The sequence below is a fragment of the Castor canadensis genome, chromosome 6 (assembly GCF_047511655.1).
Source record: "Castor canadensis chromosome 6, mCasCan1.hap1v2, whole genome shotgun sequence".
NCBI classification, from domain to species: Eukaryota; Metazoa; Chordata; class Mammalia; order Rodentia; family Castoridae; genus Castor; species Castor canadensis.
In genome coordinates, this window is record NC_133391.1 from 127,346,966 (window position 1) to 127,611,169 (window position 264,204).

Here is a 264,204-nt window from a genome sequence, read left to right on the forward strand (position 1 = left end):
GGGCAGCAACCAATATATCCTCTGCAAGGGCATACAGATCTTCAGAGGCCTCAGTGGGATTTATTATAACACTGCCCATTAATATTGGCACCCGGATGCTGGTGTAGGACAGAATGTCATCAGGAGCCCAGCTCTGGATATGTTATAACCTGCAGTAAACTGGTGGGGTGGGTCCTTCTGCAGCCTCACCCAGGTTTTAATCCACATGCATTTGCCCCCAGAAAGGGCACTAAGGGCTATGAGAATAATGCTGGTCTTACAACCCATGACCTGTTGATGTACCAGCCCTGATGTGAGATATTCAAACAGGGAAATGGGACGCCAAGGCTTTTCAGGAAGTATCGTTTATTAGCATGCCAGCAATGGCTAAGAGGATGCACATCCAAAGGCTGAGCCTTGAGAACAAAGGGGCCTTGCCTTATATACCCTTTCCAGCAGGTTGCAGAAGCGAGAAGCAAAGTTTAACCCATATATGGCTACTTGTAACTTCATTGGCTACTTCATCCTCAGTGCTATGTGACCATTTTCAGGTTCTGTTCTTAAAGTTTCAGCTTCCTGCCATACTGTCCCCTCCTCCCTGCTACATAATTCCCCGCTTTGATGCTTGGACCCACCTAGGGTCAAAGGCATCATCCTGATTTAGGGGTTTGTATTTCCACAGCATCATTACATGAGCAGCTGTTTCCTTTCTATAGTGGCCTCTATAATGGTCCTGATAGACTGCAATGCCAAGGGAACCAGGCAGGGTAGTATCAAACATGTTCCCAACACAAGAGCCATCACCCCTATCAGGGTCTTGAATCCACCCAAGGCAGAGAACCAACCTCCAAACAGGTCTTTGGGATCCCATCCTCTCCAAGTATGGATGGGGACATGGGCAATCATCCTCATTCTGTCTGTGATTTCTTCTATGACCTTTCCTTCATCATCAATTTGTAAACGGTAGTGCTTAGATTGAATTTTCCACCTACACCTCCCTTGGAGGCAAGTAACTAGTCTAAGGCTAAGCAGTTTTGGTATACTGCATTGTGTACCTTTGTATGCTGTTTGGCCAGTATATCAAGGGCTCTCGCAGTTTCATTAGTTATAATTTCAACTATTGCCTGGAGCCAAATAATGCAGTTGAGCATATAAATCAGGGTGCAAAAGCCCCAAGATCCATCTTCTGCCCAAGTGGCAGGACCATAATACTGAATGATTCACTCGTGAGGCCACTCGTCGTATTTCTAATTGCCAATTTGTAAGGTGCCCCATCTCTTTCTGCTTGCTCTTTCCTCACATATGGAAACTCCCAATTTTTCATGTGAGGGGGAGCAAGAAAAAGGGTGGCCAGGTTGTATCCCATACACAGGACCTGAACTAACTGCTGGGTAGCACTGTATAAACTTGCTCCCTACAGATCCAATATAGTCCCCTGAGTGTCCACCAAGCTATGTCTCCAGTGAGATTATTCCAAGCTTCTCAGAGAGCAGAGAAGTTGGCAAACAGGTGGGGCTATAGTTTTGTGTGGTTTGGAGTTCTCCACTATTGGGTGTTATTGTAAAATCTTTACCCTAAACAAGTTAAATCCCCTACCAGGGTGGAAAACTGGCCTTTTGGGCAAGAGGTACAGTAATTCCTGATGATAGAAGTTTTTAGGAGCCAAATGCTTTTTCTGTGACTAGGGAAGGCAGCCTCATTAAAAGGCTCCCATGGGTCCAACTCCTTAGCTCCCCATGGCCAATGGTCTCCCTAGTTGTTTCCCCCACAAACAACATGAGGTCAAATTTAGTGTCTGGGCTATGGACTCAGTTAGTGAGAAGAACAGGTTTTTGGTCTTGATAGAGATGTGAAACTCACTTCGCATCTCCTCATAGAAAGAATGAAAAACTTGGCATGAGGAACTCTCATGGGTGATTGTGATGAGCCTGAAGTGTAGCAGGGTACCGGGGTCTACACCCTTTCCGTTTATCATTATACCGAGTGTATATTCCTGTCCCCATTATGAGGGCTTAAGTATAGTAAAATTTATGGGGGTTATAGGTGCCAATGGTACAGTTAAGGGTTGTCATCCCCTTGTGAAGGAAGGCTGAGTGTTCTGCCATCTGCCGGGTAGCCCATGAAACACAACTCCAGTAAGGACAATAATGCCAGCCTGTGTCATCAGAGGGCCAGCCACCCTGGCACATATACTTATCATTTGATATATAGGCTTTTTCTCAGGCTAGGCCTCCACATCCCCCTCTATCTTGGCCTAAGGTCACACATACATCAAAAATCACTGACACTGGCTTATCAGGGTTGAAAACCTGGGTACGGTTAATGAGGTCCCTAATTCCCACTCCCCCCAAACAGTGCCATCAAATCTTCAGACCTCCCAACCATTGCTCCTGAGGGCGGTAGTTGGGGTTGAAGAAGACATGCTGATTACCATGGGAGAACACCTAATAGATGGTATGGTTGTGGGTGCACGACCCGATCACAGTGCCTGCGCAAAAGTAGTAAGTATGAGAAAGCAAAGTCCTGGTGACAACACTTCCTGTCTGGGGAGTGTGTATGCATAAATCACAGTTTGAGGTTTGGGGGTCCCTGAGCAGAAAACTAATAAGTTTAAAAAGAGGAAAACATGGAAAGGACCCATCCTTCAGGAAAGGCAGGTGATTCCTCAATCTTCCACCATGCCGTGCTTAGATTAGTCAGCTTCCGGAGTGACTAAAGCAAGGTTGTCGGAGGGAATCTCCAGAGGTAGCTGGAGATTCTGAAGGGTTCTGCCAAGGAAGGGCATGAGTGTTCCGGAGGGTGATCTTGCATGGTGGGATTGGGACAGGGATGCACTCCCACTCTAGAGAGGCTGGCTTCACTTGGCTGTGGTGGATCCAGGGAGCGATTTCTGCTACCTTAACTGCAGTGGGGAGTAGACAAGATAACAACAAAAGGGCCCCTCCAATGGGGTTTTAATGGCTGGACAGTCCATTCCTTCACCCAGATGGCATCCCCTGGTTTGTAAGGGTGTATGGGGGTTGGCAGGCTAATGGGAAGTCTCTCCTGGACCCAGTCATTGATTTTTGAAAGAGTTGACCCAAGAGCCTGCATCTGTTGTCTCAAGGTGAAGTCACCTATTTCTTTGAGGTCCCCTCATATTCTCTTTTTTTTTTTTCTTCTTGATACCACATTTTGTATTTATCAAAGGTGAGATTAATGTAAATATGGAAAAACAGGAAAGGATTAAATCAAATTAACACTGGACCAAAAAAATCCAAATCTGCTTAAAGTACTTGCTTACATGTACGTTCATGTTAGAATTCCATGCTATCAGAAATCAATGACCTTGGCCAGAAATCTACAGATGAGAGCCTCATATTCTCTTGATTAAGAGGGGTTGGCATCCATAAAGGACTTCAAAGGATGAGAACCCTGTCCACTTAGTGGGACTGGACCTGATCCTTAAAAATGCTATAGGCGATAACTAATCCCACTGCAGATGGGTCTCTTGACACAGTTTTCCCAGCTGTAATTTTAGGGTCTTATTCATACAATTCACTTTTCCTGAACTTTGGGGATGGTAGGCCATAAGCAATTTTCAGGTGATTCCTAAGCCCTTAGCTACCAGCTGCACCACCTTGGCCATAAAGTCTGGCCCATTATTAAACCCAATAGACACAGGTATCCCAAATCGAAGAATGATCTCCTTCAGCAGGCCTCTGGCCACCTCCTGGGCCTTCTCAGTCCACGTGGAGAAGGCTGCCACCCACTGAGAAGGTACAGATAAACACCAATAGATACTTGTATCCTCAAGTTTGTGGCATTTCAGTGAAGTCCACTATCAAGTTTCCAAGAGGAGTTCCACCAATGCTCTGCACCTTGGGTGGTGCCCTTGGCCATTGCTGGGGATTGTTTTTGGCACACAGACTACACCTTTCTCACACTGCCTTACTTATGTTGGAGACCTTGGGGACATAGAAGTGCTGGGCCAGGGTGGTCTTGAGGGTCATTCGCCCTGAATGGGTTCCTTCATAGAGCTGCTTAACAAACGTGGGAGCCAGTGACTCAGGGATGGTGATGCGACCATTGGCAAACGTCCACCATCCTTCTGGTAGAAAGCTTCCCTTCTCAGTCTTGAACCAGGCCTGTTCTTATGGTGTGTACCATGGATCCCATTCAGTTAAGGGACACAGAAACAAGGAAGCTGTCAGGGCAGTTGAGGCCTATCCCTTCTGGAGGACTGCCTGTTTGGCCTCTCTGTCAGCTGACCAGTTTCCTAGAGCAATTATTGCATATCCTTTTTGGTGCCCTTGGCAGTGTATAATTGCCGTGCGTTTAGGGGCCCATGCAGCCCCTAGCAGTTTGAAGACCTCTTGCACATACTTAATACTTTTTCCTCCCTAGTTAATGAGTCCCCTCTCTTTATTTAAGGCCCCATGGGCATGAATGGTTGTGAAGGCATATTTAGATTCAGTGTAGATGTTTACCCATACTCCTGCAACAAACTGGAGCATCCATGTCAGGATGACAAATTCAGCTTTTTGTGCAAAAGTCCCAACCAGCAGTGGGTGGGCTTCAATGACTGAGTCCAGAGTTACCACCACATGCTCAGCAAAGCATGTGCTGTCCCGGACAAAGCTGCTACCATCTGTGAAATATTCAACATCCTGGTGGCCTATAATAGGCTGATTGGTTAGATCCAGCTGGCTTGAGAAAACTTCATCCATAACCTCTAAGCGATCATGTTCTGGGAGGCTTGAGTCAACCAACATTAGGGTGTCTGGGTTTAGAGTCTTAACAACCTCCAGCCAAACATGTGGGTTTTTATATCGCATACTCTGGTATTTGACTATCCAAGAGTTGGTCAGCAAGCAATTCCACTTATATTCCATGAGAGTCAAGACAAAGTGGGGAACCTGGACAGTGAGTTCTTGCCCTAAGATAACCTTGTCTGCTTCTGCCGCTAGGACAGCAGTGGCTGCCAGGGCACACAAGCAAGGCAGCCAGCCTCGGGAAATGGTATCGAGTTGTTTTGACAAGTAAGCTACTGGGTGATGCCAGGAGCCTAAAAGCTGGGTCAGAACCCCAACAGCTGTCCCCTTTCATTCATGGACATACAAGAAAAAGGGCTTTATCACATCTGGCCTATTCCTCTCAGAGCCTTCCGGGGATGTGAGTCTGACAATACGCCCCTCTCAGGGGCTGACTTCCCCATGGGTGGGAAGATCCTTTCCCTTGGCAACTCGTCTTCTGCCTCTGGTCTGAAGGGCCTTCTGGGAGTCTCTGGCCTATTGATCTTACTCTAGTTCCTCCCCGGGGCAGGGGCGTCCTGGGGAAACTGGTTGCCTTGTTCACAGTGATTGCCCCTACCTCTGCTCAGACCAGCCTGTTGGGGCCCACCTGGCTGTTCAACAAGGGCTGCAGCAAGGAGATCCACTTTCTTTTTCATCTTCCTGTTGGCCTCCTGCTTTGCCTCCTGATCTCAATTGATAAAAACGTTTGTGGCCACCTCCAATTGCTGACTGGCATTCATTCTAGTGAATCCCTCCAGTTTCTGCAATTTTTGCCTTATGTCCCCTTGGGCCTGGCCAACAAAATCAGCATTAATTATCTGCTGGTTTTCAGCAGCTTCCGGGTCAACAGGGCTGTACAAGCTGAAGGCCTCAAACAAACACTCATAAAACTGGCTGGGGCTCTTATCTGGTTCTTGGAGGACCTCTGAGGTTTTGCTCATGTTCATGGCCTTTTTCCCTCCTTCCTTCATGCCTCCCAATAGTGCTTCCTGATATCATTCAAACCTCTGGTAGCCTCAGTCATCATTAGGGTCCCAACGGGGGTCCTCTTCAGGGAACTGAGCCTGAGCGTAGGCTTGAGCTTTTAAAGTGTCATCAGGGGCATGATCTTCCAGCCACTTTAGAGCCGCCAACATTATATGGTGTCACTCTTCAGTATTGAATAGAGTCAGAAGAAGCTGTCGGCAGTTTGCCCAGGTGGGTTTATGAGTTTGAATGATGGACTGCATTAAATCAATCAGAGCTTGAGGTTCATTCATGAAGGAGGGAATATGATGTTTCCAGGTTAAGAGGCCTGTGGTGGTAAAGGGCTGGTAGATTAATGTCTGCCCTCCTCCATGTATTTGACAGTGCTGGTCATAATACACTGGGCCTTGGAACTCCCTCAGGGGCATCTGCAGGGTGGTGGGAGTCTGAGGACTGGAGGGGTCCTCACAGAGACTGGTTAGATGCCCCCAATTGAATGGGGGATGTGGGGTGAGAACTGGCAGACATAGAGTGGACATGGGGTTCATAGGACTGGGGGAGGTCAGGGGAGTTGAGGCCCCAGAGTCTTTCAGGCCAGATTTTACAGGTGTGACTGTCCCTTGAGCTTCCCCATCCAATATCAAAGGTGAGGATGTGGAACTGGGTGCCAGTGGCAGGGGTTGATAAAATGGCACATAAGGCAGTGGCATTTCCTTGGGCTCCTTAGCCAGTATGGGCTTCTTTGATTTCTCCCTATACTTGGAAGTTGTGGCCACCTTAGCTAGAATCCTACAGGTTTCTTCCAGGCAAGGTCTTAGACATGTGGGCCAACTGAGAACTGCATCCTGCTATAAATCAATGTAGGAAAACTGATCTGGGTGCCTAGGCTTCCCTATAGTTACCCTATAAACTTCATTGATTATAATTTTGTCTATCATCCCTTCCAGGGGCCACCCTACACCAAAAGCAGGCCAATCTAATTCACAAAGGGTCCTAAGCTTGTTAGGAGTTAACGTGACTCCATAGTCTCCCTTAAGTCCCTTTTTAAAGTTTTTAAGCATACACTCCAAGGGGGTGCCTTTACTCTGATTTCCACTGATTTCCTCCCTTTACCAGACATCAAGACAGACATGGTTGGAGGAGAGGTAAGGGGTCCTCTTCTCCAACACACAGGGAAGAACGATATGCACCCCTTGTTGGTGATCTGGACAAGGTCGCCTGACCAGGAACTGCACCTACACAAAGTCCTCACTCACTTCATAGCCAGGCTAAGTTTCAGAGTCATGCTGACACACACACTTCTGCCCTGCTCCCTTAACCCGAGAAACACAGTTTCACCCTGGATAGAACTACTTGGGTGTCTCTGAGAGGTGATCAGGCTCCCCTTTTGCCTCCCAAGTCAGGCCGATTATTTGAACCTGGATTCTTATCAGTCTGATGGGCAGGGCTTCCAACTGGTTCCCAAGCCTTCTCCAAGTTCCTTTGTGCAACCAAGAAGCATGCCTGGTGGGGATGGCTCTCCCGACAAGCTGGGGATGCCAAGTCCCAGCAACAAGGAGGTGAAAGACACCATCTCTGAGTCCCAGACTGAGCCCCCAGAAATGTTTCAGGATATCAAAATAAGGAAATGAGGCACCAAGTCTTTTTGGGAAGCAATGTTTATTAGCATGCCAGCAGTGCCTCAACAAATTCACATACAAAGGCTGAACCCTGAGAACAAAGGGGCCTTGCCTTATATACCCTTTCCAGCAGGTTACAGAAGCAAGAAGCAAAGTTTAACACATATATGGCTACTTGTAATTTCATTGGCTACTTCATCCTCAGTGCTATGTGACCATTTTCAAGTTCCATTTTTTAAGTTTCATCTTCCTGCCATACTGTCCCCTCTTTCCTAATACAGCACTAAAACCAGAATTTCTGAAATCCAGTGGTGTCAGCCCAGGTGTGTGACCTCAGTAAAGCCTGAGCCCCAATTTCCTCATAGAGTCCAGAAAATGCTATTTCTGTCCCTCACTGCTGGTTGGGAGGATGAGATAACTGTGTGCCTAGCACATAGTAGGCACTCACTAAAGGCAAAGATGATCTTAGTTGAAAAAGGAAAACCCTCAGGTGTGCTCAGGACTAGGCAAGGGTCCTGTGCACTGGAGGTGCCCACTGCAGCCAGAAGTAAGAGGCCAGAGTCTCAGGTGCCAGCACTCTCCATCAGCAGACCGCAGTCCATGGCAGCTTTTCTCCTGCCCAGATTTAATGTACAAAATTTGCATTCCAACCCCTGGGGGCCTGGCTCAGTGACCGAAGCCTCAGGTTTGAGATACTTCTGCTCCAGGGAACTGCAGGTTCAAATCTCCAAGGGATTTGTACCAGGCCTGCATCCTTCTGAAACACATCATTTGAATAAATGCAATTTAGTGAAGACGGACCTTTCAGAAGAGGCCTCTGGAAAAGAGAGATAGTGAGTTGATGGGAGGACATGGAAGGTCAGAGTTTTCTTGGGTTTTTTTTTTTTTCTGCATCTTGGCCAGATGTCACGGGAGTTTGTAAAACTTTGGGGAACCCAAAGAAAGCTCATGGTATATCTGTGTGCCAGGCCTTGCCTTTCTATCTTCTTTGTTAATCCTCTGTTATTGGCTTTCTTCCTCCTTTTCTTCCCTTCAGTACAGTGCTTTCTTAAGAACAGGAATGCTTCTCCCTAAACGCTTTTCCAATCTGGAGATTGGCCTCTCTATCTCCAAGCCACAGCCTATAGGGGATAGTTTAGTTCAGTGACCATAGATATGGACTTCAAAGTCAACTGACTTGTGTATAACTCCTGGGTTTTCCCAGGTCCCGCCTATGTGGCCTGGAGTATCATCTATGGCTCACACCAAAACATATACCTGTTTCTGCATTTCTGGAAATATCCAAGTGCTATCAACTCTAAGTCACTGCCACATTACAGTATTGCCCTGAGCTTGGGGCTTTGTCAGATGAAGACATCTCCAAGAAAGCTCCCAACAGCTTCTAATTCCTCACGCAGGGTCTGTGAGGAAACTTCAGAGTGACCAAAGGCTTTTTAAATTGAAGCACATGTTCAAAAACCTTCTTGTTTGCTTCCTAAGTAGTTCCCTAAAGGATATTATATTAAGAATTTATATGGCTTTTGAGGGGCCATTGCTATCAGGACACTGATCTGCATGGGAGCAGTGCAAAGGGCTATGGAGACAGATCAAGAGACAGACAAGAGAAGGGCCCTTCCCACGCTGGATCCACCTGAAAGGACTAAGAGTAGTGTGCAGCACATTCATTAGGAAGTTGTTGTGTGATAACCACTTGGAGCCAGCAATCTTTAGTACTTAGTACAATTAAAGAGGAGGTTTTGCTACTTGCAGGTGAAGATCAGGAGGATCCCAGTTTGAGGTCAGCTCCGTAGAGGATTATGGGGACCAACAAGCTAGGTATGGTGGTATGCATCTATAATCCCAGCTACACAGAAGTCATAGGTAGGAGGATTGAGGTCTGAGGTCTGCCCTAGACAAAAATTCAAGACCCTATTCAAAACATGGACAAAGCTTAAAAAATGGGGTGGGGGAGGGCCTGTGATATGGCTTAAATGGTAGAACGCCTGCCCAGCACGAGTAAAGCATAAGAACCTGAGTTCAAATCCCAGTACCACCAAAAATAAAAGAACTTTATTTTGGCTGCAGTACTTCTAAGCCTAACCCTACTACTGAATCTAGGACCATGTACCTGTCATCCAGTTCATGGCAAATGGTGGGAAGATTTCAAACTGTAGAGTCCATAAGTCAGAAAGGAATTAAGAAGCTACTTACTGAATCTCACCCTAGACAATGACCCCCACGGCACCCTAGCTGATGGTCTCTGCCTGAATATCCTAATGCTTTGGCTGGGCCCCTCCTACCACAAGGCCTGCCACCATATCCATTAAACAGTCCTTCCTGTTGGTAAGTTACTGTCATCTTTCCAGGAAAAAGTACTCTCAACTCACAAAATAAATTCCCTAATATAGGTCATCTCCCTCCTTTGAAGATAAATACTCTTGTTTCTTTCCATGGGCACCAACCAAGCTCTTTCTGAACATTTATTCATTTGTTGGATAAACATAGCTTTCTGTGCCTTTGTGCCAAGCCCTATCATGTACATGGACTATTCAGTTTTCATAAGAATCCTCACAAGGATAACATGTCACTCACTATTACTATCCTTGGTTCCTGTCCTTGGGAAAGTTTCACAGGAAAGGGGAACATTGGATTGAGTGTGGAAGAATGCATAGGAATGCCTAAGCCAGAAGGGGTAGAATTCTATGCCAGAGGATAGGATTTATGAAGACCTGGGGCATCCAAGACCTGGAGCTGGCATATTTGAATATGGTAGGGCAGTGGTTCTCAACTGGGGACAGCAGGACCCCAAGAAACACTTGGCAATGTCCAGAGACATTTTTGTCACAAACGCAGGTGGTTATCTAGTAGGTGGAGGCCGGAAATGCTGCCACGCATCCTACAGATCACAGGGCAGTCCCACAACAAAGCATTACTGGTCAACATTTTCAGTACTGCTGAGGTTGATAAGCCATTAACTAGAGCTTGGAAGGGCAGGGATGGTGAATAAATAAATTGGGACTACATTCTGAAGAGTCAGGCTAAAATATAAAACATATCTCCGTTACCTGCAGGATTTCAGAGTCGAGATTTGTTGTGAAAATTGAAGAATGATTTAGAGGGATCTGAATCCATGGTCAGCAAGACTGTTTAGAAGACTATCAGATTGTCCACTTATTCATTCTTTTGCTTAACATTTATTAAGCACTTACTGAACATCTATTATGTAACAGTAATGTGGGAGTCACTGAGATGTAATGATGAATGAAACTGGTTCAGTCCCTGATCTTGGGAATGTTATGGTCTGAGTGGAAAAGAGAGATACTATTTGAATAATCCCATAAAAATGTAACCACATTCTGTCAGGTACAGTGAGACAACAGTAAGGGAGCTACTAATGATAGTCATGATGACAACAGAACTGATCAAGGAAGATTCCAGAGAGAAGAGAGGCTGAAGATGCAGAGCACAGGGCAAGCAATCAGGTGAGTTCTTACTGGGCAAAGCACAAGAGAGAATGAGTCAATTCAAGATAAATTTTGGAGGCAGAATCTATTTCACTTTGTAATATTACTGTCATGGATGAGAGGGAAGAAATCAGTGCCTGGCCTGGATTCTGGTTCCAGGCACCGCATCAGTGATAGTGGTCATACGAAGATGTGGAGGGACAGATGAAGAAAAAACTGGGGACTCAAGAGTGGTACCATGGGACCTGTGAACAATTACTTCCTAGCATACAGTGGCTCCCATAGCTATTGGCCCATGAATTACTGAAGCAATCTAGTAACAGCCACTTACTGGAGGTGCTTCTTTTCACTCCAGCTATTTACTTTCAACCTATTGTTTCTGGAAAACCCTTAGGATGAAGCCTGACTCCATTTTACAGGTGAAACCTCTAAGGCCACAGCGGTGAGTGAACTTCCCAAGGTTGCTCAGCTGGTTAGTGGTTCAAACAAAGATATTCCCAACCCCCCCAGCCCTGAACACAACAGAACAAAGACAGGACCCTACCTTCCAGTAGTCCACTTTGCTCCCTGAATTGAGGTGCCTCTGACTAGTTCTTCAGCCAGGTTGGCCTCAGCTAAAAGGGTTTGGAAGCTTTCAAACTTCACTTTGCCTGGTCCTCAGCTATGAAGGCATATCTGGAGAGTGTGGGGCTCTCAGGGAAGATGGAGTCATCTAGGAAGCAAACACGAGCCTGGGATGAGGTCCTGGAGTTCTATGGGTGAGAGGGCACAGACAGCCTACCAGCCCCTCCAAACAGTTGGGATTCCAAGGCAGCCATTGTGGGTCAGTGCACTGCCTGGAGGGATAAGGAGGCTCTCTAGGCATTCCCTTGTCTAGCTGTTAAAGAGGACTCTTCCTGTCTCTGAGTGATGCCTGGTCCCAAACTGAGAACAATGGATGCTAAACATTCCACTTCCCAGAGTGAGGTGTTGGGTCATCTAGCAAACAGCCTGCCCTTGTCATTATCCTGGAAGCATGCTAGGGGGTGCTGGAGAGGACTGGGAAGAACAGGAGAGGACTGGGGAGGGTTGGGGATGACTGAAGAGAACTGGGGAGGTCTGAGGAAGCTGGGGAGGTCTAGAGAGGGCTGGGAAAAAACTGGAGGACATCAGAGTTACAGTTGGGCTGGTTGAAGGTGTTGGTAGGAAGGATTTTTTCAGAGAGGGTCAGGCTCTGTCAAAGGCTATTTATTGGGGCATGGGAGACAAAATGAGGGGGTCCTCAAGGAAAGCACTCTGAGGGAGCTTGATCTGTGTCCCCTGGAACTGGAGTATACAGAGACTGATTCCTTACTTGAGAGTGCAAGATGGCTGAGCCAGGAGGCAATGCTTTGTCTGGGGGAGATGGCACCTTCTTCCAGATGGAGCTAGCCTTAGAAGGTAGTGAGGGCAGTGGGGGCACCCCTGGAACCCTGAGATAAAGGAAGAGCACCAGCACTGCTCATAGGGAGTCACTGAAAGTGGGAGTCCCAGGAAGGGATGAGTCTCCAAAGAAGCCAAAAAAGCATCCCACAATTGGGTGTCTCTGAGGGCCCTCATTCCCTGATCACAACAGGGAATTGGACAGGGTCTGTGCACTTTTTCTTGCACACTCCCTTCCCTTTAAGGTGGAAGCTAAAAGGGCCAAAAGAACAGTAATAGGGTGAGTAAGAGAGGAGACAGGACAAGGAGGAAGGACCTCCCCACTCCAGGATTCCAAGGTCAGGCCTCAGTTCTGTGCTTGGATATGTGTGCCTACATGTGTGCGTGTGCAGACGTGCATGTGAATGTGTGTGTGAGCAAGTAGCACTTTGATTTAGTTCCCCAGATTTTTAATGTCAGTGGAGAGCTAAACAGTTTTGGATGATGAACCTGAGCTTGAGTGACAAAGTCATGTGATATGCAGACATGTGGAAGGAAGAACCACATTGCAGTGTAGATTTGAAAGGATGCATGCACCTTAATGAGTCCAGCTTAGTCAATAAACTCATCACCTATATTCAAAGAGGCTGTCAGGCCAGGGCCTGCTTCCAGATTGTTGGACACTGCCTGGTGCCGTGGCAGTGGCAAGGAAGGGCCCACCAAAGTCAGAAGGTACAGGGTTGCATCCTGGGTCACACTGTGACCTCTCTGTATCAGGGAACCTACTCAGGAACCATGTCATTGGGCCTTTAAAAATGATGATGAAAAGCCAGGGATGGACTCTCCCAGAAGAAAATTCTCAGCCTCAGAGCGAAGTTAAAGGCCCACCAGAAGACCCTTGTCCCAGCCTTCCCCACCTCCTCCAGGACATTTGCCTTCTCTCTTCCCCCACAGGCAGCTGTGGAGAGGGCCTTACTCCCTCCCCTCCCTGGGCCAGTGAAAACTGGTTGGCTGTGAGCCTTCTCAGGAGCATTTTCTCCCCAGGAAACTGCTGACTTCACAAATGAATTCCTTGCCTTGAGGCAGAGAGCTGCTGCCTGTCTTTCCTCTCTGAGGCTTGTCCTTTCTGGATATGTGAGACCAATCCTAGGGCCACTTTGTCTCCACAGCAGGAACTGACCAGCTGGTTGCTTGGGGGTCTAAGCATGGGCGCAGAGTCCCCCTGTTCTCAGGCCCTGGCTGCCTCCTACAGAAAATGACAGATTGAAGTGAAGGTTGAAGAGAAGAGAGGCCAGGGCTACCAACCTGACATGTCCAGAGTAAAGTTGGTATCCTCTACCAAAAGTCAAAAGCAAGTCTCTTATTCTGACCAGTAGTGTGGTCATGGAGAGGTGGACTCACATTTCTGGATTTCATTCCTTTTCTTTGTTAAGTGAAGCTGATAGTGTGAAATTTGCTTTATTGGGGTACTGGTTGGGATGATTAAGAAACAGTATGAAAATGGCCCAGAGCAGTGCAAACACATAAAAAGTATCCAGTGAATGCTGCTAGCTTATTTCCTGGCCACTCTACTTCATGCCAGCTTGTCCATCAGCTCATTATCCTACCTGCTGTCCTCCGAGGGCCATGTGTGGGAGTCAGAGCCTGTGGCCAGGTGTAAGGTTTGTCAGGGCAGGCTGCTAGCAGCTCAGTTCCCAACAGATCCACAGGGCAAGTGCTGGATCTTGTACCCCAGATTGGCAACCAATCTTCTCTTATATCCTCAGTAACCCTTCCCCATGATGGTGAGAAGTACTGTGACCTATGGCCCTGGGATAAGTCCAGGTGCCATTAGATTAGTATCAAGGAGCAAGGGTAGGACAGGAGATGGCTCCTTTCCATTATTACTGGAGTTCTGACAAGACCCTGTCCAGGAATCTGATGTCCCCAGTTCCTGGGCACTCTGTCCTCTGCTCAGACTGGTGTGTCTTCCTTAGGGTGCCCATCTTTCTCAGTATCATTAAAGTTTAGACCCCCCTGTGCCTTTATCAAATATGTTGATATCACTGCTCGTACCACTATGAAGCAGATGTTTCTAGGGTCTGGGAAGACCTCAGTATCTTCTCATTATGTGTTGACTAATTAGGTTACCCTTCACATCCACCAAGTAACTAGCAATGCTGTACATCTCCTAGTCTCCTGAGGCTTAAGATGGTCCCAGCTTTCACCTCTTGAAAATCCTATATGAAAAGGTCCAGTGCTGCCCACTAGCTAAGGGCAACTGTGGCAATAGCACCACAGAATGGCTAAAGAAATATCCCCTGGCTTTTTTCTGCATCGTTATTCCACATGGGCCAGAGCCACAGAAGGATCAAGGGACCAATTAAGAACAAGAATTTGGGAGACTAGGACTGGGTGGCATGTACCAGTAATACTACTCAGAAGGCAGAGATAGGAGGATCATAGTTCTAGGCCAGCCCAAGAAAAAATTTATCCATACTGAATCTCAAAAACAAGTCAGGCATGGTGGCACACAACCATAATCCTCTTAGGGAGGCAATGGTAAGAGGATGGGTGTCTGTGGCTGGCCCAGGCAAAACTGCAAGACCCTGTCTGAAAATTAAACTAAAAAAGGAAGAGTACTGGGACTTGGCTCAAGTGATAGAGCACTTAAGCATGAGGCCATGATTTCAATACCCAGTATCATGGCAAAAAAAAAAAATTAAAGTATTTGGAGGATAAGGGAGCTGCTGAGAAGAATTTAAAGAGTATAAAGATGAAACCTAAAGCTTGGCACATGTGGCCTATAACACTAGCTACTCAGGAGGCTAAGAGTGGGAGAAATGAGCTTTGATGCAGTGCACACCTATCATCCCAAGCTATGTGGGAGGCTGACACTGGGAGATCACAGTTCCAGCCCTGGCCAAAAAAAAAGTTTGTATTACCCCATCTTAACAGAAAAAAAAAAAACAATTGGCATGGTGGTGTGTGCCTGTTGTCCCAGAGACAGTAAGAAGCTTATAATAAGAGGTCCAGGCTAGCATGGGGAAAAAGTGAGACCCTGTCTCCAAAATAACCAGAGCAAAAGGTGCTGAAAGCATGGCTCAAGCTTTAGAGCACCTGCTTCACAAGGACAAAGCCCTGAATTCAAACCCCAGTACCACCAAACAACAACAACCACATCAAACGAGTATGAAGATGAAAGTTTAGGTCAGAGGTTGCTCAGAGTGAAAAGGTTCAGACTTGCTAGGTTATCTGGCTGGACTCAACTGCTGGAAATGGAATGTGTGTTTGCCAAAATGCAACAATAGGCAAATTCAGTGCCATGAAGCATTTTCATGCCTTCCATGTAAAGTTTTGGATCCTTGGGAAGAAATTCCAGCTACCAACATTCTCTCTTGCTGGGATTCCCATGGTGGATGAGTAGGTTTTAGAGGTTTGGATGTAGCCCAGCTCCAGGGTGCTGCCTAGCAACACAAATTGGATGGATAATCCTGTTTGAAGTCATCCAAAATTCAGGAGTTCCCAATGTGGTAATATTAATAGGTGGAGTCTTTAAAAGGTGATGAGGCCATGAGGGTTCCTCTCTGGTGAGTCACATTAGATGTCCTTATAAAAGAGTTGGACCAAGGGAGCCCTTTTGCTTTCCTCCTTCTGCCATGTAAGGATATATTTATCCCCTCAGGAAGGTGCCATCTTGGTAACAGAGAGCATCAGCCCTTACCAGAGAACAAACCTGCTGGTGCCTTGATCTTAGACTTCTCAGCCTCCAGAACTGTTAGAAATAAATTTCCCTTTTTACAAATTGCCCAGTTCTGGGTATTCCGGAATAGCAGCACAAGACAGACTAAAACAGGTGTGGTTCACCAAGACCAACAGCAGCAGAAGAGAGTATGGTGATGAACGGCATTCCCATATGGTTCAAGAGCTCTGTATTTACCTCTAAGCTTTTCCTGATGATAAAACTGACACAAAGCACATTCCACCCAAGAACCCATTCAGGCCATGCAAACTAGACCCACACAAAGAGTCCCAATGAAGGAGGAAGACTAGAGACACCCACATGCCATTTTAGAGAGACACTAGGCTATGAGCTACCTCAAGCCCTGGAAATGTTCTGGTCCCACTCTGAGTAGCTTCCTAAATAAACACTTTTCTGAAGTGACTGAGGTGTATGTCTGTTCCTGATGTCCCTCATCAAACCATTTTGAGCTAAAGAAACTGAAGAATAAGAACTTCTTGAGCACTCGCTAGCTTCTCTGTTGCTTTATGAGCTGTACCCTTTATTTTCGAATCAAGCACTGCCATTTCTTGTGGCACTTGTGGTTGAGAATATGTCAATTATACTTCCCATTTTCTAGCAGAATGGGATAAAATAACAAGATAAGCTCCAGCCCTGAAAAGTGATAAGAGTATGAGTCATGACACCACAATAAGAATTTGAGAATAGTGACAGAGCTGAATCCCATCATAACTCCTGGGGCCCAATGTGAGGATTCAGGTTCAGTAACAACTCCAAGATTCAATACTTGGGTTCAACCAACAACCAAGAGGTGATACTGAGCCTCAGCCTGGTAGAAATGAGCTATCACACACTTTTTTGTCCTGATCATGCCTGTTTCTGCAATTCATGGCAGGCCTGAGGGAGTTGTGAAGGTCCAGTGGTAGAAGAGTGGGGACATCAGAAACAGGACTTAAAACTGAGACATTTTCAAAGCAAACCACAAAGAGACCTGAATAATCTTAGTCCTTTGAAGATGTTTCCACATCAAAAATGAGGATTTAAATCTATAGAGAACTAAGTTATTGTTGTGAAATGGATTTTTTTTAAAGCCATAAGAATGGGAGAAAGAAAGTGGCCCTGCTTAGGTTATCTATAGCTTCAAGCTTTTCATTTATCTTATCTAGTCCCAAAGATTCCCATTCCCAAATAGCAATTCTAGACCACTGGATCCCAGACCTTACAGAGTAAAGATGGACTGTACAGCTACATTCAGTCTGCAAGCAGCATAATCCTTCTTCTACCATGCCTTGAGCACTTGCCTTTTTTTTTTTTTGAAAGAGAGACAGGAAAGAAGAGAGAGAAGAAAAAAAAACAGGTATATGGTTAAAACCTCAGCTCTTGATTTTCAATTCAGTCAACCCACTTAAGATTCAACAATTGTCCTGTGCTTAGTGCTTCCTGGAGAAGCACCTTGCAGGATTACAGTGGAGCTAGAATAAGATGGTGACCCAGTTGAACAAATTGTAGATTCAGAGTCAGGGAGAAACGGGCCTATGTCTGAAATGTCTTTGAACCTCAAACTCCAACCTCAAAAACTGTTATGAAACTAATTCTTAAAATTTCTAGTGCAGCATTTGTAGGCTTCAATGAATGGTAGGAAAAGCGGAGCACTTTACACAGTGATGGGCACAGTCGTGGGTTCCAGGGATGGGGAGTCAGACAGCAAGGCTGTCATTAAGAAGCAAACCAGAAGATCCCATGTGGAAGAAGCCAGAGGAGAGCTGTTGCACACCTGGGTGGCTCAGCCTGACAATCTCATGCCAAGGGCATTTTGGATTCAGACCCCAGAACTGACTGGAAGCAGAAAACACCGACCCCAGAAATACCTTGGAGAGGAAGGCAGGGGGAACTCTATCAGGGGGCACTGGTCAGCTTGGCAAGAGGAGAGAGTCTGAGGTCAAAGAGAAGGGCACACGTTGACATGTGAGTTTACAAATACAAGAGAGGATGAAACATCCAACAGTGATCAGCAATATTTCAACCCTCAGGGCGGCAGCTTCTTCATCCAGCTGGTTCAGAAAGCCCCTGAATTCTGCAACATACATAGAAATGTAGTGGTCTGGAACAATTCACCACTAACTCTTTCCCTGCCTCAGTTGGAAACATCCATTGAGTTCTTGGATTCAGTAGTAAAGAAAAGACCACTGCCTATATCTCAAGTCTTTTGTGCATACTGGCCCTGCCTCAATGGGTTGCAGGTTTTCTGAAGAGAAAAAAAGAGATAGCCACTTTTAAACCCTCTTTGGAATCCTAAGCTTTCCCCCAGCCTTTGTGGCAACAAGTGTCTTTCCCTTATTCATGCACATTCAGCTCAGAAGCCAGAGAGGACAGACTTTCAGGTCAAGACAGAGAATCCCTCTCTGGTAGAGGTTCTTGGTGACGTGTGTATGGGACTGGGAGGGAATGTGGACCAGGGAGGATACCTTTCTAGCAAAAGAGGATTCTTACCTTATAGTGTCTAAAAGAGGATTCTCACCTTATAATGTCTGTGATGACACTGTGGATCCCCTGAAATCTAGGGAAGCAAGCTCAGAGTCAAGCAGCTTAGTCAAGCTAAATATGCTGGGGAAGCAGAAAATACAGTGACCCAGAAAAAGGGTTAAAGGAAAAAAAATGGCATTGACTTGAGGCTCATAAAGACATATCAAAGCCTGAGTTAAAAATAATTTATTGATTGGTCCATGGAAGCACATGGTATAAAATTCTAAAGATAAAAGTGAAAACTTAAATCTTTCTCCTACCTCTGTATCCTAACCAAGCAGGTCCCCTCCCTAGAGAGAAGCTTTATTTGCAATTTCTTATACATTCTTTGAGAGATAATCTATGGATCCATAAGCATATTGTACATGCAACTCTTCCCCCAGCTTAAATGCTAGCATACTGTATGTATTGTTCTGACTTGCTTTTTTCCCACTTAATATATCTTGGAAAGAATTCAATAACTGTCTAGTTACTTGCAACTAAATATATTTATTCTATTGTCATTTACCTGCTTTAAAAAGTATTGTTTGACCTCCAGTTCTAAAATATTTGGAAATCAATGTTTGTTTGCCTCTCTTTTCCTTTCCAGAACCTCACATCTTGGTGAAATCCATTATTTTTATACCAACATGGCATCCAGCACTTACATTCACATTACAACCACAATTTCTGCAGGCGCTTTTAATTCTTTGTCCACGGTTGAATGGCATCAGTGCTCAGCACCATTTATTTTGCCAAAGTCTCTCTAATGACCTCTTGGTTGACCTTCTTGTAGTGTCTTCAAAAAGTGGTCAACAAGACTGTTGGTCTTACATATTTGAAAATGCTTCTTTTCTGCTTTTAAACTTAGTATGTGAGCTGGCAGACCAGAGCGCCTGCCTAGCAAGTGTGACGCCCTGAGTTCAAACCCCAGTACTACTAAAAAATAAAGAGTTTGAGGCCAGCCTAGGCTATATACAGGGTGAGACCCTGTTTCAAAGACCTGCTATTGGAAAAACAAACAAGAACAAAAAACTTACCATATTTGCTGGGTATAAAACTCCCCAGCTTTTTTCATGATTCATAAAAAAAGTATTGATTCTTACTGTGGAGATGCTCTCAAGAGTCTCCATATTTGCAGTCTAGTTCTTCTTCTTGTTTTGGCAGTACTGGGTTTAAACTAAGGGCTTTCCTTGTACTTTCTAGACAAACACTCTACCACTTGAGCCATATCCCATGTCTTTTTTGCTTTATTTTTCAAATAGGGTTTCACACTTTTGTCCAGGTCCAGCTTCAGACCATGATCCTCTTACCTCTGCCTCCTGAGAAGCTGGGATTACAGGCATGTACACCACGCTTGGCCTTACTTTACTATGATTCAATGCTGAGTGTGTCAGCCTTCCTAGGACATAGTATGTCCTTTCATTGTATAAATTCACATCTTGTATTTCTATAATTATTCTTGAGTAATCTGAGTATTTATTCTCTTTGATGTTCAGGTTCTTTTCAATAGGAAACGCTAGCTATGGACACCCCTAACTTGTATTTTCACATTGTTTTTGTCAAACTCTTTTTTTATTCCTAATTCATTTCACTAACTTTTTAATCTTTTCCTTTAGCTCTTTCATGTATTTCCATCAGTGTTTATTCCCTTGTGTACTTATTCAAGTTAGGCTTCATTTCTCTGTCTTCTCCTTGGGCTCTCCCAGATCCTAGGCTTTCTTTTTCTTCTTTCCTTCCTTCCCTTCCTTCCTTTCTCCTTTCCCCTCCTTTCTCCTCTCCCTTCCCTTTCTTTCCCTCCTTTCTCTCTCTCTTCCTTCATTCCTACTCTCCCTTCCCTTCCCTTCCTTTGTTCTTCTTTCTTATTTTATGGTGCTAGAAATTGAACCCAGGGCATGAGCACGTTAGGCAAGTGCTCTACCATTTAGCTACATCCCCAGTACCAAGTCTCTATTTCTTAGTTTCCTTCTTTCTTTTTGGTGAGTTGTGGCTTTCATGGCTTGTGAGAGGAGAAGCAGAACCCTGCAATGTTTTTGTCTTCAACAGCGCTAATGAGAACTCAACCCCATCTGGCAGCCCTATCAAGAAGGAAGACCTCACAGGACTTAACGAGTGATTGAAAGACCTTCACCATTGTTAAAGTGCCCTTCCCTGTACAGCAAAGCCTGCCACGCCATGGTTTTACAGAATCATTCTGAGATTCCCATCCCATTCAAGGTAAAATAAAGCATTTTACCATCTCCTTATTATGCATATATATACTTTATATACTTCACATGTGTAAAAACGGTCATAGCTTTAATTGGAGAACCAAGATGAGCCAGGCACTTTGCTTGGGGGACTAATTAGCACACATGGAACCTTGTTATGTACATGGAGTTACCAGAAACACAAGCACCAATGAACTCACCCTCCAATGAGAATATGTTTAAATGTCTCCTTAATTAAAACAAACAAAAAAACTCAAAAAACAAAAAGTCACGTTTGCCCATCTGGTGCCTGCTTCCTTAGTACACCTGAGGGGGCCAAGCAGAGACAGAGTCATCAGGTCAGTAAAAAGAAAGTCATTTGTTATCTGCTGTGAGGATATCAATTGGAAATATCTTGCAAATACAAGAAGCCACTTTTTCTTTAAGAGGTTCTGTATACAGCAAAACTAAGACCCATGTCCCAGAAAGGCCTCAAAGGGAGCAAACCATGACCTCAAGGTCAATGCCTTTGTAAAGTGTGTGGAGGAACTTCAGGACTGTCAGACAAACTGTGCAGAGAAAGAGGCACTGGAGAAGGTCATTGAGACAGAAACGCAGCTTCCCCACTTCAATTTCACCTGGGCCACTGGCAGGATACTCAGGAAAACCCAGGGGGACCTGAAGGGCAAGGAGATCTTGCGTGTAAACTCTCTGCCCAGCAATATAAGGAAATGTTTTTCACACATCCTCATCTGTTCTGAGTCCCTCAGATCTCCTGGAGTGACAGCAATCAAAATTGATTCGGGGAATATCATCCACAAATTAAATTTACTGGTTCCCAATATGGAAGTGCAGTGACTTTATTTCACCGCCAGTGAGGGAACCTGAGGGTTTGAGGTATGACATGTAACAGATAAAACAAAAAGGCATTTGATCACCAGACCCAATTGATTGGTTTCAAGCAGCAAGTGTTGATGCCATTTGGCTCTGTGAGCACACTGGGCAGTGCCACCTACACCCTCTTCACCATTCATTCAATGTGATTTTTAGGGAAACATTCATCTTGGAAGTTAACTGGCACATTTTTTGCAGGCTCACATGCTTTTTTTAAGGTGCTATGTGTATAGGTTAATGTATTAATTACCCCAGAAGACATTCCTGCCTAAAATTTTGTTCCTTTTGCTAAATGCTTTTGGCCTCCAAAAGCAGTGTCCAGCCTGTGCTCTCTCTTGGTTGAATGTGGCACCTCTTTGCAACAGTGAACCCCTTGCCCTTGATGGTAAACACTATTTCTCTGGTATGTGTTGGTGGGAGTCACAGGACAAAGTGCTTCTGTGAAGAGTTGCCAGCAGAGAAGGCAGGGCTTTGTGTGTAGAGCTGGGATCTGGCTTTGCCCAGGGCCCCATCCTTCATGCCTACTTTTCCAGTCCATCTTCTTGTCTAATTCATCCTTTATGAAATACTTGAGAATGCTGGATGTGAAGAGCAAAATAAAATGATCCTTAGAACCAAGCATCCTTTTACAAATCCGTGTCCCCTAGTAAGGGAGTCAAAAATCGCTGAGTCTGAGTTAGGGGCAAGGAATTAGAATGTGTGACAACCCCTTAGGTTTCTCATGTAGATGGTCAATGATCTATGCTTTGATACACACTGCTCTACCAGATGTATTTTGTTAACGTGAGACAATGAATGGGTTGTATGCCCATCCCAGTCTGTTACTAACCACTGAGTGGGAAACAGATGTGATGACTGAATCTAGATTAGTCAATTTGGATCCAGAGATGGAAAACATGGTTGGGAACTTGCCTATCTCTGATTAGGTGAGCAAATACCTTTATATTCGATTTCAAACATATACATATGTGCAAATATATATAAAATTGGGTTTCCTTGACTTGGGAAAAAATAAAATTGATCATGTCATGTTTGAGCAAAAAATGTGAAAATTCAGTTTGGTTGTTCAAAAGTTCCACCATCTTGCTTCACTCAATTTTCAAAAGTGTATTTTAGCAATTTCTTTTGAGCGTCAGAACTGTCTTAGATTTGTGCAGGTTCCCCACACTGCTAAGACACAGTGCATGCTCAATAAACACAGTCTAAGAGAAGCAACAGAGCATGTCACTTATGAGTGTCTTTGGAACCTGTTGCCTGGGCTTGAATCTGTCATTTACCAGCTGTGTGACTTTGGACAACTTTTCTTTATTGATAAAATGGGGATGATAATAACACCTTCCTCACAGAATTGTGAGGAATGAGAGTTAATCCATGTAAAATACATAGAAACAGTGCCTCATCCATAGTAAGTGTGACATGTGTTTACCGTCACCATTATTGTGATTGTCATTATGGTGAAGATAGCCAAAACCATAGCACTGGTCCCTAACATCCTTTCAGAGTCTGTGGACAGTGCTATTTGAAAATGGAAGCCATGCCCAAACCATCCTAAAGGACACATTGTCCATTCTACTGTTTTGTATTACTTAAAGGAACACATTTACAGGGCAGCAACCCACTTAAAAACCTTCCACAAAGGAAAAATGCAACTCCTCTGAAAATGCATGTTTGAAGGTCTACCTCCTTCAAGTTTTGATTTACCCATGGAAATGAAGGGCTTTTTTCCCCCTAAATGCTAATACACATGAAATAAGACGATGCCTTTCAACGAGTAGGTTTTTTATTGTTTTTTCTCCTTGTTCATAGTTATTCCTACCTCCACTAGGAAGTTGTCAACAGTTTGTTTCTAATGGCAAAGAGGAAAGACGTCATTTTCTTCCTTTCCCATATTAGAACCAGGTCCCCCACTTGGGAGCCATTCACCTCAGCAGAGTCCAGCCTTTCTCACAGGCCCTGGTGTTCAGGACTGAGTCACCAGACCCATGAACGTGGGTCACCAAAAGTCACTTCAAGTTTCACAGCTCTTGTGGACATTTAGGAAATCAGATTTCACTTTGTTACTCTATCTTCCTGTATGTGTGAAACTTTCAGAGTAAATAGTTGGGAAAAGGAGGAGAAAAAAAAGGAAAATTATAAAAATAGGGAGAAATAGGGACTATTGCTCCCTCATCTCAACCAAAATTGTCAAAATGTAGAAAGTATAAAGTTTTTGTCAAATACAGCACTGAGAAGTTCCAAATACTTATAAGGCAGTTATATTTGTGAGTTTGCCCACCTGGAAATTATGATTGCATAGTTGAAGATAAACTTTCCTTCTTTGGAATCCCAATAGACTAGATCTCAATAGAAGACAGTCCTTTCCCAGAGGAAGAACTGTGAGGACCAGAAAGCTGTTTTCCATCTGTGAGAAAGTATTTTAAGAGAACAAAGTCAATCTGTAGACAACAAAGATAAGCAGCTTAGAGGGCTTTAGTGCTGCAACATTAGGAGGTCAAGATGGGAAGGGTCTGGTGGGGGTGGGGTCATAATTCAATCAGGGTTTCAGGACTCTTTTGAATCAAATTATTTTCATTCACTACTTGTAAAACATGTTGCAACTAAAGACTCCCAACTGTTTGTAGCTCTGAGCTCATTTGACAGATCCATTTGGGTATCTCAAGGTATCTCTGACCTAAAGTGGTCAATAATGAATTCCATTCTTGCAAGAACCTTGCTACCCATGTCTTCTCCACTGCACTTCATGGAACTTCTTCTTTCAACCTGCTTGAGTTTAGAATTTTGGGAGTTCTTTTTGATGCTTCTCTTCCACACATGCCACATCTAATACCTGCAAATGGCTCAACTTTGCAAGACAGCAGATTTTCACCACTCTGTCTTCACTGGCAACTCAGATAGCCACACACAGAACTGTCTCCAGACTTTTTTTTTTCCTCCCTACCATTGATGAGACAACAACCAAACTACACCTGCATGCTGAAAAACTTACTGAACTGTATTGCATTTGAACTTGGGACAAATGTGAAAAAAAATGCAAGAACTCACTGACTCCATCAAAAGAGCAAACCTGAGAATCATGGGCATTGAAGAAGGGGAAGATGAGCAAGCAAAGGGAATGTGTAATATATTCAACAAAATAGTAACAGAAAATTTACCAAATCTAGAGAAATCTATTCCCATACAGATGCAAGAGGCCTCCAGAACACCAAACAGACCAGACCAAAATAGATCTACCCCACGGCATATTATCATTAAAACAACAAATACAGAGACCCGAGAAAGAATATTGAAGGCTGTAAGAGAGAAAAAACAAATAACATACAAAGGTAAACCCATCAAAATCACAGCAGACTTCTCAACAGAAACATTAAAAACAAGAAGAGCTTGGGGAGAGATCTTCTGGGCACTGAATGAAAATAACTTCAACCCTAGGATACTCTACCCAGCAAAACTATCATTCAAAATAGATGGAGCAATAAAAGTCTTCCATGATAAGCAGAAACTAAAACAATATGTGACCACAAAGCCACCACTACAAAAAATTCTTCAAGGGATTCTGCACATAGAAAGTGAAACCAAACATAACCATGAAAGGGCAGGCAGCACCAAACTACAGGAAAAGAAAAAGCAAGAAAGTAGAGCATAACTTCAACTTAAGCACAAGGTGAAGTTTGAAGGTCAAACCTTCAAACAACTAAGACAACTAAAGGACAGGAATCACCACATACCTATCAGTACTAACAGTTAATGTTAATGGACTTAATTAACCCATCAAAAGGCACCGTTTGATGAACTGGATTAAAAAGGAAGATCCAACAATTTGTTGCTTACAGGAGACCCATCTCACCGATAGAAATAAGCATAGGCTTAGGATGAAAGGCTGGAAGATTTACCAAGCCAATGGCCCCCGAAAACAGCAGAAGTAGCAATACTTATCTCTGACAAAGTAGACTTCAAACCTACATTGATCAAACGAGATTCAAATGAGATAAAGAAGGACATTCCATACTAATAAAAGGGGAAATAGACCAAAAGGAAAAAACAATTATCAACCTATATGCACCCAATGTCAACGTACCCAATTTCATCAAACATACCCAAAGGGCCTAAAAGCATATATTAAACTCCAACACAGTGGTCATGGGAGACTTTAACACCCCATTATCATCATTAGATAGGTCATCCAAACAAAAAATCAATAAAGAAATCTTAGATCTAAAATATAAAATAGATCAAATGGACCTAGTTGATGTCCACAGAACATTTCATCCAACTTCTACACAATATACATTCTTCTCAGCAGCCCATGGAACCTTCTCCAAAATAGATCATATCCTAGGCACAAAGCAAACCTCAGCAAATATAAGAAAACAGAAATTATACCATGCATTCTATCTGATCACAATGCAATAAAACTAGAACTCAACAAAAGTAAAGACAAAAAACATGCAAACAGCTGGAAACAGATAACTCATTGCTTAATGAACAATGGGTCACTGATGAAATAAAACAGGAAATTAAAAAGTTCCTGGAAGTCAATGAAAATGAAAACACAACCTATTGGAACCTATGGGACACAACAAAGGCAGTCCTGAGAGGAAAGTTTATAGCCATGAGTGCATATATTAAAAAGACTGAAAGATCCCAAAACAATGACCTAATGATACATCTCAAACTCCTAGAAAAACAAGAACAAGCAAATCCCAAAACAAATAGAAGGAGAGAAATAATAAAAATAAGAGCTGAAATCAATGAAATAGAAACAACAACAAAAAAACCACACAAAGAATTAATGAAATAAAAAGTCAGTTCTTTCAAAAAAGAAGATTGACAGACCCCTGGCAAACCTGACTAAAATGAGGAGAGAAAAAAACCAAATTAGTAGAATAAGGAATGCAAAAGGGGAGATAACAACAAACAACATGAAAGTCCAGGAAATCATCAGAGACTACTTCGAGAACCTATATTCAAATAAATTTGAAAATTTTAAAGAAATGGACAGATTTCTAGATACATATGATCATCCAAAACTGAACCAAGAGGAAATTAATCACCTGAATAGATCTATAATACAAAATGAAATTGAAGCAGCAATCAAGAGTCTCCCCAAAAAGAAAAGTCCAGGACCTGATGGATTCTCTGCTGAATTCTATCAGACCTTTAAAGAACTAATGCCAACCCTCCTTAAGCTGTTCCATGAAATAGAAAGGGAAGGAAAACTGCCAAACACATTTTATGAAGCCAGTATTACACTTATCCCAAACCAGGCAAAGACACCTCCAAAAAGGAGAACTATAGGCCAATCTCCTTAATGAACATTGATGCAAAAATACTCAATAAAATAATGGCAAACTGAATTCAACAACACATAAAAAGATTATTCACCACGACCAAGTAGGCTTCATCCCAGGGATGCAGGGGTGGTTCAACATATGAAAATCAATAAATGAAATAAACCACATTAACAGAAGCAAAGACAAAAACTACTTGATCATCTCAATAGATGCAGAAAAAGCCTTTGATAAGATCCAACACCATTTCATGATAAAAGCTCTAAGAAAACTAGGAATAGAAGGAAAGTACCTCAACATTATAAAAGCTATATAGGACAAACCTACAGCCAGCATTATACTTAAGGTGAAAAACTGAAACCATTCCCTCTAAAATCAGGAACTAGACAAGGATGCCCACTATTTCCACTCCTATTCAACATAGGACTGGAATTCCAAGCCAGAGCAATTAGGCAAGAAGGAATAAAAGGAATATAAATAGGTAGAGAAACTGTCAAAATATCCCTATTTGCAGATGATATGATCCTATACCGTAAAGACCCAAAAAACTCTACTCAAAAGCTTCTAGACACCATCAACAGCTATAGCAAGGTAGCAGGATATAAAACCAACATAGAAAAATCATTAGCATTTCTATACACTAACAATGAACAAACTGAGAAAGAATATATGAAAACAATTCCATTTACAATAGCCTCAAAAAAAAGTCAAATACCTAGGTGTAAACCTAACAAAAGATGTGAAAGACCTCTACAAGGAAAACTATAAACTTCTGAAGAAAGAGATTCAGGAAGACTATAGAAAGTGGAGATATCTCCTATGCTCATGGATTGGTAGAATCAACATAGTAAAAATGTCGATACTCCCAAAAGCAATCTACATGTTTAATGCAATTCCCATCAAAATTCCAATGACATTCATTAAAGAGATTGAAAAATCTACCATTAAAATTATTTGGAAACTTGGCCATGAATAGCCAAGGCTATAATACTCAGTTAAAAGAACAATGCTGGAGGTATCATGATACCCAACTTCAAACTATATTACAAAGCTAACAATAAAAACAGCACGGTACTGGCACAAAAACAGACATGAAGACCAGTGGAACAGAACAGAGGACCCAGATATGAAGCCACACAACTATAACCAACTTGTCTTTGACAAAGGCGCTAAAAATATATGATGGAGAAAAGACAGCCTCTTCAGCAAAAACTGCTGGGAAAACTGGTTAAAAGTCTGCAAAAAACTGAAACTAGATTAATGTATATCACCCTATACTAATATTAACTCAAAATGGATCAAGGATCTTAATATCAGACCACAAACTCTAAAGCTGGTATAGGAAAGAGTAGGAAATACTCTGGAATTAATAGGTGTAGGTAAGAACTTTCTCAATGGAACCCCAGCAGCACAGCAACTAAGAGATAGCAAAGATAAATGGGACTTCATAAAACTAAAAAGCTTCTGCTCAACAAAAGAAATGGTCTCTAAACTGAAGAGACCACCCAGAGTGGGAGAAAATATTTGCCAGCTACACATCAGACAAAAGACTGATAACCAGAATATATAGGGAACTTAAAAAACTAAATTCTCCCAAAACTAATGAACCAATAAAGAAATTCAAATGAATTTCTTCAAAAGAAGAAATTCAAATGGCCAAAAAACACATGAAAAAATGCTCACCACCTCTAGCAATAAAGGAAATGTAAATTAAAACCACGCTAAGATTCCACCTCACCCGTTAGAATAGCCATCATTAGCAAAACCACTAACAAACAACAGGTGTTGATGAGGATGTGGGGAAAAAGGAACCCTCTTACACTGTTGGTGGGAATGTAAACTAGTACAACCACTCTGGTAAAAAATTTGGAGGCTACTTAAAAAGCTAAACATTGATCTACCATTTGATCCAGCAATACCACTCTTGGGGATATACCCAAAGACTGTGAAACAGGTTACTCCAGAGGCACCTGCACACCCATGTTTATTGCGGCAGTATTCACAATAGCCAAGTTATGGAAACAGCCAAGATGCCCCACTACTGATAAATAGATTAAGAAAATGTATTTATACACAATGGAATTTTATGCAGCCATGAAGAACGAAATGTTATCATTTGCTGGTAAATGGATGGAATTGGAGAACATCATTCTGAGTGAGGTTAGCCTGGCCCAAAACACCAAAAATCGTATGTTCTCCCTCATATGTGGACATTAGATCAAGGGCAAACACAACAAGGGGATTGGACTTTGAGCACATGATAAAAGCGAGAGCACACAAGGGAGGGGTGAGGATAGGTAAGACACCTAAAAAATTAGCTAGCATTTGTTGCCCTTAACGCAGAGAAGCTAATCAGTTACCTTAAAAGCAACTGAGGCCAACAGAAAAAGGGGACCAGGAACTAGAGAAAAGGTTAGATCAAAAAGAATTAACCTAGAAGGTAACACCCATGCACAGGAAATCAATGTGAGTCAATGCCCTGTATAGCTATCCTTATCTCAACCAGCAAAAACCCTTGTTCCTTCCTATTATTGCTTATACTCTCTCTACAACAAAATTAGAAATAAGGGCAAAATAGTTTCTACTGGGTATTGAGGGGTGGGGTGGAGAGGGAGGGGGCGGAGTGGGTGGTAAGGGAGGGGGTGGGGGCAGGGGGGAGAAATGACCCAAGCCTTGTGTGCACATATGAACAATAAAACAATAAAAAAATATTTTGAGGGAGGAAGTATTCTGAAAATTGTGGCTTAAAAATTGCCATTTGTCAGTCCCACATTGGGGTAAATGTCAGTAAGAATTGAAAACAGTCTTTGAGAGGTATACCCACACCCATGGTTCACAGCAGCTTACTCACAATAATCCTGAAGTAGAAGCAGCTCAAATATTCACTGATGGATGGGTGAATACATACATACATACATACAATGGCACAGAATGCAGCCTTAAAAAGAAAATTATGTCACACGATTCAACACGGATGAGCCTGGAGAATATTATTAAGCAAAACAAACCAGTCACAAGAAGACAAATACTGTATGATTTCACTTGTAGGAGGTATCTAAAATAGTTAATTCATAAAAATAGAAGTAGACTGGTATTTATAGTCACTGGGGGAAGAAGAGGATGTGACAGTTATTTGTTTGGTTCTGCAAGATGAGAAAAGTTCTGGAGATCTGTTTTATAACAACATAATGTTCTGAACTGTACACTTAAAAGGGTAACTCTTTTTAAAAGGTAAATTTTGTACCGTTTTATATACAGACCTTTAATGGAGATGGGGTAATACAGATACGTATATTGTGTATGTAGAATTTACCCCCTATATTGTAATTTCCCTTTAAACCATAGACACAAGAATACCTCTTCCAAGCTTAGCATTTATTAAACACACAAAGTACTTAGGATCCTAAATTATAGCTATTAGTAAGGGAGGAATGACCACTGTACAAACTAAAAGCAAATACATTACTCTGTCTCCTGTTTTATCTTTGTGATTATCTGATTAATGTCTGTCTTCTCTCATAAAGCAGACAGTTAAGCTCCAGGACCTAGTTTTGTTCACCATTATATCTCCAGGGCCTAGGACAATGCCTGGAAAACAGTACTGAAATATTTACTGAGTGGATGGTATGCATTAAACACTTAAGAAGTTAAATGTGACACTTACGTACCACAGGTCTATAATCACCAAACTCAAGTGTAATGGGATATATCATAAAGGAGGCAGAATCAACTTTCAAAAAACTAATTTTAATCAAACAAAAATTGTTGATCATTAACAAGTTTATAAAACAGTGATTTAGTTACATAAATAAATTGATATCAGTGTATCAAATCTTAATTACTTTCAACTTCATGAGCATGTTTACATGAGTGATGAAGTACAACTTTTTTTTCTTTTTAGCTATTATAATAAATAAAATGGAGCGCATGAAATAGTTCTTCTAAACAAAAATACCTACAAACATACCTCTAGCATGTTCTCTAATGAAGGGAACAAGAGACACTGGACAACTTTGCACCAAAACATAAAAATTGCTTTAAAAAGCACAAGGTTACAGAACCATCAGCTAAAGTAAAGACACTATACTGTAACCAAAGTTGGTATTTTAATAATATAATGAACAGTTTGGTAGTTAGATCTCCAGTTTGGTTATTTTAAAGCATTAAGACAAGGCAAGATAGAAGGCTGCTTTTGTTTGAGTAATTCTAGAGAAAATAAAATATATTTAAAAAAAAAAAAGAAAGAAAACTGAAAAGTAGAACAGTCATACCTACACAACTTTCTGTCCTGCACAAAGTCAAAATACCTATGCAGAATAGATATATAATATATATAATGTTATTTGTGCACAAAGGTTAGCTTATTATTAGCTCACTGCAAAGGCGTAATGTATCATATGTCAATTGTTTTTGGAAAATGTTTTGCTTTCAGTGTCAAAAGGATATTTCTTTTAAGTTTCCTAGGCTAAGAGGCACGAACCCCAATTTCGGCATACTGTATATTCTTAATGCTAAGGCTTGCTGCTCTGGCTGTGTATTTTGTTGTCCCTCTTTATTCTAGTGCCTGTTACAAGCATGTGTGGTGTAGTGGTTGTTGTTGATGTGTGTGTCTGTGTGTATACATATATATATGTATACAGAAGTTGTATAAATATATATACATATATAATTTCCTCCCAATAGATCTCAGTCCAACCATGCAATCCAGAAGGTGGCTCTGCATAGATGCCCAGCATGAAGTTCACCGCCTGAGCCAACCCTGAAGCAAGGCGCACTTTTAGTCCTTCTGATAGGTTTTCTCTCAGTTTTTTGTTTTTGTTTAAAACCAAGCTACTGCAGCTTCAAGTATTTTGCATTACATAGAATATTTTTTATAAATTAGTTAATGTTATATTTTTCAATATTCAGACATATACTATAATATATATACAGTACAATAAATGCTCTCATTCTTTTTTTTTTTTAATTTTTTTGGATAAATCCCTGAGAATGTATGTTGACAGTCGCTAAGTTTCCACATGCACAAGCATCGTGTGCCATGCTTCTGGACGAACAGCACTGCAAAGCCACGTGGGTCAGCCTTTTCACTACTAGTATTTCATTTTGTTGGTTTGTTTAAATATGCTGAAAATGTAAAGATGAGTTACAAAGGAGTAAAGCTGAATCCATTCGAGGTACTTATCACAGGATGGAGGTGTTTTGTTTGGTTTTTAAAGCCATTTCAATTATTTTTTTGAGGCTGTGAACGTATACAGAAAACAGGAGAGCTATGTGGACTTTCGCCACTTGACAACATATACTCAGTGTAAACCAAACCTTTTTAACCTCTCTCATACAAAACCAATTAAAAAAAAAAAGGAATTTAAAAAAAAAAAACAGAAAGAAAGAAAAAGGGAGAAACTTAAAAACACACAAACTTTCACAACATGACGATTTAGTTTGCAAACGCAATATAACTATACACATATAATACCGGTGTGGCTCTGTTCTTTAAGTTAAAAAGGGTACAAAGGCAGGCTCAAGTAAAAACAAACCATCCCTCCCATCCCTACCCCCCACCCCATTCATACAAGTTCTATCAACCAAACCTCTCCCGAACCAACATCATCAGTTTCTTTTTGCCTTTGTAGATTTGTTTCAGGTTGTCAATAAACTGTGTAAACTGAATGTGTCCATCATGCGCCATTAGGAAGGTCTCTCGGGCCTTGCTGAGGAACTCTATAAACTCACTATAGTGCCGAGGACTGATGTGTGTGAGTCGTGAGTGTGTTGTGTTGATGTAGGCCCCAATCGTGGCATCCAAGAGCTGTCTCAAGGGGGCTTTGTCCAGTGACATGAGCTTACCAGAGTTCCTCCTTCCATGAAGTCCCACCATGCCAGGAGTGGTCAGAGTGCATCTGCGCAAAATGTCTGACAGTACCGTTGCACACTTGACACTCTTAACCACCAGAGGTATTATAGCTGCAAGCTCATTCTTACCCAGGGAGTGGCTAAGCGCACAGGCCCACAAAACGTCATTAATGGCAGGGTGTGTGTCCTGATTGTAGCTCAGGTTGAGATGGGTCATGGCCAGGGTGGCCAGCTTGTAGGCTCTCATGGGGTACCCGCGGTGCTCCATGTACCGTGCTATTGTAAAGAGCTGTGTGTAGCTCATGCCGGTGGTAGCAGCATCGAGGACAATTTGGTATGCCGTCTCAAAAGCTATGTGATCCTTCTCACAGAGGGTAAGTGCAGAGAGGGCACAGTTCTGTGGGTCCTTCATGGCGCACTGCAACGCGAGCGTCCGGGCACTGCTGGCCAGCTTTTCCTGCTGGTGGCAGTCAAGATGGAGGCGGACAATGGTGCTGTTGGACATCACAGTAGTTGCAACAATACTTGTGGCCTCGGTGGGAGTAAAGAGTGTAAACCAGCTCTGCATGATGCTGTCCAGGGCATAAACACCTGCAAGGAACACAATCCAGTCCTGTTACCAACAAAGAGGCTAGCCCCAGGTCTTAGTTCCACATTTATAATCAGTATTTACACTGTTAACCATCCTAGGATGTGAGCTAGGCCAGAAACCCTGAAGATAATGTGCCTAGGAACAACCTTGTAGAATAAGGTTATTATGGATTGTTACTCACTGAAATGCCTGAAAGGAACATGAACTTCCTATAATAAAGAAGCAATCCTCTTGGTAGCTGGTATTTGTTCTATGCTGCTTGCCATTTCAGACAATGGCTTCTTGCTAATGAGTGTTAGCTCACTGGGGCTTCCTGTCAGTTACCCACTACAGAATTTGAGACAGAAAAAGTACAACCCTCACTCAAACAAGGACTTTATATATATATGGTGTGTTTGTGTCTAAGTTCAAAAAAATTTAAGACACATAAAGAAGTAAGAAAATATTACCTGTAATCAAGAGAAAAAGAGTCAATACAAGTGGACTAATAGATGACTCAGATGTTGGAAATGGCTAGTAAAATTCTTAACCGTTTTAAGTACACAGATTCCATATGCCTCACCTGTAGGAAAAGTCTGAAAGTGAAGGTACTAAGTCTCAGAGAGAAATTAGATGTATATCCTGGTGCACATACAGCAGCTATGTGGCATCTTAAACCTACACTACTTTGTATTGCTTCAGTAATGTATGACTTCAATAACCAAACATTTTTATATTGAGGCCAAGATCCCTCACCCCCAAATAACTGTTACACATGAATAAAAGAAAAGTGATTTTACAGTATCTGTTGTGTCAGTATCTAGACACTGAGATGGCAGTGTCTTCTCAGCAAGAGGTGTATATCCTTTTTTGATGCAAAACAGGAAGACAGTTTAACCAACACTTCGTTTAAATAGCCACCACTGTGTCTGCATCCTTACTAAGAATATGTAGTTTCTTAGTCCTGATCTACTGCTGAAGAGGGGAAACAGGACGCAGCTGATGGGCAGGCAGGGGATTCACATATGGCCAGCTACAATTTCTCACGCAGCTGAAAGCCCACTGAAACCAGTACCTAGTGATCAGCTTTCCTCTGCTGGATACTCAGAAGGAGAAAAAAACACAACAGTATAGAGGTAACTTTATAGGAACTGAGTAAAAGGTGGTTAGTACTGATCTATTCCATTTTAAATAAGAGGTTGGAGCCTCACAATGTGATACTTTAGAAACTGAAGAATGAAAAGTGTGCAAAACTGAAGGTTGCGGCTAGGGGTAGGGGAAGAGAGTCTCTACAGTCACTAGAAGGAGCAGGAGTCTTGGAGAAGTCAAGGTAACAGAGTAGACATGTTCTTAAATCTGTAAATAGTACCATGAGGCACCTTGAAAAGCTTCTCCTCCAGAGTTTACCTACCAACTTCAGTAGCACACGTCACCAGCCACCTCACCATCTCTCGCCTTCGCCAATTTAAGGTTGACAGTGTCATTCGCATAACCTATACAAAGGCAGGATAGCATGTGTTGGAAGATTATTCTAAGTCTACAGAAAAAGAAAACAGTTCATTCCAAGGTATAAACTACCAGGCAGAGTCTCTATTACCCAAGGGATGAAAAGCACACTATTTAGATCAAAGATTTACTTATGTATTTGGGTATGTCCATAGTCCCATCTGGCCTTGCCATCACCTGGGATGCAGGAGGCCCACATTCTAGTCCTGGTGGACCTACTAACCAGATGTGGCATCCTGGACAAGTCATCCAATGTCTTTTCTCATCAGAAAAATCAGATGACTATAGTGGAGCATTAAACACAGTTCAAGCCCTCTTCTCCCCAGCTTTAACATTCCAAGGTTCAGTTTCTGGGGTTCCTTGTGAATTAATTCCAAGAACTCTCAGCAGGTAAAGAAGTATTTTACAATAATAATTGTAATTATTCCTACAATCTCTGCTCCTTTCTGGTGACTATGAAGATTACCCAGGTCTATGGAAAGAAATCATTTTTGATCATCTATCTAGTGATCTGATGTTTTTACTTTATGATAAGAAGTTCCAAGATAAACTTATCTACCTTTTTCCACTTCATTTTTTAAGATTCAAAACATCTAGGGACATGACACTCTGAAAGCTTTAGAAAGGCTCTGTAAGATTCCTTCTTAGGTTCTAGAAGTAACTAGACAGAAAGGAAGCTTTCACTAAACTGTCATTTACACAGAATTCCAAATAACCAGAAACCTCACATTGATGTTTCTTTCTGATTAAGCAATCTTTCAGATGAGACATATGATAATAAAAATAAGCCAAATAACAAGAATTTATATTTAAGAAGAAATTTGTAAGTTGTTACTGTGTAATTTAAAAGTAATCTTCTGTAACCTCTGCTTGTACAGTACTTCATGTTACAGGACATTTGTCTCTGGTCCAATTCTTTAATTTTATGAATATAATCACTGTAATAACTAAAAAACTAGATTAATCATCTAACCATGGCATTCTATTTCCCATATTTTAAGTAATTAGGGTATAACAAATCTCTTTCACTGCTCTTTAATGACAGAAAAGAAACCAAAAAACAAATGTTAAGAGATTTCATGGAAAAAGTAGAAACAAACTTTTCAGTTCCTGGTTTACACAGTAATCTGTCTAGAAACTATAAGGAAGCAAATGTCTACCTGCATGACTAACCCAAAATGTCCTTTTATTGCGTCCTGCTAAAATCTGAAGCTGGACCCTAGTCCAATCACCTGTCCTTTACTCTCAGGGTTATAAAAGAAGATAGAATTCCCTAATGCAAACATCAATAAAAACTCATACTTCCTCTAAAAATTTAACCCTCACAACTGTATCTTTATTATACATATTTTTACTCAAATCTCTTGCTAGCAATAATCCTCCATTCATTGAAAGGAGAAACAGTGATGCTAAGGTTGTAATTCAGAAAATCATTTTTAAAATTGAGAAACATGAATAAGGCTTCTGAATGTACAGTCCCTGTACCTCAGGAAGCAGTATGGATGAGCTGAAAGTGAACACACGCCTGAAGTGTAACAGATTTGGGCTCTGAAGAATCATTTACCTATACTAAAAAATTAAAACAAACACAACCCTAAGAGGTACCATTAATTAGCAGGGTTTGATGCCCTAGAAAACACCACCAAACATGTACCTGCAGGCCCAGCTCCAGAGATACTTTCAAAAGAGTGATATCTGGCAAACTGTCCATGAGAGTTGCTATTTTAAATGCATCTTGGGCAAGTTTGAAGATGTGTGATGAGGAGTGAATATTTTTCTGGATGGATTCTAATACTGTTTCCAGCCTCCGAACATCGCCTGCATTGAACAAAGGAAAAATCAAACCACATCAAATCAAATGTAAGCAAAGCAAAATAAACAATAAAACCCCTAAACACACACACACACACACACACACATATAAGATAAAGACGGAGAAAGGATAAAAGGACACAAACCATAAAACACAAGTTAATTTACCTGACCAAGGGCAGAGATGTTACAACTAAGTGTCTCAGTTACTGCAATGTCTATGAATCTCAGCTTCACAAAAAGATCCGTCGAGATACACCCTCAATGACTAAGAGCACATATGAACTTGAACCAACATGAGATAACAAATAGCTCTCCCAGTTTCTACTTATGTATTCTGGTGACTATTTCAAGGATAACAATAAACAACAAAAGTAACCGAACCTTTTGATCTATTTCTAAATTTGAATCATTTACCTTTCTTTGACATAGTAACTAACCTCAATTCTCCCAGCAGCAAATATTGTGATACAGGTAAATAAAGAAAATGCCAGGCTCAAATGAGTAGCACTTCTTTTGCCTCAAGCGCAAAACATGAAACTAACATCTAAAGAAAAGGATGCCTTACAACTTATCTGACATAACACCACTATTGAGATTAAGATTTTTAAAAAAAATGACTCTTGGGGGCGAGGGAGGCAAACAACAAACCAACAACAAGGCTTTGGGACATTATAATACCTTTGGCACATTATAATACCTTTGGCTGCAGTTAGCATGGTAGATGCCAGCTCACACTGCTGGGATTCAATGTGGCTTAGTGTGAACCAGCGAGGGTATCGGTTAGGAACAACTGACGCGATGTGGTGTGGGCGGGTGAGGTCCCCTGTTGGAGCAGTAGATTCCAATACTAGCAACCTGTAATGAGAAGATAAGGAAGGTGACCTCTAGTTATTACTTGTTCATTACTTTGGGCAAAATGGCCAGCAGAAACCAAAAGAGTGGCTAAATGCTGAAGCAAACTGTGCAGGACCCTGGTTAAGGAACCAGAGTGAGCTGGTACAGCTAACTTTTGCTGTCTGGATGTCATTCATCTTAACTGCTCATTGCTCAAACCTAAGAAAGAGATTTCCTTTATTTAGCATTATTCAGAAAATTGCAAAATTCAAGGAACTTAAGACATGCAACACTGAAAACAAGACTTAATGTTTACCTACCATCATTAAATATTATTGCGCATTAAAAATAAAAAAAACAGAAACTGACAGTAAAATGAAGATTTAAGACTGAGATTACAATAGTCAGGGACCATTACATGAAAAAGCTTACCCTATTAAAATATAAAATAAGAGGGAGAGTAAAACAAAAATGGCCTCCTTTTCACACATTCATAATTTCTACAGGATTTTAGTTTCTGTGACTTCAGGAATCTGAAGTTAGAATATATTCTATCTGTTCTAACAATCATCTAAGATGAACACAATTGAACTAAGTTATTTGTCTCTGACAAATTTGCATAAATTTAGTGTGATTTCTGATTTTAGTCTTTAAGAATATGTTGACAAATAAATAATTCTTGAAAACAAAGCACATGCTTAGTGACATCTTCTAAATATTAAGTATCAAAGAGATCAGTAGAGAAGCTACAACCGAAATAATTCCTTTACAATAATCAAAACAATGGTCTTTCATTCAAGTCCGCTAGTTTTAGGAACTATGGAATAAGAGCTGGGGACTGAAAGTTAGCAGGCTCAGGGAGTGATGCTGGCCTTTCAGGTCTAGCCAAGAGCAGTTATTTCTCAGGTAAGCCAAACGGCTCACCTTTTCATCTAGGGACAAAGAAATGTTGGCATTAGAAAGGGTGGCAAGGTAGACAATAAATAATAAGAACTTTGGCAAGGTTGCTACTGACCTTTTTAAAAACTCTGTATTCACAGACAGATCTTGCCAGATCTGTCTTGCCAGAGTTGATATAGAGAAAAATAGTTTACAGTCCAGGGAAAATGAGAAAATGAATGCTGAAGATACCTTTCCTTAGTCTCTTTCCAGAAGAACTAAGAAGCAAGCAAGCAAAATCTCTCTTTTCCCTCTTGTTCCCCTGGCTGCCTTGAAATGCTCCAGTAGGTTACATTATGTAACCTTGGCCACAGCAGGGCTTTGGCTAGGGTAGCAGTAAAAGGACAAAAGAAAGATGGAAAACAATTCCCCTGTACCCTGCTTCTATTCCCCACAAAGAAACTGCCTGGGCAGCAATCACAGGAAAATATAAACATGCTGCCAAGTATTCAGTAGAACAACAAACTTTTCTGCCTGGCAGATACTGCTACATAAGCCAGAACCATACAGAAACCTGATGCTATTTTACCCTTAAACTTTATAGTGGTAGTAGCAACAACATTTGGTAGCATCATAACATTAATGTACTTCCCTTTAAAACAAGAGTAGAACTTTCAGGATTAAAGTAAGTTTAGAGATGAGCATCTATCTTTGTAATACAACTTCTATTTAGCTTCCGAAAATGGGAATAGGGATCTACTTATAAAAATGTGCTCTAAAATACAAACCATGTGGTATAAAGCCATTTGAATGGGAACTGTTGATTCTATCAATTCTTGATTTTTTTTGATACTGTAAAAACAAGACAAGAGAGTACTTAAAGGTTTCTCTAGTAAGTTACAGTAGACCCTTGGTATCTGTGGGTATACAGTTCCAAAGAGACTGCAGCTGAAGAAAACCCGCAAATGCTCAGGATGCATAGTGTTGAGTTCTGTGCTGTATTGTGGATGCTCTATTCATTTTTCCCAAAATGTTGCCCAATTTCCGCTAAAGACGTGTCACCTTTAAAAATCTAAGAATTTCAATTTATCACTTAAATTAAGCACATTAACACCTTGCTTTTTGGAAGACACATTTCCAAAAAATTAAGGGCAGAGAAATGTTAGCAAGGTCACCCAATAATCTGAACACAACTGATAATATCATGGGACTGACTGACCGCTTTTCCACACCAACTGAGCTGCATAATGAGTGCAGGAGAACTTAAAATTTTCAGTTTTGAAATTTTTTTATTTAAAAAATTTGTTTATTTTTACTGAACTTCCTCAAAACTGTGTGTAATAAATCTACAAATAAGGTAGATATAATGAGATTCATGTGGCCAAGGAGAGCACATGAAATTAAAGGCTATCTTAGCCTGAAAACACACTGACACAAGGGTGTATGTACACACAAACACAGCCACCCCATCACTATATAAATAGAAGACAAATATGGGCTACACTCGATATTTTAAAAACATTAACTCTGGGAACACTGATGGTTTTTAGGCAAGGATTTGTTTTTGAGTCTTACATTGATTACAAATGAAAACCTTCTGATGGAATCAAACTATTCCTCATGATACTTAAACTTTTAGATCTACCCAGGGCTTGTCTTTAGTTAACTATAATAGTGTCTAATCTTTACTTTCCACTAGAAACTTAAGAGTGTTTTTACCAATTTTTAAAAAAGGAAAAGAAGAAAAGGTCAATTTATTTTTTAAAAGGCACATATGCCTTTTAGGTTCTTACAGTTTGGATACATACAAGATTTAAAAATATAATCTTAAGTTAATTGAAAAGTATTCACCTTGAACAAATTCACAAAAAAACTTGGTGAATTAACTTTAAAAGGGAATGTGAGAATGAGAGAGTAAATGGCAGAGAACAAACGTATTCTAGTTGTTATAAGTAGAAAGGAGGAATTGAGGAGATGGAAGTAGTCAGACAAGGTAAGTAGACCCTGGAGGATCCCCAACAAGGTTTCCTTCAACATCAGACACACATTCATTTTTTCTTGGCTTCCTATTGATTACAAATGTCCTGGTGATACAGGAGCCTATTTTCACTGGTGGTGGAACATGGAATTACAATGGGTATGAAGGTCTTCCTCAATTATTACATTCAGGCAAACTTATTTATCATTTATCAAGATTTTGAAAACCTAATTCTTTCAAAACAATCTATTCAGGAAGGCTGTCTTCTGATTAAATTGTACTCAATTCTCAAATTCTACCTTTAATAAAAAGTAGGGAAAAGCCAGGATGGGCTTGATATAATGGTAGTTAAGGAAAACAGTTCTTTCCCTACTTTAAAACAAGATCAAAACAACTCAACAAACCAATCACCTCCATGATCCAGGAAGCATAAATAAAATAGTATCTTTTGCTTTTCTGCTTCCTGCAAAACATGTATGAATGCGAAGTCAGTTAACAGCCATTTCTCCCAGTGGGGAATTTGGATTGCCTCTGCCCAGCTGGGCTGTGAATACGTACCGCATTGCTCTCAGTGCAATTTTGTATGCCAATTCAGCATCATGAGGTAGGAGAGAGGTGAAGAGATACTTGGCAAATGTGTGCATTGGAACGCTCTCCCGATGGATTATTTCGCCTAAACCACTATATGGTCCGGCTGTGGGAAGAGAATATATACGTTTGACATTCTTAAAAAATGAACTAATACTTAATTCTTATAAGGTATATTTAAATTTTTAATGTAAAGTTATGGTATACATAAGCCAATCTAGTTAAGAATTTAACTACGTAATAGTAGAAAGGAATAAAATTTTTGTCAAAAAGATTCTACAGGTTTTATATAGTATCCTGTACAGACTTCATTTCATGAACAATTCTCCCAACTGTTCCACAGCTACAATGAGAACCACTGAGCTAAGTAAGGGGCACAACCCACTTACAATACAGGTGTTCAGAGAAACAAGTCCTCCAAAACATGAAACCCTGGTTGAAGATGAGGAACATCCTTTCTCAATGTGTGACAATTGAGCATCCACGTATGTAAATGTACAGATGACTACTTAACTACAGAACCTATCCCTTATGGAAACTTAAGTCCACAGATATGCCAGCTTTCCAGAAAACAAGAGATGTGGGAGGACTCTGAACCATCACTCTCGACATAAAGACTTTATACACATTGCTTCTAATAAGCAGAAGGAGATATTAATCCCACAAAGTGAATAATGACAAATTACCCAGACAAAAGACAAAAGAAAAACATTAAAATAACTGAAATCTACTACCCTTTGGTCTCTGGAAGGCCAATTTTAAAGGCAAAATTACATTTGAGCTGTCAAAATTAATTTCTTAGCAAATTCTGACAGGTATAGTGGCAGGGCTGACTTCTCCTGTGTGAATGCTGCTCTGAGAAGGAAACAAAGACTTTTAAAATAAAATTTGAAAGGAAACCACAGTGGTTACTTAATTCAACCACTTTGTACCTAGGTTCTGTAAGGTTTAGTTACTGTAAAATGTTTAATAAATTAAGTTTCCATGTCATCTTTGGGTAACATCCGTTTCAAGATTTCTAGAACTATGAACCATGACACTACTGCTCTAGAGGACATAATACATTTACTTTCCATAAGAAAAAGCAGTCTGGCGAAGAGTTAAGAATGCAAGAAATACAGTTTAGAAGAAATGCTGAGAGGAATTACTGAACTGAGTATTAGGTAAGAATATGATATATTCTAGACCACTTGGAAGTTATTCTGTAACTCAATTTTTTGGTTAGTATTTTTTAATTACTATTTAAGTACTTTGAAAAATAATATAAAACAACTTTTTTTTTCACCTAAACAAACTAAAATCCACCCTAAATTTCTAATTTTATCAAATCCATTAATCTTTTTCTTTTCTTTTAAAAAATTAAAAAAAGTTTTAATTGTTCTTCAAAAGTTGATATAGCATTTGTATTTACATTTTTCATTCACGTAGCAAGCTATATGCTTAAGTTACTAAGTGTGATGGACTAATGTATATGCATTTCCCCAACTCATATGTTGAAGTCCCAAACCCCATTGTGTCCGTATTTAGAGACTTTATGAAAGTAATTACATTTAAATGAGGTCAAAAGAGCAGGGCACTAATCCAACTGAATGAGTGCCTTTGTAAGAAGAGATACCAGAAAGCTTGCTCTATTTTCTCTCTGTCATGTGAAGATAGAGGGAGAAGGTGACTGCCTTCAGGCCAGTAGCATAGCCCTTGACCTTGGATTTTAGTTTCTAAAAGGTGAGAAATACCTTTCTGTTGTTTAAGCCACCCAGGCTACTGTATTTTGTTACAGCAGCAAGAGTTGGCTAAGATCCTAACTCTATTTACTTAAGGACTAATTGTATCAAATTTGCAGATTATCCATATTCTTTATTTCTCTTCCATTTTCTTTCAGGTTGCTCTTTAAACTACCAGGTTTTCTTTTTGTACTATTCAGGGAAAGCCAGAATGCATAATCAACATTTCATTAACATCTCCCAACAAGAAAAACATTCAGTCAGATATCACAGAATTATTTGTGGATAAATAATTAGTATAATCCATGAACTCAGGGGTACTGAATAGTAAAAATCCGACATTTGGTACTAAGTTTCCCCAAAAGTACTTTCCTAGTACATCAACTGATTCATCCAATTCTGTGGCTAGAGGAGATTAACACTCAGCAATAATTCAGGGTTACTGCTCCCTCTTTTCAGATATCCATGCCTGCTAACTAATTTACTTCTGAAATTTGCAAAGAGCATAAACGTGTAGGGAACTTCATGTCTCAGTGCAGTCAGTTCACTTACGAAGTTCTTATCTTTTGGAGTTTAGAAATGGTCCCTTGATTCCCCCCTTGGACTGCCTTTTGTTCTGACCAACCCATTCTTGGTGGGCTGTGCAGGGCCAGGGAAAGGGCAGAGGCAAGGATGAGTTAACAGGACTCCTTTTCAGGCACAATTCTCATAAACATGTCTGATGTGGGTAGACTAATCAAAGGCTAAGACAAAGTTAAGAAAAATTAATTGACTAGTGAGCATGGAGACATATTTTAAAAAGAAAATTATAAGAAGATAGTACATATTATCAACTTTGAAAATCACATTCCACACCCTCTTCCTGAGCTTCAGGACAATGGAAAGCAACTCAGTGTAGTCAATGACAGAGCATTAAAAGGATGTTAGTGGCTAATGATATTGCTTAGGTATCAAAAGGAATTATACAGAAGGAAACTGAAAGAGTAATTAAATGATCAGGAGCATTCTTAAAATTTAACAACATGGGTTTTTATCTTTAGAAAAAAAATAAAACTATAGTAGGGTACTTCAAAAAATTAGGAACTTTTAACCAAAATGAAGCATGCTATTAAGAACGTTTACCTTAAGAACATTTTCCCTTTTAAGATGTATTTCTAAGACATATAAATGTATAATATAGCTGAAGAAAATATTTTCTTTCAAATAGATCTTTAGCTTTAGGCAAATCAAAGGTTTTAAAATGCTATTTTCTTTAAAGACCTTCCTTACATATAACTGTTTGGGATATAAAATGAAGACATCATATTTTGAAAAATGGTGCCAGTCAAAATTTGTTAGGTCCTTTAAGTCTCAACCCTATAAAAAGAAGAAAATTAAGACTTTGCCTTAGAGATTTGATGAATCTTTTTTCTTGGTAAATCTATGCCTAATAAATCCTGTGAAACAATTAGGAGAAAGTAGAAATTCACTCCTGTAGCCTTTAGTTCTTTATAGAATGTGTATATGATAGTAAATAATCTGCAGGAATGCCAACCAATTACTACTTTATTATTTAACTGATCAAGCAAATAGAAAGATGACTACTAAACATAACACACTAAATATCAAAACTGTGTTTATCTCAGGAATGTACAGCCTAAATAAAAACAGTCCTTTACAAAGGCAGTTGCATTAAATGGGGTGGATTTTCTAACAGGCTATCCTACATGACAACCTACGTCAAATGATACAAATCTGAACATCTGTATTTTTAATTTGGTGATCATGTCAATCAGGACAACTACCATATTAAACGCACTTGCACAGTATTCTAACATAAAGATTAACACCTATCACAAACTAGCTAAATAAGTGGAAAACCTTATCAAGCTACCTTCTAATAGGAAGACTGCTTGCTTGCGAAAAATTTTCACCAGTGTGTCATCCAATTCAATTTCCTGAAGCTTAGAAATGAGCTGTTCCTCGTTCCGGCAAACTTTCTCTTGTGTGTACAGCCCATCAGGCATGATGCGCTGCTGCCCCAGACCTATCAGAGCTACTTCCACAGCCAGTGTCACATAGGATTCTCCTTCTTCTAAGAACTTGTGTGCAGGGAGATGCTGGTATTCCAGAGACTTGCACTGTCCCATATTTTCTGTAAAATGTCATAAAAGAAATCAGAATTAAACAACTTTCGCAGGAATTTTAACAGGTATAAACATTTGCTCCAACTACTACTAAAAAATGAATTCCTGACTTAATTCCAAAAAAGCCAGAAAACAATTCATAGGTTAAAGTGATAGTCTTCCAATATCTTTTTAAAAGTGACTATGAGTGATTAAATGTACATGTTTTCTGGGATGGAATGTTAGAAATACTCTTTATCATTGAAAATGAGTCACCAAAGAAAACTATAAATCCAAGAAAGTATGATACTAAGAATCCCTAAGAGTGAAAAAAGATTTTAAACAAAAGTAAAATTACATGCTATGAAAGTCATAATTAATTTTTTTGTATAATTAATATATGCTAATAAAAAAGGTTAGCTTTAAAATTACATGATTATAATAGTTACTAATTTTTTAAGAAAAGCATTAAAAAGTTTATATACTGTAATTATCATGTTGAAATTTATAATGAAAACATTAGAGAACATAACATAGACAACTCAATTTCAAAGTTCTTTTTGTTCAAGAATCATCAGTTATCACCAGAGGAACAATTCTTTGAGCATTCTCTTGTCTCTGTTAAGGTGCCTCTATTAGAAATTGTAACAAGTTTCAATCATCCAACTCTCAGGAAAAGTGAATTCAGACTCACACCTTTTATCCTCCTGGCAGAGTCTGAGCCACACTGAATCCATGGAGATAACCACCCCAAGGGAAATTATGATGGACAAAATAATTAGCCTCCTGATTTCACCCAGCCATGGAAGTAAAAAGGAGACAATTCTTAGTCCCTTGCTTGTCACACCCACTACCCTTAGGCAGTTTTTGGAGGGATGATTCTGAATTTTCAAGGGGCCAAAGAGAAATCTCTAAACACCACTTGAAAGGAATTGTGATGTAAACAGATTTAAATGGCATTTAATATTCCTTTAAAAAAATCATGTCACTTTTAATGTAAAGACACACTAAAAAAAGCAATGAAACTAAAATTTCTAAATGCTATGATGTACATCCTTCATTTTTTATCTTTATGTTGAGAAATAGTCAAAAATGCAGATAAACTCTTAGATGCAGAATCACTGGTCCTGAAAAGCAGGAAAGTATCCATTTCTTAGCTCTCTTGCTAATCATATAAACTGTTAACTATGTGGCTTCATAAAACATACTGTACAGAAAATCAAAGACAAATGGCACCAGACAAATCTGAAAAGCTTTACCTGTAAAATCTGAGAACCCAGAGAAGTTTTCATCATCATTGTGGCAGGCTTCCATGAGGCTACTGAACAGAGTACCCACAGGGTCTAGTGGATGTCCAACCCAGCCTTCCAGATTGGTTATTGAGGTTATACTTTTATGGGGCAGCTCTGTGTGAAGAAAGGAATTGGGAGATGTGGAGCAGAAGGGAGAAAAGTAGGGGTAGGGCAGGCTCTACCACTTAATAGCAGCGTCCCGACAAGTTAGTAATGAATTCAGATAGAAATGTCCCTTTAATTAAAATAAACTGATCCAAAGGTACATAATCCCCAACTCACTGAACTATTTTGAGTTCCAGAGGTTCATCTGTAAATCAGAATAAATGTTATTAAATTCCCTGGATAGTTCCCAAACATCTACTTAATTCACATGTTTAACATAATGACCTCACATTACTATTCACACTATTAAGTCATACTGTATGAGGAAAAAATGAATTCCGCTGGATAACTGTGCAACCATATAATGAAGCCACCTCTATGAGTCAGCACTCACTGAGTCACCTAAAGTAAGGACTTGAGAGCAACTATAGCATGGGCTAGTCTTGGACTAAATTGGCTTCCTATCACTTTTTAGCAATCTTCTTTACTATAGATCTTTAAGTCATTTAAGAGAGGACTTTGGCTATAAGAGATGAACAACAGCAGAAGATAACATATATTTGGAAGAAACATATTTTAGTTTTCTTCACAGAATGTTAGAACTTTCAAGTTATATTATGGAGTACTCAGAAAAAAAGCTGTAAGTATTTAAGACATATTCTATTGTTGTAGAATTCTTGTATCTAAGCATTCCCTAAAATAATAATAGTAGCTCCTTCTTAAAGAAAATATAACAAAATCTATATGTGTAAGAAAAAATATAGAAAAATTAACATATATAGCCAAAGAGTCACACCATGAATTCAACACTTCTTTAGAAGTTCTCTTGTTTTGAATTACTATCAGTATATAAAGATGAAAAATGGCTTGGCATGATAGGCAAAATTTACTAAGTTTGGTGCTAGGTTCCTTGGAAAAATCCTTTCCTTTGGTTTCTGCCATTGGCTTTCATAGACACAACTAGCATGAACAAAAACCATGAGTACTCTTGGGAATAGCCAAATATGTATGTTTGGTTAAAAAAGGGGGGGAGGAGTGTGTGAGAGTGTGTGTGTGTGTGTATAAGTATGTCTAAAGGAAGTATTATGGATATACTAACGAATCTATTATCAAGTGATAGAAACTGAGGCAATGGAAGAAATAAATCACAAGTGGGAGGATAGTTTTTCCCTGCAGAATCAAGCTAACAAATCACGCTAACTAGTAATGAAAATGTTGAGACATTACATTTACTAATCTTGATCCGTGAATAAGTAACTGCTGTGGCACTTTGGACTTAACACAGCTATGAAAAATGTGGTCTTAAATATGGACAAACAATAACAAAGAATCAGAGAAAGTTATAAGTATAGAGATACAACCCTAGTAATACTTAACAAGAGTCAAAAATAAGTTTTCTTTTGTTGTAGGGTAAAAGAGAAATGGATCTGAAGAATGGCCTGGACTTGGGCCATAGGAAGTAAAAGATAATCATAGTAGTCTAGTCTTAACATGCATTCTAACTTACCTAAATGAAGTAACATTTTTATACTTTGTATTTCTTAGGTACCACATTTTAATCAAACAAATTTTAAAAACCAACATTTCTTAACAAAATTTGTGATATATTTTTAAAAAATCAGATGATCATCATGAGATAGTTCTTTTTACATTATAAAATGTGCCTGAATGCTACCCTTTATACTATTCTTTGGTCAAAATCTGTGTGTGTGTTTAGGGGAAGAAGGATTTCAGAAAAGTTTTCTACAGGGTCTAGCAATGCATCTCACAAATACCAGTGATGATGTGAAGAACATGAAGAACTGAACAATGTAATCACATACCAAGGCTATTTACATTCCAATCCCATTTGAACTTCCCTTTCTTTGGTTTAAAATATAACTCTGAAAGTTTTTCACCTCATAAATGACAGTGCTATAGTTAACATTCATAATACTTCCAGTAAAGAGGACATTAAAAGTGACAAACACTTGCTCCAACTTCCTGCCTATTTCAACAACTTTTAATAATTTGGTTGTATTGAAGGTGTGTGTATAATCACCAAAGGACTAAAAATAAAAACATAATCAAGAAAAAAAGTGCAACAGTAAGTGCAATTATTCTTAGTAAAAAATTAAATTCCAGAGTAAAAACAAAACAAACTAACCAAAGAGACACAAAAATAAAATTTATATCTATGTAAGGAACAAGATGTAGACAAGGCATATACACTTCATTATTGGATCAGGGCCTTCGTGATATAGTATCAGCCTTTGTGATTACTATTATGGTGCTTATTCAAAATTTAAAAGACTAATAAACTGAGATAAAAAGAAGTCAAATGTATCCTGTCATTTAAAGACTTGTCAAATGTCATTTACAGTTCTTGAAAAATCCAGAAATTCTGTTCTGGTTATTTTAAATAAATAACATGTCCTGATGTATAAATTATTGCAACTACAAGTTTATGAGTGCTTACACATTATGACAGGCCTTGTGTTAAGTATTTCATGGAAATTAACTACTTTGATCTCAGTATCTCTAAGAGATAGGTCCTCTACTGAGCCCTATTCTAACAAAGAGTGGTCTACTTTTTTTTGGCAGTTCTGGGGTTTGAACTGGGGGTCTTGTGCTCCCACCCTCAGAAGAGGGATCTAAATCATAAAGAACTCAAGTCATTGCCTAAAGTTGCCTGGCCTACATCTATTGCTGGGATTCAGGCATAGGCAGTCTATCCCTAGAATCCTTACTGTTAGAATTAAAGTACACTTATACAAATAAGTTATTTGACTTTCATCTTAGATGATCCAGACATACTAATTACTCAAACAATAAAAGAATATCCTTCTTAAAGTTATCTAAAAGGGATGAGCCAAACCAGGGTATATTATATGCATATATGGAAATGTTACAATGAAACTCCCTGTACAACTATTAAAAACTAATAAAAATGTTTCAAAATTATATGAGATTTTTATAAAAATCTTTTCTTACAATATTCAACCAGGAAAAAAAAAAAGACTTAAAATTTCTTACTGACCAGTTATCAAGTATTTTTAAAAGTGGAGAGAAAGCTATTTCTTGGCTCTAGTTTTAAAACCATCTCTCCCAGCAGAACATAAAAACCTAGTTATGTTATGGAAAATCCCACTCCAATGGAAACAAACTCCTTCACATTCACCTTTTTTCTGAGTCCGGAACATTTCCAACTGTTTCTGTTGCTGTCGTCGTAACGTGTTAACAATGGCTATTGCTAGTCTCAGTGCTTCTCTGGGGTACCCATGAGAACGTAATGCATCCACTCTTGCGCAGGCTGTAGGAACATGTTCTAAACAGAAAACCAAGGAGGCAAAGTTGCCACTGTCAGATAAATCTATAAAAATGATTTAATATTAAGATGCTTCTCCCAAAATACTTTAAAAAAGACACAAGGAACCATTTCTGTACATGCATTTGAATGAAAAACTCAGCTCCCATTGCCAAGCATTCATCCATCTCCCATTGAATCCCTCAATTCTCTACCTCCCACTTCCATAATGCTATAGAAACTAAACAAAGAAGTAAGTCATGGAAATGTCTTTCCGGTTTGGCCACTTACCATGCCAGAGGGGCCACCCGCGGGAGTCAAAGAGGGAGTTTTCAGTGTCGTCATGGTAACAGTAGTTGGTGTACAGGTCACTGCTGATAATGTGCTGCAAGTGGCTATCTTGCCAGTGGAGATCACATGCCTCGATGGCTCGTGTGAACACTGTCCGATGTGGCCTGTTCGATGAATCTGTTTTTTCCACAATTCAGAAAGCCATGTCAGGTATTATTCACATGTGAATAAATCAGCCATACCATTCTGTAGCCAGATGTTCATGAACACAACCACACACACTGTCCTACAACCCCAAGAAGGGTGACGGGTGAATGAATAGTCTTACATCCTAAATGCTAGGAGGCAGTCAGCCCAAAGAGCCAACACTCACTCGCTTGTTTTACCAAACACAAACATTCTGCAGCCATTAAAGCTCAGGTTAAAGGCATCCTGCAAAAAGAACTGTCAAGTCTAGTTTCCATGCCAAATACACTCAAAAGAGGCACTCGGCAAAAATTCACATGAAAACTCACTGCTCCCCACTGCTGAGGTGCTGTGGTGGGCTGCGCCCGATGGGAATCAACAGCTCTCACAAACACTATGCAAGAGATGCGACACCAGCCATGGAACCTTTCAGGAAGATGCAGTCAGCCTTAAAAATATGCATAAGGGTTGTGCTTTTGGTTGTATTTTTTAACTATATTGTGCGGTTTTGCACAATTAAAACTATTATGCTTCTTGGGATATAATGATTAAATGCCACTTTATATCCCAAAGGGCATAAATGCATATGTTTAACATTTCACAAAGCCACACAACATAGCTACAAAACAAACCAGCACTTACCTTGCCCCTACAGGCTGCCTCCTGACTCCTGGGCAGGTTCCATGACTGGTGTGATGTCCCCAGCATAATGTGTGCCGGGGCATCACAAAAGGAGAAGCATATACTCCGAAGAGGACTCAAGTTCAGGACCTGACAAAGAAAAGAAATGTTTGGGGAATAAAGGATATTCTCACCTCATCTCCTGGGATTGTTCAATTCCTAGAATCTATCTGCACTCCCACCCCTTGGGTCTCTACTCCAGACTTACCTCCAACCATGGAACAAAACTTAACAGGCCTCCTTTGAAAATCAGAGTAATGAACTGTTTTCATTTATGTGTACTTAACATAGCCTCACTGTTCTGAGATTAGATTTTAAGAAGCAAAATCTGGAGCTTCCTTAATGATAAGGTTTCTCCTTCCTATCTCTAACCCTTTAGCTGAGTACAGAAGACAACACAAACATTAAATAACAACTGGAAGAGGAGATTAGAGAATTCATCTAGTTCAGACTATTTTGCTGGAACTGAACAGCATGGGAAGTAAAGTGACTTGCTAGGTCACACTGCCAGGTAATGGTAGGCAGGATCAAAACAGACACCCTTCCTACAAATTCCACTGTATCAGGTGTTTTGAAAACCTTTTAACAAGTCTTTAACAGAGATATTACTCTGGTCTGGTCTCAGGTCAACTTAGCTATCCATACATGAATGGCAGACATATCAAAACACATGGATGACAAGTAAAAGGCACAAATAATGATGGACCTGTTATGGACCCTGACTAGAATCCTTATTAGCAGTAAACAGATGTATACACTGCAAAATGGAAAGGGTGGGACCTACCTTTAATTGCCTTTTGAATTTATGAGGGCCTTTTATTGAGCAGAATAAATATGCCCATACTCAGGAAAAAAACTCACTCCATAACCTCTCACAATAAATCAAATGTCCTAAAGTCCAGGTCTCACATAAGTATTTTAAGTGGCTTTTGTTATTTCACTCATTTTGTTTAGCTCAAATAATAGAAATACAATTTATAACTAAAAAATGCCCTTTAAAACAGTAACTCAGAATTCTGCATGTACTAAAAGAATGAGTAAGTTCTATGTGTTGAAAATTAAGGCTATAAAGTCCTACCGTAACATAAGAAACATAAAAATTATGTAAAAATATAAGGATTAAAAAGTTGTATAATTGAGAGGGTAGGCATAGTGGCTCAAATCTATAATCTCAGCTACTCAGAAGGGCAAGATTGGGAGGATCATGGTTCAATGCCAGTCCAGGCAAAAAAGTTAGCAAGACACCATCTCAACAAAAGAACTAAACACAGTGACACATTACTTGTAATGCCAGCTATGTGGGAGGTCTAGGTAGAATTATCAGGGTCCAGGCCAGCCACAGGCAAAAAGCATGAGACTGTATCTGAAAAATAACAAAGAGCTGGGGGCGTTGGCTCAAGAAGCAGAGCAGCTGTCTAGCAAGTGGAAGGCCCTGAGTTCAAACTCTAGTATTGCCTCTCCCCTGCAAAAAAAGTACAACTGAAAACCTGGCTTAATTAAGTATTGAAATCATGGTCGATTTTTATCTTGGATGCTTAGTTATTCAATTTTTGTAGTAAGAATGAAAAAAAGAGAAATACACTATATTGATCAAATTTTTTGAATGATAAATACACAATTTGTAAGAATTTTTTAAATAAAGTATATGCAGCATTGAACTTGGAAATTTTAGAAAAGTAAAAAGGAGGAAATTCATAGCTTTTTACAAAATATTAAAGATAAAAAACTAGCTGCCATTTGTTATGTTAAAAAAAATCTATGCAAAGTGCATAGATTTTTAATATTGTTAAATTCCAACAAATTACCCCAGCAGAGGCATGGTCTCATAAGTCCTTCACCACTCACTCTAATGTGCAAATGCATGAAATGCTGCAAATGGTCTGGCTGAATAGAGTCCAGTTGCAATGGGCTGGCTACTGGATTTTGGGGTCCCAGTAGGTTCTCCCCTAGAGGGGAGAGCAATGCAGGGGTATAGCCAGTATGAATACCAGCAAACTCTGAAGGGATAATCTTTTCTGACAGCCTCAGGAGGCTGTGGGTGTTCTTCTAAAAACCTGGTGCCGTTAGGCACGGTAGCCATGAATTACTGACTTTGGAAATTAGAACCTAACTTTATACTACCCAGCCCAAACCATAAGAGAAATGAACTGTGGTATCTGGAGGCTGAATCACTTCTTACCAGCTTTCTAAGGCCTGTAGAATATTTGTATTTAAACAAGGATAACATAATAAATAGAAAATAAAAAGTGTAAGATACCAGAGTGGTAGTCCCGAAAAAGCAGCAGGAAATGAAATACAGAAAGCCTCAAAGGATAAAAATAGGAGATTAAAAATATTGCCTATGTAGATATTAGCAAACCCTTCCCTAGCAATGAAGAGAATAAACGTTGGAACAGTTAAACTTGAAAATCCTGAGTATCTAGGAAAAAAAAAAGGCTTATGAGGGATACATTTATTTTCTTTGATGTTATTAAATAAAATCATCATGAGCGATAAAGATAGGATGGATTTCAAATACTGAATTCCCAAGGCAAGTATCTGAAGACAAAGCAGAGCCAGACAGTCCTCTTTCCCAAGTCCTAAAACTTCTGTTTGATTGAACAAGTCCCTTTGTAGGAATACACAGACAAATATATATCATCTTCATACTTTGTAGAGGCTGAAAACATTCTGCTAACCTCATATTCAAACTGAGCACACTGTACAGCTCTTTTTACTAAGACCAACTCCTTACATGGCCAATACACAGAGAATGAATGATATCAACTTGATTTTGGATCCTTTTAGTGTCATTTAATTTCTACTTTGTTTCTAAAATGACTTTAAATTAATTTTGCTCTAGTTTTCCTCCACTCCCCAAAAGGAGGCACAAAATCATGCATAAGTAGTGTTATGAATTAGTGAATGAAACTTATTTGCAAGAGTTAACTAGTTCAGAATTTGGTTCTGAAAGAGAAAATTCTGCAGCAGAAAGAGAAGGAAATGAGGCCAAGAAAGACTTAAGATCGGGGAGATTGAGTGGAATGGATGAATCCAACAGAAAAGTAGAGGCTGATAAAAAAAGAGGACAGAAATGATAAGACAGAGGTTCTTCTGGAAACATGTGGGAGCATTTTTTTGGTTGTCTCAGAGACTGAAGGGTACAATTAGCCTATAGTAGGTGAGGACAAGTAAGCTAGGCAATCCTTATTAATGAAAAAATTTCCCAGTCCAAATGCCAATAGCCTCCCATGCCCCTCAGTTTAGTCATAAATGTTTCCTTGCTATATCCTAAAAGAAGTTTTACTAATTACACAGCAGCTCAGTATGAATTGACTAACAGGGATAAAAACACATAGCTCCTCAAGTCTCAATATTTGTTTTACAAAGTAATATGTTACCACCCTACTCCATAATTTTTAATTTAAAAAAGAAAATCCAAATGAAATTATTAATGGACCATTTTAACACATGCTAGTATATGTAAAGTATTATATCTATCTTTAAAAAAGCATACAAAACTCTCAGTTACAATTAAAACACATGCACATATCACAACCAAAAATCCTTGAGTTACAGCAAGTTTTGAAGTGGGAAAAAACCATTTCCCCACCTAAATTGTAAGCTATCATTATAAACACATATGCTATAAAGACATAGATACAAATTGAGCAGAACATTACTAGGGACTCACCTTGGCTGGCATTTGCACCCTGAGGCAGAGCATTGGTTAAGTTGGGCAATTCGCTGCCATGATTTCCATCTTCCCATGGACAGACATCAACACTGTTCCATTTTTTCAGCTGTTTTAGCCAACTGGCCTTCTGCTCCAACTTGCAGTGGGGATTTAAAACTATACACATCCACAAAGCACCTAAAAGGGGAGAAAAAAGTTAACACTAATGCTAACACCTAAAGATAAATTCTAAATCACTTCAAGATTGATTCAAATCTGCCATTTTTACAACTCAATTCTTCCAATGTAAGCCACAAATCTAATATGGAATTTAACCAAAGATCCAAATATTGCTATATATAAAGATGAAATAATTTTCACAAATAATAATTATAATCACCTTCCTAAAAATTTAATAAATTGAACTATAAGATTCAACTTAAAAACAGATTCTATACATGGATACTGCAATTACACCATCTGAAATGGTTCTGCAGAAAAGTTAATTTACTTTGTAAGATTATCTTTTTGTAATAAATAAAGGCATACAATGAATACTAATCATTTCCTAGTCTCCTTATAAGAATGTGAAACTATATTATGTTCATTCATTAGTATCGCTATATATTGTATACCATAAATACACATATATATCAATGGAGTACAAATAGTTCTGAGTAAAAAAAGTCAGTAAAATAGATCTTTTAAAAATAAAATTTAAAGGCAGGCATGGTGGTGCACACCTGCAACCCCAGCAGAAGCAGGAGGATTGGAAGTTTGAGGCCAAACTGGGCTACACAATGAGACCATGTCTCAAAAAATAATAATAACTGTGAATTTTTTATTTGATGCCATATCAATAAATTACAGTAGAATCTCAAATCTTATTAAGAAACTGTTAAAATATATTGGTCTATGACAGGTAATGACAAAATTATGTTATATGCATTTATGAAAATGTCATACATAATTAAATCCACTTTTGTACAATATATGCTAATAAAATTAAAATCAATAAATTAATTAAATAAAATTCACTTAAACATACTTTCCTAAACAATTTAACCAGGAAATAATCCTTACATTATGAAATCACTAAATGTAGGTCTATCTATGAGTAAATATTAATCAAAATTTCACTAATTTTTCAAAGGAAAATCAATAATGAATTTAGAATGAATAACTCATAGTTTGAATACTTAAAATAGTAATTTTATTACTCCTTTCTACATTGTTGAAAGGAATTAACTCAACCAAATATTTCACAAGTTTTAAAAATTCAACTTTTATTTTGCTAATTTTAAAACAAGATGATAGTAGTACTCTAAAACTGTTCAAAAAAACTTTTCTTTGGAAAGGTACTTGTGTATGTGTGTTTTAATCAATTTGTGTTACCAAAGTTAATAAGAAAGGTAGGAATGAACATTGTTATATTTTATTTGTTCAAAAGAAATGCTTTACAGTCTTTCATATTTACAGCATCTGCTGTTTTACTTTATGTTGATAAAAATTGAAGTAAAAATGGCCACAACCTATCTGAGCTACAGATAATTACAATTGACATTCCTATATTTTATTGCCAATGAACACGAAACATGGTCAGTCAAGACAGAATAAGCCCACCACAGCCTCTCTCTCTTCCAATGATTATAACTAAAAACTCTGATGAAAAACAAAAATCAATAATCCAAAGATTCTGAGAAATAAACAAGAGCAAGCAGACGAGGGAGGGGAAATGAAATTTGAAGAAATAACCCATGTGGTGTGATTTTCTGTTACTTTCTCCCTTCTTTTTTTTCCTCTTGGCTTTGACATAAGATTAACCCCATTAAGGGAACTTTGTTGAGAGCAGATGCAGCCAAAACTTAAGAATAACCTCATTTACCTATTGTAAAGACTTGGAAAAGGGAACCCCAATCCAGCAACGGAGATAGGGAATTTCTCAAGTCCTGTCACAGTTCATGTGCAGGAGACAAAAACTAAGGCAGCATAGCCAAGACTTTGAAAGATGACATTGAAACCATCACCCAAACACAGCAAAACAAGTTATGGTTTGAATCTACCACTCTGGTTGATTGCTTGTTTTTAGCCATCATATTTTTTTTCAATCTCAGAGGATTTTAACAGAACTCTGACTTTCATAATACAATATTCAAAAATGTCCAGGGTCTAAAATTACTTGGCTTACAAAGAAACAGGAAAATGTGACTTATTCTCAAGAGAAAAATCAACAGATGCCAAGAAGATGAACAAGATGTTAAAATTACCAGAGATTTTATAGTGACTATTAAAAGCATTTCATGAGGTGAAGGTAAACACTAGTGAAAAGAATAAAAAGGCAGTTTTCAGAAGTAAAACACAAACTATTAAAAAGAATTCTTTAGAATTAAAAGTAAAACAAAAACAAAAACAAAAACAGTATGTGAAAGAAAAAAAATGTACTGCATGGGATCAATACCAGAATGAACATGACAAAGGGAAAAGTCAGTGAACTTGAATATGGAAATGATCTCATCTGTTATTACAGAAAAATATCTAGATGACATTAAACAGAGCCTTAAAAACAGGTGGGGAAATATCAAAAGGTTTATTAACATTTTGTATTACTGGATTCCTAGAAGAAGATGAGAAATAAAAAACATTATGAATAATGACTGGTTCTCAAATTTAGAGAATGCTATCAACTTACAGATCCCAGAATCTTAATCTTAAAAAGGGTAATCTCAAAGAAAACCATGCACAAATATGCCATAATTAAGCCACTAAAAAGCAAAGATAAAAAAAAACATCTTGAGAAATGGAAAATAAAATACCTCAAATAGAACAGTAACTCAAACAATTACAGATTTCTCACTGGAAACCATAGAGGACAGAATACAAAGGAATGTTATCTTAAAAGTGTTAAAAGAAACTGAGGTGTAAACCCAAAATTCTATTATCAGTGAAAATGTCACTGAATGATGGTGATATAAGGACATTCTTAGATTAGGGAAAATATACAGTATTTATTGTCCAAAGATCTATTCCAGAATAAATGCTAAATGAAGTTCTTCAGACTAAAGAAGAAGCAAAGATGGAACTTCAGGAATAAGGGAAGAGAAACAGAAATGATAAATATGAGTAAATCAGACTATTTTTGCCTTGTTAAGATCTCTGAATATAAGTATGAATCTTAAAAACAAAAATTTAAACACTGTCTTATGAAGTTTTAAATGCATATACATGTAATGCCCCTAACAACTACAACACAAAAGAGGGAAAGTAAAGGGATCTGTAAGATTGTTAGTTTCAACATCCCACTTAACACAGTAAAATGTTAACTCAAAGTAGACTATCAAAACTGAGGTACGCTTATGGTAAATATCACTTCCAAAATGCTACAAGATACAAAGTTCAACAGAAGTTAAATTAAATAAAAATGAAATACTTGAAAATGTGTAAATAATCCAAGAGAGTAGGAGACAGGGAACCAGAAACAGAGGGAAGGGATAAACAGAAAATAAATAATTAAATGGGAAACCTAAATTCAACCACATTGATCATCTTATAAAGTCTAAGTGGTCTAAACATACCAATTAAAAGAGGTAATCAAATAAAATTAAAAACCAAGAACCAACTTTATACTGTGTATAAGAAATCCACTATAAATATGATAGTAGATTAAAAATAAAAGGATGAAAACAAACATACCACAAGAACAGTACAAAATAAAGCTGAAGTGTATATACTAGTATTACACAATATAGACTTGAGAACAAGGGGACATTGCATAATAATAAATTTCCTCCCAAAAGATATAAATACTCCTAAATGAGTATGCTGTGCTTAAAAAAGGCTATTTTTAAATACATGAAACAAAGTGAGTAGAACTGAAAAGAAAAACCAGACAAAACTACAGTTATATCTGGAGACTTCAATATGCTTTTCTCAGTAACAAGTGGACAATTAGCAAATACCTGAACAATACTAACAGCCAACTTAACCAAGCTGGTATTTTTGGAACATATTACCTCACATTAGCAGAAGAAAACAGATAAACATAAACTTACAATTTAAAAATTCTCAAAAATAATCACTAAGAGAGTCTATATATTCTGGTCTATAAAACAAACTTGACACATTTAATAGACTGGAAATCAAAGTACACTCTGACATAATAGAATTAACTTACAAATCAAGTAATAAAAAGATCAGGAGCACCCCCAAATATCTCGAACATAAATACACTTCTAATACTTACAAATAAGTCAGTCACAAGGGAAATCAGAAACTATTATGTACTGAATGAAAATGAAAATGTATTAAAATTTGTGGTATACAGGCAAAAAGGTGTTTAGAAGGATATTTATAGCGTTAAACACTTATTAAGAAAAGGTTCAAATCAAAAATGCAAATATCCACCTTAAAATAAAGGAGAACGAGAAACCAAATCTGAAGAAAACAACTAAAGTATCAGATACCAATGAGAAAGAAAACAGACAGGGGAAAAAAGTGAATAAAATTGAAAGTTGTTCTTTAAAAATGATCAATAAAATCAATAAAGCTAACCAAATTGACTGAGGAAAAGAGAAGACACAAGCTACCAGGATCAGGAATAAAAGAAGGTACACTATTACAGATCTTAGAGGTATTATAAGGTCTACAATGAAATTATGTATATTATTATAATATAATAGCTGCAGGTGTTATAAGACTCACGATGGACTACTATGAACAATTTTAGGACCATAAATTCTACAACTGAAATAAAATGGAAAAATTTCTTGAAAGAATGAATTTCCAAAGCTCACTTAGGAAAAAATAACCGGAAGTCATATATTAAAGAAATTAATTTTCAGTTGAAAATTTCTATAAGAACACAGGTCTAGATGTTTTCCAGGAAAAGTCTACCAAATATTTAAGAAAGAAATAATACCAATTCTACGCAGTATCTTCTAGAAAATAGGAGTCAATGTGCCCAACCTTATTTTATGAGGCCAGTATTACAAATAACTATAACATTGTGGTGAAAAAAAAATTCTTCAAAAACTATTAGCACATCTAATTAAGCAGTATCAAAAAAGGTAAATACACCACAATCACATAGGGCATATCTCAGGAATGCAAGGCTAGTTCAATATTCAAAAATTAGTCTAATCATATTAACAGACTAAGGAAGAAAATCCATATAATCATCTCGATAAATGCAGGTAAAAGCATTTGACAAAGTTCAACATCCTGTCATTAAACAAACAAACAAAAAAGCTCTTAGCAAACTAGCAATAGAAAAGAACTTACTGTGAATGCTTCTCCCCTAAGATTGAAACAAGATCTTTTAAAAGTTTGTTCTTACCATATGTATTCAGCATCAGAGTGAAAGTTCTAGCTAGGCCAATAAAGCAAGAAAAGAAGGTTAAAGGCTTAGATTGAGAAAGAGAAAATGAAAAAGCTCCCACCCACAGACAACTAACCACATAAAAGCTCTAAAACTAAGTTTAGTTCTGAGCCAAACCCAAACCAAACCAAGAACAAACAAAACAAAATCCTGCAGATATATCATACAGGAACAAATGGAAATCAGGAAAGTAAAAAGTACTATTATATAAGCACCCCCAAAACATGAAATATTTGGTTTACAACTGAAACATGTATAGGGTCTCTAAGTTAAAAACTATGAAACAATGAAAGAAATAATCTTTTTTTTAAAAATGAAACTACATACATATATTTTCTACATTCATGGATTGGAAAATTCAGTATTTTTAAGGTTTCAATTATTCCCAAATTGATTTATTCAATTCAACCTCACTCAAAACCCTAAGAGGTGTTTGTGTACATACTGACAAGAATAGAAATAGAATAAACAAAACAACTCTAAAGAAAAAGGACAAAACTAAATTCAGAGCACCTGAATTCAAGACTTCCTATGAAGTTACATTCATGAAAACAGTGCCCTATTGGCTGGACAGTCATATAGGTGAATGGAACAGAATAGTGAACTCAGAAAAAGAGCTACATAAATATGGTCAATTCAAAGTTTAAAGTCAATTCAGTGGAGAAAAGATAGGTCTTTTTAACATCTATGCTGGACAATTAGATATTCATGTGAAGAAAAAAAGGAATCTAAATCCCTATTACAGACTTTATTTAAAAACTAACTTAAAATGGATCATAGACCTAAATATAACACTAAACACCATAAAACTGGTAGAAAAAAATGAGAAAGAATCTTTGTAACCTTGGGTTAGGCAGAAATAAAGCAAAACAAAAATTTATAAAGTGGGCTTCATCAAAAAGAAAAACTTTTGTTCTACAAAAGACAAAGAATGAATAGAAGTTACAGAAGAGAACACAGTATTTGCAAATTCTGTATGTGACAAATTACTTTAATCCAGGATGTATAAAGCCCTCTCAAAACTTAAGAAAATAAACAAACCAATACAAATGGAACCCCCCCTTAAAAAAAAAAAGAGCTGTGAAGACATGAAAAGACATGGAAGAAATTTAAATGCATAGTACTAAGTGAAAGAAACCAACATGAAATGATTCCAATGATGTAAAATTCTGGAAAAGGCAAAACTATGGAGACAGTAAAAAAGTCAGTGGTTGTAATACACATGTGCATGGAAGCAATACTAGGAATGTCTCTGTATAGCTATCATTACCTCAAACTAGCAAAAATGCTGTGTCTTTCTTATTGTCTCTTATGTTTTCTCATCAACAAAATTGGAGAACAAAAGGGGATAACAGGTTGTACCTGGGGGGGAGTATAGGAGAAGGGGGGAGAGATGGCCCAAACAATGTATACACATATGAATAAATGTAAAAACATTAAAAAATTATTTTACAAAAAAAAAGTCAGAGATTGCCAGAGATTTGGGAACAGAAAGATGAATAGGTAGAGAACAAGATTTTTAGGAAGGGAAACTATTCAAGAGTATGATACTGTAATGGTGCACATATGCCATTATATATTCATCCAAACCCACGGAATGTACCATACCAACTGCAAACTCTAATGTAAACCTTGGACTTTGGGTAAAATGCATCAATGTAAGATCAATGATTACAACAAATATACCACCCTGATGGAGGACATTGATAACAGGGGAGGCTATGCATGTAGGCAATTGGTATATTGGAAATCTTCACTCAATTTTTCTGTGAACTTAAAACCACTCTTTAAAAATGGCAAAAATTTTAGAAAGACATGTCACCAAAGAAGATATAAAGATAGCAAACAGAAGAGAAAAACATGTTTGATATTATTAATCATTATGAAATGCAAATTAAAATTACAATGAGATACTACTATACACATTTTATAATGACTACAATCAGAAAAAAAAAATAGCCCTAACAATAACTGCAGGCAAGGATGTAGAGCAACTGAAGTGCTAATAAAGTGCTGCTGGCCGTGTAAAATAGTATAGCCACTCGGCAAAACAAAATAGTTACCACACAACCCAGCAAGTTCACTACTAGAGATTTGCCCAAGAGAATTGAAAACTTCTCCTGGGAGGGTGGCTGAAGTGGCACAGTGCCTATCTTCCAAGCATGAAGCTCTTAATTCAAACCCCAGTACTGCCACACACACACACACACACACACACACACACACACACACACACACACCCCACACACACACACACACACACACACACACCACACACTTAAAAAATGTACCTGTTGGAGAATTAAAAACTTGTATCCAAATAAAATCCTGTGCAAACATGCTTACACAAGCTTCATTTGTAAATATAAGAGTGAAAACAATCTGAACGTTGTTTAACTGGTGAATGAATAAACTATGGTAAATGCAAGAGTATCATTCTGCAGTAACGAAAAAACTAACCACACATATCATCTCAAATGAATTATGCTCAGCGAAGGATATTTTAATGCATGTGTTTTTATAGTATTTACAGTATATTATTTTACAGTAAGTAAAACCTATTCAACCTTAAAAATTAAATAATCATTATTATAAATATTAGTCACCACTTACTGGGTGCCCACTGTATTGTTAAAGGCACTATACTTAGGGCTTTGCAATCATTTCTCATTTGCTCATTATTATAACTCTCCATAGTCATAACTGTTATTTCCATTTCAGTGTTGGGTGTCCTAGTCCATTCAGACTGCTATAACAAAATACTATAAACTGGGTGGTATATATACAGCAGTTAACATGCCTCCCAGTTCTGGGGGCTAGAAAGTCCAAGATCAAGGTGCCAGCAAATTCAGTATCCATTCCCCTTCCAAGTAGATAGTGCCTTCTTAACTGTGTCCTCAGATGACAAAAGGGGCAAACAACCTCCATTGGGCCTCTTTCATCAGGGTATAATTCCATTCACAAAACCTCAGGATCTAATCACATCTCAAAGGCTCAACCTCCTAATATTTCAACATGCGAATTTGGAGGTGTTACAAACATTCAGACCATAGCAACAAGAGAAATAAAACTCAGAGAAGTTGAGTGGTTGCTTAAAGGCAAGATCCTAAATACTTTTGGCAAATTTAAACAATGATTTCTAAGAGAAAAAAAGGAAATCTTAGATTTTCCTGCTTACATTTCTCTAATTAGAAAATTTCAATTATGCAATGAGAAATTTTTTTAAAAAGCGAAGCCTCTATTAATGCCTATAACATTCTTTTATTGCTTACCTCCCTAAAGAGAGGTTTCATTCTGAAAGGGTGTTCTTAATGTTAGATTCAAGTTCAGTGCCATAATAGATATGGTCTTTTATCTTAGCAATCATCACTACAAAAGCTGAAATTAGTCTTAATAACCAAGTTAACCAAATTGAGTAAGTCATTCTCCAAATTTTATTAATTCAGGGTCCCACTTTGTGTATTTATCTGCTTTGCCTACAACATGCCTAAAATACTTGTAGCTTTAAAAATAAAGCTCTTTGGTGATTAAACACTTCATTCTGCTATTCCTCTGAAATATTAACCCTTTTAAATATTCAGTGAAAAACAGGACAGAGCACTTGATAAGTCAGCATTTTCAGCGCCTAGCAGAGGACATGGCACCTAGTAAGGTACTACCAGTTCTTCAAAAAGGTGGTTAATTATTTGCTATGAATTACAATGAAAACAAATCAATCCTTTTAAATTGCTTTCCTAGCTTCAATACCTCAAAGTATATAATGGCAATTATCAAATCATTGGTGTGTACATCATCTAGGCACATTTCAGCTCAAGCTCTTCTGTACCACACAGCATGCTTTTACTCCTCCTTCCCACTACTCCACATAATCTGTACTCAGTGAGTTATTTTAGCTGAAAGAGGCACTGTTGGTTGAGGCAGAGTGCACCAAAACTAGGAAGGCAAACCCATCCATAAATTAAAAACAAACATTTTTCACCAAAGTAAAATAGTTCTAATCCACTTAGTTGTGTCTTAAACCTGTTCCACATTTTATATCTGTCTAAACAGTCACAGAACATGGGCAGAATTATGCAGAAGCAGAACATGAACTACCTGAAAGTTTTTTGGTTACTTCTGCACTCCACCAATGGCACAATAGAGTGCCAGTGGACTACAACCCACACTTTTTAGCAAATGTGGGCAAAACAAGAATTAACTGCACTCCTGCCATTCTTTTCTATCAAATGTTTAGATATACAAATTATCAACACCATTTCCACTCCACCCTCCCCCACCCTGCATATTACATTTCCAAGAAGAAGAAACTTTTGATCCACAAACTGATCTGGAAAGGGCAAGGTATGGATTACCAGCTGTAAGACCTTGAGCAAACTCACTTAGTCTCTCTGTGGTGTTATTTCTCTCATTGAAACAATAGTAACAATAATCTCCACCTACCTCAGAGGGCTATTTTAGACAAATTGTATAGTTCACCCTGCTCCAACAGGTGTACCCCTTGGAACCACTGTGGTAGAAGACTTCAATGTTGACAAAGTTGAGATTCAAGGTTAAAATGGAATTGGAGGGCTCAAAGTGCAAATGATACTCTGAATACCCTTTATAAACATTTTTACATTTAACCAAATAAAACAGCATATTAAATAAGCAAAAAAATCAGTGATGGTAAATACTTCTTAAACTAGTAATAATGGATTTTTGTACAATTAATTTCCATTTGCCATCCAGAAATATTTCAGTTATTCCTTTTCCTCAGTTTCAGTAACAGATTATTGAATGTGCTCCTTTTCCTGTAGATACTACTCTCTCTAGCCTTCCATGCCAGGGCCCAGAGGTATGGAGTCACTTAGAAGTCCGAGATGCTTTAAGTAATTTTATCCCTAACTTCTCCTATTGAGAAATTTATCCCCAACCCAAAGGGTTACTTAACATTTTCTCTGCCCATGGTAACTTCATGCCAAAGGATGCAGTACTGAAATCCTGTGCCAACTCTCCTTCAACCTCATCCTTCTTGGGCCTCCCAGCCTCCCTTTGTATCTTTGCCAAAACATTTCTAATCTAATATCCACTATCTCCTTTTTTTAAGTTTGAACACCCAAGATCCACAGTCTTCTATAGGAGCTCAAACTTAAATGTTATCACAACTTATTATCAGAGGGAAAAAACCCAGAAGTCAAATAAGGGGAAGTTTGGCATAAGGAGAATACAGAAAATGGAGATGTATGATACTCTTGGACTTTATGATGCTATTTCCTATAATTTGGATTCAATTCTGAGGAGCATCCAACTTAGTCCAATTCAAGGGTCAACTAAAATGTAAGAATTTCAGCTTTACATATAATTATATTTTACATTTCTGGGGACATTTGGCATTTAGAGAATAACCATTAAAGGAAGTGGAAAGGAAGTCCAATTCATAACCACTCTCCTGGTTGTTTATTCAAAACTACCCTAAAACTTGGCAGAATACATCAGCATGTATCATTATACCTCACAATTCTGTAAGTTCACAAATTCACTCTTTTCCACTTTTGCCCCACCCTATAACATCCTCTCCACATAGATACAATGAGTTTTTCCATAGCGTTGAAGTCCCAGGACAGCCAGACTTCTTATACAGAAATTCAGAGCTCTAATACGTCAATAGACAGAGAGTAGACGCTGCCAGTTACTTAAGGCTTGGACCCAGAAACTGGCCCAATTATACCTCTGCCTTATTCTTTTGATCAAACTTTTATAAAAATTGCCCAGATTTCAGGAAGGAAACATCTCAATGAGAGTAACAAAGAATGTGTGGCCAATCTTCAAATCTATCAAAATTACCATGAAAGATAAAGAATTCTTTTAGATGGTGAAATGGAAAACTAAGCTACTTGTCATTTATTTGTCACATGTGAATATTCTTTTCTATTGTGGTAATTTTTTAAATTATTTTCTCTTTTCAATAAAATAAATACTTGCTATAGTCTTGCTTGAAGTTATAAATTAACTATTCAGGGTTAAGAAATCAATTATTTAATTAAATTTATAAGACATTTAGATTTGTAAGAACAAATGATTTTTCTACATTATCCATTACCATATAACTTTTAAGGATAATAGTGATGTCTTTAAGATTTCAAATTTAAGAAATTTATGTCAAGTTCTAAGTGTGTATTATTGTAGTACAAGTTTAAGTATCATATACACATATTCCACAACCTGAATCTATTCACCACAAACATTAGCCTTTCTCACTGTTATTTTTCCCCCCTCTAAAATATGGCTTCACTTTGTAGAATGGTAGTTTTCAATTAGGGTGACCCTGCTACCATATTTGGCAATATATGGTATAATTTTGGTTGTCATGAAAGAAGGGATGTTGTTAATGGCATGTAGTGTGTAAGACTCAGAGATGTTGCTAAACATCCCATCCACAACAAAGAATTATCCAGCCTAAATACACCATTTATGAATATGTGGGGTGTGTGTATGTATAAAAGTGTGCATATATGTGTATATACACATACACATATATATATGAATGTTAGTTAAAATAATCAAACAAATCATTCAACACTTAAAAAACAGCTGTAAGTCAAGAAAAAAAAGGCATTATAAAACCTTAACAATATAAAAGGTATCCCAACACACATTGTAGTATTATTAACTGCTGGTTTATATGCTAATTTTTATCCCTTGAAGGACAATACTAACAATATCAAGCTTCACATGCTGGGTTTCTAATTAGATTCTACATTTAAAGTTTTTAAATGTCTATATTTAGGGTACAAAGATTGCTCTGTTTCATTTGGCTAACATTTCTAAAAGTGAATGGCATCTACATTTATTTACCTAACAATAACTGCTGCCATTTACTGGCTCTTTACCTCACACTAACCCTGTACTAAACATTTTACAGACATTATCACCCTCACAGAAGAAAAGCACTACCTTATAGACAAGAAAACTGAAGCACAGAGAGGTTGTGTTGTTATTAAAGATAGGAGCCAGGATCTGGTCCATGGCCTATCTTCCCCTCCAAATCAATATTCTTAGCACTGCGGTGTTTAGCCTTCTATTCAGCTTACATAGAAAATTCTTTATAAGTTAAGATTCATTTATGCAAATTTCAAAATTAATGATTTTAGTCTTTTGACAAAATAATTTCATTCCTCTTATTTCACCAGTATAATACAAATAGTATATTCTTCAACTAAAATTATGAAGTATCCTTAAATGTACTTTATTTAACCACATGTTCTCTTATACTTAGAACATCTCTCCCACTTGGAAGAAAGTACATCCAACAAAAAAAACACAGGTCCATCTAAAAAGAGCCTAATTAAATAAAAGAAAACTGACAGGCAGAGCAAATAATTTCACTGTAGATTAAAACAGGAGATAAACAACCAAAAGCCCAACTTATGATTCAAGATTGATTATTCAAGTCAGAAGATACCTGTTTTCTCTGAAAACATTATGATCAGCTCTATTAGAGTTAGGTCCACATGAGCCTTGGAAGTGTTTGTAAATCTTGCTCTACTCCCTATTTTCCAGTAAGGTCACTAAGTGTATAAAGGTACTGGAGAAAACTCAGGGAGAGTGATAGTGGGAAGCAGGGGTAGGTCAATGGGGGACAGATGAGCAGAACGACCAACACCACCTTACTAAGGGAGAGTAAGAAAGGTCAATGGTTGCATTTCCCTTTGTCACAAATGTAGAAAAATGAAGGCTGTTGTATGGAAAGTTTAATTTCTACATTTTAGTGATGCATATTCTTGTGAGGTAGCAACAGGCAAAGTGAAATAATCATGTTTGGTATTTCCAAAGAAAGGTTATAAAACAATTTATAATATATATCATATTTGTTTTTGTTCTCAGAGGTTATTATAATAGTCTAGAATTTCATGTGTAATCCAATTAGTTTTCCAATTAAATAGTTTTACTTATGTAGAGGCCATGAAATGCCTAACTGCAGTCATAAGTAGATCAATGGCATAATTAGTTATGCTAGCAAAACTATAGTCACAAAATTTCTTAGGTCAGACCACACTAAAACTGTGACCTATATTATTACAGTATTATTATTGGTATAATACAATTATAACATGTCTGTCCTCACGTTTTGAAAATAAGCCTGACAAAAACATTCTTATTTAACAGGCTAGTTTTTAATTCATTAAAACATTTCTGGAAAATTTTCAAAATAAAACCTCAAGGATACCATTAAAAGAGTTTTGAGATTGTGTAGGTCAAGCAGGGCTAAATCCTCAGCTAAATGACACACAATTGCTTTCCACTTAACCAGGTGCTGAGAAAATTCTAAAATAAAACATCTATCTGTTTTTGTTTTCAAGAAAGAAAATATAGCATGAATATTCCAAAGCAGTAACTGGTATTCTGGTTAGTGTTCCTTTCACGTAAAGCTGTGGCCCTTATCTAATAAATAGTCTTCCCATCCCATCTGACTTGTCAATGCCAGCAGTCAACATGCAAGATTCATCAAAAGCAGCCTAACCTCATTAGGAGTCTGTTTCCATAGAAGATCACAGAGCCAGTTTTTCTACTCCTCAAACATCCTTCTCCATTTTAAGGGAGGGCAGAAGGAAAGGAAAGAGGGGGAAAGAGGAGGCGGAGCAAGAACAGAGAGAGGCATAGTGGCAGATGATTTCCTATTTTGAGATATGGAAAGAGAAGTCAATAGGTGGTAAGGTGAAGGAATGTGAACTGTAAGAACATTTTTCATGTGTTCTGAATTAGCTACATAACTAAGGCATCTTCATAAATAGTTCCCTGGATTGTCAATGGTCCTGACTCCAAGTTGCTATAAATCTTTTTTCGAAGAGATTCAATTGACACGTAACAGTGTCTTTCACTAGTGACTTATTTCTAATATGAAATATATCAGATCTACTCTCAAAATTTTCTGAAACATGTCCTACATTATATGGCCTTATTTCTACAGTGGTCTTAAGCTGTCTTAGGCTGCCTTTTATTTCTCATTTATTTACAAGGTTTCCTGACTAGGCTTTAAGACTTTAAGCTCCCCAAAAGTAGTACCTAACACATGGCGCTGCAAACAGAAGGTTCTTATTAATTTGCTTGCTATTCTGGCATAGCACTTAATGGTTCACCGTCCAAATTTATGTATAAATGCTTCCCCGAGCCAGTGTACAAAAATATTCCTTTCATTTTGCATGGAGAACAAATTTTAGGACAAAAGACAATCAAGAACCTTTCTGAAAAATAATCAAATTTACCAGTGGTTATCATTGTAGAATACTGATTGTCAAGGTAACGCTTTAGCACTATATAGGTAGCACTATATTATATAAATAGAGAGGGATATATATATATATATATATATATCTTTCAGAAGATAGAATATAGAATTCTTTCAGAATTCTGTCTGATTAGAACTGTAATTTTGTTCATAAAAACAAAATTTCTGAGTTCAGAAAGAACCTATGATGGGTGTTGTGTTTCTTAGACAACAGAATGCTTCATTTCGCTCTAATTCATTCTATTACTGAATTAAACTTTGATGTATTGGTCTTGACAAGTGCTTCATGCTGACTGTATTGTGTATGATAGTATAATCACTCCCCATGCATTTCCCACTGGCTGGCTGATTAATGCAATAGATTACCTGCAGCAATGATAGCAAGGGGGAGGCAGTACCCTTCTGTACTTTAAACTGTTTGCATTTCAGTATGTGTGCTCATGCATACATGCGCACCTATGAATATACTGCATGTGCACAGAAAAGGCTAGATAAAGCAGAAGAGAAGGAAAAGAGAAAATTGTGAAGATTAATGCCTTTCCACTGTTGTTTTACTATAAAAAATACTTGTGTTTCTTAATGCTTCCAAGGAGATGTATAGCATACTTTCAATTACTTATTCATTTTTTTATTCACAATTATTTACTGAGCATCAACTATATGTCAGGCACATTTCTTCACCCTTATAGGAAAAACAGTATTTCTAAAAAATGTTACTTTCAGTGTTCTAATCAGTGGAAGGGAGTGAAATGATCAAATGGACAATAATACAGAGATTTTTAAAAGGATGGTTATGAAATTAATTTCAATGTCCCCAAAAAGACAGCAACTAACAAGACTATTAGTATTAAATACATTGAGTAGTTTAATGGTTTCAAAACAAATCTCTCTGATTCCTTGGTCTACATGTGTTGAAAAGAACATCTTCTTTGTATGATCAACCTGTTTGTGTGAACAGGTTGCTATGTTCATCTCATTGTAGCTGGGTAGCAACAATGTGAAAGCATTCTTCCTAACAGAATTTTCTGTCAGTTCCAAGCTTATATTTTACCCACATGCCTTGTTTGGGACCTTTCCATTTAACACTTTATCCTTGCTCATACACAAAGGATGACTGTGACTTCCAATTTAAGTCAATTCAAGATCTGTCTGACTCCTCCTTTATGAATCCTTCTCACTCTATTCTCTAGGCTAGCTGAAGCAAAAATTTAAATCTACTAATGTCTCCCAGAATGAAAGGGGCTGGGGAGTACAACCTATGTCAACAAGGTCTAGCTGGTCATGGAGAATGATGGAGGGGGTGAATTCAACTATGATATATTTGATATATTGTAAGAACATTTATAAATGCTACAATGTACCCTTAGCACAACAATAATTAACAAATAAATAAATAAACAAACCAACCAATCAGAGATTTGGCTTTCTATTTCAAAGTTAATCTTTGCAACAGAAAGCATACAGTTGAGTCAGTTAGTCAGTTAGTTGTTTTAAATAACTACTATCATTGCTCCTGGCTGCTCTGTCACCAAGTCAAGGTCTGAAAAAATAGCCCTAAGACCAGTTATTAATTCACTTGAGCCAATTAAAAGGCGTCAGTATTTACTATAGAGGCCATATTCTTATTTCAGTTTTGGAATTTTTAAATAATTCACTAAAACAATGTTATGCAATTATCAGACAAGTCTTTAGCAGCCTCACAAAAATTCATTTGCTTCAAATCATTTAGCATCCTGCCTTCCTCTAAAGTATGCACGAGAAAGTTATTTACATAGAGGAGTGACTAAAAGTTTACTGAAGTTGGTGATTATCAAGAATGTACTTGTCATTTAAGAACCCTTTCATTTCAGAACAATGTCCATGGAAAGCCTAGTATGTAACATAGAAAAAGTCACATTGCTATGCTTAAGTAGGACCAACCTCCTCTCTTCGGTATTCTCCTCATCCCCCAAGGGCTCTGCTAGACAGTAATTGAACACCATACCCCCTGCCTGAGAATACCATTTCTCATTTCATTGGTTTAAGTTGGCTTAAGTTAACAGTGATAACATCTGTAAAGCACCTTACTTGGTGTCAGCACACATTAAGAGCAGCCTAAATAGCTACTTTTGCCTACCCTCAGCTTCCCCTTTCACTCCAGCTCCTTGCATCCTTGATTCCCTACAAAGCCCTTGAGAATCCCACAGATCTTAAGATGAGACTTCTCAGACCTTGTTAATTTTTCTATGATGCCCAAAATGCTAAAAAAGAAAATTTCCCAGCTTGTATTTCTTCATTTTCACCCTCCCTCTTCCTCTCTACCCTACCATGACAATATTCTCTAGGACTGACAATCTAACAAGTAGAGTTCCCTGGCCAGATTTCCCTTTGGTGACTATTTCTTGAGGGAAAAAAACAGTATTAAATCTTAGGAGATGGGAAAAGTAAGGACAGAACTTTTCTAGAACTTTGGGGGTGAGGGAGACACATACCAACTTTGAAATTCCTGTTATCCACTAATGTAAGAAGAATGTCTACCACCAATGGGCTCATGTTACAGACAGAGAAGTAACATAAAACAAAGTAACTAAAACCAATTCTTGGTATAAATAATGCTACCAGCATACTATACATTTATGGTAATACTAAAATATTATAATGAACTAAAGGCATCTTAATTCCTAGCCAAATCACTACATTTACAACAGAATTTTACAAAAACACACACTGGGGTGATCAAGGCAATTATCTAAATTATATAAAATTGTTACAAATTATCTAATTGTACATCTAAATAATTTAAATAATGAATATCATTAAGAATCTCCAACAGGTTGGGTATCAGAATCAACTGACATAATGATCTCTTTTAATCCTAAGAGTGTATCATTTTCTATTAATATGCATTTAAAAATTTTCCCTTATTTACATTCTTCCCCATATTGAATAATCAAACCCCAGAAACTGAGGTCAAGAGTAGGACAGTCCACAGTCTTAAAAAGAAGTATGTGTCATAAGTTTTTACACTGCACAGAAATCTACATTCTCTCTTTTGGCTAACTTCTGACACAAACTAGAAATGACTTTGTCTATGTAAAGAAGCAGAGAATATAAACTCCTTTTCCCACCCCCACAGTACAGCAGAACTCAGAGGCCTCTGACCTTTCAGTTTTAGGAGAAAAAGTCACAGGACTGCACAATCAGAGAAAGTACTGAGGCCCAGGTAACAGACACAGCAGCAGATAGGTGTTCTAAGAACAATGCTTGAAGGAAGCAGAGCAATACAATTGACAAAATCCCTGTATGTAGAGGGCAGAAAAGGAGACCAAGATAGGAGAATACTTCCCATTCTAGAGCAGGACATCCCAGATGCAGGAGGACTCCTCAGAGACTACAGACCATGCTGATCAATCCATGCTGGCAACTCTGTTATAATAATTAGGGCCAGATATAGGCTAGGGTAAAGACAGTGAGTAAAAGATCTTCACTGGCTCCTTACCAAAGGGGACTAGAAAACGCGATCAGAACTACACTGAATCCCATCTGCAGCATGTAGTGTCTGTATTTATGATACGCTTATTAAGTTGATATATAATACCACTCTCAACCACATGTATTTGGCTATTCTCCATTGATGTGTTATCTGAAGTTAGAGTTCCATGGGTACAGACGGGCAACTAGACTGCACTACGCAAGCTCAGCCAACTACTGCCACCTGGATGGTGGCATCATGGGTAGACAGATAAACAGGCTGACAATGTTTAGTTTGGTGGTTAAGTTTTTGAAGTCACCGACACACGGAATCAAATCCCTGTTCTGTTACTAGGACCTCAGGCCAAGTTCTGTAGCCTCCTTAAGCTTCAGTTTCCTTGCCCGTAAAATTAGGGCTAGTAATTATCCCTATTTCATAAGGTTGTTTTAAAGATTAAATAAAACAACACATGCAATTAATCACTAAGCATAGTACCTGACAAGTAAGTATTGGCAACTATGTAATTATTAGTAGTTGACCAAAATGGGACCTAAAACAAAGCAAAAATCTAGGTCGTATGGTATCTGTGTACTTTCTCCCTCTCCTCTTTTAAGTAACAATGAAGACCCAAGACAATCCACAAAATGGGAAAAAAATCTTCACCAGCTATTCAACAGGTAAGGAATTAGTATCCAGAATATAAAAAAGCTCAAAAAACTAAAAAAGTGAATGAACAAATAATCCAATTAATAAATGAGCAAACGAACAGATAGTTCTCAGAAGACATACAAATGTCTAATAAATACATGAAGCAATGTTCAACATCCCTAGCCATAAAGAAAATGCAAATCAAAACTACACTAAGATTCCATCTCACCCCAGTCAGATTGACCATCATCAAGATAACAAATACAAATGCTGGTGAAGACATGGAGATGGGGTGTAACTATTATAGAAATCAGTATGGCAGTTCCTCAAAAAACTAAAAATAGAATAAAACTAAAAATAGCATAAAACTAAAAATAGCCATTCCACTCTTGGGCATGCATCTGAAGGAGCACAATTCAATATACAAGAGAGATATCTGCATACCCATGTTTACTGCAGTTCTTTTCACAACAGCCATGCTGTGGAAACAGCTGAGGTGCCCAACCACCAATGAGTAGATAAAGAAAATATAATACACACAAACACACACACCACAGATTATTACTCAGCCATAAAAAATGAAATTATGTCATTTATAGGAAAAGGAATGGAATTGGAGATTACCATGCTGAGATAAGTCAAGCTCAAAAACGCCAAATGTCCAAGTTCTCACTCATTTGTGCAACCCAGATCTAAAGTGATGATGACTATGATGATGGAACATGAATGTATATGGGGGACTGTCTGGAGCTGATCAGAGGGAGTGGGGAGAGGGGAAAGGAAAGGATACTGAGGGGTGAACAGGAAGCAAATACACTACATATGCACATATGAAGACAAAATGAAACCCACCAAACACTGTTTGAAAAAGGAGGAAGGAGGAAGTATTAACACTACTTCTCTACAATTCAATACCATGAACATTTTCTAAGACCATAGTAAGTTCAATCTGAACAAATCTTTGTACTAATTTGTAATAAAATTACTCTATTAAGGTCTCCTGACCTTAATTAAATTAAGTCATATGACTTATATTAAGTCATATGACAGTCATATGACTGTTTAATTTATCATGACTTGTAATGTGTGCATCTCTCTGCTCCCTCCTTACTGCTAGTACCATCACCAACACTAAAATCAAATATCAAATAAATAATTCTCTAGACATAGTAAGTACTTAATACCTACTAGTAGAAAGACTACTGAAAAATAGTAAGACTTCTAAAAAGAAGGGTAAGAAGGCATCAATAGTGGTTTATTATGGTATTCACCTTGTGCCTGGGGAAGACAAACTGGTAGATGACAAGCAATCCCTGATACGTAGTTCAGAAGGACTGCATTCTATATTGACAGCTATTTGGAAGTTTCCAAGTCTGTGTCATCTTTTTGCTGCAAGGGAGTTCTAGGAAATGTTCGTTTCTCTAAGGCACTAATAAGAGGTAACTCCTTATGTGGCAAACCACTTGGGAATGCTTTCTAGTTCTTCAGGAGAAGCAATGACTCCTGAACCATTTACTAACCACCAACAACTTTAAAATGTGGCAAGCCTAAGTTTGTTTGAATTTACCACAGAAACTAAAGGCACAATGGGGACCATTACTAAGCCTACCGTTTTCAGAGATTGAATGGCATTCCCCTGAAATTTCTCCAAAATTACCTCCACAGCAGCATATTTAAAATCTTATTTGTAGCTGTACACAAAGACCCTCCTAAATTACTTAAAGTATTCATTTTAAATGTGTGACTTAAGCATGTATTTTCCACCTTACTCATGAATAATGTGGGTAGGTGCAGAAGAATCATTACTTATGTAGGGGATGGGAGGTAGATAGCATTCTGGGTCACTGAAGCAGGTAAATTTTAGTATTTTGCAATAAATGTGGTCCCAATAGATGGGCTGAGTTCTCTACCACTTTAGATTTCCAGACTCCAAGTGCCCTGAATCTATACTTTATGCAGTCTAGCATCTGCCCCTGGAACATGAGATCTACTTCCTAGTTTTTACAATGAAATTCAAACTAAGACGAAACATCTAACTGTGGCTCTTTTTGCTCACACAGAGTTAGATCCCCACAAGAGAGTATGTGAAAAGAACTGAAAGAGCCACCATCTTTTTCTTATCAAGTAAGTGAGCAAGCTCAGCACAGCTAGGCTCTTGGGGTGGTAGCACATCCTCTCCCTATTATACAGGATTCACGTGCTAGGGAGGAAAGCTAAGTGCTTAAAACTTGAGGAAAACTATATTATGTAATACCTGAAAGTCAAAATTTAAGAATTTTTCCCTGTGATGAAACTGTAATTAAATTTTATTTAACTGTTTCCTCTAATGACATTCATTTTAATTAGGTTTTAATAGACTGGCAGCCACAACCTATAGTTTTATGAAGCAAAGTGAAATTACAGTCTAGGAAGACATTTAAGGGGAAAGAGACCCATCAACACAGATGAGAGGTCACAATATATCCCTGCATCCCTGAAGACTCCCACAGTAATTAAGTGTACTGAACAGACAGTCATTAGGACTAACAGTGGGTGTGCTTGCCACCAATCAGCACTGGGTTGTTCTTTGAATCCATGAGTTATTTTGGGGATCTGCTCTCCATAAAAAAACGTATGTCACAGAATAAAGACTGCAACCACTGATGTGTGTGTTCTACAGCTTCTACCAAATGTGCAGCCTCTGCACCATTACAACGGGGCTTTCTGTCTTAGATTATAATACGCACTTTTTCTTATGGTTATGATACAACGTTACTCATCTTGAGAACATTGCCTTATGTTTGGGAAAATGAGTATCATGTACAGAAAGCAAAATTAGTATTTGAAAAGCTGATTTATATACAAGATAAATGTATCTACAAATGAGATGCAAAAAATAAGAATCTTAATAGTATACATCTGTATCTATTTCATACTGCATTACGAAAATCAGGAAGCAAATCACAAAAATTAATTCAGACCAAATGAGTATCACTTATATTAGAAAAGAAGAACTGATAATAATCAGTCCCTTTGTTAGTTGGAGGATGGGGGAAGAAATGGGCCACCATTATGGCTACCATAAACAAGTCTGCATGTTTATTGAAAGGAAAAAGGTTTAAAATATGTGTTATTTTTAAAACTAATTTTGAAACAGCATATTTTTATAATGCTGTTAATATAATCAGAAAGTTATAAATCTTGAGGAGGGGCTACTGGTCCTAGGAAAAGATTTTATAATCTTTTGGCTGACAATCTGATGGCTCCAAATCACTGCCAAGTAGCAGCGTGACTTGGCTAAGATGCTCTTACGTACACTTTCATCAGATAATGGCTTTCATGCCAGGAATCTTTTTTTTTTTTTCCTGGTGTACTGGTCAGTACCAGAAATGGACCCATTGAATCCACCAGTGCTAAAGAGTTAAGCATCTGAGATTTAATTTAACAGTTTCAGCTTTATTAAGCTGTCACAGAGCAGCCCCACTTTGATAACAGTAGCTGCTCCAATTATGGCTTGGTTTAGGGTTGACAAGTATAATGATTCATTCGTGGCACATGAGAAGCAATAAAAGGTTGTTTTGCATTACAGCTTTAAAAATGTGGGCACTTTTTTCATTTAATTTGTCACTTAGCTTTTGCTAAGAGGACATTTAAATTGCAGTAAAAGGCAAATGGGGCTTTTAGTTTAAATGTAATCCCCATATTTAAATGATCTGTAATGGTGCAGTGTTGGAGTGGGAACACTATTGTCTCACAGTGGGTCCTGATGGTGACATGTGACATTTGTATTCAGGACCTGTATTATCCATGTGGCTAAAGGGCTTCCAATTTCATTTCACAGCCAGAAGCCTGCAGAAAACACCAATTAACTTGCAGATCCCATTTGCTGACAAAACTCAGCCTCTTCTCAATGTCTGGCATCTGGCAGTGCTCAGCATTTAATTCCAAAGCAGAGCCTTGAAGCAATGTGAGCCCTGTGTAGGGGCACAAAGTCAAATTCCCCTATTTTATTAAGAAGCAAAAGCCTTTCCTTTGTAGTTCCTTTTGTAGTCTAGAAGGAACTTTTAGTTAACTTTTTGGTGAATGAATATTAAGATGTTAGAGCTATTGTTACTTTAATATGGGATTCTTCCTGGGACTCAGATACTATTAAAATAGCAAGCAACCTCTGCTTACCATCAGAGTACACAGGAACATTTCTAGCAGTCTACCAATGATTTAGGGTGGGGTAGAGGAAACACAGTACAAAAAGTTATGTTCTTCATTCTGCTCTGAAATCAAAGAACTTGTATAAAAACTTGGTTCTTAATTAGAAAGTAGTCCACTGGTTTTACCAGTATAATACACTGGTAAAAACTTTTTTTTTTTTTTTGAGAATTTATACTTTTGACTGAAGGGGTGACATACACAATTTTCAAAACCAACTCAGAAAAAAGTGAGATTTGCCTATTTGCATGTGAACAGTGCAAATCTTATTTTGACTATATGATATGTACTTTTTTATGCTAACTGAAATACCCAGGTGGCATTTTCTTCCAAATCAATTATCAATTATTTGTAATTCTATGTTTTCTAGGCACCAAAACTCTTTAAATTTTATTTTCTTGGTAGTAATCCAGTGATATTTCCTTAATGGATCCCCTTCATTATAGTTTTTTGTTTTTTTTTTTCCGGTGGTACTGGGATTTGTATATGGGGCTTTGCCTTGCAAAGCAGGCACTCCAGTCCATTTTGCTATGATTATTTTGGAGATGGGGGTCTCATGAACTTTTTTTCCCAGGCTGGCCTTGAATCTTGATTCTACTATCTCAGACTCCCAGGCATGAGCCACCAGCACCCGATCTCATTATAGTTTTTTAATGCTAGTCCTTTTACCTTTATAAACCAGCTAGTCAATTCAACATGCACTACAGAGATATAAGTTAAAAAGGGTTTACGGTCCAAGCCAGCCTGGGCATAAAACAAGACCCTATCTCAAAAATAGCCAATGCCAAAAGGGCTGAAGAAATGGCTCAAGTGATAGAGTACCTGCCTAGCAGGTCCTTAGTTCAACCCCCAGTACCCACCCCTCCTTAAAAAAAAGGACCAAGAGTTTCTATCTGTAGCCAAGTTCCTGAACACACATCCTACTAATAGGAAAAAGGAAACACTAATGTCAAACTCTTTACCAACTTGTTGTATAATTCGATATCATACTACGTCATCTTCTGGAAGTCTTCTAACCTCCCTGGACTTCAGTTTCCTCATCTATAAAATAGTTTGTATCAAAAGCCCCTTCTAGTTATGAACATGCAGAAACTTCACAGACAACAGCTCTTCTTGATGTAGTCTAGATCTTAGATCAGTAAGTCTAGCATTAGCTGAGAGGAACTTCAATGAGACTATAAATACAGCTAGCTTTCATAAAATTAATTCAGACATTGATATGTTTGTCAAAAACTTCACTTGTCATTTACAGATTTCTTACTATGAGGCCAAGATAACAAATGCAGCATTTGTTACTTCCTCAGCAATGAACACTGGGTCACAAGACTCATACCAACAAGATTGTTGGTATCCTTTTAATGAATAAGACTAGAACATTTCTCGTCTTTTTTTTTTTTTAATCACATGCTATATTTGTATCATTAACCACCAGGGATTTGGGGAACAATGAATTTTAGAGTTTGCTATACCTTTTGTTCACCAAAATTTGTAACATCCAAAAAAAAAAAAAAAAAAGAATATCCAAACCAGTTTTGGTAATTCCAGTATTGGAAGAAAGGAAAGACAGACTGCAAATTCTACATAAAACAAGTAACTAACTAGCTAGGTTATGTAAAACTGCTATGTAAAAATAATATAGACTTTCCCCCTAAATATTTAAAGGTAGTTTATTGCTCTTAACTTTTCTCAAAATTTGGCAATTCCATCAAAACTCTGCCAAGACTATTTTCAGCAAATGCTAGCTCAAGTCCTTATACTTTTTGGTTTTTTTGGTGGTACTTAGGTTTGAACTAAGGGCCTCATGCTAGCTAGGCAGATGCTCTGCCAGCCCGAAGTCCTTATTCTTTCTATTCTTCTAACCAGTGAATATTGGCAACAAGTTCACCTATGAGCAAGTCTTTCTCCACCAATACTATGACCATGTTCTTTAACACATTCAACTGTGGTCTTTATCCACACAGAGCTCAATGGTAAGTTGTCAGGAAATGTATTTACCCAGTTCATCCCAGAGCTGCCTGTATTTGTCAGTCATTGCAGTGCCTTGTTGCCTCCAAAGTGACAGGCGAGGGTCAGCCATGAATTGCTCTGTGATCAAGGTCAACATGCGGGCCCCATTGGAGTCTCTCATCTTCAACATCTCCCGCACCTAGTATGGAAAACAGACAAAAATGTTTAAAAACTCCCAAACTAAACATGTAAGACTCTCTATATCGTGAGTGTATGTGCCCATGTGTGTGAAGTCTTTGTACCAGCCCTCTTAAGAAAAACAAAGTAGTTAAAAACCACTCTCTATCCTAAGTTGCAATTTAGTAAGAGAAATAACTGTTAATTATTTTAAATTATGCTTTACAAGTCATATGAAAAAAGGAAGTTTCCTCAACTTTCCAATTCCAAAAGACTTTCAGTTGGGTTTTAAACATCTTTTATTAAGGTAAATGATTAAACAGTATTTCATATGTCTGGCAAAAACATATTTTTAGAGTTCTCAATCAAAGTTATCTCTTATCTAAACCAAGTATACTTTGTAGTCAAGATTATACTTCAACAAAACAGGCTAATTCACACTTGTACAAATCATAGAAACGAAATCTGGCACTGGAAACATGTATCTGAACCTAACTAATTTACCAAAACAGGTTTAACCAGGTACTACTGCTTCATGGGAATGTGAAGCCATTACTTTGCTAGCCTATAGAAAAACAACACCGAAACAAAAATGACAAAAAGCTTGCCACCTTCCTGACCCTCCAAATGATTGTAACTTACCTCCAGACTAGCACAGCCTAAACCAGAGTACACTGAAACCTCTTTAGGAATTTTCCTAATTGACCTCATAATGTCATGGCTTTATTGAGACAAGATTCATATACTTCACAAATCATCATTTAGGCAGCACAATTCAATGGTTTTTATTATATTTGGAGTTTTGTAAGTCTCTTAGCTTTGAGATAAATTAGTAATCTCAATAAATCCTCCTTCACTGAATTTTCTTTATGTAAAGAGCAGCAGCATACAGTCATCTCTCAGTATCCATGGGGAACTGGTTCCAGAACTTCCATGAAATACAAAATTCTGCAGATGCCCTATTTTCTTATATAAAATGATATAGTATTTACATATAATCTGTGCACATCTTCCCGTACTTTTTAAATCATCTATAGAATAGTTATAATACCTAATGTAAATGCTAAATTTTATTTTTTAAATTTTTTTGATGTGACTTTTTTAGTATTAGCATTTTAAATTGGCATATATTAATTTTATGAAGAGGTCTCATATATGATTTTTTATACACGAATATCATGTATTTTGATCATATTCACTCCCTCTAGTTGTTGCACATATTGCTTAGAGAGTAATGACAAGGGGAAAAAATCCACATGTTCAATACAGATGCAACCATCATCACAGGCCTAGCTACATTTTCAATCCATGGTTGATTGAATCTGTCAACACAGAACCTTCAGATACAAAGAGCCATGTACATTTACTCAGATGGTAATGCTTTGGCACTGGTAAAGAGGAAACCAACAGGGTTGTAGGTTTAAGAACTCTTTCACTCTATGTGAGAGATCCAGAGAGCAGAGTTATAACCACTGACTTAATAAATGATCTTGGCCTCTCAAGCTAGAACTTCAAGCTCTGCATTTCTCTTGTGTTATACTGTCCAAATAAAATATAAAGGAGAAAAGAAATACAAAAATTAAGTCTCTGTAGGAAACTTTAATGGATCCATTCATTACCAAAGTTTGTACTGCTATGTTCTCAACAGTAAAGAGTCACAACTGAATACCAGCTGTGTCTGTGGAAAGTTACTAGGATAAGGTCATAAGCAATAGGGAGGACAGGGATGCTTTTTCAGAGTTCTATGTGAAAGGCAAGAAAAGGAGAAAGAGGGCTGATCTGGAAAAAAAAAAAGCAGATGGAATCTAGGAGATCATAGGTCCTGCCTCAGCCTGGACCCAAGCACACACTGGAACTCCCACAGCTACTTGAGAGTTGGAGCCTTGTAAAGAACTCACAAGCACTTTTTCTCTGAATCACAGAAGCTGTGCATATAGGAGGGTTACTTCAGTAATCCTAAAAAGTTGTTCCCAATAGGAAAGACTAAAAAGTCACAAATGTGAAGCTTAGGAGGAAGAAGGGGAGTCGCATTTACTAGATATTGTACTAAAGGGTTTTATTTACATTTATGCTTACTATTTCATCTTCAAACAGCCATGTAAAGTAGTCCAGATTATAACCCGTTTCATGAACTATAAACCAAGCCTCAGAGAAGTTCAACAACTTGCTGAAAGAGCAAGAGTAACAGCCAGAATCAGAAACCAGATCTGCCTTTAACTCTTTTAACTCCAAGTTATGCCATTTCCAAAATTAAGTGTTGGTATTACTTCACATGGCATGTACAATGTATACATGATACACAGGGACAAAAATAACAACAGCAAACTATGTCTAACCATACACTATTTTACATTGATTTCAGTTGAGTAGTGTGCTCTGCTGACATGAAAACAAAATATTTCCTCTGTCTCAATATACTTTACATTTTATATCATCAGTATATCAACAGATTTGATTTAATGTTAATTTTCCTGATACATTCTAACCTATTATCCAGTTACCAACAACAATGAAATAAATGCTTTACTAGGTAAGCATATAAACCCGAACACTCTTATTAATTAAACTCAAGTACATCTATAGCCTGTAGGTAATAAACTATATAATAGACTATTGACTCTGAGGCATTACATGAGTTTGAGAGCCTGTGCATTACCAAAGAATGATTAAATCATGTGTGAAGCAGTTGTAGAGTTAAATGTATTTCACTGTGAACAAATTTTAGGGAAACTGGCAATCTACATATTATCTACAGGATAAATCTTTATTATCCAAAAGCAGAGTTTACCCTAATTCTTCTGAATTAAAAGTAAAAAAACCCACAAAAACTTTTAATTATCGTCAATATTAAAGATATGTAACAGTGTATCAATAAACAGTTATGTTCCTTTAAAACCAATTTTAGTACATTATACATAATAATGACTAAACCCTCAATGAAAATACATTGATTTAGTATTATTTTAAAAAGCACTTATCTAGTATTTAGAAATGTTTTTATAGTACTAAAAGTTCTGCATAGCAACAGACACAGATCCTGCTTACAAGGAACTTGTAACCAAGATAACTGTACTTCTTAGGTCAGTGATTCTTGGTAGTAAAATGAATGCTAGACACAAACATTTGACATCACTATCATAACAATTTTAGGAGATAATGTTATGATTAGTTAATTTTACAGATGAAGAAACTGACAAATAATCTGCCAAGGTTCATACATTTAATAAGACTAGAACTATGAAATCTGCATCTAAAATCCATGCTTTTGAAAGTAATATAAAGATGCTGACATTATTAAACTAAATATATAAGGCACATTTTAAAGGATTAACTTAAAGTTATATTTCACCAGGAAAAATAACTAGAAAAAGAAAAACTTGAAAGATAGCATGTTAAATGACTTTGTATTATTTTGTTTCCATTGCTAAAGGAAATTTTCAAAATTGTATAAATTACAAACTGAAAGAGATAAAAATGTCCACATCTTGCCTAAGGTCAGTTAAATTAAAACCTGCATTACAGCACAAAAGTTTCTAACTGGTTCATTAACTTAAGACTTTGTTCTTTTTTTAAAAAGTATTTATCTTATTGTAAATATCTTATGTAGTTTTTATATATGTATATATTGAGAATATTTCTTTAAAAACAGTCAATCATACCTTTGCAAAGAGCAAATTAAGCTGCTTCCCTGATCCATGGTACCCGCCCTGGGAAAGGAACAATTTAACCTGTTCTTGAACCTGCTCTTCATCTAAGTGCCAGCAGTTTTCATCGTCTATACTAGCACCTGCTGTTGGATCAGGAGCACCTAGAAGAAAAAGAACACAAGTGCTAGATTAAAAGCTCTATACTCAAAAGATTCTGGTAACAAACTTGGAAATAATTAAGATTCCCTGTTTCTGCCTTAGATACTTTTCTTTTTTTCTTTGTTTTTGGTGGTACTAGGATTTGAACTCAGAGCTTTGTACTTGCTCTAACACTTGAGCCGTGTCTCCACCCCTATTTGTTCTGGTTATTTTAGGGAGAGGGTCTAGCTTTTTTGTCCAGTACAGCCTGAATCATGATCCTACTATTTTAGGCTTCCTACCTAGGTAAGATGACAGTTGTGTACCATCATGCCTAGCTTTTTTTCCCCTTTGAGATTGGGTCTCACGAACTTTTGCTTGGGCTGGTCTGGAACCCTCCTCAGCCTCCAGCGTAGCTTGGGATGAGAGGTACCACACCACTGTGCTCAGATATTGATTGAGATAGGGTCTCACAAAATTTTTGCCTGGCTGGCCTTTCACCATGCTCCTTCCGATCTCAGCCTCCAAGTAGCCAGGATTTATAGTCATAAAGCCACTGGTGTACATCTTACCTAGACATTTTTAAAGCCAATCTCAATTTCAGTTATTTTACATACAAACTTGTGACTGAAAAGAAAAAAAAATCATTCTTTTATTTCTAAGAGTTTCCTGATTTTTGCTAAGTCAAATGCAGATTATTTTAGAACTGAAATATTTCCATTTTTGAAGATCAGACTCTTGTCTTTAAAGAGAGGAGTTTATGGGTTTTCTAAAGAATTAAAAAGACATAAAAAAAAAGTTGTTGTAAATACATGATGCTTATAAAGCTTTCCTATGCAGGACATGCTAGAAAAATGTTTTCTAAGACATTAGAAAAATATGAAACAAGTAAACTCAGAAGAATATTTCGCTCTTTACTATGTTAATTCAAGAAGCCTTTACCATTATTTGCTACTGTATAAATGCTGACATAGTCTTCAGTTGCAAAAAACTGAAGATTAAAAAGGGAAATCAAGCCACATGGGAACAGGCAGTACAGCTGTTGTATTAAACCAGGTTGCAGTATCACCTTGCCAAACAGCATAAATATTTTATTGCTGAAGTACACACAAAAGATAACAGCTTTTGTAATAAGCTATGTAAATGCATGCAGACTACATTAGAAAAAAAAACTACCCAGATATACAGGCAAAATTAAGTTTCATTATTTGTTAGGAAAATAAAAATAAAATGATATTTTAAGGCCTAAGATCCACAAGAGAAAAAATGCTAAATCTAAAAACTTTCACCCTTAGGGTTTCATCTCCTTATCAACCTTTTAATATTACATTTTATAGATATGGGTTTATAATACTTTTCTAGTCTTTTAATGATCTAATGCAAACTCAACTGGCCAAGGAAACAATCACTAACACCTATTAGACCCTAGTAGAGGAAAGCAATGGGGCAAGAACTTTCCTAAAAATACTGTTCATTCATTCAGCCAGTCAGCATAGTCACCAAGTGTCTCACTTGGTGCCAGCCTGTCTCTCTCTAGACTTGGGGATAGAAGAGCACTCAAAATAGATCGAATTCTTGATCTTACCAAACTTATAGTCTAGAGACTGGCAAGCTTTTTTTGACTAAGACCCACACACAATAACAAATACATTTTATATCATGCCTAATATGCTTATGTGATTATAGTTATCTCTTAATCGGAAGGAATGGGGGAAAAGAAATATCCTTACTATAAATAAAGCAGTCCAATATTTTCTATTTTATTTCATTTTTTAAAAGGATTTGTGGTGGCACATACTGTAATCGCACTCACTTTGGAGGCTGAGGCATGAGGATTGTGAATTCAAGGCCAGCCTGAGTTACACAGTGAGACCTTGTCTCAAAAAAATATTAAATAAAAAGAACCTGTCACAATCTTTTAAACTGATTTCAAAATGTATAACTTGAGTTGTAACTCTCTATTTGAAAAAAACTGTTTAAATGTGTGAGATAAATAGCAATCTAATAATCATATGTGTACATGTGTAATGACAAATGGTAATAATTGCTTAAAGGAAGAAGTAAGGGTTCTGGGAGACTCAGAGAACTCTGAATTGGCCTTGGGTTGCTAGGGTAAGACACCACAAAGAAATGGCAATGAGCTAAGCTCTGCCTTAAGTAGATTAGAAGCTGATTAGAAGTCAACTAAAGGCAGAGAAATGAGGGGACGGATATGCACTTGAGACTAAGAAAAGAACTTGGGCAAGAGGCCTTAGGCAGGAAGGAACATGGTACATAGGGGAAATAAAAGATAGTCTAAACCCAAGAAAAAGAAGATGAGGGGAAAAAGAGTACAAGAAAATCCTGGAGAAATAAAACAGGGCCAGATTCTGAGGGCCTTCCCAGCTAAGGAGTTTAGTTTCTTTTTCCTTGAGAGTAATGAATGGGAATTCATGTCAAGGTTATCTGAAATGGAAGAATGGAGTAACTCTAGATAATAAAAGATATTCCATCCTGGTATGTATCAATTTCAATATTCCTACTGTGAAATATTAATTATGCTACCATAAAAATGAATGGTAAGATCTTCTATGTACTATAATAGAACGATGTCTAAGATGTACTGTTGAATGAAAAATATCAAGAAGAAATATATACATAGTATATTAGCTTTCATGTTGATAAAAGAACTTATATATTAGTTTTTCCTTGTATATGCATAAAATACTTGGGAAGGATATTTAAAATAGGTAACCTAGTTACATAGGGGAAAGAGACTCTTTGCTGAGTATCTTTTCATACTTTGAAAATTTTGGAACCCTGTGCATGTATTTACATATCTAAAAAATATCACAATCTGAAATGTGAAGGATGGGTTAGGAAGCCAAAAGATAGAGAACAATGAGGATGCTATTTTGAAAGTCTGCACACAGGAAGGATAGTGATGGTAACTTGAAAAACAGCAGTGAGAACACGAAAGGAAAATCTGACAGGAACAGAAGACATAAACTCAAGAAGGAAGTAGATGGGTACAGTATGGGAGGAAATGAAGGGGAGGAATTTCTGGATTAAACAACTAGACAGAATACTGGACAACTCACGGACACAGAAAAGGACCAGTTCTGGGAGCAGAAGGGGCAATAAGTTCAGTTTTAGGCCATGAGTTCAGTTTTAAATGTGGTGAAACTTGAGACAGCACAGAAGAGGGCAAAGGATTTCAAGCAGAGAACTGGAAATGTTATTGGAGAGAGTATAGGTTTAAAAAACATCTAGAGTGGAGCCCTAAGAAAAGCCAACATTTAAAGGATGGGTGAAACTATGAGCAAGGACAGACTAGCTTTCCCAGAAGTAAGGAGGAAAAAGCTGTTCCAAGTAGGGACTGGGCAATTAGGCAGATGTGCAAGCCCCGTAAGAGCAAGTATTTTATCTGCTTTGTTCACCATTGCTTCCCACCACTTAATTGCTATCAGATAATCAAATACTTAGAGGAAGAGAGAAAAAGAAGGAAGAAGAAAGGTATGTAAATATTTTTCTCCTAAGAAAGATTCTTATTTGAAATGCTAAGAACCACTATAAGAGGTGACTACAGATCATAATTCACATTTCAATAGAGTAGTGATGAGTCATCCACAGCCATGCTAGCAGGTTCTCTCCCCTGCCAATGAACACATCACAGAATTTTGGAGCTAAGGTCATGAACCCTAAGGTCATCCAAGCATCCTTAAATCAAATATAAATTTAAGAAATAGTACTGTTAAGTTTGTTAGCATCATTTTCTCTTACAGGAAACTTTAAGGACACACACTGTCATCAAGAGTTAATTAGTACGTCTACAAATATATTTCACAGGGATTTAGAATACCTTTGATTCTAAGAACATTTTCACATATATTCCCTCTCTTCGGGAAGACAGTTATAGATTCTTTATGTAATCTATATCTTTTCTGCTATAGAAAAAGATATAGAAAAGATAACTAAACTATAGGATCTCAACTTTTATTCTTAAATTCTTCCCAATATCTTGCTAAAAACCAGTCTGTAAATCAGACACATCCCTTCGATTCCCTTCTGAGGGAAAAATTCCGATTAGCTACAAATGATTTACTTCTATTGTTCCTTCTGATGAGCTGAGCTAAATAAATCCAATTTCTACCCTCACAATGGTTACTTCCTCCGATTTTCGTGATTTTAAAAAGCTGTTCTCTATTGGGATTCCCATATCAAGACAGTTCTAGAAGTCATGCTCCAGAACTGCTTGGCTAGAGGCTGAAGGCGGTGGCATGGCTGAAGGCATAGAGCTTCTAGGGCTAGAGCCGTGCAAGAGAGAATTGCAGGTTTAATTTAGCACAAAGATATTCAAATATTTTAAGTCGATCTAAATTTGAACTCAAAAAATCCAAATCTTCTTCTATGACCTGAATTGGCAAAGAGGTCTACATTCAGATATTCTCCAAACACTTCAAAATATACTCAATTCTTAACATTTTTATCAAGCTAAGAGCAAGAAGTAACAGAAGAATGCAGGTATGACATTTTTTGGGGGTGGAGGGGCCTATTTTGGGCCGGACCTTATTCTTGCCAAGCAAGTGCTCTACCTCTTGAGCCACACTCTTTTTGCTTTGATTATTTTTCTAATAGGGTCTCACTTTAATGTCCAAGTATGCCTGGACCACAATCCTCCTATTTTTAGATTCACACTGTAGCTAAAATGACAGACATGCACAACCACATCCAGCCATTGGTTAAGATGGGGGAGGGGGGGCTCCCAAACTTTTTTTGTTTTTTGCCTGGGTTGGCCTCAAATAGCCATCCTCCCAATCTCAGTCTCCTAAGTGGCTAGCATTACAGGAATGAGCCACTGTGTGGGCTAGGAATGACTCTTGTCTTGAACTAAACAGTGTACTTTTTCCTTAAATCCAGACAAAGTTTAAAAACATTATATTTTAAAATATGTTACATTTTGAAACTGCTATAATGAACCATTTAATTTACATATATATAGATTCTGGTTCTTGCCCAAGTGGAGAAGTATCTAACATCAAATCTTTAAATATATGAATTATGTTTTATCTGATCTTTAAGAAAATTGGTTTTGGTTTTCAGTTTTTGGTTAAGTTAGTAACAGAATTAACTTACTTGTTGAGAGGATTGGGGGGGAAGAAAAAGCACTGAAAAAAAATGGCTCATGGATAAAATTTCACTGAAAATAATCCATGAATTGTACAAACAAGCTGAAAGGATGTTCAGGGTTCTGAGCCTGCATTAGAATTCAGACAACTTCAGTTCTGGGAGGCTAGCAGGCACAATTTAGAAAACTACGCATCCTCTGGCAAATTAGTTAAGTGCTCCAGGCCTCCATCTTCCTAACTCTAAAATTCTATAAAGCAGGTATAAAAAATTGGGCAATAAAAATTAGAAGTTTGCTGATGCAGTGTAGAAAACTTCCTAACTTGGTTATAAGAATGAAAACTAAGATAACTATTGGATGATAAAATAAAAATTCATGTACTTCTGAACATTTTAGGAGTAAGATATGTACACTATGTATTATAGACCAGGAAATTAAATATTCACAACACCAATAACGTTCCCTATAGCCTAAATTCACGTGCTAAACTTTAATACTGAAGCTTAATTATTTAAATTCTAGTACGTCTTCATTACATGCATTAGAATGTTGTATAAGCCTTATATAAAATATAAGATTTACAAAATTTATTTCTACTTGTTAATAGCCATTTATAACCAAAGACAAACCTCTCATCATTTGACTTTGAGAAGGGAATAAACAGAAACATAACTCATGTTTTTATACATTTGCTATTACATATCTCCAGGGTTGGGCAGGAACCAGAATCTCTATGTATGTAAATTAAATGGTCCATTAAAATGTTTTAAGACCTATCATATTTTTTTACCCTTACTTGTATTTACAATTACAAATGCTATAATATTTATAACTATATAATTAATCTTTGTGGGCATTTTATTATGAAGCTTAATTCTTCAGTTTCAAGCCTTCAGGGAAAGTGAAATTATCTCTTTTAAAAAAAAAAAAAGTGAAATACTTTAATTGTCTCTCATTCCCAGACAGGGATGTGTGAGTTTGATTTATCACCTACCTTGGTAATGTGACACCACAGGAAGTGGGCAAAAGAGAATTCATGGACAGGAGGAACCACTATCTTAAGTCTTTGGCTTGCCCTGTTTAATGCTTTAACTTGGTTCTCAGTTTTGATTTATCCCAACATCAAAACTTCTTTCTCTCACTGGTTTCTCCAATTAAAAGCTTATCAAAATTCTTGAGGCATACTGAAAAACAGCTGCCTATGCACACTACTTCAGACCTACTGAATCAGAATCTTTGCTGGGAAAAAAATGAGGGGGCAGAGATCTGTATTTGGAGAGAATGTTAAGTGTGGTGGCACATTCTGAATCTTAATGAAAAGTATTCAGGGTCCTGAGGAATCACATGACACTTCTCCAGTGTAGTGAATAAAGCGTATTTTAAGACATGAGACAACTGTCTCATGCCATGGATACAGTCACTTCTAAGCATTAGACAACACCATATCATTCTGCACATTTTAAACTGAACTATGCAGACATGTTCATGGGTTTATGCTATGTTTGGGATATGGAGGAACCCACAGCTTTTGTTCTAATGTGGAGTAAGAGGGTAATTTTTTCTCTTCTCTTACTCTGCAGAAAAATTCAAAAGGTGAAAAAGTAAAAGATTTATTTACATGGTTAACATCTTCATCCTAACTGTGATCAAATTGCTTCTACAACACTATCATTCAAAAAATACTTCTAACCATTTATACCTAGTAGCAATGTTCCTTTTGGTTAAAGTTGTCAAATTCAGTCTATTTAGGCAGAATGCAGGCAGCAGATGTCTACACTGCATAGGTAATTAATTCAGTCTCTTTGGGGGGGGTGGGGGGGACAGATCTATAGAAGAATGCTTTCTCCTACAGTTTAGTGCCCGCCGTTAAAGCTAGAAAACATTAAGTCTACAGCTTAGAAAAGCTTTGGTATACCTGTCTTACAAGCTGAAGGCAAAAATCCTGACATCATCCATTGGCACAGAGAGGAAAAAGACAGCAAACTTTAGTGATTCAGACTCAAAGTCTTTCTTTAGAGAGGAAGAAAACTAGACGACTGTTAAAAAAAACTATACTAAATAAACACACTACTTAGAAAAAAATGTAAATTTTATTAATTAAATTCTCATTTCAAGGCAGTGGCTAATTAATGCTTTCATTTCAGTTTATAATTTTGTTGTGGTTGAAACAGCCAGACCCTTCATCACCCCCTATCCTCTACAGTCACCCCATGAAATCCTACTACCACAGTATTAGGATTTCCTCTCTAGAAGTAGTTAGAGGACAATCTGCTTTCTAAATTGTAGGGACTAGTGACTGAGGAAGCCCTGGCATGACAGGTTGTCTACTCCCTCCAGCAAAACACCTTCCTTTCAGTTAAATGCTAAGGAAGTAAACAAGCAGCACTGCCCAGCACATATATACCTCAGGGACATCAGAAAGATTTGTCAGAGTTTATGGTCTTCCTCTATTATTTTCCTCTCTCTGACTTTACTACTCATCTCTTATTATCATTTAATTTACTTCAGGCATTCAACAGTGTACTTATAAACATGCACTTTATATGAACAAAAAACAATAAAGTATTTGTACATTTTCTAATGCTCATTAAAAATGCAGGAAACACAGAATAAGTAATGGGTAAGTCATTTTTCATTACTTTGTTAATAAATGCATTAAGTTACTTGTTACATAAACAAATATTTATGCAAAGTTCTCAGAAAGTCTTATTTTTATAAATCAAAATCTTCAAGAGTTATTAAAAGAATCTACCATGCTTGCAAGCTTTAAGAACAGTTTGCTGAGATTATTTTAAATACTTTTAAAAAACCTGTTTCATGCCAGGTATGGAGGTGCACATCTGTAATCCCAGCACTCAGGAAGCTGAAGCAGGATAATCAAGAGTTCAAGGTCAGCCTGGGCCACACAGCAAGATTCTTGTCTCAAAAAACATAAACTGGTGTGCAAATAGTATGCTAAATTATTTACTGCTACCTTTGAAGACTCATGTTAACTTGCCACATTACAGTGATGGTGACAATAGGAACTAGTATTTACTCCTTTAACTCTATTGACTATATGAAATAAGCACTCCTTATTGTCCACAGTATATAAATAAGAAAACTGAGGCCTGAAGAAATTGAGTTATTTACACCAACTATTAAAGCTTGAAAGCAAGAGTCACTATTCTAACTTAAACTTCTAACTTCAAAGCTGGAATTCTTCTTTTCTTGTTGTTTTATTTTATCTTATTTTTTATTTTATTTTAGCTTATCGTTATTGCATTTCTTACATGTGTATACATTATTTGCGCCACCCCCCCAAAAGCTGGAATTCCTAAACACTGATGGTCTCCTAGTGGGAGATGTAAAAAACTCATTTGTGGGGAGACAGGAATAAGAAGCTCATCTAGCCAACATGGAGAGACTTAGGGGTCATGTTCAAGGAGAGAGGACACTCACCCCAGCTGGTAGGAATCCTTTGTAAATTATTAGGGTTGCGGTGGTGTCAGAAATGACTACAGAGTGTGATGGAAGGCAAAATTTGGAGGTGAAAAGAGAGAAGATGAAGGACAAAACTTTTTAGGTTAAAAGTAACTTGGCAGTCTCTGCATCACCCTAGCAAATTCTTCATGGGCTAGATTTGTAATTCCTACAAATTAAGAGACATGTTTTAAGACTACTTCTTTTGCTAAAGTGAGATGCAGAAACTTCATGTGAACTTAAATGATCATATATAGACACCATCTTTTTTTTTTTTAAATACTGTTTTTGAACTCAGACTCGTACTTGATAGGCAGGTGCTCTACCCTTGAACCATACCTCCAGTCCTTTCTGCTTTGGTTATTTTTCGGATAGGATCACTCATGTTAGCCACAGCCAGACTCGATCACTATGTCTCCTGTGTAGATGGGATTTGGGTCTTGCTTACTTTTTTGCCCAGGCTGGCCTCAAACCACAGTTCTCCTGATCTCTATTTCCTGAGTAGCTGGGATTACAGGTGTGAGCCATGACAGACACCTTTTCATCAACTTTTTAAAGAAAATATTTAAATAATATTTTAGTTATAACTTAAGGGTGAAAATGGTTAATTCTTAGAAGGAAATTTCACATTCTGGGAAAAGCAAGGTAACCTCTAATTGGAATTTTAACCACCCATTCCTCAACTGGTTTCTGCTCTCTCATTTTTGTTTTTCTGGGGAGGGGTGGTATAGGTTTAAACTTGGGGCCTTGCACTTGCCAGGCAGGTACTCTATCACTCCAGCCATACCCCCAGCCTTTTTCTGCTTTAATTATTTTTCAGATAGGGGCTCATGTTTTTGCCTGGGGCTGGCCCTGGACTGTGATACTTCAATACTTCCCACATAGCTGGGATGACAGGCACACACCACCACACCCAGCTTGTTGGCTGAGATGGTGGTTTCGGTAACTTTTTGCCTAGGCTGACTCTGAATCAGAATCGTCTCAATCTCCATCTCCCAAGTAGCTGGGATTATAGGCATATACCACCATGCCACACTCTCTTCAACTATGAGTACCTTAAAGTGGCAAGCTTGGTTATTTTATTACTATCATTATTTATAAATGTCTACATCATTAAATTTTCTCTAATACTGTTAAAGAAGATAATAAGCATTTTAAGAATAAGAAAAAATGAGTCCCAATCAAGGTCACAAAGGTAGTACACACTGAAGAACAAGGGACTCTAAGCCTCCAGATTTCAGATTCAATATTCTGTCCTATAGTGTGATTTACCAATCTACAATACATCTTTAATTGGAAGCATAAAGGACCAGGAAAGTGCAAGAGTGGGGTTAGAACTTAGAAATCAGTAAATCTCTAGATAAAGACTTAGTAAAGGCATCAACTTCTTTTTAAAAAAACATAGAAGGTGGAAAGTTTATTAGGGTATAAAGCCAAGAATAAACACTTTTGCCTAAAAAATATAGAACTACAACTGGCAATCTCCTTGTTGAGTCATTAACATTAACTATCTTGCAGCCACTTTCAGCATGCACTGGTTAATTTTATAATATAATTAAAATTATGTGAGAAATTTTATGAAAATGTGATGAAATGTAAAAAGGTCTATTGACAAGGACTGAATTATTATGATGACTAAGTCTATGTCTAACTACCTTTACTGAATCTGTGATATGGATAAATCACTATGTACAAACTATTAAAATTATAAATTTGCAGTACCTAGTTTGCAAAGAAATTGTGAGGAACAATATATATGAGAGAAACTTTAAAAGTTTTCAGTTCCTCAAGATAGAATTTTTTTAAGTATCTCAAAATAATAGGGAAAAACAACAAAGAAAATTTTAAGAAGCATCAGATAAGTTTGAAAGGAAAAGGGAAAAATGTTATTAATAAATCTGGTATTTACTTATAAATTATATTATGTCCTTTTAAGAAAGGATTTGAGTAAGTTAAACCTTATCTTTATGAAACTAACTAAAATAAACAAGTCTGAAGCCTATCTTAAACTCCATTTATCTATAAAAGCAAAACTGAAGCTTTTCCTTAGCGAATAATTAAGCACTCCCCATAGTCGTCTTAAGACATTTTTCTCCAGGGGAAAATATACCCACAAAACCATACCAAAAATATTGCTTTAAAGTCAAATTTAACAAAAAGAATGTTTTATGCACACATGTTTGGAGGCAGATGGGGCCATGTAGCCAAATAACTGCAAAATATTTTTAATTCCACCCCTACTACATCATTAATCTAACAGTTAAAGTTAGACCCTCCAGGGAGCAAATTTCCCATTTCATCACATAAGGTCATGGCTTGCTTCCTACCTGTCTTCTTTTTTTACCACTTGTCACACTAGAATGGAAGGCAGGAAGGCAGCTTGTGTAATTGGCCCATTTCCAGGCTGGGAGCAAATCTGATGATACATTAAGTTGGAGAGAAAGCTGGTAGTATAAACTGCTCAAGTTCACTACTCTTATGAAGCTGTTCTCATACAAAAGTTATTTGAAAATCATATTGAGTCTAAAGCTAACCTGCATTCTGTCCTTGATATTCCCTTTGACATTTTTTCCTTCCAAATTTAGAAACTCTGAAAGAAATAACAATGCATGTGAACACATTCTGGCATGCAACCTTAGTTTACTTTATTTCATTAGTGACAATGATTTCATCAAGATGGAAATGGATTTTAAAATCTTTTTTTTCTTTTTTTCCCTTGGAGGTACTGGGGTTTGAATTCAGGGGCTTCATGCTTGCTAGGCAGGCACTCTAATACTTAAGCCATGCCTCTGGTCCTTTTTTCTCTAGTTATTTTGAAGATAGGGTCTCACTTTTTGTCCAGACCAGCCTTAACCACAATCCTCCTATTTATGTTTCCCACAGTAGCTAGACAACAGTTGCGCTCCACAGCACCCAACTGTTAGATTTTAAAATCTTTCAGATAAGAAAGTTTGAGGACTGCTATCCTTTAAAATAAGCAAAACAAATGTGGCAAATGTCTAATTATTGATTGGACCTTTGATTAAACTAAAACTCAGAGAAAAAGTGACCCTAATGGATTGCATGAAGACAGAAGAGAATGTATAAAAGTTGGAATATATCCTATTCAGCCTCCACTGAACAATTTAATAAGATGCCAAAAAAGGTTCCTGAGAAATCTGTGGAACGATTGCTAGCTAGTCTGAATTTTCACAAGACAGAAAGATTTGAGACAGATGATAAGACAGAGCAGAAGCCTACTTGAAAAGTCCTTGAATACATGTGCTTTCAGTGGGTCGAAGGTACTTCTGTGGCAGAGTTGTTGTTTATACTCCTATTACTTAACGCTGGCAGACTCTTCCAAGTAAAATGCACTTTATGATAGCTACTTTAATAAAGCTGAGCCTGATATGAGGAACACTAGAGGAAATATGACTACGTGGATTTTCCTCTGACATAAAAACCACATATCTGAGTACCAGGAGACTTGTAAAAGAATGTTCACAGGTTCAGAGCAGCTCTATACAAAACAAGGCCCGTCAACAGTGGAATGGTCAAATAAACAGTGATATTCTCATACCTAGAATACTCTGGAGCTATGCTATCCATTTCAGTAACCATCAGTCACATAAGCTATTGGGTGGTTTGAGATGTGCTTGTAAGCATGAGATAAGGCACCAGATTTTAGACTTTATCTGAAAAAAATATAAACTTACCAATATTTTGTTGAAGCAGCACTTATGAATATTATGTTTACTGGTATGATCAATATTTTGGATATACTGAGCTAAAGAAAACATGCCAAATAAATTTTACTTGTTTCTTTTTCGTTTTTAATTGAATCTACTAGAATACATCAATTTATAGCTATTTCTATTGGACAGGGCTGCTCCAGATCAATGACAATGAGTGAACTACAGATTCATGAAAAAACATGGGAAAGTTCTACCATCGTGATTTTGATCAGGGATATGGAAATCATCCTGCAGAAAAGGTAAATTAAAATGATACTGAATGATACACTACTACCACCAAGAAGTTATTACCATACAAATCCAGGGTGGTTAATTATTAAAGAAAAGTGGTTGTGACTACAAGAGGGCACAGGAGACTTGGAGTCATTTATTTCTTGGCCTGAGAGTATTGTGCTTTATTTTTTAATTTGCACATTTATAATTTTGCATTTCCTGAGTTTTATATTTCATCACTTTAAATTGATTTTTAAAAAAGACCTCAAACTGCTTTCTTTATTTCTATTTGCTCTATCAAGTACTGACTTTGGAAAAAAACTGAAATAATAGGATTGAGTGATTTATCCTATATGTCAAATAAATATAACTAAAGAAATTTAATAGTGTTATGCCCCTGAGCTGCTTAATCAACATTGAGTTACTTTCTTCAACATATTTTTAAATGTTAAAAATTATGTCCATCTGGGAGGTGGCTCAAGCGGAGTATTTTCCTAGCATGCCTGAGGCCCTAGGTCCAATCCCCAGTTGAATACATAAACAAACAAATAAACACATAACACACACACAAACAGGCCAAGTGTCATGGCTCACTTGTGTATTCTCAGCTGCTTGGGAGGCACAGATCAGGAGGATCATGAGTCAAGGCCAGCCCAAGCAAAAGTTACTGAGACCCCACCATTTCAACCAATAAGCCAGATGTGGTGGTACACACCTGTGGTCCCAGCTATGTGGGAAGCCCCAGGCAGAAGTGTTACAATGTAAAGCTGGTCCATGGTAAAAATATGAGATCCTACCTGAAAAATAAATAAAAGCAAAAAAGGGCTGGGGTGTGGCTCCAGAAGTAGAGCACCTGCCTAGCAAGTACAAGGCCCTGAGTCTAAACCCTAGTACTGCCAAATAAACAAACAAACAAAATTAACTTGCTTTTAAAATATTACATTACTTTTAAAATTATGTCCAAATGTTTTAGAAGCACAAGCAACATATATTTTGACAAAATTATTTACATTAGTATCATATATAAAAAGTATATATATATAGATATATATATGAAAAGGTGCACCTATTCTTGTGAGTTGATATATGTGCAATGTACAAAATAAATGATGTGTTTATCAATGAATAACATTCTCAATGTTTAGAAGATTTAAAAGAAACCCTCTTGTGATTCTTGTATAAAATACCAATCATAGCCTAAACTCTCTCTAAGCAGGAATGTAATATTCTTCTAAAGATAATTTATTTTCTTAATATGAGGCACCTGCCAGAAACTTTCTTACATTGAAAAATAAATGAAAAAATTCTGAATATGCACATGTTAGTTTACTGAAAAGGGCAAATTAAATGGTGTAATGAGTGCTCTGCATAACTGCTAACCTAGTATTTAATGAAATGTTACCAAATGTAAAGAAAGTATAAGAATCAAGTTTTTAACAAAGGAGATATTTTTCTAAGCACAAAAGGCTTGCCACAGTCAGATGTGTGGTACATGTCTGTAATCCCCTCAAAGTTATTTCACATTTAATTCATTTTATGCAGAACTGAATTTATAAATTATAGAACTGATGTTCACACTTACCATGAACTTGGTTGATTTCTGAATTCTGGGAAAGAATTTCATCTGCTAATTTTTGAGCAGTTGGCAAAACTTCTGTGTGGTGCACTGTGATCAAATACTGTACAAACTTCTGTAGTTGGTCTCTATTCATTTGAAAGAGAGTCTCTGAAATGGGAAGATGCAGTTTGACCTGATCTGGCTTGCGGATGCGATACAAAGACAATGCCACAACATGGGCACAATAAAATATGTCCTTGTTTCCACAGCTGCAGGTCACTGAGGTAATCTTGCAACGATCAAAGCTGATGGCCACATTGCATACAGTTTCTGGCTCCGATTGTATTGCAGGTTCTGTCACCGTGCCACTCAAGTGGAAACCTATGTGAAAGAAAGAGAAAAGTTTAGATTCTCTATTCAGATGCTATGAAAAGTTCTAACTCTAGGAAACATGTGGTACTAGAGAGTAGCAAGAAAGAAATACGACAGTTTTTATTTTCAGGTAATAAATTCAGGCTACTAATTACTACCTATTCCCTCAAACGGGTAAAAAAAATAAATGGTCAACATTTTGAGGTATTATATAGCCAGAATAAAACATTTACTGTAGTATACTGTGATCACACTGATAACAAGTTGTTAGATCATAGTACTAACAAGTCATCAATAATCTGAATCTGTGGTATACAAGACAAAATCTCCTTCATCAGTGGGACTAGTGGTTTTCACCCTGTTCATTCTTTGAAGTTTTATAGGAGAATCAACCAGCTCATTCAGCTTTCTTCTCAAAACAAAAACTCCCCCTTGCCCTCCACATCTTTATTCTAGGTAGCGACCAGTCTGCCAAACAACACTGCAACCTAAGGGGGTCCCTTCTACCAACTCTGACCACAGAACTTCTTAAATTTGGTAATTTTTTTCTGTACCATGCTTCAGAGCATATGCTCCAATACTGCGGTATCTACGAGCAACAACTGCTGGGAGAGCTGAAGAGCCCATTAAGTCTCACCCACATCATAGTTGAAGTAACTCCTATGATTATGATTATTTTCTTCCACATCATAGAAAGGCAAGTTGCTACAGAAAGGAGGTTACACACACACACACACACACACAAAATCACCAAGGGGGAAAGGGGATGAGAGGCCTTATACCTTAAACTCAGAACAATTCTCTACAAGCTCCATGACCAGTGGCCATTTGGACACTGCCTATAATGATTCAGAGGTGTGATGCTCACCCCACCCAGGCAGCCATTACTCCTTGGTCAGTTTTAGATAAGTTCATAGCCAAGTGAAAACAGCCACCCGCCTACTGTGCACCAATCAGTTCTGCCCTAGCTGTCCAGAGAACAAACCTTCTATACACTCTTTTCCTAAATGCGTAGGAAAATTATCCTAAATTTTTTTGGGGGTGGGAAGGGTGAACATCCTCAGTATACCATCCCCCACTGAAAGCTGCACTTAGAGGCAAGGAATAAACCTGAAGGCAATAAGAGGATCCCTTTGGTAACAACATTCAGGACACAAATTTACCTCAGGATTTCAAGTGCCTGACAGAAACCTGAATGCTATGCAAATGAAGATGGTGGTGCTCTCTCAGTCTTCTGTTTTTATGCTACTTAAGACAAAACAAAACAAAACAAAAACCATTAAGCTAGCCACTGTTTCTTCAAATCCACTTTATTCACAAAAAGGAGGATCTCTAACATGTGGGGACTCTGAGAGAGGTGATACATACAGAGCTGCAGAGATGTGGCTTGAGTATGACAGCCAGACAATACCAAGCATTTACACATGAGACATCTGTACCCCTTTCTTGTTTCTCCCAACAGAAGCCACCCAACCCAGAGTTGGAAGAAACACTACTCAAAAGAAATCTTTCAGGAATAAGTTCAGGATAATTTTATTTCATCTTGGTAATACATATTCAGCAACATTTTGGAGAAAAATGTAGTAATTTTTACCAAATGAATCAATTTAAAAACAGCATTCAATAAAACCAAGTTGTTACTATCGTTTTATAATAAAAAAATCAGTGAACAGTCATACGATAAACCATTTGGTATTCTCCCATGAATATTACCTGTTTCAAAATAGATATTCTACTCTCCTTTATCTCTTCAGATCAAAAAGATTTTCTGAGAAAAACACGAGTAAAGGACATATAGAAAAATATAGCATTTAAATTTTTACAACTATGTTCTCATAAGGAAAAAAATTACATGTAAAAGTAAACACCTGAGAAAATGTCAAAAATCAAGAAAAACAACAGCAGTCTTGCCTTATTCAGTAAATAACAGATGTACTATAAACAGTGTAATTTAAAATCCACAAAGAGGCAAAGATTAAGACAAAAAATACCAGTGGACCATTAAGAGAGAGTGCAGAAAGTTCCCAAGTACCTTCTGTATATTTAGTTCAAGGAAAACTGTTTTTCTACCAGTCATATATATATGCTTGCAGGGAAATTGGCTATCATAATAGAATAAACTGATCATTTCTAAAATCAACCTCTTCCCACTTTACACTATCGCATCTCTCCTTGCCCACCAAGCCTATGAATTTGTCTCTCCACAAAACCAACACTGGAAAATTCTTCTAATCATAAACAAAGCAAGATAATGGAGGTTCCAAAAGGGTAGGACCATTTAGTAAACAGTACAGATTCGCCCATGTGTGGATATAGATTTAAAAATAAAAGACACAGAGGTAGAAAGGGAACTATTTGGGAAGAGGAAGGACACGAGCAGGAGGGTGGAGGAGGATACTGCAAAGTACATTACATATATGTATAAAAATGATGAAATATATGTATAAAGATACATATATTTATATACGTATAAAATTAATGATCCTGGTATCACGCAATTAATGCTGGGGTGGGAAATCCCACCTATTGCCCAATTTTGTTACATTGAACATGTACTATTATTGTATTTTAAAAATCAAACTACAAGGTATTGTGACCTGCCAAGCAGTTTAATCCAAAGGACATGTGAGGGCGCAAATAAACACACGTCTTGCAGAGTAATACTCCATCAACACTCAGATATCATCAAGGATTAAGATGCTTCATGAATGTTCATTTTTCTAAGTGATTCTAATTATCTTTCAAGTACCCAAACTCCTGTAAAAATTTCAACCATTTTTAGTAGAATGTTTCTAAATGTTGTTAAGTTCTACCCTGCCATTCTAATCAGTTGATCATTTAGGGTGTTACCACCAAGTGGGTGGGGAAGCTTTCAACTGCAGGTGGCAGTATTTTTAAAGTGAACTCTTGTTATGTTCCTCATTATCAGCTATCCTGACCATTCCTCCCCTGCACTGCTGGCCTTTTGTTTTGGTGGTGCTAGGGTTTGAACTCAGGGCCTTGGGCTTGCTAGGCTGGCACTCTTGAGCCACACCACCAGCCCATGCAAGCCTTTTTTATAGAAAAGTTTTTTTTTTTTTTTCTGTATACCTGCACCTCTAATTTAACTTTGTGCCAACTATTTAATTCTCAGATACCTATTTGGAAGAGGTTTCCCCTGTCTTTTAGATAGGGGTGCTCGAGGTGAGTCTTTGCTTTAAATACAGGAAAATCACATACACACATATAAAAGGCAGCTGATACACTACTTTTTTAAAGACCCTAAAGTAATGAGTCAATATGAAGGAATTCCACCAAACCTGTCTTCAAGATTATATAATGGTATGTTTTGGTCTCTCCAAATTGAGAAACCTCTGAAATTCCACTAATTCTGTGTGTGTCCTAAATCATACCAGAGCACCCAAAGGAGAAACAAGAATACTACTCTTTCAACAATACCAAGAGACCTGACTATAAGACATCTTCCCTCTACCCCACTCACCCCATCCACCTGCTGGGGTTATCTCATATGTACAGAGTAACCTGAAACAAACCCATATTCCTGACAATGGATTTTCTTTCTGAAGTTCTGACAAACCAGTTGTTTTAGTTAAGAACTGAGTTCACAAAAAGGGGCAATCTGTGCACTATGGTAAAATATGGATAATTAACTTTTATTTTTTGAAGAACTAAAATTGAAGACATTATAAACCTTGTCTTAAAATATCCTTTTGACTTAACAAAATATAATCTGTGAAAAATGAATCTCACAAGAACAAATTTCATAGAGCAGTCAGGTTGTTTTATCTTCATACCATCACAGAGTTCAATAAAATGTTACATATCTATATTATCAATTTGCAACCACAGAAGAAAAACAAAGCACAAATGAGGACCACAGCACAGGTACAGGTACAGGTCTTGAGAAGAGAGAGACATGAGTTTGGATCAGGTCTGTCACTTAAAGGTGGTATGCCTTGAACCCATTGTTTAACCTGAGTCTCATTTTATTCATGCAAGAATGTGGCTAGAAATTCATTGTAATGTTGTTTGGGGGATTAAAATGAAGTAACATATGTAAAGCACCTGGCACATAGTAAAAGTGCTAATTAAATTTTATTTCTCTTTCCTTCCTTACCAGCTGGAGAAACAAGGGAAGGGTGTGGACACATTCCCTTCATCTATAACACTTTGGTTTTTTTCCTAAGCTACTAGAATCTTGGGGGAGGAGGTCTCACTCGTGGACTGAGTTGGAAAATAAAGACGGATCACTGAGAATGTCTGAGGTAAGTGGGGAGAGAAACACTAGAGCAATTATTGTTATTTAACAGTAAAAATGAAAAACTTCAGTCATTTATACCTCTGTTCAACGAAGCTCTTTCCCCATTTTCCCATTAAGTTCTTTGTGCTAATTTCCTACACAGAAAAACTAGAAAATATTATGGGAGAGAGTTATATTTTAGTAACTATACATAATTCTAAAATGTTCTAATACAACAATTCTTAAAGTGTGCTCCCAGGACCCCCACAAATCCCCAAGTTCCTTTGAGGGGGACCATTAGGTTGAAATTTTTCATAATTATACCTAGACATTATTGATCTTTTAAACTAGCTCTTATGAGCATATATTTAGTTTTCTAGAAGATACATGATGTGTGCTATTGAAACAGAGATAGATAGGAAAATGCAGCTCTCTTCTATTTAAATAGAAGATATTAAGAGATTTGCATGAATGTAAAACAATGTCAACTCTTTTCACCAAATTATTTTTTGTTTGGGGAACTACGCTTGTTTTGTTTTGTTTTTTAAATAAAGGTATGCTATTTCTGTTAAGATAAGTTTATTACTATTACTTAATAAATATATTTAAAATTTTTTTCTTGTTTTTAATTTCAAACACCGTTAAGTACCAATAGAATTAATTACCAATAGCAAAAACACTAACAGAGGCTCTGTAAGAGTGAGCAGAAAGCTGTAGAACTGCTGTAAAGCATTGCCATGACATGGAAGAAACAATGACCCTTCTCCAAACTGGCTTTGGTGTGGCATTATTTGCACTTGGAACATACAGTGGTACGACAACAGTTAAGATTCAGTAGAGAAACAATGAAGGGACAAATTTCTCACACCTGAACATACCTTCAAATCATCTACATTAATTTTACATTAATAATGATTTAAGGTTTCTTTAGCACAAACATTTACTTCTTTGCTCATAATCAAAAATAAGTTTTTCTTCCTATTGAAATTGTTCTAAGAAGGGGGGAAGAGGAAAGAGGGAGAATGAATCTAAGAAAGATACAGTGTAAATACATGCGTAAAAATCACAATGTATCCCCCTGTACACCTATTATATGCTTATAAAATTTTAAAAAATAAGTTTTCCTTGAAGATGGATTTTTCATAGCTAAATAAATCTTTACTTGTAAATCTTTACTTGACTTTAAAGGGGACAAGGAGATCCATAACAAACTGGAAAGGCAACTATTTCAATACACAAACAAGTTCTAAAGGTTGGCCATTTTGTACACACATGTATATATGCTCAGCTAACTGAAGAATTATTATAAACTGAAAGTATTAGAAACTTTCTAAACTAAAATAAACTAGCAGACATGAAATAAACACACACACTAAAAACTATTCCTTTCATGGTACATTCTTCTCAGAAAAATATGCGCCCTGTGTATGAGGCGCTCAAATAACATATTCTTTGCTGAAGAAGAATTTAACAGAAGCAGTGGTGTAGTGCTTATACAAATACATCTTTTACCCCTTTTCTAAATAAAAAGAACCCCCAGGGAAATTAAAGGCAGAAACCAAGGCAATGTAATGTTATGGCTGAAAGGGCGGCAAGGGTTGTAAAAGGGTTTTTTTTTTTTTTGTATTTTCTTAAAGCTAAGTTTAAAAATGATGCAAAAGTGTTAACATTTAACACTTCAAAACAATGCATTCACTGGTTAACTAAATGCACTACACTGGCTAAATGTCTAGTAACTAATACTTACTTTTGTGTCCTTAGTAAAGTAGACCAGTTAATCATTGCCTTCAAAAAACCTAACAGTAAGCCTTTCCTAACTCAGAACTACTGCACACAATCTAATAATCCACACTGCATTGGTCAATGTGAAAACATTTTAATTCAAATCATGCACAACTTCCAGAGTAACACAGACACTATAGAGTCCAAGATGGAGACAATAAACTCAATTTAAAAAACAATTTATCTAAAATATCATATTCCTTCTTCAACCACCTAATTTTCTCAAAGATAAATCCTAAAATAAAAAGACTGCATCCTGTGATCTGGCTAATTAAATCCTCTAGCCCTAATTTCTAATACTAAATTTAAACAGCTTATAGAAAGACAGGAGATTTTGCTGGTAATCACTAATGAAGCAGTTTCCATTTATCTGAAAATTATTTTTCAAGGAAAAGCTTTATTTTAGGTCCACCTTATTTGGAATAGACTCTCTCTGGCACTTTGTTAGTATTTGAGAAAGACAATGGCAAATTAATGCAAAGGCCAGATGCAAACTACAGCACACAATATAAACAACATAAAAATTTACGGAGCATGTACAGTATGGGCCCAACCAAGAGTTCCCAGCAGCATTCAGCTAATTATCAGTTTTGTTTTTTGGTTAATGTAGATTCTTCCATCATTTCATACAAAGATCCAATTAATCAGAATACCTGTGTTAGATATTAGTAGCATTAGAGAGTTATTTAAAATCATTTCTACAAGTAAGATACTTACACAATACCATGGCTACCAGGAGATGGATACCAAGAAGTAGCACTAGTTTAAGAGAGAAGTGTTTGATTTAAAAAAAAAAAAAAAAAAAAAACTCACATCACGGTGTTATCCCAAATCCTGAAGCACTTAAGGGGTACCCCCTACCCCATTACCATTAAGTAATTTTTCAGGGATGTATTTCTGTGTTGTAACATTCATGTTTGAGGGAAATAATCATTGCTCAGCCTCAGACTGTGGATGAACAGCCAGAAGTGGTTCTGATAAACAAATTAGGTAGAATTTGAGTATTTCCATAATTGTAACTCTTGAGCATTTCCCCTATTTGGCTTTCTCTGGGTGGCTCAGACGGTACAGGGATCCCCTTCTCTGCAGGGCTTGGATTTTACAGGGTCCGGGGTCCTAAAAAACCTAGGCCTAGGTAATCCAAGCCGCCGGCCTCTGGCCTGCAAACCACCTGAACTCAGTGGCGACTGATTCTCGTGCGCTTTGCGTTTTCTCGGATATTTGTGCTGCACGGGGACGCTCCACAGTACATAATATCCTCTAACAAAATGCTTAGGAATGCAAGTTATTTACCCCAATCTTTTAAATTTAAGCTTTCTTTGATGCCAACCTCTTCTAATACAAGCAAAGCAGCTCCAGTCTTCTGCCTTTCTTAAAAGTGGGGGGGGGGAGTGAGGGGAAAGGTGGGGGAGATGGGGAGGATGGAGATGGGGGGGGTGGAGGGTAGGGACAGTCAGGCAGCCTTTCCTCTCCAGGAACCCTCACCACATGCAGAGCCCTCACTGTCCCTATGCATTTCCCCCTCACTCTGGCTCTGGGTCCTCAGATTCTGAAGTGCAGATGAAGTTTATGAGGGCTCTTTGTTACCCAAACACCAAGTCTTAGCATATCTGTACAGCTTTGTCTTGCCTCCCAGGACCCAAAGTCTAACTGATGAGGTGACAGAAGATCCTTTTTACCTATTTATTTCCTGTTGTTGCTCACAACCTTCAAAAATGCTTGGCTATTTGCTTTAGGAGCAGTAAGGGGGAAACTGGAGATAATTCTGTTTACCAGGCCAAGAAGTAAGGGAAAGATTCTGCTCAGACCTGGAGGGGAGAATGCAGGCCAAATTCCTCCACCCACACTCTACAGCTCTGGCTTGATCTTCAACTTCAGCAAGAACCCCGACATTTGGGCCCTAACTCATTCCCAATGCCTTATCCCCTATTCAGACTCTAACCTACTTCATTCTTAAACAGCCAGTATTAAAAGAAGGTATAATAGTTCTCTTTACACAGGTGGAGAAACTGAAGTTCTCTCAGAAAGGCAGAGGTGGAACATAACCTGGATTATGTAGGCCTCTTTAGGAATGGAAGGAATGTGGAGTTTATATAATACAAATGATAAACCTACATAAATAGAACCATTCCACACCAACATATAAATGATTTCATAAGATGAGAAGAACTAAACTAACAGACCTAGACACTTGTGTGTAAACGCTACTCAGGTTTTGGAATCTTAGAAGATCACCCATCTTTCTTTTCTGCAGCCCAAAAATCTAGCAAAGCCATTAGTATATACAAGGCCTTTGAAACTATATCAAATGAAGGAAACTTGAAGGGCTCTTCCAAGTAATGCCTGTTCTGCATTGTTGAAGCCACAATGTTTTGGCCTCCATCCCAGGATACTTTAAACTACCTAAAGACTGTTTCTAAGAGTCCACTCCTCTCTTGTGCTCAGAGTTAAGCTGAAAGCTCAGACACAACAAATGCTTGTGACATTTCTATCACAGAGGACTGTCTTGGGGGAGGTATTCAAGAATAATTTATTTGACAAAAAGAACATAAATACTCTTGGAATGTGGAACATACAGACTGGTGATTCTCAAACTAGAATGTGCATCAGAATCACCTGGAGGGCTAATGATAACACAGGTTGTTGGGCCCCACTCATCAAGAGTTTCTGATTCATCCCAGGTGATATTGACACTGATGCTGCTGGTCTGGGGGGGATCAGAGTTTGAGAATCACTGATCTGGATGATTGTGACTGTATTCAAAACAAAGCTTTTCAAGTAAAAAAACACTTGAGTAAATGTAGTAAATGGAATGGTGGAAATATATCATTTGTGATATAAGAAATATATGGGGCTAGGGATGTAACAGTGGTAGAACACATGCTTAGCATGCACAAAGTCCTAGGTTCAATCTCAGGACCAAAAAAAAAATTTACAAAATGTATATAATTTCTATTTCTGCTTTTAAGAAGCCAAGAATAGGAAGGGAGGGAGGAAGGGAAGGAAGGAAGGAGGGAGGGAGGGAAGGAAGGAAGGGACATTTTATAGTAAAATTGACAATATAATTAACACAGCTATACTATCTATTTTAAGTAAAGCATAAAATCTAAGTCAAAATATCAAAATAAAAAATATTCATCAAAAAGTATTTACTTTTACAAAGAGATTATTTTACAATATCCCACAGGATTCCCCATAATCAAGGGTTCTTTGTGTATTATAAACAATTCAATTAATGAAAAAAATATTGGCAACTCTTTTAGTAACATTTTTTTCCTAAGGCAAAGTCTACCCTACATGACAAAATTGGAGAAAGAGAATGCAGGATACCACAAGATAGGTAGCATTTTAGAAAGTATCAGAATTTTCTAAAACAAGATCAGCCTTCCTTTAAGCTCCATCACACCTCAACTAAATGACCTTAGGAAAGTAACTTAGTCTTGAGTTTTTCATTTACAAAAAGGGATAAATAACAGCTCTCTTCCATGGCTGCTGTAAGGATGAGAGCTAGCAATGTCTGTAAGTAAACCACAGTTCCTTTTATGGAATGCCTGCTGCTGTCATTATTGTAACACAAACACTGCATGGCTCTAGAAAGCTTGGCATTTTCAACATGTGCACTAAACTCCAGCCTGTGGGAGTGAGTGCACATGCTGCTGCAAATGCCAAGCTCCTGCGAGCATGCTGGCATTCTGTTACGATAATGGAAAAAGAGTTGGCTCTTGGAATAATTCATATTTTATTACAGTCATACTTCCAAATTAATAGAACTACTATCACTTTTTTCTTTCCCCATTTTACATAGCATATAAAATGTGATTTGACTCCAAACAAAGAAAAGAGAAGGGAACTCAAAGACTTACTTTTGCCTCAAGCCAACTTTTAGTTTAAATAAGTAAATGTTTTACTCCTTGCTTTGAGGATATTGCTAATAAAACATAAAACACCCCTTTTATTCCTAATCTTTGTCTTCCATGTGCTATGCAAAATTATATTTACAGCAGCTCAGGCCTATACTGTCACTGAGTAGAAGACTAATTGAAAGTTGGGTGCAACAGAGAGAAGACTTACAGTTCTTATTGTGGAATAAAAGTGACCACAGCTTTTTATTTTTGATAATTTATGGCCTGATAAGCAAAGTGAAGTCAGAGTTCCTGTTCTCCTCAAAGACTGAAGAAACTCTGGCCCCTGCTAGGACTGCAAGTTAGTGTTATTTTCCTGACTGGAGATCCAGCTGAGAAGAAAATCCTCTCTGCCCTGTGTGTTTAACTTTAAGAACAATGAGGTGGTATGTTTATACCTTGGGTAATGGTACATTTTTATCTTAAATACACAGTGACAAGAGAAGCAGAGACAAGTCACCTGTTCAAAATGTAGATAAATTACTAAGGCATCCACACCCTTATCTTGGAGCAGTGTAATTATAGGCAACTTTCTATTTTACGTGTTTTAATTAGTGTAAGGGGAAGTCTTTCTTTTAAAACTTCTATAATGAACACCTATTACTTATAAAGAAAAAAAAAGGTTTTGCTGAAATTGAAAAAGTGCTCAGAGTATTTATTCCTCAGCGACGAATGTGACATATAGATGATTTCCAGCACATGTTCTGGGAGCCTGGTAATGACTACATACCCAGGGCAAACACTGATGGTCACCAGGGAACTTTGTCATACAGTCTACTTTGGCAACAGGATACTCCAAAGGCTCTCCTTAACCAATGAATGTTCAAACCACATTCCAGAGGAGAAGATGAACTACACAATCCAAAGTTAGACAAGGCAGAGAGAGTCTGGACTCCTGATTCTAATTTCAGCCATTATCTAATTTTAGCCCCGCAAGCAAGCTACTCATTATCTATTTCCTGTTCCCTCTTTTTCACATTTATTAAATAAGGGAAACTGACATTAAATGATTTCTTAAAGTTTATGGAGGTAAGCAGCAGAAATTGCATGACACCTTTAACAAGAAGTTGTCACACACACTCATGTGGTGTAAAACCTTTAACTTGCTCTGGAGGCTGTTATCTCAAATGACTTGACAATTTGGGCTCAAGGAAGGGGATAAAGAAAAGATAAACATGTAACACATTAATGGTATTTTTTGAAAGCTTTGAAATTCAATATAAAGGTGAATAAATATTCAGTTTTTACCTCAATAATTTTAACCCATCTGCCAATAATTGAGATTCTTAAGACACGGTATTTTTTTTGTGTCCTACATAGCTGGCAAAATTTCTAGTTTTATGGATTAATCTCAGATTGTATGAATATAGGCAAGGCTTACCTGTGCAATATTATTTAAAATATATAATAAACATAGAAACATTTTTAAAAAGCTCTTTAGAAATGGGAGTGAAACCAATGGACCATCAAGTTGCCTTTACTACTTAAAAGGCTGTATTCTTTCTCTTATATCCATGATAGTATTATGAACATGAGTGGCTGGACCACTCAACAGCTACTTCCATAATCCCCTACTTGGTAACAGACAATGTACCAGTCCACAGGAAAACATTCATGAATGACACAAAGGTTCTAGTTTTAACAAGTCACTGAATTATTGAACAATTTGATAGTTGAGAAGTCAGGCTGGAGCTGGAATTTAGAAGTAAGACCTTTCTAATAACAGTCCTCTATCTCCCAAACTGGGTTATGTGTATGTTAACAGAAAGGGGAAGGCATTCCCAAGGTCATGTAAATTTGGATTAAGTTGCTAGACAGCACCACCCTTTTAAGAGATCCAGAAAGCACATCAAAATGGTAATGTTTCCAAGAACTTATATATACAGTAAAAGGACTCCTACAGAATTGTTAACTACATCTTTAGAGATGGAACAGTAGTAAAGATCTAGAACAGCAGCTGTAGAAAATGCAAATGAAAACATAGCTCAGGCTGGGCAAGAGGACTGCTAAACAGACCTATGGACTCAATTGAAAATTCAGAAATTATAAATCAGCATAAGCCAATTTAAAGGTTTTGTGGCTTTTCTTCCTGGAAGTTCAAGTCCTCCTTGGTATGTGTGCCTTTAAAAGCTAGAGATGCCTTATCATCCTTGTCTCCGCCTTCACTACGGAAGAACCAAGTATTTATTGGGAAAGGTAAGCCTGTTGTTGAAAACTCATCTTCTTTGTAATAACAAAAAAAAAAAAGGCCAATTTTATTGTTATTTGTACCATAATTATATAGTCAAAGTTTCACCTGGCACAAATATCTATTAAAATTTGGTTAACACAAAGAACACATACTCTTTACCCACAATGGTCAAGAAAAATGTTTACAATATTTTATATCCTAATCGTCTAAAGCTGAATGACAAAAGCCCATATTATATCTCTTTACAGCTCAAATATGCCTTTGTGGAAAGACCTGAAAAAGTCGTAAGATACATATGTTGCACTAGAGTTTATTCCATAACATAGCGAGAAAGACCCATAGTCTTATAAAAGAGTCTGTTAATGTGAACATCCTGGTGGCACTTATAAGTACCTAGAACAGTATCTGGCATATGGATACATGCTGAATGTTCACTGTATGAACAAATGGATGAGTAAAAATTTTAACAGGTTAAATGAAAACTAATCCTATACCAGACTGCTCTATTGTATGAAGCTACAAGATAGCAAAGTCTGAAAACAAATGATCTATGTGACTTACCCAGGAAGCATATGTGAAGGAGTAGTTACTGAGAATTAAACTATTATAGATAATATTCCTTATTAAAATGTGTTTTCAAAATCTCACAAAAATGCCACTAATACTATACACTACTGAAACAACTTTTTATTTATTTATTTTGAAAGTAAAGTATTTATAATGTAAATGAACAGACATATTCCGTTTTAGCATTTCACTGAATGTTGGTGATAATGTACAAAAATTACAAAATTCAGCTATTGGAGTAAGGATCTAACAACAATTTTCCTTTCAATATCAAGTAAGTAAAGGTATCTATGGTATATATAATATAATATAGTAAGGTATATATAATGATGACATCATGTTGCTAAACTTAAAAAAAAAAAAAAAAAAAAAAAAACCATGGTAACAGAATTCCCATGCCAAATTTTTGACTTTTCTGTTCATTTGTAGCAAGAAATGTAAACTAAAATGGCTTCAATTGTGAAACAGTGCTAATTAACAGCAACAATATACATAGAGGCTTAGATTTCGGAATCACAATCTCTGAAGAATGGCAGTATATTGGGAGTGGGAATTGACCTAGGAAACTTGAGTTTAATCCCAGCTCTGCTTTTTATTAGCTGTTTACTTCAAGTCTTTGGCCTAATTTTCATACCTGCAAAAGGCTTGTGACAAGACTGATGGTCCCTTACCTTCTTTTGGTTGGGGTGGGGCAGAGAGCAATGGGTCTCACTCTAAAGTAAGTACAAGATTATGCAGAGCATTTCAGAGACTCATTTACTTAGGGTAAGAACATATCCTTATTGCTGTCCCCATAGATCTTCCTCAAACTCTTGCATCCAAAATACATACACTCATACTCAAAATACATGGTGAAAACCTAAGCTTTTGCCTCAAAATATTTTTTCTTTGGTTTATGATGGACTTTCAAGGACACTTTTTGAGATAATTTTTTTCTTTTGGAAAAAGTGTATTTCAGTATTCTGCTAAGTAAGGACTGAGTTATTGTTACCTTTTTTTTTTTTAATTGTTGTGCCAGGGATACATTGTGGCCTTTACAAAAGTTCTTACAATATATCGAATACAGAGAATTTTATTGTACTTAAAAATATTTCCAAGTCACTTAGAGCCAACATGAATACTTAGTCAAGTATCCACACACTTAGAGGCAAAAATACTTACCCCAGTTATTATAGTTTGGATTTTAAATGTTCCCTAAAAGATCATGTTTTAAAGACTTGATCCCCAGTGCAGCAGCGTTTAGAGGTGGGGCCTTCATGGGTGATTGGATCATGAGGGCTCAGACTTCATGAACAGATTAATCTAGTTATGGATTGCTATTGAGAGGTGGTGGAAACTGTAGAAGATGGGGCCTAGTTGGAGGAAGTAGGTCATTGGCGCATGTGCTTAGAGGGTATATTTTGTTCTTTCTCCCCACTCCTGAGCCATGAGGTAAGTAGCTTTGCTCCACCAAAGAAACAACAGAACCAAGTAACCATTAGCTGAAACCTCTGCAACCATGAGCCAAAATAAATTGCTTCTCCTTTGGGCTGATGTTCACAAGTTATCTGTTTCTGTTAACAACAGAAAAAGTTCACTACCAGCTCAAAGAGACTATATTATCCACTCGTGAGAGAATAGGGACTTATTTAAATACAGCCCACATAATATGAGGCATCAAATGATTAAACAGGAGTGATTCAGCTTTGTTTTGTTTTGTTTTTTGGTAGTAGTGGGGTTTGAACTCAGGGTTTTGTGCTTGCAAAGCAGGTACTTTTCCTCTTCAGCCATGCCTCCAGCCCTTTTTTGCTCTGGTTATTTTTCAGATAATATCTTGCTTTTTTGCCCAGGCCAACCTGTACTATGATCCTCCCATTATGATCCTTCCTGCTATAGCTGGGCTGACAGGTGCATGTGCCACATCCAGCTTTATTCTCCCAGCTAAGATGGGGTCTCTAGAATCCTTTTTCCCCAGGGCTGGCCCAGAACTATAATCCTCTCAACCTCAGCCTTCTGTGTAGCTTGGGTTACAGGTCACGTCACCGCACCCAGCTATTGACTGAGAAGGGTTCTACTGAACTTTTTGGCAGGGCTGGCCTCAAATCTCAGTCCTCCTGATCTCAATCTCCTAAATAGCTAGGATTACAGGTGTGAGCCCCTGGTGCACAGCTTACAATAGTTTTTTTTTAAATTTTTATTATTCATATGTGCATACAATGCTTGGGTCATTTCTCCCCCCTGCCCCCACCCCCTCCCTTACCACCCACTCCGCCCCCTCCTGCTCCCCCCCCCCCAATACCCAGCAGAAACTATTTTGCCCTTATCTCTATTACAATAGGTTTTTAGTGGAGGTTAAAAAGGAAAGAAAAAGTGGTATCAGGTACATGACCCAAGGACTGATTACTATCCTATTTCATCATAAAACTAAAACTACTTAAATATAGACAAAAATAAAGTACACTTCAACAACAAGATCGCAGTCAAAAAATATGTAGGCTATTCCTTTAATCAATTCAAGTTGCTATATGTGTAGGCCATTTTAATTGCCTTAAACTTAAAATACACTGGATATGTGCTCAAGGAAAATTCTAGTTGAAAACAAAAACCTACCTGAAAACTGAACTTTATGGCTAGTTTTCAGACTCTGGAATTTTGAGGAAAAGACAAAGGCCCATATATCCATAAATCGAACATATTAGCTCACCAAATGTTTCATCATGGTTCAAATATTTATCTGGCAGAGTATGAACCCTACTTCTTGAGGTGGAAATAAATTTACCTCTTCTTCTCTAAGGTGAAAAAAGGTAGTCAGAAATTGGAAATGGTCTACTCTTCAATAGAAATTTAATTCCCTGTTTCAGAAACCGATAAACGTTAACATGGTAAACTACGGTAGAAGAATAAAGATAAGCGACAGCTTGTTCTTCTTCATTTCTTTCCCTCTCCTAACATTTGTTCTTTCAATCTCTCCCCACACTTTCAATCTCTACTAAACACGTTTGTACCTTGCCTTTTCCCCCTTTTTCTCTACTCCAATAAAGCTGCCTTTTGAAACACATGCTCAGCAGGAGGGACTTCATTTGAAAATGCTAAGACTATGTAACTTATTCCCCAGTAACTCCAAACCCTACCTAAAGCATTTATAACTAGATGGGGGCATCTGCAGTTGCTCTAAGAATAAAGACATTTTTCCTTTCTGTAGGTGTAGTAGGAGGACAAGTCTAAATTTATAAAAAATTTACGTATTAAAAGTCAGCATTTTCTAAAAGTAAAATAAAAATCTATCCAACCTAGAGAGGTATTAGCCTTAAAATATTTTCTAAAAAAAAAAATTCTCTTTGATGATTCTCCTACAACAAATTTTATGTTTTTTTCTAAGTAAGCATGAAAATTATATTCATATTCATTATGAGAATGCTTCTGATACATAAAGTCTGTGAGATTGATTTCTTCTGGTGTGTAACAATGACAGCTATACTAGTGATACCAATTTTAAGGGAGAAAAATCAGAAATGAAAGGTTGATGCCTAAAGGAAAAACAAAAGCTAGCATAATCAAATTAAATAAGGATCTGATTTTCATGATCATGACCTTATTAAACAGTAGTGCTCAAAAAACTTTGGCTTTCAATAGTTCTGAAGAACAAATGGTTCAGCCTACGTCATTAAGGAAAAGTTTATCCCTGAAACCAGAATTTTCATTTCATCACATGGATCAAGGTCTTATCAACACTTCCCTTACTTCCTAAACAATATCCAATAAATAAATCTAATTTAACACTTTCTTGATGACTCAGGGTTGTCATCACAAAAATCTTACTGTCCTCCCTGCAACGCACTCATGACCTCCCTCATCTGGGCTATGGTCCCTCAGCTAAATAGTTTGCAGGGCCCTTTGGGACAAGGGCCTGGTCTCTGCGTTCTCTCCCCTCCCTCACAAAAGTCACATGTACCCTTCTTACTGCTGACATTTGCAACTCTTCTGATTTTTCTAAAATGTTATTTTAACTCTTCTAGAACTTTGGTAACTAGTTTTTAGAACTATAAATAAGAAGTAAGTGAGGTGTGAGTTACAGGTCTAAGGTTTTCTTCTGTGAGTTAAGGCTTAAGCTTCATTTGGGGACATTGGTGAATTTAGTTTGGTGGTTTCATGGGTCCTTCTCCTTTGTCCTTGCTTCATTGTAATCAATTGTGTTCCACATAGAAAATAATCATTTGAGAAAACAAACTGCTTTTCAAGTTTTCCACAAAAGTGCCATGAATTTGAAAAGGTTCTAAAATTACTTTCATTACTAGAAATATGTGATGGTATGGTGACATGTCTGATTAATTGCTATGGCCTACATTGTATTTCTTTACCTGTCACCATATGAATTTCACTATTTTCTTAAATCAGAAAAAAAAAATCACTTTGAAGATAAACCTAAGACACCTATACTTTGTTTTCCCCCACAACAAATTCTACTGTAAAAAACAAGGGTCAGAGGTACAGCTCAAGCAGTAGAATGCCTAACACTGTAGAGCACTACCAAGTGTTAAATCCTTAATTGTAACCCCAAATACCACACCCCTCCCCCCAAAAAAGGCAACACTTACATCTGGAATTTGTTTTGTTTTTGTGGGGCTGGGGTTTGAACACAGGGCTTTACACACCTCCAGTCCATTTTGTTCTGGTTAACTTGGAGATGAGGTTCTCACAAACTATTTGCCCAGGCTGGCCCTGAATCACAATCCTCCCAATCTCAACCTCCAAAGTCGCCAGAATTAAGGGAGTAAACCACCAGTGCCTGGCAGATCTGGGATTCTTAATACCATTTCTCAATAAAAGACACCAAGGTTCCTTGGAGAAATGGCTGATTCTGGGGTTGGGGCAAAGAAAATACAAGATGAACCTACAGAGTCTGACACTGCCAGAAAGGAAGTACTTTTAAAAATGTAGAAAACTGGTCCAATCTGAGAAAGCCCTCAATGGTCAGACTACAACTATTCAAACAGTAAAATAAATAGCAACAGTATTAGGTTATAATTCAAAGGATAAAATTAATTAGAGGCCCATGCTGATATAAATTATTTAATGAACAAATAAACAGGGGAGAGGGATCTACCTTTCTTACAGAAGAATTCCAATTAATAAATGTAGAAGGAATGAGTGAAATAAAAATTATCATTAGAACACTGTAGTAATAATTGCTGCAGGTAAGATATGTAGATGATAAAATTAGTGGGTGAAGTTTTAAAGAAAAGTTATCTCCCCTCTAAGTATTTACTAATAACTGGTGATTTCAGCATATATCTACAATGCTTAGATTCTCCACCTTCCTGTATATACTTTCCCCTTGAGTATGGGCTGCACCTTAATGACGCTCTTCTAATGAAAAAAAAAAAATGAAAAATGCTAAGAGTAGGTATACAGTGTTCTAATCTCAAAAATGATAACTATGTGAGGTAACACATATTTACATAGTCATTCCACAATGTATGTATACCTCAAAATGTCATGCTGTAGATGACAAATACATACAATTTTATGCCAATTAAAAAAGAAACTTTAAAAAAGAAAAAAAAAAAAGCATGGAGACTTAAAAAGGAGTAATCTTAAAGTGGGGAAACTGGTGGGTATCATCTTTAGCATATGATCAAGACTGACATAGCCAATAAGAAGTCATTCTACTATCATGTACTCCTAATATGATATAACAAGTAGTTCACAAATATCGCATTGAAAAAGTGCACCTCAATTTAATCTTAAGGAAAGTATTAAATAACTCAAATTGAGGAATCTTCTACAAAAATCTAACCAGCACTTTTCTAAGAAACCATGACAACTAAATGCAATATCATATCCTGAATTTGGATACTCAAACAGGAAAAGGACATTAGTGGAAACTGGAGAAATGTGAATGAAGTCTGTTGGATTCTGAAAAAAATTATTAGCATAAGTTAATTGTACAGAGGGGTTTCATTATATGTACTATAATGTGCTTTTACTCCATATTACTCTTTTTGACTCCTCTCCTTTTAAACAGTTTTTGCAGACCTCTAGTGTACTTCAATCATATTCACCCTCCATCACCCTCACCTTTTCTCCCCTCCAAACTTTACAATAACAATAAAATGGTGTTATGGTTATTAGGTCTAGTTGCTGCATATGAGCAAAAACTATGCAATATCTTTCTGAGCTTGGCTAATCTTGCCCAACATGATGATCCTAAAGTCTGTAGTTTGATTAACAGTATTGTGTCTTAGGTTTTCATAAAAGCACCTCAGTAATATAAGATATTAACATTAGGGGAGAACGAGTGAAGGGTTCCTGTAAATCTTAAGTTATTTCAAAGTAACATTTCATAAATACAACCTATAAAATTACTTAGTTGTAGCAAATACAAATAGCTAAGCCACAAAGATCATTTGGATTGCTTAAGGTAAATTCCTATTATTTCAATTTAAAAATTTAAAAATTTCAATTTAAAAATTCTTGGCATGAAAATTTTCATGCCAAGAGCAAAAGGTAGGAGAACCCTACAGAAACACCTGCACATGTACACCCAGAGATATACAAAGTAATGTGCATAGAAATTTTGGAATTAAAAAAAAAGAACTGGCAACCCAAATATCCATCAGTAGCAGAATGAGCATGCTGTCATATATTCATATAGTAGAATGCTATATATCATGGATATGAATGAACTATAAAAATTCATGCTACAGTTTGGATGTGGTTTGACCCAGAGGGTTTGTGTGTTGGGAACTTGGTCCCAGTCTGGACTGTGCAATGTGGGAGGTGATGGAACCTCTGAGACATAGGGCCTAGTGGGAGGTCGTTGGGCCACTGAGGGCAAGACACTCAGAAGGGAATGCCATTCTCCTGGTTTGAGTTCTCACGACAGTGAGTTGTTATAAAGCCAAGCAAAACACTGAATCTCCCTGTCTTCATCGAAATGCTTGCTCCTGCACTTGCTCTTGCCACCAGGCCATCTGTTGTTAAGATACCAAAGTGACTGATAAGATTAAATTTATAAGGTAACCACCAGGTATATAAGTGTTCCTTGCATTGTTTTTCCTTAATACTCATACACACATATATTACTATAAATATTCTTATATGCATGTACAAAACTATTAAAAGAATAAGGAAGGAGGTTCACCTACTAATATATAGCATATCCTGCCAAATAAACAAAATTCATCAGGTGCTTGAAGTTCTTCCATTTCTGTATGACACCAATTCAGAGTCTACAATGTAAAGCAAGTTTTATTGATCAATGGCATCCAATGTCACATTCAGAAATCTGCCTTCTCCCATTTAAAAACAAAGAATCTTTCCCATCTCTCTTCTGTCATCCTGGGATAAAGTATTTTCCCTTCACTAAAATAAGTCTGTGTATGCTAGTAAAGACAACTAAGAGAAATTCACCTGAGCTGTCTCACATAACTAAACACCCTTATCAAAGTTAACTCAGTACTTAAGTCTTTTTTTTTTTTTGGTGGTACTGGGGTTTGAACTCAGGGCCTCACGCTTGCTAGGTAGGCACTCTACCACTTGAGCCACTCCACCAGCCCTAAGTAAAAGTCTTCATGTATTTTATGTGTCTTATTTTTCAAAAGCACAAATTCCTCACAAAAGGTTCACAAAAATCAGGATTAAGTCTTAATTTAAATTAACAGTAATTTTAAAACATTTCTATAGTACAAAAAAGTCAAGAGTGCTTGCTTTAACTTTTTAATAATCTCCATGACCAATAATATTAAAATCAGATTTGCCTTAATTACAAAATACTAAAGTAGCCTTGGGCTTAATGTCCACATGTTTATATGTAGTATTTTCAAGAGAGGAGACTGGCTAAAGTCCATTATTATGACAAGACTGAACTTAAGTTTACTTATAGAGCGCTAACTTTGGTCAGCATTAGACATTTTTTTACATGTAAGGTAACCTACATTTTACAGGCTTTTTATATCCTTGCTCAGTGAGAAATACTTCATTCCACATGAAAATAACCATTTGCTTGATGCTTTCCAGTCAAATTCTGATTTCAACAGAAAAAACTCAAATCACCCAGAAGATACACAAGTAACTAAGGTAAGGCCTAAATCTACACTTCCTTTCAAGGGAGAATTTGCACGGCATTGTGAAATTTTGCTTTTGAAAAACTATAAAATGGGAACTGAGGTCACTGGAGAAATAAAACAACTTATAAAAGGTTTTAATACTTTCTACAGGTCTCTTGAAATGTAAATAATAAACTTTTAAATAATGTATTTTTAAAAAATCATAATTTAAAGCATGACTTGGATTAAAAACAAATACTCCAGTGACTGTCAATCTAAATTACTCTACATTTGTACCCTGACTTCCTGAATCTAACTAAAACATTCTTGCCAGGATGCCAACTTCCTAGTCAGGCTTTCTGAAAAGACTAAGGAAGCTCAAGTTCCCTTAGCTAAACAGGAGCCAAAACACAAACTGTCACTCTCTGTGCAGCTGTAAGCAAAATAAATCCCTAACAAATCAAAGTAGACTTTATTGATCACAATGGCAACAACTACACTAGCCAGATGGCCAGTCTTCAGGAGTCAGGACATACTTTTAAAGTAACAGGAGCTTCAAACTATAGACCCTGGGAAACAGACTTCTTGGAACCACATTATCCTTAAATAAATAAACTTCAATTCAATAAGTAAAATTAGAGATAGTCCTAAGAAATACAGTGGCCTATTTAAGCGTTCCCAAAATGACCAATGGCAAGTGTTCCTGGGGTTCCTCCTCCCAGTGCTCATTTATTTTTTCCCTTGAGTACAGGTTTATCCTTGCCCTAGGTTTTACTTTAATAAATCATTCTGCTTGGTTCACAGGAAAAAGATCAGTTTTTGGAGTCCTATAAATATTTAGAAACAACAAAACAATCAACTGCCTATGCAGATCAAGCAGTCACAGATCAAAGAAGTGTGCCACAAGATTACTATCAGTATGTGATAAAAATCCCCACCAGTGATCTATCCTATCATAAGGCTTTATTAAACCAGTTTAGGCAAAATGTAGCAAAGTGGCAATTTTGTAAAGTGTTTATTTTTTTAGTAGATCTTATTTGGTGTAGCAATTACTTATTTTTATAATTCATAAAAATATTTAAAGCCAGAGTACATGAATCTCTGGAATGCATTTCCATTTGGTCCTGCCTCATCCCTTTCCCAGCAGAATGAGAAGGCTGATGAGTCATTATCCAAACGACTCAGCCATTCATTTCTCCTATTATCAGCAGTGCCCATTTCACCTGTGGAGCAAAGACAACTACGCACAAGTCACCATTCTTCCTCCCATTTATCCTACCAGTAGAGCAGTAGAGAAGGAAAGTGAGTGGAAAGACAGCATAAGGAAGGCAGAAAGAAAGAGGCAGAAAAGGGCAGGGGGGTGGGGGGGCTGAGGGTATCAGAAGGCTCAAGAGGCTTCTGGACTGCTATTTATATTCAGTTTCTAAGAAGCAATGGGGAGGGGGGGTCCTAAAATGGAAGCTGTTCTTTCATTCCACTGAATTATTTAGCAGGGTCTAATCCAAATTGTTCAGTTCCCCATTCCATCTCTGTGTGCCTTTCAGGTTAAGTTGTGGGGGAACTAATTATTCATACTTGCTTTTGGCCAACCTTCCCATTTTGGCTGCCTGATGTCACCTGGAGATCAATCAGGGACAGGAATTACACCCACTGCCATCCAACCTGTTTCACCCTGTTCCTGTCCTACAGTAGCTACATTCACAAGCAGATAGAGAATGAGTATTAAAGGGATAGTGTGGGTCCTTCACAAAGCTTTGGACAGTCAGCATTTGAGTCCAACTTGTCCATCTCAGCTATGCTGGGCATGTGACTACTCGAACTATGACAATACAATCCCAGTAGAATCAAACTACTAAACACCTTTTTGAGGTATACACTGGCATGATTTTAGCAGAGTAGAAATTGTAAAATACTATATATGGCCTTACTCAAAACTAGTCTGTAATAATCAAATAAAATGAAACATTACAAATTTCAAAAGTCAAGGAAGTAAACAAAAATAAAACTGTTAAAAAGCTGAGTAGGTCTAATAAAGAATGCTTTATTAGACACCTTTCAGCAACATTAAACATTGAAGTAAAGTCAATGTGGACCTGTTTATGTGAAAAATTGTGCCTTAGAACTCAAAAGAAAAAAAAAATGGTTTTCTCTTTTAAAACTCAGCCTGAGAGACCTAGAATAAGAAACCAATGTGATTATAAAACAGTGGGTATATTCTACTGCTAAAGGTACTATTTTTTTTTCAAGTTACTGCTCTACTTTATTATTAGGATAAACTCAGGATACACAAAACACCAGGAGTCAATATTCTCAGATGTGCTGGACACCAGTGGCTCATGCCTGTAATCCTAGAGACTCAGGAGGTAGAGATCAGGAGGATCTCGGTTTGAAGCCAGCCCAGGCAAATAGTTCATGAGACCCTATCTCGAAAACACCCATCACAAAAAAAGGGCTGGTGGAGTAGCTCAGGGTGTAGGCCCTGAGTTCAAGCCCCAGTATATATTTTTCTAGATATAAATGCTATCCTATAAAATGAACAAAGGGCTCCTGGTTACAAATACTACTGTTTTGATTTTGTGAGGTTTCCCAGCATGTTCTCCTTGCATTTAAAGTAGATAGTATCAAACTATTCTGTATACACATAAATGTTTTCTATTCCTATTGGCACTTTGATTTCCTCAGAATACTTTAGTATTTCTAGTCAATGGTAGCCTCACAGGATTTTTATTTCCAATGACAGCCTTATTCCTTTCTCTTCATTCCAGAAATATGCTTAACTTTTGACTTCCACATGGCAAATTAAGCCTTCCCGCCATACTCCCTTACATTTCTCAGTTCAATGTTTTCATTTTACTGTCTCTAAGTGTGTCAAATCTGGAGCAATAAGTACCAGGTTGCAAATCCCTTTAACTTTCTTTCAGAATACATAGCAGTACCACTATCATCTCCTCTCCCCTAAACAGAAGTTGTTGGGGGTTTTGTTTTGTTTCCATGGCCATATTGGAGTTGGAATTTGAACTCAACAGGTGCTCTACCACAATCTTTTTTTTTTCCTTTAGGCTATTGTTTTGGTTACAGCCTCATGGTTTTGCCCTGGGCTGGCCTCAAAACACAATCCTCCTGATCTCTGCCTCACAAACAGCAGGGATTACAGACAGGAGTCACCATGCCCAGCCTAAATATAACATTTTTATATACACTGTCTTATTTACTAGAGAACCATGTTATTTAGTGAAATAAAAAGTTCTCCAGTCACTTTAAGAAACAATGTTGGGAGGGGGTGGGAGAAGGGAGGAGTAATGACCCAAACATTGTATGCACATATGAATAAAAGAAATAAAAAGAAAAGAAACAATGTTGCTATTCAACAAATCAGTTATGAGAGAAAATTAAACTGAATGAAAAGAAAACTAAGTCTGTTTATTTGCATATGACATGGTTATTTTAAAAACTGATTTCTAGTCTATGATCTCATTTGATCCACATATCCATATATATATGAAAAGACATGGGAGACAATTAAGAGCCAAGCACTTTGGTGCTTTTACAAAGTTTTACAACTCAATAAAATACGTATCATTTTCTCCATTTATATAGGTAGGGAAAAGGAAACTAAACAGATAATGTTAATCCAAGATGATTCCCTCTCCAAGAGGCCAACTGGTGCCCCTTTGAGGAAAGCAGTAACTTGGAAGAAAATCTAGCATGCCTCAGGTCTTTGGGGAATGGGGAATGCCTATTTCCTTTGCCTTCCTTTGGTTACCTACTTGGATGCCTGTTAATTCCTTTCATGTAGATTGCATCCTCATTCACATGATGAAGCTTTCTTTGTTGATGCAGGCCAGAGGTACTGATGTGCAGCAGGTTTCTTTAGCCACCAACTATGACCTTCCCCTCAACAGGGAAAACTACGTGCATAAAATTTGTCGCGGTGGTCATTTTGGCTGTAAAGGTGTGGCTATTAACAGGGTAACAGAAGACCACACAGGGACTCTTAGAGACACTGAGACATTCTACAACACCTCCACTGAAGAGATACCCCTCAATGTTGCTGACCTCGTCTGAGAGGGGCTGTCCTCTACTTAGCCCCAGTCAAGATTCAATCCTGGGGGCTTAAAAGAGCAGCTGGAGGGGTGAAGGGATGGGAGCCTAAGGATGGACATCTTGTCTTTTTTTTTCCTTTGAATAAATGTCACTTTTTGAGGCAAAAAAGAAAGATTATGATAATGTACAACTAAATGGCAGTTCATCTGATTCTGCCATACATGTTGCCTATAATCTAGCTTAGTCAGTGAAAGTTTTCTAAACCAGAATTGTGGTTAAATATGGGAAGACTAGCCTCTGACATATTCAAATTTTGCGTATGTAGAAACTATGAGTCCTATCCACATGAAAAGGCCTAGGTCAGAGTTTCAGAGAACCTGATCCTTGCACACTGTCTATCTCTAGCCAGCCCCAGCCTACAGACAGGATGTGTGATATTGGAGAAATAATTTAACCAAGTAGGTATTATTTCCAACACATAAAATGAGAAAGGCAGACTAGATAACTTTTAAGGTTATAGCTAGCTACCACTCTTCTATTTCTTCTGATAGTAGTATTCAACTGTATTGATTAAAATCTCTTTTACAGATGTGCCAAACACGTAAGGGAATTGAAAATCTCCACCATATAAAGCAAGGACTAAGTTTATTAAGTTCTTTCTTATACATTCTTAAACACAGATGATTTAACATACATTTAAGCATTCAATAGGTAGCTCTGAATGAAGAAAGACGAACTGGCAGAAGTCTCACCATAAAGCTATCTTTCCATACAGGAGGGGTCCAAGTTGAGTCTAATTACCAAACTCTGGCCAAGAGAAAAAAATATCTGAGTGTGTCTATTAGTGATTAAAATGAGAAACGAAAGGCTAACAATTTCAAACTTACAATCAATGCTAAAATTGCCACAGAATTTTAATTTTTATATGTAATATAATCTCATGTTGATTATCCATAATCTACATGAACATATGCAATTTCCTCTGCCAAATATGCCACTTCTCTTTTCTCTGTAAGTTCTTGCCATTTATATGACCTATTTCAAACCCATTCCTCAACATAGTAGAAGACCACTATTACCTAGTGGCCTTTATCACCCCTTACACAGACACACAAAAGTATTTGTTCTCTTTTGTACACCAAAGTACTTTTTGCAGATTGTTCTTACCACTGTTAGCACACAACACTATGGTGAATTGTTTACATGTCTGTCTGTTTCAGTGGACATTAAGCTGTTTTATTCATCTTTGTGTCCCCAGTACCTACCAGGACCAGGCACACGGCTGGCATGCATTAAACGTTCACTGAATTGAATAGAACAGAAAATTTCCCATTCACTCAGAAAACAAAACTTTGGGCCTGAATACCCTAAACACTCATGTTTAGACATGTTTTAGATGGTACAAGCAAACTTTGAGCACCCTGTAAATTCAGTTCTTATACAGATCTATGTGAAAAAGGTATTTTTTAAACATTGTTAATCTTTCTTATTTTTTTTTATGAATTTGGAGGCCAAGAAAAAGTAAGCTGAGTATCTTCAATATTTTAAATGCTCTGCTAATTATTATAACATTTATGATATTTTTCTCCTATCTGGGAAGGTCAGAGGGATTGATTATGTGAAATAGTCCCTGCCTGTTCTACTACTATATGAAGTCACAACTTTACTCTTAAGTTCAATGGTATCTTTTTCCTCTTTTCATTTTTTTTCTTACACAATAAATAGCACCAAGAGGCTGCTATTTTTCTATTTCACACAAAATCTGAAAAGAAATCTGGGCCTCATGCCAAAGAGTTGTCAATTTTTCAAACTAGATTACCCTACCAAATCAATCACCTTTCTTCTTCCATTAGGAAAGAGATTAAAATAGAATTACGCTTCAAAATGTGAGCTCAACATTTTAAAATAACTAAACTTTTTGTATCCTTAATGTACACCAGCTTTTTTTCTTTCACTTTTTCTTCTTCTTATTATTAAACAAAACTGTATCACAGTTTCCAGTCTCAAAGAACTTTTCCATAATTCCTGATTTGTCAAAGACTCTTCCAATTCGCATAAGAAAGTAGTAAGTCATGATGTGGCATTTCAAGCATACTCCTAGCAATTCAGGTTTGGTACAAAGGACACTTGAACTACATATTGGCTACATATAATTATCCCTATTACTTCCACATGAGAAATCCAAATATTTTGAGAAAATATATGACTTTTTAGATAACTGTGACCCAACAATTCTGTCACTAGGCAAACGTTCCTAGGTATATAAACCAAATATAAGTAATCAAGAATGCTCTTAGCATCATAAGTAATGAGTTACAAACAGAAAGCAACTCAAATGCCTACCAACAGTAGAATGGATAAAGGATGGCAGAGATAAAATAAATTACAATACAGCAATGAGACTTCTCTGAGCAACATAGATGAATCATGTAATATTGAATAATAGAAGCAAGCACAAAGAATATATAAAATACAATTCCATACTTAGCTGCTTAACTGTAGATATGTTTTATGCATTGTTCTACATGTATTTTGTATTTCACAAAAAGCAGCCTTTTAATTTAAATACTGTAGTCTCCACCCACAAAATGTTTCATTTATAAGTGTCTTTGCACCAGACTATAAACTGCTTGAGGGTGGAAATTGATTTTACTTATTTTTGGGCTCCCAGAATATCATGGTACACAGTAGACATTGAACAAATATTGACTAGAAAGATGGATGAATGAATTATGGATGTAAGAAAATCTCAAATGGCAAATCAATCTCTCTGAAGCAGAAGAATGAAAGTAACTTGCCTTCTCCTAAATACAGGAAAAGACCAGTGTTAAAAAGTTAGCCCCAAATTCCAACTGGCTAAATACATTCTCAAATGCCTGCTTCCAATAAATTTCTTCATTTGGACACAGGGTTAAGTTTTAGTACGTATTTTCTCAAAAGTGCCTGAGCTCAGCTCAGCTGCCAAATTCTGCTTTTCCCTTTTGCAATACAGCTGCCAGGCTCCTAGTTGTCTGACTATATTAATAATTCCTTAATTTAAATACAAAAACACAGACGCAAGCCTCTTTATGAATTTACCCCCAAGAGTTATAAAATGTTTCTCCATTAAAAAGCACATCTCAGTACATCCTGCTGTTCTTGGAGTTGGAAGGCTTTCCTCCTCCCAGTTCCCTGTCAGTCTCCTATGGACCATAGGACTGGAATTAGCAATTCATTACATGTGAAGGAACACTGGCTGGATGAAGCCCTGCAGAGAAAGAGTGCCATTTTACATGTCAATTTCAGTATCAAAGCATCTGCTAACAAATACATTTATTTAATGTCTCTGCATAATATACAGAATTATATGCTGCTCATTGTCTGTTTGTTCTGATACTACTTACTCTTAAGTAACATTATTCTAAATTATTCTCTTTAAAAAAAAAGGTGGGGACTTTTTATTAGGTCTCTTGCCTGGTGCAGTCTATAAAAGAGGGCACAAATAAATGGCATACAGAATATTAAAAACAAAAAAAAATATGTGTCTCAACCTACAATTACTAATGCAATTTATTTTGCATTAATTTGTCTTAAATTTCCAAATTCTTACTCCTGGATGTTAATTTCCATTAGATTGCTATGATGTGAGGAATAAATGAAAAAGGGGTGCTAAATTTTGAACAGCTGATGATAAATCCAGAAAACTGTTCTTTCTGGGAAATCTTCACATTTATGCTAACAGTCATATTTCTAGCATACTCATTTTTATCAGCGATTCAATCCATATAAAAGATGTCATTTTTGTGCTAATTGTGATAGTACATGTCACCGAGTAACTATGGAATGGGGGATGGATATGAAGGAAGAATATGTTAAGCCAGCTTTGAGCTTATAGTCCCAGCTACTGGAGAGGCTGAAGCAAGAGGATCATTTGACCCCAAGAGTTTGAGGCCAGGCTGGGCAACAAAATGAGAGACCTATCTCAAAAGGAAAAAATTTAGCTGAGTATGAGTTACCACACCGGTAATCCCAGATTTGGGAGGTCAAGACAGGTGCTGGGCCACCTGGACTGCAGAGTAAGATCTTATCTGAAAAATTTAAAAATTCAAAGTTAAGCACTACTCTGAGCTAAGTACTGGTGGCTCAAACCTATAATCTTTGCTACTTGGGAGGCTGAAATTAGAAGGCTAACAGTTCTAGGCCAAAGAGGCAAAATGCTGAGAGACCCATCTCAACTAACAACTGTGTGTAGTAGTGCATTACTGCCGACTTATCACAGCTACATAACAAGCTGAGACTGGGCAGATCATAGTTCCAAGGCCAGTCTAGGCAAAAAGTTAGTAAGACTCATTTCAACAGAAAAAACTGGGTGTAGTGGTGTTTGCCTGTCATCCTTGCTACTACTGGAAGCATAAACAGAAGGATCGCCATCTAGGCAAAAAGTGAGACCCTATCTCAAAAATAACCACAGCAAAAAGGGCTGGGGGCATGGCTCAAGTGGCAACAGAGTGCCTGCCTAACTAGCACAAAGCCCTGAGTTCAAACCCCAATGCAACCCCCGACCCAAAAAGAAAACCACTATTCTGAATGGTGGTATTATACCATTCAAATATAGGTGATACTAAATTTAAAATAATGAATTAGTACCTGTGTTAACAGAATTAAAAATGTCATATTGGTACAATAGTTTGGATAGCTCTGTCCTAATTAATGCTGCTGTAATTAATGACTTGTCCATGTAAATAAATTAGGTTATTCTGGGTTTAAAAACTTCTACGTTTGTTAGTTAATACTCCCTTTAGTTCTAAGAGGTTACCAGAAGATTTTGTTTTGTGTGCAGATGTAGATTAATGCCAGGTATAAGCCTGTTGGTATGATATAGATCAGTAGCCATCTCAGGTGCCCACAGAGAATAACTGCCATTGTATCATTTGGCTTTTAATTACCAGATGAAAACATGAGGCCAACAAGTTTGGTAATAAACTTTTAAAATGTTGATATATTTTCCTCTTAGAGGCAGAAGCTTAGGTTCCCATATTCCACGAAAACAAATTCACAAGTACATGTTCTTCTCCACCGTTCACAAACTATTTGTTAAAGTTCACAGGCAATCCTTTGGCACTGAAGCAACCTTTGTGCCTCTACTTCCCCTCCCTTGTGTTGCAGTGTCTTTTTGCTTGGTTTTAGCAGGAGTTTCCATCAGTTAGTACAACTGGGAGTGGATGCATGATGAGGCAGATGCTCATAGTTAGGTAGCCTTCCCTTCCTCTTAAGTGGAAGAGATAGGCAGAGCCAGATATAAGAGCAATTCTAAGTTAATAAGCACGACATATGTTAGATGATAAATGGTAGAAACAAGTGCAGGCTGATATAATTAAAATAATCAGGAATATTTCAGACTGAAAATCATTACAAGCTAAAGACAGATAAGTTGCACTACTTTTATACTGAAGAACACATTAGATCAATTTGTGAGATCCATGAGCTATCAAGGGATCTCTACTTTCTGGCCCTTTATCACAGCTACAAGTTTACATTTGCCATACATTTAATATTTATCTTCGCTCTAAAAGGTATGCTTTAGAAGATGAGGGTCATCCCTTTCTCCTAGCATAATACCTAATATTTAGTAACAATGAGTCAGTAACTATTTGTTGAGAAAACATGTGAACATGAAGGCTAGAACTAAGAAAGCGGGTAGGGACTATCACAAAAACCCCCTGGAGCAGAACAGACCAGAAAAGTCAGTAGTGAGCAAGGCAGAATTCCAGGAATAAGCCAGTTCAGTCTCATGTAGCATATGCAGGATACTGAAAGGTTTATATATTTATATATTTAATGGTATGGCACCTAACTGGCAAGGGTGTTAACAAGTAAACTATAACAACATATCAAGGAGATAAACCTGCACTCCAACACTACCACACTAGGATTACTGTTATTCTATTATATAGTTAAAGCAGAGATCAGCTGTATTTAAGTTGCTGCCAACCTCTCCTTTGGTGTTAATTAGAGCCTAAAGGGTTTTGATTTTTGTTTTGTATTGTTTTGTTTATAGTACTGGGGTTTGAACTCAGAGCCTCAAGCTTGCTAGGCAGGCACTTTGCCACTTGAGGTTTTGAATATGCTGATTAATTGCTTATCTTCAACATCCACTGCTTTTTTTTTTTTCTTTTGGTTTTTAGTTCTTTTTTGAAGTATTTGGTATCAAACCTAGGGCCTTGTAAATACTGGACAAGTGTTCCACCACTGAACTACATTTCTAACCCTCCATTCTTGACTACAGACCAGAAAATAATTTTTTAACTGGTGATATTCTACTCTTAATCAGATATCAAAAAATAACAAGTAAAACTAAGTTCTTTGTCATCTAAAACATTTACCACCATCAGGGCCTAGTGGTACAAACCTACAATCCCAGCACTCAGAAGGCTGAGACTAGAGGATTGCCAGCTCAAGGTCAGCCAGCCTGGGCTACAAAGCAAGTTCTAGGCCAGCCTGGACTATACAGCAAAACCCTGTCTCAAAAGAACAAAAATAAATAAAACAACCACTACAAACTAACAACCTTAGAAAATATAATAAATCAGTTCTATTTAATCAACAATTTAAAAATGTAATCTTAACAGTTGTTTAAAATATGCATAACTAGGTTTGGAATACTTATTCTGATTTAAAGCACAAGCACATCTGTTTATGAGTAAGTAAATACAGTATGACAGCAATTTGGAACATCTATTAGAAGGAATCAACTGCAAGTTTAATAAGCATTATTTGTATTCTACATAATACTCTATTTGTTCTTTGTAGCCACTGCAGTAATAAAACACACTCAAACTCACTTCGTGTATACTAAATCCAAGACACCTAGGCAAAACATTGAAAATTCCATTTGGACGGTTCCCAGCCCATACAGCCCAACTTTAAGAAGTATTACTGCCATCTGGTTACTAGTCTGTGTTTACCAAAACAGTAGCTGTGCACAAATTTCTGCAGCAGCTGTGGTCAAAACCTTTAAATCAATCCATTTGGTTAAATGAAAACTCTTCAAGGGAAAAACAAATATAGTATTCGAAAATATACTTAAAATAAATCCCATTACTGGTTTTTAAGATCATTTCCAAGGACAAAAAATAATAAATTCTAAGTAGTCTTTGAAACATCTTCACACTTTCAATTATTTATCAAATGACAGGTGGTTACAGAAGTGAAGAGACTTGTCCAAGGTCTGACACCTAGTAGTTGGATTATGAATCTAGGTATCTCCTGATTTCCAAAGCATAGGCTTTTCAGAAAATTGTTTCACCTGAAACAATTTGATAAATTCAAGTTACAAGTATATTAAGAGCACATAACATTTTAACAAAACAGCTCATCATGAATTATAAAACTTGACTTGCATTTCATAACTGATAAGAGCTTAAAGTATCCTGTGAAAATTATAAGAATTTTAATTTTATAATTTCCTTACCTTTTCAAAGACTTCTCCCAAATGTTTCCACAAGAACTATGTCTATAAACCAAGCCTATTTCTGTGGTCAAGAGCCTAAGCTACTATTTTAGATCCAGTGTTAATTTCTTAGCTCCAACATGTATCACACGTCTGAGGCAGGCTACAATTAGGGAAAGCTCGGGACTCATAGAAACTTAGTACTACATCTTAGATTAACCATGCTCTGGCTCAGGGACCACCCTCACCTGGCCTGGGAACAACTATTCCCTTCCCTTGCTCCTTCCTTCCCATAGATTATCATAAGTTTTTAAAGCACCTGGAGAATAGAAGCATTCTCTCTCTCTCTCTCTCTCTCTGACTATAGATTCCTCCTGTGCTCCCTTTTGTATTTCCCTTCCCTAACTTTTAATAAATTCCATTTACACCCATGTGTCCTATGATGGATTCATCCCCACAGGACACAAAGAATTTGGAAGTCTTCTGACCACAGACTCCACCCCGTTGGCAGCATGTGGTGAAGCCAGCCCAGAGAAACTGTGAGTTTCCCAGACTCTATTTCTACTCTTATCTTCTTTTCCCTCTGTTTTTTCAAAGCCATAGCCAAGGGAATGGGCTGAGCTCTGCCCTAGAGATATGCAGCTGGGAGACACCAGGTCCACTGGACCCAGCATTGTCAACCCGCATGGGACTCACTCTTAGGCCCGTGCGTGGTGATGGAGTCGCGGAAGGGATGCCAACTTTGTCCGCCTGCCAGATATGCAGCCAGCCCCTCCACCCCCCAATCAGGGTGCTGGGTCCCACCAGGGAGGGCAGAGGGATGAGCTGGGGGGCAGGCTGTTTTAAAACAGAAATGCCCTACTCCCTCATCCCTCCCCCATCCTGAGCCATGCATGCAGCGCCAATGCATGCATCAGGTAAGAAAATTATAAGAATTTTAATTTTATAATTTCCTTTCCTTTCCTTTTCACAGACTTCCCCCAAACATTTCCACAAAAACTATGTCTATGAACCAAGCCTATTTCTGTGGTCAAGAGGCTAAGCTTTACTATTTTAGATCCAGTGTTGGATCAGCCTGGCAGCCTCTGGCTGGAAGGCTCACAACACCCAAACTGGTGGGAGGAGGAAGCTGCACAAAATGTGCCATCACTGCCTCCAACAGGAAGGGCTCAGAGGCTGGGAAGTTTGTGGTACCAGAGGCAAGGCAGGCAGCTGAGAGTCCGGGAGCCTGTTGGGCCCTGCCCCGCCTCTCAGCATGGGCTGGGAGCCCTGGCACCTCTCAGCATGGGCGGGGACCCTCCTGTGCTGTTGGGAGTCATTCATACAGCGGAGCTGAGGAAAGGAGGAAGGAATGTGCCCCAAGACCCACCACCGGCATGGGCAGCTCTGCAGCAGCAGCTCAGGGCCTCAGGCATGAAACCTTTTTCCTGGGGCAGCCTTGTGTTTATTCCATTGCTCCCATCCCACACCAATGCTCTCTTGCCCACCATGCCTCTGTTTGCCCTGGGTACCCTATCCTGAATGTCATCCATGCTCTCCTTGTCCCCATGGCCTGGAAGGGCCACATTCCCCTGTCCCAGGGATACTTGCCCCAGGTACCCCAGTAGGCTGCTGGCATCCTTCACTGATGGCATTAATGGGATTATTTACCAGATTCTAAAGGTAGTTTTTAAGTCTTCTTTCTTTAGGGAAGCTAACAAGAACGGGCATAGAGGCTTAAAATGGCAGAACACCTACCTACCAAATGTGAGGCTATGAGTTTGAATCCCACCTTAATTTGCCTTGATTATTTAGTCTCTTCACAGCATTCACAATCAGCATCTCATTCCGGTGCCACATGAGAGGGGTGGAGAGGTGGGCCCTTAAGAGAATGGATGACTCGAAGCCAGGGGCCCCTGGTGCTTGTTCACTCCAGAGATGTATGATGGGACCAGGTCAAAAGGACCTGTATTAACATTTACTTGGTATCTAAAGAAGGGACGCTTTTCGGATCCAGGACCCTTTCACTCTCTCCCGAAGAGCAATTTTCCTCCTTGTCTTTCCCTCTCTGCTCTACACCACCCAGCATATTCACTTGGCTGTGTTCTTAAATACTGGAAGTGCTTTGATCCTGTTAATCTAAAAAAGAGGACTAACTCATACAGGCAATAACACCTGTCTCTCAAGGGAAGATGTCTTTTATCCCTGTAACAGATTACTATTTTAAGCCTGTGTTGCAAGTAACATGTTTCTGTGTCTCATTTGAGAGACCCTTTGGAGAGACCAAAGTACTTTATCATCACATAAAGTACTGCCACCATGATGAAGCCACCACATGTTCATTGCCATTATTCCACTCCCTACGGATAGGAAACTCATGGGTAACGCCATCTTGCTATCCTCTAGGAAAACTGTAACTAGCTTGTGATTAAAATTCTCTAAATTAATGTGATTTTATTACATTTATCTGTTAAGGATTGAACAAAAAATAGAGTATATATGTTAAAGATCTATTATAAAGTACTTAAGAATCTAGCTGGCTAACTTACTAAAAATAATGACAAAAAATAATTTAAGAGTGTTTATCTGTCAACCAGGGCAGGCATTCTTAAATATTGGGTCATTTTGTATTTTCCTTGTAAAAACATTTTAACTGTTGTCTTTTGATACAATTTAAAGGCATCAGAATATCCCCTATGGGACAATTAGATTAATTAAGCCCAGCCCAGACATTTTAAAATAAATCTCTTTGTTGCTTAATTTGGCCAAAAAGGTTACACTGGCACTGACTTCTGATCTGTTTGATGTGTTACTTACCCTCTTGTGTGGGACAAAATCTGACTTTCTGGAAGAAGCTACGTAGCTCCTGGCTACAGAGAACAAAACTGCCAACTTGGCAGAATCTTTAGCGGCAACTGTTCAGAGAAACAGTTTAAGAGGAAGCGACCCCTGAGTGGTTGGTGTCCTCCATCTTCTCAGAGGGACAAGTGGCGTTCTGCCACCTGAGACAGTTCAAAAAGGACTACACAAACGAGGGAACTTCTCCAGATCTAGATGGAGTCAATTATTCTGGTCTTCTAAAAGTAACCAAAACTGGGAGGTTTTAAAAAGGGGCTCTTACATATGTGCTCTAAAATTTAAGCCTTTTAGGCTTCTGGCACAAGGCAAACTCACGCCTTTGGCGAAGGCCTTCTGTTTAGGCAAAGACAATCTAACTTTCAATGGCTTCTTACTTCTGTTAGGGACACCATGAAGTCTTCTATCTGTACAGAGCTGACTCCTACTCATGTTTACCCTCTAACTGGACTGACACCTGCCCCCTGGCACACCTGGCCCCCAATGTAGATATTGTCCCAATAAGTCCTTAACTGCCCGCTACAGTGGCAGTCCAAATGGAGGACCACTTAAAAGTTAAGAATAGCTACAGGTATAAACACCTATAGGAAATGTAACCAGAAGACTCCGTCACTTTTCAAAATGAAAAGATAGATTCCTTATCCTTCCTGCTACTCCTGGCAGGGTCCGTTCTGATGCTCCTATTATTGTTAATGTTTGGGTCATGCCTTCTAAACGGGATTTATCTCTTCCAGGATAAAAGCCTTTAGGATCATGAGGCAACAGGGCTATTGATCTCTACAGATGAATATCTCCATGAGGAACCTTAATTGTATTTGATAATAATTCAAACACCTTGTGTCTAAATGAGTCCCAAGGGAAAGAAATAGGAAAGACAATTTTCCCTCATAGGGAGAATCTGCTGCCCCTTGTCAGATCAAAGCAGATTCAGAAGAAAAGAGAACTCCAACCCCCCAGCAACCCCAAAAAGATCTTTTTCAGAAGCTTGTCTTTAAGGTGGGTTTGAGGCGGGCTAAAATTAGTGAAAGTTTGAAACTCACAGAAACTTAATATTACATCTCAGATTAACCATGCTCTGGCTCAGAGACCATCTCACCTCGCCCAGGAACAACCCATTCCCTTCCCTACTCACTGATTATTGGATGGAAATCCCCTGGTTCCTCCCTTCCCATAGATTAGGTTTTAAAAGCATCAGAAGAAAAGAAACACACACACACACACACACACACACACACACACTCTCTCTCTCTCTCTCTCTCTCTCTCTCTCTCTCACTGCCTGTAAATTCCACCTGTGCTTACCATGCTCCTTTTCTATTTCCCTTCCCTAAATTTTAATAAACTCCTTTACACCCACGTGTCCTGCAATGCATTCTTCTTCACAAGACGCAAAGAATCTGGAAATCTTCTGATCACAGACTCCACCTAGTTGGCAGTACATACATGAACCTGTGTGTGTGCATGCACAGAGTAACACATAGTCCCCATACCTAAATGTCATATTGAATACTTTCTTCTAAACAGAAAGTCTTTTCCTAATTAAAACTATAAACTTTCAAATGATACCTTTCCTAAGAAATAAACCTAATCCCCAAGTATATATTAATCTAGATATTTTCTATTCTGTTTGTCGAAAGAGAATAAAAGGTAGTAAAGTCAAAGTTACTCTATATAAATCTTTTGTTATTAGAAATTTCTCTAATAAAACTTAAGAAAAACAAATTTTCTAGACATAATGGGGAATATTTTAAGCTTATTTATGTTAAAAAGCCATTATCCTTACTTTGACCAAAGTGAATTTTCTTTTTCTTTTTCATAATTCCTAAGTAGAAAAAATAAAATGAGCTAACAATCCACCAAAACTAAGCATATGTTCTACCCTTCTATGTGGAGTACTAAACTTCAAGGGAAAAAACTGTACATAAATTATTTGGGGGTGAAGGTATGGTGGGTGTGGTTAATATTTCTTAGGTGGACTGTTTTGTTGGCTTCCTGATTCCTGGCAATTTACTTTAGAACATGAGAACCCAATGGAAAACCCAAACTGAAAACGCTTTTATGTTATTCCTTTACATCACACATGGAAAAACAAAACATCAGCCATCAATAGACAATACCTAGAACAAATTGGGGGTAATTTAACATTACACTTATTGAAACAAATGAATAAATGGGTTTATGTCCAATATCTCACAGGTGTCTCATAACAAACGGGCTGGTATAGAGTTATTAATGGAGCAGAATAAGAAGTATTATTCCCAATTGAAACAAAGAAACTCATAGAGGTTATATCATGTATCAGGGCCCAGGGCTAATAAGTAAACTGTAAAGCTGTGATGAAAGCCAAGTGTTTTGGTGCTCAGTGGTCACTCCACGGCATCATCACAGTTCAGTTCAACAGTTTCAATTAACATGCAATAGCAATTATACAAAAACTATGTGCAATGCTTCGCTCTGCTCACCTACTGTTTTTGCTCCTATAGTTCTTGTTGCATAGGTGATCAGGATTCCATTCAACCACTTGTGTACACACAGTTCTTTCTAAATTCATACCTAGCTCAGGCCGAAGTTTAATTTAATGTTTTGAAGAAAAGGGAAGCAAAATTGTTTTTGAAATTCTCTGTGCAAAACAGCCTGTTATATTAGAACAAACAGCAGCTTGTTCCTATCAGTCCTTTGTTTGACAAGTCTGGGCTGGCTAGAAAGGTCATTTATGCCTCAAAGCATCAAATTAACATTTGAAGACATGAATTTTAAAAATGGCTATTTGCTTCTGTCCTGTGAATGGCTAATATAATTCACAAAAAACAGAAAAGAGAAGAATTCACTACAGTACTGGTCAAGTTCCCCTAAAAGACCAAAAGGCAGTAACAAAAGTAGAAAAAAAAGAAAGCCCAAAAGTTTACTCAATCTGAACATTGATTTCCTGTCCATGTCAAACAGATACTATGTCTTAATTAACCCCATTCTCAACAGAAGAATTAAGAGGGTAGCTGAAATTGTCAAACTTTTAACCAGAAAGATGGGGGGGTGGGGAGATGAGGAAGAGATCTAATTATTGTAAGATGATTTGGGAGCATATCATAAAGACCATTAAATAAGGCTCTTCCCTCTTCATTCACAACCCTCCTGCCTCAACATCAGTGATGACTGCACAGGATAAGTTCCTAACTATTTATTACTACCTTGGTTAAAGCACAACACTTTATTCCTTTAAGTTTCTACTTATTTTCACAACAGAGGTCTATAATCATTACTAACTGTAACCTGCAACTATATAAATATTAATCCCAGATCAAAAAACCTTTTTTTTTGTTTCATTGGAATTATGAAGATACAATGCTATAAATTCACTATGCAAATTTAGAAAAGCCATTCATTTTCATCATAGCTCATTTTTCATACATATATACTACAAAAATCACCAAAGAATTCTATAATGTATTGGAAAACATGACTTAATAAGGTTAAATACAAGATTTTAAATTAGTAAAACTTAATATAATAATACAGAATAGGAAGTAAAATTTGAGAATCTTACTAATTTCTCAAAACATTATAGAAAATATCTGAAATTAGGAAAATTATAAAACATCACTATCTATTCAAAATAATCTCCAAATGAAATCAGAATGTTGAAGACACACCTGTACTCCTGTTCACCTGCAGCACTATTCACAATAGCGAAGACATGGAAACAATATAAGTGTCTATCAACTAATGAATGTATAAAGGAAATGTAGTATACAAATACAATGGAATACTATTCTTACATTAAAAAAAAAAGAATGAAATTCTGTCATTTACAACAGCATAGATGGAACTAGAGATCATTATGCTATATATAACCTTAAGCCAGGCATAGAAAGTCAAGTACTTCATGCTCTTACTCCTATGTGGAATCTTATACAATGGGAAGGGAAGATGGGCAGAATTTTATCAAAGGGAACTAAGTTATAGTTAGATATGAGTAAGAGATTCTGGTACGATATTACACGTCAGATGACCATGGTATACCAAGTATTTCAAAAAGCTAGAAAAAAGGACTTTGAATGTTTCACCGCAAAGATGTGATGTTTGAAGACACAGAGATGATTACTCTGATTTGAACATTACACAAAATATACATGTATTAAAATATATAGTTTTATGTGTCAATTAAATTTTTTTAAAAATAAACTCCAAAATGCAAAGTTATTTTGTATAATTATTTCATCTAGACATGTTCTATGATATCATGAAGTTAGTTCCTAAAATCATGTCTCAATGCTGCTATTTCCTTAAGCCATGTTCCACCTCTCTCCTTCTCACTGCTTATCCCCTTGCAATCTGGTTTCTAGTCTAAATATTCCAATGAACAGAGATCTCTTGAGATAAAATAATAATCTCATAAATGCAAAGCTTCTTCTCAGGTCTCATTCTCTTTAACATCTCTCCAGTATCTGACAATATGCCATAAAACCTTTGACTTGGCTCCTATAACAGTACACTGGCATGATTCTCCATTAATCTCTCAGAACACTTCTCCGTATCTTTCACTCATCACTCACGTATTTAAATAATCCTGGAGTTTGAGTTCCCCTCTTGCAGATTAACTCCACTGCATGAATTGGGGATGCCATTCACACAAAAAAGACAAAGTGACTGGTACCTAATGGAGCTGCGTTAATGGAGTGGCTCTGTCCCTGCATTGTACTGAAGCCTTCACACAGTTAAGGCTTCCTTTTCCTGAACAATAGCCTCCATCCCCACATCGTCCACCATAAAACAACACAACACAACGTAACACACACTGCTGAATCTCAAATCTGCATCTTCATCCCTATTTTTTTCTATTTTTATTAGGATATATTTGTCATATGGGGGGATTCAATGTATAATTCTGGATAGACTTACACTGCACATTGGTTGGGTCACCCCCTCACCACTACCCACCACACAAACCCCTCTCCACCCCATTTAAAGCAGTTGCAGGAGATTTCATGTGTGTGTACATACATACATACATACATATATATATATATATATATACACACACACACATATATACACATATATACACATATATATAATATGTGCATATATATGTATATATAAGCTCATCAACCAAATTCACTCACCTTCTTCTCCTCCATTCACCCTCTCCCCTCCCACAAACCCTCCCTGATCAAGTATTTGTCAGATCGCACCATATGAACAAATATACATTTGATACCCCAATATGTACTCTTAAAACCTCACACATGCTAAATTTATCTCTTGCCAAAGCTTGTACCACTGCCAGGCTGTGTCAGCCTTCATTTTGCTCTTCTTGGCCACATCATTTGGCTGGCAGATCTTGCCAAGGCCTTCCCCTAAATTTCATTTTTTACCTGTTATTTTTTTCTTCATTGCTAATGCTGTTCTCTAAGTCAGGCTTCACCTTCCACCTTACATAAATGGTCTGTCTGGTCTCAACATCTTGTTGATATATATATATATATACACACACACACACACACACACATACACATAGGTGTCACTATTTATTATAGATTTAGGAAACTCAAATATTCCTTGAATCCCCCCATAAAAATTGTAACAAGTTCAGGTGAAACAGGTCAATTCTAACATATATTACTAATGATGTTACGTGTCAATGTACACATTTCCAGTCAAAGGCAGTACTGGTCATAAGGCACAGCTGCTCACTCTTATAATCCCAGCTACTCAGGAGAGAGATCTGGAGAACTGCAATTCAAGGCCAGCCCAGGCAAAAGCTAGCAAGAATCTCAGTAAGCCAGGTGTGGCAGTAAATGCCTGTGGTCTCAGCTATACAGGAGGCTAGCCATAGAAGGGATCACAGTGTGAGGCTGGCCCCAGGCAAAAACATGAAACCCAATCTGAAAAATAGCTACAGTAAAAATGGCTAGGGACATGGCTCAAGTGGTAGACCGCCTTGTCTAGCAATCATTAGGCCCTTAGTTCAATTCCCAATACCACTGCCCCCCATCCCAGCCACCAAAAAGTTGGTACTGATTAGTTTCAAGTACTGATTTCTAGGAAGTTTTTTTCTAGGTTGCTTTCAGTCGATTTCAATACAAAAGTTAGATAATCATTTTACATCATCCTTCTTTCCATAACAAACCTTTTAGGGGGAGCAGTGCTCCACAAAAAGTAGGCACTCAATAAATGTCTCAGAACCTCACGTAAGTGGTAATATCATACTGTTCTCATATATAAATAGGGCTTTTGTTTTTAAGTGAAATTTTTCTCACATTTCAAAACATGAGAAGATAAGGACATAATGGGCCTAAGAAATTTAAGTAAATTTTTTTTCTCTATTACTAAAAATTTGCTTTGGCAATGACCTATAATAAATCATTCACAATGTTTCTTGTCTTCCTTATGACCAAGTAACTCTCTGCCAAGAAAAGGGGTACAAGTCGTAGCCTAACAGCACAAAGCTACCCAGAAAATCAGAGCAGACCAGAAAAGAAAAATGAGAAAAACAAAAACTACTAAGAGCTGGAGCAACAGAAATTATAATAAGAAGGTATCAAATGAAATGCGACGTTTCTCTAATCCTTGACTAACCCTTAAAGTGTTTCTGGCATCCCCCTGATTTTAAAAAATAAAATAGCCTAAGAGAACCACCAAAACACCATTTAAAGCTCAAGACAATTACTGTAACACTCACTTCAGTTAGGAGAAACAAACTTGGCCAAATGATTCGTTCACAGTAGCCTGTGCCTTACCCCATTTTTGCAAAAAAAAAAGTGGCATTTCTTAACACTTGAGGTCAAACAAATGTCTTTCTTTCCCAAAACTACAAAGAAAGTTCTGAATAAATAAGAGCTCTATTAGGTGCTATTCACTGTAGATATAAAGTCCTCCATGGTATCCTCCACAGTTAATGCTGAAGTCCCACAGGCTCATACCTAACTGGTCCAGGAGCCAGTATCAAGATATTCAGAACTAAGGAAGCCATCTGCAGTAGCTAGTTAAGGAGCTCTCAATACAAAAGAGGTAGCATACTTTAAAATCTCATTTTTATGGACATGGTCAGAAAGAATCATTTTAAATATAAGATGATTGATAATTTGAAATAAGAATTTTATTAAAAATAGTTGATTACTACTAAAAATAAAAATATACAGTGGAATACATGTAAATGTCAAAACTTAAGGAAATATAGACAATCTAATCATTTTGCGACCACTGTAAAAAAGGTCAGTGATACAGGCATGAATCACTTATAAGCAGCCAAGTCTAGGGGAAGATTTTGATGAAGAACAGAATTTTCATGGTCTCAAAATGTCTCCCAATAGATTAGTTAGTTCCAAGAGAAAAAATAATATCTAATTACTGAAGCAACTGGAAAACATTTTCACTGATGACCACAATTAACACTACCAATAAAGGGCAAGTGGATTTCACGTGTATACAATTGTGATACCTTGAGAAGGACATATTATTTATGTAGTATTCTGGTAAGGAAAACATAACTTGAATTAAATAATGAGAAAACATCATAAAAATGATGTTGTTTGGAAAAAACATTCCAAATAAGGAATGTTCCTCTAGAAAAATGTCTTTAAAATGTCAGTTGTCACAAAAGATGAAGAAAGTCTGTGAAAATATTCCAGAACAAAGGAGGCTGAAATGACAAAAATGCAATACTTAAACTACATGGGATCCCATTACTATCCTATGAACAGTATTATTGGATCAACTGACAAAACTGGAATATGACCAGTGAATTATTTAGAAGTTGTTATCAATGTTAATTTACCACAGATGACAACTGTACTGTCTCTGTTGTGGTTTTGTAAAATACCTCTACAGAACTCACTCAGATGGTTTAGGAAAAAAACCATGTTTGTGGGGTGTGTGTGTGTGTGTGTGTGTGTGTGTGCACACATGCATGGTTAAAGCAAGAGTTATCAAATGATAATGTAAAAATGTTAAGGGTAAGTGGACAGAAGTAAACTGTTTACAGGTATTTTTTGTGTTATTATTCTCAGCTTCTTTAGTTTGAAATCATTACCAAATGACAAAAAGTAACATAAATGCTATATATATCACCTCAGTATTTTGCCATTTAATTTGGCAAACATGGTGTTTATATTTAAATACTATTGTGAAAATAAGATTTCATCATATTGTCATCTTACAACTTTGCAAATCACACAACACCCTGAGCTGCCTTGCTGTGTCGGAGAAGTGTTTAACTGTGTCAAAAGTTTTTAAGAGCAGCCTTAGGCTTCTGTATCTGAATGTTAAAGAGCAGATTTTGCTTCTATAGAACATAGTTGCATAATGGCAAAAAAAGGGAATTAAGAAAGAAAGATCCTCTCCTCACAACACTCCACTGCTTAAGACCTCAGTTATCTGTCCATTTCTTACTAGGAAGAATGTAAAATTCATACCTCCTAATTTGGCATATGTGATCTTCCACATCTGGAGTGACCTACGTTCTTCAGACTTATCTGCTACCACCTTGCCCAGACACAACCTCATCAGTGACTCATGCCCCTCTTTTGTGTAAGTCCCTTGCTTTTGCATGTTTTGTTCCCTCTGCCTATAATGTCCTTCTTTGATGGCCTTCTCTTTCTGCTGAGCCCTTTTTCTCATGCCTTCCAATTGAGCTTAAATGTCACTGCCTTTCCAAAGCCTTTTCTGTCTCCCTGACGAAAAATTAGTCTTACTCCTTTACACTCTGCTCTCACAGAACTGTATCTCTACTTCTAGGTTGTATGGGGATTTCTCTCTTTCTGTGTATTTCTCCTTAACTACAACATTAAGTAGGTCTCTCGATGCAGGAGTAGTTATCTAAACCACCAGTGTCTTCCCAGCACAATGCTGACTAGATAACTAAGTTAACTTCTCTAAGTAGCACAGGTTCAAAAATAAACAAGACTTAGCTACCAGTACCTGACACTTACTTATGTCAGGTACTAGCACAAGTGCTTCACAAATACCAACTTACTCCTACCAACAACCTAAGAGGAAGGTGTGCCACTACCATATTTTGTCAATTCTATAAGTATGCATCTTTTTCTCCATTTTAACTCTCTGAAACTGGGGTATATCTTATATTCAGAGATGTCATAGTTAAATTGATAGTATTTTTTTCTTTCTTCATGTACATAAAGCAAATAGAATTTATAGATGAGGAACTGAGGCACAAACCAGAGTCAGTGAATACACTAAAGGTTACATGGGAGAATCAAGATTCAGTCCCAGACACCTGGCTCCAAAGCCCAAACTTTTTAATTTTTTCATTTTTTTTTTATTGTTGTGCTGGCGGTACATTGTGGCATTTACAAAAGTTCTTACAATATACCAAATATATCATACTTGAATTCACCTCCTCCATCATTCTCCTTTATTCCCACCACCCCCATTCCTGGAATAGTTTCAAATAGTCTCATTTTTTTCATTTACACACATGTGTACACAGTATTTGCACTATATTCACCCTCCTACACAACCCTTTCCCCACATCAACCCCTCTCCCACTGTGACCAATCCCCCTGGACAGGACTTGTTCTGCCCTCCTATTTTCCAATTTTATAAAAGAAAACAACCCAACATTTTTGTTTGTTTAAGATAGCTATTCAGGGAGTTTCCTTGTAACATTTCCATGTATATATGTATAAGCATTCTATGTATTTTGGTTGGAGAATTGAGACCATTAAACATTCTATATTAATATTGAAAAGTAAGTAGTAATTACTTCCTGTCATTTTTTGCTTTGAAGTCAGAACCCAAACTCTCAAGCCACACTGTTATACTGCCTCCCCAACAACAGTGACCCTGCAGTATTATGGGTGGGCTACAAGCACCAGATTTGGGACAATCCAACAGTGAGGCCTGCAGGATGCTGACAGGAAGCTGAGAGGAAGCCAAAATTAGAGGCAGTAAACTACAATAAACCCTGAAGTGCCTAAGGAAAAGGCCTAGATTCTCCTTATCAGCATATGTTCTCCTGGGCATGGCCTGGGTCTCAGTCCTGGCTTCTTCTCCACATCTTTATTTTCTCCCTGTGTTTGTTTGCCCTAAGTTTCCAGTAAGTACAATTACGATATTCTCAGAACTAGTAATTACCAAAAAAAAAAAAAAAAGACCAAAGAAAGCCCCCCTGCCTTGTATCTTAATCCCTGTGAAGTGGTTACCTTAGCTTCAGCTCAAAGACTTCACTGGCAACTTTTTTAGAAAGATGGAAAGAGATATGCTTTATATTACAGTCCACCTCCTTTGAACTTTCCTAACTTCTACTCCTATGCTCAGAGCCTGCACAGCAACTTTTAATTCCTCTTCTTCAGGGGCAGCTTATTTGTGAGAAGGAGGCATGAAAACATTCACAGAGTAAGTACCTATCAAGGGATAAAATTCAGTAGTACATTGGGGGAATTTTTTTTAACCATTTCTTTCTTTCTTTTTTTGTTTTTGCTGCTGTTATTTGTTTCTTCGTCCGTTTGCAGTCCTGAGGATCAAACTCAAGGCATGGCACACATTAGGCAAGCACTCTACTACTAAGCTACCCACTCCCCAAATTGCTAATAAAAACAAAATGCTTAACTTCTAAACATATGACATCTTTTTGGTTTCCAACATTCTTGCTTTCACTTTAGATTCTGGGCAGAAGGCTCATTGGCTTGCACAATTTGCGCAGTTCTGAATGCATAGATAATCATCCCACTGACAGTGGAACACAGGGTTGGAATAAATAAAGTGAAATTTGCCATCTGGATGGTGACATCTGATTTGTAGCAATATCACTTGCTGAAGATTCTACTTGTACTCTTCACTAGCAAAAAGTGGCCTCAGTCACTTAGTGTCTATTTATCTAAGGTGAGAAACTAGCACAAATGGAACCTCTGTACTGGGGTTAAACTCAGGGCCTTGCACTTCTTAGGCAGGCATGCCACCACTTGAGACATTCCACCGGCTCTATAATGGCTTCTTAATGAGTGCTCAAATCAGACTGATCTAATGCCTACCTGCCTCCATTCCCTACCACACTCTCCACCAGCCCTCTGTTCTACCGCAACTTAGCATGGATAATGCCTAATGCCATGCCATAACTCTCTGCAATATCAGAATAAAGCTGTACACTTCGGTAAAAATACCAGAAACTCTGGTGTAGAAAATATTTTAAAACCTTACTGTCAATGATCTTTCTTTCCATCTGATGTTAAATGAGTCACTCTGGTCTAGAAGCAAGTGAAATGTCAATAATGTTATCAAAAGTTTCTTCTGAAAGTTTTAATGTAAGAAGCTGAGGAATTAGTATCATTTTGTAGCTCTTTAACCTCATCCATAAATTAATTCTATATTGTCATTTGATAATTTGCTAATCTCCAAAGCACATGTCAGTTTTTTTGTATGGTCATTTTCCAGTTCTTTGTATCAACTAATTCAATATGATGCCCTCCAAGCAAAGATGAAGGAACTTAAAAGTTACTGTTACAAATTTAAAATTCTGGTGCCTTAGTTCCTGCAATAACCATAAAAATATTTATAGGCTTCACAGTTTATAAAGAAGTTTCCAATTCATTTGATACCCACACCAGTCTTCATTTTACAAGTGAAGAAAACTAAAAAAATTAAAAAGTATTCAATGATTAGCCCAGTCCACATTTCTGGTAAGGGACAGAGTTGGATCTCAACCCAGATCTAGTGATTTCAGTTTCTAAGATCTTTGTATTAATAAAACCATGGTTACTTCTAACCTAGTTGCACATCTTAACTTTAGCCAAGATCAACCCCCACCCACCACCACCGATACTTGTTGCATATTCTCTCCTGTATAATTAATGCAACCAGAGGGCACAGGCTACAAACTACCATTGCCTTAGAGGCATATCCTTCAGGACAAGAAGCCTTCCAGACACGCTTATATGCATGGAAAAGGAAAGATATTCTAGATCAGTGGTCTACTAGAACATTCTCCAGTTAGGAAATGTTCTATGCCTGAGCTGTCAACATTTTAGACATATTAGAAACATCTAGTTACTGAGCGCCTAAAACAACACTTAGGAACTGAACTTTTAATGTTATTTATTTAAATTAGTTTAAATTTAAATAGTCACATGTTGCTAGTGGCTACTTTGCTGGGTAATACAAGCTATAACTGGAAACTGGGAGCACAGCTTAATCTTAACATCTAAATGTTGCACCCCTGACCACAAATGAAAAACAAAATCAACTTAATAGTGAGCCCAAAGCACAGCACAGGTTTATTCAGTGGGTTCATGAGAACTGAAATGAATGTGATACTATCAACAGTAATATAACCAGCAAGATAATGGTAAAATTATCTGTCAATCTTTGTAAACTTCTCTGAGCAGCCAAATCCAATGAGTGACTGCAGAAGCCAAGACCTGCTGATAGTATCAACTACAAAGGGCAAAGAAGTCAACTCTATTCTATAGGCTGCAATGGCTTTCCTGGTAGAAAATTCATCACTCTGCATGAAAAATACCCCAACTAAATTATAAACAGGAGCTGATATGTCAAAAGCAAGGCTGTCTTAGTAAATTAGACATTACTTCTCTAATAATAACACTATATCCATGCTTTGAACAATTTAAAGTATCTTAAAGGCCATCCCCTTGTCTCTACCATTATAGTAACGAATACCACTTTCCTGTGAAACATTTGTTTCTGTGTCTTTCCTCCTCATTCACCAAGCAAGGCAGTAGGCTCCATTTAAATAAAAATAAGATTTTGTATCTCCTTCTTTGGGTTAAAATTATTGAACCTTTCAAAACCCCTGGATAGGTTTTGTAAGTCCTGAAAAAGCAGATGTCATTTTCTATTCCTTTAGTACAGTCCCTGTTCAAAGCACTTTACTGGTGCCTGTGACAGGAATGCCTACAAATCAAAAGTCTGCAGTTTTGGTTCTGATTCTTCATTTGTTAGATATTTAAAGCTCCGAAAACTACTTAATTTCTCATTGTCTCAGTTTTCTCATTTATAAATTAATGGAATGATTACATCATCTCTGAAGTAACTTCCAATTCTAAAACTACCATTCTGTAAAATTTCCAATTGTTTTCAGTTGACTTGAAGATATTTCTTGCATCTTCTAAAAAAAAAAATCACATATTTTGCTTATGTAGCAAAACTGTTATTATCTACAATCTACTTCAAACAAGTCACCCATTCTCAAAAATTTTGAGTACAGCAAGTTAAAGTATAGAAAAAAGATATTCAAAGTCCTAACCAGGTAGGGGTGCATGCCTGTGTTCTCGGAACTTGGGAGGCTGAGATGAGAGGATCACAAGTTTGTGGACAACCTAGGAAACATAACAAGTTGAAGGCCAGCCTGGGCGAGAGAGAGAGAGAGAGAGAGAGAGAGAGAGAGAGAGAGAGAGAGAGAGAGAGAGACTGACTCTATCTCAAAACAAAGCCAGCATCCTTCTTAAGCATGCAAATTAAGAGTAAGTATCTAATTACCTAAAAACTGGAGCATCAAGAAGGGCACATGCTACCACAGACCTTTTTTAGCTAGTTTTTTTTTCTTTTCATTTGTTTTTTCAGACTCCTTACACATTGCCATCACAGTCTCTTAGGCTTTCCAACTCCTGTATTCTACAATTTTGACCTTGTAACCAATAACAATATCTTCTAAGGTTTTAATGTCTCCTCAAAAATGCATGTAGAAGTTTAACTTCCTATTTAACAGTATTAAGAAGTGGGTCCTGTCATGTATGGTGGCTCATACCTGTAATCCCAGCTACTCAGGAGGTGTAAGTTAAGAGAATCATGTTCCAAGACTGGCCCCAGGCAAAAATGTGAGACTCTATCTAAGAAATAACTGAACAAAAATGGTTGGGGGGGGGGTTATTGCTCAAGTAATAGTATACATGCCCAGCAAGCTTAAGACCTTGAGTTCAAACCCCAGTATAGCCCAACAAAGGGGGAGAAGAGGGATGATGGAACTATTAAGGGCTAATTAGGTCATAAAGCCACCACATTCATGAAGGAATTAATGTCCTTATCTTAGGAGTGGGTTAGGTACGGCAGGAATGGTTCTGATATAAAACCATATTCTTGAGGCCGAGGGTGTAGCTAGCATGGGCAAGGTTCTGGGTTGGATTCCCAGCATGGCCCAAAAAAAAAAAAGTGCATTCTCTTGCTGCCCCTCTCATGTCTTACACAAGCCCAAGCCCTCCATCCCTCCCTCCCTGATGTTCTTTACCATGTTTTAATGCAGCAAGAAGGCCCTCACCAAATGTAGCCCCTCTTATCTTGGACTTCTCAATCTCTGGAACCACAGCTAAACAAAATACTACTGTTTGTAACTTTCCTAATCTGTGGTATTGTCTTACAGCAGCAGAAAATGGGCTAAGCAGTCTCTAAATGAGGTATTTATGAGAAAAGAACATCTTTTCTTCCCAGGTGAAGGTTTCTTTGGGAACCTGGATCTATTTCTACTCAAAAAAATCCACTTTGGAACTGAACTTGAGTAATTTAACTTGACACAATTGAGTAATTTTTGTTTAGTGATCTTCTAAACCTGTTCAATGTAGATAACATATATTGAAGCAGGAACCTCCTAGCAGGAACAAGTAACGAACTCTTTGTGAACTGTGAGTCCTTTTCATTTCTACAACTACATTTCTAACCTAATTTCACTTAATCCACATGGCAGATGCCAATTAAGGTATGCACTATCCCTTGTTCTTCCACGTCCATCCTTCTAATTCATTGTCTTCACTTCCCTCAATTTCTGTTCTTTTACATGGACTTTGTGTCTCTTAGTCTTAGCAACTTATGTGTGTCAATCTATCTTTTCAATCCAGTCTTGTCATCTAATGGTGTTCACTAACAAGGTAGCTGCTAGGGTTAGTGGGCTACATGAAGTCAAAAGAGGGGGAACAGCTAAACTAAATGTCTTCAAGAAAGACAGATATATAAAGATCAAACACTTGATTCATATCTCATGAGCATGAGGTCATAATCATTTACCTAAAGACTTATCTGCTGGTCACTCATTGTTTCTGAGGATCCAAAGAAAAGGATGTTATACACCCCAGGAGGAGGTCAGAGGTATATAGGCTCTGACAGATATATATCAGATAAAAGAAAGACCAAAAAATAGCATGATATCAAAGGCTGTGGCTCCTGGAAATTATTTCTGGAGTATTTAAAATTCTTATTAAAATATTCAAAAAGTCTGATAGTTTCTAGGGGGGAAATGAGCTACACAAAGAGAAGTTTCAATAGTAGGCCAATTCCAAGGGTTACTATAACTGGCTTATCTTAAGAAGGCCTCAATGAGTTAGAAGGTAAAACAGCACTATGAGAACCAAACCCTTCTGTTTCCTTCCTCCCTATTCCTTCCCAAAATGTGGATTAACTGAACAAAAAATGAAAGTCTTTTGCTCTGCAAGCCTGGGTACAGAGAACATAATTCTATCCAGCCCTTCTTGTCTCCAGTGATTCCCAGGATTGTCATACTTCTCTAACTACCCCACATATAAGAAGGTTAGATTTAGATTATGATCTGTGACTTTTGAATTTACAGTAACATCAGACTGTTGGTATTCCAAGCCCTGATAAACTTATCTTGAATAACTTAAGCTCCCATTACCTCTCATTGGTAAATATTTTATGAAGGCTTTTGCCCTTAAGTTCTCAGTTGTTTAAGACAAATGTTTTATATTTTTAAAGACGTAACTATTCCTTCTGGAGTAGAATGTAGCATGTATAATACATTAACTGACTTAAGTTCACCTAGTAGCAGACATTAAAAAGATGGAGATGCTTTTTTTTTGGCTGTGCCAGGAGTTAACTCAGAACCTTGAGCCTACTAGGCAGGAGTTCTACTACTACTTGAGCTACACCCCAGCCAGTGATACTATATTTTAACTGTGACTTCTGTGAATTATAGAGAAATAGGGTCTAGAACCAATCACAGTTCTCATTTCGTATCTATCCTTGCAACCATTCATACATAGGAATCAGTGTTTCTATCCTAAATATCCCAGTGCCACACATCAAAATACTACTGCCTTCCTAACATATGAAGGACTTACAAAATACTTCAAAGGTTGTACTTCTTACATTTCAGCTTCTAACCCAACAAGCAAAACCCTATTTGATCTCTGCCACATTAACTTCTCTAAGCTCCACATTACTCCATAAAAGCCTACAGAAACAACTATTGGTTTTGTGTTCTAGCATGAACAACAGTGACTGAGTCAGGTCAAACCTGCGTCCAAACCTGGATCGAGCATGAATTCAAACCTGGGTCCTAGTCCCAACTCTGGCATTTGTTAGTTGTATATCCTTGAGCAAGTAATAAGCTCCCTACAACCCAGTTTCCTCATCTCTAAAGCAAAGACTCAACTGCCATCTATTTCACGGCCTTCTTGTGAGGATTAAAGTTAAAATAAAATAAGGCAGAAGGCATTAGATAGAGCGAGGCACACAGTGTTCAACGTTTCTTGTACTTTTATTATTTGGGTCATTTCTGCCCCCATTACTAGAAATGTTTGGTTCTGTCACCCTATGTGCCATTTTCCCACCTTCAATAAAGTCTTACCTTGGGCTAAACCCAGCATTTCCAATCCAATCTAATCCATATATTTGGATCACTCAACTACTTACAGAGAAGTACCAAGTGAGGCATTATTTGTTGCTTCATAGTCAAAAATTTATTAGGTGATTCTATCATAAATGTGTACCTAGTTTTGAGGAGAACCATATAAGGAAGTCTGGACTGATCTGTACCAGAAAAACAACTCACAGACAGACCTATAATGGGTGTATTAATGGAATCAAACAAATAACAACATCACAAAACACCAACTTTCAAACCTTCTAAACAACATACTACAAATGTAACTGACATTGAAACAATGTCCCTATTTTAGCACTATTCCCAAAACACAGCTGTGCACTACTTTATTTTCATAAACTACTCAAATGACAAATTATTCAGCTTTCCATTTCTTCTTTATCATTTTATTCTACAGGTTGGGTATTCCTTATCTGAAATGCTTGAGAGCAAAAGTGTTTTGAATTTGGGATGTTTTCAGATTCTGGAATATTTGCCTATACATAGAAAGGTATCTTGGGGAGGAATCCCAAATTTAAACATGAAATACATTTGTTTCATATACACCTTATACATGTAACCTGCAAGTAACTGTACACAGTCTTTTCAATGTGCCTGCACCTTAACTACAACCCATAACATGAGGTCAGGTGTGCAATTTTCTACTGTGGCATCAAAAAGTTTCAGATTCTGGAGTATTTTGGATTTTGACTTAGAAATGCTTAACCTATATCTTGTCTTTTTCTTTAAGCCTCCCAAAATCTGTGAGGGAAAAAGAATCTAAAAAATAAGCAAAGAAATACTTACAAATCAATTAATCAAAAAGGTATTGGGTGCTCACTCCTCTGAAACACATACAATCATTCTATTTACCTCCCAGGCATATTTACTGAGTACAACAAAGTTCTCCCATGCCAAGTTCTTCCTCCCACCTGTTTCACAATAAACAAGATGTCAAGTCTTACGTATGATAATTATAATTCTGACCTACCCAATAATTCTATTCCTGATTCACTTCATCCTTAGGGGTTTGTTTTTTATTTTTATTGTTTTGTTTTTCATTTGTAAGACAAGGTCTCACTTTGTACCTTTCAGGCTGGTCTCAAACTTGCTATGTGGCCCAGTCTGGCCTCAAACTCAAGATCCACCTGCCTTGGCCTCCCAAGTGCTAGGATTGCAGGTGTGCACCACACACGTAATAGTATTTCTCTTTTTATCATGGTATCTCAGCATAGAGGTTCCAGTCTCGATTCATATGATTTATTGGATGCAATGGTAAAGAATCTACATTTTTTGTCCAAAATTTCAAACAATCTAATAGAAACTATAGATTTTACTAGGAGTATGGGAAAAGGCTAAAAAAATTCATTTTTTTTTTCTTGTATGCTGGAATTAAATCAACTCTGTGTGGTTATATTGGTTATTTGAAGCTGTTCTACACTTCCAGTTATGACTTTGGTTAATTTTCTAAAAACTGAATATACAATAATTATGGGAGAAAATGTATGTTATGGTCTGAATGTGTCCACCACCCCCAAATTCATATGTTGAAATTCTTACCTCTAAGGTGAAGGTATTAGAAGGTAGAACTGTTGGATGATAATTAGGGCATGGGCTAGAGTCCTCATGAATTGGATTACCTGTCCTTATGAAAAAGGTTAAAGGGACCGACCCTTTACCTCCACCACATGAGGACATAGCACGAAGGCACCATCAATGAACTAGAAAACCCTCAGCAGACACTAAATCTTAGCACCTTGATCTTGGACTTTTTTAGCCTCCTGAACTATGAGAAATAAATGTTTATAGACCATCCGGTTAAGGAACTTTTGTTATTGCAACCTACAAGGATTCAGACAATGCAGATGATATCTTTCAAAACATGTGTTAACTAAATGAACTAATTTTTAAAGGGTTCTTATTAAAGACAACATTGAAACTCCCTAAAATATAGTACGGGGCAGAAAACTACACTTCAGCTTTTAGGCAAAAGCTTCCAATTAAGGGGTATCTTCTTCACTAACATCAAAACTACAGGGTGGTAATTTCCGCTGTGCTCCCACACTTTATAATGTAAAATGTGTTCACCTTAGCTGGTATTAAATAAAGTTTAAAAAAGCAGTTGATTAAATAGGTCATACTCTTCTTGGAAAGAAACCTAATACCAACTCATCAACAACAAAATGTAATCATTCATTCTGTATTTTGAGCAGATTATATCTTGGAAAAATTAATAACTGTTTTTGCAAAAACAAAGGAAAAAAGGAAACCATAATTCTAAATACACACTGAAAGCCCTCACAACTTCGCTCCTTGAGCAAAAGGCCTCCCAAGGAGGTTTTCATAAAAGGATGCCAGGGTGCTACAGACAAGCAGAGAGATGGAAAGCCCAGTCAGAATCTTTACCAGACCATCACCTATTAAGTTTTCATACTTCTAGCTTTTTTTTTTTTTTTACCTTGAGTTCTATTATGAAGGAACTAATTAAAAGCATTTCCTTCTGGGGAAAACAAGACACAATGAGATTGAAAGTGAATGGACAGTCGTGTAACTGGTGACTAAAGCAAACTAAGCAGAATTCATACTTCATTCTTAATTCAATCTACCAAACACTCCTGTTGGATACTCCATGTGTTACATGTAATGACCTTAGTATTTGGTCCAATGTAACAAACAGATACTGAAGAGCTTCATACTTTAAACATCATTAGGCTTATAAAATATATTATCACCAAAAGTGAAAAATATGAATTGTTATAGTCTGATATGCTATATAACGAAAATACAGCAATTGTTATGATACTATTCACAACTCAGAATACCTTTAAATTCTGCACAACTGTTAATTTAGGGTTGAATGGTTGGGTAATCTGGGGCTGAGCATGTTACCTTTTGCCAAAAAAGGTCCTGAGTTTTTGAGTTTTTTTCTTCCTGATGTGTAGTCTGAGTTTACCTTAACTGGGCTGCTACCCATTGGTGAAATCATAGTGACTGACCCCATAAAGTGAATGTTATTGCTGCCTAAGGAAATGATCAAGCTAATGCAGAAGAAACTTTCTAAGAAGGAGGACAAATAAGCATTATGTCTTCCTTCTCATGGAAGGCTAAAACTTAAATACTCCTCTATCAAAAGTCCTAATAATCTCACTTTTATAAATTTTGGGTCCCTGAAACAGTTACTCAAAGCCAGATTATTAAAATTAACTACACTAGATAACTTCGGAAGGCACTCATCCTCCTTTACTGGCCTGATCAAGAACCAAGTTTTCCAGAAAGCTCAGCAGCCTCTTTTAGATCCCTGTCTGTGAACCTGCACAGCACTTCATGCTCACCGTCCCCACCTTGCTGCCCCATATATCCCCTCCACAAAAAAGCTAATAACTGGCATTCTTGATTCCAACTCACATTAACTAAGAACCAGATGACCTAACAAAACTCGTGGATATTACTTTAAAAAAAAAAAACTGATCTGATAAACAGCCAAGAAAAAATGTTTTTAACAGTAAAATTAACCATTATGAAAACAGGATTGGGGGAAGGGGAAATACAGCTCTAACCATGATTCTTGTAAGATGTCATCAAGAAAAAGCCCATATTTTTCTTTAAAGGCTGAAAAATCAGTAGCAATAACCCAAAGCTGTCATGTTCAAAGGTAGTTTTAATAGAAATACATTCAATTTTAGAGGTTTTCCACATAATTTTTCTACTTTTTAATCTGTTTTACAAAGTTGTACTTTGTACAACTGTACCAATTTTGAAATGAAAATTGGCTTTAGGTAAGAAAAACAGAGACCTTCATTATTCAGCAAAAGTCACCTTTTTAGTCCCCATTGTTAAAAATCACCAAAGTTTTTACTGTTTCACCCTTCCTCTCAAAAAGAAAAAAAAAGCCCTTGAAATTTGAAAATTTAGTTAAGTCATACTTTAATTTCTGGTGACACTTACTAAGCAGAAGTAATATAGAGCCCTGACTTAAAAAAAAAAATCCCTCCTTATTAGAAAGAACATCTATGATCCCAACACAATCCCACAGGCTGCAGTGCCCCAGCCCTGTCAGTCACATTACGAGGCTCCTCCCCCTCGCTGTCACTCATATACAGGCCACACCGTGTGCCACTCTATCCCACTCCCCGCCCTGTCAGTCTCTGGCTCTGGCCGACAGCTGAACTGGCGGCGCTGACGTCAGCTGGCGACCGCGGCGCATTCCTAAACAGTTCAGACAAACCCACTGGTGGGAAGCTTCGAAAGCCCTCAGCTGTAGTGAGGAAAGCAAAGGCTTGGCTGGCAGCCAGACTCCTGAGCTCAGCATTTTGTAATGCACTTCCTTTTTACTTAACAGCTTGCATAATGCCCTTAACCCTTTACCTGCAACACACTTTTAACCCCTTCCTTTCTCGGTCCGACTTCGCAATTCATTCTCTCACACGATTTTACCAAATCACAAATGCCTCATTTTTAATACTGCTGAAGAGGCAATTTAATTAAACACATATGCTCCTACTAAACTGCCCAGTTTTGGCTCCCTAAAGCAACGTTAATTTTTAAGCAAGGAAACATTTTATTAAAATGCATTTTGTAAACATTTTTTCGTGGTGCAGGGAACTGAACCTAGGGCCTCCAACATTCTAAGCATGGACATTCCACCACCTAGCTACACACCGCCCCCCTCCCCAAGCTCTAAAACAATATTTGAATTTTCATTTTTCAAGACCCTTCCTTCATAATTTATCCTTTAGAACTTATTTTTTAAAAGAAATAATACCTCAAATGGTCCAAAACATAGGGAAAAAATGGTTTATAGTGACAAAATGTCCCTCCAGCCTATCCCTCTTATGCCCAGTTCGATTTCTCTTGTATTCACCCAGTATTTTGATTACATATAAAGAAGTACAAACATTTTCTATTTTCTCCCTTTTTCACACAAATAGTAAACATTACAATGCTCATCTCTATTTTGCTTAATCTTTTTTTTTTGGAACTGCATAGAATTCCACCACAATCCCTATATCTGAGCATTTGGGTAAGTTCCAATCTTTTTGCTGTTACAAACAGTGTCGTGAAAATCTTCTATCGTATCTAAGCTATACTCGTAGCTGGAGAACTGCTAGGTTGAAGGCAACACCTGCCTCGGTGATGCTGAGAAGTCCCCACACTTGCCCTCCACTGAGGCTGTGCCATTGCCTCCACTAGTGGTGCCTGAAGATGTACATTTCCCTCATGCCACTCAGGCTATTTGCTTCACAGAGACCCCAGATTCCAGATCTTCTCCCAGGCTCTAACTACTGTTGACAGACCTGTGAAAAACAGTAACTCAGTATAATTTTAATTTATACTGTTATGTTACACTCAATGAAGTTGAGTGTCTTTTATACATTTTAGAGTTATTCCTATTTCATTGTGAACTGTTCAGTCATCCTTTTGCCCATTGTTCTACTGGTTCTTCACTTTCTTACTACTTTGGAAGAGCTTTTTATGCTTAGGCAGTAAGCTTTTTCTATGATGAGAGTTGTTGAAAAATCTTTTTGTATACTAAAAAAATTAGTCTTTTATCTGAGATACGATTTACAGAAAGTTTTTCCAGTTTGGTAAATTAGTTTGTGGTGGTTTCTACCACACAAAAATTCAGGGATTTTTTTATATAAATGAATTATAAACAATCTATTCTTTTATGTCCTCTGGTTATTGTACCTGACATGGGCTATCATTTCTTATATAGTTTATACAAGAATTCTGTAAAATATTCCTTGTTATATTTTCAGTTTTATGTTTCAGTATCTAGGGTTTGTAATTTTTTTCTCCTAGATGGATATCCACTAATTACAACACTGACTGAATTTATCTTTCCTCACTAATTTAAAATATTATCTTTATCATATTTAGTAAATTCTCTTATTAACATGAGGCTTATGGAATATTTATGCTACACTTATTTATATCAATGATAATTTTTAAAACTTGTAGAAAGAAAGTGTTTTGTTTTGTTTTGTTTTGTTTGCATAGACAAGATCTAGTACAAATACATTTCAGGTCTGGGGAGTTTTATTTTTAAACCAAACTGGATTGCTTTTAAGAATTCTGGGATATATTCTTGAAAATAATATCCTTCCAGAAACATTACTTCTGACCAACTATGACAGGAACTTTTATTCTTTATAAAAACTTAATATAATTACCAGAAAAAATTTAAATGTTGACATATTAAAGCAAAATTGTGATCGTAACTATAGACAACTCTGCCTTTTAACATAATATCTATAGAATGTTCTTTAAGAAAAAGTGAGCAAGAATAAGGATGAACTAGTCCTTTCAACTAATTTTTACCTTTCTTTCAAGTCTGTTAAGGATTACTAAACCAGGTCCCTATGAAACTCCTAGTTTTCACATTTATGTAAACCATCATGTTGATATATAAGTACATATTTTAAGTATGTTAAGTTATTAAGTACACAACTGTTTTCAACTTTAAGTAGATATTAGAGGACAGTGATATGCAATATGGATCACTTGCTGAAAACAACAAAATACAATGTATGGAATAGGACCTCATAAGGTTAGAAAGGTGTTCCCTGTAGAACAGCAAAATGACACAAATTTTCAGACATAAGATTCAAACTACCTGTGTTTTAATAAGGAAGGGAGGAAGGGTTTAAGGAGGAGACATTCTTGCCAAAGCAAGGAGAAGCCTCAAAGTATGAGATGCAGAAGGTCCTAAAGCACTTCTGCTATTCCCTGAATAAGAATGCTACCATTTATTTCACAGCAGCCCCAAATATCTCACAGGACAGAGACAGGATGTCAAAAGTAAGCCTTTAGAGAATGGTGGAGGGAATGAATTCAAGTATGATATATTGTAAGAACTTTCGTAAATGCAACAATGTACTCCACCCAGCACAATTCTTAAAAAAGGATTTAAAGCTATTTTTCTTGTGTCACACAGATACCTAAACATATGCATCTTTTAAGGTTCTGAAATATACTCAGACTTTAATCTTCAAGTAAAATGTGGTGCTATAATTATATTTATGAAGTTTCCATTTTAAACTCAACTCATTTCCTTATAGCAACTATGACACAGAGAATAAAGTCCAAACATAAATGATTTTAAAGCTCTTGACACTCTGCCCATAATCTGCTCTTCTATTCTAGTATTTTCATGAAGCCTACACTTTGGCCCCATGGGAGTGAGACCTGCTGTTTCTGAAACATGCCCGCTGACTTTGCTCACATTTTCCTATATCTGGAATATCCTCCCAACAGCAGAAAACACCAATCTGAACTCAAATCCATTTCCATCTTTTAATGCCTCCGCTCACATGCCACCTCCTCCATCACTCCTTCCTCCTCTTAAGGAGTCAGCCCTTGTTAACTCCATTAGCCTCTCCATGATGGGGGGGTAGGGGGAAAGGGGGGTGAAGAATGTTAAAGAGAAATATCACCAAAATATGTTTATATTTTTCCTATTAATGCAAAGATGAAAGAAACTAAGGAAATACTATACTCCAATAGATGGACCATTACAATGAAAATTGTAGGGCCTATTTAGGAAAAAACCAATTAATTCACTTATGTGACAATGTACAGTTTTATTATTCCCCTCTGGGGGGAGTTATCAGTTTACACACCTTATCTTCAAACACAGCTTCCCATCAATTTACAAATTAAAGGGAATATAAAGAGGAAAAAAGCTAATATATCGTCATGTAATTTTTTTAAGTTAATACATTTTAAATGGTGTTATAGAAACTAACACTAACAATAGAATGATTACAGGTTAAGTTCAATCAACTGCTCTCTCACTCCTAAAGCTGTACCTATCAGTTCAGGAATCCCTGATACCTGTTACTCTGACTCTCATGTAAGTCCTACCAGTTCAGCTACTGATATTGACTCCTATGACTTAGGACCAGAACTCCAAAAGTTAGGATGAGACACCTATCCCGGAGCTCTCAAATCTCTCTAAGGATCAAATTCACCCACATAACTCAAGAAATATACAGATTCTTAGGACTCAGCCCCTGACTTTCCAAACCATTATAGCTGAGAATAGGACCCAGCATCTACTTTTGCAGCAGAGGGGGGAGGGGAGGAGAGGGAGGATGTCCCTAGGTGATTCCAATGTTTAGAAACAGTTTGGAAAAGGAGAAGATGGGGCAGGGCCATGAAGGAAGCAAGACAAAGGAGGTGGTGAAAATCCCTCTTCACTTGTTTTCTCTCTCTCTCTCTCTCTCTCTCTCTCTCTCTCTCTCTCTCTCTCTCTCTCTCACACACACACACACACACACACACACACACACACACGAAAAAGAAGAGGCAGCAACTGGAGGAAAAAAACAGTACTAGTAAGAGCTGCAGAAGTAATGGCCACCCTTGTAGCCCTTGTTTTCTCCTTAAAACCCATCTACCCACCTTTACCATAAATTCTTCAACAAATCCAAACCAAGGAGAACAAAACAGATAACAGTTCCCTTTGTGGGGATGGCCAAATATTAGAGGAGGCTGGAGATAAATATGAACTTTAAGAGAGTGGTTCTGGGCGTTGGTGGCACACGCCTGTAACTCTAGCTTCTCAGAAGGCATCAGGAGGATCGAGGTTCAAAGCCAGCCTGGGGAATAGTGCTCAAGATCTTCTCTCGAAAATACTCAACACAAACAAAAGGTCTGGTGGAGTGGCTCAAGGTGTAGGCCCTAAGTTCAAACCCCAGTGCCACAAAAAAAAAGTGGTAGCAGCCCTTTGAGTTTTCGATCTGCCTCAATTTATGCCATTCTTTGCCTAAAGACTGGAAAGTAATGCAATCATCTTAAGAGTTCAGCTGATAAATATGAAAATGGGATCAGAAAGCTTTCTTGTGGTATAAGAAATACTTTTTAAAACTTCCCAAGATGGCTATTACAGAGACTGGCAAGAGGTCACCTAACTCATCTCTGAGCAGACAAGACTACAGTTAAACAATACAGGGAGAGATATTCAAAACTATACTTCAGGGGCTGAATTTCCACATAATTTCCTCACTGTCAAAAATATCAATTATCCAGAAGCTCACAAAATTGAAAACTAAGGACTGAGCATTAAAAACTGCTTCCTTTTATGATAAAAATCTATACTGGCCAAAAACGTTTTCAACTCCCAAATAATCCAAGCAGGCATTATTTTGTACAATTCCAGAATCTTGTTTACATGCATGTTTTCCCTTCTGGTTTTATTCAAAAGATTCTCTTTTCTTTCCCAAGTGTACTTTCTAAGACTGAAAACAAAGTGTTCCTTTTCCCTGGTTTCTTCTTCCTTGGCCTCCATGTAATGAAGCACCCATGCGAGAAATAAAGGAGCTATAGGGCCCAATACTTGTTAGTCTGTGAAAGTCTAAAGCTGCTAGCTGAATATGAATTAGAATTTTCCTATTTACAATGAATCTCTGCTTTTTATTAAGAGGAATGGGACTGACCACAGGTCACATGGTTTAGAAACCCTAGGCCATCTTTTACATTTTAGTTTTATTTTTCTAAACAATTTGGCTTTAACAACCTAAAAGGAGTTCTAAACCCTAAGTATCAAGGCTTTGGGTAATATAAAAATTATGGCCCAAAGAAGTCTTAAATGACTTCCTTAACTAGATGGATTTTAAAAAATAAATCCTGCTGATGGTTTCAAGATAAAGTATTCAAGTTCTAGAAAGAGTTACCAATCAAGAAAGGTATCAAAGGCATGTGTCTTCCATTAAGTATGAAATCTTTTGTTTCTTCTAACTCAGGCATATAAACTTGGCAAGTGATATCATTTGTCAACAGCACGTTATTCCTGACACAACACACAATTTACTCCCCTAATTTTATCATGGGATCCAGAGTTAGATTCATGTATTTTCCCCCATATTACCTAAATGGTACAACATAAAAGCAGAGATTTTTACAACTAATTTGCTCGTTTCTGTTATCTCCAGGGACCCCCCTCATAAGAGTATTAGAAATCATTACTGATTAATGCTGCCCAATTATAGCATATCCAAAAATAAAGTTATTTTTCATTCATTTAGATATAAGGCTCAACTGTACATATAACAAAATATAAATTAGACATTATGCCCAACAATGTAAATTCTAAATATTCACAAAAAGACAAAATAATAGTTATGTGGATAACAGAATTTCCTAATTTAGATGCAACTGAATACTGAAACTTTAAGGTAAAAAACTTTGTGTAACAAAATTTAATTCCACTAGAATTCAGTTTTCTACATACAGTCCAAAAGCACTATAATTCAGAAACCATACAATGCCCTGTTCTCTGAAGAAAGTCTTTTAAGACACCATTTGGAGAGCTTCCTGTTCTCTTAATGGGGGGAAAAAAAAGGTAGACTCACTAGAATCCATGTTGTAAAATCTTTACCTTAATTCTACACTTCAAGTGATAAAAGTTTTATATAGTTGGGAGATAAATATAACTATAATAAAATTCCAATTATACTGAGTGATATAACAAAATTTCATTGTATTGTTAAATGATCTAGCTTTTGCTATTAAGTTAAAATTTCAAGCATTTATGGATTCATCTGAAAAGTCATTCCCACCAGTAAATCCATCCCCCAAAATATAATTGTTATAGTCATCTTTTCTACTCCTCACACTCCTCTTTTAATTGAATAGTGTACTCTAATACTGCTTGATACTTTACACTAAAGAGTACCCCAACCACAGAAATATTTACCTACTGCTATACAACTTAGGATGCACATATTCCATAAGGGATATTTTAAAAGTAATAAAATGACAGGAAATAAATCCTTGAATTTTGTGCCATCTTTAAGACTTCTGGATTTTTTTTTTTTTCCTTTTACCCCTGCAGCTGGAATGGGGGAAGGAAAAAAAAAGAACGGATATCTGTGTAGATGCATGCTTAAGCATACAAATAGTCATGAACTTGGGGAGAGAGGAAAAGGAGGAAGGACAAAAGAAGTGGCAGCAGGAGAGATGAGACTAATTTTCTGATAGATAAAATAGATGACTTAATAGATAACTTGAGCAGTGATATTATTTTGAAAATATTTATGCTAAAGCTACTTCTGTAATACATCAAACTAGGAAAAGGTCATACAGATTGATGCACTAAGGAAATCCTATTTCAAAGAATAAGTTATAAAATACAAACTATGCAGATGTAGCCTACTTTATTATCTCTGAGTCAAACTATGACATGGAGTATTTCTGATATGGCATTATCACATTACATGCTAATTTCTACTAGCTATTTGCAAGGTAGATTCCATTTGGATTTTAACTTACCTCATCAGTATCTATACTTCCTGTTTCTAAAAGGTACTTTTTCAACACATTTCAAATATTCATCAGAATATCTAAAATAAGACCTCAGTATATTTCTCCTTACTAATTTCAACTTTTTGTCCCCCCAAATACATTTACACTGTCTCAGGTTACAGTCCCTTGGAAGACTTTGGTATTATTTATAGTGATGCCTCTGGAATTCTTATTAACTTAAGAGAAGGGGCTCACCAAGCCCCATTTAACACTCTGTATTAGGCATCCCAGAGTTCTGGAAATCATGGAGACTGTGAATGCAGTCTAAGGGGCAATGTTACTACAGACCACTAAACCAAGTAAATAGAACACAGTAATGGGGGATGGGGGAGCTAGCACCAGTAGTCCTAATATAGACAGAAATCAAAACAAATAGAATTTCAAGAGAGAAGATAATAAATTAATGAGAAAACTGAGCTCAAAACTTCAAGCCAAGGTAAATTACATACAACTATCACTAAACATAGGTTTCCAGGAGGACCCTAAAACCACTGCCAGGGATTCCCCACTATCCCTCCCAGGTCAAATATAAAAATTGCATAAAGAGCCCAGCAATCTGACATAAGAGCCCTCTACTTGACTTTGCCCAAAACATTTCATTAACCACTTGGGATGGTCTCAAAGGCACAATCAGTAAGAGTGAAGAGACAATCACCTGAGGGGCTTGCTAATACCCAGGGGAGGTGGAAAATGCAGAAATTCAGAGGCCAGAATAAGTAATAAATATAAAATAACCGACAAAGAGAAAGATAAATATAAAATACTCCACAGGGACTAAAACCATAAGCTGCTCATCTTATAATATAAGGCCTTGCTTATTAGCAATTAATGTGAAAGACAACAGAGATGTTATGAGATGCTGTCTTTAAAAAAAAATTAACTTGGGCTATATGATGAAATTATAGTTTTTAAACTTTCTTAGCTTTCTGTGATGGTTGCAACTTATCTGAAGCACCGTATACTTTTTCGAGAGCCATGTTTTAAAAGGAGCAATGAACATTAAGCTGGACTATTTCAGAAAAGCTACCATGATTGTGCATAGTCTGAAATCACATCATAGAGGGATAGACAGAGCTTTGGCAGCAAAACCTGGGGATGAACAGACATAACCCTTGTTCAGTATCTGAAGATATGTTACATAAGACATAGAAAAGATACGATTAGGACTAGAAGAGGGCAAGAATCTATACAACATGAAAAGCTACCTAATAGTAAGATGCTTAAAACTACCTTGAAAACCAAGTGTTCTCCCTCTCAAACAGAAGCAAAGACTGAACAAGATAGACAAGTGAAGACAAAATAACTTACAAGGGATGCTTTCAATGTGGTATCTATAATCTTAAAAGTTACATAAAACTACTTCTAACCCTCTGATTCCATAACTCCTAACAGTCAGGTACAAACACTGAGTATAAAGGTGATAAAACTGAAGCCACACCAGGGAATTGCCTTGCTCAGATATCATAATCATAAAACAGCAAAGCCAGCACCAGTTTTCTGGACTCCTAGATCTGTGCTTTTTAATTCTGTCCCATCTTTTCACCCCAAGTATCAGGCCACTCTGATCCTCACCCACAAAGGAAGCATTCTCTTCCTAAGAGCTAATTCAGTCTTGGAAAATAGGAATCATGAAGAACCAATCACCTTGTTTAGGACAGAAGATTTTTTTTTTTCCATTCTTTCTGTAAGTTTCAGTTCTTTCCAAAGTTACACAAATACCCTAAGAAACACCACCCCTAATCCTGCTGATACTGTACATGCTTCCTCCTCTAAGAAGTCATCTCTAAGGTTTGCAACCAGAGGGTTCAGGCCCATAGATTTCTGTGCAAAACAATGCTTCAAAGTACTTGAACCTTTCACCCAAATCAGTAAGGGCTGACAGATCCTGGGAAAAGGCAAAAGAGGATCTTAATTTTTCCCCTCTGTCAAAAAGACAGAGAGATGGGCTCTGCACCTGCAAAGAAAGGGCAAGAGAAACTGGATTGCCAATGTCAGAATTTTCTCAACCCGGTCACATATAATAAGGTTTAATCTGTAACCAGACAAACTCAGTGCTTTTAATCAAAATGCATTTTTACGTAAATTAACAGTGTTTACTTATCTCTTATGGCAGCCATAGACAACTATTATTCAGCCACAAACTCAGTCATCTTTCCTTTTCTAATAAACACTCTGCTGACACCAGTACACAAATTGCTCTCAGAATTGAAATCACACAATGCTTGCTTTAATTATAAAAGTAATAATTTTAATGAATCTTTGTTGGTGCTTACCAGATACCAGATATTGTGCTAGGCACTCTATAAGCATGTTAATTAAGGTAAATATATTATCCCCATTTTACAGGTAAAGAAAGCAAGGTTCCAAGAGATAAAAGTTACTGTCCAAGGTCAAAAGCTATTAAATGTTAGAATCAGGATTCAAACCTACAACCCCAAACCTCAAAATCTTAACCACTATACAATGCTACCTGCTGAGTTGCTCAAGGAGATTAACACAGTAAAGGTCTAATCAACAATGGGTACCAGAGCAAAGGATGGGTTCACTCATAAGTTTCACAGACATAAGAGGTATTATGGTCTGAAATAGTGCTGAGACACTGCTTTGTAATCAGAGGCTTAAATGGTAGCAAGAAGGACTTAAGTATAGACAAGCAAAGGTAAGTTGGGAAGCCTTGAGTAGTTATGATAATAATGGGTTAAATTTATTTTTGTGCTAGACAGTGAGTGGGATCAAACTCCTCTTTTCACTCTCAATGTGTATTAAGTGGATTTGGACTATAGAGTTTATTCTCTACACTTGCATTTAGTAAGTAAACAGGTAACAAAGACTCTGTGTCCCTTACAGAAGTCACCTCACAACAGCCTGTCACTAATGGGTTGCACAAGTCAAAGTCCCTGGAGGATTCCACTGCAAGGCTAAGCCCTCATGGCACACACAGACCAACAAAAACAAACTGCCATTTTTCTTGTGAGATAAAGATTAAGTCAGGCTGACTCCCAAATAAAATACTCAGGGTGAATTTGATTAAGATCAAATTTGTTAGTGGTAAACTCAATGTATTTAAATTTAAATCATTTTGATTATTGATCTATACAAACACATTTTTGTAAGATGTTTAAAGATACATATCATATATAACTGAGATAATGCTTCTTTTGGAGGGGCATACATTTTGAGCTAATTTAATGAGTTTTTTTAGATTGACTCTAAATATCTAAAACCAAATAGCTTATTTATTTCATACTACAAACTCAGGCAGACACTGACAAAAAGCAACAGGTCAGAAGACCTGGGTTGTAATTCCTTCACAACTCACTATTGAGACAATCATAGGTAACCATTACTCTCTCTGAGAAGCAGTTCCTTAGCCTATAAACTGGAAACAAGTTTTAAACTCTGTAAGGACAAACAAATTTATGGGTATTGTGCTTATACTACTACTAAGAGATTAACTATTTCCAGTTAAGCAATTTAATAAGGAGTATTTGGAAGACATTAGAAGACTGGCTCATTAAAATCCTCCCTGACCCCACCCTGAACCTAAATTTTAAAATGAATATTTATAAATGTAGGTTTCGACTTCCCACTCTTTAAGCTATGTAGGCCAAACCAATTTAATTTAAACATTACACTAAAACATATTACTAAAAAAATTTTTATATTTGTTATAGCATTTTGCAAGCTAAATAAAATGTTTCATTCATATTTGAATGAAAACATTCAATTTTTAAAATAAACCTGTAAGGTCAGAAAAGCAAAGTGTTGCTGAGATAATTTTATAAATGAGGAACATAAGGTGATGGAGATAAATCATAGACATTCTTTAAGATGGCTGTACTTAATAACTTTTCAACTCTACAATGGTGGAAAGATGACAGCCATTCAGTAGAAAACACACTTTAAGTTTTTATCTTTTTTTTTAGCTAGGAATATATAATACAATAGTTTGGGCAGGAAACAGCAACTCCCAGGCAGCCATAAGATCATTAGAGTAAAGAACAGGCACTGCAATGTACTGTGTGGCTAAGCTGTGATGTTTGGTAAGTTAGATGTAATAAATGCATTTTTAAATTACTTTTTACAACTTATGATGGTTTCCTGGGGCATTGTAAGTAGAAGAACATCCGTACATCCAAAACACACACAGCTAGATATGGTAGAAATGCAAGTGGAAACCAAGCCCAGACTTCTAGTGTACCCTGCCTAAGATCATATCTGCTTACAAATATAAGACTGCACCTTCTGACCTCAGAATATTTGTAGACATTTAAAGAAACACAAACTTTCCAGATTCTTTAGTTTCTAAACAATGTACTGATTTACATGTCTAAAATCAATCCCCCTCAAAACATTTTGTAGAGCTTAATAAGACAAAGTCAACAGCCCATTGACCCCCCCACCACTAAATAAAGCAATTTTCTTTACTCCATCTGAACAATTTTATAGAGAAATAAATTCACTGAGAGCACTTTAATATCAGGTTACTAATATAGTTCATAACCTACTTTGTCTTACTTATAAAACTTTGCTTAAAAGGTCAAGTGAATGCCTTAATTTATAAATTAGAAATTCTAAATCTCAATCTCTCCTGATACATCAAAAAGATATGGAATTTTTTAACCAAGTATTTTTCAACTTACAAAATCTATTTTGGTTTTGTTTGTTTTGGGCAGTATTAGAGGTTTGAACTCAGGGCCTTGTGCTTGCTAGGCAGGTGCTTTACCACTTGAGCTACACTCCCAGCCTTTCTTTTGTTTTAAAGTCAGGTTTTAAGAAAATCAATTTAGTATTTACTAAACTATCACCATGTGTCTAGCCCTGTGCCCACTTAAGCAGTTAAGCCACTAATTTTTTTTATCTTAATTCTGGTATTGCTTAATTCAGTATCCAAAGATAACACCTTGACAGATCCAAATCTGTGTGTATGTATGAATGGAAAAAAATCAATGCACGGCAAGTGGCCTCTTACACTACACAAAGACTGCTCTCAATTTACATAGCCTGCTATCTGTCCTGTCCTGGGCATGTCTGTGGAAGGACACTCCACTGAAGAGTCCCCTATACATGTACTCCTTTATTAGAGTGAATTACCTGCAGAAAAGTCTCCTCAGCCCTGGGAAGTTGCATAACCCATCTGAAATGGTAACTCCTTTATTAAAGCATTCTTTCTGCTCACTTTCCAGGCTGTGACAGCACTGCTAACAGGAGAAGTCACAGTATAAATGTACACCCTCTGGTACTAATGCTTAGCACATTCCCTAACTCATAAATGGGATTTTATCACTCCCTGAAATAAGCACAACAGGCTTTCATTTGGCTCATCATGATTGTGCCAATAAATCAAGGCAAGCTAATTAAAGCCTCAAGATGGCATTCCATTGTCCCAAAGGATCAAGTCTTAACTCTCATCATGGCACATAAGGTCCACCATAGTCTAGCCTGCCTCTACCCTATCTCTGTCCTGCCACCACTCTCCTCTAGGGAGAATACCAGGACCCTAGCAGTCAACATTCAGTATCAGCCTTGGAAGCTGTGCAGAATAATCTGAATTATAAAAAGGAGGTAACTGTTTTAACACCTCTACACATTGTACAAGCCTTACTTGCTGCCTAAAATGTCTTTCCTTATGTCATCTTCTGGCCAACCACCTCTCCTCTCTGTCTCCTAATGGTACTTGCCCATTTTTTTTTTTGATTAGGATATATTCATTATATAGGGGGGATTCGTAGTGACAATTCAGATTAGACTTACATCGTACAATATTTACATTATCCCCATCTTCTTTCCCCCTTAGCCCCCTCCTCACCCCACTTAAAGCAATTTTAAGAGGTTTCTTAATCCTGTTCCATATAGCTATATGAAGTCTATCTGCCATATATCATCACCTTAATTTCCTTCTTTCACCCCCCCCCACACTGTACCTATTTTATAGTCCTTGTTTTCATTATTAATATTTAAGTTGATGTTCAAAGGGGTGTCTCAATGTATACCCACTGTGGGTGTACTTTACTTTGGTCCATTCAGCCCCTTCCAATATCCCTTACCCCTTTACCTCCCACCCACCCCCACACACAGCCAACGCCTCTTATTTGTCACTATTGGGTCTAATTTTCCTCTTCTCTTTTGGAAGTTTCCAGAGGTCCCAAAGAAGAACCAGTAGTTAACTCCCCCATCATACACACCACCTGGAAAGCACCTAATGTGTTGTCAATCAAACTACATTCTTTGAAGCTATCTTGCTTTCTACACAGTGAGCTTCAAGAAGATGAGGAAGGGTGCTGAGTCAGCTTTGCATTCCCAGGACTCAGCCAGTACTGGTGCAAATCAAATAATCAACAATGAAGGAAGAATCAGTATTGCTTAGCAACCCAGAAAACTTCTCAGGCAGGGAGTGCCAGAGCCCTGGAGAAGACACTGAGTGGCCTGGCAACCCAAAAAGCATGCTCTTAGACAAGAGCACACTCTCCCAAGGATAAGTACTGCAAATGTGTCAAGTGGAGGAGTGAGGAGGCAGATACTGCATGAGCACTTTCTGGGGTGAGAGAACCACAACCTGACAGAGATAAATTTTCTTTTAATCATAAAACTTTGCCTTTTATCTATATGGTCTTATCATCTATATTCATCAGTAAATTGCTGCTTTGACAGAAATAATCTGGTCTAGCAGACCAGATTATTCCTCAAACTAGAACAAATCCTTACCTAGGAACAATTCCACCAGTCAACAGCTTTCCTATCCCACCTCTACTGAACTCCACATACTTGCAGGCTACTTGCTTTTAGTTTATACATCATATAGTAAGGTTGGTTATCTGTTTTACAAACTTTCTGCAGATTAAAAGCAGCACTTTTAAGAAAGAAGATTAAATATTAAACATACACACACACAACACCCTTAAAAGTCCAGCAGTCTGATGCTCTGTACGTTCAATTTAAAACAGTTCAGATGCTTAATGGGGCAAGTCATCCATTTTCTGAGAATGTTGATTATACAAAATTACACATTTCTCAATATATTACCACAGTTAAAGTATAATTATATTAAAAATAAAATTTTCCAAAAGCAATTCCACTTGTAGAAATTCACTCCCAAAATTTAAGTGGGCAAAATGAATATGCCAATATACAGAGTTGCTCACAATAGTAAAAAACTATAAACCAAATACCTATTAAAAGGGTACTGAGAAACAGATTATGATGAATGTATAAAATGGAACACAATCAGCCATGTTAGAAGATCATATTCATTGACAGAAGAAGAAAACCATAACAAAGCATTGAGTGAAAAAATAAAGACTGGACTGAAAGTTGTTGAATTAATAGGAGGTGGGGGAGAAAAGGTAAGGAGGTTAGACTAATAGAAGGAGTTAGACTAATTAAAGTACAATATATTTACTGATGAAATACCATAGTGGATCTTTGAAACGCAAGTATACACTTAAATAATGAAAGACAGGTCTTGTTGGGGGAAGGTTCCAGTGGGAGGGTGAATGCAGAGAGTGACTATGGTGGATATATTTATATACTTGAATGAAGATAGAACATAGAAACCTGTCAAAATCATTTTAAGCAGGGAAAAGGGATGAGGGACCATGTAAGCATATACGGAAATGTTACAATGAAACCTTCATTCAACTAATACATGCTAATGAAAATGTTTTTAAAAAATAAAGGCTACTAAATAGTATATGAAGCTATACAACTTCACTAACATTATATCATAAAGTGACACATGTATTTGCTTTGGCATGTACACATGGGCATTACATGCATGCATATTACCAAACTATTAATGGTGACAATTCCAGTATTACCAAACAAGTAACGGTGATTTTCACTTCTTCACAATTTTCTATACTACCTGAATTCCCTTACAGAAACATGGGTTTTTGATACAATCAGGAAAAAATATTTTTAAAAGAATATTCCATGTTTTGTTTTTCAACTTCTGCTACAACAGCAAAATCAGCAGAAAGCTAGAGCCTCGTCACTACCAACTCACCAACACTCCTAGAAAACATAGCTTTGAAGGCAAGAATATTTATATGTAAGGGTATCTGACCTACTGCTCTAACTATCCTATCAATTTCAAATAGTTTCTTATTTCTATTTGGAAGAAGCACTTTATCAAATGTTCAATGTTAAAACACATGTCAGTGTTAAAGACATGTTAGTTGATGAAGGTGATGATATTTAAATGTCCCCTCCCAAAATTCATAGTGAAATTTAATTCATATTGTAACAGCACTAAGGGATGGGACCTTTAAGAAGTGATTAGGTCACAAGGGTTCTGCCTTCATAAATGGATTAATGCCAGTATCGTAGGAATGAGTTAGTTACCATGGGAGTGGGTTCCTGATAAAAAGGATTAGTTCAGCAGATTTCTTTCTCTTCACATGAATGCTTCGCTTTCCCCTTCTGCCATGTTATAAAGAGGCATGAAGGCTCTCACCAGATTCAGCCTTCAGCAATTCAATCTTGGAATCCGCTGTCAAATAAGTTTCTATTTTTTATAATTTATCCAACGTATTATATTCTGTTACAAAAGCATAAAAGAAAATGAGGGAAATATAATCTTGAAGGAAAATATATGCAAAATGAAGCAGACTTATAAAATTCCACTAGACAATAAAGAAAAGCCTTTCCTCAAGTTTTGAAGTATATTTTTGAGATTGCTACCCAACTGATAGAACTCATTCACAAACGTTTTATCATTTGAGGTGCACTTCAAAACAAAAGGAAAATTCAAGGCAAAAGGACAAAGGAATAAGAACTTAACATTTTCACATGGGGGGGAGGAGACATTATATCACATTGTTTCCAAATTTCCTCCTTATAAAAGGAATAAGGGAATGAAGAAATTTATGTTAACTACCATAATCTCCTTAGTTAAAATATATAGCCCAGATAGGAGTAAGAATTTTCAAAGGACTTATTTGGTAAAGCACTCTCATTATAACAGACCACTTGCCCTTGGATATTTTTGGGAAGGTGGGATATTCTAGAGATAGGTAAGCAGATTGGATGCTGGCAGGCAGGCTGGAAAAATCAAGGAAAGGAGATGAAGAATGAAGATGAAGCAGAAAGCAAGCCCTGTGGTAAATGAGATGGAAAAAAGGAAAATTCCATCCTGCCTTATGCTGCAGGTGCCCTCAGGAAATGTCATTAACAGCACGTTCTCATTACAGAAATCCCCCAGATCAGCCAGAAGACTTGCTTTTTTGGTTCCCAGATCAGAAACTACATGAACCTTTTCGTACATCAAGGTTAGTGCATATATGGCATGAGGCTATGGAATTATCCTCAGCCCAGCATGTCCTCATCAACATACATCTGTGGCCTGCTATAACTGGTACTGACAACACTGGCAGTTGCACAGGAAGACCAATAAGACAGACACAGAGGAGACAGACACAAAATGGATTTAAATCTGTCAAAGTTGTATTCTGAGACTCAAACTGTTTTTTTCTCCACGTGATAGTTTCCAAATGCAATTACTCCTTGAACCACTATAGACTTTTTCACTTCCCTAGCTTCTCTGCTAAAATTGCAAAGAACTCAAAGCTGCAAGAAAAGTACTTGTACTTCACTACAAGTACATGAAAATAAGTCCTGAAAGGTGAGGCTCAACTAGACCAGAGGAGCCATTAAGAGTGCCTCAAAGGTGGGAAAAAAGAGGGGGTGAATTCAACAATGATATATTGTAAGAACTTCTGTAAATGTCACAATGTACCCTGAGGTAAACAATAAAAAGGAGAGGAAGAGATCAAGATTTCAGACAGATGGATATGCCCATAATTTTTCAATCTCTTCTATAATTTCTTCTCCCTGAATGGGTCCCAGTATGCCAAAGTGCATTTAGAGATCATGTAAGTCACCACAAAGAAGGAAACACTCATCTAAAATGATTCAAAAGACAGGCTAAAGGCAAAGTCTTTTGGATGACTGAAGAAACAAGTTCAGTATTCCACGAGTTTTGTTAAAATGTCAAATTTCACAATTGCTCCTATTTTCATGTAAACAAACAGTATGGGTTTCCATTTTAAGGTTTTCTAGTAGCAAAATACCATAAATCACAACTCTAACCCCCCAAAACTCAAAGCCTCTCAGTCACTACACAGCAAAGAGATTAAGGGAATGGACTTTTTAAGCCACTGTATGCCACTAAAACCAGCTGTGTATGTCCATGGAGACCTCATTTAATGTCTGTGCGTCTGTTTCCTTGCCTCAGAGTTATTGAAGTTTTAAATTAATAGAAGGAAAAACCCTTAGAACATTACCTGATACTTTGTACTATCACTCTATCACTATTCTCATCATCATCCAGCAGGTATATCAAAAGCAGTATAACTGAGACTCTCCTGGAACAAGAATACCACCTCTAAATCATCCCAAATATATCCCAATTTAAAAAGACAATGTAAATCGAGAATGCTTCTTACTTAGGGACACTTTGGAATGACAGAGCTATTCAGCTACTAGTGGTTTTCCAATGAGCCATGCTTATCAAGTAAAGTTTTGAAATGTGAGCTATTTCATCTTTCAAAGAAGAAAAGATGGTTTTGTCAGTTGTTTATTTTGTTTTTCAAAGAGTAGTTTTGACAAGCCAGTAATTCATCTAATTTTATATACGTTTGTAGAGTGTTTGTTGTGTTAAGTGCTTTTACCTTACAGTTCTATAGAGTATAGATTGTAACAAGCACCCAATTAATTCAAAGAGCAGTATTTCCTATTAAATAATTTTAACATAAGTGCTATTTTATCTTTTTCTCTATTTTCTGAATTTAAAATATCCTATTATTTTGTGTGGTGCATGGGAGGTTAATTAAAATAACCATAAATGTCTGAGGCATGAGGCATGGGAAGAGAACATGGAATATCGGATGCGACCCTGGATTTCAGGCAACATATATAACTATGCTGTTTGGCTGGGGCAGATTTACTGTATCTTATTCCTGATATCAGCCATTTGTTGATTTGGAAAGTATAGATTTCCCCCAAAAGTACACAGCCAATCTACTGTAGAAAGCTGTTTTCAGACATAAGCAACAACAGAGAAAAAATGTAAAAGTCAGAACAAGCCCCTTTGAACTCTACCTAGTGCCCATTTATCAGTATCATAAATAACAATAAGGGCTAGTGAGTGGTTAAAGTGGTAGAGTGCCTGCTTAGCAAGCATGAGGCCTTGAGTTCAAATTCTAATACCACCAAAAAAAGTAACAATAAAAGGCAAATGCTCCCTTGAAATGAATCTTAGCAAATAAAGATAAAGGTACCTGCCATAAATGAGTGAGTTGGACAGAGGGCATTTGGCAGAAGAGTATGGGTAAAGAACCTCAAAAATAAATGAATATAATGTTCCTTGAGAAAGTAAACTGTTCAAAGGTATGAAAAACATTTTTAAACCCACACAAAGGGATTTTAAAACAGGAAAATCTATTATCCCACAAATTGCTGGATTATTTTTCTTAAGTACACACATGTTTTGGAAACTTCAGAATCTTAAAATATATTCCTGATTAGCAACACTCAAGTTTCCAGCTGCCTTTACATTTGTTCACTTTGTCAAAGCCCTAATTCTACCAAAGCCCTTTGTCCTACTCAAATGCCAGCTTAGCTCACCTTACTGGAAAAGCTCTTCTGGTTTTGTCAGCTGTGCCCATGATAAGCAGCTGGGAAGTATGGAAAAACCATTAACTATTGACTGAAAAAAAAAGGAATGTGGACATGGAGTTTCACCATTTGTTGCAGAAGAGTTTAGAAAACAAAGTTAACCAAAAAAAAAAATGAAATTAAAAACTATTCATTGCTCCACACCTGCTCAGAAATGTTTTACAATCACCAATCCATGTAAAATAGCCACAGCTCATCTAGAGGAAGTATTTATTAATTATTGTTTAAACACAGAGGGGAAAAAAAAACCTGCCGAGGCACAAAGGCAAAGGCAAATCACTCAGCAGCAGGAAGAGAAATGTGTACTGATGCACAAGGGATAAACCAAAGGTCTCACCAAGGTCTGTGTTTCCCTGATGTAGTACTCTAAATAAATGGCATACCCAGGGCAGAAAAAAATCAACTTGGAATGCAGGCAGGAGAGCTTTTCACAACTTCAAAGCATAAAAATGTGTTCCCAATTAGTAATGTATAAAAGACAAATGCAGACTCGGTCTCATATATTTCCTATCTTTAGCAATGAATTGCTGGGCAACAGTGCCACTGTTCCCATTATCTCTTTTGCCTACCAGTGGCCATCCAAGAAGTATGGCTATTGAGAAGACTCTCCCTTGAGTCTACACAAGAACCCCCACTGGAAATTCCCCATCCAAAGCTGGCCATAAAACAAATCTAATCAGGTACCAACAATCTGTATTTCTCAATATTCAAATGACACAAAGCTAGATAGCTGCTTCTTAAAAATCAGACAAGTGAACAAGAGCACCATGACTACCAGGATTATACAACACCTCTGCCCCTAGAGCACAAGGGCTGTGGGGAGGCTCCCAAAAGAACTGAATTTCAGGTGGACTTTCAATGGAGGAGCTTAGCTACAAGATAATATGTACTGTACAGAACATGTTCATTCCATCATAAAACAGTAAGAGAGAAAAGGACATTTGATAGAATGCCTATGAACAGCCTAGCTACTAGGCATAAATTATCTCAATTAAAGCAACTGAGGCCCAGAAGAGTTAAATGATTTACCCTAGGTCACAAGGGAGTAAGGGCTATAAAACCAGAATCCGAAGTCAGGTCTGCCTAACTACAAATGAAGCGTTCTGTCAAATCTGATGTTCTTCATTATTATCATCATGCTGCCCTGAAATAGTTAATCATTAACTATTGGGATCTACAAAAGTAGTTTAAACTCAAAAGGGAGTTGAGCATTTCCTGGCAACCCAGCTGTACACACTAGCTTGGGAGGATTCTTTTAAACACTAAAATGTTTCTCTTTTACCACTTTTAATGAAAATCCTTCTCAAAGAGTTTAACTGCCTTCTTGAACAGACTATACCAAACATCACTAAAAAGTAATAAATGTGCTGTCCATGTCTATGGCATTTTACCATCTGGGATGAGAGACTGCACTGCACCTTATGAGATGGAAAGGACTATTAAACCACTTAGTCTAAGACTGGGATTGCAGGAGTTTCCTCCTAAGATTTTTACAGGTTGTATGGGCAAAGTATTAAAAATATGAAAAAGCCATTTACATGTGATCCTATAAATCTAAAATTTATTTAACCAGTTTTGGGGACAAAACAAAAATTCCAGTATTCCATCTAAATTCAAAGTCACTTCACCAGCACCTGAGTTTCATCCCAGGAAAAAGAAATAATATCCTAACTGTAACAAATTGATCACCTGTCAATCTCAACATTTTCTAAACCCTGTAATCTCATGAATCCAGATTCAACCATACAGGATTAAAGCGACTAGTCACAGATTTTTATGAGGGTGATGGTATTACCACATCTTTTGTGAATCTTCTTTCTTCTCTGCTCAGACTCACAAGGCTAAATACACTTTCCACTACCATGCTTGTTCTAAACACTTTTATTCATTTTGGAAGACTTCTTATCAATAAATATCAGAGATTCTATATCTTAGCAAAAAGCAACATTTTATCTAACAGGTCATTCTAGGTGTCAGCAACATAGTAGTTTTCTTCACTGACTAGTATTATTTCTTCCCATTTTTCTAAATAAGGTATTTTAAACATCCAAAAATGCATTAATATATATGAGGGGGAAAATCCCATCATTAGGTATCAGACTAAAACGGGAAATGTTAAAAAATGTTGTTATGCTAGAGTCATCAACCTTTCACAGGTCTTCATTCCCTCAAAACAAGACTTAATTTGCAACCACAGTCAGCTTCTGGGGTGAAAAGAGAAACCCAGGCAGCCATTCCATTATCCACTCTGATCACCTGCCTTTCATTATCTTCCTACCTCCAAACTGCCCAGATCTTTTATTCCAATAAGGAAGGGGCTGCTTGCCAGCTGCCCAGTCTTTGTTGTCCATACAAAGTTATTTTATTAATATGCCTGCAACTTGAAAAGAAGTCCTAAACAGAGGCAAAATATAGGGTATCTAAAAACTCAAAAACAGGACATTTTGAAATAATACGTACGATATATTTTCAAAACTTGCTCAATTATATTTCCCTGCATGTCCAGACTTTTGGACTTCCTGCATCTGCTGTACTACTTTCAAGTTAAGAACAGGTTCCTTATCTTTAGAGAAACTTCATCTGGAAAGATGTTTCAAGGTTAAAGAAAATTATACTGAGTTTGTTATTTCCATGTGATACTAACATAACTATTTACAACTAAGTTTATCCTTCATTTCATGATTCTGTGAACCCCTTGCGTATTAATTCATTGCAAATTATCTCCCTGGATTTCCTACCTACATCCCTACCCACCCAGAAACCAACGTTTTTCTTTCTATACATAGGCTTCCTAATTTTACTACTGTATGGTTTAACAATTTTAAGTAACTAAAGAAACTCCTCAAAATAAAAAAGTGAATATGGGCACCATTAGAGTCCAATTAATTTTGTTACTGATTGCTTTGTAACTCTAGATGAGTCCCAGATCATAAATAAAAACCCATCTCTCAAGATTATCAAAGTTGATATGAGTGCCAAAGCAAGGTGCAATAAGGATACTCCCATAATTCCTTTGAGAAAATTCTCATAGAAAATTGAAATGGAAAGGATTATCTCTTTCACTCCAAAATATAAAAATGTAAATTCTGGGTATTTTATCACCAGTGACTGAAAGCTGTGTGTGGAAAGAGAAAGAATGAGCATTAGAGAGCACAAAGGACCAGCCACAACCAGCCACATTTGTCTATCACATGAACATGACGCTTAGTCCTTGGTGGCATTCATGTGGAAAGGACCAGTGTTTGGCCTGCTTTTCAGTTCTTATTTTCTTTACACGACTCTATCACTCTCCTATCCATCCCTCAACAAAGAACAAGAAGTTTAGCAGGTGGACCTTTACCAGTACAACACATGCTAGCTACAACAAACTTCACCTGTTTTACCAAGAAAGATATCCACATTCCTCTTCCATGTGAAAAGCCCTGTAAATTTTATGTTTGTTTTGAGTAGATTGTGTTACATTTATCGAAATAGTAAACTACTGCATAATGCACTGAGATAGAAGGATCCATTCACTTCACACTGCATGAATGCCTGTTACTACAAGGAAAAATAGCCCTTCTCATAGCATTCAAAAGGTTGACTATATGAAGTTCCAGCTGAACAGGGAAAAATATACCACTCAGATGATCAAAGAGGTACTATCCTACATGTTTTCCACAACCAAGTGGCTGAATGTCACAGATCAGGAAAAAAAAAAAAAAAACTTGTAGTTCCCCCTTATTTGAGGGGGATACATTCCAAGACCCACATTGGATATCTGACACCATGTATAGCAGCAAACCTTAAATGTACTGTATTTTTTCCTATGCATAGATATCTGTAATAAGATTTAATTTATAAACTAGGCACAACAGATTAATAACATGAATTATAATATGCAACACTATATCATATATAAGATATATAGGATGAATACAAAATATCATTATGCCATAAATACACTTGATGTACAAACAACTGCTTACCACTGAGGCATGGATGTAGCTTTCTTCACACTCTAAGATGAAGCTATGACATGCAGCCTGTTATTCACTCTGAGTTCACTGTCCAGGACAGGCGAACCTTGCCCTAAGTAAATTCAATATAGTTACACACACAAGAAAAAAACTAAAGATGATTCTCATTTTAAAAAGTAATTTGCAATGGTATTCTTTAAAAATACGTCCTAGAATGATTCATTCTACAAATGAATCTATTAGATATTATAAGGAAGAGTATTTGCAAACACTTGAACAAGGTTTTGCTTGCAATAACAATTCTAAACCAGATGTTGGTAACTGCTGGCACAAAAACCACATAGAACAAAAGTCATCACTGAAGAAGAATTAATGGTCAGTGCACATAAATATAATCTCCCTTGGCTCTGGTCAATATTTTCCAATACACAATATTTCTTAAGTACCTACTGTGTGCCAGACAATTCTATCTGGATTACAATTTCTGGCACCTCCACTTCCTGACTTGACACACAGAAAGGCTCAGAGATTGTTCATGGATGCTCACCCTGGTGTAATATACTCAGTGCACTCAGTTTTGTCAAGATTTTGAAGTAGTAAGAATGATGAATGAATATTATAATACTGTAAATCTTGTGAGAAAACCAATCTAAAGAAGCTAATTGTTAGGAAAACATTCAGGACTACAATACTATAAGAAAGTATTTACCGACCTCCAATCCTAAGAATACTTTAAAGCTATACAACAACCTATGATGAAGATAAGAGTTATTTATAAGCAGAACAAAATAGTTCCAAGGCTATTCAGAGTCATAAAGGATAGGCAAAGCCATTTTCTCATTTAAAATATCAGACAAATAGGCCTCACATTTTACTGTCTATCAGATAGAATTTAGTATTTGCATTGCTAAAATTCCTTAGGTTTCTTTTGAATGCCAGTAACTGAATATCCTACCTACCTTAGGAGATGGACAGGCTAATAAAATCATGATATGGCTAAGCATACTTTCAGATTTAGTACACAACAGAGTAGAAAAATTTTTGGAGGGAGGTATTTGTTCTTTTGGAAAGGTATTGTACAGAAAGTTTCATTCTGCTTTGTTCTAGTTTTCACTTGCTGTTAATGGAAATACAAGTTTTTTCCTCATGAAAGGCCCCACTCACAAGATAAAAAACAACAGAAATTTAAAATCCCTGAAAGAGGTATTTACCAATTTGTACTGTAAAAGGGGACTTTGCTTGTCTGTGGTATTAAATTCTTTGTATTCACTCATCAACTCAAAGTAGCCAAAGAACCCTTTGGAAAAACGAAACTGTAAAAGGCAATGGACTACTGGACCACAAGTAAATCACTATACTTTTAAGATGACAGTGTTCACACCAAAAAGATTGAAAGGAAAAGAGAGGGAATAAAATACACTTCACTAATCAAAAAGATCACTCCGACAGAAAAAGAATTCTCTTCACAAAGTCTAGCCTTGACCCTGTAGTTAAATATTTTTTTGAATTAATGAAGTGAAGATATAATGTTGACTTCTAAACTATCCTTTACTCATCTTTTAAATTTTAATATTATGGCTTGAAACTAGAAAATTTCAAGGATATAAAAGAATATCCTTGCCCCCGCCCCAGTCCTTCTCAAGGCAACTTAAGGTTATCATTTTCTTGTGAATCCTTTCAAAGATAATGCATGCACATAGAAGACACATTTTTGTTCTCCTTTCTCAAACGGCAGCATATCACATACTATTCTACACATTGCTGTTTTTTATGTAATAAAACATTTTATTTCACTCTGTATCAGTAATTTCCTCATTCTTTTTTATAACTGTATAGTATTTCATCTTGGATGTACAATATTTGATATCTTTTATAATGTAGGTAGGTTGTTTCCAATGTTTTGCTACTATAAACAATGCTTCTACAAACTTATGCATACTTCATTCCCATTTAGCATAAAATTTGGGATGCAGAACTGTTGAGTCAAATAGGTACATGCATGCTTCTGATGAATTCTATGAAATTATCCTCCATGAAAACTATTACAGTCCCACCAGCAATGCATGAGTGCTTATCTCCACTTTCCTGAATTGTTAGGGTCTCTTTCTTAGTGATTTGTAGCAATTATCATATATTAAGGAAATTTGTTCATTATCCCTGATGAGTTGTAAATGTTTTATTTTTTTTTTAACTTTGCTTGTGGTAGTTTTTTGCTGTGCAGAAATGTGGGGGTTCTTTTATGCAGTCTAACTTATGAATCTTTTTCTACTACTGCTTCAAGGTTTTTAGGTTAAAAATCCTAAGTTATGAAAAAAAAAATTCTCCCTGATTTAGCTCTATTTCTTTTGTGCATTTGCATTATAAAGTCTGATTCCATTTAAAATTCATTCTGGTGGAGGTATAAATTACAGATCCAACTATGTTTTCTTCCAGATGTCCACCTATATTTACCAAGTAAATTTCATCACTGATTTCAGATGCCACTGTGTTTTGGGGTCTCTTTCCAGTCTTCATATTTTACTTCATTGATAAGTACATCCATATATATGCCTTCATCAAGTTTTAATTATTATAGTTTAATATTTTAAATATCTTATAAAGTTGGTTCTATCACTCACTATTCTTCTTTTCCATAGTGTTCCTATTATCATATGGTCATTTCTATATAGTATTAGTATGTCAAGCTAAAAAAAAGAGTCCTTATTGGGGTTACTTCTAACTTACAATTTTAGGGAGTTATTTACCTTCAAGAAACAACCCTGATATTAGGCAATTTTTGTACCAAGTTACAAGTGATGTGATCCTTGCCTTAACTACAGCATTCATATTTCCTATTTGTATGTCACCAATCACAAGATGAAAGTCTGCCTCAAAGGTAATAATAGTGTTTAGCATTAGCCTTCCTTATGTCTAGAAGGGTTGTATGAAAAAACGTGTAAATGTCAAAAACAGTGCTAAAATAGCATAGTCCCTGAGTTCATCCACAAATTAAGTATACAGAGAAAACAATTTTATAGTCACCATGGGTTTTCTTAACATGGCAGCTAGAAACACAGGCATTAAGAATTTAAAAAGATCTCTCTACAGAGATCTTGACAGATTCTAAGCAATCATTTTCCTAAACATTACTACTCGTTCATAATGGTTTATTCTATGGATTATTTCCTAGTTTTTTATTCAAAGGAAACTCCAAATTGAAAAGTCATGTGTATTCTATTCTAATACTCCTACTGAATTATTACCACATGTATAATATTTTTCATTATCCTATAAATGAAAGCAAATGGAATGATGGGTGGGGAGCAAAACACGTAGAGAAACATTACTTTACATTTTAGTTTATAAACACTTCAACAAAAATGATCATACACTAACCTTTCTACATACAAAAGAATACATAAATATTAAGAACAATCTTTTTGTTTTCTTTTTTTTTTTAACAATGCTGGGAACGAAATCCAGAGCCTCACATTTAAGCAAGTGCTCTACCACTGCGCTACACCCCACCCCAAAGAACAATCATTTTTATAAGCAGTATTTTAAAACCAAAACATTCGTTTCTTCTACATCCTTTAATTTTACCACTAAAAATCTTAGCTATCAAAAAGAGAATCATGTTCTTTGATGAACAGTAAAAGTAAGATATGAGATTAACACAGGCAGAGCTAGAGAATTTTAGAATTTGGCCTTAAGAATGGATTTCTTAAACACAGAAAAGAACATGATCATAAATGCTTTTAAAAGATCACTGAGTTGCAGCATAGAGGATAGTTTAGTTGTAGTGCAGCACATTACTGCAACAAACCACGATGCTGAACTTAGAATAGTGGCAGTAGTGATGATGAGACAGGATTTATTTAAAAGATACCAAGAAAGTAGAAATGATAAGACATTGTTTTCTGGCTTGAACAACTCAGTAGTGAGTGGTACCATTTACAGAATTAGAGAACAAGTAGGGAATGAAAGGTTTGGAAGGAAAATAGTAACTCTGAATAACAAGTGTGCCAAGTAAGATGTGCAGTGAACAGTTATACTACAGTAGTCTGTAGCTCAGAAAAAGTAAACATTTGAACCTGGTACATAGCATTTTAAGAATATATGAAAAGGTCCCAGGAAAGTGGGTAGAAAAGAGTAGCTTCACTATAAATTCTGATGTTACCAGAAATGTTAAGAGAAAAGCCAGGAAAAGCTTGGATATAATGAAATTCAAGTAAAGACTTTTACAAGAGTGGTCAGATGTGTTGAGTGCTGCTGCACTTTCAAAGTAAAATGAATGAGACAAATCCACCACATTTAGCAACAATGACACTTTTAGCAGGTTCAGTGGAGTGCTGGGGCACAGACCAGAATACAGAGGGGTTTGTAGAGTGAAATGGAAGGTAAAGAAGTAAGGTAAGTGTGGGCCAGGCACAGTAGCTCATGCAGTAATTCCAGATTCTTGGGAGGTGGAGACCAAGATCAGGAGGATTGTGATTCAAGGCCAACTTGGGCAAAAAGTGAGCAAGACCCCATCTCAACAAAACAAGCCTGGTGTGGTGGTCCTGCCTACCACCCTCAGCTATGTGAGAGGCCAAAAGCAAGAGTATCAAGGTGGGAAGCCACCCCTCCCTCCAGGGAGTAAAAAGCGAGACCCTATCCAAAAAATACCCTAAATAAAAAGGGCCAGAAGTGTGGCTCAATTGGTAGATGGCTAAACCCCAATGCCATCTTCCCCTCGCCCCCCCCCCCAAAAAAAAGTGTGGCAATTCTTTCAAGTAGTTTGAATATGAAAATTTAAAAATAAAATCAAGGGCTCTGGAGGAAAAGAATGGGATGGAAAAGCTGTCAAAGAACTTTTTTTTTTAAACTGTGCTGGTGACTAAACCCAGGGCCTCACATGTGCATGCTCTACCACTGAAGTACCCCCAGTCCAAGAGGACTTTTTATTTAAGACCCTCAGAGACTTCACCATTTAAATGGCATTTATACAGAACAGTCAAAAGGGAAAAAATAATTCTTTCCTGTGTTCCTCATTGTTTCCTACTCTTTCATATAGGAAACAAGCTGGAACACTGCTCTGTTCTGTGGATGATCTTATAATGGTAATGGGAACTCTCGGCCATTCTTCAATGGAATTTTATTCACTCTGAAAGATAATTAATAAATCAACAAAAATACCTCTTCTGCAAACGTGAAGTTCATAAGGGAGGTCTGCTTACACTTAAATCATAAGGGAACCTTTAGGACACATCAGACTGAAAAATGGAGTTTAAAGTTCATGTGCCTAATATTCAATCTCTAATGTATAAATTGCAAAATATATTCACTCAGAATAATCGGATGAAAATAATCTGTGCATCCAACAAAGAATCTTCCTCTGATCTATCCACAGATTAAAGGTCTTATGGTTACTTCAAAATGAAAGGAAACTGATGACTATATGAATGGTTTATTTACACCCCTTGAGGCTCATACACAGCGCACGTAATGGTCTTGTCTTGAGGCAAAAGATTTAACAGATTGCCCTCCTAATTGCTCCCTGGACACTCTGTATACAACATCATGTGATCCTGAGGTACAGATTCCTAAATAAAACTCACCTTTAGAAAAAAAAAAATCAAAGATAAATATCTCAGCAACTACTTCTGAACAAATAAAACTATTTACAATACCCCAAACCTAACAAATCATCATTCAAAGTACTGGCTAATATTCCTAATAAATTCTGAACTGCTTTTCTCTAAATTAAAGGCAATTTGGTAAGAGCATTAAAAATTATTTAAATATGATTACCCAATAAACTTCTACACATTTACTTAGTTTAACTACAAACAGTGTCAACTCTAAAATTTCAAAAGTGAGAAATTTTATTCCTGAGGAATGTCTTTATATCTTCATAAAAAGCATCTCAATGATTGGAGAAGTCATCAATTTTAAGAACTTAAAATATAAAATTTCAGTAGCCTAAGGAGATGAGACTAAAGAAGTTTCTTAAATTAGAACATAGAATTTGAGTAATTAGCTTCAGGAATGGTAGGGAATTTTTTCTAAATTTGGAAATGATGGAAATTTTTTCAAAATTCTAAAAACAAAAAACTTTTTTACATCTTCCAAATTTCCTAAGACGACAGTTGCTGAATCTCAGCAGGATAACAGCACCTGCCCACACTGCTGGAGGCAAAGCCACGGTGCAGACTCAGCTTCAAGTAGTCTCCAGAGCTCATGCTGTCCCTACTGTGGCCCTCTACAGTCTTTACCAACCGATAAAGAGGAGAATAGAATAGGATAAAGTTAATGAAATACGAAGTGCAAATAAGCAAAAATATAGGAAAAATATTTAACTTCCTGAGTAACCCTTAATTTTCACATTAAAGTTAACAGGCAGCTTGTTGTTTGCTATATTAATGTGGGGAAAATATGAAAACATGGTTATATCCAGTGCTGGTAATCAGTGTATGAAACTGGTAGGCAAGTGGGCAATACACATAAAGTACCATAAAAACACCCAACATACCCTTTGGCCTCTATTTCCTCTTCTACAAGTCTAAACTAAGTGGAAAACATTAAAATATAGGCAGAATAAAGAGGGTGCTTACTGGACATGCACAAAGATGTTCACCCGAGCACTATGCAAAAGAGAAAACTTGGAAATAAACAAACACACAAAATGACAGTGGCCAAAGAAAATATGACAAAGCCACTTATTTACTGAACATACATTAAAAATAGATGTGTAACACAAGAAAAATGCTTTTGATACAGTGTCAAACTACACAGCTTGATATTAAAAATGTGTACAGATGATGAAAATACTTGTTAATGAACAAGAAAATGCAAAAAGGAAAAACTGCATCATGTACCTGATGTGATGTGAAAATGCAATGCTTAGAAAGCAGTGACTTCCACATGGAGGGTTCAGTAATCACAGTCAGCAATGAAACAGTGACTCCTCAGGAGGACAGTGACATATTTGGGACTTTGGCTCCACACCAAATGGCTTCAAACTGCTCTTGATGAGTTCCTTGATCAGTTCTTTTTTCATGGAATTTTCCTCTGAAGCTATCACTTAGCTACTGATGTGTATCCCCTTTCCTTCCTCTTCTAAGTCTCCTTCAACTACGCTGTGAACTATTAAGCTAAACAGACTTGTTAACTGATTTCTAAGGAAGAGTAGCCAGACTCTGGGACAGCATTCAGGGTCCCTCTAACTAGTTAAGAGAGAAACTTCGGTATGTGAACATAACATTTAATTTTTACTTTTCAGGGGTTTTTTATTTGGCTTCTTGTGGGATTAGAAGTGTTGAGAAAACCATACATTTTAGACCTATGGATAAACTTGAACACATTAAAATGTCGCACTGCTATGATTCTGACAAATCAGATATACAAAGACAAAAGCAAAGGCAGTGGCTGTGGGCTGGTACTCTGGATTGCTCAAATAATACAAAAAAGCATAAACTGCCTTCTCCGACTCATAAAGAGTGAGAGAAAATCAGAAATGATATCTAATTCAAGTTTTGAAGGAGTGGCTCGTTGGTTTGTTTTTGTTTTGTTTTGTTTTTTTTGTCTTGTTTCGGTTTGCATTTTTGAGGCAGAGTTTTGCTATATAGCCGAAGCTGGCTTTGAACTCCCAATGCTAAGTGGGAGATTACAGACATGTACCACCATGCCCAGTTTTAATACAAGATAAATTTGAGGGTTTAGGGTGTTGTATGGAAGAAGAACTAAGTAACTGGGCAGATGTCCTCATTTTAGATGTGGCTTGACTGCCAAGCTTACTGCCAAATATGGTGGCTTGACAGAACATTTCTGAATACTATCCAACCCAATGCTATTTGCACATGCTTTGCAGTAAATCATCAAAGCGAACAGACTCCACCTTTCAGAAATGAGCCCATTAGACAAACTTAAGTAACTGAAAACCACTAAATGGTAGAAGAGAACATAATCACACTGTTTACTGTGAGACAAAGTCTTCACTGGATTAAAATAAAAGCACACAAGGGAGGGTGAAAGGGAGGTAATCGTACAAAATGTATTTGAGACACCTCAAAAATAGAAGGAAAGCTGTTAAATCTAAAATAAAGCTTAGAAAATCCATTCTTGTTACAGCACTACACCAAGCACTGCTGTATCTCTTTGTCACACCATGAAACCACCATTCCTAAACATTTTTCAAAACTTAGCAAGTCAACCATTCTCCAGCCAAGAGGCTGGTCTACAAGCTATATAATGGGAACAAATTTCACATTTTTAAGTTTCCATACTATTTTTAGTATCCATTTTTGTGACTACTGTATTCTACACTGGAACTTTTTAAAAAATAATCGAGTTCACTCATATAATTGATAATGAAATGTGTTACATTCAAAAGGCTACAAATCGTCTAGGCGGGGGTCAGCAAACGTTTCCCATAATGGCTCTGAAATTAAGTATTTTAGGCTTTTCAAGCCATAAAGTCTGTGCTACTCAACTGTGTTGTTATGAAAACAGTCACAATTAGTAAACTCCTATGGTCTGAATGTTGTGTGCCCTCAAAATTCTTACATTGAGACCAAGTGTTACGGGATTTGGGGGGGGTGGGTATCTTTTGAAGTAGTGGTTCCACCCTCATGAATACCAGACAGACCCCTCTCAGCGCCTTCCACCATGTGAGAACACAGCAGGAAGGTATCCATGAATAAGGAAAGGGGCCCTTGCCAGACTCCAAATTTGCCAGCACACTGATCTGGAGACTTTCCAGCCTCCAAAACTATAATAAATAAATTTCTATTGTTCATAAGCCACTGAGTTTTCAGTATTTTGTTGTGGTAGCATGAAAGGACTAAGGCATAAACTAATGAATGATTATGGTCCAATAAAACCTTACTTATGGATTCTCAAATTTTAATTTCATACAATTTTACACATTACAAAACAGTATTCGTGTTTTAATGATTTTTCTAGCCACAAAAAAAAATTATGAAAACCATTTTTGGTTTGCAGGCTGTACATAAACAGGTCGCAAGCCAGATTTGGCCTGCAGGCCAGAAATTTTATGATCTTGACTGATACAGATTACCCTAATATTCAAAAATAGAAATCCAAACACCATCAACTGCAGTTTTGAAATGTGGTTATCTTTTAAATCTAGAGACGGCAGGATGCTACTGTATTTTCTGAAATAGAAACCATGCTATTCAGGCTATTTGAAAGTCCTGGTCTCTAAAATGTTAAATGAGAGTATATGTCTTTTTAGTAACACTTAAATATATCTTAACTTCCTTTGGGAATGACTTAAAACTTGGCAGTACTCATATTAGCAGAGTGAGGTTTTTGTTTTGAGAGAAGGGCTTACTACGTATCCCAGACTGGCCCTGAACTAGCTATGTATGTAGCCTAGGTTGACCTCAAATTCATGGTCCTCCTATCTCAGGCTTGTGAGGGCCAGATTACAGGTTTGCATCATCATACCTGGTCCAAGCACGGTATTTTTTAGGTCCATTCTTGGATAGTTAGGTTCTCTCCTTACTCCTGTAAGTCAGCTAACCATTAAATCACTGTGCCAATTAAAAATTTCTGTAGCATAATAAAAACTATTTTCTGAAGCTTCATTAGAATCAAAGTGCTGTGTCTACAATAAATATGAGAAGAAATACAGGATAAGATACAGGCCTTTGAGAACATGGGATTAGCCAACCTTCTTTGAGAGTTTGGCCAAAGTGTGGCAAGGTAAATACCTTATAAAATATGCAACATATATATTCAAACCTGGTTCCATGTGTCAGTGGACGATTCAGAGTATTCTTACCAACTCTATAAAACGATTCTGAGTAACAAAAGCTGCTCTAATTCCAAGGTCACCTCCAGCAGTTAATGTAGTGTTTCTTACATGGCCTTTTAAACTAGTACTGATAGTCTGTACTGAGCCTTTACTATCTGGTCAACCTCTGGGGCTGTGACCAACCATCTTTTCTGTGTGCAGTGCCCCTTGAAGGGTGGGGAAAGAAGGGCACAGACACAAATGGAAGAAGTTTCTTCTTTTGTCAGTTTTGCTCAAGCAAGTGTGAGAAATCTGCTAAGTAGACTTAAGCTTTTCATCTTGAACCTCCACAGGGAAAGAAACAAACTAAAACCAGAGTGGCTTGCCCTAGGTATCTGAAGATCAGTGATTCGTTCAGAACACACATATTTTTATTTTGGGATACTAAACTACCTTAAGTCAGCATTTAGAGAAGAATACTATTTGGCAAAACATTTATTTTGGATCTGGGAATAATGATTGGCTTCATAGTATAACCTTTTAAAATTATTAACAATTCCATTTGCCCAGATCTTGATCACACAGGAAAAAAGCAAAAATGCAATTTCTTAGAAGGGTTATCCAGCAAGTGGTCAGATTATCAGTGACCTAGATAAGAACAGATACAGTCCAAGAAATGTTGGCTCCCAGATAAAAGGGGAAAGCAAGGCATTATTTCATTACTTCTTTCACTTTATAATTATTTGTGTACTTTAAATATTTATGGTTTCCAAATAAATGAGTAGGCTCCCCACAATCTAAGGTATCTATCAAACAACTAGTGGCTCATGAACAATGTTTTTCTAAATGTAAGTTGTGATTCATTAAGAGGGAAAAAAATTAATGTTGTGGGTCATAGAGAACATTTTTCTAATGGAATATTACTGAGAGCATTAACAAGCATGGCATGTTTTAAGGGTTAAGTTTTGTCCTATAAGACTTCTGTTTCTCCTACTTACAGTAATGCACATGTGTACTGCACTGTGATATAAAGTTTCTTACTTTGAAGAAGGACAGTCTAAAATTGGCTTGATATGCCTGTCAGCCCTAAGTTAAAATAAAAAACAAGCAATCAGAAAAACAGTCAGACCTGGAAATAAAAATTGCAGAGTAATCATCACTTAGTGGCTATCATTTAGATAAGTGTCCCCTAAAGGTCCATGTGTTAAAGGCTTGGTCCCCAGGGTGGCACTGCTAGGAGATGGTAGAAACACTAGGAAGTGGGACCTACTGGAAGGTCCTTAGGTCACTGCAGGTAGACCTTTGAAGGAGACTGTGTACAATGGTCTCTTCCTGGTCCTCTTTCCCTTTGCTTCCTAGTTCAAGAGGTAGGCAGGTTTGCTCTTCCATGCACTCCTACCTTGCCAAAGACCCACAGCCATGAGGCAAGGTGATCATGCGTGGGAAACTCCAAAACTGAATCAAAATGAACCTTGCCTCTTTGTTTCCTGTCCATGAGGCAGTTTGTGCCACCACAAGGTCCTCACCAATTGCCATCTGGCATGATCACCAGAGGAACAAAACAATTAAGTGTGCCTTGTCTTGGTCTGTAACTTTCCAAAACTGTGAACTAAAATAACCCTTTTCTCTTTATAATTATCTTGATTATTTTGCTAGAGTAACATAAAACCAACTACCATAGTGGCATAGGAAGGTTTGGGGTGGTTGGTATTATCTAAGAAATCGGCATCAGGAAGGAGAAAAGAGCCCAACCTCAAACTCTGAGGACATCAACATTCTGAAGGTGGACAGAACCAGCAAGGCCAAATGAAGGAGTGGTGGGAAGCTTAGAGGAAAACCAAGGAGCTGAGGCTTCCCCTCAGTTAAGTTAAAAAGGAAGTATCTTTACATTTCCCAGTTTTTAAAAGTTAGGTGAGAATGAATAAAGGGTTGCAGAATAGCTCTCAGGTAAAAAAGGTAACAAGAATCTTACAAAATCTGGATTCCACTAACACATATCTAGGAATACTTGTTTGATACTTTACAGTGAGTACTGTATACCCAGATGAAGTTAGTATCCACTTAAACCATCTATGTGCATGCTTGAGGACAACCAAAAGACAATCATAATAGTTAATGGTTTTAGAGAGGTGTGCTGTCTTTCTAAAGGTGCCAAAGCACATCACAATGAATCTTATCTTTAAAATGATTTTTACAGTCTTCTTGCAAATCTCATACAAAATTCCCTGAAAGTAAAGAAATATTCTTTATAATCTATAAGCAAATGCTCCTGACAGAACTATAATGGAATAGCAGGACTGCCCTTTATTTAGACTGGAGTTGTTCCAAAGCTATTATTCTGAGCCTGTCAATAAAAACCACAGCCTCTCATGTCCTGGGCAGCAGCCTCATTTAAAGGTAATGGGGCTCTCTTGAAACATGTAAGATCTAGCATCATGACTACTTTAAATATCTTTGCCCTAGCTCACAACTTCTTACAAATAGCACATTTGCACGCTTGGTCTTTATAAAACAGAGCATTTCCTAGAGTAGGATGGCAACTTCATCAATATTTACTTAGAAAAGCAGCAACTACTGCTCAGTACAACCAGTATGTTATAAAATCAGGATGATGGTATTGAAATAGGCCTTAAAAGTTAAATGAGATTCCTCATTTAATAGGTAAGAAGCTAAGAGCTTTCCCCACGTGGTCCACAAGAGAAAAACTGGCTATCAGAGTGAGTCACATGAAGGCTTCAGCTTCAGTTCTACTACTTGTCCATCACAGAATCATCACAGTTTTTCCACTTTAAAAATAAGGGTACCAACTAACCTCACGCAAGAGTTTGAAAGCACATAACACAATGCTGACACATGGGAAGTACTCAAAAGTGAGTCCCTCTCCCCACCTCAGTCTCCATTCTTTTTCTTCTCCTTGTCCAAGGCAAAGCCCAAATTGGGACCCTACTCTGATTCCTCAATGACTTTATCCATCTACACAAAAGAAAAGGGCCCAAGAACATACTCAAATGTTTTTATTGGTCTTTATTGAAATACAAAACGAACACTAAGTAGTTTCTTACAACATTTAAATTTAAGCTCAATCCAAAAGGCAGCAATACTTTAAGGTAAGGAAAGAGAAAGAAGAAAACCAAGAACCTTTAATGACGTAAGGAGAAAACAGTATCACAGGGGTCAAGGCTGGAATTCCATACAAATGTGTATTAGTATCAAACGCCAGAGAAAGATCAAGGAGAAGTAGAAACCAAAATACCTACAAATTAGCTACAAAATCGGTGGTGACCTTGAAGAGAGAGGTTCCAGAGGCAGGGATGAAAAACTGAAGACAGTATCAGAAATCAAAAGAATAACAGGTGCTAAATTATCCAATCAATGGAAACAGTCACTCATTTGAAGCACTTATTAATGAGAAAAATCAAGCAATAATCAGATGTAGAGGCAAGATCTGAAAGTAGGACCTAAAAGCACCAACTCTGAAATCAGACCATCTAGATTCACATTTCAGTTCTGCCAAGTAATAGCAGTGTGACCTTAGAATTACTTACCCTGTGCCTCAGTTTCCACAACTATAAAGTAAGGTTAAGTTTCTCTTATCTTCAAAGAAAGGTTCTCTTCTCTGTATTACAAGGGGCTAGAAGTCTAACAACATATTCAAACTCCCTTGTCAACTATATTACAGTTGGTTTCTGCCCATGGAAAACACTGGGAGAGACAGCAAGATGAGACAAAATGCCTTTTCGTTCCCTTGTTTCTTGTGGTACCTGACTTCGACAGCAAATGCAGGTTCCAGAATCATCTGTGGTGGTTTCAAAGCAGCAGAACCAGTGAAGCTCTCCAGCAAATCTCTAGAGCACCCAGCTCATGAAGAAGTTGTCTGACACCTGGTATTGGTAACATCCCCTCTTCCTCTTTTGCTCCTTCAAGAATCACCTGCGTGATGCACCCAAGCACACACATAAATACACACATTCACTCTTTTGCTGATCTATCATCACCCTCCCACGTGATATTTCCTGTTGTTCCTCCAGTCCTCCCAAAAGCACTATAACCAATTTTCTGTTTAAATGCTTCTCTGCTTAAAATATCTAACATTTCTTTCATTTTCCTGACTGAACACTAACAACACCTACATCTTATGGAGGTTATTGTAATAAAAAGAGTTTTAAAAGTAAAATACTTTGGATAACTGGCTGGTGCCTAGAAAGCATTTTATAAATATTAACAGCTGTTGCTCTGCAAGCACCTTAAAATCCACACGTATAAAATGTAGGTTCTAGATCAGGAGGATTGCAGCTTAAAGCAAGCCCAGACAAATAGTTCAAGAGACCCTATCTTGAAAAATACCCAACTCAAAAAAGAGCTGGCAGAGTGGCTCAAGCAGTAGAGCACCTGCCTAGCAAGCATTGAGGCCCTCAGTTCAAAATCTTAGTACCACCCATAAAATAAAAATAAATAACAAGTGAAGGTTCTTGCCCCCACCATAGACTAAATAGTCCCATCATCCATTCTTTCTCCCAGGCTCCAAATCTGAGTAGTTACCTTTTTGCACATACACCAGTATGCAAAATCTATAGGAGGTTCCTTCTTGACACATCCTCCCACTTCCCTTCACCACATGTAAGCCCATCATTTAATCTTGATCAAGGTCTTCCCCTCCCCAAAGACTTCTCTGCTTGCAGGTTCCACTTCATTCTATACTACCCAAAGGACTACCCAAAGTATTGGATGTCACTCCCTTCACAGAACTGTTAGTGGTGGTCAAAGTCAAGAGCCCATTCAGCCACTTAAAAGTCTTCCGAAGTTAACCCCTGCCTACTTAATAATAGTTCCCAATATACACACTCTATTCACATTCTCAAATGTTTTACCCTCCCCTCAACTGCATCAGAATTTCTTGGCATTCCCCAATCATTGCCCTTGGGTCCCTACCTCTCTTCGTACAAGAAGAGAGGTCTGGATGCAAGGTTCTTCCAAGCCTTTGTTAGATCCCTTCTACCTCAATCAGAACTAACCCTTTCTAGTCTTTCCTGCCATTTCACCAAACCACCCACCGCTACTGTAATCTACTGCCATATGTGTTAGAAGTTGCAAGTACCAACCTCTTAATCATTAACCCTTAAATGTTCTTCATACAGCAGAGCTTCCCAGTATGAGATGAAAGTTGCTAGCTATCAGTATCTCAGCTCTTGGAGCAGGCAGTCACTAAGACCACCAGCTCCCTCCACTCACCAGCCCACTCACAGCTCATCTACATTTAGAAATCTCTTCCTACCCCAGTGTACTACACAAAAACACTGCTCTATAGCATCTAGCCCAGCACCCTGCACACAAAATAGCTCTGGTCTTCCACTAGAGCTCAAAAACTAGGAAGAACTCCTTAGTCATTCCCAAGTTTTTACTGGCAGCATTCCCTATTATAAAAACTTACAAGTAGGAGCTGGAGGTGTAGCTCAAGTGGAAGAGTACCTGCTTAGCAACCACAAAGCTCTTAGTTCAAACCCCAAAACCTCCAAAAAAAGAAAAAAAAAATGGTACAACATGAAAACTATCTACACCTCTACAATTTTTTTCTTAATTTGTGAAATGTGAATATAAGAAAGCTAATGAATGAAACCACAGATCTTTTAAATGTAAAAATATATATTCTAGACTTACTTGTACGCATAAATGTATTTTATTTTGGACCATTAAATACTTACAAATATTTTATTTTGGATCACTAAGACAGTCAACTGGAATTCAGAACATAGTGATCCCTCAAGGGGCAAAATTGTAGTTATCTTTTTAGGCTTCCATTTCCTGTAAGTAGTTTAAAACAATACTGTTTCAAATAATAGCAGTTAAATACTGGTGTCTAAGGGGGAATAAAACAGATTAATTTAAAAGAATAAGGAAATGCATACATTTTAAGAGATTCTGAAGAATGAAATTTTGTCATTTGCAAATAAATGAAACAGGAGAACACCATCTTAAGTGAAGTTAGCCAAAAGCTGCATGTTTTCTCTCATATGTGGAATACAGACCTAATACAAATATAGCAACATTATGAAAAACAGGTCACAAAAGGGATGGTTACATACAGGAGGGGGAAGGTAAAAGAAGGAAGTTTAGAAGGTGAATATGGTTGATGTACTTCCTACACAAGAATGAATACAGAATTTTTAAACCTGTTTAAAGTACCATAAGAAGGTAACTAAGGTAGAAAGGAGAAAAATAGAGGACATAAACCAATTCAGGTTATAACGCACATACACATGGAAATGTCACAAGGAAACTCCCTATGTAGCAATCTTAAACAAAAATGTCACTTTTTCTTTTACAAAATCAGAGAACAGGAGGGTGAAACGGGTCCAGTGGAGGGGGGGGCATCTGTGGGAGGGTAGAGGATGTGGGGAAAGGACATGGGAGGGTGAATATAGTGCAAATACTGTATACACATGTATGTAAATGGAAAAAAGAGACCTGCTGAAACTATTCCAGGAATGGGACGGAGGGAGGGATAAAGGAGACTGATAGAGGGGTGGATTCAAGTATAATGTATTTGATATATTGTAAGAACTTTTGTAGATGCCACACTGTACCCCCACTCAGCATGACTGAAAAAAGATTTTGAGAGGATCTTCAGGATTCTTCCAAAGGCTTAAAAAGTTCAAGACACTAGTTTTAATTTTACTTTAAAATTCTACAAGTTAAACCAGGTATGGTGGTTCACACCTGCAATCACAGCACCGGGGAGGCAGTCAAAAGGAGTTCACATTCCAGACCAGCCTGGGCTACAAACATACCTTTTTTTAGAGACCCTGTTTCAAAAAAGGATGGGGAGGAAGGGAGGAAGAGGAAGGAGAAGGAAAGTAAACACGAAACAAGAAAAAAAAATCCTCAAGTTATATTGTTACAGACCAATGTTTATAACCTCCCTTCTACTACCTACCAGTTTAATCACAATGCAAAGGACAGAAAGGTTAAAACAATGGAAAATTAGAGGGGGATAATAAATATTGGAGTCAAAGAGGTCATACAAAATGGTAGAACTCAGACTTAAGCAATGAACAAGAAGGGAAATATGCAAAGAAAAACACTGAGAATGTTTAAGGAAAACTGTTAGAAAATTTGAAGGCATTTCCTGTAGCTACCACAAGATGGCCCTACCAACCAAGGTTAGCTTGGTAACTCCTCAAATAAGGAGAATTAAAACAAGTCCTGGAGAAGAAGGAAGTAAAAGGCCTTTCAAAAGTATAAAGAAATGTTTCCTAAATACGCAAGTGTTAGCCTCTGGAAATACTGTCCTGGTAAACAATAAAACTATAAAAAGATACTTTGGTTTTCATCAAGGTAAGTTTATTCCATTAAGAAGACTGTATTCTGAGATTTTTTGCTACTAAAATGCCTTTTATATTTTTAATTATATTAAAAATAGTTTTGTCTTAAAGTACAATAACTAGATATAGCAGTCCTGGGCCTGTCCTCCCATAGCTCTAGTCTTTGTGAGCCTGCATCTCAGGAGAGCTGGAACATACCTGCCCTTTCTCTGAGTTCGGCCTATGCGAGGCACTGATGCAAAAATGGCAGATGGGAGGAAGGAAGAGCCAGGATATTCCTCCTCCACTACAGACAGCAAAACTACTGATTAAACAGAAGTTCACTAGTGTCTTCACTGAATGTTGATACTTAGCATAGTGATACCAATTTACTATGTGTATTCTCAAATTATTGTGAACTGTAATTTCAAAAATGTAAAGCCTTAAATGTTTATTTTCAGACATTTAATTACAAAACTCAGGTAACATTTTGGTTCCTGTCACCTAATACTGTTTCTGGGTTTTTTTGGTTTTTGGGTTTTTTTTAAACAAAGATAAAAATTAAAAATAACAAAAAATAAAAAAGCCTCTCAAGAGGATCACATTGTAACGAGGTAAACTACCATCACTGCTATTTAACTTAAAGTCCCAAAGCTAGGCCCCATCTCAACTTGCTTTTCTCTAGCCCAAGGGAGAGAGTTGCAGGCACTACAAGTGTCCTTGGGTCCCCAGGCTAAGGAATTTTCCTCTCTTGCACTTATGAACAGGGTGCTAGGTTCTAACTAACAACCTGCATCTCCAAGATGAACTATGTGGTCTTTCAGCAGGGGAAACTGATGTTACCTGATCACCTTACACTAGGGGGCTAGTAGAATTGTGATAAAAGTAGCAGTTACATTTTAATGTGACTAAAATATTACTTTAATACTGAATTAAAATAGAAAGGATTCATCATGATCTATAAATGAGACCAGATAACCTGTATATAAAATTTTAAATCTAAATAGACTATATAAGAGCTTTGACTTTCAGTAGAAAGCCAAAGTACAGATATTTCCTCTAATTAATGCAAGTGGTAATCAAAAAAGAGTCTATGAATGAAGAGCGTATCAAGCCAATGTAAAGAGGCAGTCTAAATCATAAACATAGTGCTTTGAGCAGCTCCCAGAACTATTCTTAAGATCTGAAATAGAATATGATTATCAGTTTACTCTAGAATCCAGTAATAAAATATGCCCAATGCCCTAAAGAACTGCAGAAGGACTGAAATGGTGCCTCTCCACCAAACCTTGAATCTCTCAAAAAGAATGGACTATTCCTTCAACTTACCAGAAAGTGAGTTTTCTGTAGCACATAAAACTCTAATCATAAGCATAAATGCACTTGCATGTGTATGTGCAATAGGGGGATAATTACATACCTTTGGGGTTTAAATACATCTGGTGTCACCTCACAACCTTAGGCATACAATTCTTTCATTTTTAACCATTCTCTCTAGAGAGTAGTTACTCATCCCATAACTTGGCCATAAAAAGCACAGCTCACTCAATGTTCCAGCAGCTATACGGCATAGGTGGATTTTTATATGGTTCTTATACAAATCAGATCATCAAAACATGTACCCTAATAAGTTAAAGTAATAAAATTATAACAAGTTCTACAGACTTCCTAAGCTTTTAACCACACTAACAGAAAAAGCTACAAATGTTACAGACAGACTCAGCTATGGAACAAAAGCTGAACACACAGACAGTAGTTCACTAATTTCAGAAGGTTCCTCTCCTGCAAAGAGATACTTCTTAAAAACATACAGGGTGGGGGCTAAGACATGATCTAAACTTCAACAGACTTTTAGAACTGTAAGAGACTGTAATTTAAGCTTTAAGTAAGAGAATGACCACAACACTTCAGCAACCTGCTAAACCTCTCTGTCCACAGGGTTGCAAATACAACCCATGGTACCCAGAGGCACCCTCCAATAACAGAGCTCAGTGCACCAAGCTTCTGTTATACTAGTCTTCTCTTTGAAGTATCTCCTGTATTCACTGCTCCTATGTCTCCACTAAAATCAAAGAATTGACTAAAGAGAAAAATAGTAATTATTTCAAGCCAAACTCTAATGTCACCAAATATGGCCACAACCATTTTTTTTTTAATCCATCAAAGGAAAAAAAAATCTTTACTAAGTACAGTACCAGCTTGAAGGAACAAGAAGGTACAACACCATGGATAGGACATGTATTCATTACCTGAAATAAAGAAGGCATATCACAGCAGATTCAGAAGTCATGGTACATTGTTATTTTAATAGTTTCCTTCAAGCATATGTAAGAAGAAACGTTGTCACTAGAAATGTTTAGCAAAGAAGGTGGGACAACAAAAAGATCCCACCTGAGACCTGGGAGACCTGGGTACACAGGTCTACCAGAAACTGGCTGAGTACTTCAGGACAAGTAACTTAGCATCTCTTATCTGTTTCCTCAGGCATGTAATGAGGAGAATGCCTTCTTCCCAAAGTTGTTTCAAAGACTAGACATCATGCTTATAAAGCACAGAAGTAGTACTCAAAAAATGGAGCAGCAACTCTGTAACATGGTCAATCAGTACAAATTAGAGCTGACCCCCATCCTCACTCCCAACAAAATACTGAAAAATGTTTGAGCTTTTCCAAGATCATTTTAATGGAACTGATGTAACTTTATGTGATACTGACTGATATTTCTTATCAGTGTCATTCTAGCCTGCTACTTTTCAGTTTAATTCACATGAGGAAGCAGATTCAACATTTTAAAGACTGAAAAAGAAATGCCCAGGCACAGACAAGAATGTAGAGTAACTGATAGGAAAAATAATATCCAAAGCAGATTTGAGGTGACCCATGGTGACCTTGCACATAAGCTCTGTACAAGCCATACAAGGCTAGTTCCCTGCCCATCATAACCAAGTAACAGCTGCTCATCTAAGAGAGCGGAGGAAAAGATGAATGAAGAGGAGTGACCTACACCTAGGGCAAAAGTTAAAGAGTCCTACCCTTACTAAATACCTCCTATCTTCTTGCAATCTGTGACTACAAACAATTTGGGTTTTCCCAATAATGTGTCAAACTGAATTTCTCAGTCTATGTCATACAGACCCACATCCCACAAAGCCTTTGACTTTGATAATGTACTGACGGTAAAACAAATAGCACAAAGCTTCTCAAAACTCCCTCTAATAAAAGAGATGAATGCAAAAGTACACTTGGGGAATTTGGGAGTGGCCCAAAGTGACAACAAACACAAAAAAAGGCTGTATTTTTCAAACTGGCATATTCTTTATGTGACAGATGTGGTGTAAGGAATTGATGAAACCAATGAATGAAAGCAGTACCTCCTAGAAAGTGAGGAAAATATTCCCAAAGCAAAACATCACTTCCTTTAATCACTGATTCAACAAACTTTTATTGAGATCCAACTGTGTGCAAAGGGATATCTGAGGAACCATAGACAGAACCACACATATATACAGCCATACATAAATACAATTTCTGCCCTCCTGGAGTGTAGCTTACAATCTAACAGGGGAGATAACAACAACAAAAATAGCACAACTATGGTTAGGGTTACAAAGGAGAGAAATTTTGGGCATATTTCTGACAATTAGCACAGGAACCAGGCATAGAAAAACACTCCATGAGGAAAAAAGATCATGAGCCAAGGCAGGTGGCAGGGCAACTTGGACACAGCTGAAGGACAAGAGGGACACTGGGCAGGAGGCCAATGAGGGTCAGGGCTGGGCCATGCTGGATCTTGTATACCCATGAATAACTCTGATTCTATGAGCAAAGGGAAGCCACTGAAGGTTCTACAAAGGACAGGTACAAACTGTATTAGATAAACTGTGATACATATGTATTCTAAGAGCTGATCCCTGCCTGTCCAAAGCTTACAAAGTGCTTTACACTCTTATGTATACATGAAAGTTCACTCTTACACATTAGGTGTGTACAAGTAGAGAGATGAATTTTTTCAAAAATAAATTATTGTACAAGTTACAAGTGCAAAAAGGCCATTAACAGTTTAGAAAAAGGGAAAATGCATGATGAGGTACCTAATCCAGGCTCCACCTCACTGAACTCATTAACTTTGGGCAGCTAGAAGAATTTGGAGTAGGTGATCCAAATCATATCACCACTGCTTTCCATATCACGCATATACCCAAAACAGAATTTTTAAAAATTCAGTTCAAGGAAGCTCTTAAAATTTCACTTTAAACTGAATACTGAATACTTTATTTGTAAATCTTTAAGTCAAAGGAAAAATGATAACTCACTGATGCAAGCCTCCAAAATAAGGGAATACAGATTTGTTTGGTTTTTTTGGTGCTACTAGGATTTGAACTCAGTGCTTGTTAGGCAAGTGCTCTGCCATCTGAACCATGTTCCCCACTCCAGTTTTTGCTTTTAGCTATTTTTTCAGGTAGAGTCTTTGCTTTTTGCCTTAGACCAACCTCATATCACCATCCTTCTGGCTATGCCTCTTACACAGCTGGGACAACAGGTATGTGCCACTATGCCTTGTTTGTTGGTTGACATGGGGGGGAGGGCCGGGGGGGGCATCCTCACTAACTTTTTCCTTGGGCTGGTCTCGAATGGCCATCCTCCCAATCTCTGCCTCCTAAGTAGCTGGAATTACAAACAGGAAGCATCATATCCAGGCAAAAATACAGATCTTAAGTACAGTCATAAGACTTAAGGAATTTATAAATGTAGATCTGAAACTGATAATTTTATATCTTCATTCATCCTCCACTTGCCCATGATAAATACTTAAAGAAGCATAGAAAGTAAATTCTAATGGACATTCTATTCAAGAAAAACAAGCCATTTTGGACACACTCCCCTTTCTGTTTTCAGGAGAACTTTATAGGGTTGCAAGTAAAGACAAAATTCATCAATCATTAGCATCAAAAACAAGGGAGACATTAAGACAGGCCAGCCATGGCACATCTTGTTAAATAACATATGGTCAGTCTATTCATACTAGATCAGGCAACAATGATAAATCGTAATTAACTATTAACAGAATTTAATCCAGAGAGCAAAATTTAGTGTTTCATTAGTAACAGAACAGACTTTTTCTTTTTAAAAAAGTTTCCCTTCTCTAATTACAAAATCCAATGGATGCAGTTTTGGAAAATAAGAAAATAAATGGAAGAAATTGGATGAAACTTGAGCAGTGAATAACTATAATGTATTTCTCCCTCTTGTGTACCTTTTTAGAATTCAAATACTATGACGTATTCCCAGGTAGGCCTTCAGGAGCTTCACGACATAAGAGACTAAGATATAATTATTCACATTGTATCATGACTAGAGGAAGTTCAGAGTCAGTAAGTGACCTGCCCAGAAGCACACAGATACTAAGACGACTGCAGTCTTCTGATGACACTTTCTTTAAGCTCATGGCCATGTGATTAGTAAATGATGCCATATGCTCACATAAGCTAACTGTGAGTACTTAAAATGAGCAGTACTGTGAACAGCAATCTAAGAAATATGAATACAGAAATCTATTACTAATACAAACATATGCTGAAACACAAGTGCAAATAATAATTTTAAAGTTTACCTATCATTAAAATAAAATGGAGAGGACACACCAAATTCATGGAGGTTGAGATCTCTTGACTGCTTCCTTTTGGTCCAAGTAAGAATTTACAAAGAAATCATGTATTTCCTATCTGATACAGATTGTGGGGAGCCCATTCAGAAAGACTGAGGTAAGCCAAAGATCTTTTTCATTCAGCCCCAAACAACTCCTCTCTCCTTCTTCCTACACACACACAACACAGAGAGTATAATTTTAAACAGATTTATTTCTTGCCCCTTTCTTCTGAGAAATAAGATGTATAGCTAGGAGTAACAACAGATTGTATCATTCAAACTGGAATCAATTGTGAGAAAGATCCAGGGCAGTGATTCATACTCGAAATCTCAGCTACTTGAGAGGCAGAGACAGAAGGCTAGCCCCAGCAAATAGTGAGACTCTACCTCAAAGAACAAGGCAGGCATGGTGGTGCACACCTATAATCCTAGCTATTAGGGAAGCATAGATAGGAGAATGTTGTTCCAAGTCAGTCCTAGGCAAAAAATACAAGACCCTATCTAAAAAATAAAGCAAAAAGGACTAGAGGTGTGTCTCAAGTTTCTAGCAATCACAAGGTCCTGAGCTCAAATCCCAGTACTGCCAAAAACAAAGAATGAAAGGTTCAGGAAAACAGGCATAAACCAAGACTGACACTGGGAACGGGTGATCACCCAGGGTCTGGATAACCCAACTCCTCACGTTAGGAGTACAACCAGTACTGAATTATTGCTCAAAACTTGCTTTGCTGTGTTCTATTTTATGCAAAGTAAGCAAATTCTACCTTAAGGGAAAGTCATTAGCATTTTATAAACCAATTTAGTAAGTCATTCCTATTAATTAGCTAGTGTCTTTTCAAAATGTACAAGGTCTTCTGGAAGTTTCTGTGTTTTTACAAGTCATAGGGAGAGAAATTTTCAAAAAACTAAATTCTGTTTTATCAATTTCTTTTTTTTTTTTCCTGAAACATAGTTTCACTACGTAACTCAGGCTGGCCTCAAACTCATGCTCCTCCAGCCTATCTCCCAAGTGCTAGCTATTTCTTAAAAAAGTGAAGCAGCTAGTAAATGGCAATCTCTTCATTCCAGAAAGGTATTTACAATACAAAGATATTTTCTACAGTAACTCAGAAAGTACTGTTCTGCATGGGAAAACCTAAATTATTATCAGAAATCATCTGATAAACAAACTGCTTTCACAATAGCTTTTCCATTAACGCTATGAGAAAAAGTGCTCTCAAACAAGAGAAAAAACACTTTACACTACATCTATAGAAACACACTGATGATAAACCCAGCACTAAAAACCAACTTTCTATCCAGTGTTCATATCCTCTGTAAATACCTTCTTAAAAGACTGACAGCAACTCTAATTCAGAAAAACAAATAGAAACAAAAACCTGCAGCTATTTTTTCCAACTAGAAGAATTTCTTACAGGCACCCCCACACACAGGGCATATAATCTAAGGCTATCATTAATTCAAGTGGCATTTCTATGTCTACTACTCACACACTGCACTGACACTATTAATAGTTGGCTGTTCTGGATTTAAAGTTTGCCAAGTTTTTTTCCCAACCTAGCAGATTCACCTTTCATTCCAAAACGCTACTTTATATTCAAATACTTCCTAATACTCACCCCAAAATATAAGACAACAAATATCTACTGAAGAATGGCAAACTCAAAATGACTGCAGAAACAGTACAAGGAAGGACAGTTTTGCATTCGACAGTGATCCACACTCTGAGTACATCTGATTAGCCAAGTCATGCTCCCCTGTGGAAGACGCTTAGAAGTCTACAATCATGCATGGGATTTGACATTCTGATTTCTCATAAGAAACTATCCTTCATTTCCTTCAATTTTTATATTAAAGATGAGTTCCACAACTGTTATTCTCAAGTTTGGAAAAGACCATGAATCAAGCCAGGGTCAATCTCAACAACTCCTGCTAGAATTCCAGAAGGTCCACTTACTTTCACTCCCGAGAGATACTGCTCCTCAAATTGTCTACATGGATCTGGACTACAATTACAGGCTTACTAAAAAGAATATGAAGGTAGACTCTAAAACACAGAATGATGTCAGGCATGGTGGTGCAAACCTGCAATCCCAGCACTCCCAGAAGGATAGTGAGTCTGAGGCCAGCCTGGGCTACAACGAGTTCCAGCTCAGCTACACTACAGAGTAAGACCTTGTCACAAAGAAATTTTTTTAAATTGTGTTAAGACACGGCATACTTTAGATTTATTAAATAAAGCTTCTTAAAAGAGTTGTGTTAAAGTACCTCAATTCTAAATTATTTTTTAAAAAAAGCAAGCTGAAAAAGGAAAAAAATTAACTGTTCTACAGTTACAGGATTAAAAGAAAAATGACAATGCAAGTAAAAATTTAAAACTAGCCTTTTAGAAATACAATAGCCAATATGTCCCTAAAACCACCATAACAGGGTCATCATACACTGAACCTTTCACAGATACATTCTGAGTTATAGTGTCTCCTATCTTTAAATAAGCAACATAACAAAGGATAAATTCTTGGAAGTAGGGAGAGAATCTTCTACATCTGATCATGGCTACTTGAAATTTTTATGCTTACCTGAACTTAATCCATTAACACCACCACCAGCAAGCCCCCAAAAGACATACACACAGACACATAGAAACACACACACACACACACACAGAATTTAGAAAACATAAGCCATATTCTTATGTCAAAAGACAAATTTCATTAAAAAGCACAAGAACTCAGAAGTTTCATGATTTACTAAAATTAAATGACAAGCCACTGCTACGCTTATGAGCTACTAATACAAATTCAGACCTAATACTCAACACCAAATTTTAAATAGTCACCAATTTTTTAACACATCCAAAATTTAAAACTATGAAGATAAACATTTTGATAATAAAGAGCATGGAAAATCTTGAATAAAATAAATCTGCTAAAGTGATTTTTAAATCCATCCATTTTTAAATACATGTACTTTGTACTATTAAAACGAACAGAGGTTTTTTAAGTTTTTTCCCACTGTAGCATCCTTATTGAAAGCAAAAATGCAATATTCTCCTGGCTTCTGGAATTTTTTGCTATTTATGAAACAGCTTAAAATTCCTTTTTAGTAAGTTGGATAACAGATCCACAAAAATTGCAAAGAAACTTCCTCTGACAAGTTCCAATAAGGAACATCATTCGTACACTGCTTATAAGGATGAAACCAACTAGTGGTTTTGGTTTTACGAAAGCTTGTGAAACTGGAACTAAAATCATTTATGTGACTTCACCTACATAAAATATAAGTTAAGAATCCAAAAGACAGTCACTTACCTACTATCGTGCAATAGACTATAATTTTCTATACATCAGATTAAATTACATATTTACCTATCTCTAGATCCATGGATATATCAGTTGATCTCCAAACCACATGTGAAATAACTAACATAACCTGTAACTGTACAAAGACGCCACATGGTACTGTGATACAGGCGTAGTACTTCATACTCCGCCTCCAAAACACTCTAATTATATTTCCTAATAAATTTTTGTTTTTACCCCAAGTTAAAGAAGTAAAATATTCTTGCATCAAAATCAGCAAACTGCCCAATTTATACTTATCCAAACTGTTAGCATCCTCATTTTAAAATGTAAAAACATATAGCCAGGCATAGTGACATGGTGCCTACCATCCTAACACTGAGAAGACTGAGGCAGAAGGATGCAGAGTTTGAGCCAGCCTGGGCTACAGAGTAAATCATATCTCAAAAAACAACTTTTTTAATTAAATAAAATGTAAATATGTAAATAAACTCTAAAACATCTGCCTGCTGTAAGCTATTGAACCAGCAATTCACCTTTCACTAAGTTACTCAACTTAAGCTTTCTGATTTTCACAAAAGTAAATTCAGCAGAATTCATCCAGTAATGACCTTAAAGAGAAAGCAAAGAAGCAATCGATTTGATCATATTTCCTTAAATTGGCCAATTATTTTGTGCTACCTTAGGAGAAGTGTCAGACCAATATTATTCTAACATCTAACATATCTAAATACATTATGCCACTCACTGAATAAGGATATAATCATACTGTTTGTACAAATCATCCCTAATGTACTCTCAGCTTGTCTACGTACCATTATAGAAAGAACATAAACACCACTCTTCTTACTAAAGGTCCTTCCAAAAACAAATTCACGCTGTGACATTCTTGCTCCTTCTTAAAATTATTCAAGGGGCTGGCAGAGTAGCTCAACTGTTAAGAGTGCCTGCCTAGCAAGTGTTAGGCCCTGAGTTCAAGCCCCCCTACCACCAAAAAAAAAAAAAAAAAAGCAGGTGAGATTCCAAAATGGCAGCTAGAGGGAGGAAGCAGAAAGAGAGCCTCCTATGGTGAAATCTTGGAGAGACGCTGGAGACACACTTTGCAGGCATAATCACTGAGAAGAGGCATAATTTTGACCCCTCCAACCTCCAACCAGCACAGAGAATCTCCACTTCACATTAAACGGAGAAACCAGGAGGGCCCCCAGGCCGCCAGTCGCAGGCGCCCAGACAGCTTGGGAAGACGCGGACCAGGTGAGCTTCGGGGTTCTGTAGTACTCCCACAGACAAGCCTGGGCCAGAGCACCATAGCTCCCTGGTCAGACTGACCTCCACCCAGGGAAAAAAGAGAAACTGAGTAATAAGCAATAAGAATAAAGACACACAGGAAAGAGGGTGGAGCGCACTGAGCACCAAAGATTGGGGAAGGGAATCCTTCCCGGGACTGTAAATAAACAAGCCCGGCAGGCCGCAGAGCCTCTAGCAGGGGTGGGGGGCCGGGCCCAGCAACCAGGAGCGGGAAAGCTTGTCAGAGTGGCAGAGGGAGGAAAACTCCACAGGAGAGGAGGGAAGACCCACTTCCCACGTGAGCTGTAAACAAACATGGTGGCTGGCAGGAGCAGCAGCACCACCCAGTAATCAGGAGCAGGAAAGCTTGTGAAAGCGGAGGTGGGAGGAGAACTGCACAGGAAAGAGGGGAAGACCCACCTCCCACATGAACTGTAAATAAACACACAGGCCTGACGATGCAGATGCAGTGTCACCTTTCCCAATGCTTGGAAAGGGGAAAGCCTGTAGCAGAGGCTCCCGCACAGGAGGACTCTGAACAAACAAAGCATGTGGGACCAGGTGAGTGCTAGCTCACCCCAGAGATCTGCATAAATGACGCCTCCAGCTACAGCAGGCTGAGAGCAGGGGGCAGGCAAGCCACAACTGCAGATAACCATTCACAGAACTGTCTCCAGACTCTTTTTTTTTTTTCTTTGTCTCCCTACCTTTGATGAGAGAACAACAGAATTACACCTGCAAGCTGAAAAACTTACTGAAACTGTATTCCATTTGAACTTGGGACACTTGGTGGGGTTTTTGTGTGTGTGTGTGTGTGTGTGTGTGTGTGTGTGTGTGTGTGTAGTTTTGTTCTCCTTTATGCGGCCCCTTTGAAGAGACAACTATAGAACAACATCTGAGGCATCATCTCCAGGATTGGAGACTGAGATGGACACCCAAATTATTAAGACTGAAACTTCATTGCATTTGAACTTGGAGGTTTTTTGGTTTTTTTAAATTTTCTATTTTTTCATTTATTTTAATACATTTTTATATATAGATTTTTCTTTCATTTACTTATTTTTAATTTTTATTCTTATGTTTATTTTTTTATTTTTGATTTTCAATTCTCTGTCTCTTTAATGTCTGTTCAGCTTACTGTCAATTAGTACACTAAAGCTCCCTGTTTATACCTTTGAAACTTTCTTGTCTGATACCAACTTCTGTTTTCTCCTTCCAGACTGTGTATTTGTTTTCCCCTTTTCTTTAACTTCTTGCTTTCCATCTCAGCTCACCCTTCCATTCTAAATATTACCATTGTTATAATTACAAACTAGAAAATACTTAATTGCACACAGTACAGGGACAGTAACAACACCAAAGACAATGACGGGAAGACAGAAAAAACAGGGAAACCAGTTTCCCCACAGCAAAAAATTAGTACAGGAACCAGAGGGGAATGAAGAAAACAGGTGCTCAGATCCAGACTCCAACAAAATGAAGATCAACTATGCCAAAGGACCCAATGAAGCCCACAAGAATAATTTAAAAGAAGACATACTACAGGTACTCAATGAGAATTTTATAGAGATGATACTGGATAGGGTTAACCAAAATGTACAGGAGACACTCAAGAAATTCCAACACAACAAAAATAGAGAATTTGAAAAAGCAAAAGAAGAAATAAAGGAAACCATAGAAGCACTGTATAAACACCAAAGTGAAACAGAGAACACGATGAATAAACAGATAAATGAGCTCAGGACAAAAATAGACAACATTAAAGAGGAAACCAGCCAGGATATGGAAAACCTCAGAAAAAAGAATGAAACAGAACTGCAAAACAAAACGGAAGGCCAATCCAGCAGAATACAACAAACAGAAGACAGAATCTGAGAACTTGAAGATGAAATGGTAATTAAAGGAAAAACCGAAGAACTATTAATTAAACAACTCAAGACCTGTGAAAACAAAATGCAAGAACTCACTGACTCCATAAAGACCAAACTTGAGAATGATGGGCATCGAAGAAGGAGAAGAGGTGCAAGCGAAGGGTATGCGTAATATATTTAACAAAATAATAATGGAAAATTTCCCAAATCTAGAGAAAGATATTCCCATACAGATGCAAGAGGCCTCCAGGACACCAAACAGAACACATCAAAATAGAACTACCCCACGACATATCATCATTAAAACGACAAGTTCAGAAACTAAGGAAAGAATATTGAAGGCTGTAAGAGAGAAAAAACAAGTAACATACAAAGGTAAACCCATCAAAATCACAGCAGACTTCTCAACAGAAACATTAAAAGCAAGAAGCACGTGGGGTGAGATCTTCTGGGCACTGAATGAAAATAACTTCAACCGCAGGGTACTCTACCCAGCAAAACTATCATTCAAAATAGATGGAGCAATACAAGTCTTCCATGATAAGCAGAAACTAAAACAATATGTGACCACAAAGCCACCACTACAATGGATTCTTCAAGGGATTCTGCACACAGAAAGTGAAACCCAACTTCACCATGAAAAGACAGGCAGCACCAGACCACAGGAAAAGAAAAAGCAAGACAGTAGAGAGTAACCTCAACTTAGGTACACACAATCAAACCTTCAAACAACTAAGACAACTAAATGAAAGGAATCACCACATACCTATCAGTACTAACGTTTAATGTTAACGGACTTAATTCACCCATCAAAAGGCACCTCTTGACAAAATATCCAACAATTTGTTGCTTACAGGAGACCCATCTCACCGACAGAAATAAGCATAGGCTAAGGATGAAAGGCTGGAAGATTTACCAAGCCAATGGCCCCCGAAAACAGGCAGGAGTAGCAATACTTATCTCTGACAAAGTAGACTTCAAACCTACATTGATCAAACGAGATAAAGAAGGACATGCCATACTAATAAAAGGGGAAATAGACCAAAAGGAAATAATAATTATCAACCTGTATGCACCCAATGTCAACACACCCAATTTCATCAAACATACACTGAAAGACCTAAAAGCATATATAAACTCCAACACAGTGGTTGTGGGAGACTTTAACACCCCATTATCATCAATAGATAGGTCATCCAAACAAAAAAATCAATAAAGAAATCCAAGATCTAAAATATGCAACAGATCAAATGGACCTAGTGGATGTCTACAGAACATGTCATCTAACCTCTACACAATATACATTCTTCTCAGCAGCCCATGGAACCTTCTCCAAAATAGATCATATCCTAGGGCACAATGCAAGTCTCAGCAAATATAAGAAAACAGAAATTATACCGTGCATACTATCTGATCACAATGCAGTAAAATTAGAACTCAATAACAAAAGTATAGACAAAAAACATGCAAACAGCTGGAAACTAAATAACTCATTACTTAATGAAGAATGGATCATCGATGAAATAAAAGAGGAAATTAAAAAGTTCCTGGAAGTCAATGAAAATGAAAACACAACCTACCGGAACCTATGGGACACAGCTAAGGCAGTCTTGAGAGGAAAATTTATAGCCATGAGTGCATATATTAAAAAGACTGAAAGATCCCAAATCAATGACCTAATGATACATCTCAAACTCCTAGAAAAACAAGAACAAGCAAATCCCAAAACAAATAGGAGAGAAATAATAAAAATAAGAGCTGAAATCAACAAAATAGAAACCAAAAAAACCATACAAAGAATTAATGAAACAAAAAGTTGGTTCTTTGAAAAAATAAACAAGATCGATAGACCCCTGGCAAACCTGACTAAAATGAGGAGAGAAAAAACCCAAATTAGTAGAATCAAGAATGCAAAAGGGAAGATAACAACAAACACCATGGAAGTCCAGGAAATCATCAGAGACTACTTTGAGAACCTATATTCAAATAAATTTGAGAATCTTAAAGAAACGGACAGATTTCTAGGTACATATGATCATCCAAAACTGAACCAAGAGGAAATTAATCATTTGAATAGATCTATAACACAAAATGAAATTGAAGAAGCAATCAAGAGTCTCCCCAAAAAGAAAAGTCCAGGACCTCATGGATTCTCTGCAGAATTCTATCAGACATTTAAAGAAGAACTGATACCAACCCTCCTTAAACTGTTCCACAAAATAGAAAGGGAAGGAAAACTGCCAAACACATTTTATGAAGCCAGTATTACACTTATCCCAAAACCAGGCAAAGACACCTCCAAAAAGGAGAACTATAGGCCAATCTCCTTAATGAACATTGACTCAAAAATCCTCATCAAAATAATGGCAAACCGAATTCAACAACACATCAAAAAGATTATTCACCAAGACCAAGTAGGCTTCATCCCAGGGATGCAGGGGTGGGTCAACATATGAAAATCAATAAACGTAATAAACCACATTAAGAGAAGCAAAGACAAAAACCACTTGATCATCTCAATAGATGCAGAAAAAGACTTTGATAAGAGCCAACACCATTTCATGATAAAAGCTCTAAGAAAACTAGGAATAGAAGGTAAGTACCTCAACATTATAAAAGCTACATATGACAAACCTACAGCCAACATTATACTTAACGGAGAAAAACTGAAACCACTCCCTCTAAAATCAGGAACCAGACAAGGATGCCCACTATCTCCACTCCTATTCAACATAGGACTGGAATTCCTAGCCAGAGCAATTAGGCAAGAAGAAGGAATACAAATAGGTAAAGAAACTGTCAAAATATCCCTATTTGCAGACAACATGATCCTATACCTTAAAGACCCAAAAAACTCTACTCAGAAGCTTCTAGACATCATCAATAGCTATAGCAAGGTAGCAGGGTATAAAATCAACATAGAAAAATCATTAGCATTTCTATACACTAACAATGAGCAAACGGAAAAAGAATGTATGAAAACAATTCCATTTACAATAGCCTCAAAAAAGATCAAATACCTAGGTGTAAACCTAACAAAAGATGTGAAAGACTTCTACAAGGAAAACTATACACTTCTGAAGAAAGAGATTGAGGAAGACTATAGAAAGTGGAGAGATCTCCCATGCTCATGGATTGGTAGAATCAACACAGTAAAAATGTCCCATACTCCCAAAAGTAATCTACATGTTTAATGCAATTCCCATCAAAATTCCAATGACATTCATTAAAGAGATCGAAAAATCTACCGTGAAATTTATATGGAACACAGGAAGACACGAATAGCCAAGGCAATACTCAGTCAAAAAAACAATGCAGGAGGTATCACAATACCTGACTTCAAACTATATTACAAAGCAGTAACAATAAAAACAGCATGGTACTGGCACAAAAACAGACATGAAGACCAGTGGAACAGAATACAGGACCCAGATATGAAGCCACACATCTATAACCAACTTGTCTTTGACAAAGTCGCTAAAAATATACAATGGAGAAATAGCAGCCTCTTCAACAAAAACTGCTGGGAAAACTGGTTAGCAGTCTGCAAAAAACTGAAACTAGATCCATGTATATCACCCTATACCAAGATTAACTCAAAATGGTTCAAGGATCTTAGTATCAGACCACAAAGTCTAAAGTTGATACAAGAAAGAGTAGGAAATACTCTGGAGTTAGTAGGTATATAGGTAAGAACTTTCTCAACGAAACCCCAGCAGCACAGGAACTAAGAGAAAGCATAGATAAATGGGACCTCATAAAACTAAAAAGCTTCTTGTTCATCAAAAGAAATGGTCTCTAAACTGAAGAGAACACCCACAGACTGGAAGAAAATATTTGCCAGCTGTACATCAGACAAAGGACTGATAACCACAATATATAGGGAACTTAAAAAACTAAATTCTCCCAAAACTAATGAACCAATAAAGAAATGGGCAAGTGAACTAAACAGAACTTTCTCAAAAGAAGAAATTCAAATGACCAAAAAACACATGAAAAAATGCTCACCATCTCTAGCAATAAAGGAAATGTAAATTAAAACCACACTAAGATTCCACCTCACCCCTGTTACAATAGCCATCATTAGCAACACCAACAACAACAGGTGTTGGTGAGGATGCGGGGAAAAAGGAACCCTCTTACACTGCTGGTGGGAATGCAAAGTAGTACAAGAAGCACTCTGGAAAAAAATTTGGAGGCTACTTAAAAAGCTAGACATTGATCTACCAGTTAATCCAACAATACCACTCTTGGGGATATACCCAAAAGACTGTGACCAGGTTACTACAGAGGCACCTGCACACCCATGTTTATTGCGGCACTATTCACAATAGCCAAGTAATGGAAACAGCCAAGATGCCCCACCACTGACGAATGGATTAAGAAAATGTGGTATCTATACACAATGGAATTTTATGCAGCCATGAAGAAGAACGAAATGTTATCATTCGCTGGTAAATGGATGGAATTGGAGAACATCATTCTGAGTGAGGTTAGCCTGGCCCAAAAGACCAAAAATTGTATGTTCTCCCTCATATGTGGACATTAGATCAAGGGCAAACACAACAAGGGGATTGGACTTTGAGCACATGATAAAAGGGAGAGCACACAAGGGAGGGGTGAGAATAGGTAAGACACCTAAAAAATTAGCTAGCATTTGTTGCCCTTAATGCAGAGAAACTAAAGCAGATACCTTAAAAGCAACTGAGGCCAATAGGAGAAGGGGACCAGGAACTAGAGAAAAGGTGAGAACAAAAGCAATTAACCTAGAAGCTAACACACACACACAGGAAATTAATGTGAGTCAACTTCCTGTATAGCTATCCTTATCTCAACCAGCAAAACCCCTTGTTCCTTCCTATTATGGCTTATACTCTCTCTTCAACAAAATTAGAAATAAGGGCAAAATAGTCTCTGCTTTGTATTGAGGCGGTAAGGGGGAGAGGGAGGGGGTGGAGTGGGTGGTAAGGGAGGGGGTGGGGGCAGGGGGGAGAAATGACCCAAGCCTTGTATGCACATATGAATAATAAAAAAAAAAGCATACTTAAAATTATTCAAGAAAAAAACATATTTTCCATTTTAAGTGCAGTGGATAACCAAGCAAATTCTTAAATCACATATGCATCCAAAAGATTAAAACTCAAGTTTGTAAACATGGCTATGGACTGTGCAATGTGGACCCATACAATGGTATTTCAACTAAAGCCTAGCTGCTCCCTACAATAGTATTTTTAGTTAAATATATCAGTAGATCATTAACCAAACCTAGATAGCGTTAGCAAAAAAAAAAAAAAAACCACTAACTGTAGAAAAGGTGCATTTTTTTACTTGTCTGTTGGTATCTATAATTATATAAACCAATTCAGATTCCTCAACTTCAATAGCAAAGGCAATTTAAAAAATGTCTGGGCTTATTAAATAAATTAGGTAAATTTCACTACTCTTAATGCTACCAACAAACCAAAATTACTGGCTGGATATATTTCTGACCTAATAAGGCAATTTTTAAATTTTTCTCCTATCTAAAATAAACTCTGTATTACATGTTTCAAGATTTATCATTTATTATGACTACTATCAAAACTCAATCATTTCTTTTAAACGGCTGGCAGAGTGGCTCATGTGATAAAGAACGTGCTTAGCAAGCATGAGGCCCTGAGTTCAAACCCCAGTATTACAAAAAATACAAAACAATCAAAACAATCATTTATTTTAAAATGTATATTGTATTTCAAAAAAGTGGAGGTAAACAGTACTACAGCATGGACTGTGTCTGAGACTTAGTTCAGTTTACGAAAAATTAAGCTTTTGACATTTGTCAGCAGTCCCACAAAATGTTGGCCCTTTGCCATCGTGGCCTAGTACCAGCCTGATGTAGGGCCAGCCTAAAAATAGCAGCTGGGCAGCAGCTGGAACACATAGGTCCTTCTGACCACAACTTTATTTCCCTAAATCAAGAGAGACTGGAGGGAGGACAACTGCAGAGGATGAAGGAAACGGAATACTCAAGTATTTCTTACCTCTTGCAATGCCTTTTTTTTTTTCTTTCGTACCACTCTCCCCCTCCTCATTTCACCATCCCAACCCTAAGAAAGGAAGAAAGGATAGAGGAAAAGGCAGTAAGGGGAAAGGAGGCAGGGCTGAGTTCAGAGCCTCCCTATTTCCTTTCCTCCAGTTTCACCTGATTCTACCATGATCATGAAGCAGTCGCAGCAAGTCGGCTCAGTTTTCAGCTTTACCACTGTCTAGAGAAGATATAGACCACAATCTCCGTAAGACTGTCCAGGCTAGGTGGACTGAAGGTTCATCAGACAAAAACTACACAAGTGCTATTTGGGGGAAGGAGGGATGGGCAAGCTATATTCCTAAGTGCTAAGGAAACTTGAAGAACACTAAAAAAAACAAAGCCCTAAGGAATAAAGCTAATATATTTTTTAAATTTCCTCAAATACAGTAAGTTTCTAATATTTGAATTTAAAAGCCATGTTTTGTAGAAATGAGTTAATATAAAGGGGTAGCAGGAACAAGGGAGGGACAGGACCAAAGATAGTGCTGCCTTCAACCTGTACTGCCCTCTAACCAATGAAGGTCAATACTTGAAAAGACACCAGGTTTTGTCCTTTGTACCTAAATTACAAAATATGCATACTTCATTCATAAAAATGTTGGTTGCTGTCAGACAGCATTTAACAGGTAAAACTAGACAGAATTCTGTAAATTATACTGATATAATTAAGAAAAAATTTAAAAGGTGATTTTGTGGACTTGTTCTACATATCTTATGTATATTTTCATATATCTTCAATAGTAAAGATCTGACATCAATTAACAATGGAAAATGCTTTTAGTAGCTGGGGGTGTGGCGTGAGTGGTAGAGCACTTGCCTAACATGCACAAGGCCCTAGGTTCAATCTCCAGTATCTCATTACTTAAATCAGGCATGATGGGAAAAGTTTGCAGTCTCAGCACTCAGGGGGCTGAGGCAAGAGGATTGTGAGTTTGAGGTAAGCTTGGGTTATACAGCAAAAACAAGTATCTCCAAAACAAATGCCTTAAGTAAATACAGGCTGTTAAATAAGACAGGACTGGGCAGCGAATCCTTGAATCACATTAATCCACACAAGCATATGCCAACACACCCAGCTTATATCTGTAGAATTCATAAGTGATAATTAGTTGTGTGTTAGCTGACATATATGTATGTGATGCTCACAAGTGAGGAGGAGACAGATGAATCCAGTTAAGTATTGTCATCCCAAGCATATTTCAGTGAATACTGTATTACGAATGCATTGTTTAATATAGAAGTTATTTTTATAAATGAAATACTTTTGTATTTTGCTGTTTTTTTTACTTATGGAGATTTTAGAGATAAAAATATACTATCAATTCCAGCTTTTCCCATTTTCCTGATGAGAAAACTTAAGGCTCAGACATATTGAGTAAGTTCTCCAGAGTGGGACAGTAAATAGCAAAGCTAAAACACTGAATCTGTTTCAACACAGCAAAGTGTGGGCTATTTCCTGGGTGCTGAAAATGCTTGGACTTAGAAATCAGAACAAACATCTTCTTAAATGTAAAGTAACAAGACTGTTGGCAAGGTTATTTTATTTAATGTGATAAAAATATTTCAAGACAGCATTTTAGTTTCAGGCTAAATTCTAATGGCTTCAGTTCAGTAATAATTCTAGCATGCAAAATAGGTGTTAAACATTTGTAGATATCTGGAAATGTTATGAGATTAAAAGTTCATGAAAAGTTAGTTATGCTTGCAAATGGTATGAAACTATATTACAGCTGTATGACTATACACAAATGCACGTGCACCCTGTAATAAATACTTTACTATAAGTTTGTTTAAAGTGGTTATGCAGAACAGAAGTTAATGCCATAAGAGGTCTGGTTCATATTTGATGCTTTTGCACATATCTCACTGTTCTTGTCAGCAAGCAAACTCCATCACCACCAGTGAATAGGATATACAAAACCCCTCAGAATGTGCTCATACACTTAGGTACTGCTTCACAGAACACATGGCTACAAAGCTTTACTAACCTCTTTTATTTTTCAAGACTTTCCATATGGTTTGGGGTGGCTCTTTACTAAACCACCTGGACACAACTGATGGTAGATTCTTACTATAACCAATAATTAATGTAAGTTGATAAGCAGTTAACCACACACTCTCTTTATGCAGTTGATATTTCTTTCCAACAGCCATAGGTAGGCACTGTCGTTCTCATTTTACAGACTAAGAAACTGAGCGTAGGAAAAAAGGTCAAGTAACTTTTTCTCAGACTGTACAGACTTGAAGGGCTGGCAGAGTGGCTCAAGTGATAAGAGTACATGCCTAGCAAGCCCAAGACCCTGAGTGCAAACCCCAATACTGCCAAAAAAAAAAAAAAAAGTTCATACAGGTTTGAAACAAAGCCAGGCAGCCTCTGACACAGTAAGGGATACTGCCAGTGGTACATCGTTACGTTTCTAGAAGGTTATCTTTAAACTTAGTCTCTTGCTACTTTCCAGAGTGATTTTCAGTGATCAGAATTTCAAATTGTGATCGTAACTATTATTTAAATATACATTTCAAATTTTACTTGATGGGCTGTAAGCATGACTGAAGTAGTAGAATGCCTGCCTTGCAAGCACAAAGCTGAGTTTGAACCCCAGTACCACCAAAAAAAAAAGAAAAATGAAAATCACCATAGTTTAACAATGTCTTTTCTTCCCCCTGCTGAGGAATGAACCTAGGGCTTATTGCATATGGCTGAGCTTCATCCTTCATTAAAAATATCTTTGACAGATTAATTTCATGTTTGGAGGATGGTTGTATTGTTTGGAGGATGGTTGTATTGGGTGATTCTGATCACTACCATGAGAAGTTAAACTTTTAGAACAGAAGTAACAAGCAGGTTAGGTCTAGCATGGTACAAAGTATGTTCTCGAAGTATATGAAAGAAATTACTTATTTGGGCAAGGCATGGTGGCATACACCTGGTAATCCCAACTACCCAGGAGGTAGAGATCAGGAGATTGTGGTTTGAGGCTGGCCCAGGCCAAAAAACAAACAAACAAACAAGTTAGCAAGTCCCTCATCTTAACAAATATACATGCCTATAATCCCAGCTATAGGGTCCAGGTCAGCCCTGGCCAAAAAAAACAAAGTGAGACCCTACCTAAAAAAATAACGAAAAAAGGGAGAGAGGTATGGCTCATTCCCTTAGCAAGTTTCCTTACTACCAGCTGAAAACCAATGTTTCAATCAGCTCTGATAAGCAGATTTTGCACTGCATTCTCTCCAAAGGTTGCTTTAGCTCTCTTTTCTAGACGAAAAAAATTAAGGAAGCATTTAACTTTTAAAGAACTGAAAATCATGTCCAAAACATGTTCTTAGCAGCACACAGAGCACTGAAAGCAAAAACTAGAAAGGTACCTGGGTTTTTAAATAAATCTAGCCAACACACTCTACTTTTGAGAATCTGGTAGGATTGACTAAGAAGAGTCTCTTTTATGGTACAAGACTATGCAAAATTTTTCTCCAAATTAACATTTGATATTGATTTCTCAGAAGAAGATTTAAAGGAGGAAATACCTCATGTTTCCAATTTTAGAGTAATTCCTAAACATTTACATGTCAAAAATTAATAAACCACAAAAAGTAAATTAGGTTTTTTGTGAAGAATCATTTTTTAAATTATACCATGTAATCTGGAAGGTAACTAGAAATGGTTTTGTGGGTTTCATGTACTTTATTACCCTTTAAAAATAGTATTAACCTATAATCTGCCTTGTTTCTAACATATTCGCACGTAGCAATAATCTGCTTTCTTTTCTAGCATATATGACAGCTTAAACAACAGCAGTTTGAAATTTTCTATCAATAAATGAGTTTGTTTTATCATATGTATACCTAAGTATGCTTCCTAAAGGTACCAAGTTTATTTTGTTTCACTGAGGAAAACTTACACAAAAATATAAAGATGCATTCAGAAACAGTACCAATTCAATCACATTTTTTTTTTTTTTTTGGTGCTGGGGACGGAACTCAGGGCCTTGCACTTGCCAGGCAAGCGGTCTTCCACTGTACTAAATCCCCAACCCCTCAATCACATATTAAAAGAGAGTTTTCTTAAAAGAAAAAAACATACTCCTCCTGTGCCATCCCATTCATTGAACGTATTACTAGCTAAAATAGCACATTCTTAAATAAACCTTGACAGTGAGCAGAATACACGTGCTGGCCTGTATTTTTCTATGTGAAACATTTACAGTTAGGTCTGAGATATAATTTATTACCAATTATGAAAAGAGGCCCAGGATAAACATCTTAAAAATCAACACATACATACTTAAGACATAAGGAATCAAACTGTTTGATTAATTACAATTCTTCTATTAAAGGATATGTTTCACATGCATCCTCATGTTCCTAAAAGGGAAGACACCAGTCTCACATCTGTAAAAAGATTAAAATTCAATATGAAAGGGAAAAAATAACAGGGATGGCCTTTTCATACAAAAGAATACTCTTAACACAACTGCACTGCAAGAAATCACAAGACTAGGGACTGGGGGTGTAGCTCAGCGGTACCGCACTTGCCTAACACACAGCACACAATGGATTCAATCCTCAGCACAAAAATAAACAAAATTGAAAGACTAAAGCAAGAGTATAGATGTTTGCTTAACACAAATCTGAAATTCCATTTTCCATTATTGTTAAAGTCTTTGGGCTACAAAAAATATTTTATGACTGGACCCAAACCAACCATCAGAGGACGGAGTATCATAATTAATGCCAACTATTTCATATACAACTGAACATTTAGCTTCCCTCAAAACAATGATGGGGGCATATCAGGTACTGAAATACTGGCAAAAATCACTGTGAACCATTCAAACATCTCAGGTTGGGGGCATAGTTCAAGCAGCACCCGCTTAGCAAGCATGAGGCCCTGAGTTCAAATACCAATACCGCCCCAAAAAAGAGCAAAACATATGAAAATGGTTTCAAAATTTCTTGCCTATAGTTTACTTTTTCATTAATCAAAAGGCAGGACAAGCTGGGGACACAGCTCAGTAGTAAAGCACTTGCTCAGCAAGTGTGGTCCTGTGTTTGATCCCCTGCACAAGAAAAAAAAAAAAAAAAGGCAGATTAAAAAAAAGGCAGATAAAATATAGGATCTTATACAAAACTGTTCTACATTATAACCTTGAAAATACATTCAATAGTGTTTTTTAGAAAAACTACCCAATTCTGAAAATACATTTAGAATCATGTATTTATATAGTCATCTCTGGTCTATCTAAGAAAATCAAAATACTCAAGGAAAGGCCAATAAATTATGTGATTGAAATTATTATTCATTTTAATTCTAATAATGATCACTTTTTTCTGCCTATTCCCCTAAGAACGTGAAAAGTCCTTAAGAATGTGTGGATCTAAGCGTTAGCAGAGCTGTGGGCGGTATTTCTCCCAAATTTAATGAGCAATAAAAGAAAAAGAGCAACTCTTTTTAAAATTTGTCTTCTTCCTTCCCACACAAAAGACAAGATTCTAGTTTGTTTGGTAACACTGGGGTTTGAACTCAGGGCTTCACGTTTGCTGGGCAGGCGCTCTACCACTTGAGCTATGCTTCTGGCCTAAGACTCTAGATTTGCTTTAACATGTCTTGCTTTTAAAATGACTATTTTAGTCAAAATAAGGAAACTTATGTGTTTCAAAATCAGAAAAAAAAAATACACCACATATTTAGAAAGGACCTGCATACTCACATGCTCAAGCACATATGTACACACACTCACACATACACTCACACCAAATAAAAAATATAAAAACTCAAGGATAATTAAGTTGCTTTATTAAAAAAAAAATACCTCTAGTTTTGAGAAAAACCTAACCATGAAATAGGCATAAAGAAGTGAAATCCCTCTCCCCTCACCCAAAAAAAAAAAATCCTTGCCCATTCACTTGTGCCAAAGACTGGTGATATTAACTGGACAGCCTTCCAAATGTTTCCATGCGTTTACACATAAGTCTATGTGTTTTGGGATTAACATAAATTACAGAAAACCATGTGAAGTTTTTTGCTTGACTTAAAATAGCCACCTTTCCTTGTTAGAATACATAAACCTATTTGGTTTCTACATGGTTGCACAGTACTCCACTGAGTACTTCTTAACAATTTCCCTTCTAATAGAAATTAAGCTTGATAATATTTCAATATTGCAAAGCATACTGCAATGAACACTGCTATACATAACATTTCTATGTATTACTATCAGTACCTGTAAGATAAATTCCTAGAAAATAACACAAAAAAGAATGTGCCAAGTAGGATGTTAGGCAGCATCCTCTTCTACCTCACCAACCAATTCTGGGCACTATTATTGTATCTTTTTAGTCTTTGCCAGTGTGGTAGATGAGAACAGTATCTCATTTGTACTTATATCTCAGAGTGAAAATGAGTATGTTTCTTTAAGTATTTGTATTTTTTTGTTTCTCCAATATATTATCCATTTTCCTACTGGGTTAATCATTTTTTCTTTTTCTTTTTTGGCAGTACAGGGCTCTGAACTCGGGACCTTCCACTTGAGTCATACCCCTAACCCTTTTGCTTTTAGTTACTTTTTTTCTATACTGGCCTTGGACCATGATCCTTTTACCTCTGTCTCTTGAGTACGTGGGATTACAGATATGTACCACCACCCCTGGCTTGTTTTTTGAGAAAGGGTTTCACCAACTTTTTGCCTGGACTGGTCTTGAACTGCAATCCCCTTATCTGGAATTACAGAAATGAGTTTTTTTTTTTTTTTTAAAAAAAACAAAAACTAAAACCAGTTTTTAGGAGTTTTTTGCCGGCCTTTAGTCAAACATATTATAAATATTTGTCCCAGTTAGCTACTTCTGGTTTATAGTGTTTCAGCCCTGCAGACATTTGATTTTTATCCAATTAAATGTATCCTTCATAATTTAATTTTAAGTTCACATAAGACAAGTTCTTAGACAAAAATTGGGGGAAATTTGTTTATATATTAACTTCTAAATTACTACTTAATGATGTAATACCAGCATCTTCAGAGACAGTTCCCTTCTGAGATTTTACCAAAAAGAAAAAGACTACATTTCTATAAAAATTTTCTTACGGCCCACTGATGGGTAGCTCATATGGCTTACAAGTAGTATAAAAAAGATTTAATTACTCCTAAATTTCTTCTTAAACTCTACCAAGGAGGCTCGCTCTCTGCTCCTCAATCCTTACATAATCCTCACCGGCATAAATGTACTTTTAATAAAGGACACCAACTAGGTTTTCCTATTGTAGCTACAGTTTAGTCATCTCTAAAGTCAGTGAATACTTCCTGTATAAACAAACTTGTAATTTTTAATAGCAGAAAACTGCCTATGGTGCTATCAACACAATATTTTGTTCTTTTCCTTTACTGGTTCTGAAACAAAAAAATTCTACTTCAAATCACAAACACAAAACAAACCTTGTGAGTTAGTATACAGATTCAAACCACTTAAAGCTAAATTAGATGCTTAATCTAGCCACCCTCTCTCCAGTACCCCATGGGGGGAGGGGTGAGAAGACCTGGTCTTAAGTTTTCTATCTCACAGTGCCAGCTGCCAGGCACTTAACAGCCTTCCATCTCTAAACTGACTGGCTCAAATAATACAGCTTGGAAGTTAAGAAAACTGGCAGAACTCAAAGGGCAAGAAAGAGTATTTTCCACAATTTTTACAGCACTTGCCTAGCACGTATGTGTGTGTTTCCGAAGTGGTGGTCAACTCCTCAAACTACACTAGAAGCATCACACTACTTCACATCAACCGCTGCCAATTCCATTCAGTGGCCTCCTTCCCCTTTGGGGACTATTCAAAAAGTTACTATTTTCTTTTACAACTACCCACCCAGGCCTCTTCCACTGATGAAAGCAGGCAAAGCCCACGCTGTGTGTCTGTCTCCTAGAGAAGATTGCATCTTTTATTTATCACCCCTTGGCTTTATTTTCACAGTGAATTCCTGGCTTAAATGCAATCAGCCAAGAAACCCTCCCTATGTGCTCTCCTGTCATTCCTCATTGCTTGCAAGCAGAGTCAAGCACAGAGGGGGGAAAAAAACTCAACACTGCCAGCCAAGCCATAAAAATCTGCAGACTCTAAGTTTGTTACACTGAGAGGCCATAGATATGCGTCAATCCGTTTCAATCCGGCAGGAAACAAAAAACAAAACCGAAAAAAAAGATATAACTTGAAAGAATGTTAATTAGATGTTAAAAGGGAAAAAGAGAAAAAAGAAAAAAAGGCTGGGGAGCCTGAAAAGCTAGCCCCTCGCTAGACAGAAGGAAAGGGTGCTGAGCACAGAAAAGGCAACACTGGGGCTGCCTTTGGAAATAAATGACCATGCAGAAAATCACGTCTGCAGATTGTATTAGAATTCAAATTAACCAGACAGGATTAAAACAAATCTTAATTCTCTTTTGAGGCCACTATCCAGACCCCCCTTCCTGCTCCCAAACAGAAGATTAAAAGAAACTGACTACAGAAAGAAAAAAAACTAAGTTAAAAATCTAAGAGATGCTTCCACCAAATCTATCCTTATCCATTTGGTCTATTTCAACTACTCCTAACATGGGAGGGGATAGGAAAATATGCCATTTAATCAGAAGAAAAAAGTGGGAAGGAGAGTTTCACCACAGCATTGTTCATTTCAGTGCAGTTCAAACATTCCCATCGCTACTGCTGGTAGATATCTGGACGAAGAAAAAGAAAACCATTTTGGAGGTGGAGGAGCAGCGGTAGCTTTTAAACTGGGTTTCTGAGAAAACTCCCATGGTCTATCAGAGAAAGGAGAGCTGTGCAGCTTTAAATCACAAGTCCTTCTCGCCTTTGTCAAGTATCTTCTACTTTACAAGCCCTGAAAAAAAATAAAGAGGTTCTTTTGTTTGGTTTCCCCTTTTTGGACGGTGACAGAAAACTGAAAGGGGCACAAATAAACCTGCAAATGAGAACAAAGTGCCGGGTCGACCGGGCAGCGGCGCCCAGCCCCTGCGCCCGCGCTCCCTCAATCGGACGAGCCGTCCTAGGTGCTCCTCGGGCTCGCCCCGAGCTCCGCACACTGAGCCCCACCGCTGACCCAACTCCAGCGGGCGGCGGGGCCGGAACCGGTCCGCGGAAAAAGGGGAGCGCGCCTTTCATCGGGGGCGTCCTCGGGCGAAAGGTCCCCCCCGGAGCTCGGCGGGGCGCCGCCTCCGTCCTGCGCGGCTCAGGTCGCGGAGACGCCGGGGAGAGGAGGATCTGCAGACACGGGGCAGCCAGGAAGCTCGCCGGGTTGGACGCCACAGAGCCCCGAGCACCACGCGCGCGCCCACCGGCCCGTCGGAGCGGCCACCGAGCCGTGTTCAGTGTATCCCTCGCCCCCGCCCCAATCGCGGGGAACGGAGGTGGGAGAGGAAAAAAGCAGACGGGCGACAGGCAAGAGCGAGGTGGGGGAGAGTGCGGAGCGGCCCGGCCCGGCTCGCCCCGGCCGGCATTGTCTGTGCGGGCCGCGCCCCCTCCCCCGCCCCGCACGGCCCCACCACACACCCTATTCGGAGCCCCAGGTCCGCCCGCGCCTTTGTCCACATCCGCCCCGCAAAACCCGCGAGCCGCCCGCCCCCCCCCCCGTATGTGCGCCCGGAGCAGACCGGGGACAGCGGCGCGGGCCGGGGGCGCCGACACCCACTGCCGACCCCGCGGAGGGGCGCGTCCTGCTGATTCATTTCCCACTCGCGCCAGCCCGTCCGGGGAGACGGGGGCGGGGCGGGGCGGGCGGGAGGAAATGGGCGCTCCGCTCGGAGGACCGTCCGGGCCGTAGAGGGCACCGGGCGAGGGTGCGGGCGGGCGCGCGCCGACTGGAGGAGGGGCGGCTGACCGTGGGGAGAAGCGGGCGGCCCCCCAGAGGAACTGACGGACAGACAGACGGCCCGCGGCTGCCCCATGACTCACCGACTTGCAGGACGTTGTCTACGCAGCCGCTCTCCAGCAGCGCGATGCCCCGGCGGAAGGGCAGCCGCGTCTCCTCGCCGCCGTCCGCTGCCCCGGCAGCCCCCACCGACGGAGTCCCGGCCCCTGCGGCGGCGGCGGCGGCGGCGGCCGAGGTGGCAGCCGGAGAGGACGAGGACCCGCCGCCGCCCGTACCTCCTGCGCCGCCGCCCGCGCCGCCGGGGCTGCCGCTGTCGTCGCCGGGGCCGCCCGCGGCGCCGCCGCCGGTATTGAAGGACGAGTACATGCAGATCTCCCGCTCGCTGCGGGGAAAGGACCAGTAGACTATGCGGCGCTGCACCGGCTCCGGAATGCGCTCGAAGCGCTCTTCCACGCGCTGGAACGGCCACTTCTCTGCCACTCTGCGCGCCGCGATGTCCAGCAGCGACTCGGGGCTCTGGGTCTTGCCCGGCGGCAGCAGCCCCAGCGCCGCGCCGCCCCCGCACGCCGCCGCCGCTGCGCCGCCCGCCCGCGGGCCGGGCCGACAGGCAGAGCTGTAGCCGCCACCCGCTCCGCCACCGCCGCCGCTGCTGCCCCCGCCGCCGCCGCCGCCCGGCCGGCAGCAGAGCCGTTTCGCGGGAGGAGGCTGCTGTCCGCGCTCCGCCATGACCGCGCCGCTTCTAACCCGACAGCGGAAGTGCTGGGACCCTATAAACGGCACAAGGAAGCGCGACACGCACACGCCGTGGCGACGCCACGCTGCCATCTAGGGCCCGCCGCTCCTTGTACGGGCACGAGAGGTGTGTCCTTTCCCATGACGACAAGGCCGAGGCGGGGCTTTGATAGGGAGAACCTAGGGCCGGGGGCGGGGCCTATGCAAATAGCCGGGCTGAAACATAAATAGAGCACTCGGCGGACACGGGGGTGGCGGGGGCGGCGGGGTTGGATGCTTGGTGGGTTGTGAGAATGTCAGGCTGCTGTGACGCGGGGGGCGGGACTCAGGCGGGGTTCCCGCGGGAGGGGGCGGACCGCCGGGCCTGGCCTTGAGGTAACTGGGTCTCTGCGCCCCCTGCCTACTCAATTTACCCCTTCAGTCTCCTGCCTTCCTTTGATGTCGGACAAGTGAAGACGCGCCTCGTGGGTCGCAGTGGAGAGGACAGGGAATCTGGGGGTGTTCAGAGGGGAGGGAGGCGGGGCAAGTGGGGGCGGGGCCCGCGGTCCGATGCCCAACCCCCCCATCAGCCAGCCCGCTGGGGGAAAATCCTCTGGGCGGAGGAGGCGCTTTCAAAACAAAGAAATGCGGCAAGGAGCCCAGGGGACGCGGGTGGAGAGGAAGGCGGAGGAGGCGCGGACGAGGTGGCCCGGCTGTCCGCTTTCCTTCCAGCCAGTGCGGGGGAACTTCCCCCACCCTCAGCGGAGGTCGCGGTCCCGGGAAAGGGGAGGAGGGCTGCGCTCAGCGGCTGTTTTCTACTTCACTTTTGCAGATCCGGTAGGGAAAGGGAGCGTCAGCTGTTCCGCTGGCTCGTGTAGCCGCTGCGCGTCCAGCCCTGAGCCCCGCGTCCGCTCTGTCCCGGCAAGCCGGTGCCCGAAAGCGGGCAGAGCGCTCGGAACCTCCGCAGCCGTACGACGCGCGTCTCGAGCCGGCCGCCCCGCCCTCGCACTCCCTCTGCGCCTCGGGCCAGGAAGCCGGCCCGCCCGGGTGGAGCCGGGGAGCGTGAGCTGCCCTCGGCCGTGACCCCGCTCCACACCGCGGTCCTGTTGCTCGAGGTGGGGCGTGCACCCGGGCGGTGGGACTAGCAAATACACCATTATGAATACACACGCCCCACAGGCGCGCGGATGCCGCCAAGCCGCCTGCAGACGGCGCGACCCAGCCGCCTGGCTGCGGACCGCGGCCGCAGGCGCGCTCTGTCGGCTCCGACCCGCAGTCCGGGCGCTTGGGTGTGCTGGGCTCCCTGCTGGCGCCCGATCGGCTCGTCCTCCATGGGCAGGGCAGCAGGAAGAGCGAGCGAGGAGCGCGGGTGCCAGGGCGCCGGCGGAGGCGGGGAAGCGAGTCCCTGGGTGAACCGAGTACCCTGCGGACATTGTTCTTCGCACTCTCGGAGCTCGGTCAGATCTCGTCCAAGCCGCAGCCTTAATTACCACGTTAGACAACCTTACTCCTGCTCTACCTTCTGTTTTTACTGTAAACAGTGTTGGAGATAGTGTCCTATTGTTGGAGATAAGCCCTATCTCCTTTGACACTTTCGCATCTTAAGGTTTGCGTCCACCGCCGGCCTCGTTGCCTGGATTTAAAGCGGAAGAGCGCATCAGCGTTTTAAAGAAAATCGCCCACTCGCGGCGGAGGCCACGAAGTCACTGACTCCTCGTGGGGCCTCCGGCAGCCCCAGGCTGCAGCTCCCTGGAGACGGGACGCTGGCAGACTTTCCATAGCTGCTTGTTAGGAAAATTTTGGTGACATTATGTTTTTGTATATCTGTCTGGTATTTTTCTAGGCACCTCCTCCATACCTAGGAAAAGGCCTGGGCAGAAGACTGGACGATCTTTATGTGCAAATGGAAGGGGAAGTCTCTTTTCTCCAGTTGCTTCATTTCTAAAATCTCGTAAAATAATTTTTAAAACATTTTACAGCATAGGTGATGGCAACAGGAAGCACATTGGAAAGTAAAAGGCAATTTAAACTCTACTCTGTCCTCACAAACAGTCATGGAGGACTTGGGCTTTTGGTAACGTATAGATTACCGAACATATTCACATGTGTACACAGAATCATTGAACCGGAAAGTTAAAGATGACAAAACTAGTGCCCTCAGACAGGATAAGTGACTCATTCAGGGTCATAAGGAGTGTTTATTAGTGGAAGGGATTAATTCACATTGACCAGGAAAATAGACACCTTTAGAGATGCCTAACCTTTACAGACTTCCAGGTTGTAATGAACCAGAGACTGGGCCTAAGGCAAGATCCTTCCCTAGAGGAATCTAGTTTTTTCTTTTGGTTTTGTTTGATTCGCTCCCTACCCCCCCCCACCCCCACCCCCGTGGAACCCAGGGCCTAGTGCTTGAGCACTCTAACACTAAACTACAGCTCCCCGCCTCCCCCCTCCCCCTCTCCCCCCGCCCGCATCAGCCTTGGGGCAGTCTAGTTTGGTTTTCTAATTCAAAGACAAATCCAGGACCACCGCTCAATCTGACCCAGCTCGCCCTCCCTGAAATCTCAGATAATATGACCAAATCTTTCCCTGTTGAACTGTCCCCACATCCGCAGGCGTTCCTGACATCATGCTTTTCCTCCAGTGTCTTAGACTCATCTTCCTCTACTGATTTTTGAGTTTCTCTTCCTCCAGACTGTTTAATGTACCCACTGCCTTAAAAGCCTTTCATGGTCTTCTCCATTGTTGGTGACTCACTCCTTAGAGAGTTGCCACCATTCACCCCAAAACCATTTCCCACAGCATTGTCTCCACCTCATCTCATTTATTTCTTCCCCATGGCCAGCTCATTTTTCCATCGCCATCAGGATGCCCATAGCCACCACAAATCCAAAATACTGCTTTTCCCCCTAGATTCTCTTTTGTTCCCTGAATTTTTATTGCTGTGTGGCCTATTCCTAGGCCCCCAAGCTGTAGTCCTCTTTGGCTGCCTCTTGCCTGCAACTCCCACAGTTTTACTTGCTGTGTTGTCTATCCCCGCCCTTCTCGCTGCACAGAGTCAATTATTCCTCCTCTTCACTCTCCAGAGCCTCCTCACTGGCATGTCTCTATAGCCATTCCTCCTCCAAATCCTCCTCCACCCAGCTGCTGTGCTTCCTAAAGTACATTTCTGATGGTGTCACCCTCCTGCTCAAGTCCCTTTAAATGACTCTCTGCTGCCTACTGGAAAAAGTCCAAACTCAGATTCTGGTCTTGACCAAACCAAACTTTCCAGCCTTGTTTCCCACTAAACCTCAAAAGAACCTCTTCCAGTTCCAACAGGAATTCCATTATGTCCCAACAGGTCTTATCCACTCCACACATTTGCTCAAGACATTCCTGCAGCCTGCAATCTCTCTCTTCCTTTGCAACTTGTCAAATTCCTATCCTTTCTTCAAGGAGTTGATCAAATGCCACCTCCTTTGGAAAAACGAAACTGGGTGTGTGATCCCTGACTCTTGGAGTCCCTGTAACACTTTGGATCACTCTTGTGACATTTACACCATTCTGCTGAACATGGCTGTTGTGTTTACACTTGCCTGGAACTTTTGTCTTCTCCCTCTTCCCGGGCTAGAAATTTTCTAGGGTTGTCTCCTCCATCTCTGTAGATTCAGTGCTCACCACTGCACTGCCTATGGCCAAGTAATGATATGTCATCTTTGGCTGGTGCTTGTACTCTCTCTCATTTTTGAGGATTTACAGTATTTTTTTTCTGGTGTTTGTATAAATCATTACTAAATTACTTATAATTGCCCTTTTCCTGCAGGCCTCTACCCAAGGGACCAAACCAGTGGTAGAGCCCTCACCAATGTTTACCATTAGGCAATGGTAAGACATAGAAGTACAGAAACTCTACAGCCTCCCATATGCACTGACTGACCATATCCTATTAGAGCACACCACATTAGCCAGTGTGGTCAGGAGCTAGGCTCCCAGGCAGACTTCATAAATAGTATTCCAAGTTGGCTAAACTGATGAACTCAAGGAAGAGAGAACGCCCCAAATTCTGACCCAATTACCATAACTAGCACTTGGCCCATAGCAGTAATATACCTAGATGGATGAATGTATGGATGGCAAAAGAATTTATTTAAGAAGAGCATTGGAGTCTTAGCCAGACATCTATGATGGCTCCTCCACCCTCCTTTAATTTAAAAATGAAAAATTTAGCCAGATGTAGCAGAGCACACTTGTAATTCCAACACCCAGGATGCTGAGGCAGAAGAATGGCAAGTCCAAGGCCAGCCTGGGCTACATAGATAGCAAGACCATGTCTCAAAAAACACTGGATTAAATTCTATTGAGATTGACCAAATTTCTGAAACAATGGTTTTCAGAGACCCTTAGAGTGCCCCAGAGCATAATGCACACAACCTCAGAGCCAGGAACCAGCAATTAACACATGTCAAACTCACCACATGAGTCTTCTTACACTAAAGTTTGAAAACTGCCCTTTGGTGGCAAGAACTTCACACAATTCCTGTGCTTAGGAAGAGACCTACAAAAAGAGAAAATGACATTGCCTCATCATCGTTGCTAGTCATCTCAGCTAATTAAGACTAATTTGCCATTAGTAGGAAGATTCCAAGACATGAAAATTGGATTAGAGCTAAGAAACTTCAAGTAATTTGAAGATGGGCACAAAGTTATGCTCATTTCCATGCTTTCTTTCATACTAGGATGTGTTTTTGATAGTATAACCGAAGCCAATTATGTTCCATGCAATATAATTCAATTGTTTAGGAGGGTATAAAAGCCTCATACAGCACAGTTAACCTATGAACCAGACATATTTTCCTTTCTAGCGAAATGACAGAGAATTCCACACTGTGTGGCTAAAAGGGATGAAGAATGAGGTCTTACCGATGACAGTTTATCAGTGGAAAATGTCCAGTAAAGGAAGAAAGAAGCAAAAGAGTCTTCCTGGACAGTCATTTCCACCAAATAGATTCTTGGGCAAAAGAAGAGATGAGCAGGGAATGATCAATCCAGAACTGATTAGTTTAAAACAATTGCTCCATCTTTGAAGAGAGGAAAAATTGGGGCAATTTTAACTTAATTAAATCCTAGACAATCAAGCCACTAGCATCCTAGTATTAATACATTTTGGAGGGTGATTCCAGATACAGTGCTAGGTTTTGTTTTTTGTCTTGTTTGCAGTTGTTTGGTGCACCAGCTGTCATACACAAATGAAGAAACTAAGGCTCAGAACATTTTGCCAAAGGGATTATTTAGTTCCTAATCAAGCAGGAATTCATATTCAGACTGTCTGACTGTAAGGCCAGAACTTTTTCCATTATCCAGTATTTCCCAAGCTTGACAGATCATAAGAATTACCCTGAACACTTGTTAAAAGGATAAATTTTTGAACTGAAGGCATGGTGCAAGTAATAGAGTGCCTAAGCAAGTACAAAGCTCTGACTTCAAACCCCAGTTACCTGGAATATATCTTTTTGACCCATGCCTTGGATAGTTCTTCAGAACTGGAAAAATTGGGAACTACACCACCTTGTCACTCACAAACCCACACTGTTTCATTCCTTAATATGTACCATTCTTAAATTTCAACTACTGATCGACTTTTCATCATATTTCTAAGAACAATTGTGTTCTGTTAAGTTGGAAGCCTTTAGTTATAGTCTGGAATTTTGAAAAGTAAATCATTGCATGTCAATATAGATAGAAAAATCAGGTCAGCAATTTGCTTACAAACAAATTTGCTTCATGTTTTTCATGATTTTTACAATAATCCTACCCTCCAGAAGTAAGAGGTATTTGCTTGCATTAAATAGTAGATAATTTTCTCTTATTAATTTTTAGGAAAGAAATTAATGTATAATTTCAGTACTACAAAATTTTCAGTATTAAAAATTTCAGTATCGTGAAATTATCATTCTACTCTTCATTCCAATCAAAGTGCAATGATGAAGGTCTTAGGAAATGCAGACATTTCAGAACTGGAGTATTTATCAGACCTCAAAACAGATTTACCACCTGTTTCTTTTGGTGGTAGCCAAAAGAAATAGGAAGGGCCACATTTAATTATAGCTTTTAGTTTTACCCTTTTTTTATAACTTTTTATGAAATATCTTGTTAAGATCTTCACAAGATAGAAGAACACTATTTAATTGAATAAAGTGAAGATACTTATGTCAACTAGAGGGTTAGAAAAGCTCTCCCACTGAAAGGTGGTACTGTAGATGAATCATAATTTAGAAAATAGTTTCCTCAAAATTGCATCAATTTACCAGTTCACTCTTTTTTTTTTATCTCTGATATGCACTATGGTACAAGAAAAATACATTTAAGACATTAAGTACTGTAGTAGTTAATCTCTAATAGATTAAGCTGCTCTGATATGTGTGAAGGATGTATTTCCAGAAAATAATGTCATTCCAAAAATCATTTCACAAGTATATAACATAAGCATTTTCCAAAGTGATTAAACAATATTTTGCTCATTCTCATTCCTATCTAGAGGAAGTAAAGATGTAGAACTTAGACAACCACGTGACTTTAGATACCTTATGCCTATAAAAATAGTATTTGCACTTAAGAGACAATCATGAAATTAAAAAATGTGAAAGCCAAGCTTTAAAATGGATTTATTAAGGATGTGTTATCACCTATAATATTTTAAATATTCAAGAGATCACTCCCCATCAAGAATAGCATCATGACAATTCAGATGTGAAAAATGTCACTTCCAATTACTTTGTTCAGAATTAGATAATTTATGAAAATGAAGAGGTTTCAGCAAAAGCTGGTGAATCTAGGCATTTTCTCAATATGAAATCTGTATTAACTAACACCTCCACAGAACCAGACTACAGTAAAAGAGATATGCAGAACCTTTTATCAGAACCATCCTGAACAGACTGGTTTCCCAAAGAGTAAAAGATCTGTTTTTTCAGCACCAAAACTTTTTTGTAAAGATTAACCCTGTAGCCTAGAAATCCTTCTAAAATATGACATATTTTTTTGACTTCTTAAGCCTATTATAAGGACTTATAAACACAATAATGCATTTAAGATCTACTAAGGTATGTAATTATTTGTCCATAGCTAAAGGCCCAGAATGCCTTTATTTCATTTTCTTCTTTTTCTTTCCTTCTTTCTCCTTCCCTCCTTCTGTCCTTCCTTTCTCTTTCTTTTTTCCTTCTTTTTTTAAATTTATTTCCTTTTCTTCTAGGTTTTCTTGGTCTCCCCCTTTTACAGTTGTGCTGTTCTCTATTACTTTTAATTATTGTCCTAAAACTACCCATGACATAATTTTCTTTCTAAATTGTTGCTTCCCCTCTGCTGTGGCCTTAGAATGCAAAGAACCTGTTTGTTAGAATTGTGTATAAAATAAAAACCAAGTTCTTAATGAAGAGCTCTCCCTTGATTAAAATATGCATGATATTTGTTAGATTTATTTTGGCTTTTTGCAGACTTCTTGGAGCTCAGCTGGGTCCCAGATAATAGGGAGGTTATGAAATGACAAAACTGTAGCTTCTGAGAGGTTAATACAAGATGGTAATTGAAACCCACAATGACTCTGAGGTGCCTATCACCTTGTCGTGCATGATATTCTATATATATTGAACATGATTTAGGTTTAAAGTATTTTATGAAATTACCTCTGGAACTTGGTGGTTCACTTCTGGAATCTATAGCAATGTTCTGACAGAGCTTAGGTGAACCGGAAGCTGCTGTTACTAGATTGCACACAAAACAATCTGCCAGGCATTCCTGTTATAGCCTGAGTTCCCCTCAGAATGAGGAGTCCACTCCCCAAGACTAAGGTTATGCATTAGGAATGACCTGGCGCTGCCCACCTCTCCAACTGGCCTTGCCCCAAGTTCATTCCCTTCACCCTCTGGGGATTTGCAAAGGCAGGCTGCCCAGGCCTGCTTTCGGTTCCTTGAACACTCATTTCCTCCAGAGGGCCTTTGCCTAAGAGTTCCCACTCCCTAGATGTTCTCTTTCCCCTGGCCCTGCAGTCACAGCCTGGTTTTCTCAGACTCAGCTTAATCACACTTCCTTTGGAAAGCCTCACCACCCTACCAGGTCAGTTCTGCCTATTACTCACTTGAGTAGTTATGTGTATTTCTCCCAGGAGCCCTTATCGGAGTTGTAATTTTTCATTTAGTTGTATGTAGCAGAGATTACCTGGAAAAACAGTAGGTGCTCAATAAATATTTGTGCACTCCATGGAAGGGAAGGAGGAAGGACATTTCAGCCAGACTGGCCCCCTCAGTGTGGTTAAAAATCAAGGTATGCCAGGAGAGCAATCCCTAGCAGCTTACAGTCACTTGATTGTTACCAAAGCTCATGGATCTTTCAAGAAAAGAATAAAATCTACTCCACGAACATTCAGCAACATGGTGTGCAGCTATTACTGCTACATTCTGGAAATCATTGCATTATTCCAAGCAAAAAAATAGAAGAAAATCTTCCCAAACAAATGTCAAAAACTTTACCACACTGTCATACGTGCTGCCTTTAGCATTTGTTTTTTGTTTATTTTTTTTCTAGCTTTTGTCTTGAGTGTCTCTCAAGTTTTGGCAATTTCAAGTCTTTTTTGTTGCCATGGAAATAGGAAACAATGATCTAAGAGTTTGGAGGGGAGACTATCCACTCTACCAGAGTTCTAGAGTTTCCCACCTTTGGTGGTATTTGTGCATTGAGAGAATGTTGGTTCAGAAGCAGTGCTTCTGTGTCAACAAATATTTATTTCTGTGCGTGCAATGTGCCAGGTATTGTTCTCTGCCAGGAATGCCTCCATTTCCAAATTGTTTCATTAAAGATGAACATGCGCTCCTAGATGTGAGCTCTCAGGTTTATCCTTAAGTGAAGTTCAAACTGAGCTCTCAGTGAGAACCTTTCCCTTTTCCTTCTAGGCACCCTCACAACCCTTCACATATTTTATAGAGCTCTTGGTGTCACCCTGGAAACCTGGGTTACAAAGAATCATTCTATATGCATTGTCAATTTTCGTTTTTCTGTCTTTATTTCACAAGTAGATAAAAATATCTTAACTTCCAGAGCAAGAAATAAACATCTGATGTTGCTTTTGTTGTTCTGTAGTCTAACAGTTGATAGTTGCTCAGATCACAGAAAACTTGACCAATAGTAATTGAAATTTTTGAAAAATCTAGAAAAAGAAGAAAATACTTACCTCCTTAATAGGCAAGCGTCCAGAATTTTACATCTTTTTTGAATGGCTTAATTTTCTTCTGACTTTGAACCTATAACCTATGTGCATGTATATAGCTGTGTAAGACTTGATTTTTAACATGTTATAATGCACTGTATTATGATAGTCCATATCTTATACCATCAGAAAGCTCAAACATTCCCTGAAAGACAGATATGGAAGACTAAAAAAATAACTACTGGTTTGTTTCTGCATGGAAGTTCAGCCTGCTGCCTCTCTCTCCATTTAAGTATGTATCCCCCTGTTGAACAGCCACCTGATGACTTCCCCCTGTAACCCCCACCCCACCTCCAACTGCTTTTTCTTTCTGTAATTCTGTCCTTCAGAATACCCAGAGAAGAACAAGTCTCCAGACTAAAGATAACTCCTAATTTATAATTCAAACATTAGAGATTTATTTCCTTTGCACTTTCATGAGTCGCCTTTGAAAAACACCAATATCCTTTGAAGGACTGAAACTGGAAGTCACAATCAGTTTATGTTCCCCAAAGATTTCTTAAGCTGACCAAGTGGTAGAGACAGGCATTCTGTGGTCAGCAGATGGGGGCTGAATGAACTTGACTAATTTCTACCTTGGATTTCATGCTCTTTAATTCACGCACTGTCCTGAAAGTTCTCTTTCTCCCTCCCCCTCACCCCCCCACCCCCACCTTTGCTCCTCTTGCCTAGGTTTGTCTTTGTGTGCCGATATGTGAGCAGATTATATCGGTACATGTGAACATCTGTGTCTATATTCCCAGGTCTTTCTTTATCATGACACCAGCTTGTCTGGAGGTGGTAATCATAAAAAATTAATTCAGATTACTTGTTGGATGATTTAGGTATTTTCAGCTTCATTAGCAGCAAATCACTGCACAATGGATTACTCAACCAGGGTTTGCAATATGCCTTCAAGGTGGCTAGACATGTAAGGGGACTTCAGGAGGGTATCACATACAGCTATTCTGTCTTTTGTGGGAGCATGTGTTTGACTATGAACTGTCTGAACATGTTTTTGGCAGGTCCCCTTTCTTATTCTCCATTTTCTGCCCCACCCCAGCTTTTGCTGGGCCTGTCTTCAGATCCCTCAGCCACCAAGCCTCCCAGAGAGGGACAAGAGCTGTAGGTTTAGCCACACCCTAAGAGGAGTGTCCCAGTATGCCCACAGGTGAGGTTGCCCAGCCAACTGTACCGCATCAGGGTTCAGAGTGAAGCTGGGAGGTGAAAGATGTGTAGCCAGAAGGCTGGGAAAGGTGCCACTGGGGACACAGCCAGGTGTCTTGCCGCCCTCAGAAAATGTTCCTCTTGCCATGCCCTGAGGAGCAAATTTGCATCAGTGACAGAAGCATGACCCCTGCGCCAAAGTCTTACTGCACTCTTTCTCCAGCTACTGAAAACATGATGGTGGGTACGGAGGTTTGGTTGGCATGGGAGCAGATCTGACACAAACCACCAATACCCCTGATCACACAAAGTGCTCTGTAGGTAAAACTAACCCTGTTTGCCCTTGACAGAGGTCATTTTCAAGGGTTTGTTGGCTTTGTCAGGGATTTTCTCTTAACACTTGTCAATGACCATTGTCAGGTGTTGCTAGGGTTTCAGAAGAAAGCCTTCACTTGATTGGCTAAGCTACTGTATTCCTTAACCAATCCAAATGCTGTGCCTGGGGGAGGTGGGGGCTTAACAAGATAGAACAATATCAAGCACAGGCAGACGCACTCTTGTGTGCTAATAAGGCGTCTGGAAAAATGGAATTATAGTGTGCAGGAATCCCATGCCCTCCACAGCTCCAGCCGTGGGCTGGTTGCTGTTCAAAATGTTAACAGCATAAGTTAAAGCCATTCCCACTGACTGGAGGATATCAAGATTTCAAAACAGGGGGTAGCAATTGTAAGGAGGAAGTAAAACTCCTTGCTCATTGTGTTTTACAGCCTTCCTTAGTAAAACTGCTGAATTGTAATTTAAAATATTCCACCCTTTAAAATAAATTAAGTGCAGTACTTAAAAACAGGAAATGAGAGAGGTGCACACGTATTGTCAACTAAACATTCACAGACCTTATACCACAAAGCAAAGTTAAAATCACAGAACAGCCCTATGAATTCATTGTGGAATGATGACAGCAAGGGTCACCACCAAGGGCGGCATTGTGCCTCTGGCAGTACACTCTTGGGCTGAAACCCGCATGCTAATTAGGAAACAAATGAAAGACAAATACCAGTTTGAAGGGAAACTTGGATCTGGCCAGATCATACATATTGGGAGATTCAGAAAGGCCTATGGAACTCAGGAGTTACCACGTCTTACCACAGCAATGACTGAGCCCTCCTTCACGAAGCATAACTGCTTAGAGCCAGATGTTCCTACTGAACTGAGTGCTGTATCAGATCCAGAATTATCTTGCCCGAAAAATAAGTCGAGCTTCTGTATAATACTGATTTCCCTTTCAGTTATCAATATATAATCACCAAACTTTAACGTTTTTATTGCCAGGGTTTTTTGTTTTCTGTTTTTTTGTGTTTGTTTTTAAGCAGTACTAGGGTTTAAACGCAGGGCTTCATGCTTGCTGGGCAAGCTCTCTACCTCTTGAGCCACACTTCCAGCCCTATTGTCAAGTTTTTATTCAGTCACAAGAAAAGTTTATTTTTTATTTATTAGCATATTATTGTTATACAGAGGGTCCATTGTGTCATTTACAAAAGTGTTTAGAACATATATCTTAGTTAGATTCACCCCCTCCATCTTTCTCCTTTATTCCCCCTCCCCTCTTTTGAGAACAGTTTCAACAGGTCTCATTGTTCCATTTTCATACATGAATACATAATACATCCACTACATTCACTCTCCTTCACCCTATCCTCATGCCCTCCCACTGGTACCCAGCCCCGGACATGACTTGTTTTACCTTCTTGTCCTTCATTTTTTTAAAAGTGTATATTGATAGTTCAAGGGAGGGGGTTGTCTTGGTATTTCAGGCATGTGTATATCCTGCTTTAATCAGATTAACTCCCCTGTATTATTTACTCATTCTCTATCACTCTGTTCCCCTGTCATTGAACAGCTTGCAGTGCATTGCTTTATATTAGCTTCATACACAGATGCAATGCTTCAATATTTTTCACTCTCTAACATACTCTTTTCCTCTCCTGCCTCCCTGTAGTCCCCTCACACAGGCCTGCTAAGATAATCATGCAAAATATGATATTTGAGGAGGGGTGGCAGCAGGACTGCCTGAATAGCTGCACAGAAAGTAAAGCTTCACAGTCTTCTCCACCAAATTCTGGAACCCGCTTAATGCTACCTACACTGCAGGCCAGTTGGACCTGACTCCATTGGATTTTGCTCGGATCTTCCAGTGCCTTAATGCTATTAATAGACAGAATTACTATTCTAAAAAGAAAGAAACTTAGAGAATGTTGACTTAATTCCTTGTTCTGTACAATACTAAGTACAGATATTTGTGCTGTTGGCAGCACCTTAAGATGTTGATTTATCCCATTTACATAGCTAGGCATAATTTGTCACATTGCCCTGTGACATTAGCCACATTCATTTCTCCCTTATGATCACTTCTATCAAGTTTGTGTATTAATCACTGAGGGTCTCTATTTTTTTTCAGAGGTCCTGATGTCCTATTCAATATTTCTAACTCTGAACCCATCCTGACTTTGCTGTCTTCAGAAATTAATCCGAGGCCAAGAAACTTACCATCCACCTCTCACTTTTGACTGGAGAAGCTGGACCTCAAAGATGGGTTATGAAACCTATCATTATCCTAGATCCTGTCCCAGCCTGATGGACACATCCAGAGTTACCACTTAGGATTTCCTAAGGTTAGACATGTCCAGGGTTTTGTGAACTGGTCCACTCTCTCCATATTTTATATTTAAAGACAACTTCCAATGAAAATCATCCAGTCTGTTTTGGTTTATAAAAATCTTCTGGATCAATGAAAAACAAAAAATTGACTGCTAACTTCAACTTACCATTAAACAGTAAAGTTTATCCATTTAATCATCACCCTTTTTTTCTCCTGAACCACAGTTTCTAATAAAGGAGGAAGCCTTTTCATGATTTAAAAGTACAGAACCCAAGAAGCAAACAGTGTGGAATAGCTCACAACTAAAGAAGCAATTGCAGACCATTACTGATCTCTAGGAGAAGATGAATTGGAGAGGGAGTTGCTCAAGGGAGTGTGCGTGAAAGGTAGAAAGCCCACACAGAGCCTGCACCCTCAAAAAAAAAAAAAAAAAAAGTAGGCCAAAGCAACGAGGAAGTCAGGATAAAGAAGAGGTGGGTTTAATTTCAAGATTTCATGTCCATATTGAGGGTCTCTTTGGTCCAAACAAGAAACAAAGAGAGAAATCAAACAGCTTCATGGACAAGCAGAATAGCTGGCAACGGATCTGAGGTAAAATCCTAGGACAAGCTTCAATGTATAGACTACAAACAGGTTGGAAGAATCACTACATCCTTCCAGCTGGTCTCTGTTTTTCTCATAGCAGACAATTCCCATTTTCAATCTACCCTTAATTTTGTACCATGCCTTCACTGACACCTGCATCTCTCTATGGATTTCTTTCTTTTAGTTTAGTTTTTTTAAAAAACCTTTCGAGGGTCTATTTTTCATTCATTCATTCATGCCACCCATTCAGAGTGGTTAAATATGATCTCTCGATAACGTATAGCTAACTTATTTAAAGCCCATTAATCATGCTCATAGTTGTAAGGGCTGAATTGATTCCATCAGAAAGCCATGCGTGCCTTGGGAGGTTTGGCAGTGCTGACTCCAGTCATCAAATCAGAAGGGTTGTTATTAGAAAACGAAGTCAAAGGGAGGTCTAGAGTTGGCCTCATTTTGGGGGATGCTCTTGAGAGTTTTTACAGATTACCAATATCCTCAGTTGTTTTCAAATAGATGTTTCTTTAAAGGGCAAAACCATTTATTACAGTGGACTTAGTAAAACTTTGAATTTTCTTGAGATGTACAACAGATTTGGGGAACACCATTTATTTAGCTCCATGTGCTTTGTTTAGGTGTGACAGCAATAACCACAAAAAAATTGATAAATCAGAATTCATCAAAAAAAAAAACCTCTTACAAAAAAAGACTATTAAAAGTGAAAAGGCAAGTCATGGACTGAAAGAAAAGAACTACAAAACAAAAGTGACAGAGTACTGATGGCCAGGATAGGTAAACAACTCCCACTCATAAATATAGACAAAAAAATTTCTGAAGAGACAGAAGATTTGTGAAGGTAAATAAGCAAATGGCAATGTGCTCAATATTCTTAGTCATCAGGAAAATACAAATTAAAACACAATAAGATATCACTATACATATCTACTACTGTAGATACAAAAAGATATAAAAAGACTGACAATACTAAATGTTGGCAAGGATATGGATAACTGGAATTTTCATTCATTGTTCATGGGAATATAAAATGGTACAGTCACTTTGGAAAAAGAAATAGCAGTTTCTTTAAAAACTAAATACACACCAGCTATGATCCAGCAATTATGCAACTAGGTCTTTTCCCAAGAGAAATGAAAGCACGTCTATCAAGAAGATTAGGCAGCCCAATCTGAAACATTCAGTCTCCAAAACTAGGTGCTAAATAAACCTCTTTTCATTTAAAAAGTATTTGTATAAAGAATGTTCATAGCAGCTTTATTTGCAATAGACAAAAACTAGATATAGCCCAGGTGTCTGTTGAGACAAGAACGAATATGTGAACTGTAGTATACAGAAAATAAAATACTACTCAACAAAATAAAGGAATGAACTACTGTTATGCACAATGACATGAACAAATCCCAAGAACGTTATGCTGAGTGAAAGAAAGCTTACACGAAAGAGTTCACACTGTTTGATCCATTGTGATGAAGTTCTAGAAGGCAAAATGGATCTATGATCAAAATAATCAAAACAGTGATTGCCTCTGGGTTGAGGAAGGAGAACAGGGACAAGGATTGATTAAAAAAAGGGGCATGAGGGAACTTTTTGGGGGTAACAGAAATATTCTAGATTTTGACAGGAGTTTGAATACATAGGTACATGATTTTTCAAAACTCAAAAACTATACACTTAATTCAGGTGTGGTGGTACATGCCTATAATCCAAGCTTCTGTGGAAGGAGAGGCAGGAAGATCACTAGTTCAAGGCCAGCCTGGGCAAAGAAGCTGAGACTCTGTCTTAAAAAGAAAAATACAACAAAAGGGGTGGAGGTGTAGCTCAGGTTGTACAGTACTTGCCTAGCATGTGAAAGGCTCTGAGTTCAAATCCCCAGTACTGCAAAAGAAAAGAAAACCAAAACTATACACTTAAATTTTGCATTTCAATCTATGTAAATTTTACATGAAGAGAAAAAAATATATTGACCTGATGTTTTTTGGTGGAAATTTTGTTTACAATATTTTTTGGGGGTAGGGCAGTACTGGTAATCACTATACCGCTGAACCACATCCCCAGGCCTGTAATTCACTTTTAAATACATGAAAATATCAGATGGATTAATGAAGGAGGGATGTACAAACATACACACATATGATATATGTATAAATATATATGACAAAGAAAAATAGTAACATTTTATGGCAATGTCTACAACTAGATGGTGGGGATAGGGGTGTTCACTATAAAATTCTTTCAACTTGATGCATAGTTGAAAACACTCATAATAAGTGCTGGGAAGATCGATGTGCTGTTTTGACCTGCGGGCCCTCTTCAGTCATTTGTTATATCTGAATGCTCCATTTTTAATGTTCTTATTAGCAGATTGTAGAGAAGTTAACATCTGGGATTGAAAGAATCTCATATCTGACTTCTTTTTCTTTTCCCATCCAATCTTTCATAACTTTTTATTTCAATAGACAAAAGAAGCCAGGAAGTGATTATTATGAGAGGAAGGGAGAGAAAAGGAAGGTCCTGTGACCTTAAAAATGACAACAACACAAAACTCCTACTGTAAAATATTGAATATCAAGAGCAGACACTCACTCCAGACTTAGCAGAATCAAGAAATTAATGAAAACCCCAAGCCGCATCCTCAGAACCCCTGAGGAATGATAATTACAGACAGTATTTCTGGAACAGACACATAACCTTGATTCTCGGGACACCCCCAAAAGCACTCTACTAGTATGCTATTTGTGGAAGGTTTTTCCACCTTTAATAACAGAGAAATAATGTTAGAAGGAAAGAAATCCCTTATTTAGTCACTGGGGTGTCATTATTGAGCCCCAGCTGAAGGCCCCCTTAAAAGCATCCATATGGTAAGAGAACATGTTTTCCCGTGAAATAAAAACTGAGTACATCTGAGACTCTTGAACATCTTTTTCCTTGGATCTTAAAATGGATCTGTGCATATTTGTGAAAAAATTTTTATGATGTGCTATCTTCCAAAGTGAATGGTTATTTATAATTCATAAAAGACCTGAGCACAGGAAAATTTTTTCCCTTTTATTAGCCCTGTAAAGTTAGACCAGCTGATCTTTTAGAACATATTACAGACATCAAATTCTCTGTATGGTTGAAGTTTCTCTCTTCAGACTAAATGCAAAGAGGCAGTGCCCCTGAATCTGTTGCTCAAAAGCTGGCAGGGTCCAAATCTCTTTTGATTAAATGTTAAATAAACAAAACATCACTCTCAGAGCCTGTCTCTAAAGACACAGAAGGGAAAATACTTGGAATGCTAAACATACTTTTTAAATCTCACACAGCCTTTGTAAAATACAATGGTATGTTTTCAAGTAGATTTTCTTTTTTCCAGCATTTAACCAGACTTGGGACACAGTCACCATATCATTTCCTTTCTGCTGCTGATGTTGGAGACTTGAGTAGCAGGAGCAAGTGTGACTTGGGTCAAGGAATGTGGGCACCAAGGATTTGGAGCCACTACAGGGAGTTCTGTTGCCATGGGCTGCCACCCAGCTGCACCTGGACTTCCCTACCAGCCATGATATTGCAGAAAATTATTGCCTTCAAATATTCCAGTTTGCTTAGACCACCCTGCCAGGGTCACATTCACCTCTTTGCTGATGTGCCATGTACCCACATAAGAGGTTTGCACAGAATTTTTAAAGATCTAAGTTAAATCCAAAAATAGCATCTGTTTTTTTTTTTCCTTTCTCTGAAGTTTCCTTCCCTCTAATATTCCAGATGAGCCTTGTCAATTTTATTTTAGAACTATCTGGAGATAGAAACTCGTTCCTCATCCTGATTTTTAAGTGACTTAAAGTATAGGTTGCTAATTGCCAAAACTCAAAAAACAAATTCACTTATAGAACGGGATACTTGGACAGAAAGAATTGTTCCACCCTCCATTGTATACCATTCTTCGGTCCCCACTACTGCACATATACAATTATTTTCAGTTCTAAAGTACCCACTGAATGGAGTAGTTCTTTCACCTTGTAGGCTATTGGGGGTAACTGGTGAACCTCACATTGTACTGAAGCTCCTTGCTTCTGAGAGCTGAGAAGTCTCATCCATACTGGTTGGTAAAGAAAGAGAGTGAAGTCTAAGTCACAGAGGCCACCATTTTGGTGAGAAAACCACACAGAAGGCTTATTGTAAGAGGGGGTACTAATCAGATTTCTGTTACTGTAACAAATACTGAGATAATCAACTTACAATGTGCAAAGGTTTGTTTTGACTCACAGTTTTGGGAGTTTCAGTCCATGGTCCATCAGCCCGCATTGCTTTGGGTCTATGCCATGCCAAGGTAGCACATTGTGGTGATAGCTCACAACGGAGCAAAGCTGCTCACTTCATACCACGACAAAAAAGAAAAACCAAAATGGAAGAAGAAAGGGCTGGAGTTCCACTATCTTCTTCAAGGGCATGTCCCTTAATGACCAGAATAACTCCCACTAGGCCCAACCTTTTAAAGTTTCCACCACCTTATTGAGAGGCCTTCAGCACGAAGCTGAGGACTAAGCCTTTGACACACAGTCCTTTGGGAGACAGCTCAGTTCATATCCAAACTATAGCAGAGAGAAACACTGACCTGGGGAGAGTTCAGGCCTCTCCTTTCCTTCTTACAGCTGTTAGGCTTTCAGCTGCCAGAGAGCAGAATAAAGGCAGAGAGAAAGAATAGAATATTCAAGAAGAAAAACTTGAACAAGTTTTTCACCATCTGCCTGACTCAGAAGCTCAGAATGGAGAGATCTCAAACCTCTTGACCATATGCCAGCTTCTCTGTGTGGTACAACCAGTGGGGATGGAAAAGGCAATATTTATTCTGAGGGCCCTGACAACAGCATCGTCCACTCCTAGAGGCTTGCATTTTACAAGATCCAATGAGAGACAGGCTCCGTGAGCTGTATGAGGCTTTTATTTCCTTTTCCAACATCTCTCTTATTCAACATATTTCAACACTGGCAAAAAATAGATGAAGGACAAAACCAAATATGTGATGTGCTATTATATTAGTTTTTATTTTGCCCTTCCAGAATTTTTTTCCCTATCAAAAAAGAGGAAGTCTTTCCTCTTTATAGTCTACCACTCAAAACATGAAATCATTGCATAACACACATGTTAGCCAAATATCTAATGTGTGTCACATTCATCCATCTATCTATTCATACCATAAATACTCCTCAATCACTTAGCATGCACAGGACTCCATGGTGGAGACACAGAGATGAGTGTACAGTCACACCAAAACTGCTCTCATACATGTCCCCTGTGCGTGTTGTGAACACAGCTAACTTTCTTCTGTTACTACATCAGGACAAGAAATAAGAGGACATAGCTTTGCTCCAGACAATGCTCCTGGCATTATGAATTTTGTCCCCTCCATTTTCTTGGCTTGCCACCTACCCTGTCCCCTGGAACATCATCCATGGTCAATCAACAGAAAAACTAATGTTTACTGCAGTGGGAAAACATTTCAGGACATTAAACATAGAAAAATGTCAAATGCTCATCTTGTATTTCTAAAATTTAAGAAGCTACTGCCAAAGCACACTGTATTTGATTTTCTCTCTTCCTTTCTAGAATGCTGACTCCTCCTCTAGAGCTAGGCCTTCGGGGTCACAGTTCGTATGGCTAATTCACCAACCCACCCTTCAGTACTACCATCGTTCTGATCTCCAGAGACAAGCAATGGGATACTTTCTTTTGAGAGGCCCCAAGCAAAGCTTCCTTATCTGGCAAAAATCACTGATCTGTGGCCTTTGAAAGATTGTTCCAGTTTTGAGGGGTATTGGGAAGAACTGAATTGGAAAGAAACCTGGGGGCAGCGGGGAGATGCCAAAAAAGGCACCCAAGGCTTCCCTGCATGCTGCCTTCAGCCAAGCCTCCGACTAATTCTAGGGTTTATTTATGGCATTTCATAAATAGGCCAAACAAGCTCCATGGCCAATACTTCTTAAAGAAGTTTCTGTCCCCCAGGAGAGGCCAGAGCTTCCTGGTTTGCCTCTGCAGCTCACTAAGGCTGGGTTACAGGTATGCAAATACTACAAGTGGGTCAAGATATAGATCCTCTCAGCTCCCTAGGCCACTTCCAGAGCCAGAGGCAACTTGGGCAGCCACCTGTGAAAGGTAGGCAACGCTGCCCTACCTTTTATCAGCTAGGCTGAGAAGAGTTCTTCCAGAGAAGTGATTGAACTCAGTGCCCCATTTGCCCAAAAGTCAGAAATTCCTGTCCTTCATCAGTCCTAGTACTGCCACTTGGTGCAGAGGACTGCCCTGGTTCAGGAGTGCTCCCCTTATCCTCAAAACCCTCTCCCTCAACCCTTCACTCCTTCTCCTCCTTGTCTTCCTTTTTTATTTTTGGCCCTACTGATGATTGAACCCAGGGCCTCACACATGCTAGATAAGTGCTCTATCACTTGAGCCACATCCCCAACTCTTTTGTTTGTATTTAGTTTTTGAGATGGGGTCTCTCTAACTTCCTGAGCTGGTCTCAAACTCATGATCCTTCTGCCTCTACCTCCCAGGTAGCTGGGACTATAGGTATGCACCCCCACACCCAGTCTCTCGCTCCATCTTGCCCTATACCAAAAGTGAGAGTTTCTGGCTGCTCTTCTGCCCTGTGTCTAGCATCTTCACTTCTGGTCTCTCCAGCCCTGGGTTTCCCCAGCTTCTTTATCCTTGTTCCTCATCAGCCCAGCAGGTTCAATAGAAATATAATGGTAACCTCTTACATAATTTAAAATTTTTCTAGTACACATTTTTTTAAAACTTATTTTTATTAACTTATGACAGCACTTATTTATTTTGGCAGTAGTGGAGTTTGAAGTCAGGGCTTATGTGCTTGTGAGGCAGGTGCTCTACCTCTTGAACCATGCCTCCAGCTAGGCGCACATATTTTTAAAAATATTTTTAAAAACAGGTGATATTAGGGTTTTGCATTCCAATTTATATATTTTAAACAACTTTATCAGTATTGAATGCACATGCCATATATTCACTCATTAACATGTATAATTTAATATGTTCACAGAATTGCACAATCAGCACCACAAACAATTTTAGAACATTTTTATCACACTATAAAGAAACCCCATACCATTAGCACTTCTCATCTCCCTCTAAAAACCCCTTGCCCCCTGGCAACCACTAATTTACCTTCTGGCTCTGTAGATTTGCCTATTGGCCACTTAATATAATCATCCCCTGTGTGGCCTTTTGTGTCCAGCCTAATGTTTTCAAAGTTCATCCATGTAATAACATGAATTTTAATAATGCACTTTATTTAGCCCTATCTATCTAAAATATTGTTTTGTGTCATCAAAACAAAAATGATTAATGATATATGTTGCTTTTTCTCACATTAAGTTTTTGAATGTTGGGAGTGTATTTTATACTTCCAGCACACCTTAACCAGATCAGCTGGCTACATTTCAAGTGCTCAGCAGTCATATGACTTGTAGCTACAGTATTAGCCATCACAGCCCTAGCCAGAGTCCTTTCTGCTACTGTTTAAAAACAAGAACAAGTCTTTCTGTTCACCACTTCCCTCCTGTGCCCCCTCTTACCCCATTCAGCACCTACCCACTCATGACTCACAGGTGACTTTGGGATCTTAAGGCGGTCACTCTGTTGTCCTGTTAAATTCCCCTTCCTCCTCCCTTGCAGAGGGATCTGTTGTGCCTTGTGCCCTGGCTATGGAGACAGAAGCCCACAAGCACAAAACTGGGGTTCACTCTCCCTGCTGGCTTCACTTTCCCAGGTGCCTCGGGGGGTCAGGCATCTTGCTAACACAAAACTTTCTGCTTCTCTTCCGGAAGACAGTCTTGAAAAACTTAACAAAAGAACATTTTCTCTTATTTTTAAAAAACAAGTCTGTCATTTCTTAATTTTCTCTCTGGTACATATTCCAGCCATTGTTTTGCTAATAATAGCTCTAAGCACACAAACAAAGCTCACTGGTAGTGGTAGATTTGTGAAATTACTACAAGCTCCCGCACAGATTCATCCTGCTCCTGTCAGCCATTTGCCCCAAGAAAATGGATGTTTAATCAGTGCAAAGGGTGCATCTTATTAGTCAGTTATCACCTCCTTCCAGGCTCCAAAGAGAGCACAGAAACCTCAGTGCTGCTGCTGACTGCCCAGCACACAGGAATTTCCAAATGAAGCAGCCAGCAGGTTTATGAACCAGGCACAGTATTTACTTCAGCATGGTTCCATGTATATGGTAAAATATGTGCGTTATTTCTGCAAATTTGTGACTCTTAAGATTGGGACATGAAAATGTTTGTGAAATTACCCTTTGTTTTTTTGGAAGGAATAGCTTACAAAATTGGGTGTTATTTAGTCCATAAAATGGAAGCTTGAGGTCAAGCTTACTAGGTACAAACTTAATAAAGATGTAAGAGCAGTGCTGTTAGTATCTTTCTTGTTTCTTCTCAGAATGAGAAGGAAGGGAATGAGCCAAGGTTGCTGGAGAAGGGATTTGGGGCTGGCTTTAGAAAGAACTTCCAGTGCTGGTGAACCTTACAGAAGGAACTTCGTGGTTTCCAGCAACATGTATTCCACCAACACTGACTGAGCATCTTCTAGGAATTCCCTGGTTTGTGTTTATTTCTGTCCCAGGAATTAAACCAGGAAGAATTCACCCAAATGCTTCCCTACAGTCTGATTCTCTTACCTTAAAGTATTATTATCCTGTCATTCAGATTTAGCTTTACTTTTTCCTTCTCTTTTTCCCTATTTTCTTTTGCAATGCTACGGGTCAGACTTAGGGCCTTCCTCACAAGTGCTAGGCAAGTACCCTACCACTGAGCCCCTTCACTTTTATTTTTATTTTCAGTTACCTATGAAAGTTCACAAAGACCATGGCCCTGGAGCCTACCAAAAGAAAGGGTGGGGAGTGCTTTAAAAATTAAACCTGGGTAGTAGTACACAGCTATAAATCCCAGCACTCCAGAGGCTAGGGCAGGAGGATCATGAGTTCAAGGCCCATCTAGGGTACATAGTGAGATCCTGTCTCAAAAATAAATAAATAAGAAATAATTATTCTAACAGTAGAAAGTTTGACCCACTACACAATTCAAGACTCTTCAGCCTCTTAATCAAATAGCCATTCATAAGGTAATAGCATTCTGGAAAAAAACAGCAATGGTTGACACCTTAGAGGTTTGGAGACTTCCTGTGAGCTTATTCATACTATCTATTTCCTTTTCTACAGAAAATGCTAGCACCATTGCCATTCTAGGATTTCCTATTTGGCCTCACCCAACAACTGCTTGACTGTCTCTGCAGAACAGTTAAAACACCCAGTGCTCCAGGGAATGTCATAAAACTTTACGTCTTCAGTGACACCCTATTCAATGAGTTGTGCAGAACCAAGTTTTCTTGGGAGCACCTGGCTATGAATCACTGACTCATTGGCCTCCATTTGGAGCCTGTTTTCCTGTTGTAATTAATTTTTCCTTCTGTTACACCCATTCCTGAGATGGAGGTACCTAACCTATCCTAGGGGTGCAAGTCTAACTCCACAAAACTCTGAAATTACTTCAGTTGTTTCCTAGGCTGTCTTGTGTGATTCAAGCAACTCTACTACTGCTGTCATTTTAAGACCAATTGAAACATCTTAATAGTCCCATTTTTTCCCTCTTATTTATTTCTATATGGAAGGAATTCTTATGAGGTAATAGGGTGGTGAGGAGACAGTTTGCTTTTAACTCCTGCTAGTTATTCCATGTTAGGCCTGAATGGCTTATTTGCATCTCATCTCTATTTGTGAACATCAATGGGTTGTGTTTTCATAACTAGATCAAATTGTTTTCTGTGAGCACTGATCCTTTTGAATGTGTGCTTACACACACACACACACACACACACACACACACACAAGAAGATAAGCACACACCCACCACCAACAACCAAGCTCCAAGCTATAGATACCAGCCTGGGGAAAGCTGTGCTGGAGAAAAAAAAGATTCTCTTAAAATCCATCACAAAACCTTTCTGGTTTCAATTTCCTCTCTCCTTTTGAAATAAGATCTGGTATCCTCAGCCCTCCACCTAAAAAAAAGTAGCAGAAACTTGCCAGGAAGTGGCATGGCAGACCACCCAAGAATCGAGGTATCTGATATAGAAGGGTAATGCTAAACAAAAATCTAAAGATGATGTCAAATGGATGGAATTGAGTCATTGATACTCAGGCTCCTTCTTCCCAGTGAAGGCTCAGTGCTGCCATGTGAATCATCCAGCTAGAAAAAACTGGGCTATGTCACTTTCCAGCCCATACCTCTGCCCTTAGGCAGTATACAACTAGCCCTTTCGAAAGACCTCCAAAGCTTTCAAGTTCTTGAGAAATGTTCCTGTTCTCTAAACTCCTCAGGCTATCTTCTGTCAGCAGCCTCTTCCTTTCACACTCCCTTTCTTATCACCATCTGATGCTGTTTCATCCATTAAACTGTGAAGTTCCTGAAGCCAAAAAACAGGTATTGTCCTACTTGAGTATACCCAGCACCTCCCTGCTAATACCTGGGGCAGAGGAGTAACTAGACCCATATCGCTGGATTTTCATTACTTACTTGTTTTATTACCAGTCTAGATCAAAGTTCTCCCTGTTAGATTGCTAGATTTGGGAGAACAGGACCTCAGCTGCTGAGCAGTGCAGGTGACTTCTGGCCAGTCAGTGTCCCTGGTAGGTATCTGAAGGGAGCAGCCACATCTGGGCTGTGATTTGAGGAGTTTGGGAAACATTCTCCACACTCACCTTCTGAAGTTCCAAAAGCAACACTTTCACTTCTGGTTTTGATTCTTGTATTTTTAACAAATGCCAGGGTTTGCAGGTGTGGCACAAAGATAGAGCGCTTGCCTAGCAAGCAAGAGGCCCTGAATTCAAGTCCCAGAATACAAAAACAAAACAAAACAAACAAACAAGAAAACCAAATGCCTCTGTGCCTCTGGGAGCAGTACCATGATAAGTTATCTGTGGTTTACAGGAGATAAAGAAGAAGCCTGGGGGAAAGCGAAGGGGAAGGGGAAGGGGGGGGAAGGAGAAGGAGAAGGAGAAGGAGAAGGGGACGTTTGCCTGTCAACTGACTCCATTCAAGTCAAAACCTTTTCAGTAATGTGTGATGGTGTGAATATGAAGACTTACTCTCTATCCAAGGCTCAGCCGGATTGTGACTAGGAGGAGGATATGTGGAGAGCACTAATTGAGCCAGAAAAGTGCTCTGAACACTTAACCAATAGCTCCCCATGTTACTCCTCAGCTCTCCAAGCTTGGCCCTATTATTATTCTAGTTTCACAGATGAGAAAACAAGGCACAAAGGGTCTGCACAAAGGGCAGAAGGTGACTGACCCAGGAAATGAATTATTGATAAATAATAAAGTTCACCTTCCCTCAACTCTTACCCACATTCACCCATGATTTTCATTCTTCTACCCTTGTCAAAAGGCTTACCTTAGATAGAACTAATGAATCCTAAAGGTAGGAAACAAACTGGCATCTAAGAAGGCAGAAACAGATTTCCAGCCATACATGGGCCCTTCTACAAAGACGTTTTCAAGAAGTGGCAGCCAATATGCTATCACTGACAAAACTTTGAGAAATGTAAATAGTGATCTGATGATTCAAAACTTTAAAAGTACCCAGAGATTCCTCTAAATTATAATACATCCATTGAGGCACTTGAACTCCGTGCTACTGACTAAACAAGTTATGACCACGGCAACCTTTCTACCACCTGGCACACACGTATGGAGTGTGGCCTTCTTGGGGTGGGGTGCTGCTCTGTGTATGTGTCTGCTTGTTATAAGACATGTATAAACAAACACACATGTGACTTAGTCAACAACTTCTTTTCCTTGAGGAGGACAAGTTGAAAAAGTTGGGGACCTGACTAGGGAAGCTAGACTCCTTATTGATACTTACATTGAAAAAATAAATGAGCACTGGCTCCCTCGAATTCAGGTAATTGATTGCCCAGTAATTAGAAGGGGATCAAGCTAAGACAACAACCACCACCAGATACATAGCAAAGCAAGAGGCAGGAAGGTGCCCTGTTCCTCGTAGGCACCCAGGGCATGTTTGTAGGGTTTTGTTAAGTGGAGTGGCATGACACTGGAGATTGGATGCCTTTGAGAACACCCTCACAGCGCTGCTCACGGGCAAACATGACTGGGAGGTAATCCAAGGCACCCACGCCTCTGCCTGCCTCACATAGGAACTCCAGGAACAGCCCTGCCTCCACAGAGCCTGTGCTTCAGCTGGGTGGGGCAAGGCTGAGCAACCAGTCTTAGGGGCAGAAGCCAGCTGCCATTTGCTTACCAGGTCCACACTGTTGCCATGTTCTGTGGGATCCTTCCTAGAAATAGCTTCTTCCAGCTCATAGAGACAGCAGCAGAGGACAAACAGCTGGGATCCCACTCCAAGCTCCCCAACATTCCTTGTGAGTTCAAATTCAGGGAATTTTTACATGCAGTGTGACTTCAAACTCTTTTAATAATTTTCACATAATTCATATAAAAGGAATAGTTCTTTGAATCAAGATTCTGAAACCTTCAAAACTGTCTGTAATTTGAGGATTTGGGGTTGATTAGTTGCCACAATGAACTATGCTAGGAATTACTAAATGTCTCCTTTTCCTTTCATTATTGTCACCAGAGGCCACATTTTATGTTCTAGTACATAGGTGATGTAGGTTCAACTTACTGAGATTTTGGGAACCTTTTAACTACCACAAAAATACTGATAAATATTGTTCTTTGCTTTTGCACTTGTAAAATACAAGTAGTACAGTTTTAACCTTGAAAGTAATTTTCCACTTTCATGAAGACTCTGGTTTGCAGCTCTTCCCAGTGATGCAAACCAGTTAATTCTCTCCTTTCTCTCATCCATGGTTAAATTAGAGCCACAGTAAAGTTTCTACCCAGTCCAGCCATATCTGCAATTAACAAAAGTTAGAGAAGTTCTCTTCAATTCTGGAAGGAAAAGGATTTTTTATTTTTATAAATAACTGAACCTATGCTTGGTAATAAGCACATTAAACAACACATTCAATCATCAGCCTTCAATTCTTCCTTCCTAAAGACCTGGAGGTAACCTATAGCTGATGGAGCAAGGACAGCTAATTGTTCACACCTACTCTGACCATTCCAGAAAGTTTTATCACTAGGACTGCATTGGGATTTCAGCTTCTTTTTTAGGATGTTAAAGATTTTTTTTCCTTTTCCCCTCACAATGCCAGGGATCAAATGCAGGGTCCCACATATGCTGGGAAAATGCTGGTCTCACTGAACTACATCCCCAGCCCAATTCAAGTCTTTCACAAAGCACCGTGTTTAGGTACAAAGTCGGCTATTACATTGCTGAGTGATGTTGTAGTTCTTGGTATCTCTAGTTAGGTGCTCAGTGTTTAAAGCCATGTTCCCTTAGGAAGATCAGAGTTCTTACTCAGCACTGAAGCAAGGCCAGGGACATTTTCAAGGCCCTATCTAATGGGAATGACTTCTCACTTGGTATTTGAATGTAAATGGTTCCTTCACAGGAACAAGCATGAGTAAAGTCATTAACTAGCCCTTATCTGTCACCTAAGGTATTGCTATTTGAACATTTCATGTTCAGTAACCTTGAGTACACAAACACCCAAGGCCTTAAGAAAAATGACATTTCTTATAGGCAGTACAACTGTGGTGGGTAGGTTTATGTCATTTGGCCTTAATCTTAAGGGGACTCTAGACTGTGGCAGTCATTCTGCAGCAGCTGTGGGCAGGAAAACAGCCCATATCACCATAGTGAGACCTCAGGCTCTCATGATATCTGCAGAAGAAAGGCCAGATCAAGGAGTAAGGGGCCTTAAAGTGTGTGAGCTTCTTTGTCCTTTCAGAAACTCTTGGGCAACTCACAAACCTGTTCTTGCCCCAATAATGCTTTTCCAATTCCTACAGTCACAACTGCATAGAATTATGTTATACTAGCAGCAGTCAACAAACTTCTCTCCTATTGGTAAGGTGCATCCAAGGTCACAACAATGCAATGACTATTGAGTATTCCAACAGCAAAAGGAGGTATCCATTACCCACATTGTTGGCCTATTGGCAAGACTCAGGGGGTGTGGAGAGGTAGCGCTGTCCAGAAAGAGGGGTTCAACCAGATAAGGGATAGCTAGCTAAACTCTGGCTGAGCTCTTTGTTACTTGCAGGGAGAGCTAAGCTCTAGCTCTTAGAAGAACTGCTCTCTCCACTTGCAAGCAGAGGCAGGGCACCCAGAGGGAGCCCCAGGAAGCTAGGAGTATGTTCAGGCAAACTGTGAAACCCAAGCCCTGAAAGCTAAGCCCCAAATCCAAATACGCTGTTACGCAAAGCATCCACAGATCGGCCCGCGCTCGATTACCGGATGAGGTTACATGTTGGCATGTGCTGAGTAATTCTCTGGCGTGCCCAAGGCTCATCAGTGGCATTCCTTCCTGAATCAACACTGACCAGCAGCCTGGCTCAGGGAGGAGGGTCCAGCTCTGCTCAAGAGGTATCATTTTTCAGATGAAACCAAAAGCCCACAGTCCTGCCTGCTGCTGGCTTTTCCATCTTTAATGGTGAGCTGGTAGGCACTTCCAGTGAGCACTTGTAGGATCTGAAGAAACATATTGACGGTTGCACCTAACTGTTGAGGTGCCGAATAGTTGTCTGTCGTCAGCTGGATGAGAAAAGTTACAATCCCTGCCAGAATTTTGGAGGCCCAGGGAGATGGCATCTCTCATGGGAGCAGAATTAGGCCAATTACAATGCTCAGTGTTTCCCAGCACTCTGAGTTCAGAGCTCTTTGCAATCAGTTTGTTTCTTTAGCTGAGTTTCTTAAACACACACTACCCCTGTGGAGCTCTCTGGGCCTCCACCCAAAAGCTAAAGAATACAAAGAGGAAGAAGAAAGACTGAGCAGCAGACTCTATCCAAAGAGAGAAACCAAGCCAAATATTTCAGCATTTCATTATTGTCCAAAAGCCTATCAATACTTACAATGGGGAAAACCAGGAACAGCCAAAATGTGCAGCAATAGAGGATTGGCTGTACGCATTATGGAAAAATGAGCACTCATTAAAATCACGCTGTAGATTATAGAAGAAACTATAATGATATGGAAACATATACACAGTGTGTTGTCAAGTGAGGAAAGTTATAAGACAGCATGGATGTGGATTATAGTTTGTAAATATACATATGTATTTCCACACGATATATCTATACAGAAAAAACTGAAAGGATTGGAATTAAAAATGCTAATAGCAATATTTCTGGGATAGGGTAGATTATAAATTATTTTCTTCCAAATTGTGTACAATTTTATAATTTTAATGTTGCTTAGGCATTTAATTTTATTATAAAATAAATCATGTTCACAATATAACATTCTAGTAATGTACAAATTTGCAAAGTCTAAAGTAAAATCTAGGGCTGGGGATGTAAGCTAGCATGCATGAGGCTCTGGGTTCCATCTTCCCCACAAAAAAAAAGGTCAAATTCTCTTAATCTTGCCTAAGAGATAGTCCCTGCGTATACAAAGCAAGAATTTTAACTTTATTGTGGCATGCTTGTATAATAGGATTATAGATCTTCAACTTGCAGTTTTTTCATTTGGCTTTTTTAGACATGGTCTCCCAATGTTGACCTTGAACTCACTATGTAACCTAAGCTAGCCTTGAACTTGAGGTTCTCCTGCCCTTGCCTCCCAAGTGCTGGGATCATAGGCATGGACCTATACTTGTGGCTTTTTCTTTTCTTTGTTGGGCAAGTCTGCTAGATCTTGGCTAGGCCAGCATGAAATTGGAGTTTTCCCCCACAAGCCCGCCTTAGTGAGGGTCTCAACCTTCCTGCTGCAGGAGAGAAAGGACCCTGGAGTCATAGAGTATCAGTAGAGAGGGACATGGAGAGGGATTTAATTCATCTCTTTCCTTTAGCATAAGGAGATAGAATCCAGAGATCATAGCTCAAGTCTTAACCCCCTGTCCAATATTTTTTTATACCACACCACATGCAGTATAAAGTAGATATGAATCATAAGCTCTTTTCCAAATGCTTTCATCTTGTTAAAGTTTTGTTTCAGTCTTAGTTTCCTTTGAGAGAACTAGGGGACGGATATCTTCTTTATTGTACAGATAGTACTTGCCAACACCTGCTGGGCACTATGCGCCAGGCTCTCAGCTAAGCTATTTGCCTGCATTCGGTTACATGGCATTCTGTCACATGGCATCTTGTCACATGTTCTCACTGGAACTCTCAGAGGTTGGTACTGTTACTGTGTCTGTTTAGCAGATGAAAACATTAAAGCTCAGAGACACTGAGTAACCTGTCAAAGGTTCCACAGCTAGGGTGTTGATATAGCCAAGATCTGAACCTATGTCTAGCCTCAGAGTCCTTACTTCTAAACACTGCATTATCTCTCATGCAGGTTTAAATGTTTTGCATAAAGCAGTTTTTAATTGCTCTTTCCCTTATCCCTTTGTTCCTATCCAGTCCTTTTCAAAAAAAGGAATGACATTAGAAGATCTAGTCCAGTGTCAGGAAAGGTTCAGGGGCCCCACTTGGTGTTTAGGACTCTGTGCCAAAAACTGTGGTAAACACAAAATGAAATATCTGGTCCAACCACAGTGATTCTCAGTTGGCAAAGGAGTCACCTGGCACTCTGCGCCCAGGGATTCAGCATGTCCCATGCAAGGTGGTAAGTGCCTGCTCCCCAGGTATTTTTATTTCTTATGTAATTGTATACTCCTTTCAACTTGGCCAACACGTTAGTGCTTGTAGGTAAAGCCGATCTTTTTTTCCATCAGACACACAATGCACACTGAGTCATGTGTAAAAGGTCTGTTCAATGTTTTTATTGTGAACAGAGCCCCAAGGGCCTTGTCTTAAAATCCTCACTGTGGGTCACCATCGTGGAGAAAGGGCCTGCCTGGTGCCATGGTACATGGGCATCTGCACCAACAGCAGGGATCTACTACGAGCTGTCACCCAACCTACCCAACACTGGCCTTCCATAAGCTAGAGTCTGGAACTCACCTGGACATTTGTACTACAGCTTTCTTTATCAGGTGTTTGTCTTCTTCTCCTTTCCACTTTCAGCATCTCTCATGGGTCCCTGAATTTCTCTGTCTTACCCAATTTCTCATTTGGTTTATCTCCTGTGTGCTGGAAAGCTGCACTGACTCCATTAATGTTCCATAAGCACAGAACTGGCCCACTTTTCCTTTCTTTCATCTTCTCAGAGCCTCCTCTCTACTGGCTCTGCCACACATGCACCATTTCACCTCCTTTCTCCGCTGGCTGGCCTCTCTTTGTCCCTAGTACATCCATTCTCTACAGACAGGCTAGAGGTACTGTGCTAGATGTGAGTCAATGCTTGGATCAGGGGCAGGTTGCTTTAGTAAAATTCTTGGCCCTGCTATTTACTACCTTGAGAAACCCTACATTAGGCCTCCAAACCTTGGCCTTTAGGCTCCACACCTATATATGCTGTAGGTGGGGGATCTTGGCCAAGACACTCAACTTCTCTCTGCCTGAGTGACCTTGCTTGTAAACTGAGAGTGAAAAAAATAGACCTTATCCCTTTGGTGTATTGGAAGTTTAAAACAACAAACATACAACCTCCTAGAGTGGTACCTGGCACACAGGAGCCTTCCCCAAAAGTTGTCCACAATGACATTTGTCACATTTAGAATGGTGCTTGCCTGTACTCATACAAGAGTAAATACTGACCCACTTACTAGAAATCTTTATTACCTTGCTCCCTGCTCACTGGCTGCTAACCTCTGAACATGCCCATTCCTTCCAGGGTTTGTTTTCTAAAGCACTCTGTCTTCTGTACAAGCCATGCACATACAACTAAAGAACTGAAAAGGGAAGGGAAGAACATGGTGGGGTTTCTATTAGAGTTCTCATATTTTATAAGTGGAATAATTATGTTTTCCTCCATAGTTTTCTACAACTTTTACAAATCACATCATTTTAGCTTCTCTTCCTAAATAAGATCATGTCCTAAATGAGATAATGTAAAGAGCTCAGAACAGGGCTTGTATTATTATCGTGGTGATGATAGTTTCTGGAATCAGGGTCTTACTATGTAACCCAGGTTGGTCTAAAACGTGAAATCCTCCTGCCTCATCCTCACACATAGTGGGATTACAAGTCTGTACCACCAGCCCAGCTCATTTACTATTATTGTAAATAACAATTTCCGCAATCTATCCACACAACAGAAAACTTAAAGAAAGAAAGGAAAGAAAATAAAAAGAAAACGTTTCCTTAATTCAACCATCTGAGTTATTTTGTAAGCTCAGATTTTAATGCATGGCAAGAACTCACATTTTATTTTATTATTTAAAATTTTTATTATCATATTACTGTTGTACTGGGGGTACATTGTGACATTTACAAAAGTGCTTACAATATATCTTAGTTAAATTCACTCCCTCTGTCATTCTCCTTTATCTTCCCTCTCCCCATTCTTAGAATGTCAACAGGTCTCATTTTTCCATTTTCATACATGATGTATACATAAGTATTTCCACCATACTCACCCTCCTCCCCCTTTCTTTATATCCTCTCCCCTCCCATTGGTACTAACCTCCAGACAGGACCTGATTTACATTCCTGTCCTCTGTTTTTGAGGGGGAAAAAAGACATTTTAATTTGTTTAAGATATCAATACAGAGAGTTTCATTGTGACATTTCCACGTACCTATGTATCATATTCTGAATTGATTCATTCCCTCCATTTTTCTCTTTTCTTTTTTTTTTTTTTTCAGTATTGGGGCATGAACTCAGGATCTCTTGAACTATTTGCCTGGACTTGTTTCAAACTGCGATCCTCCTGATCTCTACCTCCTAAGTAGTTAGGATTACAGGTGTGAGCCACCTCTCCTTTCTATCTTAATTCTCTTCTTATGGTGGGTTCAAACAGTTTTAAATTCTATATTCATTCTTGTATAGAAGAATTCCATTGAGGATAATTTCAGGAAGTGAAGATTCTTTCTTATATCATTAGGCTTTTTAAGACTGTAAGAAAGGATATGCCTGGATTTCTTTGGTAAAATGAGAAAGTCCAGAGTACCATCTCTTCAAGTGATCTCCGGGTCAGAACATCCTCAGCACTCCTGGAAGACTGTTGAGGTGGAGTGTCCCCAGTATTACTATTTTCCAGAAGAGAAACTGCTAGAATTCATTTGTCATCAACCAACTCAAGGACAGATTATAGCATCAGATCACCTTGGAAATGCTTTGGTTCATTTTCTGGGAGGCAAACCATAGTTGTGAGCTGCTGATAACACATATATGAAAGTTAAGGTCATGACTTTTTTTTTTTTTTGTAAAAATAATGAACAGTCACCTTGATTTATTTTCTGTGGGAATTCAGCTTGTCATTGGTAGTTTTTTAAAGCGTGGTATATCAGGATACCTCTTCTGATTACTGAAGCCTTTATATGCTGTGTATTCACTGCCACCTTCCCATCCACACTAAAATATTTTTCATATATAGCCACTGAAAGGTTTTATTTCAGAGGAAGTAAAAAATATTAAAATCTTTCCATTTAGGAAAACAATTTAAATCCCTCAGAGTATAATGTCCTAAAGGGCAGGAGAACTCCACAAAAGCAATAAAATTGTCAGCTTTTAGTAATAAGCCACATTTTTCATGGCACTTTGTCATTGGCAAAACACTTTTTAACAATTGTTATGTATTTACCCATTCATTTACTTATTCTTTCAACATCAGGGCCATATTATGACTTTCATGGGTCTTAGGCACTTTTGCCTTTTCAGACTCCTTTCTACATTATCACACACACACACACACACACACACAGGAGTTTAATATATTTTTGTGAGCTCTAGAGTTTTTTTTTTAGTGAAGAAAAATTAAAGCATTTTCATCTACCCTAATAGTTATATTTTCTTCTTATTTTAAAATAAATTAAAATACTTTCATTGATCCCTAAAAAAGTATCATGAACCCTGAGCACTGTACCTGGTGCCTACTGGATAAACCAACCCTGTGTGGCCTGAACCAGTATGGGCAAAGGGTGAGAGATACATAGATGGCGAGGCTCAGCCATCTTGGGAGACCTGCACACAAGCCATGTTGGTGGCCTATAGTTGGGGCTATGGCTGAGGTCTGTCACTAGTCCTGCAAGGGCATGGAGGGGCCAGTTCCTAACTCCATGGGAGGTGGGAAAGTGGTTTTATGAAGGAAGTTTCTTTTAATGACTCTTTAAGTCAGCATCTTTCAGCAATTTGGTGTTTGAGACCAAGTTTTAAATTTTAGAATTTCCAACAGGTTACTGGAGGAAATGAAAAGTGAACATTGGACCCAAGAAGCAAGTTTCAGATAACTGAAGAAACTTGCTGTTAATCTCAATATATGGAGATGTAGGGAGTTTTGTATTCTTATCAATATGTGAAATTTATTTTTGTTACAGCTATGGGTACATACTGGGACATTGGTGTCAACCAATAGTGTCCAGTTGAAGAGGCCCTGGGTACCCAATGGAGAAGGCCACGACTAGCTTAGAGAGAAGGGATAGTGCTGAAGAACAACCAAATGAACAAGGTGATGATAACATTGAGCCTTCTCAATGGGAAAAAAAAAACCTGTATTTTAAACATTGGTTTCAAGACACACTGGCCTGTGTGGTCAGTGTGGTTGAAATCTAGTACTTCCCAGATAATAATAGCCAACACTTAGGATGTTCCAAGGACATTCTAACAGCTTTATATATATATCTTAATCCTCACCAGAATTCTACAATGTGAGTGTTTTTACTATTCCCATTTTAAAAATGAGTACACTAAGACCTTGCATATATATTGCAGCACTAGGATCCGAACCCAGATGGCTCTCTCTAAGACTGATGCTCTCAGTTACTACACTTCACTGCCTGTGGATATGTTTCTTGCTCTTCTCTCTTGTCTGGTACCTGCCTCTGACCAGCCTCACATAGGAGTGACCTGTCAGTGCCCCACCCCAGCACTGCAGAGTACAATGAGGGCTTCCTCATCCCTCACGTGAGCAACCCAGAAGTGCTACAAACTTTTTTTTACATATCATGATCATTTAAATAGATGCACGAAAAGTCTTTGACAAATTTGACATCCTTCATGATAAAAAGAAATCAGGAGTAGAAAGAACATATTTCAATATGATAAAGTCTGTATATAACAAACTGATAGTCAACATTATACTTAATGGGGAAAAGATTAAAGCATTTCCTCAGGAACAAGGCAAGAGAGCTCATTCTTACCACTCTTACTCAATAGAGTGCTTGAAATCTTATCTAGAGTAATAAAGCAAGAGAAATAAATAAAAGGAATAGCAATAGATAAGGAAGAACTTACATTATCTGTTTTCAGATGATATGATCCTATACTTAAAAGATGCCAAGACTCTACCAACGAGACTTTTAGATCTAATAAGCTCTTTCAGCAAAGTAGCAGGATACAAAATCAATATAAAAAAATCAGTAGCTTTTCTATATAGCAATAACAAACTGTTTCACTGAAAAAGAAGTCAGGCCAAGTGTGGTGATCCACACCTATAATTCCAGCTACTTGGGAAGTGGAGATTGGGAAGATTGCAGTTCAAGACCATCCCAGGCAAAAAGTTAAGAAGATCCTATTCTCAACCAACAAGGTAGGTGTGATTGGGTACCCCTGTCTGTCATCCCAGTTATGTGGAAACTATAGATAGGAGGAGCATGGTCTCAGGTTGCCCTTGGGCAAAAACACGAGACCTGATCTGAAGAATAAGTAAAGCAAAGAAAAAAAACAGAGCTGGTGCCATGACTTGAGTGATAGAGTGCCTGCCTACCAAACATGAAACCCTGAGTTCAAATTTAAGTACTGCCAAAAAAAAGGGCTAGGAAAACAATCCCATTCATAATACCTTCCAAAAAACACCTAGGCATAAACATAACCAAAGATGTTAAAGCTTCTACAATGTTCATGGATCAGTAGAATTAATTTTGCTAAAAACAGCTATATTATCAAAAGCAATCTACAGATTCAATGCAATCCCCATCAAAATTCCAATGACATTCTCCACAGAAATAGGAAAATCAATCAAAAAATTTGTATGAAAGCAAAAAAGACCCCAAATAGCCAAAGAAATCCTGATAAAAAAGAGCAATGCTGTAGGTATCACAATAGCTGACTTCAGACTATACTATGGAGCCATGGTAACAAAAACAGCATGGTACTGGCACAAAGACCAATAGAACAGAATAGAATAGAAAAGAAAAGAAACAAGCCTCTACAGCTACAGCCATCTGATTCTTGACAAAGGTACCAAAAATATACATTGGAAAAAATGCAGTCTCTTTAGCAAGTAGTTCTGGGAAAACTGGATATCCACATGCAGAAGACTGAAGTTAGACCCCTAGCTCTCATCCTGTATAAAAATCAACTCAAAATTGATCAAAGACCATAATATAAGACCAGAAACTTTGAAAATACTAGAGGAAAATATAGGAGAAACACTTCAGGATATAGACATAGATAGGCAATGACTTTTTGAATAGGAGTTCAATAGCTTAGGAAATAATGGCAAGAATTGACAAATGGGATTGCATCAAATGAAAAGAGCTTCTTCGTGGCAAAAGAAATAATAGAGAGAAGAGACAGCTCACAGAATGGGAGAAAATATTTCCAGTTATTCTTCCAGCAGGGGATTAATATCCAGAATACACAAAGAACTAAAAAAAATTAAACACCAAAAAAAGCAAACAATCTAATTAATAATGGGTAAATAAACTGGGCATTTTCAGCAATGAAGTACAAATAGCCAACAAATACATGAAAAATTTGTATCATCTTTAGCCTCAGGGAACCGGACTATTGTTAAAGGAATAAAATGTTGGCGAAGATGCCAGGAAGAGGAATCCTTATACACTGTTGGTGGGAATGTGAATTAGTGCAGCCACTATGGAAATCATATGGAGGTTCTCCAAAAAATTAAAAATAGAATTGCCATATGATGCAGCTATACCACTTCTGAGTGTGTAACCAAAAGAATGAAAATCAGCTTACTTAAAGAGATACCTGCACACCCACATTTATACCAGCACTATTCACAATAACCAACTTATGAAATCAATCTAGGTGCCTATCAACAAATGAATGGAAGAAGCAAAGGAAAAATATATACACAATGGAGGAAAAAAAAGAAAGGACGTGAAAGTAAAAGGAAGACTATTCAGAATCTAGATGTGGAAAAGTATCACGTGCCCACTACAAAACTTGCACATAAGCCTTTGGTCCTGGCCTTCTGGAAACTCAGACTACAGCTCAAGATCTTTGCCATGAAGACAAGGTAGCCATCCGTTCACAGCCTTCCTGTACACAGGCACTGTTTCCCTCATCATGGAACCCAAATCACAAATAAGGAAACCAATGTTCAGGGAGGCCCATCCATTGGCCAGGACTCCCATCCAGGTGGTCAAGCTGTACCAGTCTCATACGATGAAGAGCTTTCCAGGCTACCTTTGAGAGACATTAAGCATTATTAGAATGGCATTAAGTGCTATAGACCATCATTTACGTCATTTAATAATTACCTCCATTTGTGGGAAGAAACAGCCTTGAAGTCAAAGGGATACTAGAACATATGGACTGACAGAGTCAGTCTCAAAGCACCCACGACATCAAGATGCCCAGTATCTTCTGTTTTACGTGAGTGGAGTAGAGTGGTCAAAATTAAACATGAAGTTTTTAACCTCAGCTACTTACAATAAGTCTAGCACTTCATTATCATTTCTGTGTCTAACTGAATATAATATGTTCATTCCACAAATGATGGCCAGTTGCAAAGAGATAATTCATGAAGCTCTGGAATTAATTGCCTTTAACCTGCATGAGAAATGTGGTTATCTTTCCATTGCATTTCCCTGTAGATTGGTTTCCTAAAAAGCCAGAATAATACAAACTACCAGTGGTACAATTAGAGAAAAATAACAAACATTAGAGAAAACATGTGCCAAAGCTCTTGCACCCAGTAAATGTATACAGGAATGAAATCTCCTCACAAAACAGTCAAATCTTGCTTGACAATAAGCCTAAAATGAGGAAGAAATTCATTTGCTGCTGAAAAATGGGGATGGGTGAACATATTAACAAAGCACTCTTTTCTATGTAAACTCTATGAACTAGAACCTCGTGTTCCCTTTGCCTGCTGGAATCTCCATGATGAAGGAAGGAAGTTACAAGGAACCAACCACCATGTGAGGGCAAGAAAATCTTTCCTTAGGGCGTTGCTGTACGCACTCCAAAATCATCCACTTCTGTCGCTGTCTTCATTGAGCCTTTCTCACAGCAGCCCAGGGAAGCAGTTGGTTTAGAGGACAGGATCTGCTTCCCTATGGCTGCCTGCCCATTCTCCTGGGAATTCCAAAGCCCCACCTTCCACCTGACCCGTGACCTCTGCCCCTGGCCCTATGGCCAACAAGGGTGAAGGAGATCTGGGGAGGGGGGCTGGGTATCAGGCTGCTGGCCCTAGTCATAAATGAAAGAGCCAGTTGTTTCCATTTCACCAGCTCTCTTGTGAGGTCCCGGGAGCTGCAGAACTGGTATTTCTCCAAATCTTGGCTGCTCACAAGGCTGTGTAGACAAGCTGTCCTTAACAGTTGTACATATGTACGTGTGTTGCACAGGAGTCCGCAGTCTGGTTTCCAGTGCCAGCTCTGCCATTGCCTCACTCTGGGACTTCAGCCAGCCCCTTCATCTCTCAGGAGCCTCGGTTTTTCTTCTCTGTAAAATGGCACAGTTGGATCCTGTAGGTAATTGGGAAGGACTGGGATGTGGGGTGCAGGGTAAGAGCAGCTGGACAGGCAGATTTCTGCCATCCTTGATAATCCTCCTCACCACCCCTCAAAATCATCAGAAATAACTTCACTTTTACCAGCTTTCATTTTGTATTTTCATGCAAGATTTTCTTTTTTTTTTTTTTCTTTGAAGACTTCAGTTGGCTTCTAGAAAACACCAGGCTAGGCTATGTCTAATGAGCTTCCAAAACGTATTATTCTCCCCGCAGCTCAGCAACTAAGAGAAAGTATAGACAAATGGGACTTCATAAAACCAAAAAGCTTCTGCTCAACAAAAGAAATGGTCTCTGAACTGAAGAGACCACCCACACAGTGAGAGAAAATATTTGCCAGCTACACGTCAAAGGACTGATAACCAGAATATACAGGGAACTCAAAAAACTAAACTCTCCCAAAATTAATGAAACAATAAAGAAATGGGCAAGTGAACTAAACAGAACTTTCTCAAAAGAAGAAATTCAAATGGCCAAAAAACACATGAAAAAATGCTCATCATCTCTAGCCATAAAGGAAATGCAAATCAAAACCATACTAAGATTCTACCTCACCCCTGTTAGAATAGCTATCATTAGAAATACCAACAACAACAGGTGTTGGTGAGGATGTGGGGAAAAGTAGCCCTTGTACACTGCTGGTGGGATAGCAAACTAGAACAACCACACTGGAAAAAAATTTGGAGGCTTCTTAAAAAATCTAAACATAAATCTGCATATGATCCAGCAATCCCACTCTTGGGGATATACCCTACGGAATGTGACACAGGTTACTCCAGAGGCACTTGCACACCCATGTTTATTGCGGCACTATTCACAATAGCCAAGTTATGGAAACAGCCAAGATGCCCCACTACTGACGAATGGATTAAGAAAATGAGGTATTTTACACACAATGGAATTTTACTCAGCCATGAAGAAGAATGAAATCTTATGATTCTCAAGTAAAGGGATGGAGCTGGAGAACATCATCCTGAGTGAGGTTAGCCACGCTCAGAAGACCAAAAATCGTATGTTCTCCCTCATATGTGGACTTTAGATCAAGGGCAAATACAGCAAGGGGACTGGACTTTGATCACATGATAAGGCAAGAGAACACAAGGGAGGTATGAGGATAGGTAAGAAACCCCCCAAAAAAATGATAGCCTTTGATGTCCTCAATGCAGAGGAACTAATGCAGAAATTTTAAAGCAACAGAGGCCAATAGGAGAAGGGGACAAGGAAATAGAGAAAAAGTCAGTTCAAGAAGAATCAACTTAGAATGTAACACATATGTACATGGAAGCAATTCGAGGAATCTCCCTGTATAGCTATCCTTATCTCAACTAGCAAAAACCCTTCGTCATTCTTATTATTGTTTATACTCTCTCTTTAACAAAATTAGAGATAAGGACAGAACAGTCTCTGCCTGGAATCGAGGATGTGGGGGGAGGGGGAGAGGGAGGGGGTGGGAGGAAAGGGAAGTGGGGGGGGAACGACCCAAACATTGTATACACATATGAATAAAAGATATATTTTTAAAAATGTATTATTCTAAAATTCCATGAATACAAAATAAAAACTTACACTTGGCTTTTTTAAAGGATTGTATTGAGTTATCACACTGTACCCCGTACATTTATACAATTAAAGTACTGGTTTTGTGGTTTTTACTTGTTTTTTAATTTTGTTTGTTTGGGGGTTTGTTTGGTTGGGTTTTGGTGGTATTGGAGTTTGAACTCAGGGTTTCATTCTTGCTAGGCAGCTGCTGTACTGCTTAAACCATCCCTCCAACTTTTCTTTTTTTTTCTTTTGACATAAGCTCTCACTACATAGCCCAGGCTGGCCTCGAACTTGAGATCCTCCTGTCTCACCGTCTGGGAGCTAGGAGTGCAGGCATGCAATATCATGCTGCCTTTAAATTTCTTTTTTTCTTTTTGAAAAAAATATGCTAGTTGGGAGTGAGAAAATTACGAGATATATAATGATATACTCCTGCTATTAAAGATTCTTAGAGGCAGTGCTCTCCACCCCCCAGATATATAAAATTTTCTGAGCCCAACTCCCCTTCTGCCTTGAAAACATCTCTGTATGTAACACAAGGCTCTTGCAATTGAAACATATTTTTTCTTCTTTCATATCAGCAGTTATTTTATGGGTTTGGGCTTAGACAGCTTAGCAACAAAGGGCACTAGATTGGTGAATTATTCATGTAATCTACATTTCCTGGCTGCTGTGGATAATTGACAGGTGTCGTGTCACCTTTTATAAACATCCCACAATTATGGACCATACATCGGTGTTTGACTTCGAAGTAATGCTTCCTTTCTAAGCCGGTTTCATATTTTATTTACGGCTTGGTGGCATTTTTGACTTGGCCGTCTATTTCTCTCACTTTTGATTCCAAGCCCTCTGCTTTGCTTAATATAACCAGGAATATTTAAATAATAAGGCTTCCTTTCAGTTTGCTAAAGGCACTCATTCATTGCTGCTGTGTTTTATTCATTCAGCCATTATGTTAGTCAATTCCTTGATTTAGGAATCTTAGGATGAAATGCAACTGTAAGGAAATCATAATATAAATCTGCTTTTATGACTTGTTTTGTTCACAGGGATAAAGCTCAAAGCAAATCTTCCTGGGGTTTGACAGAAGTTGTAAACTGTGGGGAAAGTTGGCTGGTTAAAGAATATGACTTAATAGGAGCAATGGATTATTGCAAACCACCACTGGAGTTAGAAGGTTTTTAGCATTAGAAACAAAGCCAAGGTGAGTTCTTTCTGGCCCAGTCAGAAAATCAGGAAAGAAAATAAAGCTGGAATTGATAACACTGAAGACTAACGAGAGAGTATATTCATAATCAAACATTCAGAGTGAAACAGAACCTTTGAAATCCTCAAGCCCAACCTTCACACTTTCCCTAGCAGGAAACTGAGGCCACAGGCACACAAGGGCTTGTCCACCATTCCAGCCTCGGTTAATGGAAGAGCTCACAGCCAGGTCAGCCGATTCCTACTCTAGCACTCTTACTGCTGTGCCATGCAGGACTGTTGTTCCTGTTACCTCTGCATCTACCAATAGTAACTTGCTATTCTGTGGGACGTTCACTCCTTCCTCACTCTCAGTGTGGAATTTTTGTGGCATTTTCTCCCACTCACCCTTGGGGTGAGCATGGTTGACTGTGTCCGTTATCCAGTCCAATTTCCCAAATGGAATGGCCATGTGATATAAATCAGACCACAGTGAGACAGTGACCTCAGTGAATAGGAGCTGTTGTTAGACTTTTTCTGTCCCACTAGATTGGGTGGTGTAAGGGGCTGATACCAGGAGCTACTATAGACGTTTTGCTACATACACGGGAAGAGGCAGGAGCTACGGGGAGTGAGCGGGAAATGTACCACGTGATCCCTGAGGGTGAAGCTGCCAACACAAAACAACTGAGCCCAGAGAGCAAACTTGGGTCAAGTAAACATATTGTCTGTATAAACCAGGACAATTTTGAGAATGAAACAGGGCAGAACTATTGCTAGAGCAGACAGGATGTTGGAGCAGGAGGCACAAACAGGGCTATTCTGGGCAAACAGCATCCCCTGAACTGCTAAACTAAGCCCTGACTCTGCAGTAAACTAGCTCAATGAAGCCAACACTCTCTTTGGCCTTTCTAGTTCAGGTGACAATGAGCTCACTTTCTTCTTGAAGCCAATTTGAGTTAGAAGTTTCGTAAGTTGCATGTAGACTTTTAGCTTACACAAATACCAGGCTTCCTAAGTGTTATTCTTTCTGAAATCTTGGCCTATATCGTATCTTAAGCTTCGAATTAAAGGCAATTATTATGCATTTAACTTTAATAAATATTAAGACTCTATATTTAATATTTTATTTCAACTAACACACACCATCACTTGTAGGACCTTTATAATTTACAGAGAACTTCCAAGTTAGTCATCTTGTTTTTACCAATAACCCTGCAAAATAGGTATATTTAAGATTTGGAAGCCAGGCATGGTGGCTCATTCCTGTGAACCCAGGTACTCAGGAGGCAAAGACAGTGGAACCAATGTTTGAAGCCAGCCTAGGCAAAGGTATTGAGACCCTGTCTCAAAA

General features: G+C 38.1%; 1 protein-coding gene, 1 long non-coding RNA gene and 1 other non-coding gene across 3 annotated transcripts; 1 reads left to right on the plus strand and 2 right to left on the minus strand.

Moving 5' to 3' along the window:
* Window positions 1-30,487: 30,487 nt before the first annotated feature.
* On the minus strand, window positions 30,488-221,665 carry Zswim6 (zinc finger SWIM-type containing 6). Its single transcript, XM_074077432.1, has 14 exons — window positions 221,008-221,665; window positions 97,030-97,386; window positions 82,806-82,954; window positions 79,018-79,168; window positions 54,118-54,297; window positions 49,578-49,754; window positions 49,161-49,307; window positions 45,863-46,009; window positions 44,372-44,632; window positions 40,748-40,883; window positions 37,196-37,353; window positions 36,338-36,501; window positions 34,589-34,670; window positions 30,488-33,197 (listed from the first exon to the last, which is right to left on the minus strand). Exons 1-14 carry the CDS (start codon window positions 221,648-221,650, stop codon window positions 32,335-32,337), a joined length of 3,615 nt encoding a protein of 1,204 aa, XP_073933533.1. The 5' UTR covers window positions 221,651-221,665; the 3' UTR covers window positions 30,488-32,334.
* Window positions 121,716-121,857, plus strand: LOC141424489 (small nucleolar RNA SNORA67). The gene has a single exon (XR_012449403.1). It is a non-coding gene; the product is annotated as a small nucleolar RNA SNORA67 (small nucleolar RNA).
* LOC141424196 (uncharacterized) lies at window positions 157,160-209,949 on the minus strand. Its single transcript, XR_012449164.1, has 2 exons — window positions 191,314-209,949; window positions 157,160-189,544 (listed from the first exon to the last, which is right to left on the minus strand). It is a non-coding gene; the product is annotated as an uncharacterized lncRNA (long non-coding RNA).
* Window positions 221,666-264,204: the final 42,539 nt, after the last annotated feature.

What these genes read in the sequence shown, in the direction of transcription:
- Zswim6 (XM_074077432.1), bottom strand. Translation starts at nt 221,650, where the DNA reads ATGGCGGAGCGCGGACAGCAGCCTCCTCCCGCGAAACGGCTCTGCTGC. An exon ending in GTTCCGGACTCAGAAAAAAG is followed by an intron (nt 46,010 to 49,160) that starts GTGAATGTGAAG and finishes TTCTTCACACAG; the next exon opens with AGCTGCCCCATAAAAGTATA. An exon ending in ATTGCACTGAGAGCAATGCG is followed by an intron (nt 37,354 to 40,747) that starts GTACGTATTCAC and finishes TTCTCATTACAG; the next exon opens with GTTGCTAGTATTGGAATCTA.